This window comes from Anolis carolinensis, chromosome 1 (assembly GCF_035594765.1).
Source record: "Anolis carolinensis isolate JA03-04 chromosome 1, rAnoCar3.1.pri, whole genome shotgun sequence".
Classification (NCBI taxonomy): domain Eukaryota; kingdom Metazoa; phylum Chordata; class Lepidosauria; order Squamata; family Dactyloidae; genus Anolis; species Anolis carolinensis.
Genome location: NC_085841.1, coordinates 296,308,190 through 296,596,547, shown reverse-complemented (window position 1 = coordinate 296,596,547; position 288,358 = coordinate 296,308,190). Strand labels below are relative to the sequence as shown.

General features: G+C 40.8%; 1 protein-coding gene, 3 long non-coding RNA genes and 1 pseudogene across 4 annotated transcripts in view; 1 reads left to right on the top strand and 4 right to left on the bottom strand.

Annotated features, from left to right (window-relative positions):
• Positions 1 to 34,388: 34,388 nt before the first annotated feature.
• LOC107982654 (uncharacterized) lies at positions 34,389 to 38,660 on the bottom strand. Its single transcript, XM_062967901.1, has 2 exons — positions 37,871 to 38,660; positions 34,389 to 34,677 (listed from the first exon to the last, which is right to left on the bottom strand). The coding sequence occupies exon 1, from the start codon at positions 38,621 to 38,623 to the stop codon at positions 37,997 to 37,999; it is 627 nt and encodes a 208-aa protein (XP_062823971.1). The 5' UTR covers positions 38,624 to 38,660; the 3' UTR covers positions 34,389 to 34,677; positions 37,871 to 37,996.
• A 19,507-nt stretch (positions 38,661 to 58,167) lies between these two features.
• LOC134292980 (uncharacterized) lies at positions 58,168 to 107,925 on the bottom strand. Its single transcript, XR_010000058.1, has 3 exons — positions 107,881 to 107,925; positions 88,062 to 88,109; positions 58,168 to 58,616 (listed from the first exon to the last, which is right to left on the bottom strand). It is a non-coding gene; the product is annotated as an uncharacterized LOC134292980 (long non-coding RNA).
• Positions 102,714 to 209,002, top strand: LOC134292922 (uncharacterized). The gene is made up of 3 exons (XR_010000040.1): positions 102,714 to 104,080; positions 201,835 to 201,905; positions 208,590 to 209,002. It is a non-coding gene; the product is annotated as an uncharacterized LOC134292922 (long non-coding RNA).
• A 16,342-nt stretch (positions 209,003 to 225,344) lies between these two features.
• LOC134295280 (dead end protein homolog 1-like) lies at positions 225,345 to 226,902 on the bottom strand (annotated as a pseudogene).
• A 59,567-nt stretch (positions 226,903 to 286,469) lies between these two features.
• The window catches only part of LOC134295437 (uncharacterized), a 6,631-nt gene continuing 4,742 nt past the window's right edge, over positions 286,470 to 288,358 (bottom strand). Inside the window, exon 2 of the long non-coding RNA XR_010002003.1 lies at positions 286,470 to 288,358. This exon is cut by the window's right edge and continues 351 nt beyond it. This is a non-coding gene — a long non-coding RNA (uncharacterized LOC134295437).

Below are 288,358 nucleotides of genomic sequence, written 5' to 3'. Positions count from 1 at the left end.
GGATTTAAAGATCGAACTGCAAAGACTCTGGCACAAACCAGTCAAGGTGGTCCCAGTGGTGATCGCCACACTGGGTGCAGTGCCTAAAGACCTTGGCTTGCACTTAAACACAAACAGCGCTGACAAATTACCATCTGCTAGCTGCAGAAGGCCACCTAACTGGGATCTGGGCGCAGTATTCACCGATACATCACACAGTCCTAGACACTTGGGAAGTGTTCAACGTGTGATCCAATTCAACAGCCAGCAGAGTGTCTGCTGTGGACTCATCTTGTTGCGTTTCAAATAATAATAATAATGGAAAATGAGCATGCAAAAATACTGTGGGACTTTTGAATCCAGACTGACAAAGTTTTGGAACACAACACACCAAACTTCACTGTTGTGGAAAAGAAAAAAGTTTGGATTATTGATGTCGCCATACCAGGTGACAGTCGGATTGACAAAAAACAACAAGAAAATCTCAGCCGTTATCAGGATCTCAAGATTGAATTGCAAAGGCTCTGGCATAAACCAGTACAAGTGGTCCCAGTGGTAATCGGCACACTGGGTGCCGTGCCAAAAAGACCTTGTCGTGGGTGTCTACTACAGACCTCCGAACCAGAATGAAGAACTTGATGAAGCTTTCTGTCAACAGCTGACCAAACAGGCACAAAGAAGAGATATAGTAGTCATGGGCGATTTCAATTATCCCGATATCTGCTGGAAAACAAACTCGGCCAAGAGTACAAAGTCCAACAAATTCCTCACTTGCCTTGCAGACAATTTTATGGTCCAGAAGGTAGAAGAGGCAACAAGGGGATCAGCAACTCTTGATCTAATCTTAACAAATGTGGAAGACCTGATCAATTGTGATGACTCATGGGCCATGTAGTCCCGTTCCTAGCGCTGTTGTGACAGATGAAGAGGAAAACTTGGGTTTTCCACCATTTCAGTCAGAATTGGAACTTTCCCAGCCTGAATTGGAGCCCTTGCACCTGCAAGAGGTTTGCCTTCCAGAAATCTGCCAAACAAGCCCTGAGTCAGAATCTCCCCCATTTTCTTGCCGTAGTTATTATCAACAACAAAAATGAGTTCAGCAGGCTAATCGCAGAAGCCTGAGAATCGCAGCCAGGCATTCAGCTGATTAAGACTGCTTCCATGAGAAATTCTAGGGAGTCATGCATCTGGACACAGAGATTGACTTTCGGTTCTGATTCCCCAGAGAAGTGTTCTTTGGTGGGAAAACGAGACCCTATTTAGGTTCCTTGCCCCGAAGGAATCTTGCGGAGTCAATTCGTCAGCAACTGGAGTAGATTGTGTGTGGACAGCGCTACTCCCGTTTCCAAGCCTTCGTTCCTGTTTCCAAGCCTCGTTCCTGTTTCCAAGCCTTCGTTCACGTTTCCAACCTTGCCTTGCTTCCCGGACCTTGCCAAGTATTTACCACGGATCTTGTCCTTGTTCCTCGTTCCTTGTTGCCTTGTATCAAGCCTTGTGTTCCAAGAATCAAGATTACTTCCTAGCATCACATCAAGTTCCTTGGATTAAGAACCTTGTCATCTCCCCTCACTTTGCTTGGCAAAGTGGGTGTTTCGGTTATTGGATTACAACTTTGGACCTTAATATTTCATATTGGACATTGTTTCTTTGGACTAACTTTGACCTTTCCTGAAAGGTCTACTTCTGAACTATTTCCTACACTTGCTTTTATTAACTTTATATATTTCCTTAATAAAGATATTAGATAGATTCTGGCCTCTGTGTTTGGTTATTGGTGCTCTGCAGCCTGGGTCGTGACATCAATACAGTTGAAGTGGTTGGATCCTTAGGGGCAAGTGACCATGTGCTCCTGCAGTTTGCAATACAAAGGAATGCTGAAACTAAGACAAGTCAAACACGCATTCTGGACTTTAAGAGAGCTGACTTCCAAAAAATGAAGGAATTACTGAGCGGCATTCCATGGACGCCAATATTAAAAAACAAGGGAGTTAAGGATGGATGGGAGTTTTTCAAAAGTGAAATACTCAAGGCGCAAATGCAAACAGTGCCAACAAAGAAGAAAAATAAGACAAATGCAAAGAAGCCAGAATGGATGTCCAAAGAACTTCTATCTGAGCTAAAGCTCAAAAGTGATATGCACAAGAAGTGGAAAAGGGGAGAAATCACCAAAGAAGAATTCAAACGTATAGCCAACACCTGTAGGGAAAAGGTTCGCAAGGCTAAAGCGCAAAATGAGCTCAGGCTTGCCAGGGACATAAAAAACAACAAAAAAGGTTTTTTTGCTTACGTTGGTAGAAAAAGGAAGAAAAAGGAGGCGATAGGGCCACTGCAAGGAGAAGATGGGGTGATGGTGACAGGGGATAGGGAAAAGGCAGAACTGCTTAATGCCTTCTTTGCCTCGGTCTTCTCACAAAAAGAAAGCAATCTTCAACCTCAGCAACATGGAATGGACGAAGGATTGGGGGAAATCCAACCCCAAATAGGGAAACAAGTTGTCCAGGAACACCTGGCCACTCTAAACGAATTCAAGTCCCCAGGGCCAGATCAGCTACATCCAAGAGTGTTGAAGGAACTAGCAGAAGTTATTTCAGAACCACTGGCAATCATATTTGAGAGTTCTTGGAGAACGGGAGAAGTCCCAGAAGATTGGAGGAGGGCAAATGTGGTCCTGATCTTCAAGAAGGGAAAAAAGAACGACCCAAACAATTACCGTCCGGTCAGCCTCACATCGATACCAGGAAAGATTCTGGAAAAGATCATTAAGGAAGTGGTCTGTGAACACTTAGAAACAAGTGCTAAATTCGTAAATACAGTATTTACTACATAATGTTACCATGTATTGAACTGCTTTTTCTGTCAGTTTGTTGTAAAACATGATGCTTTAGTGCTTAATTTGTAAAATCATAATGTAATTTGCTGTTTAATAGCTTTTCCTTAATCCCTCCTTATTATCCAACATTTTCACTTATCCAACATTCTGCCGGCCCGTTTATGTTGGATTAGTGAAACTCTACTGTACTATGACATTTCAAAGGGAGAAATCTTCATTAAACATGAAGAAATAGAACTGCTGACTTAAAAAAAGAGACAAAAATCTTAGTCTAACGTAAAGACTCAGTTCTATTACCACAGCTGCTATTCTGCAGCAGCCATGCAATCACATATAGCAGTAACATACTGGGATGAACATCCTCACTGTTCTACCTTTCTGTATTCAAGTAACTGTACCAATTTTAAAACCTATGGCAATTATCTTCGAGAGTTCTTGGAGAACAGGAGAAGTCCCGGAAGATTGGAGGAGGGTGAATGTGGTCTCTATCTTCAAGAAGGGAAAAAAGAACGACCCAAACAATTACCGTCCGGTCAGCCTCACATCGATACCAGGCAAGATTCTGGAAAAGATCATTAAGGAAGTGGTCTGCAAACACTTTAGAAACAAATACGGTCATTGCTAATAGTCAACACGGATTTACCAAAAACAAGTCATGCCAGACTAATCTGATCTCTTTTTTCGATAGAGTTATGAGTTGGGTCGATACAGGGAATGCCGTGGATGTAGCGTACCTGGATTTCAGTAAGGCCTTCGACAAAGTCCCCCACGACCTTCTGGCAAACAAACTAGTTAAATGTGGGCTAGACAAAACTACGGTTAGGTGGATCTGTAATTGGCTAAGCGAACGAACCCAAAGGGTGCTCACCAATGCGTCGTCTTCATCATGGAAAGAAGTGACGAGTGGAGTGCCGCAGGGCTCCGTCCTGGGCCTGGTTCAGTTCAACATCTTTATTAACGACTTAGACGAAGGGTTAGAAGGCACGATCATCAAGTTTGCAGACGACACCAAACTGGGAGGGATAGCCAACACTCCAGAAGACAGGAGCAGAATTCAAAACGATCTTGACAGACTAGAGAGATGGGCCGAAACTAACAAAATGAAGTTCAACAGGGACAAATGCAAGATACTTCACTTCGGCAGAAAAAATGGAAATCAAAGATACAGAATGGGGGACGCCTGGCTTGACAGCAGTGTGTGCGAAAAAGACCTTGGAGTCATCGTGGACAACAAGTTAAACATGAGCCAACAATGTGATGCGGCAGCTAAAAAAGCCAACGGGATTTTGGCCTGCATCAATAGGGGAATAGCGTCTAGATCCAGGGAAGTCATGCTCCCCCTCTATTCTGCCTTGGTCAGACCACAACTGGAATACTGTGTCCAATTTTGGGCACCGCAGATGAAGGGAGATGTTGACAAGCTGGAAAGCGTCCAGAGGAGGGCGACTAAAATGGTTAAGGGTCTGGAGAACAAGCCCTATGAGGAGAGGCTTAAAGAGCTGGGCATGTTTAGCCTGCAGAAGAGAAGGCTGAGAGGAGACATGATAGCCATGTACAAATACGTGAGGGGAAGTCATAGGGAGGAGGGAGCAAGCTTGTTTTCTGCTGCACTGCAAACTAGGACACGGAACAATGGATTCAAACTACAGGAAAGGAGATTCCACCTGAATATTAGGAAGAACTTCCTCACTGTGAGGGCTGTTCAACAGTGGAACTCTCTCCCCCAGACTGTGGTGGAGGCTCCTCCTCTGGAAGCTTTTAAGCAGAGGCTGGATGGCCATCTGTCGGGGGTGCTTTGAATGTGATTTCCTGCTTCTTAGCGGGGGATTGGACTAGATGGCCCATGAGGTCTCTTCCAACTCTACTATTCTATGATTCTATGATTCTATCTCAGCTGGCATTTGGAAACAATAAACATTGACAAAATTACGATCTGTTAATTGCAAAAGGCCACCTTACTGGGATCTGTATGCATCATCCGAAAATACATCACACAGTCCTAAACACTTGGGAAGTGTTTTTGTGATACTAAATCCAGCAGATAGATCTCGTTTGCTGTGTCATGCTATGTATATATAATAATACAACTTTATTCTTATATTCTGCCACCATCTTACCAAAGGGACTCGGTGCAGCTTACATATGGGACAAAATGACCACAAGACATAAATACAAAACAATCCATTAAAGAAAAAATAATAATTAAAATAAGAGCATAGTAAAATATAACAATCCTGATAAAAGCACAATTAAAATAAGGCATAAAAATATAAAACAGCAGCACTGGAACTTAATCAAAACAATGTTCAATAAAACCAATAGCCAGTAGTACTAGGGGTTTGGGTAGCACTGAGCCTTAACAGCCTCCTAGTCTAAAATTACCAGAAGTGAAAAAAGATATGGCTGAAAGAATTATTTATGGTGGTGGATAGTTCTAGGGGCTTCTAAACAGTGTTGTTTTATTGTTGTTGCCACTACTCTGGCAGTCAAGTGTTTTCCTGTGTGGGAGGTTCTTTTGGTTGATTTATCTACAGCCAGTGAAGCTGTTCCAATAAGGGAGTTGAGTGTCCTTTGTACCCACCCTAGTTTGCATTATGGTTGCAGCTTTTTACACCAGTTGAAACACTTTTCAAAGGCAGCCTCGCATAGAGTGTATTTCAGTAATCCATCTGAGATGTAATTTATACTTCTCTTTAGTGTTGGTGAGTAGGAACTTATGATTGTTGCCTGCTGGTTTTTGGTGAGATTAATTCGGAAGGATGGGAATTGTTCATTAATGATGATAGATGCTTCAGACAGATGCTTTACCAGTTCATTTCTGATAGCAAAGTCAACTATGTGGATTTGCTGTTCTTGTTCAGGCAGCTCCATGCAGAAGAAGGTGTTGCCTCCTTTCTCTTCCTTCAGCTGTCCCTCTCCTGCACTCCGAGGCTCTTTGAGTCCTGTTATATTGTTGTTAAAATACCTCAGCTCCCTTGCAATAATAGCAATCCTACGTTCAGGACCTTCATTGTCTATATTATTCAACAGTGTCCCAATGTTCCAAGTTCCAAAGTTCATTTGTCTTTTTTGACTGCAAAGTGGTGACCCCTCTGGATGTGGAAATCCAGTCAGAGTTAAGTCAGAGAAGCAGACTATATTTAAGGCACCTTTTCCAGCCCCCTTCCCATATGCGGTGAGCAGAGTGGATCCAAAATACGTCTGCTCAGATGTAGATACAGCTGCTGAACTGCTCAACTACCTTAAGCCTTGTGTTAGAATGTGCCAGGGCTTCCAGATTTCATAGCCCTGCCCCCATTACCACTCACCAACCACTATGGGACTTTTGTTTGTTTTCTTTTTTTTTGGAAGATGCCTGTGCATGAATTTGTTTTATGTATGGGGAATCAATACACAGCAATTAACACACAATCTTCATAGAGAAAAGATTTGATCCAATGGCATGGTTAACATTAATGATCAGTGGCCTCTTATCTGTTGCAGCCTTCTTCCGTTTTTTCAGCCATTGTATCATGTATCATGTTATCATTCTCCTGCTCTGCCATTGAGGTCTACAGATTGCTCTTTGTATGGCTCCTCCCCTATGACCCTGCCACCATGGGAGACCCCTCTGGGAGGACAGTATTCCAACGACTTCACTTATAGGTTCACTGGAACACACAACCCCCCTCACCACTACAATCCAGCAAAGGGGGGGGGGTATGTAATTTCTGTCTTGGCTTGTTTTTTTATTTTAACATGAATTATTAATCTTATACGGATATATCATTTGATGTAATCATCCACTGGGGTTGTTTTACATTGAAGGGCAGTGTATAAAAACATTATATAAATCAATAAAATGAAATTTTATTTAGCACCTTTAGCACAGTGTTTTCTTTTGCTTTTCCTCTTTCCCCTAGGATGGACCTTAGCACTATGGATAGTCATGATCTGATGGGGGAAATATTAATGTGAACCCTTGTAGAAGTATGGGAAGGTTTTGTTGAGATGGTAGAAATTATTTACCTCAAAGAATCCAGAAGGAGTCTAATTTGCCCTACAATCTCCCCATGCACTAGTAGTATGTCTTTCTGAATGATAGTAGTAAGAGGTGGTATGAGAAGGCCTTTTGAATATCCTCTAATACATTTGCAGTTAAGATGAGGGTATCTGCATGATTCTTCTGGTGGTCTCACACTGAGTTTTAAATCATGTATTCTTTCTACTTTTATTTTCAAGGAATGAGGTGGATTGCTGAGCATTGCTAAAGGTAGGCTGAAGATTTATATCTATTCTGAGTACCTGCAATTATACACCTCCAGGCCCACATCACAGTCCCCTTGGCAACTGCAGTCGTCCATACAATACTTTCCTTACATCATTCCCAGCCCCAAGAAATCTATTCAGCTACATTTGAAGAGCAGAAACAATGCACTCCTTTCTTTGAAAGAAATTGTAAGGTAATTTCAACTGAAATGTATAGTCCATAAAGTTTAATGTCTTCTGTACTAAATTCTTTATAATATTATGGTGCCAGCTCATTTTTCTGTGGGGCTTAGGACTAAAAATTTGTTTCTCAGATATGCATATCTGGTAGTGATGTGTGCGGTATTCGCTTCATTTGTCTATTCGTTTAGTATCGTCCATCCGGATGCACAAAATGAAAGATGCCATTTTCGGATTAAACAAAAAGCAACACAAAAGAGAAAGATGCACAGTCAATGTGCTCTAGCCCAAAAAATAAATGGGAATAGGGGGGTTAAGCCTCGGAAGCCCTCCCATTGCCACTAATGGTCCAAACATTTTCATTTTTTTCGTGAGTTGAAAATTCTATTCATATAGGTGCCCTGTTTTCAGAAATGGGAACAAATACAAAACTGATACAAAACAAATGAAACTAACAAAACGAACAGCAATTCCATATAAATAAAAGGTAAAGGTAAAGGTTTCCCCTGACATTAAGTCCAGTCGTGACCGACTCTGGGGCTTGGTGCTTATCTCCATTTCTAAGCCAAAGAGCTGGTGTTGTCCATAGACACCTCCAAAGTCATGTGGGCGGCATGACTGCATGGAGCGCCGTTACTTTCCTGCCGGAGCGGTACCTATTGATCTACTCACATTTGCATGTTTTCGAACTGCTAGGTTGGCAGGAGACATACAAATGCACACCACTAATATCTGGCTAACAACTTCATTCTCTGTTTTTCTCTTACATACTAATATTCCTCTTGCATACTGATATTCCAGACCAACATAGTCAGGTCTTATTTACACCATTCTTATCTTAATATTTATATTACCATCCGACTATATTTTAAGAAACCAAACTGTTTTTGAAAATAAGTTTTTAAAATAACAATGTAACCTAACTCTGGCCATATTTCAAAAGAGGTGAAATATAGCCCTCTTAAGCACTATTACTATCCCATTGGTATCAATGGATATGAAATCTGAATGTACACAATCCTGTAGGTGATCATTATAGAAATCAAAAAGACAACATAGATTAGAAATAGAAAGGGGTGAAGCGGATCCCTTTCTGGAGTATTTTGGATTTGGGAATTACAAATAAAGGATGCTTAGCTTGCAGCAGTGTTTACCATGACTATTGTTATAGCTCAGCCATCATGGCCTATAGTTCATCAGGAGATGGATTTGGAAACAGATTATACTACGGATCTAGGAGACATTCCAGACCCGGAACAGAGGCCCCTTGGCCTTGCAGCCACCAGATGTTGTTGCGCCAGAGATCCGCTAATTGGAGAGCAATCCGAGGCCTCGTCAATCTTGCCTACACCAGATGGTGTTGATTTGGGTGAAGATGGGTCTTTTAATCGGAGGGAGGCTTTTACAAGAGATAGGAGCAGGAGAGAGGGTGTAAGAAGAAGTAAAAGGTTAGCTCTCAGACATGATAATGGCTAACTTTCCCATGAGAAGTTTTGTGGGTCCTGTACTCCCTTAATCTTGCAATCTTGGGATCTTCATAAAGGTGTTCCTCTTTGTGTTCCTCTTTGCAGTGTCAACTTTACTTTCTTCAAAAGAGGTTCCAATATCCATCTCCTAGCCTTGTGTTTCCAGCCTTGTATCTGTGACGGGTTTCCAGTTCCAGGCAAATTGCGCCTCACTCGTGACTTCCAAGTAGACCTTGCCTTGTTTACCTTGCTACCCTTGTTCCTGAGTAAAGTCTTTTCCAGCCGAGCCGTGCTGCGCCACTGACTCTTGTGTGGACCTTGCCTCTTTTATCGTGTTATTCCTGCTTTTGGAACGGGACTCTTTGAGTGGATTACAGTTTGCAGTTTTGCAGTGTTTTGTTCCTGTTCCTGGTTATTGGACTAACTTTGGGTTTTTGGTGGAACTAGCGAGTTTCACTGGTGGATTACAATTGGGACATTGCTGATCTTGTTTGAACTGATAAGGACTCTATCTTAAAGACTATTTCTTATACTGACTTTTATGCTAACTCCACATAGATATATATATCTTAATAAAATACTTACCTGTGATACTGGCTCCTGTCTGGTTTTCAGGGTGCTCCCGTAGCCTTGGGGTGTAACAACTATTTGCACTGAACTGTTTCTTCATACATGAAAGGTTACCTGTATACCACCAAATATACATTGAATAGAAGATGTGTCAGGATGCAAAAAGATTAGCATTCTCCAAGCTGTTCTTTTCACACCTGACTACAACAAGCCGGATAAAGAAGACCATTTGGCTGGGAAGGCTGATTTATGACAGGGTCTGGTCTTCAAACGTGGGAAAGGACAAAAGGAAAGGGAGGTGTGAATGGAGAAGAAGAGACGTGAAGGGAGGAGGGAGGCAACAACCCAATATACCGGGGGGAAAGAGCGGAAGAGGGGCAGTAGAAGCTTTGCGGTCATCTTGGCAAGGCAGATTCAATAAAGTTTTCCATAGCAATAAGCTGTGTGAGCCTATCATTGTGTCCTACACCTTCCAGGAACGGGCAGATGTTAATGTGAACAACAAGGGTAGAGGTACATAATAATAATAATAAACTTTATTTATACCCCACCACCATCTCCCCAACGGGGACTCAGGGCGACTTACATGGGGCCATGCCCAGAACAATACAATATAAACAAAATATAATAGAACAACAAATCATAGCACATATATACATACATATATACTGCATATTTTATTTCACACACATACCTTCTCGCAGTTCATTTGCCAAACATTTAATTTTGGGGGCATTTTTTTCCTTTTTGTTTGTTTTGGTTAACAAAACAAGAAAGTTGCATCTTGAAATTTGAATGACAGCTCTGCAGTCCCAACTACTTTGGGAAAAATCATTTTAGTTACCAGGCAATCAACAGAAAACACGCCAGACTAAGGAGGGTCAGAATCAATAAGAATGTGTCAGCAGAAATGATATTAGTTTAGGCAAAACAGATGGGAGTGAAAGGGAAAGTGTCCACACTTTTGACTGCTTTCTTGGTATATGACAACTGACTGAAGAATGTAGCTCTGAATGAAGCTTGGGGGTGTCAGTACGTCAGGGCTGATATAGTGGTGAGATGTTTTTCCCCTGCTCCTTTTCAATTCTGTTAAAAATAGCAGAGTAAATCAAATCTATTCCTTTTATGAAAGCAAGACTGCCCTGGGGCCTTCAAAGCTTTTATTGAGAGATGAGCTCTTTGCTTCACTGTGGTATGAGTACTCATACTGTTATTGAAATGGAACAATGGCAGGCATTCTGTGGACAGCTCTCAGCCACTGTTGACTTGAGCTCTATGGGCTGGTAACTTCAAGAGTTGGGGAGAGGGAGGCTTGGCTGTGGCTGTATTTTTGTGCCAAGCCATATAACACTCTGAGGTGAATAGACTTGTTTCATTTGTTGCAATGAAGATATGCCTTTATGTCTTGGTTGTTATTTTTGACACTGACTTTCCCCTCTTTTGAAGCTCTTAATTCTTGACTTTTACTTTTCTGAGTCCTTATCCTACACAAATTTATATTCTGCAGTCTCCATTCATTTTCTCTTTCTGCTGCCTGTTTCAGACAACCTCCTCATTCATTTGCAGTTTGCAGCTCCTCTGGTATTTGTCTCCTCCTAAACATAGCCATTTACAGTATGACCCTCATATTTATTTATTTATTATTATTATTTATTTATTTACAGTATTTATATTCCGCCCTTCTCACCCCGAAGGGGACTCAGGGCGGATCACATTATAACACACAAAGGGCAAACATTCAATGCCCATAAACACATCAAACAGAGACTGAGAGACACACGCAGAGGCAAGTTAACCTTCTTCTGAGGGGATGTTCGATTCTAGCCACAGGGGGGAGCAGCTGCTTCATCATCCACACTGACGGCACTTCCTCACTTCCTCATTCCAGGTCGTAAATTAGTTAATCTTGCCTCCCCACTTTAGTGGTACCTTATCTCCTACTTGATAGATGCAACTATCTTTCGGGTTGCTAGGTCAGCAACGAGCAGGGGCTATTTTTTATTTTTAATTGACGGGTGCTCACCCCGCCACGGGCTGGCCTCGAACTCATGACCTCATGGTCAGAGTGATTTAAGGCAGCTGTTCAACAGCTGCGCCACAGCCCGGCCCCATGAATCATATCCACTGATTCATGCATCCATGCTCCAAAAGATATTTCCCACAGAAGTGTTTTTTGGGCCTTTCTAGCCCCCCCCCCCCAAGTGTGATTCTGTGGTATGCTTTCAGCCCAATTGTAGCTCAAAATGTAGTGTTTCCTATTTCAGATATGCACAGCACTCTTGAAATATATCCCTGTGGATACCAGGGGCCATACTGTACTCAGGGTGACCATTATCAGAAACACGAGTAGAATTTTTAACCCAAAACCCGAGAAACAAACTTTCCTGTAATTATAACTCCTGCTCTTATGAATAAGAACCTAAGACTCTCTAATTTGCCTTCAACTTTGATTGGAATAAAACAACATTAAGCCGTAGCAATGTTAGTGATTTTCAGGTACTGCAGTTTTGCAGGTTTGGGGTCCCAGTGTGTCTAGTAGAGTTTTGTAAAATTCCAGGTATCATTTCAGAGTTCAGAAACTTTGGCAATTTGGAGATTCAAAACACCAAAATACAAAGTGGAAAGGGCTCCTCCAAAGCATTTACGAATTAAAACAAAAGCCTCCAAATTTTTCAGGTACATTTAGAAAATATTTGTTGAATTGGACCTTTTTTTCTTTTTTTTAAAATAATTTTTATTAAAGATTTCTCAATTACATAGGTTAAAAAGAAAGGGGGGGAAATTCTGGGCGAGGGTCGGGAAAGGAAGGGGGAATAGGTGAGGTAAGGGAGGGGAAGGGTGTGAGGAAGTTGGGAAAGTAAAGGAAGGGGAGGGGGGTAAAGGGTTGGGTAATGGAGGGAGGGTATAGAGATAGTCTTCCAGTTACTTCCATATCAATAAGTATAATAAGATTGTAATAGTCATTCTTTTTGTTTTTACTTTGATAAGTAGTTTCTAAATTTTTCCCAATTTGTTTCCCCGATACATTTTCCTCTAGATTCTTTCAGCAAAAATGTCAATTTGTCCATCTCTTGTATGTCTGCCAGTTTCTGCAGCCAAAGTTCTTTCGTTGGGGTTTCTGCCAATTTCCATTTTTTAGCAAATGCTATTCTTGCTGCTGTTGAACTGTACATGAACAAAATATCATCATTTTTATCAAATTGTGTGTCTGAGTCTGTTATTCCAAGTAGGTAGTATTCTGGTTTGATGGGGAATTTCCTATTTAATATGGTTTGTGTCTCTTCGTGTATTATCTTCCAATATTTCTTCGCCTTTTCACAGGACCACCAGATATGATAAAAAGAGCCTTCATGGATCTTACATTTCCAGCAAGCATTGTTGTAGGATTTATACATCTGTCCGAGTTTTTTAGGGGTCATATACCAGCGGTGAAAGTCCTTTAGCCAGTTCTCTTTCAGTTCGGCTGCATATGTATACTTCAGCTTTTTGTTCCATATTAGTTCCCAGTCCTCTAGCATGATTGGGTGTCCTATGTTTCTGGCCCAATTCACCATGCAGTTTTTAATTGTTACTGTCTCTGTTGACCATTCTAGTAATGTATCGTATATCCTGAAGATTGTCTTCTTTTTTAATTGCATAATTTTATCCCAAATCGTGTTGGAGTCATTGAAACCAATTTGAGAGTCCTTAATATATTGCTCTTTAATAATAGCATATTGAAACCATGACATACTTTTGAATTTCTCCTTCAGCGTGTCCTGTGGTTTTAGCTCGTAGGTTCCATTTTTTTTCATCAGTAAGTGTTTATAACACGGCCAGGTTGTCCATTGCGTAATGTGTCTTTGAGTGGATTCTAATGGAGAAATCCATAAAGGGGTTTTATTGTGAAAATGTTTCTTATATTTCTCCCATACTTTTATTAATGCTGCTCTCACGAAGTGATTACCGAAAGTCTTTTCGACCTTTCTTTTATCATATCCCACATATGCGTGCCATCCACGGCGCAAATCGAAACCTTCTAATGTCAGTATGTTGTTATCTTCTAGAGTTGTCCATTCTTTCACCCATTGTAAAGCGCATGCCTCATAATAGAGTTTTAAATTTGGTAGACCAAAACCGCCTCTTTTTGTTAGATCAGTCATAACAGTATAACTGATTCTTGGTCTTTTGCCTTTCCACAGAAATTTAGAAATGTCTTTGTTCCATTCCGCGAATGGTTTTTGGGTCCTTATAATGGGTAGATTCTGGAATAAATATAATATTTTTGGGAGCACATTCATTTTGATAACCGCCACTCGACCTAGCAAGGAGATGTTTAAATTTTGCCAATTCAGTAAGTCTTTTTTAATTTCCTTCCATTTGTCTTAATAATTGTTTTTTAGTAGCTGCGCATTTTTTGCAGTAATCCAGATTCCAAGATATTTCATTTTTGTTACTATCTTAAACCCCGTTGATTCTTCTAATTTGTTCTGTCTAGCTTTTGTCATGTTTTTGGTCAATATTTTAGTTTTTTCCTTATTTATGAAAAAACCTGCTAGCTGGCCAAAACTTTCAATTTTATTGATCCATTTTGATAGCTGCGCACGTGGTTCCTCAATGAAACATATAATGTCGTCGGCGAAAGCACGGATTTTGTATTCTTGGTTTCTTATTTTGGTGCCTTTTAAATGGTCGTCTTTCCGAATGTTCCTGATCAAGATTTCTAAAGCAAAAATAAAAATCAGAGGAGAAAGGGGACATCCCTGTCTTGTTCCTTTTTCAATTGGAATTAGTTTTGAGTGATGGCCATTAATTAATAGTTTTGCTTCCTGTTTGGTATAGATCGCCTCAATAGCATTTGCAAAATAATAACCCATGTCCAATTCTTTTACGAGTAATTTAAAAAAAACCCAATTTAAATTGTCAAATGCTTTTTCAGCGTCAATAGCTATTAGAGCGATTTCCTTTTGGTGATATGTTTCGTAATATTCAATGATATCAAGTACACATCTGACATTATCCTTCATGTGCCTGTTTGGTAAAAAACCTTTTTGATCATTTCCTATCCAATTATTCAGGAATGTTTTAAATCTATTTGCTAGAATTGTGGTAAAAATTTTGTAATCCGTGTTCAATAGTGAGATCGGCCTAAAATTCCTTACGTCCGAGTTGTTTGTGTTGTTCTTTGGTATTACTATTATGTCCGCTTGTTTCCAAGATTCTGGGATTATTTTTTCTTTTAATGCTGAGTTCATTATTTGTTTTAGAAAAGGCGTGATCTCTTCGGCCAGAATTTTATAGAAAATTGTTGTAAATCCATCTGGGCCAGGAGCTTTTTTTCTATTGTTCCATATTACACTATCTCCCCGGGATGGGAGGGGTGGGGCTGGTTGATGTGATTAACAAGGGCAGCTGCACACTATTTTTTCCCTTGTCACTTAATAATCAGAAGAAAGCTAATCACGTGGCTTTCTGCAAAGCTGGTCTATATATAACCACTCGCAACTCTTCAATTTTCTGTGGTAGTGGAGTGTTTAGAGAGAGAATGAATGAGTTTCTCTACCTGTCGGTTTCTTAAAACTTATAGGGGTGCTATTCTAGTTTATAGGTGCTAGCTTCGCTTTTTGAGAATTCTTTTTCTTTGTGTCCCTTCATTGTCATCTATCTTCCTCTGTTGAAATTATTCAACTTCTATTTTCCAAATTCCACTAGAGAAATGTAGGTAGATGTGCATTTTTGGGGTGGGGTGGAGCTGTGAGTTTTAAAGGGCATTTTAAGTGATTTTATTTTATTTTATTTTATTTTAATCTGCTAAAAACACTTCTAGGATTTTATTTTTTAACTTTTTCTTTTTAAACTTGACTAAAGGATTGTTGTTATTTAGCCATCTTGTGTCCCCACATTGGGTTTTCACAGGTGTCATGGTGTTCTTAGCCTTTGGCTTTGTGTGTGTGTCAGTTTTTCCCTTGTGTGTCTGAGCTGTCTGTTTCTGTTTGACTTGGGTTCTGTCTTTCTCAAGTGTTGAAGATCTTTCTTCCTTTATTAACTGCTTTTTGCTCTTTGGTGTGTTCGTGTAAACCTCTCGTATTCCTGAACTTCCTGTCTAACTTGAAGGTTGGGTTGCTGACCTGAAGGTTGCCGGTTTGAATCCAACCTGGGGAGAGCTCCTTTTGTCAGCTCCAGCTCCCTACAGGGACATGAGAGAAGCCTCTCACAAGAATGGTAAAATATCAAAAACATCTGGGCATCCCCTGGGTAACGTCCTTGCAGACAGCCAATTCTCTCACACCAGAAGCGACTTGCAGTTTTTCAAGTCGCTCCTGACACACAAACACAAAAACACCCATGGAGATGACATTGCTTGACTGGAGGTGTCCTCTCTAGGCACTAATTCAGGCATCTTAACCCTTTGATGACCTAGCCATATGTCTTGAGGGTGATTTTTCCTGATGTATATACTTCCACCACTCCATCAACACAGATAGCCTCTAGATAGCTTCTAGCAACTGCCAGCCTCCAGCCAGTCTCTCCAGCTGCCAGCTAGCTTAATTTCATTTCATTGGCAGAACACTCCACTCCACCAGTGTCAGTGGTTTTGGACCATAATTTGCTACATATCCTCAACATTGCATTCTGTGTCAAGGCAGCCTTGATTTTGACACTGCTATAGTCTTTTTCATTGGCAGAACATTTTTCACTGTTGCTTGAATTGTCCCTCTCCCCCAACTCAGGACCCTTCCAGACAGGACCGATATCCCAGGATCTGATTCCAGGTTTTCTGCTTTAAACTAGATTATCTCAGATTATCTGGCAGTGGGGACTCATATAAACAGAAATCCTAGGATCAGATCCTGGGATATAGGGCCTGTTTGGAAGGGCCCTAAATAATACCATTTACACAGTGCAGCTGGGAAATATCTTGCTACAGTGTCACCTTGAATCGTCCTTCTCCCATTATCATACATTATCACACAGTGCAGCCAGCAAGTAACTGGCTGCACTGCCACCATGAATTGTCCTTCTACTGCTATCATACTCTATATGTGATGCAACCAAGAAGAAACTGGCTGCACTGCCATCTGTAATTGGTCCTTTCCCACTATCTTACCCTATTAGGCACAGCACTGCCACCTTGAATCACCCTTCTCCTCCAACAAAATCATATCCTATATGCCCCCCCCCCCTCAGAATCTTCCCGAATCTTCCTGAAATGAAACAGCTGGGGGGGGGGGGTCCAAAATTCAAAATGAAACCAAAATGGCTTTCTGCCATTTCACACATCTCTTGTGTCTAGGTTCTGGAAATCGAATGAGGTCATTAACAGGTTGAAGGCAAAGAACAGAGGCTTTATTTCCTTCAGCCAAAGTGGATGTCAGGAGAGTCTGCACTCCCAAATCTGACTAGAACCCTTATTTGTCATTCCTGGGGCTGTGGATATTGGGGTCCTTTGGGGGTTCGAGGATTTTGAAAACAGTAGCAAAAGCAGCAGCAAGTTGATGCTGCTGCTATGGCTCAGACAGGGTATCATTTCTTCTATTTGCATAAATAATATCTAGTACAAGCAGAATATGATTGTAGGAAACTCACAAGCACCAAGTCCTTTCCTATTATGAAACAGAGAGGGAAATGGTTTTGTTTTTAGAATACACCCACTCACACATACATATATCAGGAGTATTTCTGAGATGAACTGGGGAAATTCTAGCACAAACTTTTGTGGACTGTTGTCCATTACATCAGATGTATGTTTTATTAGCATAGTGAAAACCAATGAGTTTTTTTGCTTGTACATTATGGCTGATACAGTTATCTGTGGAAATGGCAGCCATTCCTGTCACTGAACATTCTTAGAGATACCATTGCTCTGCTCAGGCATTATGAGCCTTCATTTGGGGATGGAATGGATATTCAAAGGCTTGAGGAAAAAACAAAACAAAAAGGAACTTCTATAGAAATCACATAAAGGAGAATCCTTCTTTACCCCTTTTCTCATTTTGTCTCAGTCTTACATTAGACTTGAGAATCACATTCCCACCCAACTCAGCCAAGAACCTGTCATTTTCCTTCTCCCTGCATAGACACATAGTAGCTGGCAAATGGGTGGTGGCAAATGAGTGAAAACGATTCCTGCCAAAATAACAGAGGCTCAGTGGGGGCTGGAGTGGATGCCCTTTTAGTTTTCTCCATCTCTATGCATTTGTGATTATATGGCATCATCTTGCAGAAACTCTGGAATATTCTTCATAGGTCATGAAGAATGTGTGCATTTGGGTGTCTTGGCAGTGATAGGCAATCCTCCTCAGGGTGCTTCCAGACAGGACTTAAACCCGAGCCAAAGAGGGTTTAAGAAATCAATTTCGGAGTGGGCTTAAATCCTCACCCCCCCCCCCCCGCCCAAAAAGCTGGGCTTTCCCAGTGGGGTCCCCATGCCATCCTGGTAACTACCAGGGTGGAATGCCCCCCCCCCCAAAAAAAAGGCCTTAAAAGAAGCAATAACTTACCGGGCCACCATTAAGGTATTGCTGGAGTCCTCCTGGTGCATAGAAATAACGCTCCCGGAGAGGGTAGCAGGAGCAAAATTGCTTCCCCCTATCTCCTTGTGCATCATTTCTACATGCCAGGAGGACTCCAGCAGTACCTTAACCTCATAAGTTATTGCTTGTTTTAAGGGCTTTTGTGGGATGGTGGGATGGGGAGAGGTCGGTGCTATCTTGCTCCTCTGGGCTTTTGGAAACCCAAAGAAGCAAGATGGCAAATGAGGGCTCACTCCCAGGTAGTTCGGGGTAGACCTAGAACTATTCGTGGGTGAGTCCCCATAGGCCCAATACCCCATTAGACCCAGTCCTTTCAGGAAGGCCCACATCTGATGGGGTATCAAATTAATTTGGGACAAAGCAGGGTTTCTCCAGAACTATTTGATTTTACTGAAGGTGTCATTTGGACTTCTCGGGTAAAAGCCCGACAGGCCCCGCATTTTGGGGCCTGTCTGGAAGGGGCCTCACTCAGCTTGTCCCCTCCTACTTAAATAGCCATTACATAGTCATTTAGTGAAAGAGGGGCAGTGAAGAGTATCCACACGAGATTCACCCATCATCAGCTACTGAGGAGATGTCCATCCTTATTCAATTGGCCATTGGTACTTTGTCCATTGGTACTTTGAACTCATCTGATGGAATAGACTAAAACTGGATTTAATTTTAATGGTTTTTAGCAGGATTGTATGTTTTGTTTTATGTCTATCTTATATGCCTTCTATTGGTAATTGAATACTTTGTATATGTTGGAAACCACCCTGAGTCCTCTTGGGGAAATAGGGCGGTATATAATAAAGTTTTTATTATTATTATTATTATTATTATTATTATTATTATTATTATTATTATTGTTGTTGTTGTTGTTGTTGTTGTTGTTGTTGTTGTTGTTGTTGACACAAAGACACAGTATGACACAGCAAACGAGTTATATATGCTGGATTTCGTATCACAAAATCACAAGTCGAAAACTTTCCAAGTGTTTAGGACTGTGTGATTATTGTTTGAAACACAACAAAATGAGTCAACAGCAGACACTCTGCTGGTTGTAGTATTGGATCAAAAGTTGAACACTTCCCAAGTGTCTAGGACTGTGTGATGTATTGGCGAATAATGCATGCAGATCCCAGTAAGGTGGCCTTCTGCTGCTGGCAGATAGTAATTTTGTCAGCACCGATTGTGTTTAAGTGCAGGCCAAGATCTTTAGGCACTGCACCCAGTGTGCCGATCACCACTGGGACCAACTTGACTTAGTTGTGCCAGAGTCTTTGTAATTTGATCTTTAAATCCTCATATCGTGTAGGCTTTTCCAGTTGTTTCTCTTCAATCCTGCTCTCACCTGGGATTGTTACATTGGCAATCCATACTTTGTCTTTTAACACGATCGTGAGGTCAGGAGTATTCATCATCATCATCATCATCATCATCATCATCATCATTTAATTACTTATTAATCGCCATCCATCCAAGATGCTCTAGGCAATTTACAAGCTAAATTGTAAAGGATAAAAATACATACATACAAATATTGCTAAAATTAACATAGATCAAAAGCTCTAGTAAAAAGCCAGGTCTTAAGTGCTAGGGTAAAAGGCCCTAACTCTCGCATGGCTCTCATATAGGGCTGCAAGGCATTCCATAAGGCAGGGGCAGAAATAGAAAAAGCTCTGCATCTGGTCCTTTCCGAGTGCACTTCTCTAGGACCCGGTATATAAAGTAAGTCATGTTGGGATGGTCGTTGCAATGTCCAATGATGGGAGAAGGAGAGACGGTCCCTAAGGTACAATGGTCCCTGGCCATAAAGAATTTTAAAGGTCAGAATTAGCATCTTATATAGACCATGGTAATTTATTTATTTATTTATTTACAGCATTTATATTCCGCCCTTCTCACCCCGATTCAATGCCTTTTTAACATAGGACAAAGACAAACAACATAGCTCCGAGTGGGCCTTGAACTCATGACCTCCTGGTCAGAGTGATTGATTGCAGTTAATTGCAGCTGGTTTGCTCTCACGTCTGCGCCACAGCCCCGGGTAATCAGTTGGAAGCCAATGCAAATGCTGCAGCACTGGTGTTATATGGCATTTCATGGGTGTTCTTGTGAGTAGCCTGGCTGCTGCATTCTGAACAATACTGAGCTTTCGGGTCGTAGACATTGGAAGGCCAACATACAGGGCGTTGCAGTAGTCCAGCCTAGACGTGACTGTGGCATGGATGACTGTTGCCAGAGCCTCATCAGATAGATAGGGTGCCAATTGCCTCACTTGTCGTAGGTGGAAAAAGGCCTGTTTGCTGGCAGCAGCGACCTGAGCTTCCATTGTCAGCTGTGAATCCAAAATGACACCCAAGCTCTTAATGGTAAGCGAAGGAGATAGGGCAGCACCATCGAAGGTGGGTAGCAAATGGGTCGGTCTTCACTGGGTTCACCTTCAGTCTACTAGCACGTAGCCAGTTCGACAGAGCCTCCAGACATAAGGTGAAATTGTCTGGTATTGACCTTGCTCCAGGCTCCAAGCACAGAAGGAGTTGGGTGTCATCCGCATATTGGTAGCAGTCTAGGCCGAAACTCTGAGCCAAACTAGCAAGGGGTCTAACGTAGATGTTGAAGAGAAGAGGGGAGAGAATTGCACTTTGGGGTACCCCACATAGGCGGGGAGATCTTTCAGAGACTTGATCCATATACTCCACACATTGGCTCCGGTTTTGGAGAAATGAGTTGAACCAATTGAGGGCCTAACCGTGAACTCCGGACATGGCAAGACGGTGAATCATTAGATCGTAGTCAACGGTGTCAAACACTGTGGTAAGGTTGAGAAGTACCAGTAGCGCTGACCTGCCGCTATCAGACTGGCGACGAAGTTCATCTGTAATGGCAACCAGGACTGTCTCCGTCCCATAGCCAGGGCAGAAACCTGACTGAAAAGGGTCCAGGCCGGCTGTATCATCCAAAAATTGTTGCAGTTGTCCCAGTACAGCCCACTCTATCATCTTACCTAAGAATGGAAGGTTAGAGACAGGACGATAATTGGCAATGGTCATGGGATCCAAGCTAGGCTTCTTTAGCAAGGGACAAACCCTTGCCTCTTTTAGGTTGTCCGGAAAGACCCCCTGTTCAAGAGAGCCATTGATTATATTACTCAACAGATCGAGTAGACCTTCCAGGCAGCTCTTCACCAGCCAAGAGGGGCACGGATCAAGGGAACAGGTGGTTGGTTTTGCAACAGCCAGGATTCTAGCGACATCTTCCCTGTCAAGCAGAGTAAATCGGTCAAAGATAGGCCCACTAAGCGGCCACAAAGTCTCGAGCTCACTCAAGGTATCAACTATAGGGGGCAGTTCCTGCCGAAGCACGGTGATTTTATCAGTGAAAAACTTCTGGAATGCCACTGCTGTAAGAGCCATGGTTGCTGGGTTTTGGACTAAGAAATTGTGCTCTAAAACTCTTGTCTGTCTGAATTCGGAAGTCCCAGAGTAGCTTGACATGTTCATTCTCTGTAACTTTTTCCGGCTTGTGATCCCACCAGTTCTTTGTCGCAGGCAGATGGTGGTATTATTATTATTATTATTATTATTATTATTATTATTATTATTACTATTATTTGCCCACATCTTCCTCTTACCAGCTATGTGGCCACGTGGGTAGAAAATCTGAGTATGGAGGATCCTCCTTGTCAGGCTGAGTAGCAAAGTTTCTTGCTTGGCTGACACCTTTGCTCTCCTCCTACCAGCTAGAACATGGCTTTGCAGATAGGGATGGAAGAACAATTAAGTGAAGCCAATACTGTAGGAAGTGAAGAGGTATCAACACTTGCATAAACAGATTAGTTTACTGGTGTTCTAGAGAGCATGCATTATCCATTGTTTCAGCTCTTTCATTCCTTCTTTGATCTATGTATTCATTCAAGTCTTTTTGAATTCTTTCTGACTGCATAGGTTACTACTTTTTTCAAAAATTAGTTAGTCTGCCCGTGCTTTTTTTTTTTTTTTTTTTGTCTAGGGAGGGAACATTCATGAGGCTTCCGGCTCAGGAAGCCTTCTATTCAAAGTTTAGGGACTTTTTTGCCTGTCTCCATTTCTATCCTAAATAGATTCCGTGAAACAAAAACAAAAAACAAAAAAAATCCTTTTAAAGAAACCTTACAAGAGCATCCTGCTTTTCCTGTTTTCTATTAAAAGCTCCTAATATCATGGCTATGCCACACTTTGCTTGATATAGATTCCAAATATGTCCACACATATTATTTGCTACTTGCACTACTGCCTCCTCACATAGTCTTCAACTCCTGGTTAGCTGTATTGTTACATTAGATATAACCATTCTTTTAAAGAAAAGAAAAGGAATAGAAAAAAATATGAAACATTCATTGTGATTATAGCAAGTGACAAAAATATACACGAGGCTACAGCATGAATTTAAGTCTTGAACACTGACTATTTTTTAATATAATCAATTCAGCCTTTCAGTTCTGTTTTGTTCATCTTGTTATCAAACACCAATATTCCTCCCCCAAAAGATAATTTATAGTTAGGGAACTTATAGTTTTGCAAAGGACATCAGACTAGAATGGTATAAAAAGGGGTTAAGTCTTGGCCACCTTGCAAAGGAACTAAAAGTTACAAGGACCCCTTACCATGTTAGATTTGTGTCTGTTTAAATGGACTAGCTAGGTCACAGAATGATTTCCAGCCCCAGACAAAAGGCCAGCCCAGGCAGGCCATTGTTCTCCTGGGCCTGGATTTCATAATCACATCATCCCCTGCTGGGTACATGCAGAGGCGGTTCAACCACCAGGCCAACTAGGCATTTGCCTGTGGCGCCATCTTGTTGGGGGCACCATCGAGGCAACTCCTGTCTCCTGCGGCCTGCCTCCGCAAGGTATTAAACTGCTTTTTCTGTTGATTTGTTGTAAAACATCATGTTTTATTGCTTAATTTGTAAAATCTTAATATAATTTGATGTTTAATAGACTTTTCCTTAATCCCTCCTTATTATCCAACATTTTTGCTTATCCAACGCTTTTATTTTTCAGTGATTGGTTGGGGGGAGGGGGGCGCCAAAATTCTGTTCGCCTACACTTGAAAAATACCTAGGGCCGGCTCTGGGTACATGCCAACTTCTCCTCTGAACTCTTCCCCTGAGCCTAGCCCCAGCCTGGTTGGGAGGCGATTTCTAGTTGCCCCATCAAAGGTTCAGCCAGTCTCAAGTCAAGGAGGGTGGATTCAAAGTGTAACAATGAAAAATACTCTATTTAGCTCCTTGCGGGAGCACATGTGGGCAAACTTGTCTCTTGGGCAGGTCTTCTTCCTATGGCCATGGATGAATAAATCTGTCTCTGTCTTATGTCTTCAACTGCCTATGTTGAGTTAATTCTAATCTGGGAACTTAATTACTGTATATACTCGAGTATAAGCCTAGTTTTTCAGCCCTTTTTTAAGACTGAAAAAGCCCCCCCTCGGCTTATACTCGGGTGAGGGTCCTGGTCGGCTTATACTTGAGAATATATGGTACATTTATTATTTTTCTCTATTATTATTGGTATTATTACGTTTATTATTTTTCTCTATTATTGTTGCTACTATTCCATTTATTTTACTCTATTTTTATTATTATTAGTACATTTATTATTTCACTCTGATCTTATTATTATTATTGCATGTATTTACTCTATTTATTATTATTATTATTATTATTATTATTATTATTAGTACATATATTATTTTACTCTATTATTATTAAAAGGATTAAGCACATTTACATTGAAGATGAGAATAATGATGTGATCCCAGTTGGACAGTCTTCTCTTAAATTTGAGCTTTATGTAAATATTCAAAAACATGTAACCTACTGATGCCTCAATTAATGTAATTTTATTGGTATCTATTTTTATTTCTGAAATTTACCACCCTCGGCTTATACTGGAGTCAATGTTTTCCCAGTTTTTTTGTGGTAAAATTAGGTACTTGGGCTTATATTAGGGTCGGCTTATACTCGAGTATGTACGGTAATTGCTAGCATTTCTTGCCAGGCAGAATCCTCAAATTATTGTGGTCTAGATTCAATTTCAATCTGATTCCTGTTTAATAAAATACCTAGTAAGAGATGTTATGGTCTTAAACCTCTTGGATGTAAAGCAAGATTTAATGTAATAATATCTTCAAATATTACTTATGCATACAGAACTTTTCATATATTGATGAATGTTCAAAATTATATAGTTTAATTAATTCCACTTTTTAGATTTGAGCATATGTCTGGCTTGTATTTTTATGAAGATGACTGGAAAACAAGGCAAGAAATATTTTAGGAGTAGTTAGATCTCCTATGTTCTCTGTTTATATGCAAATAGTTTATATTTAAAGAGAACAGAAAAATGCTGCATTTTAACCTTATGGGAACTAATTTAAAATTCTTAAATTTGAATGAACTGGGAGCTCATTCAAAAACAAATGCTGTGAAAACATTTGAAAGAAAATTCTGTTAATGACTGAATTTGAATTATTCATATACAGTATGCATGTCACCTGTGAGGCTGCAGTCAATTTTTCTACTATGGCAGAAATGAATTGGAGTCGCTTCTGGTGTGACAGAATTGGTCATCTGCAAGGACGTTGCCCAGGGGACGCCTGGATGTGTTAACATCCTGTGGGTGGCTTCTGTCATGTCCCTGCATGGGAAGCTGGAGCTGACAGACAGGAGCTCACTCCATCTTGCGGATTCAAACCGCTGACCTTCATGTCTTCAGATCAGCAGTTCAGTTGGCACAAGGGTTTAATTAATTGCACCATCCTTAGGATCTTTGGTTCTGAAGAGAACCTCTGACTGGGTCTATGTTATTTTTACTGTGTGTGGCCTATCCCAGCTCCTATAGCTGTCTTGACCCATTCGGAAAATTATGCCCATTGGTAGTCGAATCACCCAATGGAGCAATTTGTAATTGCTTTTTTATATCTAATGAGTAAATTGTTTTTAATTGTTATTATGTTTAGGTTATCATTTTATTATTGGACTGTTTATGTTGTATGTTGGTATTGAATGTTACCATGTATAAACCGCCCTGAGTCTTTTTGGGAGATAAAGTGGTATATAAATAAAGTGTTTTTGTTGTTGTTGTTGTTGTTGTTGCCACATGTTGACACCAAGTTACTATTGAATGTGGCAATTCTATAAGACACTTCATTAACAGATAACTCAAAAGTATATTGATACTTTCCTGAATTTCCTTTATAACACTATGTCAATAAAGGTTAAGAATCATTGATATTTTGGCAAATTTGTGGGATAGGCCTAGTTCATGCACATACCTTTACCTATGTTAGGTAAATACAGATGCATGTTGTTGTGTACAGCAAACAGCAGTCAAATATTTATTGATATAGGATCATTTTAGGGGGATCGAAAGAATAATCAGAAAAAGGAACAGGCTCTCACACCCACTCCATCCCTCAGAATGTGAGAATACAGGTGTCTTTGTAAAGGAAAGGTAGCAGTTTGAGTCAGATAGAAGAGGCAGAAACAAAAAGTTGAGGGTCATTGTGTGTTTTCCGGGCTAAATGGCTATGTTCCAGAAGTATTCTTTCCTGACGTTTCGCTCACATCTATGGCAGGCATCCTCAGAGGTTGTGAGGTATATTTTACCTCACAACCTCTGAGGATGTCTGCCATAGATGTGGGTGAAACGTCAGGAAAGAATACTTCTGGAACATAGCCATTCAGCCCCGAAAACACACAACAACCCTGTGATTCTGGCCGTGAAAGCCTTTGACAAAACAAAAAGTTGAATTTGGCATCTATAATCAATTAGATACTGACTATATTCCAAGCTCTCTGATGAGAGAGCAATGCTTTTGTCCTATTGATGTGTTTAAACTGTCTCTCCACCTGTTATTAAGTTCTATGTTCATAAATGAACAATAATAATGCATATAGCATTCATCCTCTACTGATATCCTTTGTGAAAAATGCAAGCATTGATGAGCACCATGCTTACACAGCAATTTATCTATCACAAATATGGGATGAAGCAATATATGCCAACATAGCACCTCTGCCATGCTAACTCAGAAGCGCCAAAGAGCAACTGGTTAAGTCATGATATACAAAACCAAAATCTTTTTTAAAAAACAAACACCCCCCCCCCCCAAAAAAAAAAACCCACAATGTTATCAAATGACACTCGGGTTTTAGAGCATCTTCAGGTGAAGATATTCCACAGCTTTGGGGCAATCACTGAACACTAGTAAATCAAACTTTCTTAGTACTGGTATTACTCATTAGGAAGAATTAGCAGGAAATATTTAACTTTACAGTCTTTCACTGTGGTGTAGTAGCCATAAGAGTGATGCACCCTGACCTTTTAATGAAGTCTCTCCTACATTTCTTTTCTATATCTGAGCCACAGAAGTGAATATAGGTTTTCTTTTTGTGCTTCCCCTGCAATAGATTCTGGAGCTTAAGCCCTTACAATGACTAAAGTACAAAAGATTTGGCAGATATTATATATTATTTAATGAGTAGTTTCAAATGAAAGAAATGGGTGATCCACTCTAATCCTGATCCACAGCATTGCCTTTCCTTGGCTGGTGTAAAACACTAAAAGCCTTCTCTCCCATGTGTTAATTGCTATAAATGGGGTTAATCTTTGTAAAGCAGAGATTATCTTGCTTTAGGCTGACATTCAAGGAAAGACATAATTAGGCACAAAAAGGAGTGAGAAAGACAGAGTGATTTGCATATTGAGAAAGTAGCAGCATTTCCCATTCTTGTTCTCCATTATGTAATGAGTCTGCTACTAATAGCTAATTTATCCATAACTGATTTATCCATCTGTACTTATTACATTGAAACCTCATTCTTCTTCAAAAATGTCAGGACAGCATTTAACTTTAGTACCATTCAATTTGTTTTGGAGGCTAGGTCAAGATGAAAATGTGTGTAAAACTACACAATGCATGTCACTGAGTGAAATGAACCTTGAATTTTGCATATCCAGACACTGCAGTGTACCACTTTGGCTTTGTGGCAGGATTTTGCAGGTATTATTCATTGATGCCAATGTGTCTGTGTATTCGTATGTATACCTCAGGGAATGAGTGGGTGGAAGCTAAACAAGGACAAGGCACTAATAACTTTGTTTTTTCAGCCATCTTTGGGAAGATTAATATTTTGAACTGTTCAGAATATATATTGTCTTTTTGATGGTGGAAAAATGATGCTGTTGTCTTATAAGGGACATATGTTTGGATTTCTGGGAGGCCTCTAGGGAAAAGGAGCTCCATGTCAACCAATGAATTTTACAGGGAAGTCCATTTTGGCACAATGTTTGATTTAGACTTTTTACTTAGCTTTAGTCTAATTTTTGATATTAACAGTTCATGGTATACGCCACAATCTGCTTCTGGTCTTCTTGCAGAGAAAATTGAGTTTCTTAATCTTCTGCTACCATTAGTCTGTTTGAATTTTATATTGACCATCAAGTGATGTCTATGTATACATCAGCTTTTTAGTTGCTTAAATAGTTTTTTGCTCAGAACAAACTGTTGGCCTCACAAAATTTAATTGTGGCTGACCAACTCCATCCCATGGTTGGCAATTTTGCATTCAATGTCTTGTTTTACTATGTCTACCTTCTCCAATTAATGCTTCTCACATTTCATATATGTAGAATAAGTGTTGTGCAGCTCTTGGCCTTCCTTTCACTTCTAAGCATGTCAATAGCTCACCGGTCTTTTGACTTGAGTCCAGATGTGTCTTCAGCCACAATGCTACTCATAGTTGTAGTCTTCTGCAGCACTATATCTAGTTGAGTGTCATCCAAAGTCAAAATTGGCAAGAAATAAACATATTTGACTTGATAACAAATAAAAACAACAAATATTCACATACCGGTAATCTGGAGAATATCGAAGCAATTTTCACACAAACTTTAACTGCTCTTAGGCTGTAAGCTAGAAAGTTGTTTAGAAATGTATGGTGAACATTTTTGTGTTGTGGACTGTGGCTTACCGTTTATGTCCAGAAACAGTTACCTAGAAATACATGAAAACAGAAATTCCTCTGTAATGATCTGGATTTGAAGAGAAAGAAGGGAAACTACATGTCAGATCTGCAGGAGTTGGCAACAGTGTGGCAAGATTGTTTAAAAATCTTTTTTTCTAATTTCCAGTGGAATTGGATTTACATGGCACATATCCTAATTGGGGTCTGTATTTCTAAAACTGCTGTGCAATTACATTGCTGTCCGATCATCAAATGCCAATATTTTAAGACTTAACAGGAAGGATTAATTTCCCTGAGATTTTCCTCAGGATCTTGTAGCTTATCTTTTAAATAAACTCCCTCCTAACATTGTGCACCCACTTCTGTAAGCCCAAAAAATAGATTGGATAATGCATGTGCTCAGAAAGGCTACAATTAATGAGATGAAGGAAGATTCCTGTTCTTCTGTTTAAATATTTTCAGACAACAATTTTCACATAATAATAATAATCATCATCATCATAATAATAATAATAATAATAATCATAATCATAATAACAACTTTATTTTTATACCCCACCACCATCTCTTCAGATAGGATACAAAATTCAACAGATATAAAAGCAAACAACTCATTAAAACAAAACCACCACTAAAATAAAATAAAAACATCGTAGACTACAACAATCCATATAAACACAATTAAACAAAAGAGAAAAACAGTAGCATTGAGTCTTCATTAAACAGTGTTCAGTAAAAACCAATGATCATAATTACAAAGGTTTGCTCCATCAGTCATATACTAGTGCAGCATAAGTGCACTTTTAAGCAGTTTGATTTTGTGAATGGAAGGCCTTGTATTTTTAGAAGTTTGGATTACATTTGTAAAATCAGGAAAAGAATTATTATTATTAGCACTTGTAACCTGATCATTGGATGGAATAGAGAACTCAGTATTAGCAAAAGTTGTAAGTGGCTTAAATTGGAAACAAAGGCAGCGTAAATGACTCCACTGTTGCTTTCATGTATTTAAGTTGCCTGCACATAAAATCTGGAAAATTTCTCTTTAAAAATTCCTAGTTGTCCTTAGTGATACAGGGATTGAAAATTAACATGTTAGAAATACTCGCCATAGTATGATGATGAGGATTATTATTATTATTATTATTATTATTATTATTATTATTATTATTATTATTATTATTATTATTATAGGAACTTGCTGAGATACTCACTAGAGGTGTGCAATTTGGCCAAAAGGCATGCTGTTTTAGAGTCCATTGTCAGTTTACCCCTCATTCTGTTTACCGGGAAGTTACTCGAAATGGGAGGGGTGTTGCCGTTGGCTACAATGGGAAACTTTAAAGGCTCAATCATCAGTCATTTTAAGGCCTATTTGCATGAAACCTACCTCAGTTTTAGACCCCATTTACAACGGTAGGTCTGCCAAGTTTCAAAACAATCCACCAATCTATTGATTTTTAAGAATTACCATAAGTGCTCTGGCTTCAGTAAACTACAGTTTCCTTCTGTTTGCATTTTAGTTTAAGATGTTTTCCAGGAAAGATCTATGAACATTTATTTTTCATTGGTCTTGTGTGCATTCAAGTCAGTTCTTTCTTATGGCTACCATAAGGGTACCATGGGGTTTTCTTGACAAGATTTGTTTAGAAGGGGGGGGGGTTGCCTTTACCTTCCTCTGAGGCTGAGACAGTGTTACCTAGTGGTCACCTAATAGGTTTCTGTGGCTCAGTGGGGATTCCAGATCTCCAGAGCCACAGTCTAATTCTCAAACCAATATACCATGCTGGCTCTTTTTCTTCATTGACCCAGAAGTATTTTATTGAACCTACTTCTGCCAATGGCTTTTTAATGTCATTCCGATTGCTTTTCTAGACTAAAAGAGGCCTGACAGTGCAGTAAGAATTTCCCAGCAGGTAGATATAAGTCAACAGAGGCTTTTGATTGCTGCTCACCTCTGCCCATGACAAGATTCTTAGGGCAGCAAAGAGCTCTAAATCCCTTTAACAGCTCTGCCCACCCTTTCTCAACATTGATGCCAAAGCCATTTGTGATTCTGCACATTCACACACACACACACACACACACCTACCTAGGAAGATGTGCAACCCTTTGATGGGTCTGCAAACAAAAAAGGATTAATCCATTTGCTCATGAATCTCTGCAGGAAGAGAAATTGTCTGAAATTGTTGAATGTCCAACTGGAAATGCAGAAACAAAAACTACTTGTTATTTAGAGGCTAAACCAAATCACTGTTTTTACATCTTGGAAATCAGTATCACAATAAAGCTTAATTGGAAGATCGGTGGGTAATGCCCTGTTGACACTTATCTGATCACCTTTAGTATCATTCCCACAATGTTTCAGAAAGGTATAGGTCTTTGAAATGATTGCTGCTCCCCAAATATGATTGCAAAGCTCATTCTGACCTGAATTTGTTATGAGCTTTTTAGAGTTCAGATTATCAATGTATGCATTAATTTTCTCAAGCAAAACATGGGCAGCAAGAGATATTACAGGATAATATTTCTCACTGTGTTACTGTGTGTCCCTCTACTACTTAAATGAATGTGTCTACAGTATTCGTTTAATTAGTAACATTGACCTGAGGCTTTTCAAACCTGTAATTCCAAGTAGCTTTTGTTTACCTTCTCCCTAATTTTGTTTAAGATAATATTGCAGCATCTATGTATTTGGAGAGTCAACGCGGTGTAGGGATTTGGGTGTTAGACTCTGGGAAACCAGGAATAAAATTTCCACTCAGCTTTGGAAACCCACTCTTTCAGCTTCAGAGGAAGGCAATCATTCTGAATTCATTTTATCAAAAATAATTGAGTCAACATATGCCAGAGTCAAAATGAAGGTACATAATATCAGAAGTAAATTATAGTTTCATTAATAAGCACATACTGGAATGTATAGTGATTATGATAGTGATAAGAACTAAGACTGATGACAGTCATTTTAAGCAGCTCATTTTGAATTTTTTAAAACAAAATGATGATCATTAATGCTTTAAGCAACAACACATATTCACAAAGTGAATTTTCTCTTTTGATCCTCTAAGACAACATGTTAACAGGTCTTATTAACTGAACCTTTGAATGCAAGAACAGAATTATAGATCACATACATTTTCAATGTATCCCCATAGACTAGTTCTCATTTTTCTTGACTGTGTGCACATGATAGTTCTAGTCAACTTGTATATCTATCAGGATACATAGGTTGGCTATTTTAACTTGTCACAGAAAATGTCACCTTAAGGTGTTTACATGATGGAACTGTGGTCGGAATGGACCAAAATACACAATACACAGATCACTTCAATTTTTCAATTGAAAACCAGATTTACATAGCTAAGATACAATGTAAAAGAAGAGTGTATGTAATGGTTTTAGGCTGGGAACAGTTCTTCCTGTAACTTACCAACAACACTGGAATTAAAATGTATATTAGGCTTGATCGATCCACGAAAAATTTGATTCTAAACTCGTTTCAAAACTAGAGGGGGGCAGCTTTTCGTTTCTGATGGTATTTCCGAATTTGGCCCCCCAAAAAATTCGAAATTAACGAAAATTCGTTATTTTCTAAATTAATTCGTTAATGGCGGACGCGCATGCGCAATTCCCAAAAACAGCACAGAGGGAGAGGACTTTACAGGACTCTCCCACCCTCATTTTTTGAGTGATCTTCTTCCAACTTGGTACAGTGGTAGAACACATTTAACACTGATAGCTCACCAAAATTTGGAACGTTTCCCTTATCCTCTGATTTTTGGCGAATTTTCATAGCTTTTATAATAAACCATTTTTTAATAATTGCAGAAATCTGTTCCTGGTTTGAAAGTCTTATTTCCTGTTAAATTGGGTTGTCTTTACTGTGAAAGTCATTGTTCTACTTCAGAAACTTTGTTTTTGTGGCTGAAACTTTGTTAAATTGGTGTGTGTGTGATATATACTGTGTATATATAATATATATATAGTCCCTGCATAATGTGTGTGTGTGTGTGTGTGTGTGTGTGTATAGGTAAAGGTAAAGGTATCCCTTGACATTAAGTTCAGTCATGTCTGACTCTGGGGGTTGGTGCTCATCTCCATTTCTAAGCCCAAGAGCCAGTGTTGTCCATAGACACCTCCAAGGTCATGTGGCCGGCATGACTACATGGAGTGCCATTACCTTCCCGCCACAGTGGTACCTATTGATCTACTCACATTGGCATGTTTTCAAGCTGCTAGGTTGCCAGAAGCTGGAGCTAACAGCGGGCACTCACTCTGCTCCCGGGATTTGAACCTGGGACCTTTCGGTCTGCAAGTTCAGCAACTCAGTGCTTTAACACACTTCGCCATCGGGGCTCATGTATATATAATATACATACACATACACACAATGTGGAGAATATGTGGAAAGGTAGATAGATAAGTTGGGAGCCACAGCGAAGGCACCTTCCTGGGAGCAAGGTCTAATAATAATAATAATAATAATAATAATAATAATAATAATAATAATAATAATAAATCCCTTACAATATCCAAGATGGCTCACTGCTACAGAATCTTGGGAGGTTTAGTTTGATATGGTACCATTATTGGCAGAGAAAGCTAAGCTGTAGGAGTTGAAATCCAATCATTTATCCTCCCTATAGAATCAATTTTATATGCATTTTTAGCTACAGAAAAGCTAAAATCAGGACAGTAAAAGAACAACACCCAGAAAATGGGAATTCCAGACAGGAAACAATCAGGGCCAGCTAATACCTCCCAACAAAGGATTCCCCCAGGTAGGAAGCAGCCAGGCTTTGAAGCTGCAAGGCTATTCAATGCTAATCAAGGTGACCAATTGCAACATTCACACTTGCCTCCCACAGACAAGAGTTCTTTCTCCCACCCTGGACCTTCCACAGATATATAAACCCCACTTGCCTAGCTTCGCACAGACATCAAAACCTCTGAGTATCAGGCCTGAGCTGAGGCGAGGCAGCGGCGGCCATTTCCCCCCTCCGTCTTCCTCCTCCTCCTCGGCCTCCTTCCCCCTCGCCCCCTCCCATTGGCTGAGCCTGTGACGCCCCTTTTGCTGAGGGGCAAAAGGAAAGGGCCTGAATGGTGGGAGTTTGGGTGATTTGCAAAAGCTTTTTTTTCCTAACGAAAAAAACGACGACATAACGAAAAACGGCCTCTCGCGATTCGAAACCGCGATATCCAGACGTGTGGACAACCAATGCTTCAAAATTGCTTCAAAACAAACGAAAATAACGAATTAATAACGGTTAACGGGGAAAACGAATTATTTGAGCAAGCCTAATGTATATCACATTAGAGCATTGTGTTCACACATATGTGCAAAGTGCATACACACAGGGGGAGTTATTTTTATGTATTTGTTGTAGTGTGCCTTAAAGTCCTTTCTGAATCACGATGAACCTAAGGTGGTGTTATCATGGATTTTTATCAGCAAGATTTGTTCAGAAGGAGATTGGCACAGGCATGTAGCCGGGGGGGGAGGCCTTGAGGGGCTTCAGCCCCCCTCCCCCTGAAATTCTCAGGGTGGTCAGCGAGAAGTCCTTACATTTATTATTTAAACTGTTATGTTTATTCATGTCATGATCTGATCACCATGCTCAATATATCCCATATGCATGGGGGTATTGGAATAACGATACAAAAAGTTTGCTAGGGTAGACCCTCTCCCGCTCAGACTCAGCCCCTCCAAACCAAAATCCCAGCCCCTCCTGAAACAAAATCCTGGCTACGGGCCTGGGAAGACATATAAGTCACTCTCACATATAATGGCAGTGACAATCTGTACTTCACATGGAAAATTTCATATTAGAGATTGAGAGAGAGAAAAACCCTATATCCCCAATGTTACCTTCAACCCCTATGCTGAAAATTCAAAATTTGAGAAGCACCCTCTTAATTCAGATGTGGTATTTATTGGATTTAAATATTGAGATATTTGTATTTATCGGAGTGCAAGGTGATTTTGCAATACAGAGTGAAACTGGGAAGCAGAGGGAGAAATTTCAGGGAAAATGGGAAGTTTTTTGAGTGGCAGTGGTTCTTTGGGGACTGTGAAATATAGTCATATAACCCAGGTTCCAGCAACAGGCACATAATATAGCATAGAAAATGGATTAACTTGGGGCATCCAAATGACACTTCAGAGTAATACATTTAAATCTGAAGTAAACCTGATTATCCAAGTTTATTCCAGGTTTTTAAAATACATGCAAAGGTACAGATCTTACTGGAAGATCCAGACATTTGCTTATATGGAGGCAGTGAGGACTTTCTCCTAAGATCACCATTCATGATCACAGGAGGACATCATATAGCCCCAAATCCATCCCTCATCCCCAGGCTCAGGCACCTTCAGGAGGAGGAATAGCAGGACCAGCCTCCTCCACTGCCCCCCCCCCCCACCATTTAGCCATTAAAGAGAGGAAAAGCCTCCATACAATACTGCAGACCAATATATACCTGCTCAAAAGTAAGTAACTTCAAATTCAACAATCCTTTTTCCTAGAGAGCTTTGTATAAAATTGTAGACTTACAACACTGTCAGCTCACTCCAGCCGCTTCCAAATGAACACAAGAGGCTTGCTCTGTTGTCACTGAAAACTTTACTGAAGAACACTTTGACACACATAAAGCCGAGATTGATGGTCGGCCCAGCAAGACTCCCTTATATACACTCCCCCCACATTCAAAGAAGTCATTCCCGCCTAGAGAAAACCCCCGCGCACTTCTTCCCGCTCGCACATCAGCCGTTTCCCTTCAGAGCCGGGAGCCACAGGTGCCTTATCAGTTCTTTGTGTAAGCGTCCTTGATTTCTGGTGCCAGAGTACAGGCCCAGAAATTATGGTCCTGACATGATTTCCTCCTCCTCTTCTTCCTGTGGAGAAAACATCAAATCAACTACAGTTCCCCTTCATCCAAAGTACCTTTGTATTTTTTCAATAGGCTACAGTGAAACACTGGGTGCACTTTCCCTAAATCCTTCGGTAATTTTAACTGATAGGTGACCTCATTGATCGCCTTAGAAATTCTGAATGGCCCTATGTATCGCGGCGCTAATTTTTTTGATGGAAATCCTAATCTGAGATTCTTAGTACTTAGCCAAACTAAGTCTCCTTCTGCTAGCTTTTCCCCTTCTCTACGTTTCCTGTCTGCGAACAATTTATATCTCTTTTGTGTTTCTTTTAGTGCTGCTACCACATCTCTCCACCCTGCCCTGATGTTTTCTGACCATTCCTCTCCATCTGGTCCCCCTTCTCCCTTCCATTCTGGCAGCTTGGGGAAGGGTGCTACCTCCTGTCCATACACTACCTGGAACGGTGAGCGGCCTGTTGCAGAGTGCACCGCTCCGTTAAAAGCTACCTCTGCAAATGGAAGCAGTTCCGACCAATCGTTTTGTCTATGATTGGAATATATTCGTAGGAACTGACTCAAAGTCTGCTGTGTACATTCAACTCCTCCATTAGTCATCGGGTGAAATGCCGAGGACAGGTTCCTTTCCGCCCCTAACAAGCTTAGGAACTTCTCCCAAAACCTTGCCGTGAACTGGACCCCCCAATCACTAATCACCCTCTCAGGGCACCCATGCAATCTATAAACATGTCGGACATACAATTCTGCCAATTTCTCAGCAGATGGGAGCTTTTGTAGAGCCACAAAATGAACCTGTTTAGAGAACAGGTCCAGGACAGTCCATATATACCTGTAGCCTTTGCTGGGAGGCAATTCGCCCACAAAATCCATAGGCCTTGTGGGTTCTACTACACTTTGCAAAAGACCCTGTGGTTTCCCTGGTGGCGTTTTACATTCGGCACATAATTCACATTGAGTAATATACGATTTAACATCCTTCCTCATCCCCGGCCACCAACACTGCCTTGCCAAAAGCTTTATTGTTTTGGTTGGTCCCAGATGTCCTGCCCCCTTGCTATCGTGGCACCTTTTCAGCATCTCTGGCCGCAATTTCTCTGGAATATACAGCTTTTTATTCACAAATAACAATCCTTCACTTGTTTCCCCTTGCTCTTTATGGGATTGTAGCCAGCCATCTCCCTCGTACGCTTGTTTCAGCTCCTCCTCCCATACCTTCCCTACTGTGGTGACTGCTACAAGATTTTCTCCCTTCTTTGTTTGCGCACGAGTCAACGCAGTGAGGCCCCATTGCTCGTCTGAGAAGATGCTTCCCTCAGACTCTCGGGTGTTTACACCGTGCTGAGGCATCCGGGATAAGGCATCAGCCAACACATTATGTTTTTCCTGGAAGAACTTCAGTCTGAAGTTGAAACGGCTGAAATACTGTGCCCACCTTATCTGCTTGGCCGAAAGCTTTCGAGGGGACCTTATATACTGTAAATTCTTATGATCTGTCCATACTTCAAAGGGGATCCCACTTCCCTCCAGAAAATGCCTCCAATTCTCTAATGCTTTCAATATTGCAAGTGCTTCCCTTTCCAAAATTGGCCAGCGTTTCTCTGCTTCGCTGAACTTTTTGGATAAATAGCTACAGGGTCTAAGGTTCCCTTTCTCGTCCTTCTGCAACAACACCGCCCCATAAGCACAATCCGATGCATCACAATGCACCACAAAAGGCTTGGATGTGTTTGGGTGCTGCAAAATGGGTTCCTCAGTGAACCTCCTTTTTAATGCTTCAAAGGCTTGCTGGCACTCCCCCGTCCAATTTAGTTTGGCCCCTGGGGATTTAACCTTAGCCATCTCCCCCCTCCCTTTTGTCTTTAACAGATCCGTGAGGGGCAGTGTGATTTGTGCGAAGTCTTCAATAAAAGCTCGGTAAAAGTTTGCGAACCCCAGGAATGACTGTAGCTGTTTCCTAGTCTTGGGTGCTTCCCACCCCTTCACGTCCTCCACTTTAGCTGGGTCCATCGCTATTCCTTGAGAGGAAATCCTGTATCCCAAGAAATCTATCTGTTCCTTGTTGAAATCACATTTAGACAGTTTTGCATACAATTTTGCTTCTCTTAACCTCTGGAGCACCTCCTGACCAATTTCACATGTTGGCTCTTAGTCTGACCCAAAATAAGTATATCATCAAGAAATACATAAACACCCCTGTACAGCAGTGGATGAAGCACTTCATTAATCAATTGCATGAAAGCCCCTCCCCCCCTGCTTAAACCAAATGGGAGAACACAATAATTATATAGTCCATAGGCGCATGAAAAGGCAGTCTTCCATCTGTCCTCTGGCTTTATCCTGATTTTATGATATGCTTCTGCAAGATCTAATTTTGTACATATTTTCCCTTCAGACAACTGTGCAATAAGGTCTTTCATAAGGGGCAGAGGGTATTTATTCAGGGTGCTGATAGCGTTCAGACCTCTGTAGTCAATGCGTAGTCTTAGGGAATTATCCTTTTTCCACCGGAATAGAACAGGGGAATTTGATCTTTCTATAAAACCGCTTTCTAAGTTCTTGTCAATATATCTTTTTAGCTCCTCCTTCTCCTGAGCCGACATGGGATAAATCTTTGCTTTTGGGAGCTCTGCCCCAGGTATTAATTGAATTTCAACTTCCACCCTTCTTTTTGGTGGAAACTTATCTGCCTCCTTCTCATCAAATACATCAACATAGTCCCGGTATTCCAGAGGCAATTCGCTTGCCAACTTTGCTATTCTATCATCTTCGTCCTCCCCTCGACTCGCTATTTCTATCCTACTCCCCTGGTCCTCTGCCTCTGCTCCCTGGAAGTGTAGGATCCTTGTCTTCCAATCAATTTGTGGGTTAGCCTGCTCGAGCCAAGGTATTCCCAAAATCACGTTGTATGTTGCCACCTGGGACACTACAAATGATATCTCTCCTTCCCAAGGCCCTATTCTGCATCTTACATTCTCGAGGCTATATTTGGCTATAGAGCCTGAGGCTATCGAACCGTCCAGCTGAGAGAAGGCTACGGGAACATCTAGTTGGGATCTTTCCCACCCTAATCCATTGGCTAGCTCTGGTGAAATAATGTTCCTGGAGCACCCACAGTCTATAAACGCTTTGCAAGTGGCCCATTTCCCACTGCCTTCTAGCCTGATTTTCACCACCAGCATCCTTTGGTCGTCACTCACCAATCCCTCCGAAGGGCCCTTTGTTGACGATTCTTCTTCAGCACGCTTTCCTGTTGCTGCCTGCTGTTTGGGCTGATTGCCCCCTCCTCCTTTCCTCTGCCAGCACTCCGCGGCTCTGTGTCCCACTCACCCGCACACAAAGCACTCGCTTCTCGCTCCTCCGCTGGTTCCCTTCGCCTCGGTGTGTCTCCTGGTTGGGGGTTGCTCCGGCTTCCTTGCTACCTCCTTCGGCCTCGGAAGCTGCTGTTGTCCCCCCCGGTGCCTTTTCACTTGGGCCAATGTGGTTTCGACACGGCCTGCTAACTGGATCCAGCCTCTCAGCGTCTCCAGATCATCCCGATGCACTGCCCATGCAAGGATCTCTCGCCGTAGTCCCTCTTTGAATATTTCCAGTTTGGTTACCTCTGACCACTCCGGAATTCTCTTGGCTAGGCATTGGAACTCCTCAGCGTATTGGGAAACTGACCTCTGCCCCTGGTAGATGGCTTTCAGTTTCTCCCTCGCCTGGATTCGCTCAAGCGGGTCTCGGAAGCGGTCCTCCAGTGCTGCTAGGAAGCGCCTTACCGACCCCAGGCATGGGTCGTGTCTGGCATGCAGTTGTACATACCAGCCGGCCGCTCCCCTTCTCAGGACTGCCCCGATTGCCCGAACCCTGCTGGACTCCGTCCGGAACGTGTGGCCATTATCTTCCATGTAACCTTTTACAGTAGTGAGGAAAAAGTCTAGCTCGGAGGATTCTCCTCCGTACTCCATTCTCAGATCCTCTCGTCTTTGCTGGATATCTTGTGGCGGCTGCTCCCAATGTTCCGCCCGTCGCAAGCCCCCTCGAGTTCCCGGGGGCCCCGATGTTGCCTCCCGTTGCCCTGTGCCATGCCCGGCGTTCGCTAGGGGCACCAGGAGTTCTGGCTGGAAGGTAGCTGGGGACCTTGGAGGCCTTTCCTCCTCGTTGTCGCTTTCCTCCACCCATGCCAGGCTTACTAAGGTCTTGGGTCGGGCGCCGAGCTCTCTTCGCATTCCCCTTCCCTTCGGTGCTGGGAGATCTGCGAAGCTCTGGCTACTTCCCATGCTCAAGTCCCACATTGAGCCAGCTCGAGGTTCCCTTCCTTTTCCCAGCTCCGCCAAAGGTGCTAGGCGTTCCATTGCCCTTGACATTATTGCCAGGGTGGTCTCCATTGCCATCATCCTCTCCTCCAGGAACACCATCTTTTGTGGGGATGGGAAGTGTAGCTCGCCCTCTCCTTCGGTGCTGTCTCTCTGCGCTCCTCCTCACCTTTGGGTCACTCCGTTCGGCTGGGCATAAGCCGTGGAGGACGCCAGGGCTGCCAGTCGGTGGAATTCGGCATCCGGCTCGTCGGGATTGTCTCATCCCGACGGACCCCCTCCTGCGCCCAGGAGCTCGTCTCCCTCCGTCTCCATCACACCTCACCGCTGCCACGGAACAGTGCCTGCAATCTCGGCTTTGATGTCAGCTCACTCCAGCCGCTTCCAAATGAACACAAGAGGCTTGCTCTGTTGTCACTGAAAACTTTACTGAAGAACACTTTGACACACATAAAGCCGAGATTGATGGTCGGCCCAGCAAGACTCCCTTATATACACTCCCCCCACATTCAAAGAAGTCATTCCCGCCTAGAGAAAACCCCCGCACAATTCTTCCCGCTCGCACATCAGCCATTTCCCTTCAGAGCCGGGAGCCGCAGGTGTCTTATCAGTTCTTTGTGTAAGCGTCCTTGATTTCTGGTGCCAGAGTACAGGCCCAGAAATTATGGTCCTGACACAACACCATTTCATTTTGATTTACACAGGGAAAAAAATCATATTGGATCCAGCAAGACTTACTTTTTGATAAGTATACTTAAGAATTTAAACCCTGAATCTTCCTCCTTACTCCTTCCCTTGCAGTCGCCTTTAATCTCATGCACGCACACCCCTCCCAGGAGTACATGTGAGCCCCTGGTTAATTCCGGAGGATTTGTGCCAATTATGAACATCAACACATATTGCTCATTGCTGTCCGATGAGTTAGCAAAACATTTAATCAATGCCAGAGCTATAAACCAAATCTTTATTAAAGAGTTCCAGGTGAAGGAGTAGAAGGAAATCCACGACTCCATAAAAGAAAAATGAATTAGAAAACATGATTAACTATACAAGGATACAAGTCCCATGAGTGTTCATCTCCTACAATTTAAGTTTTATAGAAAGAGCCATTTTCTTACATGGAATTTCTCTGGCGATTCAAGCTAGCAGGTAAAGGACAATAAGAAATACAGTGTTCATACTAGCTCATGGTTATGACATGATTGGGTTTGGAGAGATGATTTTTCCTGTCTTCTGCTTGAGAAAGAAGAAATTCGTAAAGGAACAGCTGATTGGGACTAACCATTTTATTGTTAGCCAAATAGAATTTATATTTTGTGTAGATTTGCATTGGTTGATATTCTGGATGTATTATTAGGTGTGCACAATTCAAACCAGTCATTACTTCTGTCTGTTTCTTGTGGTGATGATGTTTCAATAAATATGCATGGAAATTTTAAATTGTAATTGAAGATTTACAATGGAGAGACAAAATATGGTCCACTGGATTTAGAAAGACTCCCTTCCTATGTCTATTCTTTAAGAAACTGAGCATCTATTTATCTTTTATGCTGAGATCAGAACAGATGAATTGGTATATTAATTCTCTCTATTGCAATGAGTTCACTGGAAAGGGTTGCTATGGCGACAGCTGCTGAGCCAGCCAGCATTCTGACTGGTTGCTGCCTCTGGCTTGGTAGAGGCAGACCAACGGTTTTTCTAACTGACATTATAATTCATATTTTTTTTTCTTTTTCTGGAGAGTGGAGGAAAGAAGCTCACAGGACTTTTTGGTCAGGAATGTAATGGCTGTCGTGCTCTCCAAAGTTTGACTATTTAAAGAAGAGATGAGCCATATTTTAAAGGACTGTTACATATTGTTGCCCTATATAAGTGTTTGAACTCTTGAACCTGAATAAATATGCTGTTATTGTTTTATTCAAGCCTACGTGACAGCCTTATTACGCAGCAGAGTTATTTTGATTTAAAGACGGTGATAAAGCTTCCATTTACATGTTTATTTTTATTTTACATAACCATGCCAACATCTCTCTCTCACTCTCTCTCTCTATAAAGACATAGAGCAAATGCAAGAACTTTGTATGGATTTTTTTTTAAAAAAATCACTGTACATATTGGAATTGTCTTTTTATTGCTTGTCTAATAATTCTTTTTATTCATGTGTAACTTTTAAAACAAAACTTATGAAAGTTAAAGAGCCCAAACCAACATATATATATATATATATATATATATATATATATATATATTCTTCAACTTTCCATAAGTATTTTTTTAATTACACACGCAGAAAAAAGCATTATTAGACAAACAATAAAAAGACAATTTTAATACGCACACACACACACACAAAGAGTATATTTCAAAAAAACACAAAATGGAAAGTTATGTCTTTTGGCAAGTTTCATTATTTCACCAAAAGTTATTTCCTCAATTTTATGTATGGATATTTTTTTCCCCAAGACTGCATTGTCATAACACACTAAACACCATTTTTAATCGGTTTAAAAAACGTGAATGCAAGAAAGTGGAAATCTATTGCCAAGAAGCAACAACTGAAGCATTAAAGGAATAAAATATGAATTTAAAATGTGGCAGTGATTTTAATACTTTAGCCATGGGGTTATCTGTTTGCTTTTGCCTTCCTTGCATTTGCATCCCAAATGTTTTCCAGTAAAATAAGCTCAGCTAATACAAAGCAAGATGAAACTGTTCTATTCCAAATGGCTCCCCTGTTGTTGCTCCAAACTTGTAGATATTAAGGTCTGTCTTTCAAAAAATGGAAGATGCTCTTATCGAAAGATATTTTGTTCATTTTTAAAGAGATGTTAAAAATAACTGTTGTAATTCTGTTTCAGAAGACATAGGTAAGAGATGCATTTACAATATCCTTCTGTCCACCCACCCAAAAACTCCATCCTTTTCCTAACTGACCTCGACCATTTTCTCATTGGTGGAGAACAAGAGAAGCAATAGATAAGCATCCAGTGGGAACATCCAGGTTTCCTATGGTGGATCCTTCAAATGATTTCATTGTTCTGCAACTGTAAGGAAATAGCTTGATACATGTCTGCTGAGAGCCAGTGTTATGTTATAGTTTGAGCATTGCAACACGAATGTAGAAGCCAGAGTTTGAATCCCTACTCAGCCATGGAAATCCCTGACATGCATGGAAATGCACCTTAGGAAATCACAACTCAGAGGAAGGCATACATAACCCCCCTTGGGGGTCTCTTCCTACATCATCATCATCATCATCATCACCATCATCATCATCATCATCATCATCATCATCATCGACTGGGTTGCCACTTTTGGGGGCTTTTATTGTGGTTTTCCTGCATGGGAGCAGGAGGGGGTTGGACTGCATGGCCTTTGGGGGTCCCTTCCTACATCATCATCATCATCATCATCATCATCATCATCATTTTATTATGACACAGCAAACAAGATAGATATGCTGGATTTCATATCACAAAATCACAAGTCGAACACTTCCCAAGTGTCTAGGACTGTGTGATGTATTTTCGGATGATGCACGCAGATCCCAGCAGGGTGGCCTTTTGCAGTTGGCAGATCGTAATTTTGTCAATGTCTATTCTTTCCAAATGCCGGCTGAGATCTTTTGGCACGGCACCCAATGTGCCCATCACCACCGGGACCACCTGCACTGGTTTCTGCCAGAGTCTTTGAAGTTCAATCTTGAGGTCCTGATAGCGGCTGAGTTTTTCCTGTTGTTTTTCGTCAATACGACTGTCACCTGGGATGGCGACATCAATGATCCAAACCTTTTTCTTTTCCACAACTGTGATGTCTGGTGTGTTGTGTTCCAGAATTTTGTCAGTCTGGATTTGGAAGTCCCACAGTATCTTTGCGTGCTCATTTTCCAATACTTTTGCAGGTTTGTGATCCCACCAGTTCTTTGCTGCTGGCAGGTGGTACTTGAGGCATAAGTTCCAATGAATCATTTGGGCCACATAGTTGTGCCTCTGTTAGTAGTCTGTCTGTGCAATTTTCTTACAGCAGCTGAGGACATGATCAATGGTTTCGTCGGTTTCCTTGCACAGTCTGCATTTTGGGTCATCAGCTGATTTTTCGATCTTGGCCTTAATTGCATTTGTTCTGATGGCTTGCTCCTGGGCTGCAAGGATCAGGCCTTCTGTCTCCTTCTTCAGGGTCCCATTCATGAGCAATAGCCAGGTCTTCTCCTTATCAGCTTTTCCTTCAATTTTGTCAAGGAACTTTCCATGCAATGTTTTGTTGTGCCAGCTGTCAGCTCTAGTTTGTAGTGCGGTTTTCTTGTACTGATTCTTTGTCTGCTGTGTTTTGAGGAGTTTTTGATTTTTGACTTCAATCAAAGCAGGTTCTTCACTTTGCTTTACATATTCTGACAGGGCATGTTCTTCTTCTTTGACTGCTTGTTTTACTTGTGGCCTTTGGGGTCTCTTCCTACATCATCATCATCATCATCACAGGCTGGGTTGCCCCTTTTGGGGGCTTTTATTGTGCTTTTCCTGCATGGGAACAGGAGGGGGTTGGACTGCATGGCCTTTGGGGGACCCTTCCTACATCATCATCATCATCATCATCATCATCATCATCATCATAGGATGGATTGCCCCTTTTTGGGGCTTTTATTGTGCTTTTCCTGCATGGGAGCAGGAGGGGGTTGGACTACATTGCCTTTGGGGGGTCTCTTCCTATTCTATTATTACCTCCGCGGAACATGGCTTGTCTTAAAATCCACAAGCCTGTGGACAATTTCAACAGAAAGAAGTAAACCATGAAAATGTACTAAATCTGGCCACCAGTATTTAAAAACTCTAAAATCAGAACAGTAAATAAAGAGCAAGACAAAAAAAAGCAGGGAAAATCCAGACAAGAATCAATCAGTAAGTGAGGTTTGTACATCTGTGGAATGTTCAGAGTGGGGGAAAGAACTCTGGTCTGCTTGAGATACGTGTTGGAATGAAATGCCTAGTTATAATGTAGAGTTTTAAACATGTTTGTTGATGTTGGAACTTGACCTACCTTATAGGGCTGGCGTGTGAGCAGCCATTTTGTGGTTCTCGGGGAGCAGCAGCACCAGGAGAGTAGCTATTTTTCATAAGAGCAACCTGATTGGTCGTATGCAAATGAGCGGGTGTCAAGATTTGAAAGATGAGAGAGTCAAGGATGGCAGTTAGCTAACACCTCCCAACAAAGGATTCCCCCAGGCAGGAAAAAGCCAGGCTTTGGACAGGATACATAGAAAGAGCTTCATTATCCAATTGTTTGTTTTTACTAGTTGTATGTTACCCTGCTTTTATACTCATAGCTAAAATCTTTTATTGGAAATTTGGATTTTTCAAATTAAAATGGAAAACTAAACATTAAGGAAGATTCTAAGCTTTCCCATAATATCTATTTTTGCAGAGCCAAGGGGAAAAATACTGTTCTGTATTACAGCTCCCTATGTCCAGAGAACATGACTACTGATCACGGTGTTTAGAAGAGTCTGTGAATTACAGTCCGAAAATAACTTTTACAAAACATTATTTTTCTATGTAAAGGATTATTTTTAATTTTATAGGAAAACATTTAATCATTCAAGTCATAACCTGGGGTTTCTGGAGAGGATCAGTTCCTACTCAAAATTTGCCATCTCAAAACTAGATCTAAATAACACCTCTTACACATCATTGTGCTCTGAATTAAACTGAGAATTGATCAAGAGAAGAGAGCCCTTAAGTGGTTTTCCAACAGATTTATATAGCTGCAGTCATTAAGTGAATTTGTCCCACCATTTCGAGTTCCACTTAAATGAGTATAAACCAGCCTGCAGACGATCAATGAATAGTTCATTTTCTAGAGGCCATTTACTTAAATAGGCTTCTGAATCTAGGAAAAGAGAATATTGGCTTGTTTGTTGAAACAACAAAAATTGTCCTATTCTTCTTCAACCAAAGTTCATTGCATGAGCCCAAAATAGTGAAATCAGTATTTTTCTTCCCTCTTTATTTTCATCAATAAATAGAGTATCCCATATAAAAACAAACTTCCATATTTCCTAGCCTCTTGCTTTATGTGCATTCAATTTTTAAAAGGCAATATAGTCTTAACTGCCCTGGAATGTAATTGATTGTTGTTTTCATTAGCATTAACCCATGATGCATATCCCATTCCTTTATTTCTTTACCGTCGGCTGTATCTTATTCTATCTGCACTATAAGTGAATAGCATGGAACCTGTATATGAGAGGGCACAGGATTAATGGCTATTTTTAGATGGAAGTATAAACCTATATTGTCCAGTAGATAATGTTGAACTCCATTATAAAAAGTGTGTGATATTAGGAATAGCTTGGCATTCTGAACAATGTTCTAGTGAGCATAACTCTAAGGACCTTGTAAAGTTGCTGAAATGTTGACACAATAGCATATGTTTCAAAGCTGCAATTATACAGTTATTGCAATATACGCAACTGTTCAAATGGTTGCTATTGTGGGCCATCAAGTTGCTTCTGATTTATGTTGACACCAAAGTGAATTCATTATGTGGTTTTCTTGTCAAGAATTGTTCAAATGGGTTTGCCCTTGCTTTCCTCTTAGGCTGAAAGGGTTTGATTTGCCCAAGGTCAGCTAGTGGGTTCCCGTGACTATGCAGGGATTCATAACCTGGACTCCTGAGAATCATGGTCCAATACTCAAAGTACTATACCACACTGTTGACATGCCCTTCCAGATGTTATTTGACTTCACATTCCTCACTTTTGAGAGTTACTGCCCAACAAAACCAGGAAAGCCATACATTATATACACACTGATGTCACACTATGGTTGCACAACTCTTTTAGGCTGTGATGCACACTCATGTCCCCTCCATTCTTTTACCTTTTACACCAGCAGAATGTCCACATACCTACTATATTAATAATCTACTCTTAGCAGTTGACTGCCTGGCATATTTTCAGCTTGGGAACATGTTAGATTGATTATTGAATGAATTAGATATTTTGAATTAGGTTATATTCTTTCCATTCCATACTGCTTTTCACCAGTGTAACAGTTTTTTTTAATTGTGTGCTTCACCACCTGTCTAACAAATGAAAAAAAACTAATGGATGGATATAGTTTTTAAAAATCCGAGTGCACCAGTAGCATCATAGAATTTACATTTTTGGATGTGAAGCCAGGCTTGGCTTGAGTGAGTCCTTCAGTTTCTCTCAAATATTTAATCAAAAGAGAACAGTAATAGCCTACAGCTTTAGGCTGAAATGAAACACAGATTTCATTTTGGCTGCCCAGAAGTAAAGAGACTCTTCTCCCGTAAATCACCAACTTCTTCATATTGGGCTGAGTAGCAGAATTTGAAAGGGGCAAGGATGCCAATAAACCTTGTACTTCAGATTTGATACAGTATGGAAATCATGTTGCATCTTAAAAGTTTAAAAGCAATGCTTTTGGGTTGGAAAGATTAGCTGTTTACAGGAAATGTTGCCCGGGGGACGCCCAACTGGATTCACTGTCTTCGAAGGAGGCTCTTTCTATGTCCCCCATAGAGGAGGAGGAATTGTTTAAAGCTACGGACAATGCGGTCACTGTTGCCTGCTTTTGGTCTATTTAGCTGCTTGTGATTTCCTTTACTTTATCACTTTTAAATTTATTTATTATGCAATGCTTTTGACACAAAATAATAAGTGTTGCATCTTACCAATATGTGTTCAGGCTTGCTTGTGAATGTATATAAAACCAACAAAGGATAAAGGTTGACTCTGAATAAATGTATAGCTCAGGAGAATCATCAGCCTTTATTAATGACTGTTCAATTTCAAGCGCTCTGGGGATGAGTGCACTTTTCCTTTGGTGCTCAAATGCTCCTCTCAATGTGCAGCAGACAAGGTCCCCCTTGAGAGAAAGCAAACCTCTCCAATCATCCACCAAAACACTACTTTGTATGAATAAAAAATGCTGCCTCTTCACACTAACCTCTAAATTACATGGATGTCTCATAGCCTATATGTTAAATCAGAATAATTTTCCTTTGAATTGCCTCACTTCTGTGAATGGATTCTAATTCAAAGTGCACATAGCATCACAAGTACTGAAAGTCATACTTTTTCTTTTTTATATAGTTAATTGAAAACCTCACTCCAACTCCCTCCACCAGTGTAGCCCAAGTTAGAGGCTATAGCTTATTATCCCAGAGTGTCCTTCTGCATGAGCAAATAATATTACATTTATAGACATTAGTTCTGTACTGTGCACTCAGAGGAAATCCAACTGTTCTCCAGCCAGTTGCATAACCATCTGAATGTAGAGCCAGGATTTCATAAAAGTGAGCTAGGGAAGGTCTAATTAAATAAATTTCCAACATCTGTAATTGTTAGTGATCAAAATTAATTTGGTTGTTGTAAAATATTCTATGGTCCCTTCCATAGATGTGATTATTTACATACCACAGCATTGGTTATATACAATGGGACATCAAAACAACAACATAATGAAACTGGCATCCAAACAATGAATTTCTTGCCTCAGTTTATTTAGTCTCATTTCCCTACAACTTTATTTCACTACAGTGAAAAACCCAACAATTTAAAACAAAACAGATTATTGTTATGCCATTTTTCCATGTCTTTTCTCTAGGTGTAAAGCAGGGAAGAAGGAATATCTAATGTCACACACATTGGCATGGTGATTATGGATATCATCCTCCTTTAGGCACATTGATTGGTATATAGTCTATGTTTGAAGGAAAACACCACACACACACACACACACACACACACACACACACACACACACACATATATTCTTGCAGTTTCTTAGAGTTTTCAATTTCTGTGCAGAAATATAATTTTGTGTGCAGAAAAAACTGTTCCCTGCTGAAAGAAATGGTTTGCAAAAATACCACGTGTGAATTTGGGCACAGGGTATGTCCAAAAGTGGAAGCAGTCTTTGAAAAATGTAGTCTTAAAGACTTTCTTAAAGCAGGTAGAAAATTGCTGAAATTACTTGGTGTTTTCTTCAAGAATGAAATTAGTGAAAATGTACATTCCTAAATAAAGAGGAAGGGTATATCATGTTTTCTAGCTAAGAGTCAAGCAACATTATGTCTGTGAGCATGATAACATAGCATATTTAATGGGAAGACAGCAGATTTTCTACTTGAAAATGAACTTAAAATGCAGACAAAAGTTGCAGCATTGGAACATAATGGGGGCAGGAAAATATATTTCTGTTAATCCCTCTCAGTCCACTTCCCCCACCACTCTCATTTCATGCTACTATGATACCATGGTGTATTTTTGTCTTTCCCTTTTTTCCTTCCAAGGGGGGAAAAACAGAACTAATGGAATAGTATGAGACAGAAAGAATGCAGAGGTTAGGCATTCTTGGCAATTGGAAGCAGAAAAAAGTATAGGTAGAGGAGGGTAACACCAGAAGAAAAAGAAAACAGTGGCAATGTGCATTATAGATAGTTGGATATCATGAAAAGAAGAGAAATTATTCCAAAGAGCATTCTCCCCACCCTCCTTCCAGTCTAGAAATGAATCACAAAAACAAGCATTAAATATCTTGCTGGGAAAGTGCAGATAACAGCAGGAAAAATAATCACCCATCTGATTTCCTCCTGTGTTGGTTGACTTTAGACACATTGATTGAGATGCCATTCTATGTCTGAAGGAAAAAGACACCTTTATACTTCTTGTACTTTCTTGATGTTTTCCATTTTCTTTCCTCATGAGATGACTAGTCTACAGGTGCTTCATATTACTAAAAGTACTGGTTGTATTTATCTTCCGGGTTCATAATTTCAATAGTCTGCCCTGGCCATTGTTGCAAAAGAAAAACAATTCCTACTGCTGTGGGCTGAGGAAAAAGGCAAATTGAGGAAAGAATAGTAGGGATTGTAAGCAGTTGAACAGCAGGTTATTTCTGGCCTCTGACTAAGCAGACCCCCTGCTGATCTTGTGTCCTGAGTATCTCTCATCCAGTTCACATGGCTTTTCTTGAAAAATGGAAAATAAAAATACAACTTCTAACAACGTTTGGCACTTCTGGAGCAACACAGGCTTTCCCTTGAAAAAATAGTCACACTGTGGATTATGAAGCAAAAAAAGCACTCATATACCAAGGCCATTGTCCATGGTTACTGAAGTTTAGCATTGTTACTGCAAATGCCACATGTTAGGATACTACCCTGAAAGGATTAATGTGTTGGGGTTTGATCTAGATTTATTCAAGCTTAGAATTAACGGGACAAGTTACTAATTATTCACCACTTTTATAAGTGTTTCTGTTACTTTTCAGCCCTCTAAATTTCTCACTGTTCCATTTTTATCATCATAGCAATCCAATTGAGGTATGTTAAGTTGAAAGATAGTGATTGTCCCAAGGCTATACTATGAACTTTGTAGTTGTGTGGGGATTTCCCTGGTTTCCCTTGTCATTCCAACAGTAACTGCTTCATCTCATGCTCTCTCTAAGCATGACTAAATTTGGATCTAATTCTTTGAAATGATTTTAGTGGAAGAAATGTAGCCCTGTGTTTCACTGTTCTATTGGGATCACTCTAATTTCAAAATGTTCTCTTCAGCTTCTTTTATCAATTTCAATAATTCCAAGATTCTGAACAAGTAGAAATAAGGGGTACAAAGGTGAATAAATGCACATATTATTTATCTCAACTACTTATCATTAGATCATGAGTATTTGTTCTACTATTTTATGCATAAATCTCATGATGTTTAGGAACATTCTGAGAATATTTGTTTGTCATGAACAAATGTAAATGTTTATTGTTAAAATCAATGTACCAAAAAGAGGCAAATTCAAATACTTCTTGTCTTCTTTACTAGTGTTTTCCTTCCTTCTCTAAGAAAGTCATCACAGATGACATGTCACCAAAATTAATGGGGTCTGTTCCATGCTTATGGGGAAGTAGCTAAAGGACATTTCTATCTCCTCTCATGAATCATCTGTGATGTGACAGGCAAAAGCAGGATCCTTGTTGCAATGCCCTTCATGCCAAAGATCACTGATGTGAGGGGTAGGAATGTCTATCAGCTGTATCCTGAGTGACAGAAGAACAGACTCACGTCAGTTTCACTGGGAATGGGGGAACATTCATTACCCCATGCATGCTGTCAAGGAGGGATCATGAATACGAAACAGTCATGAGTGCATAACACTAGGTTGCACACTGGTAACTGCCCAAGCAGATTCCAGCCTAAAAAATAACAACTTGCCTTTCAATGTTGACATTGAATAATGAACAGCTATATTAGTGGGTTTACTATTTCTAAAGGTAATGGAGAAAAAGGCCTTTAATAATAGGGAAAAATCACACAAGCAGCTGGACCATAATATTTCATTTAAAATAGGAATGGAACCCTAGCTTATCAACTGCACATGGTCACTATTCTGTCCTTTGAAAGATTTTCAAGATATTCAGAAAATTGCTGAAAAATATGTCTTGAAAGTTTTTGAGAAATTGTGATCTGAGGAATCCTGGATTGGTGAGAATCTTTGCAGCTCAAAATCAATTCTGTGCAAATTTAGCCCATGACTGTTCTCTGCAGAAAACCACATTTTCTATAGAGGAAATAATATTTCAGCATGGCGATCTTTCTTATGTAGAACATGTTTTCTCTGTGGAAAATTCTGTTTTCTGAAAAGAAATTTTATAAATGAGGACATATTGAACAGAAAATCCACATGTGGGTGATTTGCATAGAAACAGTATTTTCTGTGCAGAAAACTGCTGTTTCTGCACAAGAAATAATATTTTGTGTGGAAATAGCATCTCCTGTGTAGAAAATTCTGTTTTCATATGTAAAGAAATAGCCCCCCCCCAAAAAAATGTGCAGTTTCTAGGGCTGTACACAGATCAGTTTTTCAAAATGGGCTCTGGCTGTTTTAGGTCTTTTGGCTACCCATAACAGCACGGGCACCATCACCATTTTTTGGGCAGCAACAGAGTGCGCAGCTGCTGAAAAATGGCTGCTTTCCGTTTCTTTCAGCTACATGGGGTGTGTGGAGAGGCAGTTATATGTCTGCATGAGTGTGAGGATGTGAGCCCTGCTGCCTGCCTGAGCCAACCAGAAGAAGAAAGCCACTCTTGTGGTCCGTGTTCTATCTCATTGCCTTTGCTGCTCTTAGTATCACTTTGCTTGCTTTTGGATTCAATTCCAATCTTTTCCTTTGGCAATTTCATTTATTTTTCTTAGTTTCATATCTTTTATCACTTCTTTTTTACTATTTTGTTAGAGAATGGGTGTGCATTTGGGGGGCTGTGAAAGGGCATTTGGGGGGCCTTTGTTTAAATATTGGAGTGGTTTACAGAAGGGAGGGGAAAGCCTTACACCCGTGAGTCACCACAGGGAGAAATTAATTCATTCCCATGTCTTTTTGAAGGATACACAGGAAACTCAGGAGGAATAAAATAGCATTGACACTGTTATATGTGTTGTGGTTCAGTCTCACGATGAAGGGGGATTTGAGTTTTCACACTCTGACACTGAAAATATTAAACAGTCCGAGCAGCAGGCTCTGAGAATGGCACAGGCAGGAAGCCAGGAAGCAGAGGCTTCAGATCAGCGTGACCCTTCACAGGTTTCAGAACGGGAGGAGGGCAGAGAAAGTCAACAACAGCCAGGTGGTTCAGAAAGTGATAATGAGGAAGTCCAATTAGACAGAGAAGCAAGATTAAGTCTGAGAACCAAACTCCCTAAACATTCTCTGAGAATTGCTGCCAAGCAGCTGGGAACCCAAGGTCAAAGGAATACCTTCATGCCTTGTAAGGTAAAGGTTTTCCCCTGACTTAATGTACCTATTGATCTACTCACATTGGCATGTTTTCGAACAGCTAGGTTGGCAGAAGCTGGAGCTAACAGCGGCTGCTCACACCACTCCCGGGGTTTGAACCTGGGACCTTTCGGTCTACAAGTTCAGCAGCTCAGTGCTTTAACACACTTCGCCACCGGGGCTCCTTTGTAAGAATGGGTAAATAAGGAGGAATGTGGGTAACACATTTCAGATCAAGCAACTTTGCTTTCAGAGCAAGATCTCCTGTTTGTTCCTGTTTCAAGCCTCACATTTTGCCTATGTATCTTGGGAAAAGTGTTCTTGCTTTCATGTTCCAGTTGTTTCACGTACTTTGGATTTTGCCTTGAAGATCATGTTCCTGTTTTAAGCTTTGTCATTTAAGGATTTATTTGCTGTTTCCTGGGATATTGAAACCTATTTGGATTATTGCTTTTCTTATTGCATTTTTCCTTACTTTTACTATCTTTTTACCAATAAACTGTTTCTACCAACCTGTCTCCTCCTGTGAGTTGAGAGCAAGGTGGACCTTGGCTGGGGTGCAACAATATGGTGATTCCAGTCCTTTTTGGGTGAATGTCCCCAGAAAGTGGTGTTGAGAGCTATTATTCACCCTCTTAGCCTATACCTGGTGGGGTTCCACAAGGGCACTGTGCAAATAATGAATGGTAAAGCATGTTATGGAAGACAATGCTCAGATTCATTTCAACTTGAACTCCACTTGAAAGATAGGGTCTGGGGAGTTAATTGAGACAAGCAGTCTTCCAGCTTTGTTGGGTGAGTTAGACCTATTTGTTTTATTTATCTTTTAAATTTATTTTGTGCCTTTCTCCTTGTACAAGACTCTTCAATCTGATTATATAGACACATTAGCTGGTGACATAAGGACATCCACAGTTTCATTAAATCCATGACCACCCTAGCTGATAAAGAGCTGCTGGAATAGGGCTGGCAAATTGACTGGTTGTCATGAAAACATTGTTTTCTATTAATTACTGACAATTTCAAGTTCTCATACAGCATGAAGAATCAGTACTAATTATCTTCTGGTCCTGTTTTGGCTTAGTCAAGGTCTTATTCAATTTTACTAACTGTCACCATCTTTTCTAATGAAACTCCTGTAAAAGCTTCTGAGCTCCATGCCCTTGTTTGGCTAATTGGGATCATCTAACGTTTCACTCTACCTGGGATTTTAGACTCTATGGAAGTTTTATAGTGTGTTCTACCATCCCGAGAGACTGTCACAACATCTTGATTGTGAAACTTCCTCCCAAGGCTGGTGCCAATCCCTAATGAATAAAACGGTCAAGACTGTTATATTCCATACAGACTTTGAGCCATGAAAGAAGGATTGGCACTGGGGACTATGTTGTGTGTTTGTGTGTTTTTGAGGAATAAGTGTACATCTTGTGCATTGCTTTAAGAACTCTGATGAGCTTTAAAGGTAATAAATGAATGCCTTTAAAATACATCATAAATACATTCACATCAAAGAAGAAGACAACCTTGTCTTCTCTTTTGTCTGCAAGAGAAAGTGTTTGTGGAATGGTGGGAAAGCTAGTTTGCAAAGGTCTGTCTGCAGGCTGCAATATATATCAAGCTCTGGAACATAAGTAACATCTGATTTTTCACCAGCCCATCAAATCCTACAACATATCAGTGTCCTAATTATATGTCCTCCTTAATGAAACATTGTCACTTGTTATTTACACAATCCTTGCAAAACTAATTCTGAGACCTGCAGTTTTATAAAATATTAATATGGAATAATGTTTTCTTTTTGCTTTTTTGAATACATTTAATGTCATCAATGACTACACTATGATACATAGTACAGAAAAGACACCTGGGACTAGTAGCTGTTACATCTGGTTGCATGCACTGCTTTCTTTGGTCCCATCCAGACAGGCCCCAAAATGCATCCAAACAATGTCTCAGATAAAAGCAAATTAATTCAGGACAAAGCATGTAAATCCTGTATAAAAGAGAAATTTAATCTCAAAAAAGGCAAGAAGAAAGGAAAAAGAATGTAGAAAAAGAGATAAAGGAGTTGGAAAAAGAATATGCAATAAAGAGAGATGTACAAATTTATATAAGGTTGAAAGCCAAAAAAGAGAGGAATTGGATAAAATGGGAATAGAGGAAGTAGAAAAAAATTAATATCCCTAAGGAGGGATTTTAAAAAAAAAATTAGCAATAGGGATTCAAAAATATTAGCCAAATCCACACAAAAATGAAAATGGAAAGTATAATAAATATGATAAAAGATAAAACAGGTAAAATATGCAGACCAATGAAAGAAAAATTGAAGGTCTTTGAAGAGTTTTATAATGAACCATACCAAACAAAAGCCAGCTCCATAGAAGTTATCATGAAATATTTGGAGGAAAATTGGCAGAGTAGGCTGGCGGAGAAAGATAAAAAAGTATTGGAACAGCCTATTAAGAGGACAAAAATAGAGGAAGATATCAAGAATTTAAAAGCCGGGAAAGCTCCAGGTCTGGATGGACTGGGAACAGAATATTATAAAAGTTTAGAGAAATATCGATTCCAAAACTATTAGAATTGTATAACAGAATAATGAAAGGAGAGAAGATACTAGAATCATGGAGGAAGTAATCAATAATACTAATACCAAAACCTGACAAAGATTTAACAGACCAAGGATCATATAGGCCCATACCATTAGTTAATCAGGACACAAAGATTTTATCAGCTATATTAGCCAATAGAATGAATAAATGCATGTACAAGTATATAAAAAAATGTGGGTTTGCAAAAGGAAGCCAAATGTCAAATTTGATAGAAATAATATTAAATAAAATCTGTATGGCCCGAGAAAGATAAAAGCAGGGATTCTAGTGTTAGATATATTCAAAGCTTTTGATTGTGTGGAATGGCAGCCATTAAGGGAAGTTATGAATGGGAAGTAGAATAAAAAGATTATTAGAACAATACTATTCAAGAAATTCAGCAGTAGTAACAATTAATGGTAGGGTGACAAAAGCAATAAAAGTGACAAGGGAAACAACACAAGGATGCCTGCTATCACCAATTCTCTTTGCTATGGTGATAGAATTATTTGAAAATGCCATTAGGAAAGATAAGAATTTAGAAGGGGCAGGAATAAAGGAAAAGCAGAAGGTTTGCTTATGTGGCGATGACACACTGTTATTTATTGAAAATATAGTAGGTAAAATTGATAAGATAAAGGATAATTTAGAGATATTTGGGAAAACAACAGGTTTACAAGTAAATTGGAATAAATCAGAAATGATGTTATTTAATTATACAAAGAAAGAAGAAAAAGACTTTATAGAACATGAGAATATGGGAATTAGAATGAAGAAGAAATTAAAATACTTTGGAGTAATTAAAACAAAGGACTTAAAAGAAATAGAGGAGGTAAATGTAGTAGCATTGAGGAAAGTAGTCCAGAAAAAATTAATAGAGTATGAAATATACATTTATCTTGGTTTGAAAATATAGCATTAGTAAAAATGAGAATACTTCCAAGGATAAACTTCATATTTAAAATGCTGCACTTCAGATTACAGAAGAAGAGCTGAATAGATGGCAACAAATGATAAATAAATACTGCAATGTTAGTAAAATAAATTGATTAAACAAACAGTTAAAGTATGGATCTCAAAAAGAAAGAGGATTTGCACTTCCAAATATTAAAAAATATTATGAAGCAGAGACTGAAACTGGTTATAAAAGGAATGATAAAAAATGAGGATCTAGAATGGCTAAAATGTATTCAGAAAAAGTGGAGGAAGAAATCTGGGATATTTTTAAAGAGTTTACGAGAAAAGAAATTAGGCAAATTTGTACCTAAATGTTGAGTCATGTATTAGAAATATGGAGCAAATACAGGAGAAAGTTAATAGCAGATGGTTCAACAATAACCTCAATTATAATGGAAAGGAAATTTCCACAAAAAAATAAAATAAAAAAATAAAATATATAATGGATAAAAGGTTAAGGGAAAAAACTTAGTCAAAATATAGGATTGGATAAAGGTTGGAATGAAGAAGGAAATGAATATGGAAGAATTTAGAGAAATAAAATTGACATAGTTCCATTTGCATACAATTAGAACAATGGTTCAAAAATTGGGTAAAAAATAATAATAATGGAAGTAGGCTTAATTTGAACAAATAATACAAAATGGAAGGAATATAGAGGAACATAAACATTTGAAAAGAATGACCAGTAAAATATATAAAATATTAATTGAAATAAATGAAGGGCAAATAAAGAATAAAAACCGCGAGGTGATCTGGGAAGAAGATTTAGCGATAAAAATAAATGAAACTGAGTGGTTACAATTATGGAGATAAAGACAGTTAAAAATGTATCAATAAGGGTTAAATAAACTTACTATAAGTTAATATAGAAATGGTATCTAACACAATAAAAATAGCAAACATAAATAAAAACTATTCAAAAATTGCTGGAGAGGATGTCAAGAATTGGGAACATATATACACATGTGGTGGCAATGTAAATATGTAAGTAATTTTTGGGGAAAGGTATTTAGAGAAATAGAGGATATAATCAACATTAACATAGAAAGAAGTCCTAGTATAGCTTTATTATCATTATGTAATAATAAGCAGCTGAAAAAAGAGGATAAAGATGCGATAACAAACTTATTAACAAAGCAATACTGCTTATAGCAAGGAATTGGAAAAGAGAAATAAATATACTAATAGAAGAGTGGTATAAGGAAGTATGAAAATAAATGATAAGCTGACATGTAAATTAAAGGTTAAAAGAGGGATATGAAAACAAAGTAATTTTGATGATGTATGGAGAAAATTTATTGAAAAAGAATTCAAAAAGAAAGACTAAAGTGAAAGAGGAAATGAAATTTTGGACAGATGATATATAAAAGCAGTGACTCGGGGAAGGGGAACACGGTGGTGAGAGATAGAAAATATGTATAAGCGTAAAAATAACAGTAGATGCCAAAAATAAATGTATGGTAGATTATATCGAATATTATGTGTCTGCTGTAAAACAAGCGATGTATAACAAATGTATTGAATTTTGATAAAATAAATAAAAATATATTTTTTTAAAAAAGCAGGTAAACCCTGCTTTATCCTGAATTAATTTGATTTCCCATTAGACCCAAGCCTTCCTGAAAGGCCTGGGTCTAATGGGGTATGGGGTCCGTGAGGACTGACCACCAGGTAATCCCGTGACTACCCGGGGGTTAGTCCCCACTTCCCATCTCACTTCTTCAGGCTCCATGAGCCCACAAAAGCAAGAGGACACTCAACCCCTCCCCAACCCTTCTAAAAAAAAGCCTTAAAAGTTAAAAAAAACTTACTGGGCTGCCATTATGCTTCTCCAGCAGGCCTCCTAGTGCATGGAAATGATGCACCAGGAGGCAAGGGGGAGGAGGAGTGCAGCATTTCTGGGGGGGGGGGTTGGCTGGCCCCATGACATCCCAGAAGTTACTGGGATGACATGGGAACAAATACAGGGAAAGCCTAGTTTTTTTGGGTGGGTGTAGGTTTCCCCATGTGTGGAAGCACTCCTAGTCTTTCATATTTTAATGACACTGACTGGAATACTGTGATTTACTAGTTCAATGTTTCCCAAGCTCTAGTCTTGCAGGTGTTTTGGATTTCAACTTCCAGAACCCCTGAATATTGGCCAAGGTACCTTGGTTTTCTGGGAGTTGAAGTCCAAAAATCTGGAGGGCTAGAGTTTAGGAATTGCTGAATTAGGAGATGGATGCTAGTGCTAACATGATAAGGCTTTCTTTCCTCTTCTCCCTTCCACTTTTTTGTGCCTTCCAGAATCTGCTCCAGAATGTTCCCAAGCCTTCGGATAAGGCTTTTATTAGTATATCTGTAGGAGAAGTCTTTGAAGTTCTTTGACAAAAGTAGTTGTATCAACGTAAAGAATTCAACTGATTCTGGACATAGGTAAATGCAGGAATGGGAACTGTGTAGCTGCCCAGATGTATCAGACACCACTAGCTAGAATGAGGAATGCTGGATTAAAAAAAATGGAGAACTCTCCTTTTTAATTTAATGCTATAGTTTCCATTGTTCTGTTTTTATAAATCATCAGTTGCCATGCAAATGTTATGTCTAGCAATTTTGTGTGCTAAACAATGAAAGCATTGGATGACAAAGGGACAAACAATTGCAAGAGGCCTGGACAGGTAGCTTAATATTCACATCTGCTTGGAGGCTAGATGTTGTCACTGATACCTTTTTAAACATCTGCTACTGCAAATACATTTTAGGCCAGATTTATCTAATGAATTGCCAGCTGCATTTCCAATTTATCAGTCTGTATGGAACATTACATGCTATTTTTGTTGCAGATCTTGTTACTCTTTCCAGTCTAACAACAGGATATGATATAGCCTGTTTATTTTATTTGTCATTTTAGTCATTCAAAACCCATCATTTTTAGTTTGGTATTTTGACCAGCTTAGGTTTTCTAATTAACTTCTTGACTCAACTGGAATACAGCTGTGGGTAATTCTGTAGTAGTAAACACTAGTACAGCAATCTCATTGGGGATTTTTACATCTGATCTTCCAGCCTCATGTTGATTTTCTGTGATTCCATCCCCTCTTAATTTGCTGCGGTGACATGCACATTCCCTTAGCAGGGGTATTATTTCATCTCCGGACGCCTTGCTTCATATTTCATATCTGCTGCCTCCTCTTTCCAATTTTCTTTCATTAGTCTCTCATTGAGGCTCCTGAAAGGAAACAGAAGCCCTTGGGATGTCTTGTTGCTGTACCTGTTCTTCTTTGTTATACACCAGCATGCCCAGTTGCCTGTGGAGATTTCTGCCTGCTTATCAGAAAATGTAGAACAGTGGTAAGATATAGGAATCACAGGTTATTGTGGAAGAGGCAAAGAGTCATCTAGCGTTAGCAAGCAATAAACGATTATGTTGTCTAGAAAGGCAACACCAAAGGGCAGAAAGTCAGTGATAACACATGTAGACTAAATAGAAAAATAAAGCATCAGACATACTAAAAAGTCTCTTTTTGGCTCTTACTCTTTTTCTCTCTGCCTGTTATCAGTACTGAGATTGTAGTATATGGCATTTTATTTTCCCTTGATGATGTAGATCCCTTAGCAGCTGAGGGAATTAATACAACATGCAATTTACAACCTCTCTCCACACATAAGCAATTAAGCCAACCTCTTGGTATCAAAAAGCACTTAAGCAATAGGAAACCTGGAGGGAATTTTAAAATCTACCATTAAAAATAATACAATCTTGTCTGCCTTAATGCATATACTCTATTATTAATTCCATGGGTACCATTCACAACTCTACAACCAACGCAGTGCTGAGATGTGCTTCTGGATCTGTGTCATTGTGATTTTTCAAGTACATTATGAACTCACAATCTCTATAGGTACTTGGAATATGATGGAACCTGGAATTATGATTTTTACTAAGTCAAGATTTTTCCAGGGTACTTCCCAGTGTCATAAAATAACTACTATTCTGCACCAGATATGGAAGGGTGAGAATTCAAATTGAGTTCATTTTTGACATGAATTTACAAAAAAAATTTTTTACTTCAACACAGGCAGTTAACATGTTGAGAGAGAACACCATTGCTTCCTGGAAAAAAAAACCATTTGCTGTATATCTGCTTGCCACCAGCCTGCCTGTTTCCTTGTTTGCTGCTTTCCTAGTGGACTCCAGACTCTCCTCCCAGAATCAGGCCCCATGTACTGGCAAATAACCCACAAAGCCACCTGTCCCCACTACAAGGAAACAGAGGCTGGGGCATGCTGTAGCAGACCCATATCTTTTGGGAGAGCCACTTTGGGGTTTGGAAGGAGGATGAGGGCCAGTCCGTTCAGTTGAGAGGGTGAGGACTGCATTAACTTTTGCAACATTTAAAATAATGTGCTTACTGGCAAAGGCGGTTATGTCACAAAGACAACACAGGAGGGGAAGCAGCTCAGAGAATGGACATTACGACAACAATAGGCAGAGGGAGATATGGTGTGGGGAAACAGTCTCATTATCTTGGCAGGAGGAAGAGACACAAGATATTGGTTACTCCAATGCTGTTCCTCCACTTCACATAGTCTCAACGGTCTTGGCAAAAGTCCCTCCTGGGCTAAAAATGCTACTGTTCAGTTTAAAATTGGTGAATGGAAAAACATCCTTGATTCAGGCCTTGATCCCGAATCAATATGCTGATTTGTGACCTCATCACATTGAGAACAGAAAGCATGGGTGACCATCCCTTTAAGAATACAGACTCTCTCCAAGCTTGAAAACAGATTGAAGTGACCTACAAGGGGGAAATTTCTCAATGTGATGAGGTTGATTGCCATAGTTCCCTCCTTTCGGACACTTCTGTCCCTTTTCAACCCAGGAGGGCTATGCATGACAGCTGGAAGTAGTTTAATTCATCTGAAGAGCTCAGTGCTTTTCCATGCTTGAAAAGAGGCTGAAGTGTCCTACGACTGGGAAATTTCTGAATGTCATAAGGTGGTTAGTTAGCATTGTAGAGACCTGGTTGGTGAAAGCTGGGGATGTGAGCAGTCTCTTTCAATTTGATCCACCTTGAATCTCTGTACAACAGCAGAAAAAGACCTGGGAGTAGCAGCAGTCTATCAGGATTCCATGCATCTCACCAAATACCCTCTCCACAGTGTGCTGAATCTAAACCTGTATGTAAGCTTAGCACCTATTTGTCCTGTATTATTGGATAATTTTCTATTTGTGAAACCTGGGGATGTGGACAGAACACCTGGAAAATGAAGAGCCAATACATGTATACTGTACTAGATCTTTGCCCTTCCTAGCCCCTGAAAGAAGCTAAAGGGGGACTGGCTGAATGAGTAAGGGAAGTGGTAAATTTCTCACTACAAGAGAACTTTTCATCCTGCCTAAAACAGGCTGGAGTGAGGTCATTACCAAAGAAATCCCCAATGGATCAAACTATTCTGAATGATTATCAGTGAGTTCCTAACATTTCTTTTTTGGGCAAGGTTCTAGAGCATGTAGTGGTTTCCCAGCGTCAAGAGTTTCTGGATGAAATGAATTATCTAAATCAGTCTGGCTTCAGGCCTGACTATAGGATGGACACAGCTTTGGTTGTCTTGGTGAATGACTTATATAAGCAACTGGATAGGAGGAATGTCTCTCTATTGGCTCTGATAGACCCTGCAACATATCCGGGCTGTGGCGCAAGCTGGTGAGCAGCCAGCTGCCAGCTGCAACAAATCACTCTGACCAAGAGCTCATGAGTTCGAGGTCAGCTTGGAGCCTGTGTTTGTCTTTGTTCTATATTAAGGCATTGAATGTTTGCCTTATATGTGTAATGTGATCCGCCCTGAGTCCCCTTCAGGGTGAGAAGGGCGGAATATAAATACTGTAAATAAATAAATAAATAAATAAATATCCCAATTCATCAATCATGGTATCTTTTTGAACATCATCTCTTGGATGGTATTTGGGGGCACTGTTATACATATTTCTGGTCTTTCTTGAAGGGGTGAACTCAGAAGTTCGTTCTGGAGGATTTTATGTGGATTCCCTGGCTGTTGGGCTATGGGATCACTTGGGGTTCTGTCTTGTCCTCTATGCTGTTTAGCACTATGCTGGGAGAAGTCAACTTCAATTTGGAGGTGCAACATCACCAGTACGCCAATGATACTCAGTACTTATCAGTGTCTTTTGCCAGTCATGAACTGAATAAAGGTACCAAAAAAACAGTTTAATCCAGGCAAATTGAAACTTAATCCTGATCAGTCAGAAGGCACATAAAGAAATAAGGACTCTACTTGTACTGAATGAGATTACACTACCCCTGAAGTCTTAGGCCTGCTGCTTTGATGTTCTTCTTGATTTAACCCAGATACTCAGATTTCTGTGGGAGTCAGAAGTACATATGCACAGCTAAAACTTGTGACAGTTGTAGCTATTCCTTGATACTTCACATCTGGCTTCAGTGACACATGCTTTGATTACATCCCATTTGGACTGCTGTATACTGTAATACACTCTATTTGGAAAGTGATCAGAAACTTCAGCCCTCAGTCCCCTTGGGTAGATTTGAATACAAATAAAGTTATTGTTATCGTCATCGTCGTCGTCGTCATCATCATCATCATCATCATCATCACAGAACACTGCAGTCAGACTGCTGACCTGGACCCACTGTAGGAAACATTTAACATCCCTGTTAAAATAACTTTACTGACTACTGGTAAATTTCCAGGCACAATTCAAAGTGTCAGTCATGACCTACACAGCTTTATTAGAGCTTGGATCCAGAGTATCTGAAAGACTGCTTCTTCCAATATAAACCTGCTAGAGCTCCAAGATCCTCAGGGGAAAGCTCTCTTGATTATGCCACCATCATATGCTCACTTGGTGAGGACATGAGAGAGAACTTTCTCAGTGGCTACTCCCAATCTTTGGAATGTCCTTCACAGGAAACTAGGCTAGCCCCTTCCCTGCTTCCCTTTCACCAATAGATGAAGATGAAGACATTCCTATTCAAGGAAACTTTTAGCATGTAAACCGGAAAGATTTTTAAAAGAATATTAGAATATTTTAACCTTTGTGTTGTTTTTAAAAGTACTTGTAAACAGTTTTTGTATGCAGTTATAATTATTTAAATTTTTATTATGAATTTAAACAAAATTGTTTTGGAAGCTTGGGTCCCACTCTCAGAGAAAGGTGACATACACATTCAATAAATAAATAAAATAATTAATATTTAGAAGTCTGGATCTGAAAATTTCAGCATACATTCATGTTGCTGCTGAATTAGACTTACTACCAATATTTTTGAAATGTGGTGCTAGAGGAGACTTCTATGAATACCATAAACTGCAAAAAACAAAAAACAAAAAAACAAACAAACAAACAAAAAAATCTTAGAATCATAGAGTATGAAGAGACCTCATTGGCCATCCAGTCCAATCCCCTGCCAAGAAGCAGGAAAATCACATTCAAAGCACCCTTGACAGATGAACATCCAGCCTCTGCTTTAAAACCTCCAAAGAAGTGTCCACCACACTTCAGGGCAGAGAGTTCCAGTGCCGGACAGCTCTCACACTGAGGAAGTTCTTCCTAATGTTCAGGTGAAATCTCATTTCCTGTAGTTTAAAGCCATTGTTCCGCATCCTAGTCTCCAGGGCAGCAGAAAACAAGCTTGCTCCCTCCTCCCTATGACTTCCCCTCACATATTTATACATGGCTATCATGTCTCCTCTCAGCCTTGTCTTCTGCAGGCTAAACATGCCCAGCTCTTTAAGCCACCCCTCATAGGGCTTGTTCTCCAGACCCTTAATCATTTGAATCAACCTCCTCTGGACACATTTCAGCTTGTCAACATCTCCCTTCAATTGTGGTTGCCAGAATTGGACACAGAATTCCAGGTGTGGTCTGACAAAGGTGGAATAGAGGGGTAGCATAACTTTCCCGGATCTAGACACTATACTCTAGATCCAGGAAAGTTATGCTATCCCTCTATTCCACCTATTTTGGCTTTTTTTGCCACCGCATCACACTGTACACTCATGTTTAACTAGTTGTCCACGAGGACTCCAAGATCTTTTTCCCACGTACTGCTGTCAAGCCAGGCGTGCCCCATTCTGTATCTTTCCATTTCATTTTTTCTGCCTAAGTTGAGTATCTTGCATTTGTCCCTGTTGAACTTCATTTTGTTAGTTTCGGGCCATCTCTCTAATCTGCTAAGATCGTTTTGAATTCTGCTTCTGTCTTCTGGAGTGTTAGCTATCCCTCCCAGTTTGGTGTCATCTGCAAACTTGATGATCGTGCCTTCTAACCCTTCATCTAAGTCATTAATAAAGATGTTGAACAGAACCGGGTCCAGGACAGAACCCTGTAGCACTCCACTCGTCACTTCTTTCCAGGATGAGGAAGCATTGGTGAGCACCCTTTGGATTCATTCACTTAACCAATTACAGGTCCACCTAACCGTAGTTTTCCCTAGCCCACATTGGACTAGCTTGTTTGCCAGAAGGTCATGGGGGACTTTGTCAAAGGCCTCACTGAAATCCAGATACGCTGCATCCACAGTGTTCCCTGCATTTACCCAGCTCGTAACTCTATTGAAAAAAGAGATCAGATTAGTCTGGCATGATTGTTTTTTATGAATCCGTGTTGACTATTAGCGATGACCGCATTTGTTTCTAAGTGTTTACAGAACACTTCCTTAACAATCTTTTCCAGAATCTTGCCTGGTATTGACGTGAGGCTGACCAGACGGTAATTGTTTTGGTCGTCCTTTTTTCCCTTCTTGAAGATAGGGACCACATTTGCCCTCCTCCAATCTGCTGGGACTTCTCCCGTTCTCCAAAAACTCTCAAAGATGATTGCCAGTGGTTCCAAAATAACTTCAGCTAGTTCCTTCAATACAGTTGGATATAGTTGATCTGATAGTGGGGACTTGAATTACTTTAGATTGGCCAGGTATTCCTGGACAACTTGTTTCCCTATTTGGGGTTGGATTTCCACTAATCCTTTGTCCACTCCATGTTGCTGAGGCTTTCTTTTTGTGAGGAGATTTAGGCAAAGAAGGCATTAAGTAGTTCTGCCTTTTCTTTATCCCCTGTCAGCATTACACCATCTTCTCCGTGCAGAGACCTTATCGCCTCCTTGTTCTTCCTTTTCCTACTGACATAAGCAAAGCAGCCCTTTTTATTATTTTTAATGTCTCTGTCAAGCCTGAACTTATTTTGCACTTTAGCCTTGCAAATCTTTTCCCTACAGGAATTGGTTATTCATTTGAATTCTTCTTTGGTGATTTCTCCCCTTTTCCACTTCTTATGCATGTCTCTTTTGAGTCTTTGCCCAGTTAGAAGTTCTTTGAACATCCATTATGGCTTCTTTGTACTTGTCTTATTTTTTTTTCTTTGTCGGCAATCTGTATGATTGTGTAAGTGTGATAGTGGTGAAGCATTGTCCCAGTCAGGGCTATCCCCCATGCATTTATCAAGGGCTTTCCACTGAGTAGTATCTAAGTAATTGTGATCCTCTGCAAGATGTTGTGTTTCCTGAGCAGATGTTAGTGATGTAAGAATTTGTAATGTGTTGTTTAACTCAAGCTGAGAAGAAGTATTCTGTAGAGGCTATCTGGTCATATGTCTCTTTCTATGGTTGACCTCCTTCCAAGACTGGGGGTTGTCTACATCTTAGAGTAACTTAAACTCAAACCCTCACTGGAAGCCTTCATGAGTAAACTGAAGCTATTGTACTTTGGATATATTATGACCTGACTAGCTAGAAAAAATGACAGTATTCAGTAAAACAGAAGTCAGTAAGAAAAAAAAAACATTACAAATAATTTGTTAAATCAAGGAAGCCACAGGCCTGAGTTTGCAAGAATTGGGCAAAACTGTTGGTAACGGAGTATCTTAGAGGTCTCTCATTCATAGTGTCATCATATCAGATAGCAATAATAATAATAATAATAATAATAATAATAATAATAATAATAATAATGTTATGAATCCCTGTTCTTTCTGAATTAGGTGAATGTAGGATGCAAAATCTGTATTTCATTTTTAAGCTAATTTATCGAAAGTGCCCAATGTATTCATGTTTGGGATTGAAAAGAGTTTAAGATTATTTTTTAAAAAGAATGCTTCAGAAAGCAAAGATGGCAGATTTTCTCATAGATAGCACCAGAAGAAATGAATGCATTAAACAGTAAATAAATTTAGCTGATAAGAAGACACATGTATAATAATAATAATAATAATAATAATAATAATAATAATAATAATAATAATAATAAGCAGGATTGAAGAAAAACAACTGGAAAAGCTGACACAATATGAGCACTTAAAGATCGAATTGCAAAGACTGGCACAAGCCAGTCAAGGTGGTCCCAGTGGTGATTGGCACACTGGGTGCAGTGCCTAAAGACCTTGGCCTGCACTTAAACACAATCGGCGCTGATAAAATTACCACCTGCCAGCTGCAGAAGGCCACCTTACGGCGATCTGCATGCATTATTCGCCGATACATCACATAGTCCTAGATACTTGGGAAGTGTCCGACATGTGATCCAATACAACAGCCAGCAGAGTGTCTGGTGTGGACTCATCTTGTTGTGTTTCAAATAATAATAATAATAATAATAATAATAATAATAATAATAATAATAATAATAATAATAATAATAATAATAATAATACCTTCCAAGATAGAGCTTGATAGAGCCCATCACATGACACAGGGGACAGTGACTACCCGTGTTCTCATAGAATAAGCTGGGGACAGCATAGGACAAAGCCGGAGACAAACAGAAAACGAAGAGAGATGGTAAGGGAGTGATGTGAGGTGCTGCCTGATGGTTGCCAATGCTGCCCCACAGATTCATCTCGCTGCCTCACAGATTCCCCTGCTTTCCCTTGGCATAAGAACATCCATGTGATGAAGTACTGTGTTTCAGTTGCATTAGTTTATTACAATCATCTGATAGTAATCAAGTGTATAATAATCATGTCAAGCAAACAAGTAATGTGCATGCACGTTTGTCTTAAAATATTTCCAGACTCCCAGAGATGAATTCAGACTTTTTGCTTATTCAAACATTTGTTGTTTATGGGACTAAGCAATACCTTTTTAAAAAAGAAGAAGATGCTCTTAGATTGATTCCAATGGATTAGAATGCCCTCGGTGGCATAGTGGATTAAAGCCTCGTGACTTGAAGGTTGGGTTGCTGACCTGAAGGCTGCCAGGTTCGAATCCCACCCGGGGAGAGTGCGGATGAGCTCCCTCTATCAGCTCCAGTTCCATGTGGGGACATGAGAGATTCCTCCCACAAGGATGGTAAAAACATCAAAACATCCGGGTGTCCCCTGGGCAACGTTCTTGCAGATGGCCAATTCTCTCACTCCAGAAGCGACTCAAGTTGCTCCTGACATGAAAAAAAAAGAATGCAAATTCCAAATCTATTTACAGATTAATGATGTATGGGTTGACTCATTTCGAATATTATAATAATAGAACAGCTCAAAACATATCTCTGATATTTTTACAGATACAGGGCTATGCCATCAATTTGGGGGTCTTGACAGGATTACAGGTAAATAACCTCCATATCAAGGGAGCTTCCAGCTGCTGTCCAGTTTTGTTCTTTGCAGTGGGATGTACTGTCACATTTATGGATTATATATATAGGCGGACAATGTATGGTATTGGGCCACATGTGCCCCTGCCCCATTCTTGTTGCCTATGTCTAAATTGTCACTATCAGTTGATATTTTCTTTTAGAAAATATAGTTTGCAGGACTGTGGAGATGCAAAGAACATTCCCAATTTCTCTTCACCAGAAATGATGTACCAGCATATTTCTTGACAGATTGAGAAAATAACTAATCACTGTAAGAAAAAAAAAACAAAAACCCATTTGCACCCAAATCCTGGCTTTTGTGCAAAAACTTGGGATTTATGCACACATAATATTTTTCTAGAAGAAATAGTGTATTTTCACATACCATTTCCTAAACAAGAATGATTTCAATTCCATTCAGCAGACACGTTTATCCTTGCATGCAAAAATGAAATGAAGATGTACAGTACATCCTGGGGGAGTGTATCCTTTTCCCCAGCAGAATCATACTCCCAGTGTACATTTGGAAACAGAAAACCAATCTTCTAGAAAACAAGGTATATGCTTCCTGCATGCCATTTCTCCCGAGTGGAATTGTTGAATTGCTTTGCAATTGTGGAAACTGGCAGTGGTAGGTTTATGGCATGTCTCCCAATGCTCCCTCAACATTGGCAAGTTGCCTTTCCCTGCTTTAAGTTACAGTTTGCAAAGCCTTCATTCATGTTTGAATAATTCATTATTAATTTAGTTTCTACCTCTGCCTTTCATTAAAGCACCCTGCAATGCCTGGCATTAAGGTTCCTATTGAAGTATAGTCTGATTGACTGATTGCTTGTTTTCAGGTTTATTTTCCCCCGATGAGCCTCTTGCAGAGGTCAGCTAAAAAGCCTTTGTTTCATCTTCTATCAAACAAGCAGACTGCTTTGGAATTTTTGTTTAATGCCAATGTGGTATAAAAAGGTCACATTGATTGCCATCGAGAACAGAAATAAAGCCAACTCTATAAAACAAAGGCATAGGAGGCATCTATCTATTGTAATTGTGCTCCTCACATTATATTAATTTCTTATATTGTCTTCTAATGAATTTCAAATGGGCTCAGCTCTACACATTGTTTCATTATCTTTAAATAATTTTTATACTGACTTTTTTCTAGTGTTTTTTTTTTAAAAAAAGCAAGCCACTATGAGTCCTGCTATTGGGGAAAACATGGATATTATGATAAAGGTTTCCCCTGACGTTAAGTCCAGTCATGTCTGACTCTGGAGGTTGGTGCTCATCTCCATTTCTAAGCCGAAGAGCCGGCGTTGTCCCTTCTCCCGTTCTCCAAGACCTGTCAAATATGATTGCCAGTGGTTCTGAAATAACTTCAGCTAGTTCCTTCAATACTCTTGGATGTAGTTGATCTGGCCCTGGGGACTTGAATTCGTTTAGAGCGGCCAGGTGTACCTGGACTACTTTTTCCGTATTTGGGGTTGGATTTCCCCTAATCCTTCGTCCATTCCATGTTGTTGAGGTTGAAGATGGCTTTTTTTGTGAGAATACCGAGGTAAAGAAGGCATTAAGTAGTTCTGCCTATTCCCTGTCCCTTGTCACTATCACCCCATCTTCTCCTTGCAGAGGACCTATCGCCTCCTTGTTCTTCCTTTTTCTACCAACGTAAGCAAAAAAGCCTTTTTTGTTGTTTTTAATGTCCCTAGCAAGCCTGAGATCATTTTGCAGTTTAGCCTTGCGAACCTTTTCTCTACAGGAGTTGGCTATATGTTTGAATTCTTCTTTGGTGATTTCTCCCCTTTTCCACTTCTTGTGCATGTCTCTTTTTAGTCTTAGCCCATTTAGAAGTTCTTTGGACATCCATTCTGGCTTCTTCGCACTTGTCTTATTTTTTTTCTTTGTTGGCACTGTTTGCATTTACGCCTTGAGTATTTCACTTTTAAAAAACTCCCATCCATCCTTAACTCCCTTGTCTTTTAGTATTGGCATCCATGGAATGTCGCTCAGTATTTTCTTCATTTTTTGGAAGTCAGCTCTCTTAAAGTCCAGAATGCGTGTTTGACTTGTCTTAGTTTCAGCCTTCTTTTGTATGGCAAACTGCAGGAGCACATGTTCACTTGCCCCTAAGGATCCGACCACTTTGACTGTATTTATCAGGTCTTCCACATTTGTTAAGATTAGATCAAGAGTAGCCGATCCCCTTGTTGCCTCTTCTACCTTCTGGACCATAAAATTGTCTGCAATGTATGATAAAATGGGCAAAGGATATAGGAAGAAGAATTATACTAGATGAATGGGAAATGATTTGGGAAAAAAAGTTAAATTATACATACGCCTATGACCTAAAAGAAAATTGGTTAAAGATGTTTTACCAATGGCCTATGACACCAAAGAAAATAACAAAATTTGCAAAAGACAAGAATATCAAATGCTGGAAGTGTGGGAAAAGCGATGGCACCTATCTACATACGTGGTGGTCCTGTGAAAAAATAAAACCCTATTGGAGAGAGATACATAACAAGTGTCAGAAGATTCTAAAAATACAAATTTGTTTAGTCCCAGAATACTTCCTATTGGGGATGTCTAACATGCAATGGGGAAAGAACGAAGATGAAATATTTCCATATTTAACAACCGCAGCCAGAATAGTGCTTGCCAGACTATGGAAACAAAAAGTAATACCAAATAAAGAGGATTGGATACAGAAAATATGGGATATAATGAATATGCACCAATTAACCTTTCTACTATCAAGAACACAGAACAAACCAAAGACGATGACAGACTGGAGGCCGGGAAAGGATTGGATGAAGAACGAAAAAAATTAAAGTATTGATATAATGCCCATTAACAGACTGAGACAAGTCAACTATTGAAGACAAAAGCAGTAAAGACGGAAAACAATAGATGAAAACATCATTCAATTAAAAAGTTGGGAGAAGATATGGAATCAGGGCCTTAGATATACTTATGCGTATGACATGCGAGAGAATTGGCTGTGATGACTCATGGGCCATGTAGTCCCGTTCCTAGTGCTGTTGTGAATGATGAAGAGGAAAACTTGGGTTTTCCACCATTTCAGCCAGAAAAGGAACTATCCCAGCCAGAAATTGAGCCTTTGCACCTGCAGGAGGCTTGTCTTCCAGAAATCTGCCAAACAAGCCCTGAGTCGAGTTCTCCCCCTTTTTCGCGCCGTAATTATTATCTCCAGCAAAAAGGAGTGCAACAAGCTAATCGCAGGAGTTTGAGAATTGCAGCAAAGCATTCAGATGATTAAGCCTGCTGCCATGAGAAAATTTAGGGAGTCATACATCTGGACACAGAGATTGACTTTCGTTTCTGATTCCCCAGAGAAGTGTTCTCTGGTGGGAAAACGAGGCCTATTTAGGTTCCTTGCTCCCGAAGGAATCTTGCGGAGTCAATTCGTCAGCTACCGGAGCAGCGTGTGTGGACAGCTACTCCTGTTTTCAAGCCTTTGTTCCTGTTCCAAGCCTTCGTTCTCAGCCTTGTTTTCTCCCCGGATCTTGCCTTGTTTTCCGGACCTCGCCAAGTAATTACCACGGATCTTGTTCTTGCTCCTCGTTTCCTTGTTGCCTTGAATCAAGCTTTGTGTGCCAAGAATCAAGTTATTTCCTAGCCTTGCTCAAGTTCATGGACTAAAGGACCTTGTCATCTCCCCTCACTTGCTTGGCAAGTGAGTGTTTCGGTTATTGGATTATAACTTTGGACCTTAATATTTCATATTGGACATTGCTTTTTTGGACTAATTTTGACCTTTCCTGAAAGGTCTACTTCTGGACTATTTCCTATACTTGTTTTTATTAACTTTATATATTTCCTTAATAAAGATATTAGATAGATTCTGGCCTCTGTGTATGGTTATTGGTGCTCTGCAGCCTGGGTCGTGACATTGGCTAAAAATGCAATATAGGTGGTATATATCCCCCTATAAAATATCGAAATGTTATAAAAACACTTCAGATAAACGTTGGAAGTGCGAACACCAAATGGGCACGTTTTTTCACCTATGGTGGTCCTGTCCAAAAGCCCAACAATACTGGAAAGACATAAATGAAGCTATACAATCAATATTAAAAATAAAAATCAGAAGAGAACCTGAGTACTTTTTACTTGGAATGCTAGACATAGAATATGATAAAGACAAAGAGATTCTGTTCAACTATTTGGTTATTGCTGCGAGAATAACATATGCCAAGCTGTGGAGACGAAAGAGATCCCAAATAAGGAGGAATGGCTGAATAAAGTCATGGATGTGATGAATATGGATAGGCTCACTTTCTGGCTATCTCCAAACCAAGGTCTGCCAAAGAAAAAAACTAATTGGGACCTGGTAAAGGATTATTTAAAACAAATGAAGCTTGATCCTATCTGCTGAACTAATACAATCTTATTAACTGATGAGGACGAAGGGGATATGGATTCGACCGATCTTAAGAATTTTCCTTTTTCTAAGAACCAGTTAAAGGGTGATGGAAGTCTACAGTTTTTTTCTGGGTTGTTTTTTTATTGTTTGTTTGTTTGGTTTTTTCCTCTCTCTTTTTTACATTTTTTCTTCTCTTCTTTTTCCTACTTTTCTAATAACAACAAGTGTTCTCCCACTTTCGATGTGAAAATATTATCTTTTACTAATATATAGTCCTTTTTCTTCTATTTCTTATATATAAAATCTCTAATAAAGATATGGAAAAAAACATCATTATAGAGAAGAAGGGAAGAAAGAAAAGACTCCCCCCCTTTTCCCCCTCCCTTCCCCCTTTTTCCCTTTTTTCTTTTTTTTTCTTTTTTCTTTTTTCTTTCTCCTTTTCTTTTCATTTCTGCTTTGTGCAAATCTTTCCCTCCCCCCCCCCCAATCCACTAAGGTGGTTTTTCTTTTTAGCTATTTTATGTATGTAATACTCAATAAATTAAAAAAAATTATTAGATCAAGAGTAGCCGATCCCCTTGTTGCCTCTTCTACCTTCTGGACCATAAAATTGTCTGCAAGGCAAGTGAGGAATTTGTTGGACTTTGTGCTTTTGGCCGAGTTTGTTTTCCAGCAGATATCAGGATAGTTGAAATCTCCCATGACTACTACATCTCTTCTTTGTGCCTGTTTGGTGAACTGTTGACAAAAGGCTTCATCAAGTCCTTCATCCTGACTCGGGGGTCTGTGCTTTACACCCACGATGAGATCTTTTTGGGTCCAGATTCCCTTGATTCTTATCCAGATGCTTTCAAGCTGGTTTCCCAGATTACAGTCTTGCATTTCTTCTGCAATGTAACTGCTATTGACAGATAAAGCTACTCCCCCCCTCTCCCTTTTGTTCTATTTCTGTGAAAGAGGTTATAGCCCTCAATGGCTACATTCCAGTGATGGGAGTCATCCCACCAGGTTTCAGTGATGCCTATGACATCCTACGTGTGGTGTTGTGCTAAAAGTTGGAGTTCGTCTTGCTTATTTCCCATGCTCTGTGCATTAGTGTAAAGACATGTAAGCCCCTGTGACCTTCCCCTGAGCTGTTTATTTGGGATTATTGTGCTCTCGGTACTTGGTCCTTGCTGTGTTTGTGCAGCCCTTTCTTTCATGCAAAGTAGAAATCACCTGAGGAGGATGTGAAGTGTCCTGTGACCGGAACAAGATATTTAAGTTGTTTTAGAAAGCCTTCCAACACAGCTGGGTGTACTCATTAAACTTGCCTGATATTTACCTCATCACAGATTCTTACAGTATTAATTAAAGGCTCCCAGGTATTCAAGCTGAAGCACCCCTAATTCTCTACAAAGCTTGTGCCTGTTGAAATACATAGACTTAAGCAACTAATCATCATGAGGAGAAACTCATTGCCTGTTAGCTGCAGGCATTGCATGGTCACTACCCCTAGTGGCAGGCTGCCCCGGTGTCATTGGCTCTCACGCTATCAAGCTCAGCCAGGGTTAATTACTTATGGTAATGAACAGTTGTGTTCCCTCCAGGCTTTCTCCTCTGGGTTCTTCCATGCTTATTCCTTTTGTATAGAAATCTTATTGGCTGTAAAACAGTGGTAATTTATTTCTCAGCTTGTGGCCAATGAAAGTTCATATGAATTTTTCAGCCAAAATACATTTGACAGCATCTGGGCCCAATGAACTGTGACTCTTGTTTCTAAATTCCCTGTTGCAGATGTTCTTCAGCCACAGTGAAATACCACCTTTAAAAATACAACCAGAAGTCTTGACTTCTTTCTTTAATAGATGTCTGAGAATTCTTGCATAACAACAGCTATGTTTTTTGGTCCTCTTGGAACAGAACTTTGGGATACATTGCATAATTTCTGGTAAGGACTTGATTGGAGTATGGATAAGGGTGATGGAAGGATCCAGGAGCAATAGGAATAATTGTGTCACAAATATTACAAGAGAAATTCCTTTTAAAATATTGCATAAAAACACACTAGTGATGTTAAAAGTTTTCCCCCTCAGAATGTTAGCTTTCTAGCACATAGAGGGTCTTTTGTTTTTAGGGAGGAATATGTAAACTGGCCATGTCCCTATTCTTTAACTATTAGGGATTATTCTCCTTTGTATTATGATCGGTGTGATGATGCATTTGTACTGTTGTTCATGGTGCAGTAGATAACCCAATATCTTAGAACAAAATGGTTTAGGCCAGAATGCTCCCTCTATTTTGTTGTATATTTTGAACTCAGTAGGAAATAAGTACCATTGAACTCAGTGGGATTTATTATTAATTGAATATCAATTGGATTTCTCTGTGAAGTGAACTTGGAAGTCATGTCTAATTATTTTTTTCTCCTTAGAAGTTCAAGGGTAGTCTTTTATCTAAACAAACTGGAATACTTAAAGCTTGTAAGACAAGTGGTGACACTCAAAATATTAGTATGGCTCAATACTATAACTTCTAGCTCACTTAAAATTGTTAAGGAGAATTCTGATGGATCAGTTCAAAGCCTTACCCAGATCAGCATTCCTTTTCAAATAATGGCCAGACAGATGCATTTAATATTCCCACAACAGAATATAGATGAGGAAAAGAATTGTGTAATAGTTTGAGTATTTGGATAGTTGGATTATGACTCTGCCGACTAGGGTTTGAATCCCTACACAGCCATGGAAACCAAGTCACACCCTTTTAGTCTCAGAAGAAGGCAAAAACAATCAGCAATAACAATAAGAACATAGAAAGGCTGAAATCCTCTGAAGGCACCAGAATGCCTCTGATCTAACTACCTCATCAGATGGGTTCCTTTCCCCATGCATGCCTCTTGTTCTCCCCTTTCCCTATGGAGCCCATTACATGACCATGACATGTGTATTTCTGGCCGGGCTCCATCTGAATAGGGCTGAGCAAGTGGTGTATGCTGCCATCATGGCAACATGGGAGACTTCCCGTGTTGTCTTCAGGAAAATGGTGGTAAGCTGGGTGGTGTCGATCCCCCCCCCAATGCAGTGGAGTCCCAGGTAAGTCTCATGATGTGAGGGTGTTCTCTACACACACACTGCCACCAGAATCCCATGGATTCGCCATGATGTGTGGCGAATCCATGGACCTTTGTGATGAGGTCCTTAGAAGTTAAGAAAGGTGGTTAGTACTTGGCTGGAAGACTGGCAATGAACACTGGCAGATGTAGGCTATATTTCAGAGGAAGAAACTAGCAAAGCCACATCTGATATTCCTGTGAATTCCATGTGAAATTCGTGGGATCACCAGAAAACGATAGGTATCTTGAAGGCACATACACCCATGGACGGGTAATTTTCTGATTATGTTCACACACATATCACTTCAGTACTTATTCAACTGCTGAGTATGCATGTCCTGTCTGGCACAAATCTGCCCATGTGAAGCACTGAACGAAACATGCAGAATAATCACAAGATGCCTTAAACCTGCACCTGTTGATAAACTCTACAAGTTAGCTGGCATTGCCCCCCCCCCCCGATGTGCGACAGGAAATTTCTGCTAACTGTCAGAGAAATAAGGTCAAACATTGAGAAAGCCATTCACTGCATGACTATGAGCCTCCTCCCACTAGACTTAAATCAAGGAAAAACTTTATGAGAACCACCACTCCTCTTAATGTTCTTCCAGCAACAGCAAGAGTATTCCTCTGGGCAGATAACCAGGCAATTCCAATTGGATGCCCCCCCCATGAGGGTCTGCCTCCAGGGGCAAACCAAGAATGGGCAACCTGGAAGTCCCTAAATAGACTCAGAAGCAGAGTGGGCAGATCAAAAGACAACTTGGCAAGATGGCACTACCTGGAGGAATCCTCCACCTTGTGTGACTGTGGAGCAGAACAAACAACTCCTCATATGTATGCTTGCCCACAATGTCCTGCCTCATGTACCGAGGAGGAGTTGTTTAAAGCTAGGGACAATGCGGTTGCTGTTGCCCGCTTTTGGTCTTAAACTATTTAGCTGCTTGTGATTCCTTTATTTCATCACTTTTAAACTTATTTATTATGCAATGCTTTTGACACAAAATAAATAAGTACTTTGAAGTATTTGTGTAGTCTTATTCTCCATGATTTTGTTCAATCATGAATCTATGAGCTTGTATAATCACTGTTTAATCCCTTTAAATTTGGAAAGTGTTGTTACATCTTTTGTTAGTGCACATGTCTCACTAAAAGGTTTATGCCCAGGCAAAATGCATGCTGTTGATGACTATTAACAAAAACTATTCTGGCAGTTTTCATTAATCTTTTGTAGAGCTTATAATTCTAATTATCCCATTCAGGACAAAACCATATAAAATATTTTGCAGTACACCAAGGATAGGTAGTCCATATATATGTGTGTGTGTGTGTGTGTGTGTGTGTACACATGCACACACACACACACACACACACACACACACACACACACACACACTTTGGATAGAATGGGTAAGGGTGAACAATGGTGTTTGTTTTGCTGTCTGGTGTCAGAAGATTTCACCTCACTTTCTGTCCCTGTGATTGGATTTTGAAAAATAATGGGACATAATAAAAGGCAGGGTGAAAAGAAAATTGCATCAACATCATAAGAATTATCATCATCATCATGCTATTTGTTGAAAATAAATAAAATCAATAACTGGGAACAAAATATATGGAAATATTCAATACTGAGACTAATCCTGATTTCTTCTGCAGCTCCATTCCACATGGTAGAAACCACAACAAAAAAGGCCCATCACCACACCAATCACAGTACTCAGATGAAGTACTATAGTATAGTGCTCAAATGAAGTACTATAAACAGAGCCCCCTCATTATGGATGTAAACAATGGGATGAGGCTTTGTAAGTCAAAGATCTCTGTTTATTTGATTAATTTAAATCTTGCTTTTCTCCCAATATGGGATCCAAAGCAGTTTTCAGCTAAAGTCAGAAAATGAGGAAATCTGAGCAAAAGGAGATATTATATCATCAATCTTGCTAAGAAAACACTTAGTGCTTTGACTCACTATGACATGGCTCCACTACACCAGTATATTGTAGCCCCAATAATGAAAATTAAATGTGATTCCCAGTAAAACGAAGCCTGACACATTTCACTTAAAAATATTAAAATAATTGTAAACTATACTTTGCAGAGGCAGCACTACTTGTGAGACCTAATATTACTTTCTGATCCTATGGATGACTGCTAGGTTTAAGACTGTCATGGGCTGATAGTTTCATTTGAAACCTATTTCTGAAAGCTGGGAATGATTTTTTTGAATTTAAATCCAGTGTTGACATTTCAATCAATCTCTCCCATGGAATGATAGACATACAGAGAAATATTTTACTCTTTTTCATAAAACTAGGATCACCCAATAGTGAACGATTGTTGTACACTCGGAACAAACAAGAGAAAATACAATTTTTAAATGATTCCCTGTTCCTCAGAAAGCATTAGCATAGGTGGCTTTTTGACATCTATGACAGTTCAAGGAAGATTAAGCTTAATCAAGCCAAATAGCTACATTCCATGCAGAACATTCATGCAGAGCTTGGAGGCAACTATGCACAAATAATGTAATTAATTCATTTTTCCAATAAAGAAGGCATAATCAGGTCCCATTGTGATTGGAACTAAATAACAGAGAACTTTACTAATGTTTTGTAGTCTGAAATGGAGGTAGGCTAATTTCCAACTCTGCCCTTAGTGCACTCAGTGTGGCAATTCTACAGGAGATTTCCGGTCTCTTCCAAAGGAGGAGGAGATGCCACCAACCCACAGCTAAACATAAAATATAAACAAATTTATTATGCTAGGAAAGTGCTATGAATGTGTTCTAATGCAGAACCTAGTCTACTAGTTCTTAACCTATGGTACACAGACCACCGGGTGCCATGATGTCCTTAAAGGAGGTCTGCAAAGACTTGGAAAAATATTACAAGATTTTACAGAAAAGAAAGGAAGAAAGATAGTCATATATAGACAAAATACATGAGTATTTTTCTGGTGATAGGCATAATTTGTACAAAGTTTCAATATCTCAAACCATTGAAAATTTATGAAATTAGTGTTTGTACTCAGCTACTTCTGTATACAGTGACTGAGGCTGAGAATGGCTTGCTGGCTGAATTTGAAACCTATAAGTACTGATGATTGCTGGTCCAAAGAGCTTTTCCAACTTTAACTGATCAGGTTTAGATTAGTTGTGACTTCAAACCTCTGCAGGGGTGGGGGACCAATTAAGATGGTCTGCCCCAATAAACTTATGGATGCGGGTGGAATCCTGATGGCACTTGGGGATGTGGATGGATTCCTGATTTTTCTGTCATGGTGGCAGACGATCCTGTCAATGTCCTTGTGGATCTGTGGAATAGGGAGATGACCAGGGCAGTTGACACAATTGCCCCTGAATGTCCCCTCTAGCTTAGCTGACCCAAATCGGCTCCCTGGTTCACCAGGGACCTAATAGTGATGAAATGAGATGGAGACTAGAGTGCTGCTGGTGGAAGACTCAGGACGAATATGACCAAGTATGACCTAGAGCTTCTCTTAGGGCATATTCCACGGCAATTGTGGCAGCCAAAAAGTCTTATTTGACTGCCTCCATTTCATCTGTAACAAATAGACCAGCAGAGCTGTTCCAGGTGAAAAGAGGGCTCCTTCACCCTGATTCTCAGGGTGGGACCTCAACCACTCAGCAGCTCGGTGTAGCAGTTTCGCACACCACTTTGCAGATAAAGTCACTCAGATCCATGCCAACTTGGACACCGGAATTCATGCAGTACCTACAGATGTAACTGAGACACCTGCTTATCCCATTTTAATGGATTCATTTCAATCTGTTCAGCCTGCGAATGTAGACACGATTCTTGGAGCTGTGAGGGCAACCACATGTGCTCTGATCCCTTTCCCTTCTTGGTTTATTAAACAAGCTGGAGGGGAACTGCCCTCTATCCTGATTGGTGCCTTTCAATGCTGAAGCAGTCTGGGAAATGTAGTTTAGGGCAGGCATTTGGCTTTTTGCTTCCTAAACCATCTTTGTGCATGTGCATAATTAAATTATGATACATGGGGAAACTTCAGGGCCTTCCACATTCCTCATTTTTAAAGCTATTGAGGTGAAACTTGCTGCAATGTTAGCCCACAAAATTTCATAAAGTTCCACTTGTCCACAGATTTTTTGGAGAATTTTCAATGTTTTAATGAACAGCATTAAAAAACCAGGAGCTAGTTCCTTGAATTTTGTCTCCAATGACAAAAAAATAACAGGGGATCATTCCCCTCCCCACACACCAACTTTCAGAAATACTCATACATCTACTGATTTTAGGGATTTTTTAAAGTTTTGATAAAAACTGGCTGTTTAGGGGAGGGACAAATCTCTCTCTCTCTCTCCTCTCCTGATTGGTTTTTTCTCATTCTGATGTACAATGGGAAATGTAGTTTAGGGCAGATCCTTTGGAATTCTTTGGAATAGAGTGCCTCCCCTTCCCAAACTACATTTCCCAAGTTCTGTGCTGTTCCCAAAATGCAACGCTCCCAAGTTCTGTGCTGTTCCCAAAATGCAACGCTCCCTGTCTTCACACTGAGAAGCAAGCCATCAATCCTTCATGTGGAGAAGTCATTAATTTACAGGGAGATGAATGACAAAAGAGGCAGGTACAATAGCTTACAAATGTTTCTATACTTCCTTTCAGTAGCTCAGCTTACTTTCTTGCCTTGCACTGAATCAAAAAGCACTTTGGGACTCTTTTGAACTTTACAAAACAGTAACCAAAAAGGATGGGGGTCAGTTTTGATTCTTAAGTTTTTCTGTGTGGGTCATGCAGATGCTTCAGAAGGGATTCTGATTTACAAAACTTCCAATCTCTTTACGATTTCCGATTCAACAAATTTTTTTGCACCCACACACCCACACACATCAAAAAGCAAACCTTCATTACGCAATTTCATATAAGGCATGAAAGGCACCATCCAAATCATTTACAATAGGACTTGAGCATCCATGGATTTTGATATCCATGGATGGTCATTTAGAAAAGAATGCTGTGATCATTAAAATCAGCATGTGTATCCCAGAAAAAGTCATGACGGACTAATTTTCTCTCTCTTTTTTTGATAAACTTAGAGGCTTACTAAGTAAAGGGAATGCTGTTGATGCAACATACAGTATTTTGATTTCAGTAAGAACTTTCACCATGATTTTCTTGCAAATAAGATAGTAAAATGTGGGATAGGCATTGCTATTCTTAGGTGGATTTGTAACTGATTGACCAGGCAAATCCAATGGCTACCAGCCAATGGGTCCTCTTCATCCTGCAGAGAAGTGAAGTGGATACAGTTCTGAACTGGGACCAGTACTATTCAACATCTTTATCAATGACTTGGATGATAAATGTCCTGTTCATCAGATTAGCAGATGATATCAAATTAGGAGGGCTTGCTAATATCTAAGAGGACAGAATCAAAATTCAAAATGACCTTACACAGATTGGAAAGCGGGACCAAAAAGATATACTAAAGATGGCAGAAGCTTTTTTTCTGCCTCTCTGTCACGCCCAGGGCAACAGAGCACTAAGAACCAACACACGGAGGCCAAAAACTATCTAATATCTTTATTAAGGAAATATGTAAGAATAATAAAAACAAGTAGGAAATATAGTCCAATAAAAAACCTTTCAGGAAAGGTCAGAAATAGTCCAAAATTATATTGTCCAATATTTTATATTAGAGTCCAAAGTTGTGAATCCAAACCGAAACACACTCTATTTGCAAGCAATAGAGTGGGGAAGCGTCCAAATTCTCTCCAAAGTTCAAAGTAAGTCCACAGCAAGAACTGGAAATAAGGCTTGATACTAGGGACAAGGTCCAAGGCTGGAAACAAGGCAAAATAGTTCTTGAATACTTGGCTAGACAAGGTAAGGCAAAGGAACTGGAGTTGCGGACTTTGCGAAGTCCACACTTGGCTGGAACACGAAATCACTCTCGAAGTTGATCTGTTGTCTCCGCACGGAATCCTTCGCATCGGGCATTTTTAACTCAGTTTCATTTCTCTGCAAAGCAGGTGTCCTGAGCTTCCTTTCCCAAGGGAAAGGAGAGCGAAACACATCTCCTTCCAGATGCGTTCCTGCCTAGAGTTTCCCAGGGGAACATGGCTAATTAATGTCTTGTTTAGCTGCTAATCTCAAGCTTCTCCAAAACTGCTCTTTCTCACCCCGGCCCGCCGCATAGGACTGTTTCCTGGGAAAAGGAGGGGAGGCAGGGGAAAAGGCCTGTTCAAGGTCTTCCTTAATGGGCTCTCGGGTAGAATCATCAACAACAGGCATCTGGAAAGATTCCGGCTCCTGCTGAGCCGGCAAAAATCCCCTGTTTTCATCCTCCTCAGCTACAATGGCGCTGGGATCAGAACTCCAAGGCCCATGAGACATCACACTCTCCAGAGACTGCGACATGGAGCATTGGATTCAAAAATACAGGAAAAGGGATTCCACTTAAACAACACAATTTAACAATGGAATGTACTGTCTTGGAGTGTGGTGGAATACCTTTCATTGGAGGTTTTTAAACAGAGGCTGGGTGGCCGTCTGTTTAGAGTGCTTTGATTGTGAATACCTGAATGTTAGTGGGTTGGATTGGAAGACCCTTGTCATCTATTCCCATTATATGATTTTGTGATTTTGTGATTTGGATATAATCGGAGGTTGTGAGTAATTCTTCAAATACAATCCTTGAAATTTAGTCACTCTCTCTCCTTAAAGATTAACTGATTCACTACAGTATTGTTTATAATGATCTTCTTGCCATTACTTGATTAAACTGGGTATATTTAACTAAGGCATGATAAATTAAAAGCACAGTGAAAATCTGGGTGGGTGAGAACATATGAGTAATCTTAATTAGAAATATAATATGGCTATTATTCTGTGTTGGAAATGAACTTTTATATTACGAATTGCAGAGATAAAGACTTGATGTGTGGCATATTACCATTTTAGCTCAAGATAAAAAAGTTAACAGCCAAAAATCTCCTTTAAAATCACTCTGGAATAATTGATTTGAAGATACAACATCCAATACTCCATTTAAGTTCTGCATATCCTAATAGAGTTAGCTATATATTTCTATTACAGTGTCATCACTAGGACCTGAATGCATTCATGAATTTAATGCACATAAATGCAAATTTATGTATAAATCCCTAAACTCATCAGATCAGCCTGATCTTGAAGGATAAACAGAGTCAACACTGATTAGTACTTGGATGGAAGATCAACCACAATTAAATGATACATAGGCTATATTTCAGAGAAAGAACCTAGAGTATTCCTCTGAGGCCCCTTCTGCATAGTTGTATAAAATTCACATTTCTGCTTTGAATTGGATTTTATGGAAGTGTAGACTAGGATAATCCAGTTCAAATTAGATAATGTGGATTTTCTGCTTTGATAAACTGGATTATCTGGCAGTGTTGAAGGGGCCTGAGTGTTTCATGTCTAAGAAAATCCTATGAAATTCATGACAGGCTTGTCACCATGACAGGCAACTTGAAGTCACATATTCACACATGCAAACATATTCACCATTAAGGTTCCCAATAAATTTCAAACTGAGGTACATTTGAAACTGTGAGAACTATATAAATAAATGAAAACATCATAAATGTCTTACACCTTTGAAAAACTAGATAGAACCCCCTCCCTCAGGATAAGTTACAAGTTCACATAATTTGGTTAAATGTAAGATATTGTACTGGGAATCCTTTACATTTGTATAAAGTTGTATATTGTATATTTTGTTTCTCATTCCTTTTGTAGAGAAGCATCCTCCACAGTGGCAGCCATGGATTTAATGATGAGGTTATTCAGTGCATGGAGAGAGGGTACTCTAATGTATATCTGAGTTACTTGTGGGCATTCTTGGCAAAAGTCTAGTGATTATTGATCTCTTTGGTTATTCAGTTTACAAATGTGGATCAGTTCGAAGGCAAGCCCTCATCTGTGGACACAGTTTATTCTTTTGGGTGGAGAGGCATGCTTGTGGAAGTCACCTTGGGACACAATTGGGTTTGAGTGACCTGATAATAATTGAATGGGGTAGACAGAGGGTCGAATGGGGGGAGGGGTTGCTATAATAATAATAATAATAATAATAATAATAATAATACTTTATTTATACCCTGCCACCATCTCCCCGTGGGGACTCGGGGCGGCTCACAACGTTACAAAAGTAACAGCACAAATACATTAAACAATATACACAGTTTAAAACACAAGAAGATGATAAAACAGTAGTTAAAACAAAGGTTTATATAACAGTAATAATATCAAACAACCACCAATGCAAATCCGTCAACTTCAAAGGTGTGTGTGTGTGTGTGGGGGGGGGGGGACTATAGCAGCAATATAAGATAAAATCATTAGATTAAAATACCCCGATGAAAGGAGCCTAATAACATTCAGGATAGAATTATAATGAGGCTGGTCATCCGACGGCTGTTTCTCCAAGGGCCAGGCCAAACATCCAGGTTTTCAATTGTTTCTTAAAGGATGGTAGGGAGGGCGCCAACCTAATCTCCCTGGGGAGGGAGTTCCAGAGCCTAGGGGCCACAGCCGAGAAGGCCCTCTCTCTCGTCCCCACCAGACGTATCTGTGAGGAAGGCGGAAGTGAGAGGAGAGCCTCCCCAGAAGATCTCAGAGAGCGCGTAGGTTCATAGGGGATGATGCGGTCACGAAGATAGGCAGGCCCTGAACTGTTTAGAGCTTTATAGGTAATAACCTGCACCTTGAATTGGGCCCGGAATATTATCGGCAGCCAGTGAAGCTGCTTGAACAGGGGGGTTGACCGCTCCCTGTAAGCAGCTCCAGTTAGTAACCTGGCTGCCGACCGTTGTACCAACTGTAATTTCCGGACCGTCTTCAAGGGCAGCCCTACATAGAGTGCGTTACAGTATTCCATCCTTGAGGTAACTAGAGCGTGGACCACCGTGGTCAAGCCAGACTTCTCGAGGTACGGTCGCAGTTGGTGCACAAGTTTTAATTGTGCAAAGGCCCTCCCGGCCACCGCTGACACCTGGGCATCAAGTGACAGCGATGAATTCAGGAGGACCCCCAAACTGCGGACCTGCGCCTTCAGGGGGAGTGTGACCCCGTCAAGCACAGGTAGCCACCCTATGCCCCGATCAGTCGAATGGCTGACCTGGAGGACCTCTGTCTTATCAGGATTAAGCTTCAGCTTGTTAGCCCTCATCCAACCCATCACAGCGGCCAGGCACTGGTCTAGGATCCGAGGGGCTTCCTTGGAAGTAGGTGGAAAGGAGTAGTGGAGTTGAGTGTCATCTGCGTAGAGATGGCGCCGAACTCCAAAACCCCGGATGACCTCGCCCAGCGGTTTCATGTAGATATTAAAAAGCATGGGGGACAGAATGGAACCTTGCGGGACCCCACAGGTCAAAGGCCAGGGGTCCGAGCAGGTGTCCCCCAGCTTTACCATCTGGGATCGGCCCTCCAGGAAGGACTGGAGCCACTACAGAGCAGTACCCCCAAGGCCCATCCCAGAGAGCCGTCCCAGAAGGATACCATGGCCGATGGTATCGAAAGCCGCTGAGTTGTCCAGGAGAACCAACAGGGACACACAGTTGAGGAGAGGTGCTACCACCGTTGAGGAGAGGTGGGAGTTTCCTCCAGACATGTTAATTGTCTATCTTGGGAGCAATGATTTGGGACATTGTGTCAAGAATACTTTTTAAACAAAGGTTCTTTTTATTGAAAGTTACAGTGTGAGAGGGTATATCAGAACTTTTACACAAAGAATGACATTTGACCTACAGACATACAGATTCTATGTAACTACATTGGATTCACAAACAACCTACAGTTCATTGGCTGACAAACAAACAAAGGGGAATAACATTTTCACTCAGCATTCACATTTCCCATTCAAACATTCCTCTTAATGCATACATCACAATTTCTCCATTCTTCCACCGTGAAAAGCACCTGTTAGGCCAGATTGCTTCCTTAAAAATCTGCCAACGCACAAAACATCTAAACATTCCAGAACGCCAAAATGCATCCTCTTTCTCTAAGAGCAATGCCAAGGATCAGAATCCTGCTTTCCCATGGCAGATCTGACACTCCTTGCAAACATATTATGACTCCAAAATCACATTCCTTTCTCTTCCCTTGGGCCCATGTATCCAGAATTCTGCTTTCCATTGCAGATCTGACACTCCCTATACACCATCTCCATAGAGCATAACGGGTGAAAAGCTCCGCTGTCTATCACAATTTTTGGATTGTAATAAGGGCTCTTATATAGCAATATTTCGCTGGTGTTGTCCTAAAGTTGAAAATGAATGCTAGATGTTTTCCATCCTGAAGCATGTTGATTCTATCTCAGTTTTCTGGCAGATGTTGACCCTTCGTAACTGGTGTTGGCAAACACAAGCAGCTTTGTGTTGACTTCCTTCTTAACATAAGGAAACCTTATAAACATTTTCTTAACTTGAAAGAGCCTTTGTCTCTGATTCATGTAAACACGTTGTTTTCCCCCAAAAGTTCATCAAGTCAGCAATGTCAACAGTTAATAATCTGTCACAGATCTTATCAATGTCAGCAGTTCAGCAACTTCTAATTACAGTTAGTTGCCAGGCCTCAATCTTTTAAAATGGTGTCTCCAAAATTATAAGCTTTCATTCATTCATCTTTCATATAATTCCATTCAAACCATAGATCATTTTTAATCATGACAATTCAGACCTTCAAAGTGGTTTTAGGAAAATGTTCTTCTGGTAATAAATGAAACAAGCTCCCATATAAAATAATGCTCCTTTCTTGTTAAGAAAGTATGTTGGTTTTACATTGGTTCCTTAACTGTGTGCATAATAACACAGTGATATATGTTAAACCTCCTTTGCATATTGGCCAGCACAAGGTAGTACTTCTAAGGCTGTAATTTTGCAAGCCCTGAGGAATCTGAGTTACATTAGGCTTCATTGGCCTGACGTAAAGATTGCATGGTCAGCACTGTTACCATGTTTGAGGTGGCTGGGGAATTTTAATCTCAAAAAGCTCGATTTGGCCCAACAAAATATTAACTGAGAGCTGAAAATTGCCATGGGGCAAACTGAGGGCTGGGTGATTCCCATAGACAGATGATGTTCAAATGGACAGAGTTGTATAGGGCCAATGGAGTACATGTCTCGGAGGAGGGGAACATTTTAGTTTTGATTATTTAAAAGAGGAGATAAAGTGCATGTCAGCCAGTCTAGGGGGAAGAAGGACTAGGTGAATGCAAGCTAAAGGTGGAAGAGTCCTGGTAGGCACCTTGCCCCCCCCCCAACACCCTTTTAGGAATCAAAGGGTTGGCTTCCAAAACAGTTCCTATAAGTTTTAGGGGTCAAAGACCTGACAAAGGGGGCTAGCCTTGGGCCTGGAATAAGAATTCTTATCCTTGAAAAAATCTGAGGTTTGGGAGACAGCACCCTCAGGATGGCCTTCTAGTTATGAAAGAGTGACACCTGGCCAAGGGACAGTTCTCACTAGGTGGCTTTTAACACAGGAGTTATGTCTTTATAGGGTAATACCCATTAATGGTGTTTTCATTCAAATGTTGTCACAAAAGTTCAAAACAAATAAATAGGTCAGGAAATGGCCTTTTAGATCAATTTTTCTGTGTCTCATCTCTTTATTTTGCAGTGGGAGTTTAAATATTTAAGTGTGTGTGTATCTCTAGCTTTATCACATCTCTCTTAACCCAAGGCAGCGTTCTTGCACTGACCTTGTTTGACATCTTTACCAATGATCAGTCACAACCACCACTCACAAAGAGCTTTATATATGCTGATGACCTTGGCCTAACAACACAAGCAAAAGATTTTAAAATCAAAGATAACCACTTGAAGCCTAACCCTGTCAAGACACAAGTGTGTGCTTTCCACCTATGTAACCGTGAAGCCAACAGGAAACTGAAAGTTACTTGGAAAGGGCAAGAGCTCGAACACTGTTTCCATCCTAAATATCTTGGTGTCACCTTAGATCAAATACTAACAAATAGGAAACACTGCATGAACACAAAGCACAAAGTAGCTGCACGCAATAACATCCTGTGGAAACTTACTGGCAGTGCATGGGGTGCAGACCCACAATTAATAAGAACATCAGCCCTGGCCTTGTCTTTCTCAACTCCTGAATACACCTGTACTGTCTGGCACAAGTCTGTCCATGTGAAGCAGGTGGATATAGCACCGAACAAAACATGTAGAATTATCACAGGATGCCTTAAACATACACCTGTTGATAAACTCTATAAGCTAGCTGGCATTGCTCCCTCCCCAATGTGTGACGGGAAGTTGCTGCTAACTGTGAGAGTAATAAGTTAGAACATTGTGAAGGCCACCCACTGCATGACTATCAGCCTCCTCCCATCAAACTCAAATCAAGGAAGGGCTTCATGAGAACGACCGCTCCTCTTGATGCTCCTCCAGCAACAGCAAGGGTGTCCCTCTGGGCAGCTAAACCAGGCAATCCCAACTGGATGGCCCCCCATGAGGGTCTGCCTCCAGGGGCAAACCAAGAATGGGCAACTTGGAAGTCCCTAAATAGACTGAGAAGCGGAGTGGGCAGATCAAAAGACAACCGGGCAAGATGGCAATACCTGGAGGAATCCTCCACCTTGTGTGACTGGAGCAGAACAAAAAACTCCTCATATGTATATTTGCCCACAATGCCCTGCCTCATTCACAGGAGGAGTTGTTTTAAGCTATGGACAATGCGATTGCGGTTGCCCACTTTTGGTCTAAAACTATTTAGCTGTTTGTGATTCCTTTATTTTATCACTTTTAAACTTATTTATTATGAAATGCTTTTGACACGAAATAAATAAAATCACATCTCTATCTAGAGAGCTGCCACCTTCTTGCTGGTCCAAAGTATACTGATTTCTTGAAATGATTTCAACATTGTTTGAAATGATTTCAACATTTTTTTCATTTCATTTTTCCCATTTTCAATTAGTTATTTGTTATAAGCACTATTGCATTCTTTTTTGAGGATGATGATGATGATGATAATGATGATGATGATTAAATTGAACATTTCCAATTTTTTCTAGGGGAGATGGGAAAGTCAGGGAAATAAAGAAGGAGAATGAGGGTGAGAATAGTGAATAAATTAAATATTTACTAATATCTAATATGTCACTGAGGAAGAGGGAGGGGGTTGGGGGTTGAGGAAGAGGGAGGGGGTTGGGGGAGAAACATAGTACAAAATTATAACTGAAACATCTATTTCTTCATATCAATTACCATTACATACATTACAAAAAGTATTAAGAATTCTATATATCCTCTACAATAAAGAGAGGAAAAATATTGTCATTCATCTTTTATGTCTGGTAGTCATATCTGCTTGTATTACCCTATGTTCTTTTTATCTTCTCCCCCAGTTCTTCACCATTAAAAGTTCATCTTCATTATTTTTATCATATTGTTTGTTTTAAATCTTTTATCTCATTTCAGTTATTACCTAATAAATCTAACATTTTAATTTAATCTGTTATTAAATTAGTAATGTGTAGGCAAGCATTTACTATGTTTCGTTAATATTACACAAAGTTTATGTATATCTATGTAAACAATCCATACCTAACTAGGGGATAATAATAATAATAATAATAATAATAATAATAATAATAATAATAATAATAATAATAATAATAATATATTTCTTATAACCTACCTCCATCTCCTCAAAGGGACTTGGGTCGGCTTACATGGGGACAGAGCCCTAAAAAACAACAATTGAAATACACATTAAAACACACTATAAATTACAAGATTAAAATGCATAACAAAACAATTATTTAGAATCTCTAAAATAAATGCACAACATATAAATTACAACAGAAGAGTGGGACTATTTAGGTTGCATGATAGGGGCAGGCTTGTGCAAACATAAATAATATAACCAGAGTGGGATAAAGTGCTGACACATCAATAATACATCAATTATCCAAAGTGTGATACTTAAATGTGATACTAATGTAATAGTAATGTTTTAGTCAGCAAATCCTGTTGTAATCATCTTCTGATTCTTTAAAAATTCCATTAAATTTTTCAAGTCTTCTTGAAAATGTTGTGTGTTTCTTTGTTGTAAAGCCAAAGTTAATTTATCAATTTCAGTCATTTCAAAAATATTTGTAATCCAATCTTCTGATGTTGCTATGTTTTTTGTGCATAATAATTTTGCTTATTTATTTATTTATTTATTTACTTACTACATTTATATCCCACACTTTTCACCCTGAAGGGGACTCAAGTGACCCTACAAATAATATTTACATACAGTGTATTATATCACTAGCACAGCGCAACAGTAGCACTATATACCAGCGTATTGCACCACACCACTATACTGTAATTTTACTAGCAATATTACATGTAATAAATAATATATAATTAATATTATTATATTGTATTATTATTAGTATTATATTGCAATACATTATAATATTATTATCAATATTACATGCATATACAATATATTAATTATTATTTAATATTGTAAATTATATTGTATATTATATATAATATTACACACACACACACACACACCTATATATATAAAAGGATAAAAAAAATTCGGCCTAGGACAAAACAACAAAACTACACATCCCAGAAACACTAAACTTGGCAACACAACCCCTCATTCATGCCTCTATGTTCATACAACAAAAAGAAAAGAAAAATAAAGTCCTAATTAGAGGGAGAGGAATAATTGTTTTTATCCAATTGCTGCCAGTTACAAGGCTAAGCTCTGCTCACTTGGTCTCCTAGCAACCCACTCAGCCCAGGGGATAGGCACAGTTAGGCCTCAGGCCTCTTCCACATTGCCTATAAAATACAGATTATCTGATTTTAACTGGATTATATGGCAGTGTAGACTCAAGGCCCTTCCACACAGCTATATTACCCATTTATAATCTTATATTATCTGCTTTGAACTGGATGATCTTGAGTCCACACTGCCAGATAATTCACTTCAGTGTATATTTTATATAGCTGTGTAGAAGGGGCCTCATATAATCCAGTTCTAAGCAGATAATATAAGATTATAAATATACAGTAGAGTCTCACTTATCCAACATAAACAGGCCGGCAGAACGTTGGATAAGTGAATATGTTGGATAATAAGAAGGGATTCAGGAAAAGCTGATTAAACATCAAATTAGGTAATAATTATACAAATTAAGCACCAAACATCATGTTATACAACAAATTTGACAGAAAAAGTGGTTCAATGCTCAGTAATGCTATGATGTAATTACTATATTTACAAATTTAGCACCAAAATATCACAATGAATTTAAAACATTGACTACAAAAACATTGACTACTAAAAGGCAGACTGCATTGGATAATCCAGAACACTGGATAAGCGAATGTTGGATAAGTGAGATTCTACTGTAATATGAAATAATTACTGTGGTAATCCAGTCCAACCCAATTCTGCCATGGAGGACACAATCCAAGCACGCCCAACAGATGGCCACCCAGCCTCTCAATAATAATAATAATAATAATAATAATAATAATAATAATAATAATAATAAGAAGAAGAAGAAGAAGAAGATCATAGGTTAGGAGACACCCCTAAGGATCATCCAATTCAACTTCCTTCTACCATGCAGGATGACACAAACCAAGCACTCCTCACAGATGGCCATCCAAGATCTGCACAGTAATAATACAAATCGAATCATAAAATCAGACAGTTAGAAGAGACCCCTAAAGACCATCCAGTCCAACCCAACTCTGCCATTGGACGATACAATCCAAGTAGTCCCAACAGATGGCCAGCCAGCCTCTCAATAATAATAATAATAATAATAATAATAATAATAATAATAATAATAATATCATACAATCCTATGGTTAGCAGATACCCCTAAGGATCATCTAGTTCAACTTCCTTATATCATGCAGGAGGACACAATCCAACCACTCCTGACATATGGCCATGTGCACAATAATAATACACATCGAATCATAGCATCAGACAGTTAGGAGACACCCCTAAAGGCCATCCAGTCCAACCCAATTCTGCCATGCAGGACACAATCCAACAGATGGCCACCCAACCTCTCAATACTACTACTACTACTACTACTAATAATAATAATAATAATAATAATAATAATAATAATAATAACAACAACAACAACATCATCATACAATCCTAAGGTTTGGAGTGACCCCTAAGGATTATCCAGATCAACTTCCTTCTACCATGTAGGAGGACACAATCCAAGCACTCCTGACAGATGGCCATCCAGCCTCTACATAATGATGATGATGAAGATGATGATGATGATGATGATGATGATGATAGAAGTACAGAATCCAAGAGTTTGGAGAGACCCCTAAGGGCCATCCAGCCCAACTCTTTCTACTATGCAGCAGGACACAATCCAAGCATTCGCAACACATGGACAATGTATAAATACTATACAATACTACACAGGGACATAGATCCCCTCTACCGTCACCACTTTCACAGTACACAAACAACCAAATGCATACTAAACATAAAGACAACCAACAGACATTCAATACCACCACTACCTCAACAAGTTCTCACCAACAGCACCAGGCAACGCCACAGCAACGTGTGGCCGGGCACAGCTAGTATGTGTGTGTGTGTGTGTGTGTGTGTGTGTGTGTGTGTGTGTGTGTGTATGTATGTGTGTGTGTATATATATATATATATATATATATATATATATATATATATAATGCTATATTATTAGCATAGCATGCTACTGGGGGAAGGGCCTCCAGCTGATGGCACAGAAGACAAGTTGGAAATTTCTTCCCACTTCTTGCTGTTGTTGTCATATAAATGAACATTCTTTCTTGTTGTTTTCAATATTTGTTTGTCTAATATTCCCAAATATTAGACAAACAAATTTCAGGCAAAATGGGCATGATCAAAAACAAAGATGGCAGGGACCTAACAGAAGCTGAAGAGATCAAGAAAAGGTGGCAAGAATATACAGAAGATCTGTACAGGAAGGATACTAATATAGAGGATAGCTTTGATGGTGTGGTGAGTGAATTAGAACCAGACATCCTGAGGAGTGAGGTTGAATGGGCCTTAAGAAGCATTGCTAACAACAAGGCAGCAGGAGAAGACGGGATCCCAGCTGAGCTGTTTAAAATCTTGGAAGGTGATGCTGTCAAAGTGATGCCTGCCATATGCCAGCAAATATGGAAAACACAAGATTGGCCATCAGATTGGAAAAAATCAATTTATATCCCCATACCAAAAAAGGGTACAGTCCGTACAGTGGTACTTATTTCCCATGCCAGTAAGGTAATGCTCAAGATCCTGCAAGGCAGACTCCAGCAATACATGGAGCGAGAGTTGCCAGATGTACAAGCTGGGTTTAGAAAAGGCAGAGGAATGAGAAACCAAATTGCCAATATCCGCTGAATAATGGAGGAAGCCAGGGAGTTCCAGAAAAACATCTATTTCTGCTTTATTGACTATTCTAAAGCCTTCAGCTGTGTGGATCATAATAAACTATGGCATGTTCTTGGTGGTATGGGGATACCAAATCACCTTGTCTATCTCCTGAGAAATCTGTATAAAGACCAAGTAGCCACAGTAAGAACAGATCACAGAACAACAGATTGGTTCAAGATTGGGAAAGGAGTGCGGCAGGGCTGCATACTTTTATCCTCCCTATTCAACTTGTATGCAGAACACATCATGTGCCATGCAGGGCTTGAGGAATCCAAGACCGGAGTTAAAATTGCTGGGAAAAACATTAACAACCTTAGGTATGCAGATGATATCACTCTGATGGCCAAAAGCGAGGAGGAGCTGAGGAGCCTTATCACCAAGGTGCAAGAAGAAAGTGCAAAAGCTGGGTTGCAGTTAAACGTCAAGAAAACCAAGATCATGGCAACTACACCTATTGATAACTGGCAAATAGAAGGCGAAAACGCGGAGGCAGTGACAGACTTTATATTTCTAGGCGCGAAGATCACTGCAGATGCAGACTGCAGCCAGGAAATCAGAAGACGTTTACTTCTTGGGAAGAGAGCAATGGCCAACCTTGACAAAATAGTGAAGAGCAGAGACATCACACTGGCAACAAAGGTCCGCATAGTCAAAGCAGTAGTATTTCCCATAGTAACCTATGGATGCGAGAGCTGGACCATAAGGAAGGCTGAGTGAAGAAAGATAGACGGTTTTGAACTCTGGTGCTGGAGGAAAATCCTGAGAGTGCCTTGGACCGCAAGAAGATCCAACCAGTCCATCCTCCAGGAAATAATGTCCGGCTGCTCACTGGAGGGAAGGTTATTAGAGGCAAAGCTGAAGTATTTTGGCCACATCATGAGAAGACAGGAAAGCTTGGAAAAGATCATGATGCTGGGGAAAATGGAAGGAAAAAGAAAGAGGGCAAGATGGATGGACGGTATCCTTGAAGTGACTGGCTTGACCTTGAAGGGGGCGGTGATGGCCGACAAGGAGCTCTGGTGTGGACTGGTCCATGAGGTCACGAAGAGTCAGAGACAACTAAACAACTGAGCAGCAGCAATATTCCCAATAGAAAAAATTCTGCTTTCAGTGGGATTTTGTTCTTTAATATACTTTCCAACTCTCTATGACTTTTTATCCAAAATTTATTTGCCTTTGACAAAGTCCACCAAAAGTTGTGAAAAGTTCCAGTCGTTTGGTTGCATTTCCAACAGTTTTTTTTTCAATTTTTAAATTAATCTCATAATCAATTTCTGTGTGTGCTTTAGAAGATAAAACATTTACAAAAACAATTTGGAACAAAATGGAATGAAATTATGCTTGGAAAAATGCAAATGTTATATAATTATCATATTTTGTACACATTTACTACAATGTGTATTTTGCATAATCAATGAAAGGATATATGTTAAGGAGAGAGATATCTGGATTTTCTCTAAGGCTGCATCTACTCTGCCATATGATGCAATGTGGGCATTGCATCCATACAACTTACACAGGCTATTGCAATTTAACCCAGGGTAATACATAATGTGGTTGACCCTGGGTAAAAAAAAAAAAAAAAATCAGGGAAAGTCCAGATCCTGATTCAAGATTTAGATTTTCCTTCATTTTGGGGCAGTGAGAACAGCCATCTAAGATCCTGATGTGGGACAATCATATCTCCACAGCCATCCTTCACTCCCCAAGTTTAGGCAGACCTGGGAGATGGGATGGCAGTCCTTTCTCTGTCCCCTAGCACCTCATTTCCCTGACAAAAAAGCTATCTGCTATCAAAGTAGCTCAGGACACCCTTGTGTGTCCTCAGTGAAACTTGGGACCAGCATTTTTCATACGGCTTCAGAGCCACATTATGTGCCTCAGGTTTAAAATGGCAGAATGCACAATCTTCTTAGCAATGAGAAAATCCCATGATAATGAAACTATTGAAGAACTGGAAAATAGGATGCATACTATCTTTCTTGTTGTCAACAGTAGATTTCACAAATAAAATGTTGACATTAACTTGGGCATCACATTTTCAGCATAAAATACATCAGAATGTATATAGGGTATAAAGATAGTATGCTGTGAGCAATACTACCATTTGTGTCTAACATAATAATCCTAGTCTTTAACAATACCACTTTTCCAATGTTCCTGCAAAATTAGAGCTGCCTCCTCTCCTTCTGGGAAGAACTGAGAGTACTGGTATCCTACTAGTAACAGGGGCTTGCCCTTGTAAGAGGGGTATACACCTGTGTATATTAGACATATATTAGAAATTCTGGATGTCATTTTGGATTTCAGAAATTTTGTGTCATTTAGAGGTACGAACCGCAAAAAAACAATGCGGGAAGGGCCCCTTCGAAACATTTACAAATGAAAACATAAGTCTTCCAATCTTTCAGATAAATTCAGAAAATTTGTTGATTCAGACTTTTTTCCCCCTAATTTACTATGTTTTTCATTGCCCTGGGGGCGGGGACTAGCTGTTCTGATTGACAAGGGCAGCTGCACACAGTTTTTTTTGTCAGCCAATTAGAAGACGAAATCTGATCACGTGGCTTTCTACAAAGCTAGTCTATATATAGCTATGTGGAGCTCCTCTATTTTCTGTGGGTGGCATGGCGTTGTCTTTTTAGCTCCCTTGGGTTTCTTTCTGCCAGTTTCTAGATTGTTTCTTAAAACTTAGGAGTGCTATTCTAGCTACTAACATTTTGATAATTCTTTTTCTTTTGACATCTACCTTTCTTATCCAGCTTTTGTTTTCCAAATTCCACTAGGTAGGGAGGTGTGGGTGGGCATGTATTAGGGGAGGGGGCCTTTGACTTTTAAAGAACATTTATCAGAAAAAATCCTAAAAATCAGTGGATGACTGAAATGTTCTGAAACTCGGCAGGCTTACATTCGTAATTGTGGCTTATAAGTGTGGCAAGTTTCATCCCAATAACTGATTTTTTTCCCAAGAGTGTGACTTGCCCAAGGTGCTTAAATTGAAAAAAAATCCTAAAAATCCATAGATGACTGGATCTTTCTGAAACTTTGCAGTAATGATGTTTCATCCCTCTGGAGAAATTCAAGTGGATATCTCTTCTGGTTTTCTAAAGATAAATTTTATTTCTAAAAACATTAAACATTTCCTTAAAATCAGTGGATGACTGAAACATTCTGAAACTTGGCAGACTTATAATTATAAATGTGTTCTAAAAGTGAGGCACAATTCATCTTGATAGCCGTAAAATGACAGTGAAATGAGTCTCACATTTCCCCATTGGTGCTAATGGACCAAAATAATAACAAAATTCCAGATTTTGGATTATGACTCAAAACACCCCCCCCCCCTCAAATTTTACTGAAATGAAATTGTGTGGGGGAGGGCATCAGAAATTAGAAATGAGTCTGAAATTGATTCCTGCCATTTCACACACCTTAAGTGTATATATTAGGGTTGTCCAAATATTCGTTATGTTTCTCGTTTCGTAATTATTTCAGATTGTTCTCGTTTTTTTTAACGAGTATTGAAACGTTTTCCCTGGGCGCAACTGGCAATGTAATTCAAACCATCGTTGGCCCATTCTCTAATTGTTTCTTAAAATTTTTGTTAATTTTTTTCCTTCCAAAATTTTTTTTAATATCTTTTTAAAAAAAAATTAAATTTTTTTGTTTTGTTTCTACAACCTAACAGGAATGGGAGCCTAGCGCAGCCTAACATGGCTACCGCTCCCTGGCCAATCAGAGACTTCCACGATGGCTGAAAAAGGTGGGGGCTAGCGTCCTCCGCGTCCACGTGGAGGATCTCTATAAAAATCCCCTCCCCAACTGAGCCAAGCCATTCTGGGTTGGGATACCGAGGAAAGAGGGTGTTTCACGCGCGCTGGGAAGCTGCTTGCTTGCTTGGGGGAGAGAGGGCTAAGTGACTGGGGGTAGAGTGTTTCTGTTGTTGCTGGTTCGATATTGTGTTTTTTTGGGGGGAAAGTGGCTGGGGGCTTGGGGCAGAGTCCTTGCTGTGGCTGGCTTTAGGAAACTTTTTTTTCCCAAAGGACATCTGCGTTCCTGCTAGTGCTGAGCTTGGGGTGCTTTCCATCTACTCCTGAGGGAGACCTTTTGCCTTTCTGTTTTCTTTTTTGGAATTTAGCAATCACCACATCAGCCCTTCCTGAAAGGGGGGGGACACTTGAAAATAATAGTTTCCAAAGGACGTCTGCGTTCCTGCAAATGCATTGCTTCCCTCCCGCTCCATTTGTAATCCCAAGCCCCCGGGCTGAGTGTTATTGCAGCAATCACAAAGACACACATTGTTTTCAAACCTAAAGGGTACATTGGAAGAAATAGTTTCCAAAGGACGTGGGGCACCCGCCAAGGCATTGCTTCCCTCACGCTCCATTTCTATTCCTAAGCCTTGGGCTGAGTTTTATTTCTGCAATCACAAAGTCAGACATTGATTTGATTCAATAGAGGGTCCACAGCAATTTATAGTTTCCAAAGGACGTGGGCACTCCTGCCAAGGCATTGCTTTCCTCACGCTCCATTTCTATTCCCAAGCCTTGGGCTGAGTTTTATTTCTGCAATCACAAAGTCAAACACTGATTTGATTCAATAGAGGGTCCACAGCAATTTATAGTTTCCAAAGGACAGTGGCACTCCTGCCAAGGCATTGTTTGGCGTGTGCTGCATTTCTAATCCAAAGTCCTCAGCCAGAGTTTCATTTTTGCAATCACAAGGTCAGCCAGTGGCACCATTGATCAAAAGGTTCAAAGGCAATTTATAGTTTCCAAAGGACAGTGGCACTCCTGCCAAGGCATTGCTTGGCGTGTGCTGCATTTCTAATCCAAAGTCTACACAAGTAGAAGAGGGACTTTTACAGTGATAAGAACCCAATTGAACAGGAAATAAGACTTTCAAACCAGGAACAGGTTTCTTCAAATATTGAAAAATAGTGTATTATAAAAAGTTATGAAAATTCACCAAAAATCATAGGAGACAGGAAACATTCTGCAATTTGTTGAGCAAAGAGTGTGGAATGTGTTCTCCCACTGTACCAAATTTGATGAGAATAGCTCAAGAAATGAGGGCGGGAGACCCCCAGAAAAGTCCCTCCCGGTTTCCTGTTTTTTGGCGATTGCGCATGCGCGTCCGCCATTTTAGAAACATTTTAGAAACATTACGAATTTTCGGAAATATCCGAAAATTTTGGGTGAAACATTAAGAAATAATTTCTATATTGAAGAGCCGGCACCCCCTACTTTAGAAACGAGAATTGAAACATTTTTTCCATCGATCGGACAAGCCTAGTATGTGTGTGTGTGTGTGTGTGTGTGTGTATATATATATATATATATATATATATATATATATATATATATATCACAGATTTCACAGAATATGGTAGCTGGTATAAATATATAGATTTCACAGAATATGGTAGCTGGTATCTCCTACATCATGTCCCCTACTTAGGTGTGCACCAACAGCTGAAGGGCTAATAGAGGTTTTGTTTCCCTAGGGTTTTTTTTTTTACCACATATCAACTGATTGACTGTAGGGATATTCCTAGACTATTTCTGGCTGCTTTTGAGCAGTTAAGAAGGAAGTCCCATGCCAGGGGAAGTAACAGGTCAGTGTAAGAAATTCTTCTGTTTCCACCACCTCCTGTAAGTATGCTGGCTGATATTTAAACTCAGCAGGCATGTTGAAGAAGCTTATATTAATGTCCACAACCCCTTTCTACCAATGTCATCAATGATACAGACTTAAAATACCCTGAATGGCATTTCATTACACTAGGCAGTGTTTCAGGGATTGACTCAAATTTCAAGGATTGTCTGAAATGGCAGAATAATTTTATTAGACATCTGTATGTCAAGACCAGCTTGAACAATTGGTCTTTTCTGGGAATTTCTAAAGATTCTAATGGTATTTTTCTAAAGACGTCCGTGGGTGAGACATATTGTGCAAGACCTTTGACAAGAATAATGTCAAAGATGTGTCATAAAGGAACCAGTGACACATTAAAAAACCTGAATATTTTACAATAACATTGAGACCTTCTAAGTTGTTTAAGTAAAATGTTATTCTGGTAATATGAAGGAAGCCCCCCTATATAGTAATACTCTTTTCCTGTTAAGCAAGTATTTCTGTTTTACTTTGGTTCCCTAATTACTCTATTTTTTAACTGTGTGCATAATAAAATGATAAATGTTAAATCTCCTTTGTAAATTGGCCAGTACAATGTAGAACTTGTTTTTTTTTATGATTCTATACACACCTGTACAGTAAAACTTACCATTATTTCACTTCCGAGGGAGAGATGTAGATTAGCAAAGACTGGAAGAGAAAGAGGACTCTAGGTGACAGATCCATTTTTATCATAGCTACATAAGATCAGTGGATTTTGTCACAGATATCAATTCCTCTTTAGATTGATTTAGTAATTGGATGATAATTATTCTCATACATCTCTCTCCAGTCAAATTGAACTTGCACTCCAACAACCTCTTCAGACTTGTCCCTTACTTTATAGATCTATCTGTGGAAGATATCCAGGATATAAAAGAATAGTAAACATTTTATGTTATCTTTCTATTAGGTGCACATTATATGACATTTAGAAGCTTTACACTTTGGATGGGTTCTCTCTGGAGAATGATCGGTCTCAATGGATTCTTGAGAGCACTGGATGATTTCCCTGCTGATATTACTAAAATGCCTGTCAAAGCTTTGATCTATTGGTGGGCCATTGAAACGATCAAGGGAACGATGAGAGAGTCCCTTCTCAGAACTTTTCCCCCTTAACTAAACACATTTCGTATGATATTATGGAGATGAGTAGGCAGCAAGAAAGTGAATGCAAAGATAACTTGAACACAGATGGAAGAAAATGTGCATTGAATCTGACTGAACATGAGGGTAGAGATAATTATCATTGAAGGTTGTCAAAAAGAGTACCATTTCCATCAATATTTAAACCAGATAGTTTCACCCAAAATATTTTTTTCTGTGGTCTATGGACTTTTACAAGCTGATCAAAGTGAACCCTTACCCACTTTTATGAACTTAAAGCATTTAGAACTGTCAAAACATGTCTTTCAAATCCAGTGGTGGAGTTGTCCAGTTCATATGATAGTTAAGTTCTCTTTTATGTGCTTTAGTTGGTGTTCAGATTGTAGTTCTAAGGATATGCAGTTGTTGAGCCCTGAAGATGTGAACAGAGTGCTTGGATTTACTGGTCCAGCCATCTACTCTGTTTCCCCCAAAAATAAGACATCCCCCGAAAGTAAGACCTAGTAAAGTTTTTGTTTGGAAGCATGCCCACCAAACAGAACACTAGTGTGTGCAGGATCGGTAAATGTACATATCATAGATTGTTGTACATGGAAGTAATGATAATAACAAGAAATCCTTGATAGGATTCACAGTTTGTCTGGTTATGCTGGTTTGTGATGTGTACAGTATATAGTAAATGCTTATTTTTTTTTTGTTCAACAATAAATGTGAATTCCTCTGAAATTAAGACCTAGCACATCTTGGGGAGCAAAAATTAATACAGATACAGATCTGGCTTGGTGAAATGACTAGAGGAATTGATCATCCCTTCCCTGAGGAATGAGCAGCTACCACTCTCTTTAAAAGAGACATTTATTTGGCCTCTCCTGAAGAAGCCAGGGCTGGACCCAGATTGCCACAAATGTCAGTGTTGGAGCAATACAATTGAGCAGATGTTTTCTGGTTACTTCAAGCACTTCAGGGTAATATTGACTATTGAAAGTCATTTCTGTGGGGTATTAGAATTGCTGTCAGAGCAGAAACTTCCTTACCCTGTAGGAAGACCTTTGCTGGGAAAAAAGAGGAGCGTTGCCACTGGCTCTTGTGGACCTCTTAGTGGCATTCATTACCATCAGTCAGGCATAGTGCCTTTTATGGCAATGTGTCTGAACTGGAAAACACAGTCACTATTTAACAATTGTACTGTATATTTAAGTTCATGCAAAACATTCTTCTGATGCAGATCTATAGCATGGTATCTTATGGAGATTCAGTTTTTGTATCTACCAGAAAGTGATTCTGGGGGACAGAGATATTGAGGACTCTATCTTGGTACCCTTTTATATTATTGGGATAGATTGCCCAGAAGTAACAAGTGATCAGTCATCAGCACACAGAGGACATTCAGTTCTATCTCTCTTTTTCACCTAATGCAGGTGAAACCATGATTAAGATCGCCCATCCCCATCATAATTACAATTATACTCCTCGACCTTTTGTACTGGTTGCTCTTTTCCTGATTACTTGATATTAAGTCAGGGCTCCTCCCTACCCAATGTGACCTTAAATGAATCTATTGCACTTTATCTATTTAAAAATTTGTAACTTATAATGTGCACCTTGCTTATCCACTATTGCAACCTCATTGTTTTTAATTCGATGTTTTAATATCATGTTGTGTTTTTTCGGTTACTGTGTATATATTATTATTGGTTTTTGTTATTGTTCTTTGATGTTTTATTTTATTTTATCGTTGTTTTGTATCTGATTTTGCTGTAAGCTGCCCCGAGTCCCATTTGGGAGAGATGGAGGTGGGATATAAATAAAATTATTATTATTATTTTATTATGACACAGCAAACAAGATAGATATGCTGGGTTTCATATCACAAAATCACAAGTCGAACACTTCCCAAGTGTCTAGGACTGTGTGATGTATTTTCGGATGATGCGCGCAGATCCTAGCAGGGTGGCCTTTTGCAGCTGGCAGATCGTAATTTTGTCAATGTCTATTGTTTCCAAATTCCGGCTGAGATCTTTTGGCACGGCACCCAGTGTGCCAATCATCACTGGGACCACCTGCACTGGTTTCTGCCAGAGTCTTTGAAGTTCAGTCTTGAGGTCCTGATAGCGGCTGAGATTTTCCTGTTGTTTTTCGTCAATGCGACTGTCACCTGGGATGGCGACATCAATGATCCAGACCTTTTTCTTTTCCACAACTGTGATGTCTGGTGTGTTGGGTTCCAGAACTTTGTCAGTCTGGATTCGGAAGTCCCACAGTATCTTTGCATGTTCATTTTCCAATACTTTTGCAGGTTTGTGATCCACCAGTTCTTGGCTGCTGGAAGGTGGTACTTGAGGCATAAGTTCCAATGAATCATTTGGGCCACATAGTTGTGCCTCTGCTTGTAGTCTGTCTGTGCAATTTTCTTACAGCAGCTGAGGATATGATCAATGGTTTCGTCGGTTTCCTTGCACAGTCTGCATTATTATTATTATTACTACTACTACTACTACTATTATTTCTTACCTGCCTCTCCTCAAAGCTCGAGGATACAACATAGTTAAAAAACAAAGATAAAAACATAAAATAATTAAAACACATAGGCTCAATTTGTATAAGTTAATTATCTTGTTTTTAAATTGTAGACTGCTTTGAGTCCAAATTTTGGTAGAAAGGTGAGATGCAAATTAACAAAAGCAGCAGCAGCAGCAAGATTTATCCTAGTCCTAGTAGGATTTTCCTCCCCTAGAAAGGGGTGGTTAATGATATGAGAGATATTCACACATTCCTTCTTAGCAGCAGAATGACTTTTAACAATGTTGCCAGATATACTACCCATGGCCCTAACTGGCTGCAGCTGGTAACTTTTGGAAAATGGCATTCATAACCTTTTGGAAAATGCCTTTTAGAGTAGAATATTCTCTTGTGGTATACAACCAGATATAATTATGCAAGGGAATGGTTTTGGTTGTTAGACTCAATATTCTGTTGTCTCTGATCTGTTAGGAGAACAGAAATTTGCCAGTGCATAAAACAGCAGAGCATTAGAAGTGTTTTTTCAGTGCCCAAAAATATATATGCTCCCATAAAACAACTTGTTTTAAATCATGCACTCAAGAGACAAAAATGAAGTAGACTTTGATAAAAAAAAAATAACAGATTTGGTTTACTCTCAAACTTCATGTGTTCGGCATATACAGCATATACAGCTTATCAATCCAATTTCAGATATGTATGAGATAATTCTCTGTGCCAGCCAGCCAGGGTATCTCTCATATAACTAAACAGCTATCAAAGGTCACATAGTAAAAAAAAGAGAGGGGGGGAGAGGGAGAGGGAGAGAATGTGTTCTGCAGCCCTCTTTATAACTTCTCAGGAACCATAAAATATATATTATGTCATTGAAACCGAAGGTATTATTGTTTTATTGGATGTCAAGAAAATATCATTTATTATCTTTTAAAAATATCTTTATAGTTTAACCCACCTCACAGGAATTTGTCAGAAACAAAATAATTTGTATTAATACTTTAAATACTTTTGGGTCATTTTCAACCCATATCCATTAGGGAAAACATTATTTAAAATAGTGTGCACTGCTTTTGTAAAGGCATTTTTCTGAGATAATGGTGTGGATCTCTTGGGTGAGTGGAAACAGTTTTACAAGTGAATTTGAGTTTTTGAACTCTCTTCCTTTTTCCAGCTTCTTTTGCAAATGGCTGTGATTTTTTTCTAGAATTGTGCGAAATACAGTAAGAAAAGTGCTATGTCGGGGGAACATTAGCAATGTCCCACTTAGAATCATCGTCATAAAGTTGGTGGAGACCACATGGGCCACCTAGTCCAACCCCCTACCATGCAGGAAAAGCACAATCAAAACACCCCTGACAGATGGCCATCCAGCCTCTGTTTAAAATGCTCCAAAGGGAGAGCTTCCACTACAATTCAAGGCAGTAATTTCCACTGTTGAACAGCTCTTTTTAATGTTCAACTGAAATCCTCTTTCTTGTAATTTGCTCCAAGTCCTAGTCTCCAAGGCAGCATCAGAAAATAAGCCTGCTCCATTTTCCTCATGACTTCCTTTCAAATCTTTATACAATGATGGTCATGTCTCCTCTCAACCTTCTCTTGAGAGAAGGTTGAGAGGAGGCTTCACACCACCAGCTCCCTATGCCACTGCTCATAGGCCATGACATCCACACTTTTGATCATGGATAACTGATTTCCATTCTTGCATGGAATCTTGAAATTTTAATAAATGATACAAACACCAGGGGAAAAATAGAAGCTGTTATCCACAATTGCAGAACAGGAGATGGAATTTTGTTTTGTTTTTTAAAGGAAAATGTTTCTCTAATGTCAGAAAACCTTGGTGAAGAGAATCTTGAACTGAAAAGAATCTTCACAGTTTAGGGCCTATTTACACAAACTTCACACAAATAAATGTAAGTGTGTGTGTGTGTGTGTGTGTATAAACACATGCAGTGCACAGACATAAGAATTTTGTGGTGCTTCTGGGTAGTTTTGTGGAAAATGCTGTAGGCCAAAAAACAAACAAAAATAACCCACAAAATGACATGTGAATTGTACGCTGAATAAGTTCCAAGCTCTGTGTGGTTTTCAGAATTTTTACATCGTTCATTTGTTTTTAAAGACATTTCCAGAGAAGAAATCTAAAATTACCTGTTGCTTCCTTCAATAATGAAATTAATGAAGAATTGCATCCCTAGTAAATATACACATTGAGTGTAGACCCAGTTATGTGACAATACCTTTCTTTAGTTTTTTAAACTTAAAAGTGACTTGGGGAGAAGAGGGAGGGTGGATGAGGGAAGATTTTAAATTGTGATTTGTTGTCTGAACTGTGATATTGTATAAATTATATATATCAAAAAGACAACATCATTTTAATTTGTTTAGATACATCCAGTATTTATATGATTCTATTTATGGCTCAATGATCTGTGTTGCTTGTAAATACTTTTGTGCATCAGAAAAACTGTAAATAAATTAGATGTTAATTATTGACTGCAGAGTTTTGATAAGGAGTACTCAAGAATGTTTGTATGATGAAGCTTCCTCCCCGCCCCCGCCCCCCATTCCCCTTCTTTGACTCTTCCCATGCTTCAGTTAATTTCATTTTTAAGAGACCAGCCACATCGCAACAACTTGGTAGGGGGTTGTCAACCTTTCTCCCAGTTTCCAGCAAGCCCTGTGATGCGAATAAGTAAAGTTCAACCTGCTTTTCCTTTTCTTTTGAGTAAAACAAATTCATACTTCTTCTCCATCTACAATAGCTTTTCTTTCACACATGCCATGCCCCCTTCTTTATGTGCAGCTGCCAACTAATTACCATGCTGCTAACCTTAGCAACACTGATGCCAGACTTTTGCACTGCAGCTATTGACAGAGTCTGTACAGAACTGAATGCTGCCTAGCAGAAGGAATAATTGCAAAATGAGGTTAGAAAAAATAGTTTTTTCTTATGATTGTACCATTAATGTCTCATGTTCTGGGTCATTTGGTCTATGATAAGCTCTCTGATGCTAGAGTTTTAAAATATATTTATTAAAAATGAAAAAAGACATGATAAAATGGCTCATGATCAACTGCAACCATGAACTGTTTTCAGGAAGTCTTTATGTGCAACGGATGTATATAGAAGGGGAACAGCAACATGGCAGCAGATTCTATGTTCATTGTATTATTTCAGTTTTCATATCGACTATTTCCATGTACATACAATTATATGCATGTTGTATTGTATGTATATCTTTTCTTGTATTTTAAACCTTATTTCTTTCACAGAGAGCACATCTGAACTGTAATAGCACCAAGGAATTACTGTTCACAGAACCTTGACATCTAATACAAAGTATTATTAAAGAGTGTATTTCATTATTTTTCAGAAAGGAGTTTTTTGTGTTAAAAAAGACAGGTCAAGTACAATCCCACTACTATGTCAGTTACATGTCAGTCCAGTTGTTACTTATATAGAGAGATGTTTTAACTATTATGGAAATATTTCTCATTTCAACTTGATAGACTTGATGTCTATCTAATGTCTATCTAATGTCATAAGCTAAACAGGCTCAGGCTTGGTTAGTATCTGGATGGGAGGAAATGCCAGAAATCTCCAAGGAGGATTAAAGGCACTTCGAGACACTGCCAAAATCCACATTTTAAATGGGAAGTAAAAATCCTGGGATCTGACTGCAAGTTCCCACACAAACCTGTTTGTCCCTGAATTGGGTCCCCCATCATCAGCACAGGCTTCCTCTGTATTGGAAGAAGATGGAGGGTGGAGGGGGGACATCCAGCAAAAGGGTTGTTTTTTAAAAAAAAAATCAGTTATGTGCTGGACTGTATATGTGCACATATGAATATCTTAATATAAATATACACAAATTTGTATATGCACATATGAGGTTCAGTGCATAACAGACTGAGTTTTTTTAAAAAAAAACTTCTGCCAGATCTCTCTCTTCCCCCAATCATTAATTCAAGCTGTTTTTTTTTAGGGTTTTTTGGTTAGATTTGTTCATAGGAGATTTGTCATTGTCATCCTCTGCAATTAAGAGTATGTGATTCATCTATTAGACAATGAGTTCCCATGACTGAGCAAGGATTTGAAGTCTGGTGACCAGAGTCCTACCACCTCATCACAATGGGGCAAATTGCCCCTTTGAAGTACTTTGGGGATAAGGCCTGCCAAGCACCATCACATGACACTTGTCAGGCCCCACCCCATTTACACTCCAAGTGTTGAGGAAGCATTGTAAAATGCTTTCTCTGCAACAATTGAGAGCTAGGTGGGTTTTGTGATGGGGGAAAGGACAAAGCAGCAATGTGCGTTGCCACCCTTTCTTCCATCTGACGGGGGCAGGGTGCCAATGCGCCTTGTTCCATTGTCCCCATCTGATGCCACGGGGCATCCCACACACCTACTATTACATCAGTGACTGCTGGCAAAATGGAAAAAGAGCCTGGAACATGCAAATAGTCTTTAGTCCTGTGCTCAAACCACCATACCACACTAGGAAAAGCCACATAGAGCTTGGAAAATTGGTGACACAATGCCACTGTAACAATATAATTTTGAGAAGCAGATAGAATTTGAAGGGGAATGGAGAAAGAGCCATTTACAGTTTCTGTGGATTGGGCAAAGAGAGGGCAACAGGCCTGATAACTGTTGTGAAGAAGCTATAGCAAGCAAAGTACATATTAAAGTTATAGCTGTTTCAATTCTACATACAGTGTGATGTGTGACATGATGGCATCAGAAACTTTCTGAGGAAGCTTCAACATGAGAAAATTTGAAGGCCATATCAGTGCTGTTTTAAATGTTTTTTAAAAGTTTTTTTAAAATAAAAATGCACAATAGAGGATCCCACCCCACCCCCTGGAGTGCTGGTTGTTCCCACAAAGAGCCTGACATAGATATAGAAACAGTGGAAACAAGAATTCAGTCTATACCAAGCTAGCCCACAGCTGATATGCCACAGAAAATTAAGGAAAGCTGTTTTTGTAAATGGATTAGGGACGAGAAACAGGTGCAGCATTGATTTCAAAAGGTCCCTGAAACATAAAAATAATTAATAGACGTGTAGTAGAAAAATGAGAACATAGAGAGACACCAGGTTTTTTCTGTTGCTAAGGTTAAGGGAAAAGAAGAAGGAATAGATGCCTATATCATGGGTTTAAATGCTCCAGAATGCACATATAATTTTGGAGAAATAAGAGACACCTCAGTCAGGGACAGGAATATGTGTGGAAGGTGAGACTCTGCCTCAAGGGAGAGATTGCTATGACAAACAGTACAAAATTCAACCTATACAAAATTGTCATCAAACTGCAAGAGCATGTAAATTGTCTAAACAAAGGTTCAGAACTATCACAGCAGCCACAAGATCACAACAGGTGTAAAAGCTTAACCTAAGGGATTCTGGGAAGCAGGGATCAGTTAAATCACCCGGAGCCATGGGAAGCATAATTTAGTGCATGTATTGTGGGAGGCTACACAAGAAGCAAAAAAACAAAAAACAAATGCCCATCCTATGGGAAAAGATACCAAAACTGTGAGAAGAATGGCTTTGAATACCAGTGTCACAGTTGACCAGAAAAGGGGAAAGCATCAGCATAGTGATGAGGGTTGAGGATACCACAGAGGCAAAAAGGATATTCAGTGTGCTCTTGGTAAATCCATTGCTTTACAGGATATATATAATACAGGAAACAATGAGCAAAAATTCAGCTGTATTCACATCAATGCTACCAAAGCAAAATCTGTAAAGTGCCAGTTGGATTGTAGAGTTGCTTCCAGTGCCATACCAGTTAATCTATTGCGTAGCTGGATCAGAATGAAAAAAGAGACACAAAATACTTCTATTGTATAATGAAACAATTATGGGAAAGAGTCAGCTCTCTGTAACAACTCTATACAACAACAACAACAACAACAACAACAATAACAACAACAACAACAACAGGAGAGGTACAGCCTGGAATTTGAAGTTATTGACAGAGAGGACATTCATCCATTTTTGGACAACTTTGCAGCACATGAAATGGATTTCATTATAGCACAATACAAAAATATTTTAAATTTTACAGGAGATGAAGAACAATAATTAAGTCTTCTACCTAACATTTTTTAAAATATGAATATGCATCCCAGGATCCTGGGTGTTTTGCAAGCAAATTGAGGTTCGAGAATGATGCATGGTTCAATCTTAAAAACAGAACTCCACTCTCCCAGCAGCAGATATTGGAGAAATAATTGGCAAACTTACAGGGAAAGAGCATTGTTGCAGAAGCTGAAGTAAGCACCGATTGGATAAGTAGCCTATTTATTTATTTATTTACGTCATTTCTATCCCGACTTTCTCATCCGGAAGGACTCAAGGCGGCTTACAGATCTGGCAAAAATTCAATGCTGATAAAAACAACAATACGATAAAACATAAAACAGTCAAAACCAATTTACATTAAGCATGAAAACACATGAAACAATATACAAAACATATAAAGTGCATAGCCTATTGACAGTAAGGAAGATATTAAGAAAACTGAGAATCTACATTGATCATAAACTATGTAACAAGGTGCCCCAAAGAAGGTAATATCCACCATCAATGAGACTAGGGACCTCATCACATTTACTGATGGAATTGCCATGGATTGTGGCAAATCCTTCAGTGCCCAGTGGGGGGCATGAGGAACCTGTTGCCCCACACGCCATATTACCCAGCTTCCCTCTTACCTCATCCCATTGGGGAAAGTGTCTGCATCCGGCTTCCCCCCATTGATCTCTATGCAACACGAGAAGCCTTCTGTGTTGCCATGGCAGTGGCATATGCTGGTTCTGTTTCAGTTTTGCCACAGAGCTCCACTGGAAGTAGATGTACATTGTGGGATGAGCTCTGAGCCAGTGAGCTCTGTGGCAAAACTGAAGAGGAGCCAGCATAAGCTGCCAAATTTTAGCCCATCTGATGAGGTCATGCCAGACCTGTCTCACGCAAGATAATTTGTGATGCTGATAAACCTTAGCATACTGCTTGCTGGTCAAAATGCCAAATGGGGATCATTCCTGATCCTAACGTCTTCTAGCCAACTGAGATCTAGAAGAGAAGCTAGATGTTAGGACTGTGGACAATGAGGAAGAGAGAAGCAGGAGACACTCACTGTATGTGTGAATTACCAAAGATAGTAAGTGCTTTCTAACACTGATATTAGAATACATTGTTTACATTAAAGTGCTTCAACCATACAAACAGGACACCCACAACAACAACCAATACATTTTGTCCTCTGTGTCCTATTGTTGCACCTCAACAGGAGTTCACCTTGCTCACATAACCCACCAAGAATCCAAATGTGATAGTAAAACGGTTTGTTGATAAAAACACATATAAAAATAGAAAAACACCATAAGAAATTGGAAGGGTAAAATCAAGGAATTAATAAAGGAAGCAAGTCACACAGGCAATAAGCCAGATCAAACTAGTAAGAGGAAAACAATCCAAAGGCAATAATCCAAACAGCTCAAAGTTGTTTCAGTGACAAAGAACAAGAATCGCCAGAATTCAACATGAGAGTAAATCCAGAAAACAAGGCTTAAAACATGAGCATGAATCCAAAGATATATCTATAAAACCAGCATCAAAACATGACAGGAGCTAGTTACAGAGAACTGTCAACTCCTTTGTTTAAACAGCTCCACTGGCTACCAATAAGTTTCCGGGCCCTATTCAAGGTGCAGGTTATTACCTATAAAGCCTTAAACGGTTCAGGACCTGCCTATCTCCGTGATCGCCTCCTCTCCTACTAACCAACGCGAACCCTAAGATCATCCGGGGAGGCGCTCCTCTCGCTCCCGCCTTTGTCTCAAATGCGGCTGGTGGGGATGAGGGAGAGGGCCTTCTCGGCAGTGGACCCCCGTCTCTGGAACTCTCTCTCTAAGGAGATCAGGTTAGCTCCTTCTCTGCCCATTTTCCGTCGGGAATTGAAAACAAGGTTGTTCCAGAGCGTGTTTAAATGAACAGGCCCAAAAGAGCTGTTATTAGAATACTTCTTCCTGTTTTGAAAGCATATGGCACTTTATCACTGCTACTTATTTCCATGATACAGCACTTTATGAAACCTGTCCCCACTGGGTTGCTTTTAATTACTCTGATTTTATCTGCTTGGATTTTAATGTATTTGTCCATTATTTTATTTTGTATATTGTTGGAATGTTTTAAGTTTATGTTAAATATGTTGTTGTTGTTCGGGCTTGTCCCTTTGTGAGCCGCCCCGAGTCCCTTCGGGGAGATGGGGCGGGATATAAAAATAAAGATTATTATTATTATTATTATTATTATTATTATTATTATTATTATTATTATTATTACATGAATCTTGAGTCTTGAACTAAGGCCTGAACTGGGAACGAGACAGGAGTTCTTCACATGGGTAGCAACGTTGCCTGATCTAACATCCCAATGGATCTCTCTCTGATTTAAGGACTGCAAAACATGAATGCATTTATTTGACTTTGAGGGGCCTGCTTCTGATTGTTTTAGTAAATTGTTATGTTTTTTTTCTTTTTTGTATTCTTATCACGTTTTATAGTGTTTCAGTATTTTATTGTACAATGTTTTATGCTGATTTTATATTGGAAACCACCCTGAGTCCCTTTTGGGAGATAGGGCGGTATACAAATAAACTTTTACTTACTTACTACTTACTCTTTCTCAAATATTCTTTCCGATTTCCTGCACTTGAACCTCTGCCCCCTCAGAAGCAACCTGGTATCTCTAAGCCAGCTGCTCTCTCGGATGAGGTAATGTTATCATAGGTTGCAAAATTCCTTGTGGGTAAAAGGTCCTCTCCCTGCCTGTTGGATTCCAAAACAGTTCCACTTTCATACTCTATCTCAGAGACAGCATCTTGCTCCAAATCCCACTCCTTTTCCTCATCTACATAACCATCTAGCACTCTCCCAGGCCCTGAAACCCCAATCCCCTCATCTTCATGTGGCTGAACCACAATGCCTCTAAGAAATTGGCAACGTGCCCAAAGGGTTCACTTGTAAGGAGGTGGGCCATGAGGTCTCTTCCGACTATGATTCTATGATTCTAATGTGTTCTCTAAAGGAATCTTTAGGTCCTCCAGTGTGACTCTATGACAGAAGTTGACCATACATGTATGTTGCAGGCAGGGCCATAGCCAGAAAAAAATTCGGAGGGGGGGGGTGAAACTTTTTTGGTGAATTATGAATAGTAGTTCCATAATGCAAAATAATTTAGAAATCAGGCTCCATTGATAAACTTCAGTGGACACTGATGGGGATTTGGTTAACCAGTTAAAAATCACGAGTAGACCAGTTTTAAAAAACCTGAAAAATTATGGGGAGGGGGGTTGAACCCCTGACACCTCCCTCCCATGGCTACAGCCCTGGTTGCAGGACCTAGAGATATCTAGAGAGGTGTTCTCACAGATAAAATATATATTTAATGGTTTTACTCCTTCTGCCACTTGCAGAAACCCTGTTTCCATCTATCCACATGTTTCAAACACCCTACTTTGATTCTGCTGAAGATATTTTGCATCTATTTCAGAAAGTACTATGAAAGGAATTATGCTTTTTATAATTTCATTTGGCTAAGTGTAACTAGGGTTGCTATGAGAATTATTCTACCAAATTTAAATTATCACAAGATCCATCCCTGTGGACTTTATGGGTCAGAGTGCTTGGCACCAACTTTGGCTGGCATAGCAGCAATAGCTTTTCTTGGTCAGAAAGAACGTAAGTACCAGATTTTGCTTGTATGTCAGCTATATTTTTTCCTGATCAGAGACAATCTAGCCACAGTAGGTCATGCCCTGGCAACTTCCAGATTAGACTGCTATCATACAATCTACGTGGGGCTCCCCTCGCATAAAATTACAAAGCTTCAGGTAGGGTAAAATATAGAGCTCTACTGCCGACTGGAATATCCCTTTGGGATGATATAATGTGCCAATATAATATTTTAAAAATTGCACTTGCTGAAAATGTGCTTCCAATCTAATTTCAAGGTGCTCATGATAGCATTTAAAGCCCCAAACAACTTGGGATCTCAATCCTCAGGGGGAAAATGATCCCCATATGTGACTAGCCAATGACTGAGATGTGTTGGAGTGAGGTGGAGTCCTCTATATCCGATCAATGGAGTAAATACTCTATATGGAACATGAAAGAAACTCTTCTTAGATGTGTTGCTGCAATTGCGAAAAAATTTGTTCCAATATCTATTACATTTAAGCATCAGGTAAAAACCTGATAGTTCATCAGCATAGTTAAGAAATAGTTAATTATATAAATAAAAAAGAGGAAATTGCCACCATTCCACTCATGCAAAATCAGATAGTACACATTTTCACATTTAATCTTTTTCTTTTGGTAATCAGCTTTGAATGCAATGTAATTGTGGGAAATCTGATGTATTAATCAAGTATAATGATGGCTAGAATCATAGAATCATAGAATCATAGAATAGTAGAGTTGGAAGAGACCACATGGGCCATCTAGTCCAACCCCCTGCTAAGAAGCAGGAAATCGCATTCAAAGCACCCCCGACAGATGGCCATCCAGCCTCTGCTTAAAAGCCTCCAAGGAAGGAGCCTCCACCACGGCCCCGGGGAGAGAGTTCCACTGTCGAACAGCTCTCACAGTGAGGAAGTTCTTCCTGATGTTCAGGTGGAATCTCCTTTCCTGTAGTTTGAAGCCATTGTTCCGTGTCCTAGTCTGCAGGGCAGCAGAAAACAAGCTTGCTCCCTCTTCCCTATGACTTCCCTTCACATATTTGTACATGGCTATCATGTCTCCTCTCAGCCTTCTCTTCTGCAGGCTAAACATGCCCAGCTCTTTAAGCCGCTCCTCATAGGGCTTGTTCTCCAGACCCTTAATCATTTTAGTCGCCCTCCTCTGGACGCTTTCCAGCTTGTCAACATCTCCCTTCAACTGTGGTGCCCAGAATTGGACACAGTATTCCAGGTGTGGTCTGACCAAGGCAGAATAGAGGGGGAGCATAACTTCCCTGGATCTAGACGCTATTCCCCTATTGATGCAGGCCAGAATCCCATTGGCTTTTTTAGCAGCCGCATCACATTGTTGGCTCGAAGACAAGGTATTTAAGAAAGCAAGTATGGGATAAATGAGGAGAGAATCTCTTATTTCTACTCATTAAGATAGACTTTTCCTGAAAATAACAAAGTTGTCAAAGTCTCCAGATTTTCTAACTCAAGACTTTTTTTTCATCAATTTAAAATAAATAATAAAATCCAAGGAAACTGATATAAAGTCTGACTTAATGATACCAGGCCCAGACTCATTGGCGGAGATAACAAAGATCTCTGTCTTATCATCTTAAATATGTCCTTTGAACACTTACATTTCTACCACCCCACATGGATCTTGCATTGTAATGTTACATGTATAAAATATTTCCAAAATAACAAGAAAGCAGGGTTTAGGGGACATATGAACTTGTTAGAGCATGGCCACAAATTTCCCTTCACATCAGAACTGAACTGTGAACAAAAAGATGAGCATGTAGGCTGTTGTGACTGCGCCTTCGGGGATTATGGTTGATGGTGATGGAATTCGAAGAGGAAGAAAAAACCCTCGTGATGAGGGTTCACTGGAGGAGTTGCGCAGGAAGCGTCTTAGAGAGTTATATGGGGGATCTTCTGAGGAAGATTCAGATGGGGAGATGGATGCTGAGGAACAGGTGGTGGCTGGGGAAGCGGGCACTGAATGGGCACAGCCACCGGAGATGTCTGGGGATTTGGGGCCTATGGATACTTCTGAACCTGGGGTTTCTGCAGGAGCTGATCCCAATTGGGATGCTTGGAGAAGGGAGGATGGTTCTTTAAGTGTTCATGGGGCTAAGTGTGGGCAGGATGATTGGGACTCCGACGAATTGCTAGGTACTCCAGATCCACGAGCTCTAGCTGTGTGGAGTTCAGACTCTGAGTAGATTTGGGACACCTGGTGTTTGGATGTGAGTGTTTGGTCACCCAGGAGGAAGGGGAATAAAATGGGAATGTTTGGCCACTGCACTTTGCGTGTGGCAAGGTGTTGCTGAGGCGCCATTGGGATCTCTGTGAAGACTGGACTTGGACTATGATTTGAATCTGCTGATATCACCTAGCTTGGCTCTCGCTGTGTCTTATTGTGGACCTGTTTTGGATGACTGCACCCTCTTCGGACTTTGGATTGAATTTGACCTGGCGTCTGTCTACACCCTCTGACTGACGGCTACTCCTGGCTTCTGACTATCGGTTTGTCTTTCGGAATTTCTGCTGCCTCCTGACCTGACCTTGGATTCTTCTGACGACGGCTATTCATCATCCCTTTGAGGCTTTCGGCTTATCTGCACCGTGGAAGCAGCTTTATTGCTGTTCTAGTTTGTTTATTTTCCAGCAATTAACTCTATTTGTTTTCCAAAGCTGAATTGAAGCGTTATTTAGTTTTTTATTGAATGCCAGCATGGGAAATTAGCGTGGCTCGTTTTTGAGTTACTATTGTCCAATCTACTCTCAAAACACTGAAAAGTGAAGTGTTTCAAGGATATTTCCTGTGTTTATGTTATTTTCTGGCTTATCTTCGGATTAAACTCTGTTTTGTATGTTAACTGGCGTCTGACTCTTGACATAGGCAATTGGATTTCTGCCATTAAGTCATAACACTTGAACCTCTCCACATCCCCTACTCAATATAGTAAAAAAAAAAGAGAGACATAATGTTCTTTAAATCCTCTAATAGGAATTGAAGAGCCATTGTTACCTATCATGTTCTACTGTTCCTGTCTAATTCATGTAATCCAAGAGTTGGGAAGAATTGTGGAGCTTACCTAACACCACTCCTTGATTGATGTACAGGCCTCATTAAAGAATACAACTAAAGCAACCCTGATAGATGACTGTCCCTCTTTTATATAAATACCTCCAGTAACACACTCCCTTTAATACCACTTCTCAAAACAGTCTCTATCTCATTGCCTCCCTGGCTGACCTGACTTTGAAGTTACATTAGAAAATGCCATAAATTAACCTTGGTTCTATGTCCCTCTGTGACTGTTACTTGCACACTCCATACCCAATTTATTAAATCAGAATAATTTGATTTACGTAAATTTAAACAGATTAATGTCAATGCAGTTAAATCATGTAAATCTTCCTATTTCAGATTAGGAAGGCTGTGGCTTGGGGATGTAATTTTCATGTAGCAACGTTTACCTTTTTTGACCTTGGCAAATGTGATTTATTATTTAACAGCAGTTGTGTATTATACAAATTGTGGAGAAGTTGCATTTAGCATTTAAATAATGATTGGAATTTGGTTGGTGACATACACAGATATACAGGGGCATTTTTTTCTCCATATTGTTGTGACTCAGCAACAGCATAGCCTGCAGGATGAAGAAGGGGATTCTGGGTTTCAGATACAAGAGCCAGATGATGGGATGCAGGATGAATTTCAGGATGATGGCATGAGCATGGGAATTATATAGGCTGATTCAGAGGCTCGAGAAATGCAGCTTGAGGATGAACTCTTGAACCAGCCGGTCATAGATAACAGCCAGGATGACATTTCCATGGGAATTAATGAGCCGGAAATGTCTCAGGCTCCAGTTCAGGTGCAAGATAATGAGGTGGCCGGCCTTGAAGGAGCGCCATCACTATCTAGAGCAGATTGCTTGCAATGAAAAGGAATGTCTCAGCCTCGTCATAGTTTAAGATTGGCTGGAAAGCGTGAGGCCTCTGAAGGAAAAAGAAATGCATTTTTGGGTTGCTTTTAAAACTGTGTGTTTTGAGACAGATCTTTGTCAAAGCGAATTCTTGCTTCATCTGAGTGGATGTTCATGCTTCCTTGCCTTGGAGTTTCTCCTGTTCTTGGATCTTTGTAACCTTTGGGCCTTTGTTCTTGTGGATTTACTGACTATTGCTTTGCCTATGGATTATTGGATTTACTGACTCTTGATTTTGCCTATAAAGTATTGGATTTTACTGACTCTTTTACAACAACTTTGAGAACTTTATATTTGCCTGCTTTGATTTATATATTTGCTTTTGCTCAATAAAATTACAAAAGACTACCTTCTGTGTGTGACTTGGTGTCAATAGCAAGGTGAACTATTCTGAGGTGCGACACATATGGCCGTTTTTGGCCTCCATAATTTGTTCTGTTTTGTAAGTTAGTGAATACTGCAGTTATATTTAATGAGTGGTTGTTAGCTCAACCCCCAAGCAAGTCAGTGAGCCTTAATAGAAGCTGTACACTTAGACCATGTGCTCAGAGGCAACACTGGCTTTAGGTCTTCATAAATCCTGGAGCAAATATCACAACTTACAAAACATAGGGAAAATATGGAAGCAAAACAAATCTGCAGTCTCTTTCATGAAGTACATATGTTTCAGAATACATATAACTTAATCCTTATAGGCTTCGCCGCAGCCTATAAGGATTAAGTTATGGACACTGGTAATCTCCACTGACTTCAATAAAAGAATTATACCAATATAGAGGGGAAAGACAATTGGGTCTTCAGGATTTTCAAAGCAATGAAGATAATGTCAAGCTTTGATGCAAATAAAAGCTGCTGAATAGCTCTGCAAACTTGGATGGGCTTTTAATGAATCTCAGTAGAAGATATCTGATTCAGGATGAATGGAAATAATTAACAGATTGGAGATCTGCAAGCAACAGGCAATTGGATTATCTAGAGATAATTTGTTTCCATAGACTCCCTCCCCCACAGATGCTATCTGCTCATCTGCAATATTTCATTCTTTTCTTTTAATTCTGTGTATGCTTGTCCTCAAAGCTTGGGTTACCACAGTCCCGATGATTAGAGCAATGTTTTAGATAAGTGCCGTATTATTTTCTTGATGGTGTGGGTAGTGGTTTGCTGGCTCCATTTTCTTGCAAGGAAAAGAGTTTCTTCCTTGAAATTCTTCACAATAATAATAATAATAATAATAATAATAATAATAATAATAATAAAACTTTATTTATACCCCGCCACCATCTCCCCAATGGGGACTCGGGGCGGCTTACATGGGGCCATGCCCGGGAAAAATACAATATAACAAAATATAAAAACAACATATCATAATACAATTACAACAATACAATAAAGGATCATATACAGTACAACACAAAATCCAAAAAGCAATATAACAGGGCAGGGTTACTTGGAGATCACATTCCAGAGGTAGCATCCTACCTTCACCCTTTTTAGAAAGATCTCTATAGAAAGTCATCTTGGGGAAAAGTCCTTCAACCAGGTGTCACTTCGTTTCTTTGGCTGTGCATCTCAGGCAATCTAAAGTGGAAGGGCATCTTGAGGACGCTCATTCCCAGACCTCAATTTTTTGAAGAGTGAGAAGCCCTCATCCCAGCTCCAAAGGGAACCCCATTTACAGCCCCCTTAGCCATAAAACCTAGAGAACTGTTATGGAAATCCATCCTTCACCCACAAAAGTGGGTGCCATGGTGTCTACCTGGACTATGTAACCTTTTACATGCCACCAAGAGGTTCAGGTATCAGCCTAGTCCCCTTTTCCCACCATACTGGTTACTATGTCCTTGATTCCATCCTTGAAATCATCCAAGAACACATTCCCTTCCACTGCCAGTTGAATCCCATTGGCCCTGTACAGCTCCGGATATCTGAACACAATGCCCTCATGCGGGATTACCCCCCCCCTTCCTGGAACATGATATTTCTCATTTCTTTATTTATTTTGTGCCAAGGAAGATACTGTTGCGACTCAGCCTTTGTGTGACTCTGATGAGGATTATGGGATGCAAGTGCATGATGATGGGATTCAGGTTCAGGATGAGTTTCAAGATGAGTTTCAAGATTACTCTGATGGGAATTATGGGATTCAGGTGCAGAGTGTTCCTGCTGTGGGAGATGAGGAGCAGGGAGGCTTTCCCACGGGAAGAAATGATATTGTTTCTGATGATGGTTTTCAGGTGCAAGAAGCAGAAAGGGAGAGCAGCTCCCAGCCTCTGCCTGATAATGCTAACGAGCCCTGTGGCCTTGACGATGAGGCCGCTTCTCTCGATCAGGCTAGTCGTTTGGAATTTCCGGGGTTGCACAGAAGTCTCCGAATAGCAAATAAGAGGGAGGTCAAAGGGCAAAGAAATGCCTTCATGTCATGCTATTAAAACAGTCTGCTAAGAGGGAAATCTTTGTCAAATCAATTTCCTCGTTTGAATCAAGAACCAAGTCAGCTTTCCTGTATCAAGTCTGCTGTCTTGTATTATCTTGTAGCCTGGATTTATTCTCGTTTCTGGGACTTCGGATTCTTTTGAAAGGACCTTGTTTCATGCCTAAAGTTTCTATGGATTTTTTTCTTGAAAGGACCTTGTTTCATGCCTTATGTTTCCATGGATTTGTTTCTTACAGCCTTTTTTTGTAATTACCTTTTGGAACTGAACTTTTGCCTTTTATGAACTATCTTTTCCCTATTTTCCTAATAAACTACAAAAGACTACGTTCTGTGTGCTCCTTGGGGTCTTTAGCAAGGTGAAGTTATCCTGGGGTGCAACAGATACAGGGAGGATAGACTAGACTTAAATAGGCTGCGCTTTTCCCCTGACCATGTGATTGGGGCGAGTGAATCCAACCAGTCCCAAACAAAGCTGCCCTCCCTCATAGGTGGCTTCAACTGCCTCCTCACCTCATGAGCTTGCCTGATATAGAGCTTTGTTGACCCATATCAAGCAGAGGAACAGGATGCAAGCCAAGGCACTGAATGTTAAGGATTTTGAAGCTTAATACAGGTTTTTCATGGAGAAAATGTAAATCATAAAATAGACCTCATGTCCACTGTGGCATGATTGTTCACTAGCTATTACATGAAATATGATATTGCATTTTTGTGTACCATGTGAATTGGACTGCCAAAATGTCCTAAATACATCAGATCCTGTTTGATCTTAAAGGTGAAGCAGGATCATCTCTGGTTACTACTTGGATAAGAGGCTACGAATGAATACTAGATGCTGTAAGATATATTTCAGATGAAGGAACTAGCAAAGCTGCCTCTCAGTATTTCTTGGCTAAGAAAACTGTATGAAATTTATAGTGTCACCAGAAGTTGACATGCATACATACAAGTTTGGTAATTTTTCTGATCATGTTCACACACATATCAATGTAGCCCTTTGTAGTGATTGTACTAATAATAATAATAATAATAATAATAATAATAATAATAATAATAATAATAATAATATAATGGAGAGGGTTGGAAGAGACCCTTGGGCCATTTAGTCCAACCGTCTTCTGCCTTTGTGCACCAAAAGCACAGCAAAGCACCCCTGACAGATGGTCACCCAGCCTCAATGTTAATAATAATAATAATAATAATAATAATAATAATAATAATAATAATAATAATAATAATAAAATAATGGAGAGGGTTGGAAGAGACCCTTGGGCCATTTAGTCCAACCGTCTTCTGCCTTTGTGCACCCAAAGCACAGCAAAGCACCCCTGACAGATGGCCACCCAGCCTCAATGTTAATAATAATAATAATAAAATAATGGAGAGGCCCCACTAAGGCCTCCAGCCCAGGGAGAAATCCGGAGTATACTGCTATTCAGAAATAGCAATATACTCCAGATTTCTCCCAAGACTGGAAGCCTGAGCAGGGAAAGGAACTCTTTCCCTCACTCAGGCCTCCAGCCCTGGGAGAAATCCGGAGTATACTGCTAATCAGAAATAGCAATATACTCCAGATTTCTCCCAGGACTGGAAGCCTGAGTGGGGAAAGAAACTCTTTCCCTCACTCAGGCCTCCGGCCCTGGGAGAAATCTGGTGTGTATTGCTAATCAACGTATTGCTAAACCTGGAGCAAACACCCCTTAATAATTAATAATTAATTAATTAATAATTAAAATACCTTTTGAGTGGCAGTAAAAGCGGAAAGGCAAGGCTCCTCCACGGCTTATGCAGGGAGAGTGGGGAGCCAGGAGAGGTTTAAAGGCTTGTACAGCAGAAAAGTGGCAGGAAGGCAAGTCTCCAAGGCTTGTGCAGGGAGCGGGACAACGCAGAAAAGGGGGGAAAGCTGCGGGGGCCAGATAAATGGCTCCGCGGGGCCGGATGTGGCCCGCGGGCCATAGTTTGGGGACCCCTGAGCTAGACCATTCTTAGTGATGCTGCACTGATGCTGTTTTTTTATTTCTTTATTTCTTTAGTAAAAAGACCATGTATATTTTGAAGAACCAACACTTATCCACCTGGGAGAGACATCTCACTACCTAATTCATCTTCATCTATGAAATATCTAGGGGAAACAGGACTGGTTCCATTTTATCACAGATGTTATCAGTCTTCTTGCTGTATCAGCAGTCATTCTGTTAGTTATCCCACCCCATTGCATGTAAACCTCTTCACACATCTAGCAAAAATACAGCCCATACTAAATATAGGATCAAAGACTGCTATGCATAGAAAGCAAAAGAAAGAATGAGAGTATGTTATTAGTTACTGATGTTTTTCAGTGGCAAAAACAAGTATGTCTGGTATCTTATTGAAAGATAGTATATTAAAAATGATGAATGATAAAATCCTAAGTATTTTGAAATTATTGACTTGATTAAATATCCTGTTTTCTTTGGATTTCTAAGATCTGGGTGGGGGGGGGGGGTGTAATTTTCATGTGGACTGTGGAATATTTTCTCTGCTCCGCTTGCCTTGGGCTCTCATCACATGAGGCTTGGGCTCCATCCTAGGACACTTCCATGACTGAGCCAGGATGGATCCCATCACATGACACAGGGCTACTTCTAGTGGGGCTTCATCCGGAAGTGTCCTTGGATGGAGCCCTAAAAACACGAGTGGTTACCCATGTTCTCAATAAGTGAGCCAAGGCAAGCATGGGGAAAAGCCAGGCAGCAGTGGTTTCCCCTGTGGGATGGGGAAAGGGGTTATGAGAGTGATACAGGGTCTGGAGTAATGGTTTCCCCTGCTGCCTGTCAGATTAGCCCCACTGCCACAGATGTCCTCACTGTCTCCAAGCTTTAGAACCTCAATGTGATGAGGTCCTTAGAGAGGCAAGTGCTTTATTATGACTTGGTGAATTGTTCCATTATTTCTTCCCTTCTGTGCTTGATTTGGAATAAACCAGCTCCCATCTTGGCTTGCAGCTATGGGTAGATCTACACTGTAGAATTAATGCAGTTTGACCCTGACTTAAACTACTATGTTTCAATGCTATGGAATCAAGGGACTTGTAGTTTTATAAGGTCTCTAGCCTTCTCTGCTAAAGACTGCTTTCAGCAAACCAAAATCACATGATACCATAGCACTGAGTTATATGATGAAGTAGGGTTAATTCTGCAGTGTAGGTGCACCTGATATTGACTTAAATCCTCTTTCTAGAATAAGCTGTTGAGTAAATTTGATTTACTTATGTGTTGAGTTATCATGCAGCAAATAATTTGATGGTTCTGCTCTAATTGGGACTCAGCAACAATTTAGGTACATATTATCTCTAGAATCACTGTTGCAAAACACAGGTATCTCTGAGCTACAATTACACTTTTCTAAAGCTATACTACCTGCAACCATTTATTGCTATGACCTCCATATTATCCTGAGGGGTTGAAACATTTGAAAATGTATTTTAATGATGTTCAAAAATAGCACAAGACAGTGCCAACAGGCTAATTATTATTTGAAAAATATCTGTTAGAAATCAATGCTAACGTATAGCATATTTTCCTTTCTTCTTTGAAATGGTTTTACTGACCTTGTATCTTAGTAATCCATGGTCATTGACTGCAGAACAATTGATATTACTTCTTCTTTTGTTATCTTAACGATTCAACTGGGATGTTCATGAAAGTAAGCAGAACATATGAACTATGTATGACAGGGGTCCCCAAACTAAGGCCTGGGGGCCGGATGCGGCCCATCGAAGCCATTTATCCAGCCCCCATGGCACAAGGGCAGAAGGGGGTTGGACTAAATGACCCAAGGGATCTCTTCTTCTCTTACAACCATTATTATTATTATTATTATTATTATTATTATTATTATTATTATTATTATTAAGGCTGGGTGGACATCTGTCAGGGATGCTTTGGTTGTGGTTTTGGTGCACAGAGGCAGAAGGGGGTTGGACTAAATGGCCCAAGGGGTCTCTTCCAACCCTCATTATTATTATTATTATTATTAGTAGTAACATTGAGGCTGGATGGCCCTCTGTCAGGGGTGCGTTGCATGTGCTTTTGGTGCGCAGAGGCAGAAGGGGGTTGGACTAAATGGCCCAAGGGGTCTCTTCCAACCCTCCTTAATATTATTATTATTATTATTATTATTATTATTATTATTATTATTAATAGTAACATTGAGGCTGGATGGCCATCTGTCAGGGGTGCTTTGCTTGTGCTTTTGGTGCGCAGAGGCAGAAGGGGGTTGGACTAAATGGCCCAAGGGGTCTCTTCCAACCCTCTTTATTATAATTGTTATTATTATTATTATTATTATTATTATTATTATTATTAATAATAATTATTATTGCTCGGTGACCAACTATAGTGCGGCCCTCCAATGGTCCGAGGGATTGTGAACTGGCCTCCTGTTTTAAAAGTTTGGGGACCCCTGATGTATGACCTAGGAGACTTTAAGAGATTATAGAAAAAGGAGGTTTTAAAGTGTGTAATGGCATATATGTATAAAAAGAATATATTTGGATTATGCATTCCAACATTTCACAGATGGACTCCAAGAGAAATGTAGTTAAGCAACATCACAATGTGGTCAAATTGTCAAAAGTTATAATTGAGGAAAAATGAATATGATAGAAAAACATGCCGTGGTTTGATTTTGCCTGAGCCTTCTGGTAAGAGCAAGACTTCACTGTTTATTGTCCACTCAGCTCCTTCTGAATTAATTTGAGTAAAAAAAAATAGGACTTTCAACACATTTTGCAGCTATTGAAGTAAATGAAGAATGAAGTGACAGGGTGGAAAGAGATGAGAGAAACTAGAACATTTTAAAACAGCAGAAAAAGTGGACCTGCAGAGGATTAATAAAAATGCCCCCAACAATTTGAAACAGTTGGAAGGTATGCAGCACATTACTCTTGGGCAGCTTGCAGCCTCCCAGGAGCTCAAAACTATGTGGATTTTTTAAAAACAAAATAAAACACATGTTTATGTTGAAGCAAGCTATGCAAAGGACACTCATTTTGTTTCAGTGGATCTGTAACACTATGTGAAGGAAGGACTATATTCATGCAATATTGAAATGGGTTTTAGTGAAAAATTACAGTGTTTTGGGGAAAAGGGGGTAGATATTTTCCAGCAGATGCTGCATGGTCAAATGTTGATATTGGTAGGGTTGTAGTGGTGGGTGGTCCTTGGACCTACTTAACATCTAGGTTTGCAAGAATCTAACTGGGATCCCATCTACACTGCCATATAATGCAGTTGCAGAATGCAGTTCAACTGCATTGAACTGCAATGTATGAGTCTACACTGCTATATAATGCAGTTAAACTGTATTCTGTAACTGCATTATATGGTGATATAGATGAGGCCAGAGAGCTATCTGAATACATATGATGTTAAATAGCTGATATGTTAATTCTGATAATTCAAATTGTAGGCTATATGTAAATTAAATGTGCATTCTCCATGGAGCTTGCAGCAGTGGAAGTAACTCCACAAACATCTATTACAAAGAAACTGAAAATCATTTGGCACATAACAAGAAGTGTATCTAACACATGAAAAGTTTATGTAACTTTTTGTTAGGCATACCTGAGGAAATTGTGCATAATGGGTAGATCAAATTTATATGCATAATGGATAGATCGAAGTGTATCTGTGATTATTATTATTATTATTTTTGCATTTTGTTGAGTTGTGATATAATCATTAGCAATGTAAATTTATCAAAATATGTAGTTAAATATGTATTCTGTAAGGATTTCTTTTTCAAACCATAGAAAAGGATAAAAATATGCATAACAGACTGGAGATACACAGCTTATCCTATTTCTGTCATGCAGAGAAAAGATGTGAAAATTTTGCTGCAGATATATCAGAAGAGTGTGAAAATTAGGAAATGTAAACACAATGTGTTTCCTCTCCTCCTCTTCAGGCAGTGAGATGTTTGGTTGAAGGCAGTGAGATGCTTTAGATAACAAAATTATACTTTAAAAATCGGACACCTAGTGCATCATGCATCATTTTTAAACAGTGTGCTTAAGAGAAACACATTGGTTCTCTCAGAAAATTGTAAAAAAAAAAAGAGTGCATGGTACAACAAGAATTTTTAGTGTTACCATTGTGACATATCAAAAAGGTCACACGCATTCAGTGAAGATCAATAGCAAATTAACAATTCCCCCACAAGTCAATTTCTTAACCAAACCGGTTGGCTGAGTTGCTAAGAAGCACTGTTCAACATACAACTCTTAGAACCTATTACGTGCCTCTTATGAGGCAGCCAGCTATATCACCTCATAAGGTTGCCTGAGGGTCCATATCCTGTTCTCCAATCCTCAGGGCAAGGAGGAAGAATCTCAGGGCAAAAACAATGTCTTAAAAAGTGTGTCTGCCTATGTGTGCATGTGAACACAGATTTTTGTATTACTGTGCATTGATAGCTGTGTTGTAGACTGCTTCAGAATGTGTGTTGGAGTTTCCTTCCATGGAGATTTTGGCCATTTGTCAGGAGTGCTGTGACTGCATATTCATGCATAGTAAGGGGTAGGATTGGATGGCCCTTGCAGTCTGTTACAACTCTGATTCTATGAATTCTATAGTCAGAGGATCCATCTTTTCCCACTCCTCCAGTCTCCCTCTCTAAAACAGCAAACAGATTTTAGACTCTGAAGTCTCGGAGTCTGGGATGCTGTTAACACATCACCTCACAATCCCAGTGCACAAGGTTCACTCAAGACAGATTTACAAATTGCCCTTCTTTTAGCCCAGATCATAGTAAAAAAACAAAAAAACAAAAAACACTAATTCAAACTCTTTGAAAAGGACAAGATCTGTGTTGACCATAGTCACAGCGCGTAGGTTTTTTGGTAAACTGGTGTTGGAAGATGAGGGCACAGAAGATGCCATTGTAGAGGTCACTCAGACCTTTGCACTGTCACCCTGACAAAAATGACATAGCAAAGGTTTAAGACGTAAGCTGTATCTGAAGTCCTGAGGTTTGAATGCCTTGTTTTTCCAGTTCCAACAGTATCACTAATCATACATTTTAAAGCCTGTGGAATGGAAGGCAAGGGTACTATTTTTAAAGAAAAGAAATTCTGTTCAAACAGCAAGTGAAGGAAAATAACTTAAACATGCTGAAGGTGCAAAAAGCAATTATTAGACAGGTGGTAAGAGAGAAGTTTCCCTTTGTTCGTCAAAGTATGCTGCTGTTGTGGAAATGCTTCCTCATATCTGGTGCTAATGGGTTGTGGGGAGTCTCTTTTCAAAGGCACATGACAGGAATAAGCTGTGTAACATCTAAAGAATGGCAGACACAGTGAATAATGAGGAGGTGCTTGGTTGTTCCTCAAATCAAAGAAAAAATTGAAAGTATTAATAAAACAGAAGGCACAGTTGGAAGCTAAACCTTTATTAATAATAATAACAGGATGACAGATTAATTTCCTTTTCATTTTAAAGTGTTGTGGGGAATAACCTTTTAAGAGATGGGTGATCCTGCCTCATCCCACCCACCTCCTTCTTTTAATATGATTTTATGGTTTCAGGCTTATAATACACACTGTGCCTAAATATAGGCACCAAGGACTGGCACAATATATTCATTATCAAAAGGGGGGGGGGGGACTTCAAAAAGCCTTTCTTCTCTGTTCCTGAATGTTATCAAGGTTGTCCTATCTCCTCTTCCAGTTTCATTTACAGAAGTAGTTAGGTTTTGATGGACAGTCAATAATGGGACAGTATTCTCTATTATACTTGAAGGCAAGAGGCTGCCTTAGGAAATTGTCCTCCAGAAGAGGATAATTGATAGGAAAATGAATAAAAATAATTGCAAGTGAGCTTTCTGGAAAGGTTTGCAGGACATTATTGGAGCCCCAAGCACCAGAAGCACCAGAAAAAAGCAGGGGAGTTTAAGTGATCCATCAAACTGGATTATTCCAGCAGTTCTCAAACAGATATTAGTAGAGTGCTGGTCTCAGCTGAAGATTCTGATCAAGATTCATCACACAATTTAAAAACATGGCTTTTAACTATGCATGTTATTCAGCTACTTCCACTGGGGCTCTTTAAGTGCTTAAAGATTTTGCTGTGCATTATCCTGTAGAGTAGAATGAACTGAATATCAAGTCAGTGATTTCAGTCTATTTTCAAACAGACTGTTGCACTTATCTCTATCAGCAAACACAAAAGCTTGAAGCTGCCACCCTGCAATTTTTTTGAGAGCGGGATCAGGTTTGCACATATGGAGGAACTCTGTGTTCAAAGAATTCAGATTCAGAAAATACAAGATGAAGGAAAACCTGAGCAAGTCAAGCTAGTCATGTCAATGCTGGGATGGGAGATCACCTGATGAACCCTCCTATGTCATCTTGGCATCCCAGGATTAAAGGCAGGATATAAAATCAACAAATAATTAAGCAGATGAAGGAGGAAGAATGCTATGGGTATGAGCTAGCAGTAGAAATTAGAATAGGACGTTCCAATGATTGTTAGGCAAAAACAAGTAAAGAAGGGCCTAAATCTTAGTCCCATTTGGGTGAGGGCATATGGGTAAAAGCCCAACCCCAGAGTTCATCCTTACTAGTGTGATGACTCATGGGCCTTGTAGTCCTGCTCATGACATTGTAATGCCTGATGAAGAAGAAAACTTGGGTTTTTTGCCTTCCCAGTCAGAACTGGAATCTTCTCAGCCAGATCTTTCCCAGGCAGATCTGGGAACCTTGCACCTGCAAGAAAGTTGTGTCCCAGAAGTATGTCAAACAAACCCTGAGCCTACATCTCCCGTGTTCTCTCGCCATGAGTTTTGTAAACAACAGAGGGGTTTGGAAGCAGCTTCGCGCAGGAGTGCGAGGATAGCAGCTAAGAATGTACCCAATTAAGTCTGCTTTTCGTGAGAATCTTTAAGGAGTCAGACATCTGGTCTCAGAGTTTAGCTTTCGTTTCTGGTTCCCAGAGAACTGCTTCGGCGGGAAAGTTAGACTCTATATAGGTGTTTTACCCGCGTAGTAACTTCGCGGAGTCAATTCGTCAGCCTCCGGAGCGAGTTGTGTCTGGACAGCGCGCTCCGATTCAAGCCTCGTTCCTGCTCAAGCCTTGCCTTGTTTCCAGCCTCCGCTCCTGTTTCCCAGCCTTTGTTTACCTACGGATCTTGCCTTGTTTCCCAGGACTAACCCTTGCCTTGTTTCACGGATTTTACCAAGTTATTCCACGGACCTTGTTCTTGTTCCTCGTTACCTTGTTCCACGTTTCAAGCCTTGTTTCAAGTATCAAGTTATTTCCTAGCCTTGCACAAGTTCATGGACTAAAGGACCTTGTCATCTCCCCTCACTTTGCTTGGCAAAGTGAGTGTTTCGGTTATTGGATTACAACTTTGGACCTTAATATTTCATATTGGACATTGTTTCTTTGGACTAATTTTGACCTTTCCTGAAAGGTCTGCTTCTGGACTAACTTTTACATTTGCTTTTACTAACTTTATATATTTCCTTAATAAAGATATTAGATAGAATCTGGCCTCTGCGTATGGTTATTGGTGCTCTGTAGCCTGGGTCGTGACAGTTTGACTCCGCCACCCTAAGCACCAATTAACCTCGGCCAGAATGTCTACCGGAACCGTACCTGGGCCGAGCGGCCAGCCGATTACCTACACCATCGACAAGGATGAGGTGGACCGAATCCGTGATAAGCTCAATGCACAGGATGGGGAAATAAAGGGTTTGAAGGAACGCGGAATCCGTCTTCCGGCCATGGCGTTGCCAACCAAGTTTACTGGAGAAGCTTCTAAGGTTCATGTTTTCCGTCGCCAATGCCAAGCTTATCTAGAGGCCCGTGATGCCGAGTTTCCCCAGGAAGACATCAAGGTGGCGTGGATTTACAGTCTCCTAGACGGGCCAGCGGCTAACTGGGCGACGGCTCTGTTCGACCAAGCCTCCCCACATCTAAGGTCAGCGCAACATTTCTTGGACCACCTTAAGGCGACCTGGGGAATCGAGGACAATTTGGAGGCCGCCGGGCACAAACTCCGCCGCCTCTTCCAAGGAGACAGACCCATGTCTCAGTACATAGCCGAGTTCCGAGTGCTGGCCCACAACACCGGCTGGAACGATGTTGCCCTCAGAGGACAATTTCGGGAGGGTCTCAACATTGAAATGCTGGAGGAAATCTCCAAGGTGGATCCTCCCCAAACGCTGGAAGCACTCATCGATCAATGTTTACGGGCTGAAGTCATGATTGCCAACAGAAAACAGTGGGTCCGAGGCCAGAGCGGTAGAGCTGGGGCAAAACCCTCCGCTCCCGCCAGCGTTCAGCCGCGTCCAGTGTGGAGACCCCCACCACCATCCCCATACCCCAGAGGGAGCGAGGAGGTGCCGATGCAGTTGGGCAATGTGCGTCCCAGATTAGATGCCGCCGAGAAGGCCCGCCGCCAACGCCTAAATCTCTGTTGGTATTGCGGGAATGGGGGCCACTTCGCCAGAGAGTGCCCAGCCAAAGGGAAGCCCGCCGCCCGTCTTGCGGCGGCGTCCTCCACGGAGACGAAGGCGTCTGAGGCGGCTGGCACACAGCCGGCGGGGGAAGCCAACGACCGGGCGTAGAGAGGCTCGCCAACCCGGTCAAGAAACCCATTCAAGAGCCGCCAACCGGGGTCCTGTTCCTTCTAGTGGTCACCTTATGGTCAGCAAAAAGGGGACCCGTCATGATCCACGCCATGATAGACTCAGGAGCTACCAACAATTTCATTGATAGAGAGTATGCCGACTCTCTGGGATTACAATATCATGACTTCAAGAATGCCCGTGTGGTGCAAGCCATTGATGGTCGCCCTCTCAAGACGGGCCCCGTAAGCCAGTGGTCGGAACCCACCAGGATGTGGATAAGGGAACATATGGAAGAGATTTCCTTCTTTGTTACTGAGGTTCCCCATTTCCCTGTGATTTTGGGGATTCCATGGCTGACACTTCACGACCCAAGCATCTTCTGGTCCAACAGAGAACTGCAGTTTGCTTCAAAGTACTGCCAAAATCATTGCCTCGTAGCCAAGGTCTGCCATGCCACAGACACCGAGCCCATTATCACCTTGCCAAAGAAGTACTCCGAGTATTGGGATGTATTCAATGAAAAAGAAGCCGAAAGGTTACCCCCACATAGACCTTATGACTGTGCCATTGACTTGGTGGAGGGGGCCCCGATCCCGCGAGGGCATCTCTACTCCCTGACTGAACCAGAGCAAGAAGCTCTCAGGGAATTCATAGAGACAAACCTTCGCAAGGGATTCATCAGACCCTCTCAATCCCCAGTCGCCTCCCCAGTGATGTTTGTGAAGAAGAAGTCAGGGGAATTACGCTTGGTGGTGGACTACAGAGCATTGAATAATATCACCAAGCGGAACAGCTACCCCCTGCCCTTAATCTCGGATCTACTAGACCGACTTCGAGGAGCCAAGGTTTACACCAAGCTGGATCTTCGGGGAGCTTACAACTTAGTTCGCATCAGAGAAGGGGACGAGTGGAAGACCGCCTTCCAGACTAAATTCGGATTATTCGAGTCCCGAGTTATGAATTATGGATTATGCGGAGCTCCCGCAACGTTCCAGCATTTTGTCAATGACATTTTCCAGGACTATCTAGATAGGTTCTTGATAATCTACCTGGACGATTTTTTGGTGTTTTCTAGATCACAATCAGAACATGAGAACCACGTCAAAATGGTGTTACAACGATTGCGGGATCATGGACTTTATGCCAAGCTGGAAAAATGCGCTTTTGATCTACAAGAGGTAGATTTCCTTGGATACCGTATCTCGCCTCTAGGGCTCTCCATGGATCCAGCCAAGGTTTCCGCAGTATTGGAATGGCGGGCGCCAACTAACAAGAAGGAGGTGCAGCGATTCTTGGGGTTTGTGATGACCCATGGGCCTTGTAGTCCTGCTCAGGACATTGTAATTCCTGATGAAGATGAAAACTTGGGTTTTTTACCTTCCCAGTCTGAACTGGATTCCTCTCAGCCAGATCTTTCCCAGGCAGATCTGGGAACCCTGCACCTGCAAGAAAGTTGTCTCCCAGAAGTATGTCAAACAAGCCCAGAGCCTACTTCTCCCGTGTTCTTGCGCCGGGAGTTTTGTAAACAACAGAGAAGTTTGGAATCAGCTTCGCGCAGGAGTGCAAGAATTGCGGCTAAGAATGTAGCCAATTAAGACTGTTTCTCGTGAGAATCTTTAAGGAGTTTAACATCTGGTCTCAGAGTTTAGCTTTCGTTTCTGATTCCCAGAGAACTGCTTCGGTGGGAAAGTTAGACTCTATATAGGTGTTTTACCCGCGTAGTAACTTCGCGGAGTCAATTCGTCAGCCTACGGAGCGAGTTGTGTCTGGACAGCGCGCTCCGATTCAAGCCTCGCTCCTGCTCAAGCCTAGCCCTGCTTTCCAGCCTTCGCCTTGCTTCCCAGCCTTTGTTTATCTACGGACTTTGCCTTGTTTCCCAGGACCAATCCTTGCCTTGTTCCACGGATTTTACCAAGTTATTCCACGGACCTTGTTCTTGTTCCTAGTTACCTTGTTCCACGTTTTAAGCCTTGTTTCAAGTATCAAGTTATTTCCTAGCCTTACTCAAGTTTATGGACTAAAGGACCTTGTCATCTCCCCTCACTTTGCCTGGCAAAGTGAGTGTTTCGGTTATTGGATTACAACTTTGGACCATAATATTTCTTATTGGACATTGCTTTTTTGGACTAATTTTGACCTTTCCTGAAAGGTCCGCTTCTGAACTAACTTTTACATTTGTTTTTATTAACCTTATATATTTCCTTAATAAAGATATTAGTTAGAATCTGGCCTCTGCGTATGGTTATTGGTGCTCTGTAGCCTGGGTCGTGACAGTTTGACTCCGCCACCCTAAGCACCAATTAACCTCGGCCAGAATGTCTACCGGAACCGTGCCCGGTGGGCAGCCACTGAGCTACACCATCAGCAAGGACGAAGTGGATCGCATCCGCGACAGACTCAACGCCCAGGATGGAGAAATAAAGGGCTTGCGGGAGCGCGGAATCCGCCTCCCGGCCATGGCGTTGCCTACCAAGTTCACTGGAGAAGCTTCTAAGGTTCATGTTTTCCGTCGCCAATGTCAAGCTTATCTAGAGGCCCGTGATGCCGAGTTTCCCCAAGAAGACATCAAAGTGGCGTGGGTCTACAGTCTTCTAGACGGGCCAGCGGCCAATTGGGCGACGGCACTGTTCGACCAAGCCTCTCCACACCTAAGATCAGCGCAACACTTCTTGGACCACCTCAAGGAGACTTGGGGAATCGAGGACAATTTGGAGGCAGCCGGTCACAAACTCCGTCGCCTATTCCAAGGAGACAGACCTATGTCTCAGTATATAGCCGAGTTCCGAGTGCTGGCCCACAACACCGGCTGGAATGATGTAGCCCTCAGAGGACAATTCCGGGAGGGTCTCAACATTGAAATGCTGGAAGAAATCTCCAAGGTGGATCCTCCCCAGACCCTCGAGGCACTCATTGATCAATGTTTACGGGCTGAAGTCATGATTGCCAACAGGAAACAGTGGGTTCGAGGCCAGGGCAGTAGAGCCGGGGCAAAACCCCCCGCTCCCGCCAGCGTTCAGCCACGTCCAGTGTGGAGACCCCCACCGCCAACCCCATACCCCAGAGGAGGCGAGGAGGTGCCGATGCAGTTGGGCAATGTGCGTCCCAGACTAGATGCCGCCGAGAAGGCCCGTCGTCAACGCTTAAACCTCTGTTGGTACTGCGGGAACGGGGGCCACTTCGCCAGGGAGTGCCCAGCCAAAGGGAAGCCTGCCGCCCGTCTTGCGGCGGCGTCCTCCACGGAGACGAAGACGTCTGAGCCGACTGGCACACAGCCGGCGGGGGAAGCCAACGACCGGGTGTAGAGAGGCTCGCCAACCCGGTCAAAAAATCCATTCAAGAGCCGCCAACCGGGGTCCTGTTCCTTCTCGTGGTCACATTATGGTCAGCAAAAAGGGGACCCGTCATGATCCACGCCATGATAGACTCTGGAGCTACCAACAATTTCATTGATAGAGAGTATGCCGACTCTCTGGGATTACAATATCATGATTTCAAGAATGCCCGTGTGGTGCAAGCCATAGACGGCCGCCCCCTCAAGACGGGCCCCGTAAGTCAGTGGTCGGAACCCACCAGGATGTGGATAAGGGAACATATGGAAGAGATTTCCTTCTTTGTTACCGAGGTTCCCCATTTCCCTGTGATTTTGGGAATTCCATGGCTGACTCTCCACGACCCTAACATCTCCTGGTCCAACAGAGAACTGCAGTTTGCTTCACAGTACTGCCAAAACCATTGCCTCGTAGCCAAGGTCTGCCATGCCACAGACACCGAGCCCATCATCACCTTGCCAAAGAAGTACTCCGAGTATTGGGATGTATTCAATGAGAAAGAAGCCGAAAAATTACCCCCACATAGACCTTATGACTGTGCCATTGACTTGGTGGAGGGGGCCCCGATCCCGCGAGGGCATCTTTACTCCCTGACTGAACCAGAGCAAGAAGCTCTCAGGGAATTCATAGAGACAAACCTTCGCAAGGGATTCATCAGACCCTCTCAATCCCCAGCCGCCTCCCCAGTGATGTTTGTGAAGAAGAAGTCAGGGGAACTACGCTTGGTGGTGGACTACAGAGCATTGAACAATATCACCAAGCGGAACAGCTATCCCCTGCCCTTAATCTCGGATCTACTGGATCGGCTTCGAGGAGCCAAGGTTTACACCAAGCTGGATCTTCGGGGGGCTTACAACTTAGTTCGCATCAGGGAAGGGGACGAGTGGAAGACCGCCTTCCAGACCAAATTCGGATTATTCGAGTCCCGAGTTATGAATTTCGGTTTATGCGGAGCTCCCGCAACGTTCCAGCATTTTGTCAATGACATTTTTCGGGACTATCTAGACAGGTTCTTGATAATCTACCTGGACGATTTTTTGGTGTTTTCTAGATCACAATCAGAACATGAGAACCACGTCAAAATGGTGTTACAACGATTGCGGGATCATGGACTTTATGCCAAGCTGGAAAAATGCGCCTTTGATCTACAAGAGGTAGATTTCCTGGGTTACCGCATCTCGCCTCTAGGGCTTTCCATGGATCCAGCCAAGGTTTCAGCAGTATTGGAATGGCGGGCGCCAACTAACAAGAAAGAGGTGCAGCGTTTCTTGGGGTTCGCGAACTATTACCGCAAGTTCATTCCAGATTTTGCCCGCTGGTCCGACCCCATCACTAGCTGCATCCGTGGAAAGCAGCCTTTCCGCTGGACTGATCAAGCAGAGAAAGGGTTCCAGCAACTAAAGAAACTATTCACCTCCCAGCCAATTCTACAGCACCCAAATCCTGGAACCCCTTTTGTTGTGCAAGCGGACGCCTCTGATGTGGCAATTGGGGCTGTACTCTTACAACCGGTGGGAGATCACCTCCATCCCTGTGCCTTTTACTCTCGTCAACTAACCACACCAGAGAGGAATTACACCATTTGGGAAAAAGAACTACTGGCCATAAAGGCAGCCTTTGAAACTTGGAGACATTGGCTAGAAGGGGCCAAATTTCCCATTGAAGTCCACACTGATCATCGTAATCTAGAACATCTAAGAACTGCCCGCAAACTAAATCAGAGGCAGCAACGTTGGGCTTTATTCTTCGAACGTTTCGACTTCCAGATTCATTATGTGACCCCAGCCCAGACCAAGCAAGCAGACGCCCTGTCACGTAAACCGGAATACGCTGCAGGACGCAAGGAGACCTTTGAATCCCAACTATTACAACCCGAGAACTTTGCCACGCTCACAGTGGGGAACACCAAATCCATTCCCATTGGTTCAACTTCCTCTACTCCAGGGCCCATCTGTGCTCAAGAAATCAGGGCTAGTCAGCAAGCAGATGCCTGGGCGCAGGATCAACTTCGTCAAGGTCTGCATTTTCCTTTTTCGCTTAAGGATGGGCTGCTTTGCTATAGAAATCATGTTTATATCCCACCCGGACCGGGCAGGGAAAAAGCGCTTCGTCTGTGTCATGACAGCAAACCAGCAGGACACTTCGGACTATTTAAAACCATGCATCTGATCCTAAGGGATTTTTGGTGGCCCAAGATCCGCAAGGATGTGGAAAAATATGTCAACACCTGCCCAGTATGCCAGCGCTCCAAGATAAGAAGGGAGAAGCCCTCAGGGCTTTTACACCCCCTTCCTACCCCATCTCGCCCATGGGAAATAATTTCTGCGGATTTCATCACTGACCTACCACCTTCCTGTGGATTCACCACGATCTTAGTGGTGGTGGACCTTTTCACCAAGTTAGCCCATTTCATTCCCTGCGAAGGCCTCCCCACGGCCAAAGAGACTGCGGATCTATTCCTTCAACATGTTTTCAGACTACATGGATTGCCCAAGAGTTTAGTCACAGACCGTGGATCTCAATTCACCTCTCGTTTTTGGAAGGCGCTACAAAAACTATTGGGCATAGACTCTCGCTTATCTTCAGCTCATCATCCCCAAACAGATGGGCAAACGGAGCGCACCAATGCCACTTTGGAGCAGTATCTTCGCTGTTATGTAAACTACCAACAGGACAATTGGGCTTCTCTGTTACCACTGTCTGAGTTTGCCTACAACAATGGAGTTCAAGCTTCTACAAAAGAAACGCCGTTCTTTGCAAACTACGGCTTCCATCCACGTTTCTTTCCCCCTGTCATTGAAACTTCAGAAGTTCCCGCAGCAGAGGATTGGCTGCAGGAACTCACAGCGGTGCAACAACTTTTGCTCCAGCAACTGGACCAAGCCAAGGAGGACTATAAACGCCACGCTGACAAACACCGCCAGCCGGGCCCCGAAATCAAGGTAGGAGATCGGGTTTTTCTGTCCACTCGCTTCCTGCCCTCCCACCGCCCTTGCCGGAAGTTAGATGCCCGTTTCATTGGCCCCTATCCAGTGGTGGCGCAATTAAACCCCGTGACTTTCAAACTCCAACTTCCGCGTTCAATGCGCATCCACCCAGTGTTTCACCGTTCCCTGCTCCTTCCGGCGGATGGTGTGCGTCCTGATACAGACCAACCGGCCCCCCCTCCTGTTTTGATGAATGGGGAGGAGGAGTTCGAGGTTGAGGACATTTTGGATTCTCGCTTTCACCGCCGCCGCCTACAATATCTCATTGACTGGGTGGGTTTTGGCCCTGAGGAGCGCTCTTGGGAAGACGCCTCCACTGTCCATGCTCCTGAGCTAACCCGTCGCTTTCATCAGACCTATCCCGCCAAGCCGCGTCCTCGCGCCTCGGGGAGAGGGCCCCAGTTTGGGAGGGGCCTTGAGGAGGGGGATAGTGTGATGACCCATGGGCCTTGTAGTCCTGCTCAGGACATTGTAATTCCTGATGAAGATGAAAACTTGGGTTTTTTACCTTCCCAGTCTGAACTGGATTCCTCTCAGCCAGATCTTTCCCAGGCAGATCTGGGAACCCTGCACCTGCAAGAAAGTTGTCTCCCAGAAGTATGTCAAACAAGCCCAGAGCCTACTTCTCCCGTGTTCTTGCGCCGGGAGTTTTGTAAACAACAGAGAAGTTTGGAATCAGCTTCGCGCAGGAGTGCAAGAATTGCGGCTAAGAATGTAGCCAATTAAGACTGTTTCTCGTGAGAATCTTTAAGGAGTTTAACATCTGGTCTCAGAGTTTAGCTTTCGTTTCTGATTCCCAGAGAACTGCTTCGGTGGGAAAGTTAGACTCTATATAGGTGTTTTACCCGCGTAGTAACTTCGCGGAGTCAATTCGTCAGCCTACGGAGCGAGTTGTGTCTGGACAGCGCGCTCCGATTCAAGCCTCGCTCCTGCTCAAGCCTAGCCCTGCTTTCCAGCCTTCGCCTTGCTTCCCAGCCTTTGTTTATCTACGGACTTTGCCTTGTTTCCCAGGACCAATCCTTGCCTTGTTCCACGGATTTTACCAAGTTATTCCACGGACCTTGTTCTTGTTCCTAGTTACCTTGTTCCACGTTTTAAGCCTTGTTTCAAGTATCAAGTTATTTCCTAGCCTTACTCAAGTTTATGGACTAAAGGACCTTGTCATCTCCCCTCACTTTGCCTGGCAAAGTGAGTGTTTCGGTTATTGGATTACAACTTTGGACCATAATATTTCTTATTGGACATTGCTTTTTTGGACTAATTTTGACCTTTCCTGAAAGGTCCGCTTCTGAACTAACTTTTACATTTGTTTTTATTAACCTTATATATTTCCTTAATAAAGATATTAGTTAGAATCTGGCCTCTGCGTATGGTTATTGGTGCTCTGTAGCCTGGGTCGTGACAGGGTTCGCGAACTACTACCGCAAGTTCATTCCAGATTTTGCCCGCTGGTCTGACCCAATCACTAGCTGCATCCGTGGAAAACGGCCCTTCCGCTGGACTGATCAAGCAGAGAAAGGGTTCCAGCAACTAAAGAAATTATTCACATCCCAGCCAATCCTTCAGCATCCAGATCCTGAAACCCTTTTTGTGGTGCAAGCGGACGCCTCTGATGTGGCAATTGGGGCTGTGCTCCTACAACCGGTGGGAGATCACCTTCATCCTTGTGCTTATTATTCTCGTCAACTAACCGCACCAGAGAGGAACTATACCATTTGGGAAAAAGAACTATTAGCCATAAAGGCAGCTTTTGAAACTTGGAGACATTGGCTAGAAGGGGCCAAATTTCCCATTGAAGTCCACACTGATCATCGGAATCTAGAACATCTAAGAACTGCCCGCAAGCTAAATCAAAGGCAGCAACGTTGGGCTTTATTCTTTGAACGTTTCAACTTCCAGATTCATTATGTGACCCCAGCCCAAACCAAGCAAGCAGACGCCCTGTCACGTAAACCGGAATACGCTGCAGGACGCAAGGAGACCTTTGAATCCCAACTACTACAACCCGAGAACTTTGCCACGCTCACAGTGGGGAACACCAAATCCACTCCCATTGATTCAACTCCCCCTAATCCAGGGCCCATCTGTGCTCAAGAAATCAGGGCTAGTCAGCAAGCAGATGCCTGGGCGCAGGACCAACTTCGTCAAGGTCTGCACTTTCCCTTTTCGCTTAAAGATGGACTGCTTTGCTATAGAAATCATGTTTATATCCCACCCGGACCGGGCAGGGAAAAAGTACTTCGTCTGTGTCATGACTGCAAACCAGCAGGGCATTTCGGACTATTTAAAACCATGCATTTGATCCTAAGAGATTTCTGGTGGCCCAAGATCCGCAAGGATGTGGAAAAATATGTTAACACCTGCCCAGTATGCCAGCGCTCCAAGATAAGAAGGGAGAAGCCCTCAGGGCTTCTACACCCCCTTCCTAACCCATCTCGCCCATGGGAAATAATTTCTGCGGATTTTATCACTGACTTACCACCTTCCTGTGGATTCACCACGATCCTAGTGGTGGTGGACCTTTTCTCCAAGTTAGCCCATTTCATTCCCTGTAAAGGCCTTCCCACGGCCCAAGAGACTGCAGATTTATTCCTCCAACATGTTTTCAGACTACATGGATTGCCCAAGAGTTTGGTCACAGACCGTGGATCCCAATTCACCTCTCGTTTCTGGAAGGCACTACAAAAACTATTGGGCATAGACTCTCGTTTATCTTCAGCTCATCACCCCCAAACGGATGGGCAAACGGAGCGCACCAATGCCACTTTGGAACAGTACCTTCGCTGTTATGTAAACTACCAACAGGACAATTGGGCTTCTCTGTTACCACTGTCGGAATTTGCCTACAACAATGGAGTCCAGGCTTCTACAAAAGAAACGCCGTTCTTTGCAAACTACGGCTTCCATCCACGTTTCTTTCCCCCTGTCATTGAAACTTCAGAAGTTCCCGCAGCAGAAGATTGGCTGCAGGAACTCACAGCGGTGCAACAACTTTTGCTCCAGCAACTGGAACAAGCCAAGGAGGACTATAAACGTCACGCGGACAAACATCGCCAGCCGGGCCCCGAAATCAAGGTAGGAGATCGGGTTTTTCTGTCCACTCGCTTTTTGCCCTCCCATCGCCCTTGCCGGAAGTTAGATGCCCGTTTCATTGGCCCCTATCCAGTGGTGGCGCAACTTAACCCCGTGACTTTCAAACTCCAACTTCCGCGCTCAATGCGCATTCACCCAGTGTTTCACCGCTCCCTGCTCCTTCCGGCGGATGGTGTGCGGCCAGATGTAGACCGGCCGGCCCCCGTCCCTATTTTGGTGGATGGGGAGGACGAGTTCGAGGTTCAGGACATTTTGGATTCTCGCTTTCACCGCCGCCGCCTGCAATATCTCATTGACTGGGTGGGTTTTGGCCCTGAGGAACGCTCTTGGGAAGACGCCTCCACAGTCCATGCTCCTGATCTAACCCGTCGCTTTCATCAAACCTATCCCGCCAAGCCACGACCTCGCGCCTCGGGGAGAGAGTCCCAGTTTGGGAGGGGCCTTGAGGAGGGGGATAGTGTGATGACTCATGGGCCTTGTAGTCCTGCTCATGACATTGTAATGCCTGATGAAGAAGAAAACTTGGGTTTTTTGCCTTCCCAGTCAGAACTGGAATCTTCTCAGCCAGATCTTTCCCAGGCAGATCTGGGAACCTTGCACCTGCAAGAAAGTTGTGTCCCAGAAGTATGTCAAACAAACCCTGAGCCTACATCTCCCGTGTTCTCTCGCCATGAGTTTTGTAAACAACAGAGGGGTTTGGAAGCAGCTTCGCGCAGGAGTGCGAGGATAGCAGCTAAGAATGTACCCAATTAAGTCTGCTTTTCGTGAGAATCTTTAAGGAGTCAGACATCTGGTCTCAGAGTTTAGCTTTCGTTTCTGGTTCCCAGAGAACTGCTTCGGCGGGAAAGTTAGACTCTATATAGGTGTTTTACCCGCGTAGTAACTTCGCGGAGTCAATTCGTCAGCCTCCGGAGCGAGTTGTGTCTGGACAGCGCGCTCCGATTCAAGCCTCGTTCCTGCTCAAGCCTTGCCTTGTTTCCAGCCTCCGCTCCTGTTTCCCAGCCTTTGTTTACCTACGGATCTTGCCTTGTTTCCCAGGACTAACCCTTGCCTTGTTTCACGGATTTTACCAAGTTATTCCACGGACCTTGTTCTTGTTCCTCGTTACCTTGTTCCACGTTTCAAGCCTTGTTTCAAGTATCAAGTTATTTCCTAGCCTTGCACAAGTTCATGGACTAAAGGACCTTGTCATCTCCCCTCACTTTGCTTGGCAAAGTGAGTGTTTCGGTTATTGGATTACAACTTTGGACCTTAATATTTCATATTGGACATTGTTTCTTTGGACTAATTTTGACCTTTCCTGAAAGGTCTGCTTCTGGACTAACTTTTACATTTGCTTTTACTAACTTTATATATTTCCTTAATAAAGATATTAGATAGAATCTGGCCTCTGCGTATGGTTATTGGTGCTCTGTAGCCTGGGTCGTGACAACTAGGCATGTGCAATCCATGAAAAAAAATGGTTCAATACTCACTTTGAAAGTAGGGAGTGCTGGTGCTTCATTTCTAAAGTCATTTCCAAATTTTGAAGCAAAAAAATTGAAACTTTCAAAAAATTTGGAATATTTGTATGTACCTCATTAATGGCAGGTGCACATGCACATGAAGGAAAACATTATCGTCAATGGGGAAAATTGTGGGGCTTCTTTTTCCCTCATTTTTCTTAGCTTTCCTAAAGAAATTTTCTACAGTGGTAGAACACATGTACCACTGTTAGCTCACCAAATCTAAGAATGTTTGACGGATCCTCAGATTTTTGGCGAATTTTCAAAACTTTTATATATTTTTTTTTAATAATAACAAAAACCTGATCCTTGTTTGAAAGTGCTATTTCCTGTTTCATTGGGTTGTCTTTACTTTGAAAGTCATTGTTCTACTTCAGAAACTTTGTTTTTGTGGCTGAAACTTTGTTAAATTGGTGGAGAGAGACTCAACAAACCATAATGTGCTTTTTTATAGGACGAATGTCCCTTGCGCAAAGTCAAAGTTTCGGCAGTGTAATCAAGTTTTGCCATGTTTTTATGGCAAAACCAATTAGGAAATGACATTCATCAACCAGGAAGAGAAATCATAGCACACTATCAAATCATTCCTGAAAGATGGCCATCAGCCTCTGAATAAGGAAATCTGTTCCTGGTTTGAAAGTGTTATTTCCTGTTTCATTGGATTTTCTGGGGCTGAGAGTGTGTGACTTGCCCAAGATCACCCAGTGGGTTTCCATGGCTGAGTGGGGAATCAAGTCACAACCATAGTCCAACTTTCAAACCAGTACACTACACTATGCTGTCCCAAAATGGCCTAGTGCTAGCCAGGAGAGAAAATGCTTCAGGCTTGGTTTCTATGGGGCTCTTATACCCCGATGCTATATCCAGGAGTGAAATGGGCTCTAACGCCTGATGCTATATCCAAGAGTGAAATGGGCTCTAATGCCTGATGCTATCCAGGAGTGAAATGGGATCCAATGTCCCGATGTATCCAGGAGTGAAATGGGCTCTAATGCCCGATGCTATATCCAAGAGTGAAGTGGGCTCTAATATCTTAATGTATCTAGGAGTTAAATGGTCTCTAATGCCCCATGCTATATCCAGGAGTGAAATGGGCTCTAATGCCCGATGTTATATCCAGGAGTGAAATGGGCTCTAATGCCCGATTTTATATCCAGGAGTGAAATGGATGCCCCAATGCATCCAGGAGTGAAATGAGCTCTAATGCCTGATTTTATATCCAGGAGTGAAATGGGCTCTAATGCCCCAATGCTATTGTGATACTCTAGGCTGCGTGAGCACTGGAAACCAGACACCAAAGCCAATAAACAATCTAATTTCTTTATTAAAGAATTGAAGAAATAAAACAAAAATAGGCAGAATATATAGTCCAACAATAGACCTTCTGGGAAAGGTCAAATATAGTCCAGTATTATGAAGTCCAATGTCCAGTATTAGAGTTTAAAGATGATAATCCAATTAACCGAAACACACTCAAACTTCCAAGCAGTTTGAGTGGGGAATAATCCAGGTCTTTTGCAAGAGTCTCAAGAAGCTAGTCCAAGGCAAAGGAGTTCAAGGCAAGGCAAGGAAACAAGGCAAGGCAAGGCTGAAAATAGTGGATCCAAACGTGGTCCAGACTTGACTAGAAGGCGAGGCGCAACACCCGGTCTACTTGAGAGTAGAGCACCACAAGAAACTAGAGGTGACGTTAATCCTCCAACTGACACGTTGACACCGCGGTGGCTAGCCAGCACGCAGAACTTTTAAGGGACTTCAAATCTCCCTTCAAAACAGGTGTCCAACACTTTTCCCAAGGGAAAAACTGGCTTGAGACAACATCTCCGCCAGATGCGAGCCTCCCTGGAAACTCTCAAGGGAAATGGGTTAGTCAGAGGTTTCTCTGGCTGCTAATCTCGCGCTTCTCCGTAAATTAGCCTTCTCCAAGCGACTTGTTTCCCAAAACAGCCTCCTATCAAAGGGAGGGGAACCGCTGGGAACAGGCTCAGTTTCAAGGGCTTTTTTAATGAGCTTCAGGCTCGAACTGTCAACAGGGAGCATCTGGAAGGGGACAGAATCTTGCTGATTCGGCATAAACCCCATATCCTCATCGGTCTGGTCCGCAACGAAGACAGGGTCATGGCCCGAGGGTCTCTGGGACATCACAGCTATATCCAGGTTTCTATGGGGCTGTTAAGCCCGATGCTAGCCAGGTGATTGGTTGAAAATGCTTTCTCATATATCCAAAGGTTATCAAAGGTATTCCGAGGATGAGCTCCAACTCTTCGAACTGAAAGGTTAATTCGGAAGCCCCAAACCATCTCGGAACCCCATTCAGAACCCAAAATAGATACGATGTTATAACAATTAACGATGATTCTGATTAATTCATTCATGCCTAATCCTTACACACCCAGAAGGATTGGACATGAAGGTTTCTAGGGGATTATGAAGGCTCATTTGGATGAATATAGTTGTAAAGTTCTCATGATTTGAACACTGTCTTAATAGAGATCCAAATCAAGGGAACTCCATAATCATGTTCAGACCTTTGAGGATATCTCCAGGGCTGCTAAATGCATGGAAGTCTGGTATCCTATTCATGATGTACATATGCATAAGCTTCCTTACACATGTATTTTTGCCATGGTATAATGTCCATATTTAGCTGAAGGTTGGGGAAAACAGCTAGGCCTTGTTTTCCTTCTCTCCACTACATATTGATAATAATAGTCACTGGTCTCTGATCATCATAGCCATTGATTTAATATAGATCTTAGTAGCCACACTTCCAGTGTAAATCTGTAGGTTTGAATCACCTTGGCGACATTCAAATGTTTTCTGATGTTTTCCAACATGGAAAATATTAATAAATCTCTCAGTACAAAAGTAGTTAAACAGGTGTTTAGCTCTTTCAGGAAAATTAACATACAAAGTGAGGTTAGTGAGAGGGAACATAAAATAAGACACATTTTAAAGAATTTTGAAGCCTTTTCCTCTCCATATTGTGTGTGTGCACATGCACACACACACACACACACACACACACACCTCCCTTCAAGTCACCTCTCAACTTAAGGCAACCCCGTTCAGTTCATAGGATTTTCTTAAGGAAGTGGTTTGGCCAGTTTCCTTCTCTAAATTATATGCTACAGCACCTGAAATTCATTGTCAGCCTCCCATCTAAGCAGGACTGGCTTCTTCAGGCTATTTAGGCCAGCCTGTCTATATTACTGAAGTTAATACTGGAGTAAACCTCTAGAACAAGAACAATTTTAGAAAAGAATGATTATTGAAAATTAAAATTAATATATGGACAACTTGCAACTATTTGGAAGAGAACATGTTGATTGACGGGGGTAAGGTTTATGATTACATGATTTGGGGATGAAAGGGTGAAGTGATCTAGGTAAAGAGTTAGATTTTCCCCTCACGTTGAGTCCAGTCGTGACTGACTCTGGAGGTTGGTGCTCATCTCCATTTCTAAGCCGAAGAGCCGGCGTTGTCCGTAGACACCTCCAAGGTCATGTGGATGGCATGACTGCATGGAGCGCCGTTACCTTCCCGCTGGAGTGGTACCTATTGATCTACTCACATTTGCATGTTTTCGAACTGCTAGGTTGGCAGGAGCTGAGGCTAACAGCGGGCGCTCATTCCGCTCCCAGGATTTGATCTATAGAGGGAAAAATATAAACTAAAATATGTTACTTATTTAGTTAAAAAGGAAAGTGTGCATGTAACATGATTATTGTTATTGCTTTTGCTATATATGTACTAAACATTTTTTAAAAACCTTTAAAAATCCTCTTAGGGCCCTTCCACACAGCCCTATATCCCAGAATATCAAGGCAGAAAATCCCATAATATCTGTTTTGAATTGGGTTATCTGGGTGCATACTCAGATAATGTGGGATTTTCTGCCTTGATATTCTGGGATATAGGGCTGTGTGGAAGGGCCCTGAGTGACTTACATGCATGTGACTAGAGGATATCCAGTGCCTTCTTGTGCAACATTATTCTAAGGCATCTTTCCACTAACCAAAAAAGCCACTAATTTACCACAGGAATGTGTTGCACGATTTCCTAACACCTTGGTTCCATTTGCAGTCATAACTTTCTTGTGCATCCAGAATATTTCTGCTTGCATCAGGTTGGATTTTGGCTATATTGATGCTGTGAGCCCAAGAACAGAATCCAATGATCTAAATATAACAATGCATCAATCATTTTATCAAGCCAGGCTATGAATAATCACTCACATATTTTGTCAGAGCCATTGATCAAAAATCAATAGAATATGCAAGGTTAGCTCTTGTATAGATTGCTGCACCATATCAACAAACAACTCAGAGAGTTAAAAATCTAAGTCCTGCGGAGAGATAAACTAAATGAGAAAAGGAACTCAAAGGAGCTCAGAGAAAACTGATAGTTTTGGAAAGAAGTCATACTGCAAACTCAATGTGAAACCCCACAATGTTAAATCAATTAACATTGATTATCAGGCCCTGAGTCCCCTGATGGATGAGAAGGACGGGGTAGAAGTGATGTAATAAATAAATAAACAAAATAGAGAAGAATTTCTGAAACCCTAACTATCTGGGGGAAAATCCTGTTCACTTGAAAATGAACCCAGCTTCAGATACCATGGGGCAGTGACAAATTTTACTTGACAGAAGAGAAGAGTGGATACCATCTCCTTTTCACAACACACAGACAATACTATATGATGCCTAATTTTCATCATTGCAATATTTGCCAGATTCACAGGAAGAGGAAGAATGCCATCTTCCTCTGGCAATGGGTTTTATCTGTTGATCAACTGGCTAGTTTAGTAAGCACAAGTAAACCCTAAGACCTTTCTACATCCTCCAGACTTTCATTTATAAAAAATGTCATGCCTCTAAACTGCAAAAATTGCTTAAAACCAGTTACAAAAGGGACAGTTTCATTCCCTCCTCCCCATAAAAATGTTTCAAAAAATCAGCCACAATGGTAGGTGAAAGTGACATGACATCAAAGGTGGCATGCTAAAATGGTTAAGTGTACCCATTTCTGAGGTGTAAAGGGGAACTGAGCACCACAATCTCTGTCTTTATTTTATTACACCAGTTAAATAGGCTAGATCAGGGGTCCCCAACCTTTTAAAACAGGGGGCCAGTTGATGGCCCCTCAGACCATTGGAGGGCCGGACTATAGATGAAAAAAAAACCTATAAAGAAATTCCTATGCACACTGCACAGATCTTATTTTGAAGTAAAAAAAACAAAAAAAAAACCAAAAACAAAAAGGGAACAAATACAGCCTCAATGTTAATCATCATCATCATCAGGGTTGGAAGAGACCCCTTGGGCCATTTAGTCCAATTCCTTTCTACCTTTGTGCACCAAAAGCACAAGCAAAGCACCCCTGACAGATGGCCACCCAGCCTCGATGTTGATAATAATAATAATAATAATAATAATAATAATAATAATAATAATAATAATAATAATAATAATAATAAAGTGGTTTTGTTTAATTAATTTCAGCTGTTTCTCTATTTTATCTATTTGCAGTAAATGTAACTGTTTTTTAAGTATTCCTAATTCTGAGCCTATTTTTTGGTTAGTAGGTTCTTTTTTGAATAGTTCCTCTTTTTGGCTGATTTTTCCAAGAATTTCCTTTATTTCTTTATTTCTATTTCTATTTTTTTGAGAGTTCTGTTGTATGAGGTATCCCCTCATTACAGCTTTCATTGCTTCCCACTGTGTATTTTTGGAAGTCTCATTACCTTTATTTATTTCCAAATATTCCTTTAGTAATTTTTTATTTAATTCTATATCTTTCTCTTTTTTGGATGACTATTCGTTCCTCTTATTGTGAACTCTAAAGTGCAGTGGTCAGATAAGATTCTTGGCAGTATTTTGAACTTGTTTACCTTCATCATTAAACTGTTTGTTGCCCATGCCATATCTATGCGGGACCACGATTCGTGCCTGCTGGAGAAGAAAGTATAGTCTCGCTGTGTTTCATTATAATGTCTCCAAATGTCAGTCAAATTTAAGTCTTCCAATATATTGTACGAATTTTTTGGGCAATTGACTCGATTTAGAAGTCCCATTTTTTTTGTTTACCATTGCTCTTCGATTTGTCTTTTGTTACATCTACCACACCATTGAAATCTCCTAGAATTAGCAGCTCATCAAAATCTTGTTGCTCTATATTTTTATTCAAGTCCTTTATGAAATTAAGTTTGGGGCCATTCGGACAATAAATGTTGCACACCAATATTTTTTGATTTTTTATTTCGATAATAACTCCTATATATCTCCCCTCCATATCCTTGAAAATTTGCGTTGCCGGAATCCACTCCTTTATGTACAAGACTACTCCTCGTTTTTTTTCGTTCGCTGCTGCATAATATGCTTTCCCTAGTCGCTCTTGTATCAGATGCTTGGTATTCCTACTGGTGATATGTGTTTCCTGTAAAGCCAATAAATCGTAGTTTTTTTGTTTTAAATAATTAAAAACTCTTCTCCTCTTACTTGGCGAGTTAATCCCGTTGATGTTGTTAGAGTATATTTTTAAGTCTTTATTCATGTGAGTTGTCTGGCATCTCCCACTGCAGCATCTCTTGTGGCATCACTAGTTAATAGTTTTCTGGTGAGAATTCCCTCAGTCTCTTAAGTTCTCTTTCCTTTTTAGCAGTAAGTTTGCATTCCTCTTCAGGTTCATCATCTTCTCCATCTGTCTCCCTCTCTTGCAGTTTTCCTTCCTGCCCGTTCTTTTGTTTTCCTTTTCCATGTTTGCTATAGTCTTTAGGTGTGTACGGTTGTGTTTTCTCTTTCATATGTGTCTCGTAGAAAGCTCTAGCTTTTTTTTCTGTGTTAAGCGATAATCTTGTGTCTTTGAAGGTCACCGTAATTCCCTCTGTCTTTTCCCATCTGAATTTGATTTTTTTTGTTCAAATCTTCTGTTAAAAAAGCATATTTTCTCCATCTGGCCAAACTTTGCTGTGATACCTCTTTCATGATAATCACCCTTTTATCCTTGTAGAATATTGATCTTTTAGCATTTTCTTTTAAGATTGCATCTCTAATACGCTTTCTACTAAAGGTTATTATTGCGTCTCTTGTAGTTTCATTTTTCTTAGAATATCCCGTGGTCACCCGGTACACTCTGTCCACGTCCTGGTCTATTTCCTCTGTACTGGAGTTCATCAGTTCCGCTAGCAAATCAGTGATTATTCGTCTAAGATCTTCCTTTGCAGATTCTTCAAGATTTCTGATTCTTAGTTGATACTCTAGTTCCCTATTTTCCATCAATTCCACTTGTAATTTAGACTTTAGATTTAGATTTTCAAGTTTCTCCACTCTATATTCCAGCTTGCTTTGTGATGTGATCATCTTTTGATTTTCTTTCTTCATCTTTTCTAAATCTTCCTTCATCATTTTCATCTCTTCTTTCAGTTCTTGTTTGAAACTTTTGATTTCTTCATGTAGAGCTTGAAATTGATTGTCCTGCTTAAAAGCTATTTTCTGCATCTCCAGCAAAATTTCTTTAAAACCTATTTCCTCCGGAAGGGAGTCTCTTTTGGTTTGTAATCTTGAGCCTTGTATAGCTTTTCCTCTTGTGCCTGACATTTTGAGCTCTTTCTTTAATAGTTCTTGTGTCCCTTTTAATTTAGTTGTTTCTTATGAAATTTTATACTGGATTTTACTGGACTAAATTTATTTAATTTACAGTCAATTAATCAATTCATAAATTGGTCAGTTGATCATTCAATTGATATAGCTGCTCTCATTGACTATGATGATGCTCCTGAAGCAGTTTATACATTTGCCTTTAATACTAAATTTATGAATCTTCAGTGATGTGATTAATTAGTTTGGCTGATATTTATTTAACTAATTTGCCTGATAAAACTTTTAATGGATCAGTAGTTCAATCTGAGGCCTCTTTACTTTTCCTGTGCCTTGCCTCTTTCCTGTGTATGGCTTGTTTTGACTCTGACTGGTCTTTCTTTCTTTTCCCCTCCTGTGTGCCTCTGGTTCCTTTCCATAACTCTGTAGTTCATCTATTATCTGTAGCTCACCCGGTTTTTCTTACTGCCTCTTTTCCTTTAAATCCATCCCCCCTTCTTTTAGTCCTCCAAGCCTTCCGCCTTCGCAACTTCCTGTCCTTACTAGCCTCTCCGCTCGCTGGTATTGTTGTTTATGAAGAAAGAGGCTTGTAGACATAACAAAGAAGTGACCAAGGTCACTGCAATGGCGATCCTCTCCTCCTTTCCCTTCCTTCCTTCTTCCTTCTTCTTCTTTTTTTTGTACGTCGATTGTCAGCTTTGATATATAACAAGCAGTCTTTAGAAGCCCTTAAAAGCCTTTAATGACTTTCAGCCGGGGTTCGTCTCCTCCCTTCTCCCTGCTTCACTCCGCCTGTCCCTCTTTTCTCTCACCTTCTTGGCAAATGGTTAGTAAAAAAAATAAAGGAAAAAAGACAAAAGCAATATATTATAAAAATACAGAAAGATGGGATCACATATTTTGAAGAAAATAAAATAGCTGAACAATTTATACATTTTTATAGGAAACTATACCGAAAAGAAGTGTCTAAAGAACAAATAACAACATACCTGTGTAACTTGAACCTACCAAAATTAACTGATGAACAAAGAAAATCCCTGAACGATCCAATTACGATTGCTGAAATTGACATGGCAATTAACAAACTAAAGAATAATAAAGCGCCTGGACCAGACGGCTTCACTGCCATCTTCTATAAGACATACAAAGAAGAACTAAGCCCATTATTGAAAGACATACTTAAAAATATCTTGGACAATAAAGAAATTCCTGCATCCTGGGAAGGAGCTAATATATCCCTGATACACAAAGAGAATTCTGACCCAACCGAGATTAAGAACTACCGACCCATTTCATTACTAAACCATGATTATAAGATTTTCACAATTATAATGGCAGAAAGACTGAAAGACTTCATGAGAGATTGGATTTCGGAAGAGCAAACCGGTTTCCTACCAAATAGACAAATAAAAGATAATATCAGAACCCTAATCAACACAATTGAATACTATGAGAAACATAATGAAAAACAGATGGCACTACTATTTATAGATGCAGAAAAAGCTTTCGATAAAGTTAATTGGGATTATCTAAAATTACTGCTAAATGAATTGGACATAGGATTTAAATTTAAAAATGCTGTAGAAGCCATATATTCGAAACAAAGAGCGACACTAATAATAAACGGTCAAGAAAATAAGAAAAATATCCAAATTAATAGGGGGACTCGACAAGGGTGTCCATTATCACCACTACTGTTTATAATGATCATGGAAATGTTGGTGAGAGGAATAAATGAAGACAAAAATTTAGAAGGGTTAAAAATCAGGAACCACAACTACAAGCTGAGAGTATATGCAGATGACGTAGTCTGTATTATCGAAAAACCGGTCAAGAAAATCAACATGTGGCTGGATAAGATCGAAAAATTCGGAAAACTAGCAGGTTTCACGTTAAATAAACAAAAAACCAAGTTACTAGTTAAAAATATAGATGGAAAATTAAAAGAAGACATACAGTCAAAAACGGGGATAAAAATAGAGAAAAAACTAAAATATCTAGGAGTGATAATGACATCTAGCAATGCAAAATTGCTGAAAAACAACTATGAACGATCTTGGAGCAAGATAAAGCAAGATATGGAAAAATGGAAATACCAAAATATATCATTATTAGGTCGCATAGCAATAATAAAAATGTCAATTCTACCTAAATTACTTTTTCTTTTTCAAACACTACCGATAATTAGGAATGACCGTCTTTTCAAAAAATGGAACGCCGACTTAACGAAATTTATATGGAAGAACAAAAGACCAAGAATAAAGCTAAAAATATTAATGGACAACAAGAAGAAAGGAGGATTGGATCTCCCGGACTTCAAATTATATTATGAAGCTTGTAATCTGGTTTGGGCAAAGGACTGGGTTACATTGGAAAATACTAAATTGTTAACATTAGAAGGACATGATCTGCGCTCGGGGTGGCATGACTACTTATGGTACAATAAAAGGAAGAAGGAGAAAAATTTCAGGAATCATTTCATTAGAGCAGCATTAATTAGGACTTGGGAAAAATATAAATTTAGACTATGTGAGAAAACCTCACTATGGATCTCTCCAATTGAAGCGAAACACAAAAGAGAATTGGGCACCGAAAACTGGCTTACCTACCAACAAATCTTAAAGAAAACAGATGGAAATGAATGGGTAATAAAAACACATGAAGAAATTAAGCAGGAACATCAAAAGATAACTTGGTTCCAATACTTCCAAATACTCCAATGTTATAAAGAAGACGCTAAAATAGGATACAACCAAAAAGGAGGACCCTGGGAGATAATTATGCAAAAGAGGAAAAAAATCATAAAGATAATATATCAAACGTTACTAAATTGGATTACAGAAGAAGAACAAGTTAAAGACTACCAAGTGAAATGGGCTAAAGACTTTGGATATAGTATAAATCAAAATCAATGGGAAGAAATTTGGAACAAAAAATTGAAATTTACAACAGCTATTGAGATACGAGAGAATTGGTATAAGATGCAATTCAGGTGGTATTATACCCCAGTTAAAATAGCCAAATTTAGTAAATGGTCATCTAACAAATGTTGGAAATGTGGCAAAGCGATAGGAACTTTTTACCACCAATGGTGGAAATGCAAAAATGTCCAAAAGTATTGGAACAATATACATCGAATAACACAAAAAATACTACAAATTAAATTCCCACCAAAACCGGAAATGTACCTATTAGGAATAACAAGCCCGAAATTGAACAAAAATCAGGATCAAATGATTTTTCTGATGACCACAGCAGCAAGATTAGTTCTAGCAAAAGTATGGAAACAAAAAACGATTTCCCCCCGTTGAGGAATGGATCTTAAAATTATTAGATTTAATACAAATGGACACTTTGACACAAAAGCTGAGAGATGGGAAAAAGAACACGGATTGGACAGGCTTCAGAAACTTTTTACAAAACAGTGGATATACATTTACAGTAGACCTATCTGACGTATGACAAACAACACTCATAGAAGTGTGGACTGGACAATAAAACAGATGCGGAAAACTGCAAAACGAAGCACTCTTCAGGAGGACAATGGGAAGTCGATAAATTTTTAACCCACTGGGACAAGGTGGATCCTTTTTTTTTTCTATCCCCCCCCCCCATCTTTGCTGTCTTTTCACCCACTTTACCTCCCCACAGTTTTGTTTTCCTCGCTTTCGCTGTAAAGGTCACACAGAAAATAATAAAAACTATAGTGAAATAATAATAATAATAATAATAATAATAATAATAATAATAATAATAATAAATCACACAGTCCTAAATGCCGGGGAAGTGTTCAACTTGTGATTTTGTGATATGAAATTCAGCATATATATCTCGTTTGCTGTGTTATACCGTGTCTTTGTGTCAATGATAATAATAATAATAATAACAATAAATAGGGTTGGAAGAGACCCCTTGGGCCATTTAGTCCATCCCCCTTTTGCCTTTGTGCACCAAAAGCACTAGCAAAGCACCCCTTAATAATTAATTACATAATAATTAAAATACCATTATAAACAAGCAAAGCTTTGGAAGGCGCGCACCAGGTGAGGGAGGAGGTGGGAAAGGCACATGCCTTTCCCTCCTCCCTTGCGCCGCACGCGGTTTCCTCAACGGAGGAGGAGGGAGCCGCTGCTGCTGGATAAATGGCTTTGATGTGTCGCATGTGGCCCCTGGGCCTTAGTTTGGGGACCTCTGGGCCAGATGATATGGTTAAGTGCTCTCAAAATATTTCATGATATTCATTAATATATTTGTGGAAAATATGGTGAATGATGAAAGAGGGGAAACAAGAGAAACAGTGTTTTCGATGTGGAAAAATAATAAATATCTCAATGTAAAAATTCTCTTTTGAATGCAAAACCATGTACTAGCTTTACACAGAGGCAATCCCTCTTTTTCACTGCAGAAAAATCTTCCTTTCTATGCATAAATAAATATTTCTATATTCAATTATAATTTTCCATGCAGAAAATGCAAAACTTTGTTCAGAACAAATTTCACAGTTATTCCTTTACTGTGAAAACTTATCAATTAAAAATTCTACTTATCAGAGTTTCTCAACATTCAACAACCCTGTTTTCAACCATTTTTAAATATACTCTTTATTCCTAATACAAGAAACATGGAAATATACATGGGTTCTAAGAACTTTTTTTAAAAAAATCAACAAAAAAGAAACAATACACAAAGAAAGAAAACAAAAATAAATGAGATATTCTTAAAAAGCAATGAATATTAATACATTTTACTTAGTGATGCTTTTTTGACTCATTTAAGATCTTTTAACTCAAAATGTCAACTTTTTCTCATCAAACATTTTATCTGTAAAGTGTCCTTCAAAATTCCAACCTGGTATAATGGTATTTATAACTACTGTGTTCCTTTGTTTATCTAATCAATATGTAGTACTAGTGACCACTTATCTATAGTGCCATGACTTGCTTGTTCTTTAGAAACTCAAATGTTATTTGACATCTTCTCAATAAGCCACATTTCAGATTCTTCTCTACAACTATCCATGATAAATTTCCATTATTCCAAATTTTAACTAACTTCAGTCATGATGAAGAAAGCAATTAAATCTCTGTCTTAAAGTTGTTTCCTTTTGACTAAAGAGAGGAATAACAGATCAAGGCAGAGTTTTAGTGTTTGCTTTGTGATGGATGTCATCACGTCCATAGCATTTGTGGGGTGCATCTGCACTGCATATTTAATGCAGTATTTTGTCTTACAAGGAAATGACCTGAATGGCCATAAAATACATTTAATATTTAGGATTGCAAATCCTCCATTTTTGGCTGCAAGGGCTGTGCATAATTTTGTTTTGAATTAGTAAGTTGTATCTAATTTGTAAGTTTTGTATATACAAAGAGATATGAAGAAACACGTAGGGGGGTGTGCCCACTCAAAAACTTAAGAATCAAAACTCACCCAATACTTTCTCATTTGAATTCATTTGAAGTCAGTTTCATTTTCTGACTCCCCCCCCCCCAGAATTCTTAGTTTGGGAAGGGCAGGTAAATGTGTTCTATAATCATAGCATGCTGCATGCCAATAGCTATAACAATGAGAGAGAAAGGTACCCCTGAAGTTTCCCTGTTGGCACAATTAATTACTTAATGAAAAGTAACAAAAACATAGTTACGTCATTATACATGTCCTGTCTAATTTTGGAAATATTTTAGAAATGATTTCCACCCCCACCCCCTAATTTCATAATGAGAATTGAACCTTTTTTTTTCATTTATCACACAGGCTACTGGCTGCAGCAGGTTGGACTGCTTTCTAAAATGGGTCTACAAGCAACAAACTGTTGCACCCCAAGGCCGCGTGAGCACTGGAAACTAGACAGAGACCAATAATCATATAATATCTTTATTAAAGCAAATATAAATCCAGGAATGCATAAGTGGAAAGGATGAGTGGAAAATAGTCCTTTGTGAAAAAGTATGAATAAGTCCAAAAAAATGAAGAGAAATGCCCAATATAATTGTCCACAGTCCAAAAACCGAAACATGCTCAAACTGTTGGAAAGTTTGAGCAGAGAACAACAAGGAAACAAGGCTGGATAAAAAGGTCCAAAGTCACTAGGAGGTTGTGGATATCAAGGCAGGAACGAGACGAAGCGAAGATCAAACTTGATTCAGGAAAAAGGCAAGAAAGAGGATTTACTCCGGTTCTACTTGGGAGTCATGGCTTGGCTTGGCCGCCAAGAACAGGAAACTTGGCTGGGAGCTAGAGCTAGAGTCGGTGAGTCCCAGGACAGACCAGGAGCTAGAGTCGGTGAACTGTTCTTAGGTATTTGCTACGTTGACACCGCAAAGTGTTTGGAGTGCAAGACACTTTTATGGAACAAAGATCAGATCCCAACGAAGGGAAACCAAACTCCCCAAAGGTCTCCAAGGAAATCTTCTTATCCACAATCCCCTTGAGATGCCAAGAGGTTACTTCTTTGAAGCCCTTGTTTTTCTGATCTCTGGCGATGCAGAAACTCCCTTCAGTTGAAGGGCACGTTCTCTGGGGAACTCTGGACATCTGGTTCAGCCATGGGAGTAACATCTCCGGTATCTTTCCCAATTAAGGAAGCATCTGAACTATCAACAGCCGGCAGCTGTAACTGAAAGGAGCTCTGAGGACTGGGCAAAAGGTCAGAATAAGCTTCATCAGACCACACCTGGAATACTGTGTCCAACTTTGGGCACCACAGTTGAAGGGAGATGTTGACAAGCTGGAAAGCGTCCAGAGGAGGGCAACTAAAATGATTAAGGGTCTGGAGAACAAGCCCTATGAGGAGCAGCTTAAAGAGCTGGGCATGTTTAGCCTGCAGAAGAGAAGGCTGAGAGGAGACATGATAGCCATGTACAAATACGTGAGGGGAAGTCATAGGGAGGAGGGAGCAAGCTTGTTTTCTGCTGCCCTGCAGACTAGGACACGGAACAATGGCTTCAAACTACAGGAAAGGAGATTCCACCTGAACATCAGGAAGAACTTCCTCACTGTGAGAGCTGTTCGACAGTGGAACTCTCTCCCCGGGGCCGTGGTGGAGGCTCCTTCCTTGGAGGCTTTTAAGCAGAGGCTGGATGGCCATCTGTCGGGGGTGCTTTGAATGCAATTTCCTGCTTCTTAGCAGGGGGTTGGACTAGATGGCCCATGTGGTCTCTTCCAACTCTACTATTCTATGATTCTATGATTCATCCTGGTCAAAGTTCATTTCTGAATCAGGTTCGGAAACCAAAGGTGGCTGGGGTATGACACAAACAAGCAAACAAACAAACAAAACATCCAAAGCATATGCAACATTGGTATAATAATGCTTTGGTGTGTCTGAGTATCCTTCTATCAAATGTTATGGAAAGAATATTTGGAAGAACTAACGCTGTTTTCTTGAGTACTGGTAAGCCTCAGGGAGGGGTATCCTAGATAGACTTGCTCTGCTGGTAATATGCACATTTCTGTGCAGAAAATGTTTTCTCTGGAATAAAGGGTGAATAGTCTTCAAAATGCACAGCAAGGAAGAAAAAATGTTGCATTATCTGTTCATGCCTGCAAGAACAAAATTTTTGAAGACTGACATCCAGCACTGGCTCAAATAGCTAGAGTGTAAGATGGGAAGTGATTATGTTACTGTTGTTTGCTGTTTCAGCTGCTGAGCCTGAGTTTTAATTCTTATCATTTGAACAAATGGGAGAGAATAAACGACACTTATTCCAAGGCCAGCATTGTTGCATGGATTGTTTGCATGGCTAGGATTCTGTTTAGACTCAAGGATGCCATCATCATTCCCTAGACATGTACTTCATCATCTATGGAATATTCTGGAAGGGTATGGTCCCTGAGCATTGCCCCGTTTCATCAGAGAGGTTTCTGCCTGTGGAGCTTCCTCTCTACTGAGAGAGAGAGAGAGAGAGAGAGAGAGAGAGAGAGAGAGAGGAAGAGAGAGAAAGCTATATGTTCTCAGCAGGGGCCCTCAGCAGCTTTCCCCAAGAGATTAGGATTTTTTTTTAATACAAAATAGCAGTAGTTGTTTTAATAATATCACTATAATAATACCTCTATGAAGAGCTCAGGGTGGCTAGTAGTCTATTACATAATTAAAACCAATTAAAATACTTTTAATCACAAGTCTCAAATAAAATCATATCTACAAATATATTTTCTCCAGCATTTTTAATCTTATATTATTATTCTAAATAAACTATATTATTCTAAATATACTAGATATTATTATATTATTCTAAATTTAGAAACATGCAGCCAATGATTCCTATTTTTTTCACATAAAGACATGTCTGCAGCCCTACCTGTCTAAAAATGTACTCCAGGCATTTGCCTAAGATTTTCCTTGGAATTTAAAAGTGACTATAAGGAAACTATTCTTTTAAAATTGTTCTTCAAAGCCATTTCATGAAATAAGTGTTTCAATTCTGTTATGAAACAAGTAGCTACTGAAAATGGATAGAACAATACACTTGCAAAATATACTATGATGTGTGCCAAAAGAATATCTTGCTCTAAAAAGACACAGAAACTGATGCAATTTGAAACTTTCAACAGTGGATAGGAGGCCATGCCTATATACTCTTTTTTGAGTACATAACCATAGATAGCAGGAATACATTTTCTCGAATGATATTCTCCTACATGTAGGAGGCTTTAATAAATTTGCACCCAAGAACAAATGGGGGAATATGTATACATGCACCACATACTGAAGTGGCCTGGAAAAGGGTGGGAATTGGCTTTGTGGCATTTGCATGACACATGGAGCCACCTTGCCCCAAAGATCAATCTCTTTGGAGTTCCCCAATCATCGCTATGGTGAAAACAAAACAACTTAGATAAGAATGGCTATCTAGCAGGGCCAAACCAGAGTGGGATGAAGGTGAGCAATGTAGCTTCTCCAGAGGCAGATTGAGAATACTGTGACTTTAGACTGGCCCCACAGTAACTGACCCATGTGGATGCGTGCAAATTTCATGATTGCAAATGTAAGAGTGTAATTAGTGTGGATAGCTATAATACTTGTATTTCTAATGGACTGCTTGGCACCAGTAGTGAGTTCTTTTTGTTTAAGCTGCTGTTATCACCCAACTCAGAAGACTGGTAGAGAAGCACATTTCAAACCTTTCTTGTCCTTTTCAGATCAAGGAAAGGGAGCGGGGAGTGTGCACAAATATCCTAGAATATCTTTCTTTGACCAAGAAGAAAAGTGAATTGCCTATTTTGTAAGCTTCCATAAAATGTAGTTCATTCAGAAGCAGACACTATAATATGCTTCTGTATCAATGTTATTTGGGTTTATTGGATGCAAACACCATGCTTATGTAATCAATGTAATGTTTAGCAGTCTGGAATAAAGACTTTTGTATTATCTGCAATGGGTGTTACTTTGGCGTATATGAGTCTAGCTAGTAGGGTTATGCATTTGTGGCAAATCTTGACCCGTTTCGTGTCCTGGCTTTGGGTGGGGGCCCCGATCCAGTTTGGGGAGCCTCCCAAAATTGGGTGAACAGACATCTGTCTTTGCTCTGAGGTGCTGAAATATCTGTTTTCTAATGGCCCATTATGGGGGGGAGGGGCAGGGAATTCCCAGGTGTAACGGAAAAGCTAATTATAATGGGGATTTTGTATAAGTTTAGTAATGTTGATATTATGGCACGGGCAGGCAGGAGTTGGCTATATCTGATTGGTCGATGCATCACCATGGTTATGGAGCCTTTGCAGTAGAAATGTATCCATTTTAGGGGCAGAGCTAGCTGGGAGAAAAAAGAGGGAATAATTTTGAAAATTGGTGAGTCTCTAGTCATGAAGCTAGGGTGGAGAGGATCTTTGTTTAAGATCGTGGCTTCAGTTGTAGTACTGAAGGAAAAAGCGACTAATTTGAGTCTAAGTATTCAGTCAGGTGAAACTGAGAGACAGAGTGTCCTATGTGACTAAGTTATCAGGCAGACTATCGATGGAAAAGAGTGACTATAAGATATAAGTTATTCAGCCGGAATGCTGAGGAGAAATATACATTAGGGAGAGAAGAAAGTTGCATAACTAAGTTGAAATAAGTTAAATTGTTCTGGAAGTTATATAATAACAGTTTTGTGTATTCAAAAGAGTGAAAGACAATAGCAATAATACCAAGTGAAACTGAAGTGAAGTACTTTGTAACAAATACTCTTTTATGTGCAAAAATATTACATAAATAAACATTTCTTTATTTCAACTTATAAAAGTCTTGTGTCAAGTTACAGGACGGAAATTACATATCGGAAAGTTGGCCGGAGATTATATTGATGTACCCTATGAGGAGCAGTTGGAAGCCACATATTGACTCCAGGATTAATTTACACAACAAAGAGATATATTTAAACATTTAAAAATTGAATCCTGTAACAAACATATAAAATTAAAGGTGACACAGAGACAGAGATAATGTATTTTCAGACATGAACTGTAAGTCACAAAGTTTGTGAGAATCTTCCTCTCCCCTTATCGGTTGTGTCTTACACACACACACACACTAATTGGTGCTAGAGGTGGGATATAAAAATAAAGATTTCCTCCCTGTCTTAGAAGCTTTTCTCTCCCACTGTTACACCAGGCTACCCTTCCTGTTTTTTTAGGCATTTAAGCTGTTCTGCTCTAGAGAAGAGGTGCTCGGCTGCAGGCAGGCTTTTTTCCCAGGTCTGCATGCCACACGTACTTTGCAAGGCATTTAAAGAAGGCAAGCAAGTTCTTAAAGTTGTTTCTTACTCTAGAGGAGGTACTCGGCTGCAAGCAGGCAGATGCACATGTCAGCAGCCATGCACTCTTCCAAGGCATTTTAAGGAGACTTCCCACTTCCAGGTAGGGGATAGCAATGATCTCCTGAAAGAGGAGAGGTAATTGGTAGTACAGTAGAACCTCGGTAGTCTGAGTTAAATGGGCGGACCTCAGCTCGGTCAACCCAGATCACTCGGATTACCAGGTTTCCTCTCCCTTTGGCAGCTGCTTGGACCCAGGGAAGCGGCACACTTTGCGCTTCCCTGGGTTCAAGCGCCCACCAAATAGAGAGGTTTCCTCTCCCACTTGGACCCAGGGAAGCGCGAAGCGTGCCGCTTCCCTGGGTCCAAGCGGCCACCAAAGGGAGAGGAAACCTCTCAGTTCGGCAGGCATTTGGGCCAGCCATTGAGCGGGTGAAGGGAGAGGGCCGCAAAAGCCCTCCCTGTTCACCCGCCCACCTGTGCCTCTGCTCCTTCGTCACGCCGGCAGCACCGGTGCCCAGTGTGGCAAAGGAGCCAGCCGTGTGTGTTGCTAGGTAGATAGCAAGCTACCTAGCAACACGCACGGGGCGCTCGCCCCTTGGGAGCTGCCCCGTGCGTGTTGCTAGGTAGCTTGCTATCTACCTAGCAACACGCACACCTAGCCAACCAGTGAGTAGGTGAATGGGGAGGGCCTTTGCGGCCCTCCCCGTTCACTCGCTCGGATTGCACAGAGGCTCGGACGAGCGAGGCTCGGACAAGTGGGGTTTTACTGTAGTTTTCAGGGAATGATTATTTTTGTTTGCTGGAGGATTAATAAAAAACATTAAACGGTGATGTGAAAAAGCAGACAAGGAGCTGGGATCGATTACCGCTTGCTTTCATGTCAAGCTGATTTTTGTAGGGAGAGGGACCTTCCCATTACATGCTTTGGAAGGAACAAAAGTAATGAAAGAATGGATGAAATGGAGGGAAACTTTTTCCATGCACAACTCCACTAGCTAGCATATCAAACAACATCCTTTACCCTATGCAGGACAAAGGTTACACCAAAAGGTGAAAAACTAGAGAAGTATTGTTTGGAAAAACAAACAAACAGGGAAATTGCTCCAAATTACTCCAAAAACTCTGATAGGATATAATGTGGGACCAACATAAACGCTCCAAATCTATGACATGCACCACATCACCAAATAACCCCAATATTCTGGATGAAACTGATGAATTATAAGGTCCTGTGTTAGATGACAGAAGTATCTCAGATAGGTTAGAACACTGAGAAGATCCTCCATCAAAACCAAAACCATAGCACACAGCACTTCTCTTCCCATATATTTGCACAGAGTTCCCTCATTTATTGCGGGTGTTATGTTCCAGGACCACCCACGAAAACTGAAAATCTGCAATGTAGAGATGTTATATTTGTGTTGTTTACAATCTGACTCAGCAAGTTGTGTCTCTGTCCTCTTCTCTCTTCTCAAGCACATGCATGCGCACTCCCGCTGGTGCTGCTGCCTTGTGAGGTGAAAACGAAGCTGCTTCAGTCTCCTTTTCTCTCCCTTTTCTTTCCCTTTGGCTTCTCCTTTCTTCCTTCCTTAGGCTTCTCCTAAGTAAGTAAGGAAGGAAGGAAGGAAGGGAAGAAAGAGGGAGTGGAACATAGTGCCGCCTCCTTCTCCACCTCGCCCCTCCTGCTGCCTCTTGGGCTCCTTCTCTGCCCCACCCCGTGACCCGCACCCAACCAAGACCACTGCCACTGTAAATTGTAATTTTTTATGATTTATAATATTATTTTAGTGTTTATTGAAAAACTGTGAAACCATGAAACAGTGTGTCTGCGAAAAGCAAACCGCAAAGTAGTGAGGAAACACTGTATTCTGTTTTTTACTTGGCCTCCCCAGTATGAATGACATAAGCATGTTCTTTTTGTGAATTTAGATAGGTGCTTACCTTGCTGTACCTCCTGCTATTCTGAGCCAAACTTTGTCCTTCTATTCTCCCTCCCCCCTCTCTCGTTCCTTCCTGCCTCTGTTAAGTCTCATTTTTCTTAATTCCTCTCCTTCCTTAACATCTAAACTCCAACTATCCACTCATTCCCTCTTCACTTCTCTCACTCTTATGAGTCAAACAATCTGTTCCCTACCCCTAACTTCAGTTTGTCACCCCATTTCACTTGTTTTTGCTACATAACTTCAAGTCCTTTCCAACATAAAGTGAATTTAACATGGATGTTTCTTGGCAAAAATGTATTCAACGTGGGTTCCTCTAAAGATGAGAGAATATTATTTGCAAAAGGTCACTCAGTGAATTTTCATAACTGATCAGAATTTGAATCCAGGTTTCCCAGGGTCCTAGTCCAACGCTGAAATCACTACACATTGACATCAGAAGTCAATTGCATGTATTGCAGTTTGCAATATTTACTGATTTCTGAAGTATGAGTGCTGGAAAAAGTTAATTTGCTGCCCCAAACATCCTAAAATGGCACCTCTCATTTCTGCCCAAATTCCTTCATTTACGTCACACATCCTGAATTATGAAAAATTGATGTTGAATATACTCCTATAAAGCCCTGCCAGGTAATGCTTGTCAGTGCACATCCTGAGAACTCTGGGACCTTACCAGACTACAAACTTGAGGTATCTATAAAATGATGTCTTAGCAGTTCATGTTGAATATAGCATTATAACTGTGTAATATGAAAAATCTTCATGCAGATAGGACTTGACAGGAATAGCAGCTAATCAAAATTATCTACTGTTGAGCCTTTTCCACCTACTTCATGTTACACAAAATGAAGGTCAGTTCACTGATATGTCCTGGGTTATTCCTCATTACCTATCAGGTTCTGTCTTCATAGTACAGAAGCTGAAACTAAATTTCAACTTTAAAAAATAAAGAAGACCAAAGTGCAATTTTCAAGTTGACATTTTCACACTTTGTCAGCTTCAAGGAAATGTTAATGTTTTATAGCATTTCTATATCTCTGTTTCTTTCCGTCTGGGTTTCTAATAGTGCCTGCAATGTGCACCTCTAAGATTTTCAACGCAAACTTTGTTTAAACTTCAGTTACTCAAAACCATTAGCATTGCCATGATATGTAGTGGATAAATGCCACTCAGATTCCTTTCTGTACAATTTTCATAAGTCAGCAATGTAAGAAATACAAAATTCAGACTGGCTGTAGTAGTTTTTCCTCACCCAGAAACTTTGTCACAAGAATGAGGAGAAAATTCTATCAATAATGTGAAAGTGTACTAATGTGTGATATAAACTCTGTCCGCTACACAAAGCTGGACATGAAGTACAGTTAGCACATTTTTTGAAGAGGTGAAATATGGTTTGTAATGGCATATTACTTTCCTCACCTATGTATCTTGCATTTAGCACACTTTGTTTTATGATTGGTCCTTGGATTGCAGCTAACAAGTCTGATTGCTAAGGCATTTCACTCTGAAGAAAACTTGTTACAACAGGAAAAAAATGAAATAATTCTTGTGTGTAGAATGCGTTTCTCTTGACATCTAGTTTGCCCTTGGAGCTAGACTTGGACCTGGAAGGAGAGCTATGAAAAAACTAGGCAAGGTCTTGAAATACCAAGATATATTATGGAATACTAAAGTTAGTCTTGCCATCATATTTTCCATTTCTACGTATGGTTGTTGAAAGCTAAATAGTGAAGAATGTTGATAAGAAAAAAAAAATCAACTCTCTTGAAATGTGATGCTGGAAAAAAAAGTTCTATGGATGTCATGGATTTCTAAAAGGACAAATAAATGGGCTCTAGAGCAAATCAAGCTTGGATGCCAAGATGACTAAACTGGAACTGTTGTTCTTTAACCATATCATGAGAAGGCATGACTTACGAGAAAAGAGGTAGAAGGCAACAAGAAAAGAGGAATATTGCATTCCAGATAGATAGACTCAATCAAAGAAGCCACATCGCTGTGTCTTCAAGGCCCGAGCAAGGCTGTTGATGATAGGGTGCCTCCGAGGTCTCTCATTTATGGGGCCAAAAGAAGTTGAAACCAGCTTTATGACAGTTAACTAGAAACCAACAGGGCAAACCTAACCAATTTCATTGTCAGAACCTCAAAAGATCTGAAGCTCTGTTGACTTACTGACAACATGATGGCAGTGACGAAAGGGCTCTCTTCTTTCTTTTCCACCTGCAGACACAATTATTATAGGATTCTGCCACAAGTGTTAGGAATGCTGATGACAATATACTGTTATAAAATTAACTTAATTCATTATGAAAAATGGGTCATAACTTTGTTTATAAGTGTTTATTTATCATGGAATGGAACACTCAAAAATAAATACTTATCACCCATTCATTAGACTCTAAGGATTTTTCAGACTCTAGAATAAAAGTGCTATGGTGCAATTTTAGCTACCCTGGCTGAATTCAATTGTATCCTACACTTTGGTGAGGAATTAGAGCTTTCTGGCTGAGCACTCTAAATGCCCTGTTCCTAAACTCCAGGTTCCAGAATTTCATACAATGTTGCCATGGAAGTTAAAGTAGAATCATAGCACTTTAGCTCTGTAAAACGAAAGAATCCACATGGCTTTTAAATATTTCTTTTGTGGCATAGTGTATATTTGTATAAACGTATTGCTATAGATATTTATTCATTGTACTGATGCATTTTATTCATAAAAGTGTTACCTATATGTCAATAATAGTATATTGTTAGTCCTAATAGTATACTGTTAGCTCCTAAAGCCCCATCACCATCCCCACCTTATGTTGATTCATGTAGGTACCAATGACACCGCTAGGCATACTTTTCAAAAGATCACAAATGATTTTCGAGCTCTGGGAACAAAGCTAAAACTGTATAATGTACATGTGATCTTTTCATCCCCCCTCCCTGTTGTAGGACACGGCTCTACAAGGGCCAGAAAAATAGTACAGGTAAATAACTGGCTCAGAAAATGGTGTCAAGAGGAGCATTTTGGCTTCCTTGACCATGGTCTACTCTTCCAAGAGGATGGACTACTGGCAAGTGATGGGGTGCATCTCACACAAGTAGGAAAACATCTTTTTGCACACAGACTCACAAACCTCATCAGGCGCACTTTAAACTAGATCCACTGGGGGAGGGGAACAACAGCCTGGCAAACACTATATTACCCACGACCACAGGGAACTGCCAAAAGGCTAAACGGAGGGCTGCACAAACACAGCAAGGACCAAGTACAGAGAGCACAATAATCCAAAATAAACAGCTCGAGGGGAGGTCACAGGGGCTTACATGTCTTTACACTAATGCTCAGAGCATGGGAAATAAGCAAGACGAACTCCAACTCTTAGCACAGCACCACACATACGATGTCATAGGCATCACTGAAACCTGGTGGGATGACTCCCATCACTGGAATTTAACCATTGAGGGCTATAACCTCTTTCACAGAAATAGAACAACAGGGAGAGGAGGGGGAGTAGCTTTATATGTCAAAAACAGTTATGTTGCAGAAGAAATGCAAGACTGTAATCCGGCTTGAAAGCATCTGGATAAGAATCAAGGGAACCGGGACTCAAAAGGATCTTGTCGTGGGTGTCTACTACAGACCTCCAAGTCAGGATGAAGGACTTGATGAAGCCTTCTGTCAACAGCTGACCAAACAGGCACAAAGAAGAGATATAGTAGTCATGGGCGATTTCAATTATCCCGATATCTGCTGGAAAACAAACTCGACCAAGAGTACAAAGTCCAACAAATTCCTCACTTGCCTTGCAAACAATTTTATGGTCCAGAAGGTAGAAGAGGCAACAAGGGGATCAGCAACTCTTGATCTAACCTTAACAAATGTGGAAGTCCTGATCAATACAGTTGAAGTGGTTGGATCCTTAGGGGCAAGTGACCATGTGCTCCTGCAGTTTGCAATACAAAGGAATGCTGAAACTAAGACAAGTCAAACACGCATTCTGGACTTTAAGAGAGCTAACTTTCAAAAAATGAAGGAATTACTGAGCGGCATTCCATGGATGCCAATATTAAAAAACAAGGGAGTTAAGGATGGATAGGAGTTTTTCAAAAGTGAAATACTCAAGGCGCAAATGCAAACAGTGCCAACAAAGAAGAAAAATAAGACAAGTGCAAAGAAGCCAGAATGGATGTCCAAAGAACTTCTAACTGAGCTAAAGCTCAAAAGTGACATGCACAAGAAGTGGAAAAGGGGAGAAATCACCAAAAAAGAATTCAAGCGTATAGCCAACACCTGTAGGGAAAAGGTTCGCAAGGCTAAAGCGCAAAATGAGCTCAGGCTTGCCAGGTACATAAAAAAAAACAAAAAAGGCTTTTTTGCTTACGTTGGTAGAAAAAGGAAGAAAAAGGAGGTGATAGGGCCACTGCAAGGAGAAGATGGGGTGATGGCGACAGGGGATAGGGAAAAGGCAGAACTGCTTAATGCCTTCTTTGCCTCGGTCTTCTCACAAAAAGAAAGCCATCTTCAACCTCAGCAACATGGAATGGACGAAGGATTGGGGGAAATCCAACCCCAAATAGGGAAACAAGTTGTCCAGGAACACCTGGCCACTCTAAATGAATTCAAGTCCCCAGGGCCAGATCAGCTACATCCAAGAGTATTGAAGGAACTAGCGGAAGTTATTTCAGAACCACTGGTAATCATCTTCGAGAGTTCTTGGAGAACGGGAGAAGTCCCAGCAGATTGGAGGAGGGCGAATGTGGTCCCTATCTTCAAGAAGGGAAAAAAAAGAATGACCCAAACAATTACCGTCCAGTCAGCCTCACATCGATACCAGGCAAGATTCTGGAAAAGATCATTAAGGAAGTGGTCTGAGAACATCTAGAAACAAATGCAGTCATTGCTAATAGCCAACACGGATTTACCAAAAACAAGTCATGCCAGACTAATTTGATCTCTTTTTTCGATAGAGTAACGAGTTGGGTCGATACAGGAAACACTGTGGATGTAGCGTACCTGGATTTCAGTAAGGCCTTCAACAAAGTCCCCCATGACCTTCCGGCAAACAAAGTAATAAAATGTGGGCTAGATAAAACTACAGTTAGGTGGATCTGTAATTGGCTAAGTGAACGAACCCAAAGGGTGCTCACCAATGCATCTTCTTCATCTTGGAAAGAAGTCATGAGTGGAGTGCTGCAGGGCTCCATCCTGGGCCCAGTTCTGTTCAACATCTTTATTAACGACTTAGATGAAGGGTTAGAAGGCATGATCGTCAAGTTTGCAGATGACACCAAACTGGGAGGGATAGCTAACACTCCAGAAGACAGGAGCAGAATCTAAAACGATCTTAACAGACTAGAGAGATGGGCTGAAACTAACAAAATGAAGTTCAACAGGGACAAATGCAAGATACTTCACTTTGGCAGAAAAAATGGAATGCAAAGATACAGAATGGGGGACGCCTGGCTTGACAGCAGTACATGTGAAAAAGATCTTGGAATCCTCGTGGGCAACAAGTTAAATATGAGTCTACAATGTGATGCGGCTTCTAAAAAAGCCAACGGGATTCTGGCCTCCATCAATAGGGGGTATAGCGTCTAGATCCAGGGAAGTCATGCTATCCCTCTATTCTGCCTTGGTCAGACCACACCTGGAATACTGTGTCCAATTCTGGGCATCGCAATTGAAGGGAGATGTTGACAAGCTGGAAAGCGTCCAGAGGAGGGCAACTAAAATGATCAAGGGTCTGGAGAACAAGCCTTATGAGGAGAGGCTTAAAGAACTAGGCATGTTTAGCCTGCAGAAGGGAAGGCTGAGAGGAGACATGATAGCCATGTATAAATATGTGAAGGGAAGTCATAGGGAGAAGGGAGAAAGCTTGTTTTCTGCTGCCCTGCAGACTAGGACATGGAACAATGGCTTCAAACTACAGGAAAGGAGATTCCACCTGAACATCAGGAAGAACTTCCTCACTGTGAGAGCTGTTCGGCAGTGGAACTCTCTCCCCCGGACTGTGGTGGAGGCTCCTTCTTTGGGGGCTTTTAAGCAGAGGTTGGATGGCCATCTGTCAGGGGTGCTTTGAATGCGATTTCCTGCTTCTGGCCGGGGGGTTGGACTGGATGGCCCATGAGGTCTCTTCCAACTCTACTATTCTATGATTCTATGATTCTGTGATCCTAGATCCTCCTATGCAATTCTATGGTTTGGTTCTGTCCCAAGTATACTCAAAATATAAGGTTCCTTATTATCCACAGCTTCAGGTATACATGGTGTGTGTGTCTTGGAACATATCTTTTATGGATACAGCTGTTGGGATTCACTTACAGAATGTTGAAAAAACATTTAAACATGTTTTAAAAATTGAAGTTCATCAAACAAGATTATTTCCAGAATGCCAATAAGCCAGGAAAATGGCTTGCAAGGAAAATAGGAAACAAAAAACAAAGACAACATATAGTCAAAATCAATACCAATGGAAAAAGCTATCAATCAGATATAGAAATATTAAAACAATTCGAGAATTTTTATAAAACCCTATATAACAGCGACCAAATAAAAAAAGATAACATAATGCAATATCTAGGGGGGAAAAAATTACGGAAGATTACTGATAAACAAAGAGAATATCTGAACAAACCAATTAATGAAGGAGAGATAAAGATGGCAATCAGAAGGATGGACTCAAATAAAGCACCAGGCCCAGATGGATTTTCGATTGTATATTACAAAACATTTGAAGAAGAATTACTTCCCTACCTCAAGGAATTGATGAATAGCATTCTCAATGAAGAAAAACTACCAAACTCATGGAAAGAGGCCAATATAACAATAATATATAAAGAAAAGACCGATCCGACGAATGTAAAAAATTATAGACCGATTTCCCTCTTAAATATTGATTATAAAATATTCACCAATGTACTAGCAGAGAGAATGAAAGAATTTCTGAGAGACTGGATCAAAGAAGAACAAACTGGCTTCCTTCCAAATAGACAATTAAAAGATAACGTTAGAACAATTATTGATATTATTGAATATTATGAAATAAACAATCAAAAGAAATTAGCTTTACTAGCAATCGATGCTGAGAAGGCATTTGACAACATCAACTGGGATTTCTTCAAGCTGTTAATGAAAGAATTAGACCTAGGATATCAATTTATAAACGCAATACAAGCAATATATGAGGAACAATCGGCAACAATATGGATTAATGGACTAAAAACCGAAGAAATAAAGATTAAAAAAGGCACCCATCAGCGATGCCCTCTTTCCCCCCTTATTTTTATCTTTGCCATGGAAATATTGCTAAACACAATAAGAGATGAACCGAATCTTAAAGGGACCCGAATTAGAAACAACCAATATAAAATTAGAGCATTCGCCGATGATCTAATTTGCATTATAGAAGACCCAATTGAAGATATAGAGAAATGGTTGAATGTCATTGAAGAATTCGGTAGTATAGCAGGATTCAAAATAAATAAATGTAAATCAATGATGTTGACCAAGAATATAAGCAAGGCGGACCAAGAAAAACTAAAAGAAATCTCCGGGCTTCAAGTGACGAGTAAAATAAAATATTTAGGAATATCAATCACGGCAAAAAATTTACACTTATTGAAAAACAATTATGAAACAAAATGGCTAGAAATAAAAAGACAATTGGAAAACTGGAAAAATCTAAACCTTTCACTTTTAGGAAGAATCTCGGCAATTAAGATGAATATCCTGCCAAAAATGCTCTTCTTATTCCAAAATTTACCAATCCTCAGAAACATGACTATATTTAAAAAATGGGAAAAGGACTTAATCAAATTTATTTGGCAAGGTAAAAAAGCCAGAATTAAATATGTTAACCTAATTGACGAAACGAAAAGAGGTGGCTTGGGAGTGCCAGACCTAAAATCATACTACGAAGCAAATGCCCTAATATGGATTAAAGATTGGATGACACTAAAGAAAGAAAAAATTCTAACACTAGAAGGCCACAACCTCCGAATAGGGTGGCACGCATACCTATGGTATGGCAAAATAAAATTGGAAAAGAATTTCGGAAACCATTTTATAAGATCTACAATTGTGAAAACTTGGAACAAATATAAAGCTAGAATTTACCCAAAACCGCCCTTCTGGGTATCCCCATTGGAAGCTGGACAAAGGAGACTGCTAGGCTGGAGAAAATGGCCTACTTACAAGGATATATTAAAACAGACTGCTGGAAACATTGAGATGAAATCCCAAGAAGATATCAAGAAAAACTTCACAAACCTCTCTTGGTTTCAATACAGGCAACTCAAAGAATATTACAACAATGACAGGAAAGAAGGATTCATGTTAAAAGAAACATTTTGGGACAGAATCATGAACTCAGAAAAAAAACTAACAACAAAGATATACAAAAATTTAGAATGGCAAACGGAGAAAGTAGCAGTAAAAGAGTGTATGACAAAATGGGCAATGAATATCAAGAAAACAATTTATATGGATCAGTGGGAGAGTATCTGGAACAAGAAATTAAAACAAATGTATTCGTATGACCTAAAAGAAAACTGGATAAAAATGTTCCACAGATGGTACATAACCCCAAAACAATTAGGACTTATAAACAAATCTCAACAGACCAATTGTTGGAAATGCAAGTAAGAACAAGGATCCTTTTTCCATATGTGGTGGACTTGTGAGAAAGCAAAAAAATATTGGAAAGAAATCCATGAGACAACCCAAAAAATCTTAAATATAAAATACCAAATGAGACCTGAGCATTTACTATTAGGGATTTCAGAAGAAAATTTAAAAGAAAATGATGAACTTCTACTGAATTATATGATGACAGCAGCGAGAATTGTTTATGCAAGGAATTGGCGGCAAGAAAAGATACCGGACGTAGATCAATGGATATTAATGTTAATGGAAATAAAGAATATGGACAGATTATCATACCTACTAGTTAAACAACAAGGACTACCAAAGAAAAATACTGACTGGCAACCATTAATAAACTTTCTCATGAAAGAAAAGAACTTTAAAATAATATAATCATAGAATAATTATGAGGGAAAATTATATATATATATATAACAATAATACGGATGACAGTGAAGCTTCAACCACAAGAAAAAATAGAACCATTGGGGCAGACCCCCACACAGACTAGAGTCAATATAGATAAAGATGGAAGTCTATGAACCCAACCTTTCCCCTTTTTTTCTTCTTCTTCTTTTTTCTTTTTTCCTATTTTTCTAAATCTATATATATTTTCTATTTCCTACTTTACTATAATTTAAAATGTTCCCCCACTTTTATTGTATCGCTTGAAAAACCTCATATATATATATATATATATATATATATATATATATATATATAATGAAAAATAAATGTAATGTGATTAATAGGAAGGAGTAACAAATGCAAGCACCTTTTTCATATATAGTACTAATAAATATTCACATGCCAAAGTGGACACATGCTTTGAACTTTTGCTTATAAAACTAGCATATCCTTTTGCTGATAAAACACATTTGATCAGGTGGTTTCGGATTAGTCTGGCACAGCCTGTGGAAGATTCAGTTAGCATCCATTTTGCATGCATTTTGTATTGTTTTAATTAGTTTTAATTGAATCATAGAATCATAGAATAGTAGAGTTGGAAGAGATCTCATGGGCCATCCAGTCCAACCCCCTGCCAAGAAGCAGGAAATTGCATTCAAAGCACCCCTGACAGATGGCCATCTAGCCTTTGCTTAAAAGCCTCCAAAGAAGGAGCCTCCACCCAGAGCCGGCCCTAGGTATTTTTCAAGTGTAGGCGAACAGAATTTTGGCGCCACCCCCCAAACCAATCACTGAAAAATAAAAGCGTTGGATAAGCGAAAATGTTTGATAATAAGGAGGGATTAAGGAGAACATCTAATTACATTAAGATTTTACAAATTAAGCACTAAAACATCATGTTTTACAACAAATCAACAGAAAAAGCGGTTCAATACCTTGCGGAGGCAGGCCGCAGGAGACAGGAGTTGCCTCGATGGCGCCCCCAACAAGATGGCGCCACAGGCAACTGCCTAGTTGGCCTGGTGATTGAACCGCCTCTGCCTCCACCACAGTCTGGGGCAGAGAGTTCCACTGCCGAACAGCTCTCACAGTAATTGTTCCATTATGTAATTCTTTTGAATATTTCAACTTTAACTTTAAGAACAAACAAACCCTATAACTATAGAGTGTGTTGTGTCCTGAATAAGAACAAAGATGGAATGAAAGCTGAATAAATAAATATGTTAATAAAACAATCGAGAATAATAAAACAATATAGAAAATATTCACTTGTGAATTGCTCAACTAAAATTGATAATTGAATTTTCATGAGAAAGAGTTGAGTCTCTGCATTCCTTCATTTTTTGTTAGACTATGCAAAGGAGCATGCCTTATTTCACTGTGACAATTCTGCATTCCTTTTTGCATGTTACACAACAAAGAGTACAACCAGTCACTCTGGGTATTATTTCCTATTTATGGTTATTTAATGAACAGTTTGAGCAAGCACATTTCAGCCTCCGGGCTGTCTACGAACTGTTTGTGAAAGCTGTTCTTTATATGTTTGTTTGCTATGCTGGATTGGCCTCTTAAATCACATGGTATTATTTCTGCTGCTTGACTGGGTAAGTGGAACTCTTTTTTGTTGTTGCAGTTCAGAAACATTATGAATGAATTGCAATCTATTTTGCTCTTTTGCCTCTTTATTTATTGGATGTGCACTCTCGTCAACAATTACATTTATTATATGAAAAGGACACTGGTTTATATATGTTTGTGCAAAGAAACACATCACTGGTTGTGTGTATGAATGAATGAGTGATGCACTCACTTTCATAAAGCACTCAGCTGATTCCCATTGTCTAATGAAAACTGGGTTTGCCCATCAGAATCATCCTGTTGAAAATTTTTACCCTTTCTGTCTCACTGCACATAACTCCAGCTTAACAGATCTAGAGATGTTCTTTTAGTGTTCTCAAATCACAACAAGGCATGAGCCAGTAATCTAAAAAAAAAAGTTTCCCAAAAATATCTAATAAAATGTATGCATGATTTACTGAACATTTCTGGAAGATACAGTTGATTTTTTTAAAAATGACATATTGCTATGTTAGGCACTTTCTGTTACTACATAGGTCATTTATTGTTCTTTCATGCATGCTCTCCCTCTCTATTCTTGTTTCTGAAGCTTCTTATTGTTTCTAATATATTCAGAAAATGTGGATCTTGATATGCACAGCACATTTAATGGGCTCTTAGGAAAATACAAGGAATTGAATTAATAATAATAATAATAATAATAATAATAATAATAATAATAATAATAAAACTTTATTTATACCCCGCCACCATCTCCCCAGTGGGGACTCGGGGCGGCTAACATGGGGCCATGCCCAAAGCAATACAATATAATAAAATATAAAACAGCATATCATAACAAAATTAAAAATAATACAATACATAATAATAAACATCACATCAAGAAATCAAGAAACAGTCAAACAAGAGCAGGCCGCATGAACACAAAGATAAAACCCGGAGTGTGAAGGACAGAGGGGTACTCCAATGTGTACAGGGACATATGAGAGTGGGGCAGTTTAGTGGATAGATGTTTGCGGGGAGTAACACAGAAATATATAACAGAAGTTACTCACCAAAAGCACAGCGGAAGAGCCATGTTTTCAGGTCTTTCCTAAAAGCTAACAAAGTGGGAGCTTGCCTGATTTCAGTAGGCAGTGAGTTCCATAGTCGGGGGGCCACAGCAGAAAAGGCCCTCTCCCTTGTACTCACAAGGCGGGCCTGGGATAACGACAGTGGTGATAAAAGGGCCTCCCCGGATGATTGTAAAGATCGGGCAGGTTTATGGAGGGAGAGACGGTCACGGAGGTAGGTGGGTCCCAAACCGTTTAGGGCTTTATAGATGATGGTCTGCACCTTGAATTGGGACCGGAAGATGAACAGCAGCCAGTGGAGCTCCTTAAACAAGGGAGTGGATGTCTCCCTGTAACTTGCCCCCGTTATTAATCTGGCAGCCGAGCATTGGACCAATTGTAATTTCCGGGCCGTCTTCAAGGGAAGCCCCACGTAGAGTGCATTACAGTAGTCCAGTCTAGAGGTAACTAAGGCATGCACCACCGTGATCAAGTCAGACTTCACAAGGTATGGTCGCAGTTGGCGCACAAGTTTGAGTTGTGCAAAGGCCCTCCCGGCCACCGCCGACACCTGAGCCTCAAGCGTCAGCGCTGAGTCCAGGAGGACCCCCAAACTGTGGACCTGTGATTTCAGGGGGAGTGCAACCCCGTCCAGCACAGGTTGCCAACCAATGCCCCGATCCGATGCACGACTGACCAGGAGGGCCTCTGTCTTGTCGGGATTGATTCTCAGCTTGTTCCTCCTCATCCAGTCCGCCACAGCGGCCAGGCAGTCTTCATGATTGAACAAATTAAATAATACACAGAACAGAGGTACAACTGTTCCCGGGGGGGGGGGGGGGGGGGAAGAAGAGGGAAGGGAAAAAATTGGATAGGTATAAGTTGTAGGTAAGTATGGAATTGGGATAGGAAAACATGATTTTCTTTTGGTAAAGGTGACTGTGTCAATGTTATGTTTGACTTATATAACCAAATAAAAATACAATTAAAAAGTTTATTTTTATGTCTTGCATCCACTGATGGGAAATAGAAGACAGTCCCCCCAACAGATCTCCCTTCTCAAACAGATTTGTAAAAGCAGACATTCAAATCCTCTGTATTGAGTCCCATTTTGGGAGAAAGGTGGGATGTACATCAAATAAATAGATATATGATGATGATGATGGCAGATAGATTAGATGGATGGATGGATGGATGGATGGATGAATGGATAGATAGACAAACTGACAGAACACTCAATAAGATAAATTAAAATAAACACAGCTAAATATCCCCTATTAGACACAAGTCTATTCTTTTTGAGAGGGGCAAAAACCTACAGCAAAACACACTATTGTAACAAAAAATAGCAAACTAGGCTCCAGCTAGAAGGAGGATTTTCTTTCCTTTGGCCTATACTTTTTTCAATTGAGTTCAATCAACTTAGGCAGCTGCTGCAAGATATATTCAAACTATGTTCTAGACCCTTGTAAATATCAATTCCAAATGGAAGTGGAGATTTCTGCCACTGGACCAAGTTCCCAATCTCACATTAATGGGACAATTTAAAATTATTTTGAACATTTAAGGGCACCACTGAAATCAAAAGGTCTCAATCTCTTTAACAGTCTGCTTATAAGGCCTGTGTAGAAATTTTTCTGGCTGCTGTTGTCAAGTCTCACAAGTCTCCAATGCCCTTCCTGAACAGCAGAATTAAATGGAGAAGGTGGCAGTGGGTATTGGTTTAGATGTAAATTCAATGAGCTGACTTGGACTCACTTCTGAATAGCTGTGCCACACAGTTTCAGTCTTCTTTATCTGAAAAACTGAAATCCAAAACTTTTTGTTGCACATTTCCACATTTGGGAAAAGGGGACTAGTCACATACCAGGTGCCTGCCAGTGGTTACATGTGCCAGATTGATTGGACTGGAAACAGGCTGTGAGTGTGAAGTTTTTAAAATTAAACACAAACTGAATCCTGTCTCCAAATGCTTCATTTCTGCCACTTCTTGCACACTGTTTTCGATGGGATGACAACAACAGGGGATAAATGTCATTTGATAGGACTCATTGAAATGCGAATGCAAACGAGGTCAGAAAGGGAGTGTCCCTTAATGTGATCAGCTCCCCACTATATTTTGCACTGGTCAGGTCTCATTGGGAGCACTGCACTGAGGTTCAGGGAAGAGAAACAGGTATGGAGAGCTAAGTATGAGGAAAGATTTTGAGAAATAGACATTTTAACTTGATGAAGAGAAGACTGTGAAGAGGCATGATTGAATCTGTTGAATTAGTTTAAGCTACAGGAAGGTAAGTTTTGTTTGAGCTTTTTATGTAACTTCTTGACAGCAGAAGAGGTGATGGAGTCTTTTTTTCTGGATCTCTAAAAAGAGGCTAGGCAGCTTCCTGCTGGGGATGCTCTAGCTGCAGTTCCTGAAATTCATATGGTGCTGGCTCAATGGCCAGTGGGGCCTCTTTGAGAAAAGAGAAAGGAATAATTAAAGGTGCTATTGGTGGCAAAAATTGTAACACAACAAGTGAAATAGACTGCGTTATCACACTAGAGCTGAAAGAGTAGGCAAAAAATCCTGTGGCTACGTTTTGCAGAATTCTGGGGCTTGTAGTTTAGTGAAACACAGGACATCTCAGAATTCTGCAGGAGGCAGCTACAGGATTTCAGATGGGATTAATACTCTTTGCCTTCTTTAGGTTGCATACCATGCTCAGAACACATGGGATTGTAACCTATTTTTAAAAAAATAAGCAATTCTTCATAAATTTAATTTTGGATCTCACTTAGTTTGTACTCACCTGGAACATATGCCCCCCCCTTTTCAATAGATACAGATTTTCTTCAGCATGTATGAAAACTTGGAACTGCTCATTGTTCATCCCACTTTAACGTCCAATTTCCTTGCTGTTGCTGTGTACATTATTTGGTTTTCTATACACATGGCTTGACTTTGCCAGCATAGATTTTTTTAAAAAACCAAACCTGCTATTCAATTACTTTAATTGCTTGAAGTGCTGAAGTCTGACAGAACATGTTAATTATAGTCTCTTGCTCAATAATCTCCATTATCTGCTTTCAACTTGATATTACAAAAATGTAAAACACTCAGAGAAGAAAGCCTCCTTGAGTTTTTTGCAAACTCAAATAGACAGCAGAATCATATGCGCGTGCCAGTACTTGGTAGTAACTGATCCTAGTCTTAGTCTACCCCCCAAAAATTGCACACTACTTCTATTCTGGAACTTCTTTTAGAAGTACTGATTTTAATATACTGCAGAAATTAATATAAGCATCAAGCATGATCCATTTATGAGTAGAGCTATATGATATAGAGAAAATTAGCATAGAAGTCATAAGAGTGTCTTACTTTTCTAGATGACTTGTTTCATGTAAGGCTGCTTTTAAATAACTTATGAAAACATAATCTGATCCAGAATACAGCTGCTTAGGATCAGACCATGTGACATCAGTTTTGGAAGAGCTCCATTGATGGTCCTTTTGTTTCTGTAATCAATATGAAAATAGCTTGATATTATCTTTAAAGCCCCAGTTACTAGTTAGGTCATAGAAGCTGGTTTGGTTCTTGACGTCATCTGTAAAGGACCAGATCTCTGGTTGACAATCAAATGGGTTAGTAAGACATAGAGATCATTTTCATCACTGGCTCCTCTGTATTGGACCTCTGGAAGAAGTGTGCGCTTATTGCTCATAAAGTTTTGCTTTAACGTTTATTGTTTGTTATTTGCATTTTACCTGACTGAGGAAACTTTTCAGCACATCTGCATTCAGGGAGTGAGTAAAGAGGTCTTACAAAGATCAGGTGGGTGATGAAAAATTGGTCAAGATGAACCAAATCTTCTGTTTGGGAACAGTTTAAAATAGTTACTGTTTTTGAGACGGCAAACATGGTGCAGTTGTTTTAGTGTTGAACTCCAGGAAACCAAGGTTTAAATCTCCACTTGGCTATAGAATCCCAATTTACACCTTATCACATTGAGAAATTTCCCAGTCGTAGGACACTTCAGCCTCTTTTCAAGCATGGAGAGGCACTGAGCTCATTACATAAGTTAAACGACATCCAGCTATCATGCACAGCCCTTTTAGGTTGAAAAGAGGCAGAAGTATCCTGAAAGGATGGAACTCTGGCAATCAATCTCAGCACAATGAGAAATTTCCTGCTCGTAGGATACTTCAGCCTCTTGTCTAGCATGAAGAAACACACAACTTATCTCATGTTCCAGAGTTGAAAAGAGGCAGATATGTCCTGAAAGGAGAGAACTCTGAACATGGGGCAGCAATCATGTTCAGAGCTCCTACCTTTTATCATGCTTTACTCCCATCGTTCCAACTGAAAAACTGGTGAGATGGGAACTATCAAAGTTTTCCATCCTGTTTTATTGCCCAACCATCAGCAATCTCTTGTATCATATAGGGTTTGATGAAGAACAATATAATCCCATGAAAAGAAATGGTTTTAACCTGGATCACTGTATCTTGGATCCTATGGTGATTGATGCAGAACAATAGGATCCCATGGAAAGAAATGGTTTTAAACTGAAGCATTGTCTCTTGTTTTATATAGGATTTGGGGCCTACAAAGCCCTAAACGGTTATGGTCCAACTTACCTGTCCGAATGTATCTCCTATGAGAACTTTAAGATCATCAGGGGAAGCCCTGCTCTCGATCCCACCTGCCTCGCAAGCTCGGCTGGTGGGGACGAGAGACAGGACCTTCTCAGTGGTGGCTCCTCAACTGTGGAATTCCCTCCCTAGCAACATGTGGCAGGCTCCATCCTTTCTGGGTTTTAGAAAGAAATTGAAGACCTGGCTATGCACGCAAGCATTTAAAGAATAAGCTCTGTTGGCTTTGACTCAGTCAGGATCATGGTTTATGCACAAGGTTCAATTCCCTTCTCTCTCCCCATACCCACCCCACCCCCTTCCCTGTTGACAACTTAAACCTTATTTTCTTGTTACATGAGCCTTCTTTCCATTCTTTCCAATTTTTTCTTCCAGTTTTTGTCATATGGTTTAACAATCTGTAGCCACCTGCTAAATGGAGTCCATATTTCTTTAATTTTCTTCTGTTTGTCTGACCATGTTTTTTTGTTTCTTATAATGTCCATAATATCCAGTTGTATTTGATCCCACATATATTCATACCATTTTTCAAGTGTCCATTTCTTTTTATCCTTCCACCCCCACACTATTACTGCGTGTGTGGCTATAAACATTATCATCATTAATTCTTGGTCTTGGTCCTTAATTCTTCTGTCCCCATATAGCCCTATTAACAGAATTTGCATATTTATATCAAATTTGGTTTTAGTAGGTAATTCAACCTGGGTTAGAATTTGGTTCCAACATTTTTTTATCTCTTCACATTCCCATCGTAGATGAGAGTACCATGACTCCCTACTCCCACAGTGCCAACATTTTGGATTTAATCCCTGAATCATGTGTGCCGGCTGAATTAGTGTTCTGTCCCATTTTGTAATTATTTTCAGTTCTAATTCCTTATATTTGTTTATTTTTATTTAAACCATTGACTATCTTTTCTATCTTTTCTTTTCCTAGGCCCCCTTCCTTTTCCCACTTGTTTTCCATTATTCTATACATGGTGTCAGAACACAGGCACCTTAAAGAGCCACACACACAATACTCGGTTTTAACAAAAGTTTATTTGCAACTCAAAAACTCAGAGACACTTAACTGCAGTGTCTCTGTCCAAAACTCAAAGTCTTAGCCCAAACTGGGCTTAAAAAGCAGAATGGAAAATAATCCGGATTAAAACATAGTCACTGGAATTGGCAGCAAACAGCGCTGAAACAGGCTTCTTGGAAGATAGCGCTGCACACCAAAGTAAATGAAACCAGTAAAAGTTCACCAAATAGCAGGAAAGAAGGTCCAAACTAACGTCGTCTTTAGGTTGATTACACAAGCGGCAGTCGAGTCAAACCAGGAGCCAGGAGCCAGGGAAAGCCACACTCACGATAGCCAATCCAAAGGTAGTATTCCAAAGTGGGTAACTGAAGCCGAAGTCAAGTCAATCCAAAGCCAGGAAGGGAGAAAGCTGCGTCCATGAAAAGCCAGTCCAAATGTTGTTACCGAAGGTCATCAAACAGAGCCGAAGTTGCCAGTCCAAAGGTCCAGGAAGGGAGAAAAGCACACTCACAATAGTCCAGTCCCAATCCAAGAATCACAGGAACCAGGAACGCCAAGCTGTAGAACCAGGACCCAAAGCCCAACAGGAAAAACAGGCAGTGACAAACCTACGCCAAAACAACACTTTGCCTTCTGCAAAGCATCCCCATTTCAGACCCTACTTTTAACTTACACATCATTATCCGAAGATGAGCTGGCCTCCACCCCATCATCATCCCCCACAGCTGTTCCCGTCGTTACACATGAACCCCGCCCATCATCCCTCCAGTTCCTCCATCTCCTGTCAAGACGTAGGTCTCCCCATGCCCCGGGTGCATCAGCTGCTTGCCAATCCTCCTGCCCCGAAAACCCCACAAACGTATCACCAGAAGTTGGCTCTGTAAACACATCCCTCATTTCTTGTACCCTAGTCCAGTCCGATGTGCCCTCCACATTTTCATCACTCTCAGACCCATCATCTCCAGAGAAACCTAAAAACGACTCCTCCTCTGTGGGAGCAGTAAGTATATCCCGGAGCTTCTTCCTCTCCCTTTCCTCGTCTGATTCCTGCTCCCGAGTAACCCCTTTAGTTCCTCTATTCACATCCATCCCATCTCCCTCTTCAATCATTGACTCCTCATCACTTGAAAACCCTTCAAACGTGTCTTCCTCAGAAGGTGCCATAAGTATCTCCCGGATCCGTTTTCTTTGTTGTTCCTCATCTGGCACCTGCTCAAGATTACCCCTTTTCCTCTTACTAGTACTTCTACTACCATTTGTAATATTGCCAGCTGGCTCAACTACAACACATAGACTCCTTATCTTCTTTCATTCTTCCATATATTTTATTTAATCCTTTTTTTACCATCAAGTCTCTCTTTTAATATGTTGTCTATTATATTTTCTCCCTCATTACTTTCTTCCTTCTTGATTTGTTCTCAAATTCCTCTTAGTGTTAACCAATTTATCCTGCCCCCTAATCTTTCCAATTGTTTCCATTCCATTAATTCCTTATTTTCATTATATAAATCTTTAATTTTACGATATCCTATCTGTTTCAATTTTTTTATAATACTCCTGTCCTCTGTAACACCCCTAGACTGCGTGAGCACTGGAAACCAACACGGAGGCCAATAAACAATCTAATATTTTTATTAATGCAATAAAAGAATAAAACAAAAGTATGCAGAGTATATAGTCAAGCAATTGTTCTTATAGGAAAGATCAAAAATAGTCCAAATAAATGAAGTTATATGTCCAGTATTAGAGTCCAAAGTCTATAATCCAATAACCAAAACACACTCAAACTCTTTGGAAGTTTGAGTGGAGAAAGAGCAAGGATTTACCGGGAGATTCTTGAAGTAAAGTCCAGACAAGGATTCGAGGCTAGGCAAGGTAATTCGTGGTGGATCTGAAACGCAGTCCAAACTTGAACAGGAGTGAAAATACAACTCCCGGTCTACTCGTGAGTAAGCACACCGAAAGGCCGCTTAGGAGCTCGGAAACAAGGGATGATGTTCTTCTTTGATTAGTCACGTTGACGCCGCGATAGGGAGAGCTCAGTGCAGAACTTTTATGGAAGTTCAAGAGCTTCCCCCCCAACAGGTGTTTAACTCCCCAATTGTTCCCAGAGAAAGTAGCTGTTTCAACATTCCTGCCTCCCCGAAACTTCCCAAGGGAAATGGTTTAATTATAATCGTCTCTCCGCTAATCTCGCGCTTCGTCTCTGAAACTCCTTATGGGAGCGATGTGTTTTGAGAAAGGACTTCCTATCAAACACAACACTTTCTGGGGAACCAGGCTCTGTTTCAAGGGCGTTCGTAATTGGCTTTGGCACGAAAATGTCAACAGAGGACATCTGGAATGGAACAGAATCTTGCTGAGATGGGAAAAAACCCATATCCTCTACAGTTTGATCTATGATGGCTGCGGGGTCATGGGTCAAAGGTCCCTGAGACATCACATCCTCATTATTTCTTAAACTACCTATCGGGGTTTCTTTTGATAAGTATGACATTCATTTCTCTTTCCATTTCCCCCATATTTTTAATGCTATTTTCCTTGGGCCTGTTGTTTTTCTATTCCTTCTTTTAATTTTTTGTAAATTTTCCATAGTCTCCTTGATTTTTATTTACTACATTCTCTATTCTTATCCATTTCTCTTGCTTCTCCTCTACCAATTCCAACAACACTTTCAGCTGGAATGCTTCATAGTATTCTTGTAACTTCGGTATTCCCCATCCTATTTCTTTATTGGATCTATACAGCTCCTTATTACTTATTCTTGATTTTTTTCCTTCCAAATATCCACTTCCTTATTTCTCCATCCCATTTTTTGAATTTTTGTTGTGAAATCTCCAATGGTAAAGTTTGAAACAAATACAATAATTTGGGGAGTATACACATTTTAATTGATCTAATTCTTATTGAAATACTTAAGTTCTTATCCTTCCAATTAATCATTTGTAGCTGTATCCTATTCCATGTCTTCTTATAGTTATAATCCCAGATCCTTGTTGGCTTATTAGTTAAATAAATTCCCAAATATTTAATTTTGGTTTTTACAATCTGTATATCTTTCTTTTCCAGATCTCTTCTAAAATTCCTTTCCCCAGGTTAAACCCCAACAGCTCTGATTTTGTCATATTTATCCATAAACCTGAGATTTTATAATAATCTTCCAATATTACTTCCAGTTCTTTCATGGCATCCAGTGGATTTTCTGTGATTATTTTAAAAAATCATCCGCAAACAGATTCACTTTTACTTCCTCCTTTCCTGTCCTAAATCTTGTTATTCTACCATTGTTTTTAATTCTATCTGCTAAATATTCTATAGCCGTTGTGAATAACACTGTAGATATAGGACACCCCTGTTTAACACCTCTTTCAATGTCTATTTTTCTGGAATATCCTTCATTAACTTTCAATTTTGCTACTCCTTTTTTATACATTTATCTTATCCCTCTATCCCAAATTCTCCATCCTTTTAAATAAAAAGTTATGATTCACTATGTCGAATGCTTCATATACATCCAATTTAATAAATGCTATTTTTTTCTTACTTTTCTGTGCAATAATGTTAAGCAAATTCCTAATTGGATGTCTGATATTTCTCCCCTTTATAAATCCATATTGGTCTTCCCCTACCACTTTTGGTAATAAATCCTTTAGTCTATTTGCTAATATGTTCGCAAATATTTTGTAATCCTCGTTCATTAAACTAATTGGTCTATAAGAATTTACTTCTCTAGGGTTCTTCCCTGGTTTGATCATTGTTATTATTTCTGCCTCCCTCCAAGACTCAGGTACTTCACCTCCTCTTATTATATTATTAAAAACGATTGCCAATTCCGGTATTAGTTCTTCCCTCATTTGTTTGTAAAACTCTGCTGTGAAACCATCAGCTCCGGATGATTTTGCTTTTTTAAAGTTTCCTATTACCTCATCAATTTCCTGATATGAAATAACCCTTTGTAAAAAAAAAAATTCTCGGACCCAGTCATCGCCTTGCATATTATTTTCACCTTTATATAATTTCTGGTAGAAATCAGCAAATATATCCCTTATATTTTTATTGTCCTTTACCAAATTATTTTTTCATCAAACATTTCTTTAACCCTTTGCTTTTCTTTCTTTTTAAAAAAATAGTTTGCCAAATGCCTTACTGAATTAATATTTGCCCTTTGGAAATCATTTTCACTATTATTTCTTTTTTCCATATATTAAATTTATCTATCTCCTCCAACTCCCCTTTCAACTTGCCTATTTCTTTTTTTTTGTTCTTTTTTCATACCTATTCTGAAGGTCCCTGTACTTATCTTCCAATTGCTTGATTATTGTATGTCTCTCTTGATTCATATATTTCTTCTTGGAAAATTTAACTATGATTATATATTATAAAATAATAATGATTAATAAAAATCCTCTTTGGGGAGGAAAAAAAGAATATGCAGAAAAGGTTACTTTGTGGTGTACAAAATAAAAAAGCAACAAATTTCACCTAAAAAAAGAAAAAGAAGAAAATAGTTTATGCACAAGGTTTTGCAGATGAATATTTAAGCACCTTGTATTGTTTTAAATTTGTATATTGCATATTGTTATTTGTTAACTGTTTTTAATTGCCTTATGTTTTATTTTATTGTATTGTTGTTTATTGGTATTGAATTTTGCCAGATTTGTAAGTCACCTTGAGTCTGCTTGGGTGAGAATGGTAGGATAGAAATGATGTAAATAAATAAATAAATAAAATACATTTTATCCAATGGAAAGCAGTTGTTTAAAACTGGTGCCAGTCTTCTTTAATATAAGGGGCTTTTGGTTTTCTGATATTATTTTTTCTCCTGATTTTAAAAAAGTAATACAGTAGAGTCTCACTTATCCAACAAAAAAGGGCCGGCAGAACGTTGGATAAGCGAATATGTTGGATAATAAGGAGGCATTAAGGAAAAGCCTATTAAACATCAAATTAGGTTATGATTTTACAAATGAAGCACCAAAACATCATGTTAGACAACAAATTTGGCAGAAAAGTAGTTCAATACGCAGTAATGCTATGTAGTTATTACTGTATTTATGAATTTAGCACCAAAATATCACAATATATTGAAAACATTGACTACAAAAATGCGTTGGATAATCCAGAACGTTGGATAAGTGAGTGTTGGATAAGTGAGACTCTACTGTACTGACCATGTGATGAACGTAAGATGAATGTATTGCTAGCTCTTAAGTTTCTATGTCTGGGTGCGATGGGGAGGATGGCATCATTTGTGACACTTTCTCAATCTTGGAGGGAGGTAATGGCAAACCCCCTCTAAACAAATCTCCATGATAGGTTCCAATTAGGGTTATCATATTTTGGAAATGATCTGAAGGCCAAGCAATAACTTGCCACATGTAAACTTTCCAAAAGCAAGTGCCCAGTGGTGAATGCAGTACTTCAGAAGAACCCAGGCCAGCACAGAATGAAATGGTTTAAGTTTGGGGCTTTTTCTCTCCCTTTTTTTCTTTTACAAAAATGCTAAGGGGTATACTCTTGCAAGAGGAAACATATATGTCTGTAAACCCCACTTATTCTATTTCTCCCACTTTGACAACAGAAGGGCAACCAGTCATGTTGTCCCATTGCTTACAACATCAATGCACATGTGCTTTAAGAAGAAAAAGGTATAGATATAGGCTATCTAGGCTATCATAAGGCTATCTAGTTCAACCCTAGAAGAACTAGGAACAGACAATCAAAAGAAGGCAATCTGTTATGGTCGACCACAAGTAAAGGATCTCTGATGGTTTCTTTGGATACTTCCTTTGGTATCTGTAAAGTATCTTTATTTTTAACGTTTCTTTCAGTTTTACTGGTACAAAACATGATTGAGTCTTGCAAAAGATGATTCCCTTCCAAGACCTCCCCCACTGCCATCACTTCTCCATGGCTAGCACTAAACATAGAAGGTTTCATCAAGAAATGGGGGAGTTAAGGGAAGCACCCTTTTTTTTTACAAATACAGTAGAGTCTCACTTATCCAACACTCGCTTATCCAACGTTCTGGATTATCCAACGCATTTTTGTAGTCAATGTTTTCAATACATCATGATATTTTGGTGCTAAATTCGTAAATACAGTAATTACTACATAGCATTACTGTGTATTGAACTACTTTTTCTATCAAATTTGTTGTATAACATGATGTTTTGGTGCTTAATTTGTAAAATCATAACCTAATTTGATGTTTAATAGGCTTTTCCTTAATCTCTCCTTATTATCCAACATTTTCATTTATCCAACATTCTGCCGGCCCGTTTATGTTGGATAAGTGAGACTCTACTGTACCTATGAAGTCCCATACCCCCCCCCCAAAAAAAACTCTCCCTGAAATCATGAATGAGAAACAACAACATGGTTTGATGCAATACTTTATTTATTTATTTATTTTTATTTCCAAAATTTATATCCTGCCCTTCTCACTCGAAGTGACTCAGGGCGGCGTACACAACTGGCAACAATTTGATGCCGACACATAATTAAACATAACAGTAAATAAAATCAATTACAAACAATTAATACAGTATAAAAATATAAAACATATGGTTAAAATCCTTTCATCCAATATCCTTGTGCTTTAGCCATAAATCAGTCCAGGTCATCTTTATCATTTATTCATCGAAAGCCTGGGCCCATAGCCATTAGGCTTGATCGAGCCATGAAAAATTTGATTCTAAACTCGTTTCAAAACTAGAGGGGGGCAGCGTTTCGTTTTTGGTGGTATTTACGAATTGTGCCCCCAAAAAATTTCGAAATTAACGAAAATTCGTTATTTTCGAAATTAATTCGTTAATGGCAGACGCGCATGCGCGGTCGCCCAAAAACAGCCCCAGAGGGGGGGGAGTTCGGGGGCTCTCCTGCTCTCATTTTTTCAGCTATACTGATCAAATTTGGTACAGTGGGAGAACACAATCCACCCTGCTTGTTCGCTAAATTGCAGAGCGTTTGCCCTTTCCTACGATTTATTGCACAATTTTATAGTTCATATAGAAAAACTTTACCAATTGCAAAAAATCTGTTCCTGCTTTTGAATTGTTATTTCCTGTTCATTCAATAGGGGTTCCATCACTGTGAAAGTTCTTGCTTGTGTATCATTGTTTCAGTGCCCGTAAATCTGTCAAAATTTTAGGGCATTGGGGGACATTGGCCAAGAGACACATTTTGCTGCCTGCCACTATGCGCAATGACTTTCCCCAGGCATCAATATTGGAGGCCATTATACCCCAGTGGTCAAGCCCCTCCCCCTCCCAAGAAATGTAAGATTTCTGCGACGTTGGTTTGATTTATTGCCTGATGGCAAAATGGGTAAAGAACGACAGCCGCGAGACAAGAGAGATGCGGCGCATCGTGGGAAACATGTTGACCACGTAGGTCGACAGGCAGCTAAAACCAAAGAAAAGAAAAGAAAGAAAAAGCCACAGGTGGCAAGGCCCATATGTTAAAATGGGCCGGCCACAGTTGGCCGGCATGCATCCCAGAGAGGGAAAAAATTGTGGCCCGCAACAAAGGAAGGATAGCCTCAATATGTACAGAGGGACAGCTGCGAGAGAAGAGAGATGCGGCGCATCATGGGAAACACGACCACGTAGGCCGACAGGCAGCTAAAACAAAAGAAAAGAAAAGAAAGGAAAAGCCACAGGCGGCAAGGCCCATACGTTGAAATACTGCCCAGGGGGGCCGGCCACCGTTGTCCGGCACGCTTCCCAGAGAGGGAATAAATTGTGGCCCCCACGTTAAAATACTAGGCCGGCCACCGTTGGCCGGCACGCTTCCCAGAGAGGGAAAAAGAGTGGCCCACACGTTAAAATACTAGGCCGGCCACCGTTGGCTGGCACGCTTCCCAGAGAGGGAAAAAGAGTGGCCCCCACGTTAAAATACTAGGCCGGCCACCGTTGGCCGGCATGCTTCCCAGAGAGGGAAAAAGAGTGGCCCCCACGTTAAAATACTAGGCCGGCCACCGTTGGCCGGCACGCTTCCCAGAGAGGGAAAAAGAGTGGCTCCCACGTTAAAATACTAGGCCGGCCACCGTTGGCCGGCACGCTTCCCAGAGAGGGAATAAATTGTTGCCCACACATTAAAATACTGCCCAGGGGGGCCGGCCACTGTTGGCCGGTACGCTTCCCAGAGAGGCAAAAAGAGTGGCCCCCACGTTAAAATACTAGGCCGGCCACCGTTGGCCGGCACGCTTCCCAGAGTGGGAAAAAGAGTGGCTCCCACGTTAAAATACTAGGCCGGCCACCGTTGGCCGGCACGCTTCCCAGAGAGGGAAAAAGAGTGGCCCCCACGTTAAAATACTAGGCCGGCCACCGTTGGCCGGCACGCTTCCCAGAGAGGGAAAAAGAGTGGCCCCCACGTTAAAATACTAGGCCGGCCACCGTTGGCCGGCACGCTTCCCAGAGAGGGAAAAAGAGTGGCTCCCACATTAAAATACTAGGCCGGCCACCGTTGGCCGGCACGCTTCCCAGAGAGGGAATAAATTGTTGCCCACACATTAAAATACTGCCCAGGGGGGCCGGCCACCGTTGGCCGGCACGCTTCCCAGAGAGGGAAAAAGAGTGGCTCCCACGTTAAAATACTAGGCCGGCCACCGTTGGCCGGCACGCTTCCCAGAGAGGGAAAAAGAGTGGCCCCCACGTTAAAATACTAGGCTGGCCAATGTTGGCCGGCACGCTTCCCAGAGAGGGAATAAGAGTGGCCCCCACGTTAAAATACTAGGCCGGCCACCGTTGGCCGGCACGCTTCCCAGAGAGGGAAAAAGAGTGGCCCCCACGTTAAAATACTAGGCCGGCCAACGTTGGCCGGCACGCTTCCCAGAGAGGGAAAAAGAGTGGCTCCCACGTTAAAATACTAGGCCGGCCACCGTTGGCCGGCACGCTTCCCAGAGAGGGAAAAAGAGTGGCCCCCACGTTAAAATACTAGGCCGGCCAACGTTGGCCGGCACGCTTCCCAGAGAGGGAATAAGAGTGGCCCCCACGTTAAAATACTAGGCCGGCCACCGTTGGCCGGCACGCTTCCCAGAGAGGGAAAAAGAGTGGCCCCCACGTTAAAATACTAGGCCGGCCACCGTTGGCCGGCACGCTTCCCAGAGAGGGAAAAAGAGTGGCCCCCACGTTAAAATACTAGGCCGGCCACCGTTGGCCGGCACGCTTCCCAGAGAGGGAAAAAGAGTGGCTCCCACGTTAAAAAACTAGGCCGGCCACCGTTGGCCGGCACGCTTCCCAGAGAGGGAAAAAGAGTGGCCCCCACGTTAAAATACTAGGCCGGCCAACGTTGGCCGGCCCCACGCCCACAACCCACGGGGAAGGGCATGCATTCTTCCCGTCTGCTTTCGAAATGTGGGCCCAAGCCCCTCAGACCCGTGGGGCCGGCCACCGTTGGCCGGCCCCACGCCCACACCACAGAACCCACATGGGGAAGGGCGTGTATTCTTCATGTCTGCTAGTGAACTGTGGGCCCAAGCCCCACTGCCCAGGGGGGCCGGCCACCGTTGGCCGGCCCCACGCCACCTCCCCACCATCCAAGGGGAAGGGCGTGTATTCTTCACGTCTGCTAGTGAACTGTGGGCCCAAGCCCCACTGCCCAGGGGGGCCGGCCACCGTTGGCCGGCCCCACGCCACCTCCTCACCACCCAAGGGGAAGGGCGTGTATTCTTCACGTCTGCTAGTGAAATGTGGGCCCAAGCCCCACTGACTAATGTGTCAACCAGACCATAGCAACAAAGTCTGTAGCCGCCACAAAGGCACACTCCCTGACAGCAAACCGTCAGCGGCCCTGGCCGCACCCTTACCGGGTGGACACAAGCTAGCTGGCAGTCCACAGGGTAGTCGTGGCCAACATCACATCAATAATGATTGTAATAATAACCACAGTAAGATCTTAATTGTTATTACCCGCCCCATCTTCCCGGAGGGACTCTGAGCGGCTTCCATGGGGCGTGCCCGTCAACAATACAATGTGAACAATTCAACCCCAAAATTTTATATTTATTAAAGGAAATGTTGCATCAATAACACATAAAATAAAATAGCTGTCACAGTCAGCATACAGCATTACCTGCTTAAAAAACAGAGGTGTAAAAACATGGCTCTGTGGCCGAGGGCTGAATACTTCCACATAGATGAGGTAGTTTGAGAGTTAAAAATCAATAAAGTGCGAAATACTCTTGGCCTGGAAACCAATTCTTCATCTGGCAGCGATCCACCCCATAGTCCTCGATGGCTTTTTGGAACTGGAAGGTTTTACGGCTATGATGTAAGGTTAATGTTTCTATGGCGTTGAACTAGAGGGAAGACTTGTGTGTGTCTGGTGTTATTAAAGTTCTCTAGCAGCTGATCTGGAAATAGGGAAATGACTTCTGTTGGTATACATTTTCAGTAAAGTTGTGGATGTATAATAATGAAAGATATTGTCTTTATGGAGTAGAAATGAATCCAAAGAACTAAAACATAGCACAACTGTGGAGACAAAAGAAACCATGAAGACATAACTCATTGCTTTCAACAGCCATACAGAGTTTCTGAGAGGTTTTTTTCTCTACTTATGGGTCTGCGGAAGATTAGCATCACATACCTTCTGTGTCTTATCCTCTCTGACACACGCATAGAGATAAAACTTGTGTCAGGCAATGGCTGGGATCCATTAAAAAAAGGTTTATCCCTGCCATTGTGGGATTTCACTTATCCCATATTTTAAAAGCATTGTAAAGGGGTGGGAGATAAATAAAATGTTTTCGTTATCCTAAACCACAAGAGGCTTCGGCCAGGGTGTCCCACCTTTAACGATGGCTGTGTTAAAAAATTTGGCTTGTAAACCGCCTTTTGTATCATCCGTCAAAAAACAGTCCTCATTTTCGAATACCAAATGCAAAAAAATTGTCCTGGACTGCTTCAGCAAAAGAGTTGGAAAAGTGCACCTGATACTTTAGCACAGCAGACATTTTTGCAATTACCGTAATATTTTATGATGTCAAGACATAAAATTATTTTATTACTTTCATTGAAAAGAAATTGATTCTAAATGATGTTTTTTCATTTTGTACTCATGTTGCTTGGGCCGCTGCCCCAAATAATCCGCACCGAGTCCACGCAGGGAGATGTTGGCGGGAAATATTAAATTTTGTCTTCATTTAACATTGATCGTTTTATATACTCTCTGAGAGTCCTCCTCATTTCAAAGGTATTTATTGATATTCCAGGACCGGGAGTTTGGCCTCGAGGAAGAGTATTCTCAGATAGGTCACTCGGCAAGCTGCTGAAAGGGGTCACACCATCGTCAGCCATGTTGAATACTCTCTTCAAAGCCTTAAACTGCTAGGAGGATAATAAATGGAATGTGCTGGGTTTTTTGGGAATTCCAAGTCACATAGTCTGTCCCACGGAAAGTGTTAGTTGACATGCTGGGAACAGAAAACGGATCAACCGCCGTTTTCATGCTTGGGAACGGGTTGCGGCAGGGCCGCAGAAGTTCAGCCTCTGGAATCATCTAGCCGTTTGTCTGGAACATTAAATGCGACATGCTTGGCTAGAGGACCTGTAGGCAGGATTTGAAATATATGGAAGGCACGTTTACAACCTATGGTATGAGATAACAGTCTGCTGGCTGAAAGACAGTAGGGGCAGAGGAGCCTTCTCTCAAAGGTGAAAGAAGAAATGACCAAAGCTGGGTTGAAAGAGAAGGAAGCCAAAGGGAACCACAGAGATGTATAACTGTCAACAACATGGATTGGATGTGGAGGGTTTGACAGACGTTTAATTTATTCTTGCGACATCTCACTGTAGGTGTGGACTGTGGCCTGCAAGTTAGTAGAGGTTTTGCGGAGCTATGTCCACACTAGACAAAAAAAGAAAAGAGACTTCATGCAAACATTGGAGGACCGCATACTGGCATTGTCATCGCAATGCCGTAGTCCAGAAACCTGCGGATGTGAGAGCTTGACCGTAAGGAAGGCAGAGCGTGGGAAAAATGGCACTTTTGAAAAGAATTGCTTTTTGAAAAACAAGACAGTGCCTGGGAGTGTAAGAAGATCCAACTGGTCCATCCTCCATGTTTTATTGCCCGTCCGATTCAAGGAGGTAGTGAAATTACAGGCATAGCATCAGGATGGCATGGACTTGAAGGAAATGACGCCGTTGATGTCCAACAGGAAATTCTTTTCTGAATCTGTCCGAGAGTTCTCCATAGATCGTAGAAGACTACAAGTCTTATTTCTGAGTGTAAGACTTTCTGTGGTGTGATTCCACCCTCTTCTATCGTCCTACCAACAAACAGAACCTGCGCCCAGAGGTCACTAGCAGCCGCAAAGGCACACGCCCTGACAGGCAAAGGGCACCGTCCTCGGGCGCGGACAGAGGGCGAGGGGACCCTAAGGCGTCCGTCCCTCGGCAACAGCGTCGACAACCGCCTCTCAAGGTGATGGGACAGTGGAAGAAGAAAATTTTGAAAAGTGGTGGACAAGGCCGAGGTGTCCCGCTTTCTGCATTGCGGTGATTCCACCCTCTTCTATCGTCGCTGCCAACAAGGCAGCAAAAAGCACTTCCGTAGCTGGAGAACCTGCGCCCAGAGGTCACTAGCAGCCGCAAAGGCACACGCCCTGACGGGCAAACGCCACCGTCCGCGTGCGCGGCAAGAGTGCGGGGGGACCGAAAGGCGGCCGTCCCGCGGCCACAGCGTCGAGTACACTGCCTTTAAAGGCGATGGGAAAGTGGAAGAAGAAAATTTCGAAAAGAGGTGGACAAGGCCGAGGTGTCCTGCTTTCTGCGGTGCGGTGATTCCACCCTCTTCTATCGTCCCTGCCAACAAGCCAGCAAATTGAAGTTCCCACGCCACAGAACCTGCGCCCAGAGGTCACTAGCAGCCGCAAAGGCACACGCCCTGACGGGCAAACGCCACCGTCCGCGTGCGCAGCCAGAGGGCAAGAACAACCAAAGGCGGCCGTTCCGCAGCAACAGCGTCAATCACAGCCTTTCAGGGTGATGGGACACAAGGTTTACATTTGGAGTAATTTGTCCAAATTTGAAGGTGTTCCACTGTCTTTGATGATTTGACCCTCTGAGTTATACCAACAAGCCAGCAAATTGCGGTTCGCACTCGACGGAACCTGCGCCCAGAGGTCACTAGCAGCCGCAAAGGCACACACCCTGACGGGCAAACGCCACCGTCCGCGTGCGCGGCCAGAGGGAAAGGGCAACCAAAGGCGGGCGTCCCGCGGCCACTGCGTCGACCACACCCGCTCAAGCCGATGGGAAAGTGAAAGATGAAACTTTAGAGAAGTGCTGGCCAAAGTCGAGGTGTTGTATTACTCCCTGTGGCAAAACACATCCTCAAAGGTTCAGATGGACAGATATCTCTGAAAAGTGTGAGTCTGGCGTATTCCTTCACCTAAAATGATTATCCGAAGTATCCTCATCAAATATAACTGTGCTCTTTCTGTACAGGAACTCCTAGGATCTGGAGAAGACCAAACAGTCCTGGCTCATGAGGTAAATAATTTTTGACCAAAAAAAAGAAACATAGTGAATTGAATGAAATCCGTACTGAACCCTAAGAGGAAGCATATCCTACCTTGGATTTTATGGACTAATTCCCACAGAAAATCCTTCTACCTCTAGAGCGTCAGTATTACAGGAGAGAAAAAGTTTTGTAACTTCAGACTACAGAGATGGGCCAAAAGTAACTTTATTAAGTTCAACAGGGACAAATGAAAGCAACTTCACTTCGGTAAAGATAATGGAAATCCAAGCGACATTTTTTGGGACGCCTAGCTTGACAGCAGTGTGTGAGAAAACCGTCTGTGAGTCCTCGTGGACAACAACATAACAATGAGCCTACTAGGGTTTGCGGCAGAGCAAATATCCAATGGGCTTTAGGCATGCATCAACAGGGGAATAGCGTCTAGATCCAAGGCAGTCCTGTTCCCCCTCTACTCTGCTGTGGTCAGACCACACCTGGAATAATGTGTCCTACTTTGGGCACCGCAGATAAATGGAGTTGCGGGCAAGCTTGAAAGTGTCTAGAGGAGTGCGACTAAAATGAATAAGGGTCTGGAGAACAAGCAGTATGAGGAGAGGCTTTATTAGCTGGCCATAATTGTTTAGCATGCAGAAGAGAAGGCTGAGAGGAGACATGTTAGCAATGTACAAATATGTGAGGGGAAGTCATAGGGAGGAGGGAGCAAGCTTATTTTCTGCTGCCCTGAAGACAACGGGACGGAGCAGTGGGTTCCAACAACAGGAATGGAGATTCCACCTGAACATCAGGAAGAACTTCCTGACTGTGATGGCTGTTCGGGAGTGGAACTGTCTCCCCCGGACTGTGTTGGGGGCTCCTTCTTTTGAAGCTTTTAAGCATAGGCTCGATGGCCATCTGTCGGGGATGCTTTGAATGAAACTTCCTGCGTTTTTGTTGGGGGAGAACTCGATGGCCCATGAGTTCTATTCCAACTCTACTTTTCTATGATTCCATGATTCAATGATTCGGAAAACGGCCCCTTGTGATTGATGAACCCAAAAACAACAGTGGGCAACGGTGAGTGATGATAAAGACGAGAAAGGAAGGGAAAAGAGAGAGGAAAGCATTGTAGGTTAGAGGAGAGAGTTTTTGGACAGAGTCCAAAGGGGCAACCCCCCCCCCTGGCCACCCACAAAATTAGCCAAAGTTACTCTGAAGCATAGCTGATTAAAGGAGAACTATTGCTCTATGAGCCGTCGGTGTCAAAATCCAAATCTGGGAAATTCAACACGGGAAGGTTGGCCTTCAGGAAAACCAGTTTCTCAACTGTTTGCGGGTCCAGCAAGCTGCGGTGGGGCGTGACTACATCTCCCGCTAGGCTGAAGACCCTTTCGCTCTGCACGCTCGTGGGAGGACAGCTGAGGAACTGGCGGGCTACGTGTGACAGATCCGGCCACATGTGTTCGCGTGAAGCCCAATAGGCCAATGGATCAGAAGATATTATCTCAGGAGGCTCCTCAAAGTACCTGTTGACCGAGCATTCGGCCGAGTCTACCTTTTGAGCAGAAGCCAGCAAAGAGGATTCTTCAGAGCAGGCTAGTATGGCCACCGTCTCTGCAAAAAAAAGTTTCCTGGTCGCTGCTGGAGATCCGTATCCCTACGGCAAACCCCTACCGGCTCCCCGGGACTTTCAGTCTCGCCACTAGCGCTAGTGCTGGGGGTGACAGGCATTTCCGGAAGAGGGGCCGCTGTGCCCGTTTCCTCCACCCTGGCAGCAAAGACCTCCCTTACAAGGTTAACTAGTTGGGCCTTCCACACGGTAAAGTCTTTTGGGCAGACGTTGTACTTTAGCCGGGGATCACACAAGGCCGCCAGCATATGGACCTTGCTGGAAAGAAGTGGCTCAAGGCGTTTCCGTACAGCAAAGGACAACCTCCTCACCACCTCCTGGGCCGGCGGTGTCAGCGGTCCAGCCAGGGAGTCCAGTGTTCGACCGGCCCCAAGCCTTTCTATGTGCCTCCTTAGCCTCAAGACCATGGGCACTGCCTGGCTAAGAAGGGCTTTTGAGTCCAAAAGGGTCTCTGTGGCATGTTTGAATGGCTTTAGTATGTCTACTAGCTGGGAGATGGTGTCCCACTCTTGCTTATTTGGAACAAGTTTGCTAACTGGCGCAACCAATGTGAGGGAGATGCGGTGTACCGCCTTCTGCTGCTCGACCATGCGTTCAAGCATTTTAAAGGTTGAATTCCACCGAGTTGAGACGTCCTGGAGCAGCTTGTGCTGCGGGAGGCATTCAAGGCTCTGCCTCTCTCTCAGCTGCCGGGCTGCCTTGATGCTCCTGTGGAAGTAGCCCGCGATCTTTCTACAGCGCTCGATCAGCAGGGAGATGTTTGCGTTGCTGGCTGGCTGCTCTTCCGGGCTCTTTAAACCTTCCTTGATGGTATTGTGAAGCATGTGGGCCATGCAGGACACATTCTGAAACCCGGCACTTTCAACCGCTTTGATCATATTTTTCCCAGCGTCAGTCACCATAAAGCCCCTCCTCATTTCTTCCGGCCTATACTGCATCCACTCCCCCATAATGTTTTCCAGATAGCTGCAGATGGTCTCTGCCTTGTGATCACGATCAACTACCTCCAACGCGAGGAGTGCCCAACGATGGGATGTATCCATACTGCCTTCCTTCTCCCACCAATGTGCCGTGAGAGAGAGGTAGGAATGGCCTCCTCCCAAGCTTGACCAAATGTCAGAGGTAAAATGGATGTGTCCTCCCATGGCGCTACGCAACATCTGGATAATGCGTTCCTTACAGCCCTCGTACAATCCGGGAATAACTTTTCTGGAAAAGGTGTGACGGGAGGGGATTTTGTAGTGGGGGCACAGGCGTTTCATAAGGCGGACGAAGCCTTCTTGTTCAACCAGGCGGAAGGGATGGTGATCAAGGGCAATCATCTCTCCCACACTTTGGGTTATCTGCTGGGGTGTGAGTAATGTTTCCCCCGTTTTCTTTCTGGGTAATGGAATGGCCCAATCTTCCAAGGTGGACTGTGTCTGCCTTCCACCATCTTCACCAGGAGAACTTTGTGTGCTAAGGCTGCCACTGGAAGGGCTTGCAGTTCCCCCTCCAACCGAAATGGAGGGATGGTGTCGCTTCATGTGAGAGCTCAACCCCGAGGTCGCAAGATGTCTCAGGTCTCTGCCTCTGCTGATATTTGCCCCACAGTGTCTACAAACTGCCAAAGTAGCACACTGAGAGTGGACATGGAAATGGTCCCAAATATATGACCTTGGCCTCCCCACAGCCACTGTGGCGACGGCCCCAGAGATAGGAGTCGTGGGCACCCTTTCGGCAGCTACAGAAAGTTTTTGGTTTGATGGTACAACCTCCTCTACCTCCTCCTCACTGTCAGTAGCGGGTGGAGGGGTGGGGTTATCAATATCCTCACTATCCACCACCTGTAGTTCCAGGACGGCTAAACCTGTATGTTCCATTGATCGTCCTGTGCTCTCAGCTCCATAAGACAACTGGCTCTGTGTGGAGGGCTGAGAACTTTCTGCATTCGAACAGCCGGCTTCTTCATCAAGTCCACCCACTCCCATAGTTCTGCGTTCCAGACGGATGGGACCCAACCTTACTTTTTTGGCCCCCCACAGTGTCCTGGCTGTGGCTTTACCACTTGCAGGACTTGCTCCCCCAGACCCACGTACTGCTGTATGCTTCATGATAACGGGAGTGTTTTCAGGAGACAGATGGGGTGATGTAAAGATGTTGTGTAATTGGTGGAAAATATTTCTTGTTTCTTGATTGGCAACGTGTTCTGTTTAGGGTCTATTAACTGCCGCCAAACCGTCTATTTCTGTTTCATTTATTTTTATTCGTTTACAAGGGGCTACCTGTACTTTCCAGTTCTGCAAAGGAGTATGGGAGGTGCAATTCTTTTTGCCAAAGTTGGCTTTTGATTCACAGAAAGCGACCCTGGCACGGACAAACTGCCCTGTTTGAGCAGTGAAAGGGCAAAAGTGGGTCCCTTGTTTCCCAAAAAGGAGTTTTAGTTCTCCCAAGGACAATGGGAGGTGCAATTCTTTTTGCCAAAGTTGGCTTTTGATTCACAGAAAGCGACCCTGGCACGGACAAACTGCCCTGTTTGAGCAGTGAAAGGGCAAAAGTGGGTCCCTTGTTTCCCAAAAAGGAGTTTTAGTTCTCCCAAGGACAATGGGAGGTGCAATCCTTTGGCCAAAGTTGGATTTTGATTCACAGAAAGCGACCCTGGCACGGACAAACTGCCCTGTTTGAGCAGTGAAAGGGCAAAAGTGGGTCCCTTGTTTCCCAAAAAGGAGTTTTAGTTCTCCCAAGGACAATGGGAGGTGCAATTCTTTTTGCCAAAGTTGGCTTTTGATTCACAGAAAGCGACCCTGGCACGGACAAACAGCCCTGTTTGAGCAGTGAAAGGGCAAAAGTGGGTCCCTTGTTTCCCAAAAAGGAGTTTTAGTTCTCCCAAGGACAATGGGAGGTGCAATTCTTTTTGCCAAAGTTGGCTTTTGATTCACAGAAAGTGACCCTGGAACGGACAAACAGCCCTGTTTGAGCAGTGAAAGGGCAAAAGTGGGTCCCTTGTTTCCCAAAAAGGAGTTTTAGTTCTCCCAAGGACAATGGGAGGTGCAATTCTTTTTGCCAAAGTTGGCTTTTGATTCACAGAAAGCAACCCTGGCATGGACAAACTGCCCTGTTTGAGCAGGGAAAGGGCAAAAGTGGGTCCCTTGTTTCCCAAAAAGGAGTTTTAGTTCTCCCAAGGACAATGGGAGGTGCAATTCTTTTTGCCAAAGTTGGCTTTTGATTCACAGAAAGCGACCCTGGCACGGACAAACTGCCCTGTTTGAGCAGTGAAAGGACAAAAGTGGGTCCCTTGTTTCCCAAAAAGGAGTTTTAGTTCTCCCAAGGACAATGGGAGGTGCCATTCTTTTTGCCAAAGTTGGCTTTTGATTCACAGAAAGCGACCCTGGCACGGACAAACTGCCCTGTTTGAGCAGTGAAAGGGCAAAAGTGGGTCCCTTGTTTCCCAAAAAGGAGTTTTAGTTCTCCCAAGGACAATGGGAGGTGCAATCCTTTGGCCAAAGTTGGATTTTGATTCACAGAAAGCGACCCTGGCACAGACAAACTGCCCTGTTTGAGCAGTGAAAGGGCAAAAGTGGGTCCCTTGTTTCCCAAAAAGGAGTTTTAGTTCTCCCAAGGACAATGGGAGGTGCAATTCTTTTTGCCAAAGTTGGCTTTTGATTCACAGAAAGCGACCCTGGCACGGACAAACAGCCCTGCTTGAGCAGTGAAAGGGCAAAAGTGGGTCCCTTGTTTCCCAAAAAGGAGTTTTAGTTCTCCCAAGGACAATGGGAGGTGCAATTCTTTTTGCCAAAGTTGGCTTTTGATTCACAGAAAGTGACCCTGGAACGGACAAACAGCCCTGTTTGAGCAGTGAAAGGGCAAAAGTGGGTCCCTTGTTTCCCAAAAAGGAGTTTTAGTTCTCCCAAGGACAATGGGAGGTGCAATTCTTTTTGCCAAAGTTGGCTTTTGATTCACAGAAAGCAACCCTGGCACGGACAAACTGCCCTGTTTGAGCAGGGAAAGGGCAAAAGTGGGTCCCTTGTTTCCCAAAAAGGAGTTTTAGTTCTCCCAAGGACAATGGGAGGTGCAATTCTTTTTGCCAAAGTTGGCTTTTGATTCACAGAAAGCGACCCTGGCACGGACAAACTGCCCTGTTTGAGCAGTGAAAGGGCAAAAGTGGGTCCCTTGTTTCCCAAAAAGGAGTTTTAGTTCTCCCAAGGACAATGGGAGGTGCAATTCTTTTTGCCAAAGTTGGCTTTTGATTCACAGAAAGCGACCCTGGCACGGACAAACTGCCCTGTTTGAGCAGTGAAAGGGCAAAAGTGGGTCCCTTGTTTCCCAAAAAGGAGGTTTAGTTCTCCCAAGGACAATGGGAGGTGCAATCCTTTGGCCAAACTTGGCTTTTTATTCACAGAAAGCGACCCTGGCACGGAAAAACAGCCCTGCATGAGGCAAGGGCCAAATCACCAGGCTCCCTTGTTTCCAAAAACCCTTTAGCGTTTAAAAAAGAAAGAAGAATGCCCACCCCGCCCGCAACAGAAAAAATGGCGCAGCAGAAAAATTGCTGGCCGTGTGGGAAAATTGAAAACGCCAATCTCGTGAGGAAAAAAACACCCACAGGCCCTTTGCAAAAAATTAACAAAGCAACACCCAACAGTTTCCCCACACCTCCCAAACTCACCCACCCAAACTTTTCTCCCGGTCTTCTGTAGCCTAGCTCAGCTCTAGCTCAAAAACAGCCAAGGAGGCTGTGACGCAGCAATCTTTCCTGCCTGCCTGCCTGCCTGCCTGCCCCCAGAATCTCCCTTCCACCCTCTTGAGATTCCCGGTGCGAATGAGCCACGAGGCTGAGTGCTCGCTCTTTTCATTCAGGACGTCCTACCAGCCCCTCCCCCTGGTTTAACGTGCTCTCTGATTGGCCACAAGGTGCAAACAACACGCTAGGTTGCCCCAGTGCACTTAAACAAGTTTGGGTGATTTGCAAAAGCATTTTTTAAAAACGAAAAAAAACGACGCCATAACGGAAAACGGCCAATTGCGGTTCGAAACCGCGATATCCAGACGTGTGGACAACCAATGCCGTATATTGCTTCAAAACAAACGAAAATAACGAATTAATAACGGGTAACGGGGAAAACGAATTATTTGAGCAAGCCTAATAACCATGTTTTTAAAGCTCTTCTAAAACTCAAAAGGGTTGGGGCTTGTCATATATCCCTGGGGAGGGTGTTCCACAGCCGAGGAGCCGCAACCAAAAAGGCCCTGTCCCTCATTCCCGCCAGCTGCGCTTGCACAATAAGGAGTTACAATGCTTTCAGGTGAACAACATGCCATGCAAAACACTCTCCATTCAGCTGGCAGTTATCACATCAGCATGTTTAACTTGAACTGGGGGGAGGGATTAATCAGCAAGCTTGAGCATCTCAATGCGCCCCCCCCTTGAAATAAAGTTACTGCACATTGCTACATCGGTATTTACTTCTTCCTTCTTCTGACATAGGTAGCCTTTGTTCATCCTTTTTTTTTTTTAGCAAAAGTCAGCACATACTGTCTTCTTTCAGAGTAGATATCAGTCCACTTTGGGGCAGAATAATAGGAATTAGAATTTTCTGTAAACAAATCTATGCAACCATTGCCTTTCTTTGTCTTTGAACAGATTTCCTGAAACAATAAACATTATGGCCAGTATCTCATATTAGCTACCCCTCTTCCCTGATGGCAATATCATTCACCCACCGTCAGCAAAATTGACCTGGTAAAGTAGATTGATGGGGGGGGGGGGCAAAATCATGACTACATAGTTATCATAAATACCATCAGGTTTGGTGGGGCAGGTTAGACCACAATAGGTTACTTAACTAAGTAGCTCATATTGTATATAAATCATCACTTTTTACACACACACACACCATACCACACACAGAGAGAGATTATGAACATTACACTTTATATTAGCTTACTGTTTTCTTCCAGTATAAATTAAAAACTTGAAATTGTGCCTCTGTGTATATGTACTAGCCAAAGAATGTGGCCTGATGGAATGGCCCTTCTCTGTGTTCCAGAAGTAGGGGAATAGCTTGTGGTCTCATCATTAAGACCTCAAAGCTGTGGTTCCCAACCTTTTTTTTTTTTTGCTATGTCCCACCTAAGCATCTTCTAAAATCCTGAAGCCCCCTTCCCCCGGTGACATATAATTATTATTATTATTCAAAAAGTGAACTCCTAGTCACAAGGAGGAAGTCTAAAATCCATTAACTTGGTGTAAACTAGGTTTCAAAGAACATGGCATCCATGAAAGAGAAAAATAAAATGCATTCTCAAATTGTCCCCCTTAAAAATCAAATTGCCCCACTGTGGGTTATGTGTCCCACATTGGGAACCAGGGCCTTAAAGCCTAATACGTCTCATTCTGATCTGGACATATGCAAATTTTATATTGTTTTAAGTGGTTAAACATTTTTTAAAAAAAATAGTCTAGTCTTAATATGATTATGTAATATGATTTTAGACTCTTTTAAATGGGTTAAATCTATATCTTCACTAAGTGCAGTTATTTGCTATGTCTCCTTGTAGCTGTTATTATTTAGTTTCTTTATGCATCTCCATGCAGGATTTCAGGTTCTATCAGTGAGGAAATAGGAAGGCAACTCCATATATGGTTGGACTACAATTCTCAAGACTCCAGCTAGTAGTAGTAGTAGTAGTAATAATAATAATAATAATAATAATAATAATAATAATAATAATAATAATAATGCTTTATTTAAAGCCCGTCCATATAGCCAATGATGAGGGGTGCTGGGGTTACAATAATTCCCACCCCAGATATAAGGAAAGAAAGCCAAGAAGTAGAAACTAGAAAAAGGCTTAAGAAAGAGCTAGAGAATGGAACAGTTAAAAGAATGACAAGTGGAGTTTCCTTTTCCTCAGAAATCCAAAATGCTTACCTCCCCACTTCCACCTTTGCATAAAGGAAGCTAATCACACATTCAACCTCCTCTGCGTTTTTCTTAAGGAACTGTCACATCATCACAGTCTGAAATTTGTTTGGGGAAAGGGATGTGGGGGGACACTTTAGGTTCTGGTGCTAGTCTTACATACACATATAACCTCTTCAAAACCCAGGTGGAGTGGGGACCTAGAAACAGGGTGCATGCACAGCATAGATTAGCTTGTCAGCCTGAGCTTTGCAACATTCACTGAGCCCACATGAATAGGATGCATTTGAATCTCCCCTGCCCCCATGTCTGTTTTTTTAGAGGGGATTTGTATGTTTCTAGCAACAGAATCCAGAGTCTTCCCCCTGCTTTTCTTGGTAAATTTCAAACTATTTCAAGCTCTTTAAAAAGAACTCAGCAGGAGGTGGATGTGTAACTAGCTTCCTTTCTCTTTACTATGTATGCAAATACAGGCATTAAAAAAACCCAAAACAACCCCAAAAACCAAAAAGACCTGTACTCACATCTAACTATATTCCACATTAAATTGGCCTTTAATAAGCATTTCTTTTTCAAACAGCTGAACAAAAGGGTGATAAAATGGGTTTGGTTGGTCATTCAGCTTGATAATAGAGTTACTGAAACAATTATAAAAGCTCAGATAAAAAGAATTGTATAACTAATTCTACAGGACCAATACCTAGTTCTTGGGTTTACTGAACAGGAGTTCTTTGTGTTGGAAGAAACCTGCCTATGAAACTGAGGAGAGGCTTCAAATTAATTTGTGTTACTTTATGAATATGTCAATGAACTGTACTGATCATGTCCAAGCTCTTCACTATGTCCAAATTAACTTCTTGAATCTTGGTCCATAAATATATTGATTCACTAAAAGAAAGTTATTCGCAACTTTTCTTTGCTGCTTTTAATATCTATACAGACAACAGTTTGTAATTTAGAGAGATTTCTTTCTATACCAGTTAATTTGACTGTAATACAGCTAATATTGTTCGTTGGGGAAGATATGTAACATCTGCTTTAGTATATTTACAATTTCATTCTGGTTTACAACTTTCTCAAACATTTTCAGTTTCCACTGAATCAGGCTGAAGAGCAGGAAACAGAATACAAAGTAAGCCTGAGGATCCAACAATGGTGCCATATGGGAATAAAGATTTCAGTTCTTTATCCAGACTCCCAAGATGCTCAAGTCCAGAATCCCAAATAAGGCATGTTTAAGTTCTGCCAGAGCTTGAGTTTTATGTAGCAGCACAAAAAATGAATTATATAGAATCTAAACAGGATAGAAGCAGCTTCTATAAAGAACTCTCATGATTCTCCCTCTAGCTGTTAAGTAATAAGGAGATCTCGGATTTTTTTCCAGCAACAATGAATGTGTACAGTAGTTTTATTTAGACCTTGGCAAAATGTACCCTTGTAGTTCATCACAATGTGCACTTACAACTCCTACACACATAAATGGGTACAATGGGTACATATTATTAAAGTATTGCAGAATTTGAATGTTATTCTGTGGCACAGCTTTGATTGACAATAAGTTCTAAAAGACAGTTCAATGATAAGATTACTGTGAATGGATTTAGCCAGCTAAGAGCCAGCAACCAAAGAACAATAGATTAATTTCTTTCTGACAATTACATTTTTGACTACATACAGCTTATAATGGCCGAGGAAGGTGGTGATTCTCTAGCTCTGCCACTTACAGTTGGCATTCACCCCACTATTCCCTCACTGAGTCAATTAAAATGACAGGTCACTGTCTTTTAAAGTATGGTTTAAGTATTTCTTAAATACTTCCATCAATGAAAATCAGCAATAGGTCCTGTGTTCAATTATCCTTAAATACAGATATTAAAACTAATAATAGAGTAATAAGGTTGGAAGAGACCACAAGGCCCAGCCAGTCCAATCCCAACTATGCAAGATAATACAATGAAAGCACTCCTGACAGATAGCTATCCAGTCTCTGTTTAAACACCTCCAGTGAAGGAGACTCCACCACACTTAATCAATATCTAATGGAGGTGCGTGATGCTTACTCCCAGGGTGGATTTTCAAGTAGAACAAAATGCTTCAAGGTAAAGGGAGTGGATGGAAGTACAAACAACTTGCATAATATTTAGTTAGGCCTGGAATATTCAAACTAACATAATTTTTTCTGCATTAGAGTATTTTCTACTGAAGGCTTCCACTGATTTTTAAATTTATTTAGTTACAATAAACCCGGTAGTGCAGTAGGTTAAACCGCTGAGCTGCTGAACTTGCTGACCGAAAGGTTGGCAGTTTGAATCCGGGGAGTGGTGTGAGCTCCTACTTTTAGCCCCAGCTTCTGCCAACTTAGCAGTTTGAAAACATGCAAATGTGAGTAGAGCAATAGGCAGGAAGGTAACAGCTCTCCATGCAGTCATGCCAGCCACATGACCTAGGAAGTGTCTATGAACAACGCCAGCTCTTCAGCTTAGAAATTGAGATGAGCACCAACCCCCAGAGTTGGACACAACCAGACTTAATGTCAGGGAAAAACCTTTACTAACCTTAATGCCAATAAGGCATTGTGAGCCGTTTTGACCTATGTACTGGACTGTATGTGATTATTTTGTCATCTCTCCTTTTTCCTCTCCATCAGACTTCTGAGTGTGAGTAAAATATTATACCCCAGAATCCTGTATTGCATTTTACTTAATGTAACTGTATGTACTTGTATACCTTTCTCCTGATAAAGGGACTCAAGGCAACTACTTAGCTAAATATCAGAAGTGCTAAGAAACCCTGTTAGTGACTAGCAATGTGTGTAATAGGACACCAGGATAAGTATTGGATGCCAATGATCCCATCGCACAAGGTTTCTTTACCAGCTATGGTAGACAATATCCTAACAATAACTCTACTGAATGTTGCAGAAATGATCACTTCTAACTCTCACATATACATATCCTCTTACAAAGACAAAACTTTCATACAGCATTTCAGCCATCCAGAATAAACATCATATAAAAAAGCTTTAGAGATACAGAAGACATATGTTGTACAGCCTGTTCCTACAGAAGATCAAGCACTGAATTTGATACAACACATTCTATATCACTCTTGGCAGGACTGAAGTTTCAGTCCTTTTCATATTACAGTGGGCTGCTCTTTGAAGTTGGATATTTTAAATATTGATGATAATTTTGTTTGCATGCTTTTAAAAAAAATAAACAAACATCAAACCTTAATCTCTCCTTGGCCCATTTCTTGAAACTATTTGTTAAAGTGTTGTTGCCTGAATGCTACTGGAAATAGTTGAGTGAATCATTAATTATAGCTCCTGTTTAATCTACTGCTGCATTTATTTTTCTTTATTCTTAGATGCTGCCTTCAATTATCACGAATGCTAGCTGCTGCCAACTGCAGTGAGAGTTTCTCAGATACACATCAAGGTGTGAGCAAATGAATCACCTTAGAGTTTGATGCCAGCAATAAAGGATGCTGTAAAACAGATGCCTGGTTTTTGTTAAAGCTCTCTTCACTTACTTCTGTGATAGTACTGGTCAGGTTCTATCCTTTGCTCATGATTGGAGCTGAATGAGCCACAATGTCAAACTGATATTTTTAAAATGAATAAAGTAGAATGTCATGGGAATAGCTTGATGTTTAAGGGAGGATGTACTCTGGATTTGGATAAAGCCCAAAGTCTAAAGTAATCTAGGACCCTTGGAATTCTTTCTGATGTGCTCAAAGCAAAGTAAGAATCCCCTTTAATGAATTAGGTCCACGTGGTTCTTGAACAAAGACTCAGTTTGACTGTAGCAAGGCAAAGACACACAAAGCCACATTGGTGTCTTGGACCTTAGGGCCACATTGCATATTTCACATGTATGCATATTTTCAAATTGATTATTGTTTTCACATTGGAAATACAGAGCATTTCCTGTTTCTAGAGAGGCGGCTACATAAACAAGCCTTTCTGACATGCAAGTCAATAATATATACACAAATTAATTGTGGCTTCTATTTCCACTTTCTGCTCTTTTTCTCACCTGTCATACCCAAGAGACTTGTTTCCTTATTCTTACATAACCAGTTTGTTGGTTTTCATCCCATTCCTGTATCAACAAAACATACTTTTAGACAGTGTAGCCCATTCAGGTCTTGTTCCTGCAATGAAAGAACAAGTCTAACAAACACCCCAAAGTTTCTTGTGCCAAAAAAGCATTATAAATGCTTCGTAAGTAAGCATTACTGAGAACGATCTTTTTAGATGGTAAGCAGAAAATAAACAGTTTTAGTCTTTCCATCGGTGTCAACATTTTCAGGGATGCCCCTGATAACTAAACACTTATCTGAGCTTATATAAACACATTATGTTCAAAGTCTGTAAGAGACTAAGCCTACTTGGAAATTGTCAAGAGACACCCACTTTCAATCATTCTTCTTTCTTGAATACCGAATAAATGATAAAAAGAAAATCACGCACACCTTCCCACATAGTATTAGATGGCAATACAATTAATTGGGGGAAGGAAGAATGCTGTATTCAGTTTGCTCTCTTTTTCAAACAATGCAATCTCCTGAAGGACAGAATAATTATACCCAAATGACTCAAAAGAGAACTGCAGTGCCAGAGCAGAGTCAAATCAATAGTTCTCAAACTACTTTGAATACATTTTATCTATTTCACCCTGATCTCCCTGGGTTCTGGCTATTGATTATTACCAACATTGTTTTCACATTTTCTGTTTCAAATAATTATATCCTGTCTTTCAAAGCTTTTCTTCTTTTCTTTTTTTAAATGTCCATAACCTTTTCCCCCAAAGCAGCAAATTTTATAATGACCAAAGTCATCAGTGGAAGGCTTCCTTAGGTAATATTGGCTGAATATACAAGACAGTGCTTCCATCTGCCAACACTCCTGTTAATGATGAATGATTGAAATTTACCTTGGCAAGCATGTGAAGCATCACAATCCTTTTCTTTGCTATACAGAACACTTGGAAAAAAAAACTTCATGTGGGTAATATGTTTGTCTATTTTATATTATAATGCAAACACAGAAGCCTCTTGTGTGCATTTTCCAGGGTTCCCTTCCTACTGAAGTTAAAAGTGTATTTAGCTTAGACCTCTGGGCCTTTCCACTCCACTGATTTGGCAAGAAAAAAGTAGAGCTCTTACTAACCCAGTGGACTATAACAGCTCATTTCCTTCTATTTGGCTGCATAAAGGAGACGAAAGCTGCTAACTACAGTCTCTACGCTTCACTACTCCATTTAAAACACTGACAATTTATTGCAGTGATGAGCCACACAGAAAATAACATCAACATGTAATTGTAAGTGTACCTAAAAGCAGAGTGTAAAGCACACAGAAATAAAACCATCATTCACTGGAAAGGCACAATTTAGTGGTAATGTTCCCAGAGAAGGGCCGGTGAAATGCACCATTAAATAATTTGTACTACTATTCAAGGACTATATAGGTCCAATTTGGCCCAAATCCAGTGGCTAGTCCTAACTAGAGCAAACCCATTGTATCAGTTCCTGAATAGCAAGTCAGTCTTTCTGCCAATTCCATTTATTTAATGCAGAGGTTGGACACACTCTGGACCTGCTGGGTTTTAGTCTTCATCAGAGCTTCAAAAAGTCATAGCCTTATTTTGTAACCACCATTTTGCTGCCTGGAAGTGATGAGGTATAATCTTCTCTGGTTCTTTTTGTGGTGTTAGGTGGTATGTTGGGAAGTGCACCAGAATGTATGTTTTCAGCCCAAATAACATATTTTTAAGCTAAATATTTAGTGGAAGTGTACCAGAGCACTGTAAGGTTTGGTGGAGATTCTAAGGTGGTGATCTGTGAAATTCTCCCATCCCCGCTATTATCATGTCTCTCCCCTTTAGCTGCCAGTCAGATACTGGGGAAACTGAGGCTTTTGGGTATGTATGCTCTGTGGGAGAGTGGGCAGGGATGCCATTGAGGTGTTTTGGTGGAGGAAATCTGGGAGGTTCCAAGCTGCGTTGTGCATGTGCAGAGTGGACTCATGTGTGTGAATTTCACAGATCACCACCCAAAGAAACCCAGTTAGAGGTAAGCAAACTCGTTCTTATATGGCATCACGTTTCTGCCTATTGTAAGGCCTCTCTGAGTCCCCTTTGGGGTGAAAAGGGTAGGATATAAATACAGTAAGTAAGTAAGTAAGTAAGTAAGTAGCACTTTGATTCCCTTGGAGGGCTTCATAAAATGTAGGTCCCAAGCCCTGAAGCAATAGGTCTTTTCATATATTGCTCACTCCACTCTGACAACTGAAGAAAACAATGTGCATTTCCAGTGGCAGATGATGAATTTCAGGTCAGTAGGGTTGTGAATCCACTTCAGCCTTTAATGTAAAGTTTGTAAGAGCTACCAAAACTACTTGGCTCTATCATCCAGTTAGGTTCATCACTCTGGATAGCTCCTGAAAGGATCAGCCTAATACACATTCACCATCCATAAATACATCATCTCAAAATTCCAGATTTTTATTTCTATTTCTTTTCTAGAAGAAGCCTATTTTTATAATTTTTTGCCTGTCAGCTGACCCAAGACTTGCATTGTTAAAAATATGTGAAATCCACTAAATTCTCCTCTGAATATTAGCCTGGGAGGTGTAGATCAGGTCAATTCATACCACAATTTGCCAAGAAAGATTTTTCAATCATTCCTAAGAGGAGAAAACATCTTTAGAAAAAGACACACCCTGGTATTCTTAATTTTTGTCCTCTCTACAGCACATACAGTTTAAATGCTAGTGTTTTGTTAAACCTGCAGGAAGCATCATGATAAGCCATATGGCGCTGTTGTTGTTGTTTTTTCTCCATGGCATGCTCTCAGCACATGAAATAGTGTAATTTTCTCTGTTGAATAAATGTTACGATTGTATTATTAACTGCTTTAAAGTGATTTCAGAGCTGGTAGGAAATAATTTGCTTTGAATGTTCTCAAAAGAATTGTAACATTCTAATCTCTGAACTGTTATCTCTACCAATAATGACTAAATGATTTGATAACTCACCCTTAATCAAAACTGCTTATTTTTGAAAAATAAAAACACAACTGGAATTTCAGATTACATAAGATACTTAAAATCACAAAGAAAAAGAAATTGGACATGTATATGTCTATCATATACATATATTTCTGATATTTATTTACCAAAAGAAATCCTTTAAAAACCATTCAGAGAGCAGCAAAGACAAATCAATCATCTGCATTATTGCTCTCAATGTCACACCTCAGGTTAGCTTCACCTTGCTAAATACACCAGGCTGCACACAGGTTGAAGTCTTTTGTAGTTTATTAGGAAATAGGAAATAAATAGTTCTTAAAAAGCAAAAGTAAAGTTCCAAAAGATTGTTGCAAAACAAGACTATAAAGAATAATCTAAGAAAACATTAGGCATAAAACAAGGTTCCATTAACGCATGACAAAATCCTATGAACATGAACACACAAAGGCTGCAACATAATCTGGGAATGCAAGAGCTTGCTTCTTGACTTGAATGAGAAGTTGCTTTACAGTACACTCTTTTAATACCTTTTGCATACCATGAAAGCATTTCTTTGGCCTCTGACCTCCCTCTTGTTTGCTATCCTAACACTTCTGCGAACCCTGAATTCCAAATGGCCAGCTCGATCTGAAGATTCCGTTTTGTCAAGGCCTGACAGCTCATTAGCATTAGTGTCTGTCTGAATGCTATCAGACTGAGAGCTGTCCTCCCTTCCTGAGTCGATTTGCACCTGGCTAGCTTCAGTATCATCAACACAATTCCCTGCCATGGGAAAGCCTCCCTGTTTCTCATCTTCCACAGCAGAAACATTCTGAACCTGAATCCCAAAATTCCCATCAGAGTCATCTTGAACCTGAATCCCATAATTCCCATCAGAATCATCTTGAACCTGAATCCCATAATCCCCATCAGAGTCACTCTGAGGCTCCAGCTGAGTCACAACACTCAAGTCTTCATGTTTGTAATGGTGCTCAAAGGAAGTAGGGGACAGCCTGATTTCTAATGAAACGAAATCCATAACCAGGGTGTCTCCACTGAGGGTGCATCTACACTGTAGAATTAATACAGTTTGACACTACTTTAACTGCTATGGCTTAGTGCTATAGAATCCTGGAATTTGTACTTTAGTGAGACACCAATACTCTTTGGCTGCAAAAGCCTTGGCAAGCTACAACTCCCATGTTACATAGCATTGAGCCATGGCAGTTAAATTGGTGTCAAAACTGCTTTAATTCAGTGTGGATGTGCCCTATGCCATTGCATTACACAAGGTCTAAAACATGAATAGTTACACATCTCCCCTTGGATTTTTGCACAGTGAGACATCATAAGCAGGGCATCAGTCCTGCAAAGTTTCAGAAAGATTTGGTCATCTACTGAGTTTTAGGATTTTTTAAAAAAATCATTTAACATTTTTTTTATAAACTAGTTTGAAACTCTCAGAAGCAACATTTTAAACTTTATTGACTTTTATGGCTGTGCACAGATCCGTTTTTCAAAACGGGCTCTGGCTGGTTCGGCTATTTCAGCCAGCCATAATGGCATGGGTGCTGCCGCCATTTTTTTTGGCCACAACAGACCATGAAGCTGCCAACCACAGCTATGTTCAGTTTTATTCGGCTACATGTGGAGAGCGAAGTGGCAGTGCATACCTGCACAGGGGTTTCTCTGTGAGCCCTGCCTATTGAGCCAATCAGAAGAAGAAAGCCTTTTCTTTTAGGCAAGCAGGGCCTCCATTTTTCTTTTGCGAGCAGGCTTCTGAGAAAGACAGATTGTTCTTCAGTCTGCTGGTGATCTAAATTCTCAGTGCCTTGCACAGATCTTCTACATCACTTGCCTTGCTTTTTTACTCAAATAGCAAGAAATAAACATTTATATTCTACACACTTAAGAAACTGCCACCAATGGTGCCCTTCACACGAAGCAAGCTTCAAATGTGAGGAAAAGGTATCTTGCAATTTCTAAAGCTGCTATAAAATGAGGAGATAATGTATATATTTTTTAAAAGAATAGCTAATAAAAGGGTGTCTAAACTCAGCTTCATTGAAAGGGTGTTGAGGAAAAATGATGTCAGAAAAAGTGTTTTTTATATATAAAAAAAGTCTGATGCCTTAAACCCAGGTCTTATTGAAAAACATAAGGAGAAACAATGCCAGAAATGGTGGCTTCTTAAGTCTGATGCCTTAAACGGTGGTCTTATTGAAAGAGATAAGGAGAAACAATCCCAGAAAGGGTGGTTTCTTAAGTCTGATGATTTAAACCCAGATCTTATTGAAAAACATAAGGAGAAACAATGCTAGAAAAGATGGCTTCTTAAGTCTGATGCCTTAACCCAGATGTTATTGAAGGAAATAAGGAGAAATGATTCCAGAAAAAGTGGAACTGATGCCCTAAAAATGACAGAAAGGGAACCAGGGAAATTCCCCCTTGCTGCCAATGGGTCAGAGCTTCCCTGAGTAAAAATGGATCTTTTGGCTACAGAATCAAAAAATGGAATTTTGCCCATCCTAATTCAGGAGACTCCCGAAAAACTGATTGGGGAGCCACTGATATCCAGACACCGAAAAAGGGGTTTGGCTGAATTGCACACCCCTATTGATTATCTTCTTTTGTTAAAAAAAAGTAAAGCCAGGATTACTATGGATTGAAATTCTGTGATGAGATTGTGGGGATGTTAAGATTTTAACTTTTGCTATATACTCCTTATCTTGATTGTAGTGCCTATATTAGTAATGTAAAAATAATATCAAAATTTCTCATTCTTGACAAGAAAACCCATCTCATTGCATTAAGAAAACATTGTGTTTTATTGTTGTTAGTAGTGAAAATGTTATATTTTAGGAGTTTTTTGTGAGGGGTGTATAAACATTTTCTCTTTACATTGATTTGTATTGATTGTATGACTGCTTTTCATGTTTGATTTTACAATGTGTAATTTGTCACTGTTTTTATTATTGTTGTGAGCCACCCCGAGTCCCCTCGGGGAGATGGGGCGGGATATAAGAATAAACTTATTATTATTATTATTATTATTATTATTATTATTATTATTTGCAATAAAAACATACTTTGCATTTTTTTTGCAGGAGTGGGTCTTCTGTCATCAGTTTTGGGATGAAGAGTCTCTCCTACTTACTCTTTTTAGGTGAGCTTGCTATCCATTACCCATGTATGGTGTACTCAGGGACCATGTTCAAAAAGACCAGATGGACCACCTGTCACTTTGGTTTTTAAGATGTCATCTCTGTGAATTCACTCACAACCCACCATTCCTGCCTGCTTTGTCACATTTAAAGTTACTTGTTATTTTTTCTGCGTAGGCTGATAAATCCTCCTCCTCCTCTCTCTTTCCTGGATGCATTTTGGAAGAATATCTCAAGTGATCTCTAAAAGTTTCAAAATGTTTATGTTAACATATGTACAGCTTGCTTGACCTGGTTGTTCACTTCACATATACATATTGTAAACTTGAATAAAAAGTCTGCTGAAAAAGCTTGAACTGCTCTTTTGTGTGTGTATTTGATGTAAGAATCTAACTGAATGTTACTTATTTCTTCTCTGTTGAAGTATTATTGCTGAAGAGCACATCTATTGAAGTTCTTTTAAAGAACTTTTTGATACAGGAAAATGCTAGGGAAGCATTAGATTTAAAGCTTGAGAGGCTCCTTCTTTGGAGGGTTTTAAGCAGAGGCTGGATGGCCATCTGTTGGGGGTGCTTTGGATGCGATTTCCTGCTTCTTGGCAGGGGGTTGGACTGGATGGCCCATGAGGTCTCTTCCAATTCTACTATTCTATGATTCTATGATAACCTTGAGACAAGGCTCATGCAGAGCTGGTAGGGGAAGCCTAAGACTCGGGGAGGTATTTGAAGGCCCTTGTGGAGGAGACCAGAGTTGGTTGGGTCTGGTGGGCTTCACCACCCAAAATCATGTGACAAGGGGCAGAGCAGCAACCTATTTAAGGCTGGTCATGTAAGGTAGGAACCCCCCCCCCAAGGTTTCTTGGTTTCTTTTCACCTACCCCACACTGTTTCATCTGGGTGTGGTAATTGGCTTATAGTGGTGTCACCTAAATAAGCTGTCATGGCATGGGGAAGATTAATAGTCTTGGTAGGCACTGTGGCACTCCACCACTTTTGAGGGTGAAGGATGGGTTTCCATAACAGTCTCTATAAGTTTGTGTACCAGGGGCTGTAAAGGGGGACTCCTTTTAGGACTGGAATGGGGTTCTCACTCTTGAAAAACTCTGAGGTTTGGGAGGGAGTATCCTGACGATAGCCTTCCAGTTAAGGTCTACTGAGATGTGCAGGTAAAGAATTTTGGTTGGCCCTCACAATCTATGGTGCTCACCCAAATATGTCCTTGGAGGTGGTCAGAGGAAGTGACACCTAGACCAGGGACAATTCTCATTCAGTGATTAATAACAGAAGTTATTTCTTTACAGGTTATTTTCCCCTAATTGTTTTTATTCACAAGTCATTGCAGAAATAAATATATTATTCTAGAAACAAATACATAAATAAATAGGTCAGAATTGGCTTTTTAGATCCATTTTCCTTTGTCTGGTCTCTTTATTTCACAGTGGGAATTCCACTGCAAATGTTATCATGGGACATTAGTACTTAAAATTTGCATTCTAAACCAAAAACCATATGATTCAGCACAGATACATAGAACAGATAAGAAAAGAAATCCTCTATCTTATGCTGTGCTTTGTTTGGACATTGTTGAGATAGAAAGTGAAAAATGAAATACAGAAATGTGTTGTCGAAGGCTTTCATGGCCGGGATCACAGGGTTGTTGTATGTTTTCCGAGCTGTATGGCCATGTTCCAGAAGTATTCTCTCCTGACGTTTTGCCCACATCTATGGCAGGCATCTGCAGAGGTTGTGAGGTATGGAGAAACTAAGCAAGGAAGGTTAATATATATCTGTGGAAAGTCCAGGGTGCGAGAAGAAGTCTTTGTCAATTGGAAAGCCAGTGTGAATATTGCAGTTAATCACCTTAATTAGCATTGGAAAGGTTCATCTCCTGGCTATTTCTGCCTGGAGGCATCCTTTGTTCAGAGTCATTAGCATAGGAAGCAACACTCTGAAAACAGAAGAGTTCCAAGGGCAGCTAATGACTCTGAACAAAGGATGCCCCCAGGCAGAAATAGCCAGGAGATGAACCTTTCCAATGCTAATTAAGGTGATTAACTGCAACATTCACACTGGCTTTCCAACTGACAAAGAGTTCTTCTCACACCCTGGACTTTCCACAGATATATATTAACCTTCCTTGCTTAGTTTCTCCATACCTCACAACCTCTGAGGATGCCTGCCATAGATGTGGGCAAAACGTTAGGAGAAAATATTTCTGGAACATGGCATACAGCCCGGAAAACATACAACAACCCTGAAATACAGAAATGTATAATTTAACTGAGAGGATTAAAAAGGTGAAATGTTCAGAGGACAAAACCTATAGACCTTGTAATGAGGTGGAGGATGCCAAACAGAGGTGAAATGGGGAAAACAGATTCTCTTTCACACAGCATTCAGCCAGGAGAAGATGTCAAGAAATATTTTATTGTTTTTCTTCTGTGTGTTTGTTGTTGAAGATTGCCACTCTCTAGAACTGAAGGGATACATCACAAAAGTTGAAAGAGAGCATTCAAATTTCTAGTAGATTTTCATTTTAAAATGTTTATGCCCATTCTTTATATCCTTTTTCTGGAAGCAGTGACTAAGATGTGTATACCCTGTTAACTTTACCTCACCCAGCAGAAGTATCATGATAAAATTATGGCTGGCCCTAAAGTTTGAAGAAGACGATTTTCAAATTTAGGAGGGTCAAAGCTACCTCTCTCCCCCTCCGCCAGCCCAATTTCTGAATGTAAAAGGGCACAGATGAGGAATTTGCCTGCACTTCTCTAAATCCTTTGTTATAATTCAGCGTGTTGAAATTTTCAGAATGCCTTTGAATTTTTAGGAAAACATGAGCTACAACTGTTTAAATTTGAAATGTCCCTGCATTTGGAGTCAGATCTCATTGTAAAGCTAATTTCCGTCTTTTCCAGAACTTTGACACTGTAGCTTGGTTCCATCTAAATCCCTGTGATAGGTTCACCTTAGGGTTGATATAAGTTAGGAAATGACTTAAAAACATGCAAGATCTTCAAAGCAACTACAAACAGAACTGAAAATCTTTAACATAAGCAATATGTTTGGGCATTTTTTACTTATGAAAGATGAAACTGAGCTGCATACAAGCTGCCCACATGTGCACACACACACCACACTGGAATGTGATAAAAATTCATTTGTGTGTGTGCGTGCATGCCCACATATATGTGGTTGTATGTGTGTGTGTGTGTGTGTATATACACAAACAGGCATATGCATGCACACACACACACACACACACACACACAGAGGAACTATTTTTTTATCATACTCCAGTGTGGTTTTGAGGTGTCCACAAATATACACATAGTGCAGGTGTAGAAATCTAACCACTTCCAGAATTTTCTGCTTTCAATACCCATGATCACTTTTGTCCATATCAGCTAGGACCAATGGATACATACATTCAGAACATGTGGAAGGCCAGAGTTCTTCAACCTTGACACACAGACAGACATGATGCACATAAAGGTGACAGTTCAGGCCAATAGTCTTTTCCAGTATTGTCCTAATATTCAGTACTTGAATATTCAGGCCAGCATCAGACATCAGACACTGACCAACAGAGATAGCCTACACTGGACAGGATCTTCTTTTTAACACTCAATCAGAATCTACCCTTCTGTAACTTAAACCCATTAGAAAAAGTTCTACTGCTCTGAGGCAGCAGAGAAGAGAACAAGCTCACACCCTCCTTTTCTTAGAAGTCTTGAGGTATGTCGCCCCTTAGTCTTTTCTTCACTAAACTGAACATGCCCAATTCCTTCAACCTCATCTCAAATATTTTGTTACTTTTATCTGGAAGTGCTTCAAACTGTCTATATCCTTTTTAAAACCAGGCAACCAGATAGTGGTATTGCTACATCTCTTAACTTGGAAACTCTAGGTTTATTAATGCAGGCTAAGATAGCATTTTCCCTTTTGCTACAGCTGGATCATATTCAATTTATGATCAACAATAACCTCATGATCATATTCACGCATAGTACTGCTGAGCCAAGTATCTTTCATCCTATACTTTTGGCTTCGGTTTTTGTGGCCCAAATGGAGAATTTTGCATTTGTCTCTTTTGAACTTCATTTTAATTTCAAGACAATTGTCAAATTTGTTGAGATCTTCTGAAATTTGTTGCTATCTTCCAATGTGTTAGTTATCAATTCCAATATTATATCATCTACAAATCTAATAAAGATCCCCTTCACTCCATTATCCAAATTATTGATACAAATGTTGAAAACTATTGAACCTAAGACCAAACCTTAGTGACACTCCACTTGAAATTTCTTTTTAGTTTGAAGTACAGTTGCTGATGGCAACTGTTGGAGGTTTGATTCAAACTTTGTTTTGCACTGTTTTTCTTCAAAATGTAATTTTTTGTTCTAAATTATCTGGAGTTATTCCAGTCAATACCATATTTAGTATAGAAGTTATACTATGCAATGATCATATAGAACTTCTCTGATAGCATGGAATGCAAAGTATACACTGATGACCTTAGTGAGCATACTCATGCCAGAGAGAGAGATGAGGTATGAATTAACTGCTTTCTGAGTGAATGTTTTTCAAAAGTTCATCAAGTCTCAGTCATCCTTGGCAAAAAACAAAAAGCAGGCAGACATTATTTTGCATATAAATGAGACTGTCTCTGTCAGACAGTTTCAGAACTGGATCTCCTGTCACTGACATTTTTGATGGGTATGGTTTACAATGGCACCATTAGTAAGACACAGGAATGTGAAAATCTGTCAGTCTTATATTCATTGCATTCTCATTGCATTTCTCACTGGTATTCTGTTCCTGTTCTCTGTTGGACTGTAAAATCTTTATTCTAGGGACAAAAACCAATGCATATATTTGTTCAATTTTCTCCCCAAAAGTGTGCAGCATGCAACTTCTTTTCTTTGTATGTGTTTTCCATAGTCTAAAATAAGTTTGTGTGCATTTTTGAAATGCCATGCTCATACATATATTTTCCTCTCTGAAGTATTCTAGAAACTGCAGATGTTCAGGCTTCCAACGCAAAACATACTCCATTCCACAGCCAGTTGCAAAAGGTTGCTATATTAGATATACAATGGATATCACCATATGAAAATGAGAATCCATTTTTTGCTCCTGTTCCTAGTAAGACATGAGACAAAATCTTATTACTATAACAGTAATCCATAAAATTGCAGCAGAACTGTTGTTTGAATTTTGTTATCGAATTTCTTTCTGAAAATAATCTTGCATATCATACATAATACTTCGCCTTCCAACATAGGTTCCTATAAGTTTGATGAAGTTATTTGTAGAACAAAAATGGATAAAATTAATTAATTACCATAACCTAATAATTCATGACGATAAAATAAGCAAGTGTCATTTTCACAATTGCAGGAACAATACTTATCTGTCTGGAGTACCAGCAAACAAAAAAGGTATGGAGTAAACTGCTGTTGTGAAGCCAAGACCCAGCATCCAAACAGTAGTTTAGTCAAAACAGCATGCAGTCCAATTACAAACTGAAGAATCCAACCAAGGAAATAACATAAGATCAACTGATAGTCCATTCTGTTCTGGGATCCAAAAGCCAATTATGACAAATAATGAAGTCTAATGAAATGAAATAAGTAGATAGGATCAATACTATTGGAATATTACTCAAAGAACAAAATATAATATTACTTTTGTGACCTTACCTACCCTTGCTTGCAATACTTTAAGCATATAATCTTTCAAACTTACACTGTTCTTCAGCTCTGCAATTGGAGCCCCCAGATGGTGTAGTGGACTAAGTGACTTGAAGGTTGGGTTGCTGACCTGAAAGCTGCCAGGTTCGAATCCCACCTGGGGAGAGTGTGGATAAGCTCCCTCTATCAGCTCCAGCTCCATGCTGGGACATGAGAGAAGCCTCCCACAAGGATGGTAAAAACATCAAAACATCCGGGCGTCCCCTGGGCAACATCCTTGCAGACGGCCAATTCTCTCACTCCAGAAGCAACTCCGGTTGCTCCTGACATGAAAAAAAAAAAAGCTCTGCAATTAGTGATAATTTAATTTATCTATCATGTCAGAAGCAAACCGAGGGTACAAGTTGTAATGTATTTGAAAAAACAAAGCTAAAAAAACTTAGCATTATACTAGATGTTCACTTGGAGTGCCTCTGTTGTTGCTACAAGAAGGTCCTTCCTGCCACTTTTGGAATCTCACTTGCTGAGGTGTTCCTGTGAGTATTCTTGATTTAAGGCATTTGCATGCTGGCTGATATCCAAACAGGGGATAAGCTGGAGATGTCAATGCCTTGGTCTTTTCATTGCTGGCTCCAACTTCCTGGCAGATGTCAGGTGGTGCAATGCCGGCTAAATGTTATAATTTCTCCAGTGGTGTGGGACATAGACATCCTGTGATAATGCAGCATGATTCAATAAGAGCCACATCCACTGTTTTAAAGTGGTGAGATGTATTCCACCGTGTGTATTTTTATCTATCCTTGTGGATGTTTTATATAATTGCTGCATCCCATATTCTTTGACATATTTTAATTAGAACTACAGTAGATTATTTTCTGTCACTTGAAGTATCTCTTTTTGAATATCATCTGTCCCTGGTGATTTCTGTCATGTTCCTGGGCTCTACCTGTTAATGTGAGCAGAGTTTAATCAAAACAACACCCAAGTTGTGCCAAAAACAGGTTTACTGAAATGAAGAACTGCAACAGCATCTTTTCAATGCCCGACTACAAAACATAAATATAGCTCATGGTTGATGTGGTAAAACAAAGTCCCAGGCTTCAAAGGCACTATCAAAGTTTTAAAATCACATAAAGTAAACAAGGTTGTTGGAAGTACAAACCAGTTTTCTAGTCCAAGAATCAAGCGATGAGATCTAGTCCAATCTTTTTACATAAGGTTCCAAGGTTCACAGCCAGGTTTCAGGGTTCCTCAGGATACAACACAGGTTCTCTGGATTGGGTCTGGGCATCAGGATGTGGCTCTGTGGGAAAACAGTCATGATACACATCCCAATATGACAGATACTATACTCTCAGTGTCTTGCAGAGTTCTTTTATGTAGCTAATCACAGCTGCACCCCATTTCAGTCCTTCCCAAATTATCTCTGCAGCCTATGAACCAATTGAAAGGGAATGTCAACTTGACCTCTTGCAAACCAGAGGGACATTAACCTTTGGCACTTGGTGTTCACTTTCTTGGAGATCGTTGATGGCTATACAGCAGCTGCAGTTGACAGGTGTCTCAAAGAGTGAGTCAATCTCTTTTAAAAGGCCAGCAGTTAACTAATACTTCTAGATTCCTTCATTCTTGGGAACACATTGGTGCAGTGTCACCCATGTGGCAATGGCTGGTTGCTTTTCTCTTTTCATATCTACCTCCTTGATAGTTGGTCTTTGCCACACAGCAGCCATTATCTGCTAGCCAGCCACTCCACCCCAGGCCCCTGGTTATCCTGGGAGTCTCCTACTTCCCCCTCCCCTTTCCTTCTTTAGAGAACTGATTTGCTCTTTGTGGAATGGGGTGAACAACCAACCACTCTGCCCCAGACCCCCAGCCTTTCTGGGGGTCTCCTCCTTATTCCAAACCCTTTCCTTCTTTAGAGGACTAATTTGCTCTTTGTGGGGTAGCAAGCCAACCAATCTGCCCCAGACCCCCAGCCATCCTGGGGGCCTCCTCCTTCCCCCTTCCTCCCCTTTCCTTCTTTAGGGGACTGATTTGTACTTTGCCGGGTAGGATGGCCAGCCAACTACTGGATCCCCGAGTTCCAATAAATTGTTGAATCTGCTTGTCAATCTCTGTGCTGGGCTAGGAAGAAATCCCTAAATGTTTGGCCCTTGGCGGTCCCTTCCAATTCAATAGACGAAGCATGAGGCCAGGCACCCACCTTGTATTTAAATGGGTGTGCTCCCACAGAGCAACTTAAAAGAGAAAGGGCCAGACACACAACTGTCCCTACATGCAGGAATCATTACACCACTGTGCACCCCAGGGCACTCTGTCAGACCCTGGAAGATCTCAGAATAAAAGCATGCTCACAAAGGAAACTCCTTGGAAACAGCTTTATTTTCCTTCTTCCCATGGGGTATACAAAGCAAGTTCTGACTAGTTCCCGCCAAATTGGCAGTATATTATCTAGCTGACCCATGACCCCTCCTACTATCTATTTCTAACGACTACATTCTATTTCACCAAAACATGCTACATTTCCCAGGTTCCCAGGTTTCCCCCCAGTCCAGATGGCTCTTATCAGAAGCCAGAGCTCTCCTCCCTTTCCCAACCAAATTGGCATGGGGTGGACGAAGCAGCTTGTTATAGCTGGTACAGACACATCCTGACATGACTCCCCCTCCACAAAGATGGCCCTTTGAAGAATGAACAAAAAACAGAGCAGGGAATAAACAAATTAAAGTCCAGGCTTGTGGGGAAAGTCTTTGTGGAAGAGTCTAGTCAATTTAGGGGCCCTGATGTGTTTAGCAGCCACCCATTCAGGGTGGAGGGCCCGGGAAGCCCACTGGACCAAAGAATACAACCATCCATGAGACTTCTTGGAGTCCAATATTTCCCTAATTTCAAAATGAATGTATGCACTGACCATGATTGGAATGGGGTCCAAGTCAGGCTGGCTCCATTTGTAAGTAGCACATGCCCATTTCAGCAGGCTGACATGGAACATGGGGTGGACTTTACACCAAGTATGAGGCAGCTGTAATCGGACAGCGTTGATGATGGCCGAGATGGGAAAAATCCAATGTATTCTGCCAAGCTTTTTAGAAAGCTGAGTGGACTTCAAGTATTTTGTCGACAGACAGACCAAGTCCCCCACTTTAAAGTCTGGCTGAATGGTCCTCTTCTTATTAGCAAAATTTTTGTAATCCTGTTTTGCCAAATCCAAGGCAGCTTTAATCACAAGCCAGAAGGCAGTGACCTTTGCACCCCACTCTTCTGGATTCCCTCCCCACAAGGCCTTTAGCTCCAAAGCAGGGAAGGGAGGAAAATCCCTGCCCCCTACAGCTTTAAATGGGGAGACCCTGGTCGAGGCATAGTCCGAATTATTATAATATTATTCCACCATGTCCAAAAGGGTGACCCATTGGTCTTGCTGGTAAGTACTAGGCATGTGCGATCCATGAAAAAAAATGGTTCAATAATCACTTTGACTATAGGGGGTGCTGCCGCTTCATTTCTAAAGTCATTTCAAAATTTTGAAGCAAAAGATTCAAAACCTTCCAAAACTTCCAAATCTTCGTATGTACCTCGTTAATGGCAGATGCGCATACGCATGAAGGAAAACATTATTGTCAATGGAGAAAATTGAGGGGACTCTCCCTCCCTCATTTTTGAGCTATCCTAATGAAATTTTCTACAGTGGCAGAACACAAAAACCACTGTTAGTTCACCAAATCTAAGAATGTTTGACTTATCCTCAGATTTTTGGAGAATTTTCAAAGTTTTTATAAGAAAACATTTTTTAATAATAACAAAAAACTGTTCCTGGTTTGAAAGTGTTATTTCCTGTTTCATTGGGTTGTCTTTACTTTGAAAGTCATTAGTCTACTTCAGAAACTTTTTTTTTGTGGCTGAAACTTTCTTAAATTGGTGGAGAGAGACTCAACAAACCATAATGTGCTGTTTTTTATAGGACGATGTCCCTTGCTGTTTTTATGACAGAACCAATTAGGAAATGACATTTATCAACCAGGAACAGAAATCATAGCACACCATCAAATCACTCCTGACAGATGGCCATCAGCCTCTGAATAAGGAAATCTGTTCCTGGTTTGAAAGTGTTATTTCCTGTTTCATTGGGTTTTCTGGGGCTGAGAGTGAGTAACTTGCCCAAGATCACCCAGTGGGTTTCCATGGATGAGTTGGGAATGAAGCCACAATCATAGTCCAACTCTCAAAACTCTACACTACACCATGCTGTCCCAAAAAGGGGCCCGCTGTTTCTTCCTATGAGGCTTAGCCCTCTTCTACTTATGAGTGGCTTTCTTCCCTATGAGGCTTAGCTCGCTTCTGATGTTGCACTATGTCTTAGGGAAAAAACCTCAGTCTTTTTTTTTTAATGCTCCCATGAGAAAATGTATAAGGATGTGTGTGAACTACAATTCCCAAAAGTCTTGAGTCAACCCTCCCAAAACTCCCCCAGGATTCACAGCTGGCCATGTTGGGTCTGTGTGCAAAGCTTGGTCCAGATCTGTCACTTTTCTTCTTATCCCAGATTATATGGCAGTGGGGACTCATATAATCCTGTTTAAATCAAATAATCTGGAATCATATCCTGGGATATAGGGCAGTGTAGATCCAGCCTGATTCCTCTTCCACACTGCTCCTCTATCACAGGATCGGATCCCAGATTATCTGCTTTGAACTGGATTATATGAGTCCACACTGCCAGATAATCTGGGATAAAAAGATAATCTAGGAGTGGATTTCTTCCGATGGGGCTTAGCCCACTTCTAACCAGGAGGGAACATGCTGAGGAGTGGATGGTGCTTACACATGTCACATACACACAAATATAGAGCAAATTTTAAAAGGAATACTGTTAAAACATAGATTTAAAATGCAACCTTTTACCTTCCCAGAATGATACTAATGTATATATTTTAATGTGACTCCCTTTCCGTCTCAAATCTAGAGAGAAAAGTGGGGTGCCAATAATAATAATAATAATAATAATAATAATAATAATAATAATAATAATAATAATATCAGGGTAATTTAAAATAATAGAGGGGAATTGTGGAAAATCCTTAGCAGGGTGATAGTTTGCTTTCCCTGGCCATTTCCAATTTTCTTCTCCCCCTGAAGTGGAAAGCCAGTTACACACCAACCTGGGTGGAGAGTTCTAGTTTGGGGTTTTGCCAGCACATTGCAAGGGAGATCCTGCAGAGGAGAGGGCATTGCAAATCCAGGCTTGCTCCACTTCTGCAACCCGGTTTAAGTGCAGGAAGAGGAAGTGGTTTGCAAGGGAGATCCTGCAGAGGCGAAGCAGCAGCCAGCCAGCCAGCAATTCCCTTTGCAAATCCAGGCTCCCTCCACTTCTGCAACGCAGTTTAAGAGCCCCATAGAAACCAACTACTCCAGGATGGGAAGGGGATTTCTCTCCTGAATAGCAACGGTTGGTTAAATTAAAACACTTTCTCATATATCCGACAGTTATCCGAATGTGAAACTCTAGGCTGCGAGAGCACTGGAAACCAGACACCAAGCCAATAAATAATCTAATATCTTTATTATAGAATTGAAGAAATAGAACAAAAATAAGCAAAATATATAGTCCATCAATAGACCTTCTGGGAAAGGTCAAATATAGTCCAGTATTATATAGTTCAATGTCCAATATTAGAGTTTAAAGGTGAAAATCCAGTTAACCGAAACACACTCCAACTTCCAAGCAGTTTGAGTGGGGAATAATCTGGATCTTAAGCAAGAGTTCCAAGGAGAGCAGTCACAAGGCAAGGAATTCAAGGCAAGGCAAGGGAAGGCAAGGAAACAAGACAGGGCAAGGCTGGAGACAGAGGATCCAAACGCGATCCGAACTTGACTCGAAGGCGAGGCGTCGCTCCCAATCTACACACGAGTAGAACGCCACAAGGACTAGAGGCGAAGTTAACACTCCAACTTTTTTTTTCGTGTCAGGAGCAACTTGAGTCGCTTCTGGAGTGAGAGAATTGGCCGTCTGTAAGGACGTTGCCCAGGGGACTCCCGGATGTTTTGATGTTTTTACCATCCTTGTGGGAGGCATTTCTCATGTCCCCGCATGGAGCTGGAGCAGATAGAGAGAGCTCATCCGCACTGTCCCCGGGTGGGATTCGAACCTGGCAGCTTTCAGGTCAGCAACCCAACCTTCAAGTCACTTAGTCCACTACGCCATCTGGGGGCTCCTAACACTCCAACTGACACGTTGACACTGCACTGGCTGGCCAGCACACAGAACTTTTAAGGGACTTCAAATCTCCCTTTCAAACAGGTGTCTAATACTTTTCCCAGGGGAAAAACTGACTGGAGACAACATCTTCAGCAGATGCAAGCCTCCCTGAAAACTCACAAGGGAGTTCAATTAACATTCTCTCTGGCAGCTAATCAAGCGCTTTGACTCAGACTGGCCTTCTCCGAACGACTCAATTCCCCAAACAGCCGCCTTGGGAAGGGAGGGGAACCGCTGGGAACAGACTCGGCTTCAAGGCCTCTTTTAATGAGCTCTGGGCTTGAATTGTCAACAGGGAGCATCTGGAAAACGGGCTCTTGCTGAGCCGGTAAAATTCCCAAATACTCATCGCTCTGGTCCGCAACGAGTACCGGGTCATGACCCGAAGGTCTCTGTGACATCACACCGAAAGTATTTCGAGGCATGGGCACCAACGCTTTGAATTGGAAGGTTAATTCAGAAACAGCAAACCACCTCGGATTAACTAATTTATTACGATTAACGACTTTTCCAATTTTTTTGCTCATGCCTAGTAAGTAATATAGCATCTCAGGAACTGTTGTAAAGTCTTTTGGACCCGCTCCATGGCACTGTCTATCTCAAGATGAAATGCTAAGTGTCCGCTCAGTTCCTAACATGGTCAAAAAAGACGTCCAAAATTGTGATGTAAATTGGCGCCCTCTGTCTGTTATGATTCACTCAGGACACCCGTGTAACCTGAACACATGATGTAAGATCAATTTAGACAGTTCAGAGGCAGAAGTGACTCTCTTAAGAGGCACAAAATGATTCTATTTGGAAAACAAATCAATCACAGTCCAAATGGTATTATAGCCATTACTCTCAGGCAACTCAACTACAAAGTCCATAGCAATATAAGTCGGGTTGGTCACTGGTTGTAACAGACCAGAGGGCTTGCCCACTTTTTGTTTGGCTTTTGCACAGACTGAGCACTCTTGTAAATAATCCCTAACATCTCTGCGCATGGTAGGCCACCAAAACTGGTGAGCCAATAGTTTCAAAATCTTTGTAAACCCAAAATGACCCGAAAGTTTGGAATCATGGGATTGGGCCAGCACTTTGCCTCAGAGGCTGGCAGGCACATAGTATTTGGAACCATAAGTCCATAACTCTCTCTCCATGGACAATTCTCCCTTGTGGGTTTGGAGCCATTCATCTCCCTATGCTGCCTCCTTTAACTCCTCTGTCAGCTTGAGTAATTGACCATCGGGGGGGGGGGGGGGGAGGCCTGTCCCACAGCTTGGTCTGGGTTTGCACCACCAACTCCAACTGTTGTTTAGAGAACACAGTCCCCAACTCCCCCGGGGCCGAATAGTCGGCTGCTGGCATGCAGGAGAGAGCATCAGCCAATTGATTTTGCTTTCCAGGGAAGAATTTCAAGGTGAAGTTGAAGTGACTAAAGAACTGAGCCCATCGCAATTGTTTAGCATTCAGTCTTGGGGAGGTTTGTGATTTTTATGATCTGTCCACACTTCAAAGGGGATTGACGTCCCTTCCAGGAAGTGATGCCAATGCACAAGTGCTGTCTGACCTGCAAAAAATTCCTTCTCCCAGACATGCCAAAGTTTCTCAGTCTCTGAGAATTTTTTAGACAAATAAGCACAAGGCCTTAACTGTCCGTCATCATCGGCTTGTAACAGCATGGCCCCATAAGCCGCTTCTGAAGCATCGCAATGGACAAAAAAAGGTTTGTCCATTCAAGCATGGATCAAGATGGGCTGACTGGTGCACCTGCGCTTCAATTAATCAAATGCCTTCTGGCAATCAGGGGTCCATACTAGCCTCGCCCCAGGGGACTTGATCTTTTTCATCTCCCATTTCTCCCTGGTTTTCAAGAAGTCTGTTAATGGGAGAGCAGCATCTGCAAAATCCTTGATAAATTGTCTGTAGAAATTAGCAAACTCCAAGAACCCTTGGAGTTGTTGTATGTCTTTCGGGCTGTGTGGCCATGTTTCAGAAGTATTCTCTCCTGACGTTTCACCCACTTCTATGGCAGGCATCCTCAGAGGTTGTGAGGTATGGATAAACTAAGTAAGGAAAGGGAAGAATATATATCTGTGGAGAGTCCAGGGTGTGGCAAGAGTCCTTTGTCACTGGGAAGCCAGCATTAATGTTTCAGTTAATCACCCTAATTAGCATTGGAAAGGTTTTGTCTCTTGCCTGGGGGCATCCTTTGTTCAGTCATTAGCTGCCCTCTGCCCTCAGAGTGTTGGTTCCCATCTACTGTTTTGATTTTAGAGTTTTTTTTTAAATACTGATAGCCAGATTTTGTTCATTTTCATGGTTTCTTCCTTTCTGTTGAAGTTGTCCACATGCTTGTGGATTTCAATGGCTTCTCTGTGTAGTCTGACATGATAGTTGTTGGAGTGGTCCAGCATTTCTGTGTTCTCAAATAATATACTGTGTCCAGGTTGGTTCATCAAGTGCTCTGCTATGGCTGATTTCTCTGGTTGAATTAGTCTGCAGTGCCTTTCATGTTCTTTGACTCTTGTTTGGGTGCTGCGTTTCTTGGTCCCTATGTATACTTGTCTACAGCTGCATGGTATCCGGTAGACTCCTGCAGAGGAGAGAGGATCCCTCTTGTCCTTCGCTGACCGTAGCATTTGTTGGATTTTCTTTGTGGGTCTGTAGATAGTTTGTAGGTTGTGCTTCTTCATCAGTTTGCCTATGTGGTCAGTGGTTCCCTTGATGTATGGTAAGAACACCTTTCCTCTGGGTGGATCTTTGTCTTGACTCTCATGGCTTGTTCTTGGCCTTGCAGCTCTTCTGATGTCTGTGGTGGAGTATCCATTGGCCTGTAGAGCCCAGTTTAGGTGGTTTAGTTCACCTTGGAGGAGGTGAGGTTTGCAGATTCTTTGTGCACGGTCTGTCAGGGTTTTGATTGTGCTCCTTTTTTGACTTGGGTGATGGTTGGAGTTTTTTTATGAAGGTATCTATCTGTGTGTGTAGGTTTTCTGTAAACTGTGTGGCCCAATTGTTGATTGGGTTTGTGGATGACCAGAACATCTAGAAATGGTAGTTTTCCTTCCTTTTCTTTTTCCATGGTGAATTGGATGTTTGGGTGGATGCTGTTAAGATGGTCCAGGAACTTGCTGAGTTCTTCCTCTCCATGGCTCCAAATTGTGAAGGTGTCATCTACGTATCTGAACCATACAGTAGGCTTTTTTTGGTGCTGTTTCTAGGGCGTGTTTTTCAAAGTATTCCATATAGAAATTTGCTACTACTGGGCTGAGAGGGCTCCCCATGGCCACTCCATCCTTCTGTTCATAGAATCCAGTGTCCCACTGAAAGTAGCTAGTGGTGAGGCAATGGTGAAACAGGGCTGTGATGTCTTCTGGGAAGTTTTGTTTGATTAGTGTGAGGGTGTCAGCTACCGGGACCTTGGTAAATAGGGACACCACATCTAAGCTGATCAGGATGTCCTTGGTGCTTAGATTGAGGTTGCTGATCTTTTCTATGAAGTGTGTTGAGTCCTTGATATAGTGTGCAGTGAGCCCAATGTGGGTTTGTAGCTGTGTAGCCAGAAATTTTGCCAGGTTGTAAGTCGGCGATCCAATGGCACTTACAATGGGTCTGAGTGGGATGGAGTCCTTGTGGATTTTGGGGAGTCCGTAAAGCCTGGGTGGGAGGGCTACTGATTTGCACAACTGTTGGCGTATGTCAAAGTTAATGGAGGAGTTCTTGATTAGAGTGTTTGTTTTTCTGGTGATTTTGTTAGTAGGGTCTTGTTTCAGTTTCTTGTAAATTGTGGGATCTAGAAGTTGTCTGATTTTTTTCTTTGTATTGTTCTATTTCAATGATTACTGTGGCATTCCCCTTGTCAGCTGGGAGAATGATGATTTCTGGACCTGAGTTGAGATCTTTGATGGCCTGTCTTTCTTTTCTCGTTATGTTGCTGGGGGGAAGTTTTGCATTTCTCAGGATTCTTACCTCCTCTGCTTCTTCCTCAGGGAGCCGGTAAATTGCTGATTCAACATTGGCAATGATGTTTTCTACTGGGATCCTGGTTGTGGTGACCGCAAAATTTCCTCCTTTTGCTAGAAAACATCATTGCCAATGTTGAATCAGCAATTTACCGGCTCCCTGAGGAAAAAGTGAAGGGGTCACTGAACCAGAGTGACTCCATGTTGGATGCCTGTCTGTTTGAAATCATTAATTAGTCTCTCCTTCAGAAATGATCTTAAAATTTGCAACTTGCTGTCTTGTTACAAAATAGCATGTGTCCTGTATGTTTAGCAAGAATCAGTTGTGGTTAAGCTTGTGGTGAAGCCGATTCTGAGAAATGTATGCAATACATGTACCTTTGCCTAACCTGTTGAAATGTTCTACAGTTTGTGGTGAGCTACATCCTGGAATTGTTTACAGGTCAGGATGTGCCTGCCCACCACAAACTGGGCTGGTGGGTTTTCCAGTAAACCCAGTCCAGAATGAGGAACTAGAAACGTGATAAACAGGTTGGGTATATAAGGCCCCGAGCAGATTCGTTCGGGGCAGACAGTTTTTGCCAGCTTCACTGCCGTGTCGCTGCTGTCTGTCGGTAGCTACCTAAAATAAAGGTGTTTGTCCTCAACTTTATTGGTCTCCGAGTGGTGCTCATAGCAGCTTGGCAAACCCGGTGTTTCATGTGATTGGGGTACTCCCAAATCTCCCCTTTCAAAAGTAGAGGAGGTAAGAATGGAAACTGCAAGGAAACAGCAGCGCCCAAACATGTTGGCTTGGCATGATCTCAGGGATGGTCTGTATGGAGGAAATGTGCACTTAAACAGAAAGAACCTTCTACAAGAGCTTTCTTGGTTTTTGCTGCAGCCTGATGGGTTGCATTTTACCTTTGCAAGCTGCTGCTGATTCTTGAAAGGGCTTGGGTGAAAAGTGATGCTCAGGACTATTGTAGTAAGCTCCTGTCACATTAGAAGAAGCTGTTCCTCTTTCACCAATTGGGCCAGGCCATCAATGCAGAGCTCACACTTGTTGGTGCTTCTGCAAACAATTATCTGGTAGCCCTTCTGGATTTCATATTTATCGAGCAGCTTGATAACCTTGAGCATCGTATCAGTCTAGATACATGGCATAAGCAAAGCCTCAGTTAAGACCTCTGAATGTCATTATGAGGCAAAATGCATAGACCTTTCCCATACTTTGGAAAAGAGGAATTAGTTTATATATCTTGTGTGATTTTCTATATAAAAACCTCTGTACCAGATGACGTGGGACCGCCAAATCAACCTGGTGGAGGGCCATCGTATTTTCTTTGGCCATTGATCTGCACTAACTGGATTCCAGTATCTGTAACACCCCTAAGCAGCGCGAACACTGGAAACCAACACGGAGGCCAATAAACAATCTAATATCTTTATTAAAGCAATAAAAGTTCTAAACAAAAATGAGCAGAGTATATAGTCCAGCAGTTGACCTTTTAGAGAAGATCAAAATTAGTCCAATATAATGAAGTTATATGTCCAGTATTAGAGTCCAAAGTCTATAATCCAAATAACTGAAACACACTCAAACTCTTTGGAAGTTTGAGTGGGGAAAGAGCAAGGTTTCACAGGGAGATTCTTGAAGTAAAGTCCAAAACAAGGATTCAAGGCTAGGCAAGGTATTTTGTGGTGGATCTGAAACGCAGTCCAAATTTGACAAGGAGTGGAACGCAACTCCCGGTCTACTTGTGAGTAAGCGCACCGGAGGGCCGCTTCAAAGCTCAGGAACAAGAGTCAATGTTCTTCTATGAATAGTCACGTTGACACCGCGATAGGGAAAGCTCAGTGCAGAACTTTTATGGAAGTTCAAGAGCTTCCCCCAACAGGTGTTTAACTCCTCAAATCTTCCCAGAGAACGAAGCTGTTTCAACATCGTACCAGATGCCTGCCTCCCCAAAACTTCCCAAGGGAAATGGTTTAATCACAATCGTCTCTCTCCGCTAATCTCGCGCTTCGTCTTAGAAACTGCTTATGGGAGCGATGTGTTTTGAGAAAAGCCTTCCTATCAAACACCAAACTTTCCGAGGAACCAGGCTCTGTTTCAAGGGCGTCCCTAATTGGCTCTGGCATGAAAATATCAACAGGGGACATCTGGAATGGAACAGAATCTTGCTGAGATGGGAAAAAGCCCGAATCCTCTTCAGTTTGATCTATGATGGCTGCGGGGTCATGGGCCAAAGGTCCCTGAGACATCACAGTATCTTCAATCCAAGTCAGAAGAGCACCTTTGTTATCCTAATTTAGTGGTTCATTCATTCCACATTTTAGAAGCCACTTCTTCTTTTACCTCTGCAACACAATGGCCATGATGCCCTGCTCCTCGCCAACAGCACATGCCTCACCTTCATAACCATGCCTTTTTGCCCTGGAGGCATATTAATAATTATTTAATTTGGAGGCTGGATGTCCACCTGTCAGGATAGTTTTGATGGTGACCTTCTACTTGGAAGAAGGGGGTTGGAGTAGATGGACCTTGGGAGGTCCCCTCCAATTCTAGCATTCTATGAAAATGTAGAATTGGTTAATATTGGTTTCTTCTATTAGACATTCAATGAGATAGCTGTTGTGGCTTTTTACAAAACACTTTTATCAAAACTTTTAAAAAATTCCCGAAAGTCGGTACATATATAAATATTTCTGAAAGTTTTTTTAAAAAAATATTTTTAATTGAAGAATTTCTTTACAAACACATAGAATAAGACAGGGGAGAGAAGATGGGATAGGAAGGGGGGGAGAGACTTGGGGTGGGGGTACCGTAAAGGGTGGGGTGGGTTAGAAGGGGTTGGAGGAGACATATAGGGAAAGGGGTTTTTAGGTTGGGTTAAACAATCGGGGGAGAGGGGTAGGTTGACTTTCGGATAGTTTCATCATGGTTCTTAGTGTAATATTAGCTTCTTATTTTCCTTTCTTCAAGTAGTCCTCAAAACATGACCAGTCTGTTGCTTTCGACGCTCTTCCATTGCTTCTTCTAATCAAAAAAGTTAAATTGTCCATATCTTTTATTTCCAACACTTAATCTATCCAGGATTCTTTCGTAGGAACTTTTCTGGATTTCCATTGTTTCTCTAACACCATTCTTGCTGCCGTGATAAAGAAAGTAAAAAGTTTATCTGTGTTAATACTAATTTTGATTTGAGGGTCATAAAGCCCTAGCAGGAGAAGCTCAGGTTTTAACTCAAATTTAGTTTGTAAAATTTTATTACTTTCTTCTAGAATAGTTGCCCAGTATTTTTGTACTTTCCTACAGCTCCACCACATATGATGGTAAGAGCCTGTTTGACCTTTACATCTCCAACAATTATTATTAACGTTCCTGTACATAAGCCCTAGCTTTTTTGGGGTCAAATACCATCTATGAATGACTTTTAGCCAATTTTCTTTCATATCTATCGAGTATGTAAATTTGATTTTCTTCCTCCAGATAGATTCCCATTCATGCACATAAATCGGTCTTCCTATATCCTTAGCCCACTGGACCATTGAGTTAGTTATTTCTTCCGATTCAGTCTCCCACATTAATAGTTTGTTGTATAATATCGATACATTTTTCTTATTTATTTGGAGGATTTTATCCCAAAAACTCGGTTCTAAGTCAAAACCTTCTCATCTATCTGTTTTATAGGCCTCTTTGATTTGCAAAAATTGGTACCATGATACATTTTAATTATTATTTTGAATCTAGTTTAGTTCTTTAAGTTGGGGGGGAGGTCTTTTGAATTAGGTATAATACTTAAAATTTCTTTGTAGGTGTGATGCCTCATGGGCCTTGTAGTCCTGTTCCAAGTACTATCGTGGCAGATGAAGATGAAAACATGGGGTTTTCGCCGGTTCAACAAGAGCCGGAGTCCCTTCACCTGCCGGATGTTGATGTTTGCCCTCAAGAATTCAGTAAAACAGGCCTTGGACAGTACTCCCCTCCGTTTCCCAGGAAGGAATCTTACTCTAGAGACAGAGGAGTTAGAGAAGCAAATCGGAGAAGTTTACGGATCGCTGCCAAACAACAGGCTGATTAGTAGGCTTGAGCAAATTTTTCGTTAGTTCGTTAAATTCGTTTAAAATTCGTTTCATAATTACTTTTGAATTGATATTGAACCATCTGCTCACTGCCTTACAAATATTACGAATTTGAATAATAAAAGTACCTTTTTTCGTTTGTTTCTGATGTCTTCGGATGTAGCTGTAGCCCCTCTGAGAGGAGAAGCCATGTTGGCATGACTCTCAGCCAATCAGAGCGGAAGAGGGAGGGAGGGAGAGGCATGGCCATCGATCTGCTAGCATTTTAAAAATGCCATTGGGACGCGACCCCCCCCCCACCACCACCACCGGCTCAGTGGCTCAGTAGAAGCCTTCCGCATCTCTCTCCCCTCCCTGCTTCTCTCTCTCTCTCTCTCTGAGAGAAAGAGAGAGAGAGAGAGAGAGAGAGAGAGAGAGAGAGAGAGAGAGAGAGAAGCAGGGAGGGAGGGAAGAGAAGAGAGAAGAGACATGCCTGCCTGCGCTTGGCCTTCTCTTCTGGAGCCGCGTGTTTGGTTTTGCTTCTTTCCAGACTTTCCAGCCACTGGCTTAAAGGGGAATACCAGAGCCAGGCATGCAAGCCTTCCTAAACGGAATCCTTAGAGCCAGAGGATATCCCTTTAAGAGATATCTCCACTGAGGAGATCTCCCAGAAAGGATTATGGCACCAGCTCAATTGCAACAGATTCAGTGCCATGTAATCATGTGAGCTGTAGTTTTACAAAGTCCCTAGCCTTCCCTGCAGAAGAGAGCCAGTACCATGCCAAACTACAACTCCCAGTTTTCTGTCAAATTGTTTTGGATTTCAACTCCTACAATTCCTAACTCCAGACATGGGCAAAGTTTGCCCTTGCCTGGTATAGAAGCATTCTATTCTTCTTCTCCTGACATGCCAACAGTATTAAGTGATAAAATCTTGGGCATTTTTTCCTTTAATGCTAAAAGTTCATAGGTTGTTCAGCAACAGCCTACTGGCTGGGTTGCTATGAGTTTTCCGGGCTCTATGGCCATGTGCCAGAAGCATTCTCTCCTGATGTTTCACCCACATCTGTGGCAGACATACTCAGAGGTTTTGACGTCTGTGGGAAGCTAGGCAAGTGGGGTTTATATATCTGTGGAAGGTCCAGGGTGGGAGAAAGAACTCTTGTCTGTGGGAGGCAAGTGTGAATGTTGCAATTGGTCACCTTGATTAGCATTGAATAGCCTTGCAGCTTCAAAGCCTGGCTGCTTCCTACCTGGGGGAATCCTTTGTTGGGAGGTATTAGCTGGCCCTGATTGTTTCCTGTCTGGAATTCCCATTTTCTGGGTGTTGTTCTTTTACTGTCCTGATTTTAGCTTTTCTGTAGCTAAAAATGCATATAAAATTGATTCTATAGGGAGGATAAATGATTGGATTTCAACTCCTACAGCTTAGCTTTCTCTGCCAATAATGGTACCATACCAAACTAAAGCTACCAAGATTCTGTAGCAGTGAGCCATCTTGGATATTGTAAGGGATTTATTATTATTATTATTATTATTATTATTATTATTATTATTATTATTATTATTAGACCTTGCTCCCAGGAAGGTGCCTTCGCTGTGGCTCCCAACTTATCTATCTACCTTTCCACATATTCTCCACATTGTGTGTATGTGTATGTATATTATATATACATGAGCCCCGATGGCAAAGTGTGTTAAAGCACTGAGCTGCTGAACTTGCAGACCGAAAGGTCCCAGGTTCAAATCCCGGGAGCAGAGTGAGTGCCCGCTGTTAGCTCCAGCTTCTGCCAACCTAGCAGCTTGAAAACATGCCAATGTGAGTAGATCAATAGGTACCGCTCTGGTGGGAAGGTAATGGCACTCCATGTAGTCATGCCGGCCACATGACCTTGGAGGTGTCTATGGACAACACTGGCTCTTGGGCTTAGAAATGGAGATGAGCACCAACCCCCAGAGTCAGACATGACTGAACTTAACGTCAAGGGATACCTTTACCTTTACCTATACACACACACACACACATATATGCAGGGACTATATATATATATATATATATATATATATATATATATATATATACACAGTATATATCACACACACACCAATTTAACAAAGTTTCAGCCACAAAAACAAAGTTTCTGAAGTAGAACAATGACTTTCACAGTAAAGACAACCCAATGAAACAGGAAATAAGACTTTCAAACCAGGAACAGATTTCTGCAATTATTAAAAATGGTTTATTATAAAAGCTATGAAAATTCTCCAAAAATCAGAGGATAAGGGAAACGTTCCAAATTTTGGTGAGCTATCAGTGTTAAATGTGTTCTACCACTGTACCAAGTTTGAAGAAGATCACTCAAAAATGAGGGCGGGAGAGTCCTGTAAAATCTCCCCTCGTGCTGTTTTTTTTGCCACTGCGCATGCGCGTCCGCCATTAACGAATTACTTTTGAAACTAACGAATTTTCGTTAATTTCGAATTTTTGGGGGGGCAAAATTCAGAAATGACATCAGAAACGAAACGCTGGCGCCCCCTACTTTTGAAACGAGTTTAGAATCAATTTTTTCATGGATCGCTCAAGCCTACTGATTAGGACTGCTTCCCTTGGGAAATTCTAAGGAGTCATGCATCTGGACAGAGTTGGGTTTCGCTTCTCGTTCTCTAGGGAAAGAGATTGTTGGTGGGAAAATGAGACCCAATATAGGTGTTTGGCGCGGGAGATTCTTTGCGGAGTCAATTGATCAGCTTCAGGAGAGAGATCGTGTGTGGACTTCGTAACCCCAGATCAAGCTTTCAAGCCTTTGCCTTGCCTTGCTGTTTAACCACGGACCCTGCTCCACGTTTCACGTTTTGCCTTGTTCCTAGTCACGGACCTAGCCAAGAACCAAGTTTATTTCCAGCCTTGTTGTCAAGCTTCATTGGACTCTAAGACTCTGTCATTTCCCCACACTATTGCTTGGCAAAAGTGTGTGTTTCGGTCAAGTGGATTAAAACTTTGAACTCTAATATCATTTATTGGATTATCATTTTTGGACTATATTTGACCTCATTTGAAAGGTCTGCTTCTGAACTATATTCTTCACTTGTTTTTATTGCTTTTATATATTTCCTTAATAAAGATATTAGATAGAGATTGGCCTCCGTGTACGGTTATTGGTGCCCAGCAGCCAGGGGTCTGACAGTAGATAGGCCATTTGGTCCATCCCAATAACCTTCTGTGGTTCGCTTCTAATGGAGAGAGCCAAAGAGGTGTTTTAGTATGGAAATAATTTTTATATTTATCCCAAATTCTAAATAATGTTGATCTCACAAAGTGGTTCCCGAATTTTTTTTTCAATTTTTGTTTTTCCATACCATAAGTAACCATGCCAACCCCTTCTATGGTCGTGTCCTTCCAGGGTTAAAATTTTTATTTTCTCTAATTTAATCCAGTCTTTTATCCAGTGGAGTGCACAGGCTTCATGGTATAGTTTTAGGTCTGGAAGACCAAAACCTCCCTGTGATTTTAGTGAAATCATTGTGGAGTATTTTATCCTAGGCCTCTTATTTTTCCATATAAATTTCCTAATCTCCTTTTGCCAATCTTTAAAAATTGATGCTTTCCTAATGATGGGAATATTTTGAAAAAGATATAATAATTTGGGGAGGACATTCATTTTTATAATTGCTATTCTACCCATTAACAAAAGGTTCAGGTTCTCCCATTTTCCTAGATCTTTTTAAATTTCTGTCCATTTTGCTAAATAATTTAAATTTAAAAGTTGATTATTCTTTGCAGAAAGCCAAATACCTAAATATTTTATCTTTGATGGTGTTTCTAGACCTGAAATGGCCCGAAGAGCTTCCTGATTCTCTTTACATATTTTTCTTGAGGATCACTGTTTTCTTTCTATTTATTTTTAAACCCGCTACTACAACGAATTCTTCAATTTTCCTGAGCCAATTTTGAATATTCTGTTTTGGATTTTCTATAATACATATCAGGTCATCTGCGAAGGCCCGGTTTTTCGTAATTTTGCCTATCTATTCTAATACCTTGAAGTTTCTCATCCTTTTTGATTGCTTTTAGCAAAATCTCCAATGCAAATATAAATATTAAAGGCAATAGGGGGCAACCCTGTCTAGTACCCTTACTAATTATGATTTTCCCTGTTTCTTGACCATTAATTTGAATTTTGGCCCACTGATAATTATAAATACTTTCAATTCCATTTTGAAAATAATACCCCATGTCTAATTCCTGAAATAATGATTTAAAAAATTCCCAATTTAGATTATTGAAGGCCTTCTCTGCATCCAATGAGAGAAAACCTACTTCCTTTTGATTATTTTGTTCATAATATTCTATTGAGTCTATTAGGCTTGAGCAAATTTTTCGTTAGTTCGTTAAATTCGTTAAAAATTCATTTCGCAAGTACTTTTGAATTGACATTTGAAACATCTGCTTACTGCCTTACAAATATTACGAATTTGAATAAAAAAGTACCTTTTTTCGTTTGTTTCTGATGTCTTCGGATGTAGCTGTAGCCCCTCTGAGCGGAGAAGCCATGTTGGCATGCCTCTCAGCCAATCAGAGCGGAAGAGAGAGGGAGGGAGAGGCATGGCCATCGATCTGCTAGCATTTTTAAAAAACGTTGCTTCAAAAATCCCCAAAAATCAGTGGATGGGTCAAATATTATGAAACTTGATAGGCAAAGAGTACTTAATTTCTGCTTCCATTCTGGCAAATTTCATCACAATAGCTTTCAAAATGCAGGAGAACGAAGCCTCTGAATTTTGACCATTCTTTTAAGTGGAAATGAAGCAAGTCGCCATTATGAGCAAAAAACTCCATTTCCTAGAAGCCTTAGCAAGCCAATCAAAGTGGAAGGAAGAAGGACAGGGAGGCGTGGCCATCGATCTGCTAACATTTTTTAAAAACGTTGCTTCAAAAATCCCCAAAAATCAGTGGATGTGTCAAACATTGTCATAGCATTAACTGTCATAGCATTAATACAAACTCTCAAGCAACGAGAGACGACTCTCAGTTATCCGACATCGGCCAGTCCCCACGGGTGCCGGTTAAATGAGAGTCAACTGTCATAGCATTAATACAAACTCTCAAGCAACCAGATACGACTCTCGGTTATCCGACATTGACCGCTCTCCATGGGTGCCAGTTAAATGAGAGTCGACTGTCATAGCATTAATACAAACTCTTAAACAACCAGAGATGACTCTCAGTTATCCGACATCGACCACTCCCCTCAGGTGCCGGTTAAATGAGAGTCGACTGTCATAGCATTAATAATACTCTCAAGCAACCAGAGACGACTCTCAGTTATCCGACATCGACCACTCCCCTCGGGTGCCGGTTAAATGAGAGTCGACTGTCATAGCATTAATACAAACTCTCAAGCAACCAGAGATGACTCTGCGTTATTCAGCATCAACCACTCCCCTCGGGTGCCGATTAAATGAGAGTCAACTGTCATAGCATCAACCACTCCCCTCGGGTGCCGGTTAAATGAGAGTCGACTGTCATAGCATTAATACATACTCTCAAGCAACCAGAGACGACTCTCGGTTATCCGACATTGACCGCTCTCCATGGGTGCCGGTTAAATGAGAGTCGACTGTCATAGCATTAATACAAACTCTCAAACAACCAGAGATGACTCTCAGGAAATAGCACTTTCCAACCAGGAACTGATTTCCTTATTCAGAGGCTGATAGCCATCTGTCAGGAATGATTTGATGGTGTACTATGATTTCTGTTCCTGGGTGATAAATGTCATTTCCTAATTGGTTCTGTCATAGAAACATGGCAAAATCTATGACACTGCCTGAACTTTATGCAAGCGTCATGGATGGAACATATTATGGTTTGGTCCACCAATTTAACAAAGTTTCAGCCACAAAAACAAAGTTTCTCAAGTAGAACAATGACTTTCACAGTAAAGACAACCCAATGAAACAGGAAATAAGACTTTCAAACCAGGAACAGATTTCTGCAATTATTAAAAAATGGTTTATTATAAAAGCTATGAAAATTCGCCAAAAATCAGAGGATAAGGGGAATGTTCCGAATTTTGGTGAGCTATCAGTATTAAATGTGTTCTACCACTGTACCAAGTTTGAAGAAGATCTCTCAAAAAATGAGGGCGGGAGAGTCCTGTAAAGTTTCCCCTCGTGCTATTTTTTTTGCTAGTGCGCATGCGTGTCCGCCATTAACGAATTACTTTTGAAACTAACGAATTTTCGTTAAATTTCGAAAAATTTTGAGGGCAAAATTCGGAAATGACATCAGAAACGAAACGCTAGCGCCCCCTACTTTTGAAACGAGTTTAGAATCAATTTTTTCATGGATCACTCAAGCCTAGAGTCTATGATAGTTTTTACATTGTCCTTAATCTTTCTGGGGGAAAGAAAACCAGTTTGTTCCTCACCTATCCACCCTTCTAAAAACTCTTTTAATCTATTAACCAGAATTTTTGAGAAAATTTTATAATCATTATTCAATCAAGAAATGGGTCTGAAGTTTTTAACATCCATCTGGTCTGCGCCTTCTTTGGGGATCATTATTATGGTAGCGTCTTTCCATGATTCTGGGATGGTCCTCTCTTGCAGGGCTTGATTCGTTATCTTTTTTAGAAAGTAGATCACTTCTTCCTGTTGTATTTTATAGAAACCAGCTGTAAAGCCGTCAGGCCCTGGAGCTTTGTTACTTTCTAATTTTTTAATTACCTCGATAATTTCCTTCTCTGTAATTTCTTTATTCAAATTTAATTTTTGTTCATCTGTGATTTTATCAAGTTTTTGGTTACCTAAATATTCTGTTATCCTTTCTATATCTATCAAATCTCTGGTGTATAATTTTTCATAATAGATTTTGAATTCTTCTCTAATATGTTCATCAACCGTAATTACCTTGTCTTGTGTCTTAATTTTAGTAATCGCTTGACTTTTTTTTTCTTATTAATCTTGCTAGCCATTTCCCCGGTTTGTTTGCGTTTTCAAAGTTATTTTGTTTGACCCATCTCATCTGTTTCGCCAAATTATCCAGCTCCCAACTTTTTTTCTGTTTTAATAACAATTCTAAGCTTCTTTTAATTTTTTTATTCTTAGAGTTGGCGTTTAATTCATTTTCTTTTGTCTCTATATTTTTATTTAATCTAATCCATTGTGCTTCTTTCTGCTTTCTCTTTTCTGCCTTTAATTTTATCAAAAATCCTCTTGCCACCGCTTTGTAGGCATCCCAGATTATTTGTGGTTTTGTATCTTGGATATCATTATATTTAAAATATTCTATCGTCATGGCCTTAATCTTTTCTATATACTTTTCTTGCTTTATAAGATTTTCATCTAGTCTCCATTTTCTAAAGATGGGCTTTCTCTTGACTTCCATAACTAGTGGGCAGTGATCCGATAAATCTCTAGTAAGTATTTGAATATTATTTATTTTAGTCTGTATTGATTTAGAACACCAGATCATGTCTATTCTAATAGACGCCTGGTGTCTATTAGAAAAATGTGTGTAGTCTTTTGTGTCTGGGTTACGCTCTCTCCATGAGTCTACAAGATCATACTCGTCCATTAGTGCCACAAAATTTTTGGGTAAAGGGCTTGCTACTTTGTCTTTCCTAACCTTATTAGTCTTATCCAAATCTTTGTCCATTACCCCATTAAGTCCCCAAATATTATTAAGTGGTCAAACTCTATTTTGTTGATATTATCTCTTAATGTTTTGATAAATTTTGAAAGTTCTGAAAGTTAGAGGAATGATCTCCTGTTATCTTGTGTCATTGTATTGAAAAGTCAAGGAGATAGCTCTTGTAGTTTTAATTTTTTAAAAATGTTGTTTATAAAAACTTTGAAAATTTCCCAAATATCCATGGATAAGTGAAACACTCTGAAATTTGGTGGCTAACAGGCCTTCGTGCAATAAGCAATAAAAGGAATGATCAGAGATTATGTGCAATAGAGATTGATATTGGAACAGCCTTGGACTTTGATTTTTGGATTATGTGATTGCAATATTTAAATTAAAATGTTTTTAATTCTATGTCTTAATGTTAATGTATTGCACTTTTTATGATTCAATCAATGGTTGTATTTTATTATTGTAGTTTAGGCATTGAATTTTGCCATAATATGTTTGGAAACCACTTTGAGTTTCTCTTCCAGGGTGAGAAAAGTGGCATACAAGTGAAGCAAATAAATAAATAAGTAAGTAAATAAATAACAGTAAATGTTTTCTACCATTCTAGCAAGTTTAACCCCAATAGCTGTAGAAACGAGGTAGAAAAGAACCCCAGTACTCCCCCCAGTGCACAATTACTATAACAAAATAGTAACAAAAATTCATTACTCTCGTTATAGTAATGGAATTTGCACCAAGTATACTTTAGAAACACTTTAGAAATGAAATGCCAGTGCCACACAGTTTTGTATTGACTTTTCAACCATTTTTAAATGGATTGCACAACCCTATCATTTAACTGTCGGAGTTCTTCTGGCAGGTTGTTCCACATTCTTGGGGCAGTCAGTGAAAAAGTCCTCTGGCTGACTGCCTATGTAGTTCTAGAAAAGATACATGTTAAAACACATTTCTTTAAAATACATAAGACAAAGATTAAAACATAGGACACACATTTAAAATTCATGCTTGAAACTGGCTGGGTAGGCCTGCCAGAAGAGATACTTCTTTAGATGGGTTTTAAATTCTGACAGTTCATATATCTGTAAGAGCTCTTCTAGCAAGTCATTCCACAGTCTTGGGGCAGTTGATGAAAAGGTCCTCTGGGTGATGGTTGCCAGTTGGGTTTTGGCAGGCTGGAGTAGGCATCCCTCAGAGGACCTAAGTCTGTGGGGTGGATGGTACAGGAGAAGGCAATCCTGTAGGTAACCTGGACCTAGGAGTATAGTGTCTAGATTGAGAGAAGTCATAATCCCACTCAAGTCTGCTTTAGACAAATCTCACTTGGAATACTGTGTCCAGTTCTGGGCACCCACAGTTCAGGAGGGACATTGACAAGCTAGGATGTGTCCAGAAAAGAATGACCAAAGTGATTAGTTTGGAAGCTAAATCTGATGAAGAGAGATATTATTATTATTATTATTATTATTATTATTATTATTATTAGTTTATTTTTATACCTCACCAACCATCTCCCCAAAGGGACTTGGGCCAGCCTTCAAGTGGGACCAGACCCAGGACATACAATAAAGTTCATCAACTAAAAACACAGTTAAAAACATAATAGCATATAACAGACCAATTAAAACACAATTAAAAACAACAAACTATACAAGCAACATTAAAACTGTATCAAACCAAATGCACTAACCAGCTACCAGGAAATGAATATGGACATGATCAGACTACAGAGGGTTGGGCATGGACTTGTGCAAAAAGCAGACTATAGGGATAGGGTGAAGGATAAAGTGCTAAGTACAAACCTGATCAGTAAACTAGGGCTGGGCATTCATGAACAGGGACTAATCGGCATCAAATGCACACTGGAACATTCAGGTTTGTAATTCCCTGTGGAAAGACAGGCAGATTGAGGGCTAGCCTAATCTCTCTGGGGAAATAGCTCCAGAGTCGGGGGATCACCACTGAGAAGGCCCTCTCTCTCGTCCCCACCAACAGTGCTTGTGATGTTGGCGGGAGTGAGAGGAGGGCTTCCCTGGCAGATCTTAGAGCCCATGCTGGTTCATAGGAGAATATGCGAACTTAGAAAGCTGGGTATATTTAGTTTGGAGGAAAAAGGCTAAGTGGGGATATAACAGCCAAGTTTAAATATTTGAAAGGATGTCACATTGAGGAGAGGGCAAGCTTATTTTCTGATGTTTTGAAGACTAGGACACAAAGCAATGGATTCAAATTTCAGGGGAAAAGATTCCACCTAAACTTTAGAAAGAATTTCCTGATGATAAGAACTGTTTCACAATGGAATATGCTGCCTCAGACTATGGTGCTGTCTCCTTCTCTAGAGGTTTTTAAGCAAAAGCTGGATGACCATCTGTTGGGGTGCTTTGATTGGGTGTTCCTGCATGGCTGGGGCATTGGTCTAGATGGCTCTTGGGGTATCTTCCATCTCTATGATTCTATTATTCTTTAATCCATCAATTAATTAATCTATCATTTTTATATATAGCTGAAATTAAAATAAACCTAAAACACTGAACACACTAACAGGTAACATAGGGCCCTTCCAGATAGGCCCTATATCCCAAAATTCAATCCCAGGTTTTCTGATTTAATCTGGATTGTATGAATCCCCACTGCCAGATAATCTGGGAAAAACAGAAAACAGAAAATAGATATAAAGCCTGTGTGGATGTTCCCTAACATAAACACAAAAAGACTCTGACCTCTCAATCCAAATTGCATTGAAATGGAAAAATATTATTCTACCATTACAAACCCAACTAAATAATCCTTTTAAAATTACTATTGACCATAGTCATTGTTTATTATATCGCTATACTCTTATGTGCTTCCTTCTACTATACAGATGTACAGAGTTATGGTGCACTACAAAGTAGCATTTCCCCTGTCGCGGGATATGTTTGTGAAGTGATTTATAGTTTTCCAATCATGACTTCCCAGGAACTGTTGCACCCTGGAAAACTACTGCCACAGAGATAAGCAAAACACAGCAGTCCATTCACAGCAAAAAGGTTTTAGTTAGTTAATCAGCTTGTCAGTAGAGTACAACTGCAACATCTGACCTTCTCCACACACTGCCTGTGCGATCAATGCCTGTGCGATCAATGACAAAAATGTTTCTTTATTCATTATTAAATTGGACGGGGGGGGGGGGTGACAAATCATTTCTAAAGTGTTTCTAAAATATTGTAAGAGGTTTGTATCGTAACTATACTGATATAACAAAATGTTTGTTACTTTTTTGTTGTGTAATTGCACAAGTGGGGAAGATTCTGGGGCTTCTTTCTCCCTCATTTTTAGAACTATCAGAATAAAACTTGCTACAATTGTAGAAAACATTTAGTACCACCCCCGTCCCCCAACTTTCAGAACATTTCCCACATCCCACATTTCCCACATTTTTGGAAAATTTAAAAAGTTTTTATGAACAACATTTTAAAAAACTACAAAAGATATATCCATGAATCCCCTTTTATCTCTAAATCCCTTTAGAGAATGAACACCAAATTTTTAAGGGAGGAATTCTTGGAAATGTAGTTTGGGAAGACAAGGACACATTTGCCAGAGAATTCAAAAGGTCCCATCCTAAACTACATTTCCCAGAATTCTGTTTGCTTCCTGCATGAAAGCCTCAATGTAATTGCGGTCTCTGTCTGTCTCTCTCTGGGGTGGCCATGTGCAGGAGGAGCTTGCCCAGGCCCCTCTTTGGAGAAAGAGTAGGGCTTCTCTCTCCACTTCATCCTTGCCATCCATCTCAGGGCCCTTTGGGGAATCAAATCCAGCCCTTTTGAGGGAGAAGCAGTACTCATGATGGAGAGCTGGAGCCATTTATGAGACTTATGTAATTCTTCCAAAAATCATAGATCAGTGTTTTGAATCTTAAGTTTTTTTGCATAAGTGCCCCTCATGTTTCTTAATATTGCATCATATGCATGAATCTTACAAAAGAGATGCGACAAACAAGGCACAAACAAAATTTTCCACAGCTCTACTGTTTAGTAAATTCACACAGTTTTTCATACAAAAATATCAGGAGGCTTTAATCTTCACCTTTGCACTATTTACAGCTATTTACACAATCAGATTTGTACTTACAAATGATACTCAGAGAGTCACACACAGATATATTCATGATGAGATTCACATAGGAAGAGAGAGATTTAGCATTTCATTTCTCTTTTTATAACCACCTGATGACTTGTCATTAGTAAGGGACAAATGACTGATACAACCCTTTTGTCATAAACCTCACATGCCATTGCTACATGCCACTCAGGTATTTCATCATGACTTTTTCAGTCATTCCCCAGGTATTATGACTGTCCATCAAAACTGTATTTTTACATAGATTAATTGCTGAGGCATTTTTTTCTTACATCCTCCACCAATACTATCTAAATTTATTGGTAAAGGTTCAGTGATGTTAAAAAAACAAACAGATCTAGCACTGCAAATAATATAGGATTAATGGTTTGGTGTTACTCTGCCAGTTGAACATCCCTTATAGACAGCAAACTACTATTATTAGAATTATTATAAATAACTATTTATTGTCAATAGTTATGGCTACCAATTTTTAAAGGTAACCAACATCATAATTACCCTCCCAATCCAACATACCATGTACTTTCCACATTCTAAAAACAATGCAGCTAAGGCTATTGTCTGTGTGCCACATTGTTAATTACAGCTAAAAGTAAGACAATTGCTATGGGACAGCTTCAAACAACTTTAGTTAAAAGGCATTTGCTGAAGTCTCTAAGTGGCAATCAACATTACATGCTTGATGGTTGTTCTAATACAAGCCTAGTTTTACTTTAAAAAAGATTTAAATTCCTTTCATTGAAAGGAATAGCATTATAAAATGTTGGCATTATATCAGTATTCTTTTAAGATTTTCAAGAGTACTTGCTGTGCTTTATACTGATTAGCTTTAGAATACCAAGAGTAAATCTTAAAGGAGACAGGAGAGCAGCTATTCACAAAGAGAAACCAAAAGTTGAAAAGGAGAAGCTTCCTTTGGAATCTGCGTGTCTGCTACAGTCAAGGCTGATTAAACATTAATAGTAACCTGCTTAGCTAATGTTTAAATATAAGGCATGATGGCGGGCATACATACTGTGGTCATTTTTGATACTGTTTTATTTGTTTTATTTGCATTGCACCCTACTTCCAAGTAGCTAAGATTAGTATACATGTAGTCCTGCTTTATTACATTTGCAATCTCACATTAATTACAATTCTACCTGATAGAGAGAACCTGTGTGGTGTATTCTGAGTGTTTGATGACTCTGGAGAACAGTGTTTGACTGTCCACTCTGCCATAGAAGCCCACTGTGTGATGTTGGCCAAGGCACACTTTCCCTGCCTTTGAACAAATCTGACCAAAAACCCCCTGTGGTCAGTTCACTTTAGGGTTGTCATAAGTTGGAAATGATTTGAAGGCAAGGCACACAACAGTAAGATTATCAAACCCTTGGTATAATGCAGTCCAAAAAGATAGCCATGAGTAATGAGTAACTGAACCCCTCCTTAGTTTTAACAGAATTTATTTCATTAGGCATGACAGTTAATCCCACTCTATATTACATGGGCTCAGAACATGGAGATTTAAAAAAAATTAAAACAATAAAAAAATAAGGAGGAAATTCAAAAATTTAAAAACATATTAAACAATTTAATGAATAAAACACTTTTATTGTGATGTACCTGAAGCAAAATAATTTGATGGCACAGGCTTTTATAAAAGTCACACTTTAACCTTGTGGTACATGGAAGAATTGGTACCAGTTAGATGTCCAAGGGGAAGACAAGTGCCTTAAGATAAAAGGCTCTTTCCCATACCCTAAAATAGTTTACTGCTTATATTGGGTGTGACAGAAATGAATACTTCTGCAGACCTCAGTACTTAGGCATGCTGAAAGACTGTCCTTCATGTTTTAAAGTTCCAGTCAATTAAAGTCATTAATCACCTTATCACAGTAAGCTGAGGATTTGCCATGCATCATGGCAAATCCATGGGGATCCCGGCAGGGGGCCTGGAGAATCCATCTCTCCATGCCCCACATTGTGTGATTACCCTCACCCCCATCCCATGGAGGAAAGAGTTGCCAATCGACTCCCCCCCCCCCCGCATTGTTCCTAAGGCAACATGGGAGGCTTCCCATGTTACCATGGTAGTGGTGCCGCTTCCTCTCCTTTTTGACCACGGAGCCCCGCCAAGAGTTGGTGTGCATCATAGTAAGGGCTTCATGGTAAAAAGGGAGAAAAAGTGACATAGGACAGGTAAATCAATCCATCTGATGAGGTCGTAGATTTCATTGTCAGCACACTGAATTTGGAAATGAAGGAGTATCTATGAAATGTCTCCATACCACTTTAACTGTCCTGACTCAGTTATAAGGATTCTTGTGGTATGCAAAACAGGCCAATGTGTGTGCATATGCACACGCACACACTGTAAATTTAGATTCAATGTTGCTTTGCCTGCTTGAACCAGAACAAGTATCTACTTTTGATAACTGTGTAGGCATCAGATCCTGAATATAAAATAGTGTTGGCAACTAGGGGTGTGTGAGACACCAAAAAACTGCACAGGGTTTGTTTCTATTTTTTGCTGCCCCTGTTCTGTTTACTGGGAAATTCCTAAAATCGTTAGGGAGGAAGACCATTCATGATCTGGCAGCTGGAAGTTCTGTTTGCATTACAGGAAGATCCGGTCCATTGGCGACAATGGGGGAACTTGTGAGGCTCCTCTTTCCATCATTTTTATAGTTATTGGGACAAAAATGTCCACATTTGGGGAGAGGACACATTTACAACTGCAAGTCCCCCAAGTTACAGAATGTTTGGGTCATCCATTTTTTTATTTTTTTTTAAAGAAAATTTCTAAAAATAAAATGTCTTTTTAACAAAACCAGAAGAGGTATCCCCTGGAATTTCTCCACTGTGACAGAACAGAGGCAAGTCATCCTGCCAAATTCCAGAAAGATAAATCCATCTACCCATTTTTATGAAATTTTAAGTTTTACAAATAAAGATAATTATTATTATAATACTGTTCCTATAGCTTTTGCATTTATTATTTCTTTCTACACAGTTGTCAACAACACATAATGATGATGCCATCATCCATAAACACTGAAGCAGCATGTCCCATAGAAGAAAAATACACCTACCCACAGCTCCCTAGCAAAGTTAGTAAAATAAAAGAAGTACAATAAGGAAGATATTAACTAAGAAAATTTAATGATATAATGCAGAAGAAAAAGATTGGGATTCTCAAAAAGCGATACTAATGGAGGAGCTCAATCTGGTTGGTTCTCGCAGAAGTAGAGGCAGCAGGAGGACATTTTTGCTCCCTGGCTTCAGGTAGGATTTGGCTAAGATTTGGCTAAGATTTGAAACTGAGTGTCGGCTTGGCTCCTGTGGTCAAAGTCTAACTGTTGTGTGACTGTTGTGTTGAAAGAGAGCCAGGTACTTAAGTTGATTGACAGAAGGCATTTTCCCCTGTTAAATGAATGCCTGGGAAAGCTATATTTGCCAGAGGCTGATCTCATGGGGGCAGTTGGTTCTCGCAGAAGGAGAGGCAGCAGGAGGACATTTTTGCTCCCAGGCTTCAGGTAGGATTTGGCTAAGATTTGAAACTGAGTGTGGGCTTGGCTCCTGTGGTCAAAGTCTAACTGTTGTGTGACTGTTGTGTTGAAAGAGATCCAGGTACTTAAGTTGATTAACAGCAGGCATTGTCCCCTGTTAATTGAGTGCCTGGGAAAGCTATATTTGCCAAAAAGACACCTTTATTAACTATCCTTTGCAGTGCATACAGAAAACAAAACCACATAAACAAATACACAAAGAGGTGATTTTGGGCAGTAAAGTGCGTGCATATTACTTAACTGTACAAAGATCCCACTTGGCCACCACACTCACCAAGAGATGCAACAAAAGCAAAACATTCCCATCACATGCACCAGCTGTGGCATGTTCCGCTTTTTCACACAAAAACTAGTCAACTACATCTGTTCCAAATGCAAACAGATGACTCTGATGGAGCAGAGGATCCAACAGCTCGAGCACCGTATTAAGACCCTTAAGGACATTCAGGCATTCGAGCTCTTCTTGGACACTGCACAACATGCTGCTGTAGATCTGCAGCCTGCATCACACCAACACCACCATGCTCAGGAACTGTATGGGGAGATCAACTCAAAGGTAGACAACCCTCAGGCTTGGAAGAAGGTCACCCATAGAAGGAGACACAGGACCAGGCAGCCTCCGCAGAACTCCTCTGCTCAGCTGGATTTACACAACAGATTCGAAATTCTTACACCACTAACATACAATCAGGAAACACATCTTGTGGAGGACCACAGTTACTTAGATACCACTCAGTGGGCCACCCTTGATCAATGCGCAGGAGATAGCCGTGATGGGGACAGTGTATCACCACATTCACACTTATGTAATCATGCAAATGCTCCATCCCCAATCGTAGACCAGGAGCAACAGGAACATCCTTGGGAGAGTGATGAGCTCTCGGATGTATCTCAATGGATTGTCATTGATGAATGCACTGGGGATGTTGAGGAGGAGGACAACACTTTACACCTACATGATTCATTTCAATAGGAACACTCTTCAGGGGACATACACACTGTCTTGCACAAAAGGGACCCTGTCAATCCTCAAAGCAAACAGGTCTTGGTAATAGGTGACTCCCTCCTTAGATGAATGGAAGCCATCATTTCCAGACCGGATAGGATGGCTCGAGAAATATGTTGCCTCCCGGGTGCAAAGATACACCATATCACTCAGGGGCTCACCAGGCTCCTAAAGCCCCATCACCCTCCCCACCTTATGTTGATTCATGTAGGAACCAATGATACCGCTAGGCATACTTTTCAAAAGATCACAAACAATTTTTGAGCTCTCGGAACAAAGCTAAAACTGTATAATGTACATGTGATCTTTTCATCCCTCCTCCCCGTTGTAGGACATGGCTCTACAAGGGCCAGAAAAATAGTACAGGTAATAGGCTTGCTCAAATAATTCGTTTTCCCCGTTTACCGTTATTGATTCGTTATTTTCGATTGTTTTGAAGCAATATCGAACCTTGGTTGTCCACACGTCTGGATATCGCGGTTTCGAATCGCGAGAGGCCGTTTTTTCTAATTTCTTCGTTTTTTTGTTAAGAAAAAAAAGCTTTTGCAAAGCACCCAAACTCCTTTCCTTTTGCCCCTCAGCCAATGGGAGGCTCAGCCAATGGGAGGGGGCGAGGGGGAAGGAGGCCGAGGAGGAGGAGGAAGACGGAGGGGGGAAATGGCCGCCGCCGCCGCCGCCTCGCCTCAGCTCAGTGCATTAATTAATTGGGCCTTAATGAGCCCCCTTCCAAGCCAAACCCACCAGAGAAACACCCTCAATGCAAACCTTGCAACGTCCTTCTCTCCTTCTTGGACACAAAGGCAAAGGGAGGAGGCACTTCGGGTTCCCAAGCGACCTGAAAAGAGCCATAGAGAAAGGGAGAGCCAGTGCGCATGCTCCACCCTCCAAGGCACACAAGGGGGGAGTTCGCATGGGAGCCGGAAGTGTTGGGGCCTCCGTCCCTCCCTTGCTTTTCCTCTTTGGTCTCCCTATCTTGAACACAGAACACGCATGAAAAAAAACACACCATAATTTCACAATATATAGTTTAAATAACAAAAGGAAGAGGAAGGAAGAGGCCCGGGATGCGAGGGGGTGTGGGCCAGGCCCGTCCTCGGCTGCTCCCAGGGGCCCAGATTCGCACCCTCCCTCCCCCCAATACAGGTCTCCAGTCCATACCACGCTACATGAACTTGAATGGATACTGTGGTTGTGTTGTCGAAAGCTTTCATGGCCGGGATCACACTGTTGTGGTATGTATTCCAGGCTCTATGGCCATGTGCCAGAAGCATTCTCTCCTGACGTTTCACCCACATCTGTGGCAGACATAGAGGTTTTGACGTCTGTGCGAAGCTAGGCAAGTGGGGTTTATATATCTGTGGAAGGTCCAGGGTGGGAGAAAGAACTCTTGTCTGTGGGAGGCAAGTGTGAATGTTGCAATTGGTCACCTTGATTAGCATTGAATAGCCTTGCAGCTTCAAAGCCTGGCTGCTTCCTACCTGGGGGAATCCTTTGTTGGGAGGTATTAGCTGGCCCTGATTGTTTCCTGTCTGGAATTCCCATTTTCTGGGTGTTTCTGGGAAGGTAATGGCACTCCATGTAGTCATGCCGGCCACATGACCTTGGAGGTGTCTATGGACAACACTGGCTCTTGGGCTTAGAAATGGAGATGAGCACCAACCCCCAGAGTCAGACATGACTGAACTTAACGTCAAGGGATACCTTTACCTTTACCTACACACACACACACACACACACACACACACACACACACAAGCAGGGACTATATATATATATATATACACAATATATATCACACACACACCAATTTAACAAAGTTTCAGCCACAAAAACAAAGTTTCTGAAGTAGAACAATGACTTTCACAGTAAAGACAACCCAATTTAACAGGAAATAAGACTTTCAAACCAGGAACAGATTACTGCAATTATTAAAAAAAGGTTTATTATAAAAGCTATGAAAATTTGCCAAAAATCAGAGGATAAGGGAAACGTTCCACATTTTGGTGAGCTATCAGTGTTAAATGTGTTCTACCACTGTACCAAGTTTGAAGAAGATCACTCAAAAAATGAGGGCGGGAGAGCCCCCTAAGTCCCCCCCCCTTCGGGCTGTTTTTGGGCCACCGCGCATGCGCGTCCGCCATTAACGAATTAATTTAGAAAATAACGAATTTTCATTAATTTCGAAAAATTTTGGGGGCCAAATTCGTTATTAGCAACAAAAACGAAAAACTGCCCCCTCTAGATTTGAAACGAGTTTAGAATCAAATTTTTCATGGATCGATCAAGCCTAACAGGTAAATAACAGGCTCAGAAAATGGTGTCAGGAGGAGCGTTTTGGCTTCCTTGACCATGGTCAACTCTTCCAGGAGGATGGCCTACTGGCAAGTGATGGGGTGCATCTCACACAAGTAGGAAAACATCTTTTTGCACACAGACTCACAAACCTCATCAGGCGCACTTTAAACTAGATCCACTGGGGGAGGGGAACAACAGCCTGGTGAACACTATATTACCCACGACCACAGGGAAGTGCCAAAAGGCTAAACAGAGGGCTGCACAAACACAGCAAGGACCAAGTACCGGGAGCACAATAATCCAAAATAAACAGCTCGAGAGGAGGTCACAGGGGCTTACATGTCTTTACACTAATGCTCAGAGCATGGGAAATAAGCAAAATGAACTCCAACTTTTAGCACAGCACCATACGATGTCATAGGCATCACTGAAACCTGGTGGGATGACTCCCATTCAAGACTATAATCCAGGAAACCAGCTTGAAAGCATCTGGATAAGAATCAAGGGAACCAGGACTCAAAGAAATCTCGTCATGGGTGTCTACTACAGACCTCTGAGTCAGGATGAAGGACTTGATGAAGCCTTCTGTCAACAGCTGACCAAACAGGCACAAAGAAGAGATATAGTAGTCATGGGCGATTTCAACTATCCTGATATCTGCTGGAAAACAAACTCGACCAAGAGTACAAAGTCCAACAAATTACTCACTTGCCTTGCAGACAATTTTATGGTCCAGAAGGTAGAAGAGGCAACAAGGGGATCGGCTACTCTTGATCTAATCTTAACAAATGTGGAAGAACTGATCAATACAGTCGAAGTGGTCGGATCCTTAGGGGTAAGTGACCATGTGCTCCTGCAGTTTGAGATACAAAGGAAGGCTGAAACTAAGACAAGTCAAACACTCATTCTGGACTTTAAGAGAGCTAACTTCCAGAAAATGAAGGAAATACTGAGTGGCATTCCTGCAGAAGAGACGGCTGAGAGGAGACATGATAGCCATGTATAAATATGTGAAGGGAAGTCATAGGGAGAAGGGAGAAAGCTTGTTTTCTGCTGCCCTGCAGACTAGGACATGGAACAATGGCTTCAAACTACAGGAAAGGAGATTCCACCTGAACATCAGGAAGAACTTCCTGACTGTGAGAGCTGTTCGGCAGTGGAACTCTCTCCCCCGGGCTGTGGTGGAGGCTCCTTCTTTGGAGGCTTTTAAGCAGAGGCTGGATGGCCATCTGTCAGGGGTGCTTTGAATGCGATTTCCTGCTTCTTAGCAGGGGGTTGGACTGGATGGCCCATGAGGTCTCTTCCAACTCTACTATTCTATGATTCTATGATTCTATGATTCTATGATTCTATGATTCTATATATAGACCAGCTTCTGCAAAAAGACACATGATCCGCTTACATCTTCTGATTGGCTCTGGCAAGGCCAATGGGGGGAAACCTGCAAGTGACTGTTTTTGACAATCATAGAGCAGTCAAATCTACTTGATGTAGCTGAAAGATCTGGTGCTATGTGCTGAGCTTTTGGCTGTCCCTTGCCTGGTCCATTTTCAGTGGTCTGGTTGCCAGATCTTCAAATTTCCCTGAATCCCATATTATGAAACAAAATTGTGCATATCCCTATTGGCAACTACAATAAACTGGGGCAATTACGTCCACTTGACAAACCGTGTTCTTATTGGGCTATTGATTGCTATATACTTGGAGCATTTGTCTTGTTCCTTTTGAAAAGAAATGGGGAAAAAGTATAATGGGAATTAAACCAGAGTGGCCTCCTCCCACCCCAGTGCATCCATTTAGTCTTAAATTTGCTATTATTTAGAGAAATGTCAATCCTTGGAGGAAGGCTGAATTGTCAGTGGCTTACTGTAAGTATCATGAAATGGAAAATAAATCTCAGATAATGGAGCAGAAAGCCTCTTTTCATTGTTGCAAAGTATCTTACTTATTTGAGCAAACAGAGAAGTAAAGCCTTCCTGTGCCTCTCTATAAATACAGTCACTAGTCTACGACTATAACTATAGATTATAGGGCTTCTATAGACAGCAACAGGAGTTGCATAGGATAGTTCAAGGAGTCACAGAAGATATTTGTTATAGTACACTTTCCAGCACTAAGGAGAAAAAATCTGGACTTTTATAAATGTAATTGAAACCTGCTCCACATATTGTCCTAGTCATGTGTTTGATAAAATGTAAATGTGCCATGTCTAATAGAAGGGTTCCCATAGGAGTAATAAGAAAATATATTAATTTATTAGTATGGGCATTTATGTCCAAGCAAATAAAATAAGCTCAATTTGACTCATTTTTTTCATTTATTTCCAAACCAATGTACATCTAAGGCAACACTGATGATTGCTCTCATACCCAAAAAACAATGCCAGATACAAAAGTTGGATGAAATAGAACCACATCCTTATTAAGCTCAATAGTCTGCACTACAACACCAAATGGGAAATGTGGGCATAGATTTATATATGGGAATCCTCCAAGGGAGCTGATTTACACTAAGTGCCCATATCCTACCAATTGTGACATAAAGGCAATGCTTAATCAATTAGGCAAACAGAAAATTGTCACTGACAGGCTCAAACATGCAGTAGGTGGGAGGGAAAACATGTCACCAGCTAAATGTGGCATGAGAAATACTTCCTTTCAGTCCCCAAAAGAAAATTCCAAGCTTTATAGGGATGAGTGGTTAGAGATAGAAATGCCAAAGCCAGGGCAGCACTGTCCTAAATGGTCTAGTGCAGTCCTGTATAACACCAGTATGACTATGCGCCATGCTGCACCATTTGGCCATTGGTCTGGGGAGGACAAAACCACTTATATCAGAAAGCCAGGAGAATGAGAGTACCTAAAGGCATTTTAAGAGTTGGAGTAGGAAAATCATACACATAGCTCATGCCTGCATTAGATAAACTATCTATATATATAATAAAAGTGAATGTTTGTATGTTTGTGTCAGCGTTTTGATTGGTCGGGCAGTGTATGTGCTCGCGTTTTGATTGGCCTGGCGGAATATGAGTCAGCTTTCTGATTGGCTGGGCGGAATGTGCCAGCTTTCTGATTGGCCTCCACTTTCATAGGCCACTGGGATCGCTGAGGGAAAAACTACTACCAACTGGCTTCGTTCGGCCTACTTCTCTCCTCAGAACGACGCTAGCTTTGGGACAGTTAACAGCTTTCGGCCTACACTTTTGTAATCCAAAACACCACTGCCACCACCAGAAAGGCCGGACCTGGACCAAACTTGACACACACCACCCCATGAACCCACTGACAACGGATGGCCCCCTTTGGCCCCTCTGCTGACATGTTTAAGGCCTTCCAGGCTGGCCCCTCGCTGCTAGGCCGAAAAGGAAGACGCCATCTTGCCTCAGCTTTCAACTTCTTTGTAAGGCCCTACTTTCCTCAAAAGACAGCAGAGAACATTGTTATTATCTTGTTAATGATATGCTTATGAACACTTCTAGCCCCCAAAGCCCCAATCCAAGCCTCCTTTGATCATTTTGCTAACACGTTTCAGGCCTTGCAGCCTGGCTCCATTGTGCTAAGCTGCAAAATAGGCGGCCATCTTCCCTGTTCCAAACAGAGCAGCTTTTGCCTGGGTCTTTTGGATACAGCACTCTCCTTCAACAAGGTCAGGAGGCAGTACGTAAATAGGTTGATCTTGGGCTGATGGAAGTAGCACCACATCAAGTAGGAAATAAGGTACAACTTATAAAGTGGGGAGGCAAATTTAACTAATTTACGACATTGGAATGAGGAAGTGCCGTCACAGTGGATGATGAAGCAGCTGTTCTCCCCTGTGACCAGAATCGAACATCCCCTCAGGAGAAGGTTAAATTGCCTCTGCGTCTGTGTCTATCTCAGTTCTGTGTCTATATGGGCATTGAATGTTTGCCCTATATGTATATAATGTGATCTTTTTATATATACAGTAGAGTCTCACTTATCCAACACTCGCTTATCCAACGTTCTGGATTATCCAATGCATTTTTGTAGTCAATGTTTTCAATATATCGTGATATTTTGGTGCTAAATTCATAAATACAGTAATAACTACATAGCATTACTGCGTATTGAACTACTTTTTCTGCCAAATTTGTTGTCTAACATGATGTTTTGGTGCTTCATTTGTAAAATCATAACCTAATTTGATGTTTAATAGGCTTTTCCTTAATGCCTCCTTATTATCCAACATATTTGCTTATCCAACATTCTGCCGGCCCGTTTATGTTGGATAAGTGAGACTCTACTGTATATACATGGTTCTGTTTATATGGTTATGCATTTTCTAATAGCTTTATTCTTAACATCCAAAATCCAAAAATGCCTATTTCTAAAATATATCCTTACCAAATGAACCCAGGCAACATCAGGTACTTAGGCAACATTATTTATTTATTTATTTATTTACAGTATTTATATTCCGCCCTTCTCACCCCGAAGGGGACTCAGGGCAGATCACATTATATACATAAACACATAGAACCGAGAGATCATCCACTGTGACGGCACTTCCTCATTCCAATGTCGTAAATTAGTTAAATTTGCCTCCCCATTTTATAAGTGGTACCTTATTTCCTACTTGATAGATGCAACTATCTTTTGGGTTGCTAGGTCCTTTGGCTCTGGGAGTTGTAGTTCACCCTTATATAGACAGCGCTGAACCCAGCCAACTTCGGATCTGGACCAAACTTGGCACACTGCCTCATCATGTCCAACTGAGCATACAGGCAGGGTTTCGGGGTCATTCTCCTTTGGCTCTGGGAGTTGTAGTTCACCCTTATACAGACAGCACTGAACCCAGCTGATGACGGATCTGGACCAAACTTAAGTGATATTTCCTCACATCCCCAAACAACTCAATGCCGTCTACTAATAACCCGGGCACCGCCGGGACCCCAAGCTAGTTTTCTATATTTATACTCTGTGACAAGACTGGGTAGCAGGACAGTGAAACAGTTGTTGCTTGAGGCTTCTTCAGTATGATGTGACCTCCATACCCACACTTATATCATTCAGATGTGCAGGTTTAGTACAAAGGGATAATAGGTTTTAAAACCCCATCAGAACAGAAATCCTTTCACTTCCTAATGACAGGTTACCAGGAATGGAGCCATTTTAATATGCCTTGAGAGGAAACAGCAACTGAGCAGGTCTATTCCTTCTTTCCACAAAACATGCCCATGGATGTGATAAACCAAAAGAAGTATCTTTCTATTAAGATCTTAGAGATTTGGCAGGTTAATATAAGAAGATAGCATTATTTAGTGATCCTGGACCCAAAAGGTTGTTTTGTATGTAGGATGGAATGGGAGATCGTTGTTTGTCCTCAGAACTGCATTGCCTTCTGGACACTCATCAAGATATACACAGGAAAGTACAGAGATTTCTTCTTGGGTTGTTGGTTTAGTTAAATTAGTTTTGCACTGCAAAAAGGAAGGTTTTATTAGTGTATGAAGGTGTTGGGGTAGGGACAGGAAATTCCAAAATGAGTTGGGGATCTAGGAAGGAAGGAATATTTGAACAATTATTGAAATGCATGTTTTTCAGGTGTCAGGAAATTCTGATGAGAATCCTGGATGGATGGGGAACATGTTCCCATCCATCTTAGATTGAATTTATTCTGCACAAAATACATGCATGACTTGCACATATGCAAAATTTATGCAGAATAAGTTTTGAACTCTGAATAGTACTTAAAAACTGTCATTTTTTAAACAAGCTTGAACTAGGGGAAACATTGCTAAAAGTGCTCATTGCTTCCTTCAAGCATATAACCAGTGAAGTGAAATCCATGCTGCTCCTTCCTTTCTTCCTGCATTCCAAGTGCTAGGAATCACCAGGGTTACCACTCCTTTGCTGCTGCTCAGGAACCACTGCTTGTAATTGGCCTTGACACACCAACATACTTTGCTTAGGAAATTGGCCCTTATTGAATAAATCTTTGGAATCCTCTGTTCATAGAAGATTTAAGCACCCTCAGGCAGGAGCCTCCTAACTAAAGCAAACATCAATCTCACATTCATTTGAGGGATGGAGTGTAGGGGAAGATGTAGGACTGATGGTGAGTTTTATCATCAGATTTTCCTTACATTTATTTTGATGTAGAATAAATAACTACTAGATAATCCATTAAATAACATTTTCTCTAATTCTAATTTATGTTGCATGTCATTCTGCTGGAATATTAGGCTTTCTTCCCTGATATCGGATTAATCTGGAAATGTTAAGAAATACACTGCCAGCATTTCCTCTACATATTTATACAATCAATGAAATCCATTAACATTCATTTTGTTGGCTTTTTATGGTACTGTGGTATTTTTTTCAGAAGCTTTACACATGATCATTTTACTAAAAGCTGGTTTACAATGACATAATATCTTCCCTATGACAGGAAGTGGTGGTTAAGTAAAATGACACAAAAAGCTTGAGCTTGTTTTTCCCCCAGAGTTGCTTTGAAACTGATCTGACCAGATAAGGTTTGCAGATGATATCAAGACAAATAGCAAGGAAGGAGGCAATGCATAGCAATTTATCACACAGCTTTATTCAGAACAGTTGGATATGGCTCAGCCTTGGAAAGTACTCCACATTCTGCATGCTGCTCAACACCTCTTCTTTCCTATTGACAGCAGAAAACATTCAGAAAAATCCACAGGGTCTGATTAACATCCATGACTGCATGCTTACTATTTACTAGGCTTGCTCAAATAATTCGTTTTCCCCGTTAACCGTTATTAATTCGTTATTTTCGTTTGTTTTGAAGCAATTTTGAAGCATTGGTTGTCCACACGTCTGGATATCGCGGTTTCAAATCGCGAGAGGCCGTTTTTCGTTATGTCGTCGTTTTTTTCGTTAGGAAAAAAAAGCTTTTGCAAATCACCCAAACTCCCACCATTCAGGCCCTTTCCTTTTGCCTCTCAGCAAAAGGGGCGTCACGGGCTCAGCCAATGGGAGGGGGCGAGGGGGAAGGAGGCCGAGGAGGAGGAGGAAGACGGAGGGGGGAAATGGCCGCCGCCGCCGCCGCCTCGCCTCAGCTCAGGCCTGATACTCAGAGGTTTTGACGTCTGTGCGAAGCTAGGCAAGTGGGGTTTATATATCTGTGGAAGGTCCAGGGTGGGAGAAAGAACTCTTGTCTGTGGGAGGCAAGTGTGAATGTTGCAATTGGTCACCTTGATTAGCATTGAATAGCCTTGCAGCTTCAAAGCCTGGCTGCTTCCTACCTGGGGGAATCCTTTGTTGGGAGGTATTAGCTGGCCCTGATTGTTTCCTGTCTGGAATTCCCATTTTCTGGGTGTTGTTCTTTTACTGTCCTGATTTTAGCTTTTCTGTAGCTAAAAATGCATATAAAATTGATTCTATAGGGAGGATAAATGATTGGATTTCAACTCCTACAGCTTAGCTTTCTCTGCCAATAATGGTACCATATCAAACTAAAGCTCCCAAGATTCTGTAGCAGTGAGCCATCTTGGATATTGTAAGGGATTTATTATTATTATTATTATTATTATTATTATTATTATTATTATTATTATTATTATTATTATTATTAGACCTTGCTCCCAGGAAGGTGCCTTCGCTGTGGCTCCCAACTTATCTATCTACCTTTCCACATATTCTCCACATTGTGTGTATGTGTATGTATATTATATATACATGAGCCCCGATGGCGAAGTGTGTTAAAGCACTGAGCTGCTGAACTTGCAGACCGAAAGGTCCCAGGTTCAAATCCCGGGAGCAGAGTGAGTGCCCACTGTTAGCTCCAGCTTCTGCCAACCTAGCAGCTTGAAAACATGCCAATGTGAGTAGATCAATAGGTACCGCTGTGGCGGGAAGGTAATGGCACTCCATGTAGTCATGCCGGCCACATGACCTTGGAGGTGTCTATGGACAACACTGGCTCTTGGGCTTAGAAATGGAGATGAGCACCAACCCCCAGAGTCAGACATGACTGAACTTAACGTCAAGGGATACCTTTACCTTTACCTATACACACACACACACACACACACACACACACACACACATTATGCAGGGACTATATATATATTATATATATACACAGTATATATCACACACACACCAATTTAACAAAGTTTCAGCCACAAAAACAAAGTTTCTGAAGTAGAACAATGACTTTCACAGTAAAGACAACCCAATTTAACAGGAAATAAGACTTTCAAACCAGGAACAGATTTCTGCAATTATTAAAAAATGGTTTATTATAAAAGCTATGAAAATTCGCCAAAAATCAGAGGATAAGGGAAACGTTCCAAATTTTGGTGAGCTATCAGTGTTAAATGTGTTCTACCACTGTACCAAGTTGGAAGAAGATCACTCAAAAAATGAGGGTGGGAGAGTCCTGTAAAGTCCTCTCCCTCTGTGCTGTTTTTGGGAATTGCGCATGCGCGTCCGCCATTAACGAATTAATTTAGAAAATAACGAATTTTCGTTAATTTCGAATTTTTTGGGGGGCCAAATTCGGAAATACCATCAGAAACGAAAAGCTGCCCCCCTCTAGTTTTGAAACGAATTTAGAATCAAATTTTTCGTGGATCGATCAAGCCTACTATTTACCAGTTTAGCCAAGATGTTGAATTTCATTACTCTTATCCATAACTAGGAAGACCATCCGACAGATCCTCTGGCATTTGAACACAATACAATTATGTGGTGAACACCTACAGTCTGCCATGAGGAAAAAATTATTAATATTGTGCATTATCTTCCCTCTTTAAGAATAAATATTTTAAAACTACCATCTATGCCTCTGATAAACATTCTCATTAATCAAGGACATTTTTAAAACTGACAATGCTCTTTCATATCTATGTTGCACTTGCACTTTTCTGAATATTTAGTTAATGTTTTATGTTGGCCAGAACATTATATCATAAGCCACCTTGAGTCCCCTTGGGGAGAAGGGTGGGGTAGAAAAATCGGAAATAAAGAAATAAATAAAGTTGTTGAATACAGTTATTCAAAATATTGTTTCAGCTCATATAGTCATATTGACCTTAAAGAACAAAGAGTGTCTCATAATGAATATAGTTATTTGTAATATTGTTTCAGCTCATATAATCATATTGACCTCAAAGAACAAAGAGTGTCTCATCATAGGGTTCTTATGGAAAAATACATTGAAAACTTGTTTACCCTGCCTCCTTTTACACAGCATAAACAAGCTTTAGCTAAGGTGCCTCTGTCATTGTCTTTGACATATCCTTTGCTAGAGTCACCCTCTAGTAATGCTGCTGCCCATTTTGGCACAATTTCATGAGATGGTGTGTCCTTTGCCTGCATGCAGTGCTTCCCCTACAGTTTTATGACAGAACCCTCCAGCTCCCATCCCACAATGTTGAACTACTTCCAGTGGGACTCCATCTTAAAACTGTAGAGGAAGCAGCACATACAACACAGAAGGAGTTCCATGTTCAATGGCAATCAATGGGGGGTGGGGGGAGAGCCAGGCAGCCAGCACTGGGGCAACAAGTGGGTCGGGTGTTGCGGGGTGTGAAGCAACGGGTTCCCCCACCTCCTGTCGGGCACTAACGATGGCACATGTAAAGAGGTTAGTCTGATTTCTCAGCAAAAGCCAGCCTGGCATGGAAGACTGTACTAGCAGAACTGTTGCCATCATCATAGCCTCTACAGGTTATATCCAACATTAAACATACCATACCCAATAACAATATCAGTGTAAACTTTGTAAAAGCATTTCAACAAATATGTAAAAAATAAAGAGTAAACAGTAGTGGCAGCAAAATAAAAAAGTATTCATCTTGACTTTCTATCACTTTCCATAGAGAACATTTGAAGTACACAAATAGAAGCCATTGCTGAGCCAAAAAAAAATCTTTTACTGGGCCAGTAAAAGAATATTTTTGATTGTTATTAACTTCACAGTGGTAGTCCAGACAGTACTTCAGTGCTGTGTGGCCTAGAGAGAATCAGTCCGCTCCATACTAATTTTAATGAGAACCATGAATGTAACCTTTTCCAAATCTGCTGTTACTATGTATAAGAGTAATATCCTGGCATCTGGCTGTTACACTCTCAAGAGAATTATTATAGTTGCCTTTTGGTGTTTTTTCTGTAAAACTGTTTAAGCACTGTGCTTATGAGGTGCTTAAAGATTCTGTAGTGTTTAATGTTTTACATACAGTTTATTCAATATTCTGGAGAATTCTAGATCTGCGAGGAATAGCAACGTGCTCAGTTTTTTTATTTTAAAATCTATATATTTTTCCCTGGCTTCTCTGTAATTGTTCCACATTTCAAGTTATCTGAACATTTGAATAGACTATGCTTTTTTAAAATGACAATTCCACCCTTCTTTCATTTCTTTGTACTTTTCTACAGTTTAGGAACTGGAGAAAGGAAAAAGAGAAACATATATGTCTATAAAATAGTCAGTGGACTTTATTTATTTATCTCAGTATTTATTATTATTATTATTATTATTATTATTATTATTATTATTATTATTATTATTATTATTATTATTACAACATCACTTCTACCCCGCCCTTCTCACCCATCAGGGGACTCAGGGCGGCTTACAATATAAACATACACATAAAAAACAGTTTTCATCAAATTTAAAAATCCATCGAGATTAAAAATTACAATAAAATTAAGAATATACATTAAAAAATATACATAATTATACATTTAAATATACATTTAAGGCGCTTTCCATGTCCAGGTGGGGTCTGTCAGTAGGTCATATATTCACATCTCATTTTTGCTGCTACTCATGCTCAAATGCCTGGTCCCATAACCACGTTTTTGTTCTCTTTTGGAATGACAGGAGGGAGGGAGCCCGCCTGACTTCAATGGGGAGGGCATTCCATAGGCGGGAAGCCACTACTGAAAAGGCCCTGTCTTTCGTCCCCGCCAGCCACACCTGTGAGTCTGATGGGACCGTGAGCAGGGCCTCACCTGACGATCTTAAGCTTCGAGGTGGGTCGTAGCAGGAGACACATTCGGACAGATAAGTTGGGCCAGAACCATTTAGAGCTTTATAGCTGAACAATTTCAGACCAATCTCCAACCTCCCTTTCTTGGGTAAGGTGCTGGAGCGGGTGGTTGCCTCCCAGCTCCAGGGCTTTCTAGATGACATCAACTACCTAGATCAGTCACAGTCTGGTTTCAGGCCTGGTCACGGCACCGAGACAGCCTTGGTCGCCTTGGTGGATGACCTCCGTAGAGAGCTGGACAGGGGGAGTGTGACCCTGTTGGTTCTCTTGGACATCTCAGCGGCTTTCGATACCATCGATCATGGTATCCTTCTGGGACGACTCTTCGGGATGGGTCTTGGGGGCACGGTTTTGTCGTGGCTCCGATCCTTCCTGGAGGGTTGATCCCAGATGGTGAAGCTGGGAGACGCCTGCTCGGACCCCTGGCCTTTGAGCTGTGGGGTCCCGCAAGGTTCTACTCTGTCTCCCATGCTCTTTAACATCTACATGAAACCGCTGGGAGAGGTCATCCGGAGTTTTGGAGTTGGGTGTCACCTCTATGCAGATGACGCACAACTCTACTACTCCTTTCCACCTAATTCCAAGGAGGCCTCTCGGGTGCTGGACGAGTGCCTGGGCGCTGTGTCTATCAGGATGAGGAGGAACAAGCTGAAGATCAATCCCGACAAGACAGAGGTCCTCCTGGTCGATCGTAAACCTGAACGGGGTATAGGGTGGCAACCTATGCTGGACGGGTTACACTCCCCCTGAAGCCACAGGTCCGCAGTTTGGGAGTCCTCCTGGATTCATCGCTTATGCTCGAGGCCCAGGCATCGGCGGTGTCTGGGAGGGCCTTCGCACAATTGAGACTCGTGCGCCAACTGCGACCGTACCTCGCGAAGGCTGATCTGGCCGGGGTGGTCCATGCCTTGGTCACCTCCAGACTGGACTACTGTAATGCGCTCTACGTGGGGCTGCCCTTGAAAACGGCTCGGAAGTTCCAACTGGTCCAACGAGCGGCAGCCAGGATGTTAACTGGGGCCCCTTACAGAGAGAGGTCAACCCTCTTGTTCAAGGAGCTCCACTGGCTGCCATTTATTTTCCAAGCCCAATTTAAGGTGCAGGTGCTTACCTACAAAGCCCTGAACGGTTTGGGACCATCCTACCTCCGTGACCACATCTCTGTCTACGAACCCACGCGTTCACTTCAGTCATCTGGGGAGGCCCTGCTCGTGATCCCGCCTGTGTCGCAAGCGCGGTTGGTGGGGACACGAGACAGGGCCTTCTCTGTGGTGGCCCCCCCGACTCTGGAACACGCTCCCCAAGGATCTCAGACAGGCCCCCACATTGGCAGTCTTCAGAAAGAACTTGAAGACCTGGCTGTTCCAATATGCCTTCCCAGATTAATAGGAAATCTCCAATACCAAGTCCCATAAGCACTTTATTAGAATTAAGATTGCATATCGCACTCTGCACTTGCCCTATAAGCCTTATATATCACCTGTCACATCAGCACTTTTAATCTTGTACCCATTACTCTGGCCCGGCCCAGTTCTATTGTGTTTTAGCGTATTGTTATTGCTTGTGGTTTATACTGTTTTAATTCTTTTAATTTGCCTTTGTTTGTATTGTTATATTGTGTGTTGAGGCCTTGGCCTTTGTAAGCCGCATCGAGTCCTTCAGGAGATGCTAGCGGGGTACAAATAAAGTTTAATAATAATAATTATTATTATTATAGGTGAGCAGGGCCTCAGCTGACGATCTTAGGCTTCGAGGTGGGTCATAGCGGGAGACATGTTCGGACAGATAAGCTGGGCCGGAACCGTTTAGAGCTTTATAGGCTAAAGCCAACACCTTGAATTGTGCTCGGTAGCTAATCGGCAGCCAGTGGAGCTGGCGTAACAGAGGAGTGGTATGCTCTCTGTACGCCGCTCCAGTTATTAACCTGGCAGCCTCCCGTTGGATTAATTGCAGCTACCGAACAGTCTTCAAAGGCAGCCCCACGTAGAGTGTGTTGCAGTAGTCTAAACGTGATGTAACAAGAGCATGGACCACTGTGGTCAAGTCCGGCTTCCCAAGGTATGGTCACAGCTGGCACACAAGTTTTAACTGTGCGAAGGCTCCCCTAGCCACCACTGAGACATGGGGTTCCAGGCTCAACGATGAGTCTGGGATCACCCCCAGACTGCGCACCTGCACCTTCAGGGGGAGTGTGACCCCATCCAGCACAGGCTGTAACCCTATACCCTGTTAGGCCTTCCGACTGACCAGGAGGGCCTCTGTCTTGTCTGGATTCAATTTCAATTTGTTGGCCCTCATCCAGTCCGACACAGCGGCCAAGCACCGGTTCAGGACCTGAACAGCCTCCTTAGTGACAGGTGGGAAGGAGTGACAGAGCTGGACATCATCCGCTTACAGATGTCACTGCACCCCAAAACTCCTGATGATCTCTCCCAGCGGCTTCATGTAGATGTTAAACAACATGGGAGACAATACAGAGCCCTGTGGGACCCCACAAGTCAACGGTTGTGGGGCTGAGCAGTACGCCCAATGACACCATCTGGGACCGACCCTCCAGAAATGAGTGGAGCCACTGCAGAACAGTACCTCCAAGTCCCATTCCCGTGAGGCGTCCCAGAAGGATACTGTGATAAATGGTATCGAAGGCTGCTGAGAGGTCCAGCAGAAACAGCAGGGACACACTCCCCCTGTCCAGTTCCTGGCGAAGATCATCGACTAAGGCGACCAAGGCTGTCTCGGTACCATGCTCTGGCCTAAAGCCAGACTGTGCCGGATCCAGAAAATCAGTGTCAACCAAGAATCCCTGGAGCTGCGAAGCAACCACATGATGCAAGACCTTACCCAAGTAGGGGAGATTGGAAATAGGCCAAAAGTTTCCGAATTGAGTGGGATTCAGTGATGGCTTTTTCAACAGTGGCTTGATCACAGCCATTTTTAGGCTCGCTGGAAACTTGCCCTCCCGAAAGGAGGCATTCACCACCAACTTCACCCACTCAGCCAAACCCCTTTTGGCTTCCCTCACCAGCCAGGATGGGCAGGGGTCCAGGATGCATGTGATTGGTCTCGCCTCTCCAAGGATCTTGTCCACATCCTCGAGCTCAACCAATTGAAATGAATCCAACAAAACTGGACAAGCAGGTGCACTCATTACATCCTCAGAGACTTCCGTTAATATGGTGTCAAAGTCGGAGCGGATCAGAGCGACTTTGTCCGCAAAGAACCGAGCAAATGCCGTTAATATGGTGTCAAAGTCGGAGCGGATCAGAGCGACTTTGTCTCCCTTTCCCGTATCTCCCCCTCCCAGACACCACCTCTATAGGGGCTCCCCACCCATCAGAACACCCTCCTCCCCTATCACGCTGTCCTCTCCCTTTCTCTTCCCCTGGTCCAAACAATGTTATTTGGTTTACTAGTTTTCTGTTATAGATTTGCATCCTTTCACACCCATTCCCTACCCCCACCCTGCAGTCCCCATAACCCTCCAGCCTCCCCCACCCCCCTCCAACAATGCAAAGTGCAAATGCAGTTGTAAAGTGCAGAGGGTGCATGAGCAGCATAGGTATAGGAGTCTGAGCTAACTAAAGTGCAAGGTAGGCAGTGGGGATTTATCTCTTTTGCTGTCATGGGATTGCAGGATGACATATCTTAAATCAATTCAAAATTATGAAAATAATTGTAATACACTAAAATCATATTAAGAAACCAAGCAAATTGAAACAGGACAGCTTAAAACCAAGTATAACAATATAAAGTCATATTCATGTGCAGATTTTGATTAAAGCAATTGGGCCCCAAAGGGTTTAATAAAGGGCCATGTTTTAGTTTGGATCTGAAAGGAAGCTAGCATGGGTACCAACTGAACTGTGAGAGGTATTCAACATCCAGGCTACCACATCACAGAAAGCCGTCATCCACAGTACATTGTCCCCAGAGGTAGGATGCAATAGTGGCTTCCTCCCAAACTTTTCAGCCATTGAGCAGGAATATCTACAGTTAGACTGGTTAGAGTGTAGACATTCTCTGAAGAGAAGTCTCTATTTGCAAAATGTAGCAAATGCTCCCCTCAAGACAGTAGGACTAAATACAGATATCCCCTCAGTTCTTTCTTCCCTCTGCAGTGCCCAATCCTTCTGCAATGACAGGATTCTCACCCCTCCTTACTTAGGCGATCCCTCATAATTTGAGGATGATTGTCTTCCATCCTGGGGGTGTGTCCGTAGATGGCTGAAGAGACCTATTCTTGATCTGCATGTTCTCCTGCAGTGAGGACATCGGTTTCCAGGTGGAAGGCGGTCCTGGTCAGGGTTGGCTTGACGCTCCTTCCTCTTGGCATGTTTCTCCATTAAGCCCTCCATTTGTACCTCTCTGAACTCCGCAGGACTGCTGGTCACAGCTGACCTCCAATTAGAGAGCTCAAGGGCCAGGGCTTCCCAGTTCTCAGTGTCTATGCCACAGTTTTTAAGGTTGGCTTTAAGTCCATCTTTAAATCTCTTTTCCTGCCCACCAACATTCTGTTTCCCGTTCTTGAGTTTGGAGTAGAGTAGCTGCTTTGGGAGACGATCGGGCATTCGGACAACGTGGCCAGTTCAGCGGAGTTGATGGCGTAGGAGTATCGCTTCAATGCTGGTGATCTTTGCTTCTTCCAGCACGCTGACATTTGTCCGCCTGTCTTCCCAAGAGATTTTCAGGATTTTTCTGAGGCAGCGCTGATGGAAATGCTCCAGGAGTTTGGTGTGATGTCTGTAGACTGTCCACATTTCGCAGGCGTAGAGCAGGGTTGGGAGGACAATGGCTTTGTAAATAAGCACCTTCGTATCTCTACAGATGTCCTGATTATCAAACACTCTCTGCTTCATTCTGAAAAATGCTACGTTCGCAGAGCTCAGGCGGTGTTGTATTTCAGTGTCGATGTTGACTTTTGTGGAGAGGTGGCTGCCAAGGTAGCGGAAATGGTCAACGTTTTCTAATGTTACACCATTAAGCTGTATTCCTGGCATTGCAGAGGGATTAGCTGGTGCCTGTTGGAAGAGCACTTTGGTTTTCTCAATGTTCAATGAGAGGCCGAGCTTCTCGTATCCTTCTGTGAAGGTGTTTAGAGTGGCTTGTAGGTCTTCTTCTGAGTGCGCACAGACTACGTTGTCATCGGCATATTGGAGTTCTATAACAGATGTTGTGGTGACCTTGGTTTTGGCTTTCAGTCTGCTGAGGTTAAATAGCTTGCCATCTGTCCGACAGATGATTTCCACACTGGTGGGAAGCTTCCCATCAACAAGGTGAAGTATCATATTGATGAAGATGGAAAATAAGGTAGAGGCAATAACACATTCCTGCTTCCACCTTAAATGGGTCACTTTGGGAGCCGTTGCTGTCCAAGACTCTTGCCATCATGTCATCATGGAGGAGCTGCAGGATGTTCACAAATTTGTCAGGGCACCCGATGTTTTGGAGGATAGTCCAGAGAGTGCTGCCATTCACTGTGTCGAATGCCTTTGCAAGGCCAATGGATGTCATGTACAGAGGTTGGTTTTGTTCCCTGCATTTTTCTTACAGCTGTCGAGCAGTGAAGATCATGTCCACTGTTCCTCTGGAGGGACGGAAGCCATTCTGGGATTCTGGGAGGGTGTCTTCTGAGACAGGAAGAAGGCAGTTTGCACGGATTCTTGCGAGGATTTTCCCAGCGGAGGTTATAAGGGAGATACTGCGATAGTTCCCACAGTCTGTTCTGTCCCCTTTCTTGAAAAGGGTGATGATGGTGGCATCCTTAAAGTCACCCCTCCATAGCAGCTTTAAAATAGGCTGGAGGTGAAAAGGAAGAAGAAACAGTAAAGAAACAGTCTACTCCCTTCTTCTGTCACAAGTAGACTTTGCTAAGTGCAATACTAAATTTACTATATAGTTGTTTATATGTCATTAGTGTAGAAATATAAAGGCATTGTTTGTGGAATGTGACTTTCTCAGTTATACTCTTCTATTTTTAAAACTTGTATTGCCTGGTTTTGAATATTATTAACTGGGATGAGCTGCAATGCACCCCTTTGTATTCCTTTAGTGTGTTTCTTTTCTCACACAGGGCTAGACTCTTTGACAATTAAGTGAAATGTTTTTTCCCCTCATCCTCCCCTTTTTCTCTGTCTTGGCTTCTTCCATGCTACCCCAACCCCTTTCCATCCTTTCACCCACCTCCTATTTCCATGGCTCACATGCTTTGGTCGAAGTTATTAAGACCATTTTCATAGATGACAAGACTGGAGGAATTTGAGCTTCTAAAATGCTCATCAAGGATCAGCAAAGTCAGGCTACAATTTCAGATATTCTGGCTTTTTAATAATTGTATATTGGTCAGTTCCTGGGCTACTTTGATTTCTTCCTGAATCTTTATGGCAAACAGTTCTCATGTTGCATATGATAGAAACAGATACAACAAAATGAATAAATGAATGCAAACAAGTTTAAAGTATAGTACGGCCCTAGTAAAAAGTTTTGATTTGCACACTGTGATGGTTTTGCATGAAACAGGAGTTTGGACCATGGCTCAGAACTGAACTATGCTTTACCTGCCTGAAAGTTATCACATTGGACTGAATTAGAAAGATCTTGCAATGTCCATTTTGCTGTAGTCCTGCCCTTAATGTCATCCACTGCTGAACTGCAGTCCCCAAGACCCTGCCTAATATGAAACTCAGTCCTGTTCCTGAAAAAAAAATCCTTCATGCCTACTCTGTTATAACATAGATTAGAACAAAGATTGAACATAAATATTTATCATACTTCTATTTCTCTTGTTATTTCCTCTATACTGAAATATAGCATAAAGTTAATTAGTTGTAAGATCTATGGGTCTGGGATATGTTCTCTTGAACTCTGTAAAGCAGAACTAGTGAGCCTTTAATTTTTCTAATGTTTCTTGATGTTAATTTACTACCAGTCTCAATCTAGTTTGTTCCATGGTTAAGAACAAGAAGAGTTAATTCCAGGGGTCGCCAAACTAAGGCCCACAGGTTGAATGCAGCCCTCCAAGGTCAATTACCTAGCCCCCATCTTAAAGGTTGGCTTTAGGGTCACCCAAAGTCTAAAATGACTTCAAGGCACACAACAACAATCCTAATTAACTTTATTATCTTATCAGCCAAAAAGCAAGACCACACTTCCCATTGAAATACTGGTAAGTTTCTGTTGGTTAAAATTGTTCTTCATTTTAAATATTGTATTGTTATTTCATTTATTTTTTGCACTACAAATAAGATGTGTGCACTGTGCACAGGAGTTAGTTCATAGTTTTTTTCAAACTGTAGTCTGGCCGCCCAACAGTCTGAGGATCCATGAACTGGCCCTCTGTTTAAAAGGTTTGAGGACCACTGGTTTAGTCTAACCACTTCTTGTAAGGGTTGTTGTATGTCTTTCGGGCTGTGTGGCCATGTTCCAGAAGCATTCTCTCCTGACGTTTCGCCCACATCTATGGCAGGCATCCTCAGAGGTTGTGAGGTATGGATAAACTAAGTAAGGAAAGGAAAGAATATATATATCTGTGTAGAGTCTGGGTGTGGCAAGGGTCCTTTGTCACTGGGAGCCAGCATTAATGTTTCAGTTAATCACCCTAATCAGCATTGGAGATGTTTTTTGTCTCTTGCCTGGGGGCATCCTTTGTCAGTCAAGCCCTCAGAGTTTTGGTTCCCATTAGGGTTGTCCATATTGTCGTAAAAATTCCCCTACCGTAATTATTTCGTATTGTTCCCGTTTTTTGACACGAGTATTGAAACGTTTTCCCTGGGCGCTACTGGCAATGTAATACGATCCATCGTTGGCCCATTCTGTAATTGTGTCTTAAAATTTTCGTTAATTTTTTTCCTCCAAAATTTTTTTTTAATATTTTTAAAATATTATTATTATTATTATTATTATTATTGTTTCTGCAGCCTAACATGGCTCCCGCTCCCTGCCAATCAGAGTCTTCCACGATGGCTAAAAAAGGTGGGGGCTAGCGTCCTCCGCGTCCACGTTTAGAATCGCTATAAAAATCGCCTCCGCATGGAGCCAAGCCATTCTGGATTGGGATACCGAGGAGAGAGGGTGGTTCGCGCGTGCCGTGAAGCTGAGAGGGCAAAGTGACTGGGGGTAGAGGGTTGCTGCAGTGCTTAGATATTGTGTTGGGGGGAAATTGGCTTGGGGCTTGGGGAAGAGTCCTTGCTGTGGATGTTGGGAATTTTTTTTTTCCAAAGGAGTCTGTGTCCCTCCCTGATAGTGCTGAGCTTTGGGTTGGTTCCTTCTCCTGAGGTAGACCTTTTGCCTTTCTATTTTTCCTTTTTTGGAATAACGCAATCACCCCATAAGCCTTTCTTTCCAAGCCTTAAAAGGAGGGAGCTTGAAAATTATATATTATTATATATTAGCATTGCTTCCCTCACGCTCCATTTCTATTCCCAAGCCTTGGGCTGAGGTTTATTTCTGCAATCACAAAGTCAGACATTGATTTGATTCAATAGAGGGTCCACAGCAATTTATAGTTTCCAAAGGACGTGGGCACTCCTGCCAAGGCATTGCTTCCCTCATGCTCCATTTCTATTCCCAAGCCTTGGGCTGAGTTTTATTTCTGCAATCACAAAGTCAGACATTGATTTGATTCAATAGAGGGTCCACAGCAATTTATACTTTCCAAAGGATGTGGGCACTCCTGCCAAGGCATTGCTTCCCTCATGCTCCATTTCTATTCCCAAGCCTTGGGCTGAGTTTTATTTCTGCAATCACAAAGTCAGACATTGATTTGATTCAATAGAGGGTCCACAGCAATTTATAGTTTCCAAAGGACGTGGGCACTCCTGCCAAGGCATTGCTTCCCTCACGCTCCATTTCTATTCCCAAGCCTTGGGCTGAGTTTTATTTCTGCAATCACAAAGTCAGACATTGATTTGATTCAATAGAGGGTCCACAGCAATTTATAGTTTCCAAAGGACGTCAAGGCATTGCTTGGCGTGTGCTGCATTTCTAATCCAAAGTCCTCAGCCAGAGTTTCATTTTTGCAATCACAAGGTCAGCCAGTGGCACCATTGATCAAAAGGTTCAAAGGCAATTTATAGTTTCCAAAGGACGTTGCCAATCCTGTCAAGGCATTGCTTGGCGTGTGCTGCATTTCTAATCCAAAGTCTACACAAGTAGAAGAGGGACTTTTACAGTGATAAGAACCCAATTGAACAGGAAATAAGACTTTCAAACCAGGAACAGGTTTCTTCAAATATTGAAAAATAGTGTATTATAAAAAGTTATGAAAATTCGCCAAAAATCATAGGAGACAGGAAACATTTTGTAATTTGTTGAGCAAAGAGTGTGGAATGTGTTCTCCCACTGTACCAAATTTGATGAGAATAGCTCAAGAAATGAGGGCGGGAGACCCCCAGAAAAGTCCCCCCCCCCCGGTTTCCTGTTTTTTGGTGATTGCGCATGCGCGTCCACCATTTTAGAAACATTTTAGAAACATTACGAATTTTCGGAAATATCCAAAAATTTTGGGTGAAACATTTAGAAATAATTTCTACATCGAAGAGCCGGCACCCCCTACTTTAGAAACGAGAATTGAAACATTTTTTCCATCGATCAGACAAGCCTAGTTCCCATCTACTGTTTTGATTTTGGAGTTTTGTAATACTGGTAGCCAGATTTTGTTCATTTTCATGGTTTCTTCCTTTCTGTTGAAATTGTCCACATGCTTGTGGATTTCAATGGCTTCTCTGTGTAGTCTGACATGATAATTGTTGGAATGGTCCAGCATTTTTGTGTTCTCAAATAATATGCTGTGTCCAGGTTGGTTCATCAGATGCTCTGCTATGGCTGATTTCTCTGGTTGAATTAGTCTGCAGTGCCTTTCATGTTCTTTGATTCTTGTTTGGGCGCTGCGTTTGGTGGTCCCTATGTATACTTGTCCACAGCTGCATGGTATCCGGTAGACTCCTGCAGAGGAGAGAGGATCCCTCTTGTCCTTCGCTGACCGTAGCATTACAAAACTCCAAAATCAAAACAGTAGATGGGAACCAAAACTCTGAGGGCTTGACTGACAAAGGATGCCCCCAGGCAAGAGACAAAAAACATCTCCAATGCTGATTAGGGTGATTAACTGAAACATTAATGCTGGCTCCCAGTGACAAAGGACCCTTGCCACACCCCAGACTCTACACAGATATATATATTCTTTTCTTTCCTTACTTAGTTTATCCATACCTCACAACCTCTGAGGATGCCTGCCATAGATGTGGGCGAAACGTCAGGAGAGAATGCTTCTGGAACATGGCCACACAGCCCGAAAGACATACAACAACCCTGTGATCCCGGCCATGAAAGCCTTCGACAACACACTTCTTGTAAGCTTGTGAAATATCATAGTAGTGGTATCCATATAGAATATGATTATGATTATTTAGTTTCTGTTCAAGAAATGTTCACAACTGAATCTGTCTCAAGTTGCATTCGGGTTCTATCTGCAAATCTTCGTTTATGTATTATGTGTGTGGGTGCATTATATGGAGCACCTCCTAAGATGTTTTGCTATGTGCTATTTATCTTGTGCTACATGCTGTAAAATGACTCAGAACCTAATAGTCACAAGGTTTAAACAGGGTGGCTACAATGCTTTATTAGGATTGAAGCAATTAAGTAGTATGGAAATCACATGCTATTTTAAAATGGGTTATGTCTTTTCAAAAGCAACTAACCTGCCATAGGCAAATGTGAGATTAAAAGGAATGAAGTTACTACTTGTTTGATTCGTGGAACCAATTCCATTCTTATTGGACTTCAGAGCTATATTTACAAATTCAAATATGGTAGAAGGTAATTTTTATTTTAAACCTAAACCTAAGTAAATTGGGAGGTTTGATCCCCCATAATCACAATTCGGTCCAGAATTCATATATCTATTGTCACTTGAACAGATATAAACAATATTTAAAGTGTAACTGTTGTTCTTTGCTCACTGATAAAAATGGCTGAATCAGAAAAAAAATGTATTTATGATCATTACATATTTTGCAAAACAGGAAGGGCTCATATAACGGACACCCCTCACTCTACACTCTTCACACACGCAAGCACCCTTATGTGAGAGGCGAGGGATGTCAGTTTGATTTTAGATTTTCTTTTAAAATGGTAGCTGCCACCAACCTAAAATGTTTTTAGGATTTTTGTTGTTAAATGTACTTGAGATAAGTTTCTCCCATTCCCTGCCAACACTGTTTCCACCCCCTAGCTCCCAAACTCATGTTTACTATGAGGCTTTTCTGTGGTATTTAATTGTTGTATTGCTGGAACTATTATAAAGGCTTCTTAATAGAAAGATATACTGTAGAGGCTTTTGAAAGTTGAAAATAGAATAAAAATTTATTTTCTTAAAACAGGCAAATAATTACTTCAGAAAGGTACATAAGAGTAAACGGTTACAGAAGTTCTTCAGCTTAACTTAGTTGTATGTTTCAGATTACTTCACTTAGTTTCAAACAGTTCCAATCAAACCAAACTATCTATTGGTCACAGAAACCCTCACTCTATTTGCTGAGAATAGTCATGAGTTCGACTAAGTTAATCTAGATTGCCCCCTGGGTTGTTAATTAACTGTAACCTAGAGTCCTTCGATTAACCAGCCCAGTAGTTGTCACGACCCAGGCTACAGAGCACCAATAACCATACGCAGAGGCCAGATTCTATCTAATATCTTTATTAAGGAAATATATAAAGTTAGTAAAAGCAAATGTAAAAGTTAGTCCAGAAGCAGACCTTTCAGGAAAGGTCAAAATTAGTCCAAAGAAACAATGTCCAATATGAAATATTAAGGTCCAAAGTTGTAATCCAATAACCGAAACACTCACTTTGCCAGGCAAAGTGAGGGGAGATGACAAGGTCCTTTAGTCCATGAACTTGAGCAAGGCTAGGAAATAACTTGATACTTGAAACAAGGCTTGAAACGTGGAACAAGGTAACGAGGAACAAGAACAAGGTCCGTGGAATAACTTGGTAAAATCCGTGAAACAAGGCAAAGTTTAGTCCTGGGAAACAAGGCAAGGTCCGTAGGTAAACAAAGGCTGGGAAACAGGAGCGAAGGCTGGAAACAAGGCAAGGCTTGAGCAGGAACGAGGCTTGAATCGGAGCGCGCTGTCCAAACACAACTCGCTCCGGAGGCTGACGAATTGACTCCGCGAAGTTACTACGCGGGTAAAACACCTATATAGAGTCTAACTTTCCCGCCGAAGCAGTTCTCTGGGAACCAGAAACGAAAGCTAAACTCTGAGACCAGATGTTTGACTCCTTAAAGATTCTCACGAAAAGCAGACTTAATTGGGTACATTCTTAGCTGCTATTCTCGCACTCCTGCGCGAAGCTGCTTCCAAACCCCTCTGTTGTTTACAAAACTCATGGCGAGAGAACACGGGAGATGTAGGCTCAGGGTTTGTTTGACATACTTCTGGGACACAACTTTCTTGCAGGTGCAAGGTTCCCAGATCTGCCTGGGAAAGATCTGGCTGAGAAGATTCCAGTTCTGACTGGGAAGGTAAAAAACCCAAGTTTTCTTCTTCATCAGGCATTACAATGTCATGAGCAGGACTACAAGGCCCATGAGTCATCACAGTAGTGAGAGTCAATCTCTTGAATTATCTCTCCCAAGAGATTCAAACTGTCTGACCTATCCTGTCAGTTTCACAGCTCTCAGTTCTCTCTCACACAATCAAAACTCCAAACTGCCCTTTCCTCTCCAAAACCCAAAACCGAACTGCCTTGGAGCTCTTTTTTCCCTCTGCACTCTAAGGCTTGGCTCCTCCCATCTGCTCTGGCCAATCCTAGGATTCTCTCTCTAAGCTCCTCCCTCTTTCTAACCACACTCAAGATGGCTGCCTGGCATTCTTCTATAAAATGGAGGCCTGCCTCACTCACTGTTACCCAGGCTTCAGTCCCGGCCTAATAGGTAAGGTTCACTACAGCTCACAACTAATCAATTCAAATATTCTTCCTCATGCAGATATAGTCATGTATTATGAAGTACAGTAGAGTTCCGGTTATCCGACTTAAATGGGCAGGCTGAATGTCAGATAACCTGATCTGTTGGATAATAGGGAGGCCCAGTTTAGGGAAACCCGGTGCGTGTTGCTGCCTAGCAACACACTCTGGGTTTCTCCGAGGGCTAGGCCCTTGCTGGAGATTTCTGGGATGGAATACAAAAAGATTTAAATTGATGGTCCCAGCTAGAACTATCTACAATTAAAATGAATCTTCTCCATAAAACAATGTTTCTTTTCCAAACCATACCAATAATATTAAATGTTACCTGCTTCAAGCACTGGATCAAAGATATTATCAAATTCATTTGGAAAGGCAACCCCCCCCCCCCCAAATTAAGATGAAATCATTGCAAGATGCCAAGGACAGAGTGGGCATGACTCTACCGAATTTTAAGCTATACTATGAAGCTGCAGATCTAGTTTGGATAAAAGAATTGATAACTCTAGATAATAAAAGATTACTAATATTAGAAGGACAAGATTTAAGATATAGATGGCATGGATACTAGTCTCATGCATTTGTATGAAATCACTATCCATTTTGTTTTGTTTCATTGGTTTGGCCCCATTTTTGTTCACTGCTTCTGAAAACGGGGTGCCTATCTGAATGGGCTTTCATTCCGCATCTGCAAGAGCTACAATTTTTGGACCATTGGTTACAATGGGAGGGCTCCCCAGGCTCCCTCTCCCCTCAGTTTTAGGGCTAGAGGGTGAAAATCACCACACACAGGGGGCATATTGACCACTTTTAGCCCACCAACATTTGAAACATTTGGGTCTTCCTTTGATTTTGAGGGATTTTTTCTTTTTATAAATAAAATTCCCTTTTAAAACATTCCCTCTTTCCCCCAGCTGGCCCCATCCTTTAACTTTTCCAGCAGCAGCAGCAGCAGCAGCAGGAGGAGGAGGAGGAGGAGGAGGAGGAAGCTGCCAAATGTCAAAGATGCTCCACACACACCACAATAATCCAATTCTAGCCTCAAAAATCCAATTCTTCTTAATAAAAATATAATAGCAAGCAACTTCTTGAAAAACATTTGCATCAGCAGAAACAAGTATTAGCAATAGCAATATTTGCTGGAAGTGTCAACAAAAAGAAGGAAGTTTTTGTCATATGTGTTGGATATGTCGTCACCACATCTTCCAAGCAGGCCCTTCTCTCAGTCCTGCCACCATCACAAGTGCGGTTGGTGGGGATGGGGGAGAGGGCCTTCTCAGTGGTGGCCCCCAGGCTTTGGAACACCCTTCTAAACATTGGCACAGACAGCAAAACAAGTACCACAAGGGTGTATACATTTTTGGTTGGAGTTCCACTTTAAAAATATACCTATTCTGACTTACATACAAATTCAACTTAAGAACAAACCTACAGTACTTATCTAGTTTGTAACTTGAAAACTGCTTATACTGCCAAAATTATCTCTTTCCTCTCTGCTTCTTCTGCTAATACTTTAATGTATGCTTTGGTCATGTCTCCCCTTGATTGTGTTATCTTCTTTTAACTAGTCTTCTATTATTTCTTAGCCCACTGATTTCCATTCAATATTCTGCTGATGAGATAATTTTTGGCTCATCATTTGATTATGATACACTACTTGCTTCATTGGGTGCTTGCCTATTCCTTTTAGGATTCAGTACAAGCTTCTTGTTCTGACAAGACTTCACTTTCTATCTTTGAGCCCTTGTGCTTTTTTAATAGCATGCTCAGAATCTGTGTTCTAGGAAATGTAGGTTTCTTAGTTTCAACCTTAGTTCCTAAAGTTTCAGCCACTCTGGTGGCTGAAAGTGAGGAGGAGTTGAGGAGCCTCATCACCAAGGTGAAAGAAGAAAGTGCAAAAGCTGGGTTGCAGTTAAACATTAAAAAAAACAAGATTATGGCAACCAGACTGATTGATAACTGGCAAATAGAGGGAGAAAACGTGAAGGCAGTGACAGACTTTATATTTCTAGGTGTGAAGATCACTGCAGACGCAGACTACAGCCAGGAAATCAGAAGACGTTTACTTCTTGGGAGGAGAGCAATGTCCAACCTCGCTAAAATAGTGGAAAGCAGAGACATCACACTGGCAACGAAGGTCCACATAGTTTAATCAATGGTATTCCTCGTAATAACCTATGGATGTGAAAGCTGGACCATAAGGAATGCTGAGTGAAGGAAGATAGATACTTTTGAACTGGAGGAAAATCCTGAGAGTGCCTTGGACTGCAAGAAGATCCAACCAGTCCATCCTCCAGGAAATAATGCCTGGCTGCTCACTGGAGGGAAGGATATTAAAGGCAAAGATGAAGTATTTTGGCCACATAATGAGAAGACAGGAAAACTTGGAAAAGATCATAATGCTGGGGAAAATAGAAGGAAAAAGGAAGAGAGGCCGACCAAGGGCAAGATGGATGGATAGTATCCTTGAAGTGACTGGCTTGACCTTGAAGGAACTGGGGGCAGTGATGGCCGACAGGGAGCTCTGGCATCGATTGGTCCATGAGGTGACAAAGAGTCGGAGACGACTGAGTGAATCAACACACACACACAAGGTTTCTTCTTTCTTGATTCAGATTCATCATTTCATACTTGCTTTTCCATATTTCTGGATTTGCCTCCCTGAACATTTATGGACAGTTCATTCTTTCACTGTTTTAAAATTTCAATTTTATTTATTTTTTTAAATTCAATTTTTGGTTTTCCAAAATTTTGAAGTTTTAATTTAATGTTGTTTTCTTGTCTTGCATATTTTTGATAAAAACTTTCTACTCTAGATGAATCATAGAATCAAAGAATCATAGAATAGTAGAGTTGGAAGAGACCTCATGGGCCATCCAGTCCAACTCCCTGCCAAGAAGCAGGAAATTGCATTCAAAGCAGAGGAGGAAAGGAGAGGTAGGCTTCTCTTTTTGTTTGTTTATTCTTAATAACAATTATTATCTTTTAGAAGTATTTTCTGAATGAGAGGATGGGAAGGAGAAAAAGAAGCTACAGTAAAAGGGTGACTCTCTATGCCCGCAAACATGCATGTGCACACCCCAGCCACCGTCCTTCTGGTCCCCAACTCCCAGTCAGTCCCACTAAATAAAACGTATCGGGAAAATAAAGGAAAATCAGAAAGATTCAGTTGTGATGCCAAATAGGAGAGGAGGAGCTGAGATCGGGCCCTGCTTTTTTATGTGTCCGGTGGGTTTTCATACCAGGAGGGCCCTTCCCATTATGTGCTCCCGAAGTACCGAAGGTACCAAAGAAAATGGAAGAAATAAAATCCGCACACAACCCAAATAGAAACAGGAAGACATGGGAAATGGGAGATGGGAGATGGGAGCAGGCTTCCACATTTCCAGGCAATGCAGATATAATCCTTGGTGAACCTTCACATCTGCATCACAAGCGTTACCAAGGTCTAACTGAAGCAATTCAAATATGCCTCTGTATCCTTGTTGGGCACTTGTTCTTGCATGAGACTAGTTTTGTCTGACTGAATCTGGATTACAGCCAATGTGTATCTAGCAACAGATGCAAAGCTAATGATACGTACAGCTTTCTCAAGTAAAATGTCTTGTAAAATGTTGTGATGGAAAGACAGGATTCCCCCTCCTCCCTTTTTTTAAATAAGAAGTAAATTGTGGAGTAGTATGTGGGAACAGCTTGTCTCAGAGGTAAGCTGAACTGGCTTAATAGTTCACTATTGTAATAAAAAAGGCATAACCTTAGAGGGAGTGAGATGGGAGCAAGTAAAGTTTGCATTCTATCTATAGGTCAAGCACTTCTGTTTTGTGAAATGGAGAAAATGAAAATCCCTCTTGGTATTAAATGAGATGGTCTTACTCATTTATGTAGCAGAAAGAGTGGAAATATCCCAAATGTGTGCAATAGAAAACTTCAGCATTTCCTAAAGCTAGAGTAGACAGGACGCTTGACTAAAATATATTTTAAAATAAAAATAAACAAGTAGCAGGAAAAAATAAACACTTACATAAGCAAAATCAGTTAAGGTTCATAAAGCCACTAGCAAACTAAGTGATTCAAGGTTGCCATTAAGACTGCTCTTTTTGCCTTAGAGTGGTTAACACTGGATATATATAGCCATATAGGGTTGAAGCAGAATTCTACATTTCTCCTTCTCTAACTATAATGCACTTGTCATGTGGATGGCGCATCTATAGTGATTTCAGGACTGGACGATTTCTATTCCACATGAGCCAGTGAACAAAGGCAATGGGGCATGCAATGCATAGTATAAGCCAAATCATGTACTTCTTGTATATGGAAAATGGAGCCACATATCCCATCTGTATCTGGAAAGGGTGCATTTTATTTAGGCATTAGAGATGACTATGAAAAAAACACTCAACTATTTTAGTACTGTTCTCACTAAGAACCAGGTTTACAGACATGCATAATCACAAAGGAGGCAGGGGGCTAAAACTGACATTCCTAAAATGTTATGGTCTTTAAAACAGATTTGAAAATTGGCTTTAAAATGCTTTTAATATATTTTAAATAATAGATTCTCTTTATTTTAGTGTACATAATCTTGGAAGCCCTGTTGGGTAGAAAAACTATAAGTATAACCACTTGTACAATTATGTATATTAAACTGGCTTCCATTCAAAACTTTATATTTAAGAAATTATTTGTACAAATATTATTGCAGAAATAGGTCAGATTAATATGAAATGGGAAAAGGGAGAGAGAACAAAATTCATAGATTTGTTTGTCTCTGTCCTTGATTGCTCTTTAGGTTACTATTCTGGGTTCTCCCAATTTTCAGTTTGTTTCTCAGAACACTTTCTTTACCCTAGAATTAGATTGAATTTATTTTCTTTGCTCCACCTATTGCTCCTTACCTCATATTAGTTATTTACTCACATGCCAACCTCAGCAAAAATGTCCACCCTGTCAAACTGCATTAGACTGAACTCCCCCTGTGAAGAGCATCAAATCTATATTTGGTATGTGATCTAAGACATCACTAGCAAAAAGCTTCTATGGTAATAACTAAAGAAGAAGGACCATCTGCAACAGAAAGAGTAGCATGTCTACTAGTCTTCATTAGGGATTAGAGAGAAATGTAAGCTTCACCAAGGGTCTAGTATGCTGGCAGTTTAGCAGATACCACAGTTCCAGGCTCCCAGGATGACACCCTATGGGATGAGCTGCTTGTATTAATCAATTTTGTTTCCCAGGCATGGTTATAATTGACGTGAACAACTTACATCTCTGGGCTCCATAGAGATGCCTATATTAAAGGACCAAACTACATGAATGCCTGTTCACATATCTCAAAATAACCATACACAGTGGCAGTTCTGGGTTTGGAGACCATGACAGCAGTCATGCTACTAGCATACTAGAGCCTTGGCTTAGGCATTGAACGCAGTAGAAGTGGGACGAAACAGTGATTTATAACCTTATTTGCTCTGTCCGACCTCTTGCCTCAACATAAAACATTGCTGGCATTGTTTATCTAGGACCTCCCCTTCTCAAGTGTTTGTTGTTTCATATGGCATAAATCAACAGGCCATATTCTTTTACACATAGTACCATTTCAAGTTGAGGGGGGTGGCTGAATTTTTAAAGTTAACTTTTGTGTCAATATTTCAAAGGCTTAAGAAACGTCAAGGCCACATGGAGATAAACAAAATGACAGATTGAATAGGATGATAGACAAATAAACAGTAGAAAGAGGAAATCCTTTGAATAACCATTGTAAATATAAAAGAATAGCAGAATTTAAATATTTTTTGTATTTCCACAGATTGGTATATTGATTAATACAATATAATGACAGAATAGAATCCAGAGAAAGACCTGAAAGGCATAAATCAAAGTCTAAGTCCTCCTTAGCCTTGGTCATCCCTTCTTTCTTAGACAGTATGACATTATATATCTTTGGCCTTCCACTTAAAGAGAAGGGGAAGGGGAAGGAGAGAATAATATGGCTTTGTTTGGTCTAACTGAGGAATTTTTTTTAAAGAAAATGTGTGCCTTGGTTTCAGGTATTTTTCTTCCAGAAACATTAAGCCAACTTGGCTAGAGTTATACCCAACATGTCTCATCCTCCTTGGCCTGTAAGAGAAAAAGCTTTCTGATAGCAACGAGTTTGGGCGACATCTGGGAAAGGTAGGGTTTGGTGTCTATCCTGGGAAGATAATGTAAACATCTAATCTAACCCCTCTATGGCTGTGCCCTTTGGAAGCAACGCTATACCCAATATTTAATGAGGAAATGAGAACTTATAGGGAGTACTTAATTAAAGAAAAAAAGCATTGGAAATTAAAAAGAACAAAAGAATTAGGGTTAAAAGATTGGTTTTGCTATCACCAATTATATGAGAGATTTTAAAGAAAATAATAAGGTAGGACTTGCTAAAAGGAAATCAGAATTGGAGAACATTTTGGAAAAGAGGAATAAGGCATTAATTTCCAGATTATAGTACAATCTAGAAGATAACCGAATAAAAATAGCAATGATCTTGAGGGCTATAGATTTAGGGAAAAATATTGAGCTGGATATGTGAGAATATTTATGGAAAAGAGGATTTAAATTTTCAATAGTGGAGTCTATTAGGGAGAACATGTGCAAAATGTTTTACAGAAGCTATATAACACCTGAAGTAAATCTCGTTGGAGGGATTGTTGGAGATGTAAATTACAGAAAGGTTCCTTCTTCCAGGTGGACCTGTAAGTTGGTACAAACTTTTTGAGAAAAAGTGGTAAAAGAATCAATTTTATTTATTTACAGTATTTATATTCCGCCCTTCTCACCCTGAAGGGGACTCAGGGCAGATCACATTACACATATAAGGCAAACATTCAATGCCTTAACATAGAACAAAGACAGAAGACAAACGCAGGCTCCGAGCTGGCCTTGAACTCATGACCTCTTGGTCAGAGTGATTTGTTGCAGCTGGCTGCAGCTGGCTGCTCAACAGCCTGCGCCATAGCCCGGGCTGTTGAGCAACCTAAAAAGGTTAGGAAAAATCCAGAAATGTGCTTCTTAGGGCTATTTGGTGAAAAAACTAGTAAAAGAGGTGTAGTAATCTGTCATTACAGTTTTGTTGCAGTGAGAATAATAATAGCAAAATCTTGGAAAGAGGGAAAAGAGCTAATACTAAAGGACTGGGAAAAATACTAAAGGACTGGAGAGAAAAATTAGAGTATATCTAAATGACCATGCTATCCAATAGCATTTGGAGGGGAAGCAATTAAGACTTTTTTAAAAAAGGAAATTGATGTTTGCATTTGGATATCTAGAAAGGCAGACAATAATTGATTTTAAGATAGTTGCAAGGGGAATTTATTAATGTAGTATAAGGGTAGGGTTTTTTGAGATATTAGTTTCACACTGGGTGGTGGCAGAAGTCATGGGTGGAGGTTTACGGGTGGGGAATTTGGGGAAATGGCATATCTGTATTCCATTAACACACTCAATAAAAACTTTTTAAAATAATAAAAAGAACATAAGTTGCTCCAGGACATGACCTCATACCTTCTATATTCTGTTCACATTATGGGCTGTTGGCATCTGGGCAAATATTAATTTCTTGCATTGAAGTTGAATCCTTGACTCACTAGCAAAGCTTTCTGATTTCTCCTGAAATTACAAGGAAAGGAAATTCTCCTTCACCCTCTTCCCCATAGCATTTCCACATAGAGAACACGTTACATGCAAATTAAACCAGTTTTGTTGTCCAGCTGGAAAACAAGTGGCAGTAGTAAATGCAGAAGCTACCATGGTACCATGTATGGTTTCTGAATGCTACATGACTGCATTTCTTCTTTACATAAAAAAAACTACTCAACAAAAACTATTTTGGCAAAGCAGCTAACAACTGAAAGGAGTAAAATGGATAGAATAAGCTTGGATTACTTATTTCATCTCCCTTCAAGCACTATAAATCCTCTAGGAAGGGATATCATATTTTATTTGGTAAGCTCTTCAGGGAAGGGGTATAAATAAAAATTAGTATTTGAGGCGAAAGGATCGATATGAGATCTGCATTAAATGTTCAGTATTCAGGAGGTGATGGATACTGTCTCTCTTTCCCATATTCCACCTCAATTACTTTAACGAAATGATAAAAGAATTGCTGTATGCTACTCCTTTCCATTTCTGTGAGTTTGTGATGAGTGAATATCTTGTGTGAATGGTAATAAGGGAAAGATACCTTTCTGTCATTAGTAGCTTTTAAAAATGGAGAGAAGTCACATAGAAAATACACCAGTGATGCCAGAGTGTGTTGTCCACATGCTAGTTTTCTAAAAGGACATAATGATACCTCCTCTAATTTATTCAGTAAACATATACCCTGCCCTTTCAAGACATTTGTATCAATCAAATGAGTGTATAGCAATTAAAAAAAGAATTCAATTAAAGACATAGAAGAGCAAAAACGTACAAAAACAGCCTCAGAAGATAAAATCATTCTGAAAGGTGATTCTACCATCTGCAAGTTATCTATCTGGCAACATAAATGCTGATCAGAACTGAAGTTTAACCAGCAGGAGGTCAGGAAAAGGAGAACATCAAGAGAAGAGACCAAATAGCTACTCCAGTGCCAAATATCTATTCATTCATGTATTCATTTTCTCTCACATTGAGCAGGTGGAGTGCAGGTTGACTCCCAATTTAAAACAAGTTTCAATAAAAGCACTATAAATTATATACACGAAAGATGATTTAAATTAATTATACTATTAAAATGCAGATGAAAACAATTGAGAAATGTCACATTAACAATAAATGAGCAATGAAAGATTTAAATGACCTATGGTCAGCAAACCAAAGGCCTATGAATGGAAATAAGAAAGACATAAAGGAAAGGAATTTCATAATGTAGGAGTATTTCATAATCTGGGATTTTTTTTTACAGCCTATGTATAGCCAAATTTTCTTCAAAGATAAAACCTGCTTTTGGGAGGAATTAATTTTCAAGCAAGCATGTTACATGCAGCAGTCTTATTTTAATTTCTAACTTACTGTTTAATTAAATAGCACCCAGTGGTGCAGCGGGCTAAACCGCTGAACTGCTGAACTTGCTGACCAAAAGGTCAGCAGTTTGAATAGGGGAAGCGGGGTGAGCTTACGCTGTAACCCCAGCCCTTGCCAACCTAGCATTTCGAAAACAAGTAAATGTGAGTAGATCAATAGGTATTGTTCCGGCGGGAAGGTAACGGCGCTCCATGCAGTCATGCTGGCCACAAGACCTTGGAAGTGTCTATGGACAATGCCGATTCTTTGGCTTAGAAATGGAAATGAGCACCAACCCCCAGAATTGGACACAACTAGACTTAATGTGAGGGAAAAAGCTTTTTCTTTACTACCTCATTTAATTAGAGTAAATATGCAAGATATCCAACTCTCTCTCTCTGTGTGTGTGTGTGTGTGTGTGTGTGCATATTAGACATATTTTTAGACTATGGCTGTTGTTCACTATAATTGAAAGAAGCTACAGTATATGTGTTACAAGTGTATCCCCTGGAACTATAAACTAGCTTGTTTTATGAATTTTTTAAAACTCAAACTCAGCAGAAGTACAATTTTGGCAGAAAAATAATATAATTGCAAATAATATAATTCTCAGGTGTTCACTAATTAATCTAAAAGTGTACTCAATACCACATGCAGACTCCAGATATTCTCTTCTATTTGTTGGAAAATAAGTTTGTTCTACATTAATCAGTGTAGTAGCATAAAGCATGAAGAGTGCTGTCAAGAATTTGGGAGTACACAGGAACAAAGAAGAGAAAGAGGGATACTTAAAAATAGCTGGTAGACCTTTTTCTCTTTAAACTTTGCAATATGTGGTGGCTGGCTATGTGACTTTTCATCCACACTGAGCATGCACATAATTGTCAAAGTAGAAGCAGAACAACAACCAGTCTCATATCCACATAGACTGTAGCAAAGAAATGAGTATATTCTTTGCAAAAATTATATAAAAGCTCTTTTTAATAGTAAGCATTATATAATCAAATAGATAATCTTGTAAAAGAGACATGGTAAAAGAAAATTCTGCTTCCCAGTTTACTGGGACCTGAATTTAGTGGCAAGCACTATGTTTACCAAGCTGGATTTCCCTTTCCCAGGAGCCTGTACAGTTGTGTGGACTTTGAAGAAACAGCAAGAATAGCCAGTCAATTAGACTGAAGCACAGGCTGGTGAGTGGAACTGGAGCAAAGTGATGGGCAGTCTTCAATCAAGCAGCAGGAAATACAAGCAGCCACTGCAACATTCTGAACCTCATCTATTTCTGGTGTATGTGCTACTGGCCTAGGTGCAAACAGACATTGTACATCACCACACCTTTCTGGAATTCCTCCCATTTTGGTAGCTGTGCTCATTTGAATCTACCCCTTTACCAGTGAAGCATACACTTCTATGTGTGATAAACTACGTAGACTATAGTAAATGTTATTAACAAGCAGTCATCAGAAAGGATTATGGGGCTAGTGCATCTCTTTGAATTCCTATGTCTCCCAGTCAACATCCCTTCATGTTTGGGGCTGGGAATATGTGGAGAAAAATGGTTGAGGCCTGCATCTGTGCCTGGACAATCACATGTATATTACCTGGTTGGGAAGGAGACAAATGCATTGGGACACATTGTGTTACTGTCGATTCTGGACCATGCACAGTTGGAAGTGGCACTGAATGCAATTCTCATCCAGCTGGGGGAGAACAATACTGAGACATTTACAAGGCTGAATATATTACAGAGAACCAGAAGAGATATCCATCAATTAGTGGGACATTGTTCTGATGTATTGCTGTTGTGGTCTGACATGCTGGAATGGTGCTGTTGGATAGGGACAAGCCAACTGGAGAAGTTAGACATTGTTCACCTCACATTGAATAGAGACATGGGGACATAATTGTATCATAGGGAGGCTTGTAAATCCAATTGTTAGTTGCAGCTGTATTAGGTTAGTGGAAGGTGGAAAGTGGGGTACAGCTGCTTTTTTGGCAGTGTGGATGTGATTCAGATCCAGAAGTTGGGGATTTAATGATTGGAATCATAATGCAGCTCGAGGCAGTGATGATGGTTATCCCCAAGTGGCATGGGTTCCACAAAATGGCTTCATCTTATGCCGTACCTTGGTCCTGCCATCTCTGGGGTTATCTGCCAAGCAGGCTGCACCTTGGCTCATTGATCAGTGCCTAGATTTGGACCTATATCAGCACCAAAACATTAAAGCTGTAACCAATAGAAATAATGTCTTTACTTTCCCTTGGTTACATATCTTGGTGTTTTGTATGTCAGCAGAGTAACTGGCCTTTTGGGCCAGCAAAATGGCTATAGTTTAGATCAATGCATTAAGAGAGAGGGTGTGGTGAATAAAACTAATATGAAGTCACCATAAATGCTTGCAATGCCTAAATCTCTAATAAGCAACTTAAAAACTAGCACTTAGTGAATTGATATTAACTGTGTGATGACTCATGGGCCATGTAGTCCCGTTCCTAGCGCTGCTGAGACAGATGAAGAGGAAAACCGTTTTTTCTGCTGAGACAGATGAAGAGGAAAAACGGTTTTCCACCGTTTCAGCCTGAATTGGAACTTTCCCAGCCAGAATTGGAGCCCTTGCACCTGCAGGAGGTTTGTCTTCCAGAAATCTGCCAAACAAGCCTTGAGTCAGAATCTCCCCCATTTTCTCGCCGTAGTTATTATCAACAACAAAAAGGAGTTCAACAGGCTAATCGCAGAAGCCTGAGAATCGCAGCCAGGCATTCAGCTGATTAAGTCTGCTTTCATGAGAAACTTTAAGGAGTCATGCATCTGGACACAGAGATTGACTTTCGGTTCTGGTTCCCCAGAGAAGTGTTCTTTGGTGGGAAAACAAGACCCTATTTAGGTTCCTTGCCCCGTAGGAATCTTGCGGAGTCAATTCGTCAGCAACTGGAGTAGGTTGTGTGTGGACAGCGCTACTCCCGCTTCCAAGCCTTCGTTCCTGTTTCCAAGCCTTCGTTCCCGTTTCCAGCCTTGTTTTGCTCCACGGACCTTGCCTTGCTTCCTAGGACTCAGCCTTGCTTTCCAGGACCTTGCCAAGTATTTACCACGGATTTTGTCCCTGTTCCTCGTTCCTTGTTGCCTTGTATCAAGCCTTGTGTTTCAAGAATCAAGTTACTTCCTAGCCTTGCTTAAGTTTCATGGACTAAGGACCTTGTCAGCTCCCCTCACTTTGCTTGGCAAAGTGAGTGTTTCGGTTATTGGATTACAACTTTGGACCTTACTATTTCATATTGGACATTGTTTCTTTGGACTAATTTTGACCTTTCCTGAAAGATCTACTTCTGAACTATTTCCTACACTTGCTTTTATTAACTTTATATATTTCCTTAATAAAGATATTAGATAGATTCTGGCCTCTGTGTATGGTTATTGGTGCTCTGCAGCCTGGGTCGTGACAAACTGCCATCAGGGAGGCAGGGAGGAGGGAGCAAGCTTATTTTCTGCTGCCCTGCAGACTAGGACACGGAACAATGGCTTCAAACTACAGGAAAGGAGATTCCACCTGAACATCAGGAAGAACTTCCTCACTGTGAGGGCTGTTCGGCAGTGGAACTCTCTCCCCCGGAATGTGGTGGAGGCTCCTTCTTTGGAAGCTTTTAAGCAGAGGCTGGATGGCCATCTGTCGGGGGTGCTTTGAATGCGATTTCCTGCTTCTTAGCGGGGGGTTGGACTAGATGGCCCTTGAGGTCTCTTCCAACTCTACTATTCTATGATTCTATGATTCTATGATTCTATGAAACCTTGACTTATGGTGACCTTGAATGAGAGGGCTCTAAGTCACATAATAATCAACTCATCTTGCAGAGTCGGGGCTATGGATTTCTTGACTGAATCTATTCATCTGTAATGTGGCATTCCTCTTTTTCTTCTTCCTTCTACTTGACCAAGTGTAATTAATTATCATGAAGTACAATAGTCACAGCCTTGTCATCTTGACTTCCAGGGAGACATCAGGTTTCATCTGCTTTAAGACTCACTTACCATATTTACTCAAATCTAATGCTCAACTTTTTTGGCTAAACTACATTACCAAAATTGAGATGCACATAAACCTTCCTGCGTGATTAGGCAAGAGATCTCGACTGGGACATAGGAGGAAGAGGTGGCGGTGGCTGTGAAAAGGCTGGTGGAAGCTGGTGGTGGCCGCAAAAAAAGCTGGGGGAAGCTGTGCCCCTTCATCAGGCCTGTTGGGAAGCTGACTTTCCCTCAAGCTTCTTATCAACTTTTTTATGACCACTGCCGTCTTCCCACCAGGCCTGAGAGAGGGGTGCAGCTTTTCACCAGCCTTTTCACTGCCACCACGGCCTTACATTACATTCAACAGAAAATCCTTTTTTTTTTCTAATGCACAATTGCAAAATTGAGATGCGATTTACATTTGATGGAAAATTATACTCGAATAAATACAGGGTATTTTGTTTGAGGGTGTTTTTTTTTTTCAGTCTATGGGTAGTCCTCTCCTCTAGCACCACATTGCAAATGTGTTGATTTTCTTCTTACCAGCTTTTTTCACTGTCCAGTTTTCACAACCATACATAGCAATTAGAAGTACAAAGATTTATAGACAATCCTCACCTTAGAATTGAATAATATAGCTTTACACTTCAGGGTCTTGTCTAGTTCATTTATAACTGCCCTTCCAAGTTCTCATCTTGTCCTGATTTTTTGACTGAATTCTCTGTTCTCATGAATGACTGAGAAGAACAGAGACTGTTTTTCTCAGGTATGGAAAATCTTGAATTATTTCAATGTATTCATCATTTGCATTAAAGTTACATAAATCATCTGCATCCCGATTAGCAAGTGGATTTCCATAATCCTCCCTGGCTCATCCCCCAGACACTTTCAGGACAGAGCAATGCCTTGAATATGACATTGGCTTAGCTCCAACTGAACTCAGTTGTGATTATCCCACTAAAAGTAATGGGATATAGATTAGCCATAGCTTACTTTTATTTTCAGTTGGGCACACAATGCAATCACATTCCAGCTAGTCTAACACTTCTAGGTAAGTGCACAGGACTGCAAGCACAGCCGCAGCTTAATTTATGCTCTATCTTTATTTTAGTCGTTTATTAATGTTTATGGTTGAGAATCGTGACTGTTACTGTCTTTTGACTTTCCAGCTATGAAACACATTTCTTAACTCAGTATAATCCATAAACTATTGTAAAGTAATCTTTAGAAGGCTTATTGTATCTGCATACTTCTAAAAAGGGGCACTATTTTCCATGTGAGTAATATTGTTAGAGTGTAAGCTGTAAATTCCAATTGCATTACATATGCCATTCTTAGATGCAGAGAAATAAACATTCAGTCATTCAGAATGACTTTGTGGACTATGCAGAGGCAAAACCTGTGTTCACACAGTAGATACTACAGCAATACCATATGTACTTAGAAGAGAAAGCCTGTCTTCCAATAACAACTTGCCTGGGTTCCATGATGAATTACAAAGGGCTTTCCTTTGTTCCCACTATCATCACAGTATATTTGATGAAGATATGGAGAAAGTGCCTTTTTGGTGACTGTTCATAGATTATGGAGTCGCCCTCTACTGCACATACCTACATGTTCCTTTTCTTCTTTATCATTAGTCAAGGGAATTCTGGGTCACATTTCCATAAGGGCTTAGTTTTGCAACATTTAGAGGGTGATTTCAGACCACTCATATATAATACTAGGTACTGCAGTAGATCAAGATAAAGTGTGATGTTGTTGACTATCTTCAATGAACGAAAGCAGTTTGTTTTGTGTTCTATGAATTTTATATCTTTTGAAGCATAGGTTTTTTCTTTATTAATCACCACCAATTAATGATAATCTATTTGTAAAAATCCACATTATTGTTTATATCCTTTGTCATAGACCTTTTTCTTAATTATTGCTTTATGAATGCAAGTACTCCAATATCTGCATTTTTTTTTCTTCAAGTAATTTCTTTTATAGCTTTTGGTCAACAGTTTCTCATAAAGTATTCCTTTTGGAATTAACTATTTTGAGAATTGCATCACAAAATTTTAAAAAGTACAAAAAGTAAGGTGCTTATACTCATCTGGATGTATTTAAGAAGGTGCAAAGTATATTGACTGATGTCAGAATGTGAAACAATGGGAATTTCTCTCCATACAGCCCACAGTGGGAATGGACAAAATATTTTTCAATTTCTTATCTATTTTTTGTGTATGTATTGAACAAGATTATGTTAATTTTCATAAAAACTGACTCAAATATTCATAACAGATAATATATTTATGCACTTCAATATGTTCAGATTATAAAAGTTTAAAACATTTCTAAAGAAGATGTGTCATTTTTAATTGGTCAAATAATGGATATTTACGCTACTGACACTCAGCTTCTATGAGCTACTTGAACAGCAAAAACCCTGAAGCTCTACAAGCACCAAATGGGTGGTTTTGCACCAGAACACTGATAGAATTCCATGAATGCCATTGACCAACTCTCTCACATAGAGGCAACACTTGGGACAGCTTCTTTAAAGTGTAGATGGTGGAATGGATCGACTTCTTCGTGGTAGTGATCAGTTGCTCTAAACTAATTTTTAAGGTAGCTGTGAAGTTGAAATGGGAAGGGTCAAGGCAGGGCCCCAACATTCCTGAAGTAGGCTATGATAAGACTTCTTCTAAAGAAGATTCAGCTTTCTTCAGGGGCTGTTAGGAGAAAAAGGGAAAAGGGGACAATGCATAGTCAACAGAAATTATATCAAGAGGCAAGTAACAATTTACAAAATCTATTGCTGGAACATCAAATTCCATGTAATTTTTCACAATTAAAAAAAATCACATAAAGCGAAATAAAGTTTTAAAAGCACGAAGTAATGCTGAAAATACAACTTTAAATTCTTTCTGTATGAATTCTGAAAGGAATGTGTCCAAAGATTGTACCTGTCTACAGATAGTTTACCAAGTAGGAGGCATGGCATTAAGCTGTCTCGATTTTTTTCCGTGTGCATCAAGGACATCCTTATCATAACAACTGTATGACAGAGCGGAAACTTACAGAGTATGAGAAAATGCAAGTAGATGGATGTACTAAGACCATACTTAAACCACAAGGGATTAATATATCAAGTTTCAATATCGTCTATTTCTTTTTAAAGTAGGATTCTATTATCCTGGGGGAAACTTTTCACCAACATCCAAATGTGTAGATCATTGAAAAGGTGTCCCAAATAAGTTTTTAAAAGATCAATGAGTAGAGAAGAATTAATCAATTGTTTACCCAGCCTAAAGGCCTGGGAAGGTGGAAATGAAATGCTCTTGTGCCAATGGGATAATCTTGGCTTGCATGCTCCTGAACCAATCAGGGTAAGAAGGGAATTTTTTGAATAGTTGTCAAAGAGGATAAAGTATCTTGGTTATGTCTGAATTCCTTGTGAGTGGACATTCTGTATCAGAAATCCTTTCAGGTCTGAAAGTAAATTAAACCTCTGTTGTTGCTTTCAAACCATGTTCTACATTTCTTCTGGCTGTGAAGATAGCATGGCATGCCATACAACGAATCCATTCCTTAAATAGCTATCTGATTTTGGCATCAAGATGGTCCCCCATATGGACTTTCAAAGGTCTTGGGACCTACGGCGAGATAGGGTGGGATATAAGTAAATTATTATTATTATTATTATTATTATTATTATTATTATTATTATTATTACACAGCAAACAAGATAGATATGCTGGATTTCGTATCACAAAATCACAAGTCGAATACTTCCCAAGTGTCTAGGACTGTGTGATGTATTTTCGGATGATGCATGCAGATCCCAGTAGGGTGGCCTTTTGCAGTTGGCAGATCGTAATTTTGTCAGTGTCTATTGTTTCCAAATGCCAGCTGAGATCTTTTGGCATGGCACCCAGTGTACCCATCACCACCGGGACCACCTGCACTGGTTTCTGCCAGAGTCTTTGAAGTTCAATCTTGAGATCCTGATAGCGGCTGAGTTTTTCCTGTTGTTTTTCATCAATGCGACTGTCACCTGGGATGGCAACATCAATGATCCAAACCTTTTTCTTTTCCACAACTGTGATGTCTGGTGTGTTGTGTTCCAGAACTTTGCCAGTCTGAATTCAGAAGTCCCACAGTATCTTTGCGTGCTCAT

What these genes read in the sequence shown, in the direction of transcription:
- LOC107982654 (XM_062967901.1), bottom strand. Translation starts at nt 38,623, where the DNA reads ATGGAGTACGGAGGAGAATCCTCCGAGCTAGACTTTTTCCTCACTACT.